This window comes from Ornithorhynchus anatinus, chromosome 1 (assembly GCF_004115215.2).
Source record: "Ornithorhynchus anatinus isolate Pmale09 chromosome 1, mOrnAna1.pri.v4, whole genome shotgun sequence".
Taxonomy (NCBI): Eukaryota; Metazoa; Chordata; class Mammalia; order Monotremata; family Ornithorhynchidae; genus Ornithorhynchus; species Ornithorhynchus anatinus.
Window position 1 is genome coordinate 63,801,675 of NC_041728.1, and position 255,757 is coordinate 64,057,431.

At 46.3% G+C, this 255,757-nt stretch overlaps 4 protein-coding genes and 1 non-coding gene across 11 annotated transcripts; 2 read left to right on the top strand and 3 right to left on the bottom strand.

The window, feature by feature from the left end:
• Positions 1-6,314: 6,314 nt before the first annotated feature.
• On the bottom strand, positions 6,315-17,095 carry ATP5MJ (ATP synthase membrane subunit j). Of its 2 annotated transcripts, none has more exons than XM_003428219.4 (4): positions 16,921-17,095; positions 11,252-11,375; positions 10,675-10,698; positions 6,315-6,505 (listed from the first exon to the last, which is right to left on the bottom strand). In XM_003428219.4, exons 2-4 carry the CDS (start codon positions 11,373-11,375, stop codon positions 6,468-6,470), a joined length of 186 nt encoding a protein of 61 aa, XP_003428267.1. In that variant the 5' UTR covers positions 16,921-17,095; the 3' UTR covers positions 6,315-6,467. The 2 variants fall into 2 exon arrangements, with proteins under 2 accessions (XP_003428267.1, XP_001509132.1); XM_001509082.6 differs by having other exon boundaries at positions 16,990-17,083.
• Positions 17,096-23,904: 6,809 nt separating this feature from the next.
• Positions 23,905-131,334, top strand: TDRD9 (tudor domain containing 9). 3 transcript variants are annotated; one of them, XM_029067841.2, is made up of 37 exons: positions 23,905-24,222; positions 45,679-45,785; positions 49,866-49,963; positions 50,500-50,721; positions 51,634-51,756; positions 54,336-54,416; positions 56,327-56,491; positions 71,322-71,425; positions 72,883-72,900; positions 73,820-73,884; positions 75,030-75,084; positions 75,266-75,350; positions 80,990-81,047; positions 82,018-82,122; positions 82,886-82,983; positions 85,535-85,666; positions 88,371-88,530; positions 88,609-88,672; positions 88,997-89,060; positions 89,381-89,425; positions 93,022-93,075; positions 94,255-94,371; positions 97,480-97,587; positions 98,163-98,263; positions 98,735-98,911; positions 103,521-103,632; positions 104,668-104,880; positions 107,596-107,685; positions 108,341-108,601; positions 112,502-112,660; positions 117,396-117,466; positions 118,497-118,606; positions 118,807-118,903; positions 122,588-122,726; positions 123,311-123,429; positions 127,326-127,398; positions 130,714-131,334. In XM_029067841.2, the coding sequence occupies exons 1-37, from the start codon at positions 24,041-24,043 to the stop codon at positions 130,813-130,815; spliced, it is 4,134 nt and encodes a 1,377-aa protein (XP_028923674.1). In that variant the 5' UTR covers positions 23,905-24,040; the 3' UTR covers positions 130,816-131,334. The 3 variants fall into 3 exon arrangements, with proteins under 3 accessions (XP_028923674.1, XP_028923681.1, XP_028923685.1); XM_029067848.2 differs by lacking the exon at positions 72,883-72,900 and having other exon boundaries at positions 23,906-24,222; XM_029067852.2 differs by lacking the exons at positions 23,905-24,222; positions 45,679-45,785 and adding an exon at positions 50,057-50,196 and having other exon boundaries at positions 49,877-49,963.
• RD3L (RD3 like) lies at positions 34,441-37,888 on the bottom strand. Of its 2 annotated transcripts, XM_007665987.4 has the most exons (3): positions 37,249-37,888; positions 36,506-36,811; positions 34,441-35,499 (listed from the first exon to the last, which is right to left on the bottom strand). In XM_007665987.4, the coding sequence occupies exons 2-3, from the start codon at positions 36,802-36,804 to the stop codon at positions 35,202-35,204; spliced, it is 597 nt and encodes a 198-aa protein (XP_007664177.1). In that variant the 5' UTR covers positions 36,805-36,811; positions 37,249-37,888; the 3' UTR covers positions 34,441-35,201. The 2 variants fall into 2 exon arrangements, with proteins under 2 accessions (XP_007664177.1, XP_003428271.1); XM_003428223.4 differs by lacking the exon at positions 37,249-37,888 and having other exon boundaries at positions 36,506-36,833.
• On the bottom strand, positions 66,537-66,674 carry LOC114815580. The gene has a single exon (XR_003763378.1). It is a non-coding gene; the product is annotated as a small nucleolar RNA SNORA7 (small nucleolar RNA).
• Positions 131,335-146,831: 15,497 nt separating the features above from the next.
• On the top strand, positions 146,832-215,468 carry ASPG (asparaginase). Of its 3 annotated transcripts, XM_029073390.2 has the most exons (16): positions 146,832-146,942; positions 157,837-157,945; positions 161,387-161,498; positions 166,101-166,226; positions 167,453-167,536; positions 169,693-169,819; positions 173,150-173,262; positions 176,058-176,240; positions 178,474-178,587; positions 180,260-180,379; positions 183,650-183,745; positions 184,956-185,119; positions 200,818-200,904; positions 212,969-213,068; positions 213,402-213,464; positions 214,312-215,468. In XM_029073390.2, the coding sequence occupies exons 1-16, from the start codon at positions 146,849-146,851 to the stop codon at positions 214,315-214,317; spliced, it is 1,698 nt and encodes a 565-aa protein (XP_028929223.1). In that variant the 5' UTR covers positions 146,832-146,848; the 3' UTR covers positions 214,318-215,468. The 3 variants fall into 3 exon arrangements, with proteins under 3 accessions (XP_028929223.1, XP_028929236.1, XP_039768055.1); XM_029073403.2 differs by lacking the exon at positions 212,969-213,068; XM_039912121.1 differs by lacking the exon at positions 166,101-166,226.
• Positions 215,469-255,757: the final 40,289 nt, after the last annotated feature.

Below are 255,757 nucleotides of genomic sequence, written 5' to 3' on the forward strand. Positions count from 1 at the left end.
GAGAGTATGATACGATAAGAGACACTTTCCCTGCCCGCAATGAGCTTACAGTCTAGAATCCACTCTCTCCCTCTAGCCTGAAACTCCTTCCTTCTTCATATTTGAAAGGCCACCATTCTCTCCACCTTCAAAGCCCCACGAAAATCCTATCTGTTGCAAGAGGCATCACCTGACTAAGTCCTCATTTCCCCTCCTTCCTCTCCCCTCTGCATCACCTAAGCACTTGGATCTGTGCCCTTTAAGGGGTAGATACTCCCCCCCTCGCCCTCAGCCCCACAGCACTTATGTACGTATCCGTAATTTATTTTAATGCCCATCTCATTGTGGGCAGCGGGCATGTCTACCAACTATTGTATTCTACCCCTTCAAGTATATTCTACCCCTTCAAGTGCTTAGTACAGTGCTCTACACAAAGTAGGAGTTGAATAAGAGAAGCAGCGTGGCTTAGTGGAAAGAGCCCGGGCTTGGAAATTGGAGGACGTGGGTTCTAAGCCTGGGTCCGCCACTCTGCTGTGTGACTTTGGGCAAGCCGCTTAACTTCTCTGTGCCTCAGTTATCTCATCTGGAAAATGAGGATTAAGACTGAGAGCCTCATGTGGGGCAACCTGATTATCCTGTATGTACCCCAGTGCTTAGAACAGTGCTTGGACATAGTAAGTGCTTAACAAACACCATTATTATTATTAATAATAAATGCTATTGATTGATTTGGATTGAAGTCTTGATTCTATTTATTGCTATTGTTTTTGTCTATCTCCCCCGATTAGACTGTAAACCCATCAAAGGGCAGGGACTGTCTCTATCTGTTACCGATTTGTACATTCCAAGTGCTTAGTAAAGTGCTCTGCACATAGTAAGCGCTCAATAAATACTAGTGAATGAATGAAAGTCTGAACTCCTAGAATGCATTATTATTTTCAGTAGAACAATTCCAAAGAGAAGCATGCAAAAAGTGTTCCCTTGATTAGAAATCATTCTGCCTTTTGGCCTCTTCTTGAGGCAGACAGCGAGGAATTCCTTAGACCCTTGTCATGGTTCGGGGTGTGAAGAAAGAGGAAACTGTGGTTAAGGAAACCACCGGGTTAAATCAAATTGGGTTCAGTTTCTGAAGGACTTCAAAGTGTAAGATATTTAACCATTTGCCCAAGATTGGGTGTGTGCATCTGTTTCCTTTTTAAACGAGCGAAAAAATCCTTTTCCTTTTGGAAATCGTTTTGTTGCTCTCTGCTATTTCGGTGGGCTATTTAGCAAAGAAGTGGGTGGTAAGCATATGGAATTCATTACCATAGGAGGTTTGTAGGCAAAAACTATCAATAGATTTAAGAATCTGAATACGTTCAAGGATGAGAATCTGCGACGGGTTATTAGAGGGAAACATTCCATCTCTCGGAAGGGCAATCAACTGGTCCCAAGTATCCTGATGCTCTTGTCCAGAGACGGAATTCCGATCTGGTTGGACCACGTCACTGAAGGATGGCATTATGTATGTTCTTACCAATGAGTTGGACTTCATTTGCATGTAAATTAATTACTAGCCAATTTCCTTTTGAGTACAGCTAATTGAGGGGTTTACCTTCCTCCTAAGTATGCTATACGATGTGCTTTGTCACATATTCCTTTTTATTTGAGACCAGCAAGGTTCCTTCAATTTGAAGCGCTCTTTAATCACTTTTTTTCTCAATGCTTAGAAAATAATAATAATAATGGTATTTGTTAAGCACTTACTATGTGCGAAGCACTGTTCTAAACGTTGGGGGGATACAAAGTGATCAGGTTGTCTCCGTAGGGCTCACAGTCTTAGTCCCCATTTTCCAGATGAGGCCCAGAGAAGTGAAGTGGCTTGCCCAAAGTCACACAACTGACAAGTGGCAGAGCCGGGATTAGAACCCATGACCTCTGACTCCCAAGCCCGGGCTCTTTCCACTGAGCCACGCTGCTTCTCTAATTAAGAAAATAATTGTAAAGAGCAAAATCAGAGGAGGGGCACTGCCTAAAGGCAGGGGTTGTGCTTACCAGTGTGACTCAGTGGCTAGAGTATGGACCTAGGAATCATAAGGACCTGTGTTCTAATCCCATCTCCACCACATCTGCAGTGGGACCTTGGGCAAGTCACTTATCATCTCTGGGCTTCATTTTGCTCATCTGTAAAATGAGGATTAAGAGTGTGAGCCCCATGTGGGACAGGGACTGTGTCCAACCTGATTAGCTTGTATCTACCCCAGGGCTTAGAACAGTGCTTGGCACATAGCCCTTAACAAGTACCATTATTATTATTATAATTCTTGCCAATCCTAAAGAGAGCATGGATTTGAGAATCAGAGGAAGTGGTTTCTAATCCTGGCTCCGCCACTTGCCTGCTGTGTGATCTTGGGCAAGCCACTTAACTTCTCTGTGCAACAGTTACCTCATCTGTAAAATGGGCATGAAGACTGTGAGCCCCACGTGGGACAACCTGATTACCTTGTAGCTACCCCAGTGCTTAGCACATAGTAAGCATTTAACAAATACCATTATTATTATTATTACTCTCCCAAGCACTTGGTTCGGTGTTTTGCGATCAATCGATGGTGTTAACTGAGGACTTACTGTATGCAGAGCACTGCAGTAAGAACTTGGAAAAATACAGTCCAAAAGTTGGTAGAAATGATTCCCTGCTCACATGGAATTTATAGTCTACACAGACACGGATTAGGGATAGGGGAAATAGAGTACAAGGATGTTTACATACACTTTGTAGAGCTGGGGTGAGTATCAAAATGTTTAATAATAATAATGATAATAATAATAATGTTGGTATTTGTTAAGCGCTTACTATGTGCAGAGCACTGTTCTAAGCACTGGGGTAGATACAGGGTAATCAGGTTGTCCCACGTGAGGCTCACAATTAATCCCCATTTTACAGATGAGGTAACTGAGGCATAGAGAAGTGAAGTGACTTGCCCACAGTCACACAGCTGACATGTGGCAGAGCCGGGATTCAAACCCATGACCTCTGACTCCCAAGCCCGCGCTCTTTCCGCTGAGCCATGCTGCTTTAAGGGAGCACAGAGTGAAATTCAGGCAACGCTCTTGGAGATGTGATTTTAGCAGGGTGTTGAAGGTGGGGAGATTGATGGATTGGTGGAATTGATGGATTGGTGGACTGGGGATGTGAAGGGGATGGAGTGGGGTAGTTCCAGGCTCAAGGGAGAACGTGGGGAAGGTGTCAGGGGCGGGATAGATGAGATGGAGGTACAGAGAGTAGGTTGGTGTTAGAGGAACTTCATTCAGTGGTATTTACTGAGAGCTTTCTGTGTAAAACACTGCATTAAGCACGGGGGAGAGTACACTATAATAAACACATTCCCTGCCCACAGTGAGCTTATAGTGTAGAAGGGAGTGTGAGATCTGGGTTGTAGTAGATGGGTGAGGTTAGGTAGGAGGGAGAACTGATTCGAGTACCTCAAAGCTGATGGCGAGGAGTTTCTACTTGGTGCCGAGGTGGCTAGGCGATCACTGGAGGTTTCTGAGGAGAGGGGAGATGTGGATTGAATGGTTTTTCAGGAAAATGATCTGGGTAGCAGAGTGAAGTATGGACTGGAGAGGGGGGCGTTAGGAGGCACGCAGTAAGTGCTCAATGTATCTACTGATTAATAAGGATGATTTTGCTTTTCTCACCTGGTAAATTTTTTGTAAAGCCCTAGGTGAGCTAGGTTGCCAAACCATGGACCAGATGATGATTTAACACTAATTGCAAACCAATAATAAATTTAGCACAAAGACAGTAAATTTGACAGTTCTCTATTAACTGAGTTTTGAATCCCCAAACGCATTATGAATTAATACTGATACTAACTGAACTAAAAATGCTTTCCTGTTCTTCGGATGCAAGAATGTCATCTCATGTCTCACGGTCCCTTCCCAAATGGCATAATCTCTCAGTACTACTACTGATGATGATGAGGATGATGGTATTTGTAAAGCACTGAGCCAAGCACTGAACTAAGCGCTGGGGTAGATACAAGATAATCAGGTTCCATGTAGGGCTCACAGTCTAGTAGGGCCATGGAAAGGCCACTATCTTTGGTGTCTTTAGAGACTGAACTAGCCTTGGCTTTTAAATTGGTCTATATACCCTCTCCTTGCCCATCTATAAGTCATTAATGGAGAATGGGTGAATTTCTGGTACCTCCTTCGGATACTCCCATAGTAATTATTTCATTATGAGTCAAAAAGTACTCATTTGATTGTGTTCTTCTGGCTAAGGATGCTCTTAGATCGTGTTCAATAAATACGATTGATTGATCGTACTGAAAATTGAGTAAGTTCACTAAACCTTTCTTGTCCAAGAAGCTGTGCTTTCAGACGCCTCTGCTGTAAATTAGTCTACGAATGGCATTTACTGAGCAACTTGGGTGCAAAGTGCTGTCTTAAGCACTTGGGAGTGTGTAACAGAAACAAAAATAGTCTTTCCAGGGTCTCACAGAATGTATAAATGATTGTCCCCCACATTATGAGATCCGACCAGTAGCTGGCCATGCCCTGACAACACACTCATAAACCCCCAACCTCCCCGTGGATTGTGTTCTTTCCAAGCTGTGTAACAAATACACCATATAACATAACAGAGTATTGTGAGATCTCACATCCAGTTAGAAATTATGTTATTAGAGAAGCAGTGAGGCCCAGTGGATAGAGCACAGACCTGGGAGTCAAGACCTGGGTTCTAATTCTGGCTTCAAAACTTGTCTGCTGTATGACCTGGAACAAGTCATTTCACTTCTCTGTGCCTCAGTTACCGCATTTGGAAAATGGGGATTGGCTGTGGGCCCCACATGGGATGTGGACCGTGTCCCATCTGCCTAGCTTGCAATTATCTCAGTGCTGAGCACAGCGCCCTGGAGCATAGTAAGCGCTTAAATACCATGGAAGAAAAATAATGGATATGGCCATAGAGCCACAGGAGTCAGATTACTCTGTAAATTGTTTTATAAAATGTGTTCAGGGAAAAAGCACTGTTTAATAAACTTTACTTCTTCATTTTTTTAAAGGGAAACCAGGCAAAACTAAATGCAGTCCACATCTCCCAAAATCAGGACAGAATGCTGGCTGGTGGTTGCCCAGATGTTATAATCTGATGGCTCGGGGCCAACTGGCCCATACAATTCTTTACTTTAGATTGCATTGCTTCCCCAAGAGGCTTTTAAAAATGCCTGACTGAAGTAAAGGGGATAGGGTAGGGGAAAGGAGCCCCTTCCTCTGGAAAATAAAGAGAGGCCATGTGACGAGAGAGTAACAGATTGTACGTACTGTCTAATCTGCTTTCAGATCCTCAAGATTAGGACAGAAAGCTTAACTGTAGAAAACTCATTTCCCGTGGCGATTTCCTCGACTTTCCCAGGCAAACGCTTGGCAAGCTATTCTGATTTTGCAGTAGTGGAAGTCACAAGAGTAGAATCCAGATTGACCCGTTCCCCACGATTCATCATGCTAAACTCGCTTTTTGTCTTTCTAGGGAAGTATGAGGTTTGACTCCCACCTGAAACACAAAAACAAGTCAGTGAACTCTTTAAGAGCATTCCAGTGTGTAAGTAGAGCATCCTAAGTTGTCTTAAAATTTCCACCACCAGACACGATGACACCTGTGCTTTTTTTGGGCCAAGTTAAGACGGAGAGTCTACTATTATATAGGACCAGAAAAGCTTTCTGGGTTTGGAAGATGTGACGGGACTGATAGAAAAGCACCGTTACAGTATTAGATTAGAAGCACTCCTCTGGTCTATTAGAGTAGGGTCAGGGGAAAGGATAAGCACAGGTTCAGGGAAGTGAGTGTGCAAGATGGCTGGTGTGCCTGAAAACATGCGTGATTGGATGTATTACAGTATCCTGCTCCTTTTACTGCCTTCTAATCGGAAACCAAAATGCTGTGGAAACGCGATGAGCCAATAACGTGTTAACGTTGTATGGGCTGAACCGAAATGGGGCCTTTTCTCACCTTGGAACTTTTATTCGTTTCCTGTTTGAATCCATTTTTAAAATGAGAGCGCACCTTACATTAAACTCACTGAACTGATTAAAGATGTCGAGGAGGATGGGACATCGGTATGAGTCATGAGGATCGTTACTGCCACTTGGCTCTCCAGGTTTCACCAAGGTTTGACAGGTTCAGTAAGATTCCATCCACACCCTTCGCTGGAAGTTACCACCTTCGATATCCATGACACATTACAGAGTAACTCGGCCCAATTTATTGCTCACAGGGGAAAGCTACCAGAGTTTATGAAACACTGAAGATCCAAGGTGAATTCCTAAAGATTTGTTTCGATGACATGAGCAATGGCCTTGAACATTTATTTATTCATACCAGGAAAGGGAACAATATTGAGGAACATTTACAAGGTTTCCAAATGCTTTCTTCCATTGTTAGCTTGGCAAAATTTACAGCAGCAGTGATGTTCCATCCCGTACAAAATTGAAGGAAAAGCCGCTTAATGATGGCCGTGAGCAGGAGCAGCACCGGAAGATGCTAGAGAGAGACAAAAATCGACAGTACTTTATATCAGACGGAAATGCAGTACAAAAAAAAAATTCAAGGTAAGACGGCTACAAAGACGAAAGTCGGCGGACAACACAGACGTTAACTACCCACGGCCACAGAGAAGCAATTTGGTCTAGTGGAAACAGCTCAGGACTGGAAGTCGAGAGACCTGGCTTCTAATCTTGGCTCTGCCAAGGGCCTGCTATATGAACTGTACTTTCCGAGCGCTTAGTACAGTGCTCTGCACATAGTAAGCGCACAGTAAATACTATTGAATGAATGAGCTTGGGCAAGTCACTTAACTTCTCGGTGGCTGTTTCCTCATCTGTAAAATGGGGAGTAAATCCTGGTTCCCTCCCATTGAGACCCATGTAGGAAAGGGACTTTTTCTGATCCGACTGTGTTGTATTTTACCAACCACAGTCCTTAGCACAGGTGCAGCACCCAGCACACACTTAAACATCATTCAGTCGTATTTACTGAGAGTTTACTGTGTGCAGAGCACTGTACTACGCGCTATTACTGCCAATAGGCGTATTATTTTCTAAAACAGTTATCACAGAAGACTACGTACGCTGAGGTCCATAGCAATGCATGAAATTAAGCCTAAAAACAGACTTGTTTATGTAGATGGATTATGATTTACCCAGTCACCTTCACTGCAGAGACCACACAAATGGCTAAAAGAAGCACGTACTCTCTCTTCCCTCTATGCCAGCTGAATAGAACAGAAACCTTGCCTTTTTGAAGAGATTAAGTTGCTCCACTCGTAGTTTTAAGCCCCAAGCAAAGAAGCACTCAAGAGTATTTCCTCCGGGCATTTTATTTAGACGGGACCTGGTGGGGGTAGGGTCTCAGATTTTTTTTTTAACATTGTACCCCCTTATTTACCCATTTAAAGGGACCCAGTTTGCCCTATTGACCCGAGCTCCCCCTACTGGTCACCAACGGCAACCACAGGCGCACACAATAATTGGTACAGTCCAACTTCAAATTCATTCAATCGTATTTATTGAGCCCTTACTGTGTGCAGAGCACTATAGTAAGCGCTCGAAATGAACAATTCGGCCACAGATAGAGACCATGTGAGCCCAATGACGGTCTCACAGGCTAATCAATGGTCCCAAGACATGAAATCCAGAGAGGTGGACTTTCGACCCCTGCCCCACGTCCTACCTCTGGCCTGGAACGCCCCTACCAATCACATTTTCCTCCTTCAAAGCCCTACTGAAGGCTCACCTCCTCCAAGAGGCCTTCCCAGATTTAATCCCCCCTTTCCGCTTCCCCTTCCTCCCCTCCGTCGCCTCCACTCGCTCCCTTTGCTCTACCCCTCCCTCCCTGACCCACGGCACCTGTGTATATATGTACAAGCCCGGTGTGTGCAGGGATTGTCTCTATTGCCGAATTGTACTTTCCGGGCGCTTAGTACAGTGTTCTGCACAGAGTAAGCACTCAATAAATACGATTGAATTGAATGAACGAATGACTTTAGACTGTGAGCCCGTCACTGGGTAGGGATTGTCTCTGTTGCCGAATTGCACATTCCAAGCGCTTAGTACAGTGCTCTGCACACAGTAAGCACTTAATAAATGCAACTGAATGACTGAATGACTTAAAATGGACTTAATGCCATTTCTCCTGCCTGATTCGGTGCCACCTTTGGCCTGAAATGGAGAAACCCTTGCTCCCCGGCCCTCCGGACATAAAAGCTCAGGTTCTCTGCTTCATCCTAAAGCAGCACAAAGGAGGAAGAGGCTAACGATCAGTTAAGATCTCTCCGTCCTACTCCCGTGGCCTAGTTCTGTGGGGCTTCTGGCTATAATGGAGAAAACCTCATTCGATCACTTCCCTGCCTCTCCCCGATGAAGTCAGCTTCACTCAGACGCGGCTCGGGCTTACAGTAGCACAGACTAAATCCTACTAAAATCCCTACCCCTTCTGTCTCACCCTGATTCTCGGGGCAGAGGAGGGTTTCCACGGTGGTTGCAAAGACTAGAATCTTAGCTCCCACCACCAGTGGAGATTTTTGGATTAGAGTCTGACATCGATTTTGAAGAAGACGATGGACTTTTCAAAACGACGGAAGAAATCCCTGTTAGGGAAAGAAATTTGCTGGTGTGATGTGTTCAGAAGGGCTTAGCCTACTTGTAGGTGCTTTACGGGGCAGGCTGTTCATTCAACCTAAAATCGGCTTAATTTTTCACTACTGTAGAAAGACTACCACCACAGCTCTATTCTGCAGCGTCCTGCAAAGACTACTAATCATATCAGGACTCTGCTGGGATATTTTCCTTTGAATTACTTTAATGGAGAACAATAATAATAGTAATAATAATGTTGGTATTTAAGCGCTTACTATGTGCCGAGCACTGTTCTAAGCACTGGGGTAGATACAGGGAAATCGGATTGTCCCACATGAGGCTCACAGTCTTAATCCCCATTTTACATATGAGGTAACTGAGGCACAGAGAAGTTAAGTGACTAGCTGACAAGTGGCAGAGCTGGAATTCGAACCCATGACCTCCGACTCCCAAGCTGGGGCTCTTTCCACTGAGCCACGCTGAATCATTTAGTGATGTTCGCCACTGCAGATACTCATGTCAAGGAATTTAAGGTCTTTCCCAAGGGTTCTGGAATGGATCCCACTTTATAATAGTAAGTCCATGAGAAAAGCTGCCCAACAGAACAGGTGGTTCAGGACACGAGGAACGTATTGCGGCTGTATGATGGGGGTATCTCTGGGCTGCATATCATACAAAAGGGTTATAGTCTGCGAAAATATAAAACTCTCAATATCATGGAGAATAGTTGCCCATAGACTAGCAAACAAGTGCATACAATCGGTTGTTCCTTTGCCCACCCAGCCCCATCACAACGGTTGAGCAACACGGAGAAGTAAAAATACACCATACACGTGTTCCCAGATTTTTTGCTGCTCCCTTCCTACAGCCCCAATGTGTCCACCACCTCCGTCCCCGGATTTTTTTTTTTTAAACCGGCGTCACTTGCCGCAAGCATGGTCCCTGTCCGTCTTCCCTTCTCAACTTGTATCCCCTCCCGCCGATCCCTGCCAAAGCTATAAGAATGGGATTAGGGAGGGATGGAAGTGGCAGGGCAGTATCTCGGGCCGGGGCTGTGACATTCCCCTCCCTGCACCATCCAGCCCTGGCCCGAACCTGAGCCAGGAGGTCTGGACTAGAGAAGGGAAAGGGAAGAAGGGGTGGGAACCAGGTTTGGAATGCAGCAGTGGCCTCTGGCATCACTACATCTAACTTCAAAAACGGGGGAGACTGAGAAGTAGGGGGACAGGAAAGCAATTGGGAATAGTAATTGGAAGAGGCAGAGTGACCTAGCGGATAGAGCAAGGGGCCTGGGTGTCAGAAGGACCTGGGTTCTAATCCCTGCTCCGTGACCTTGGGCAAGTCACTCCAATTCTCTGTGCCTCAGTTACCTCGTCTGTAAAATGGGGATTAAGACTGTGAGCCCCCTGAGGGACAAGGACTAACCTGATTACCTTGTATTTAATGCAGCGCTTAACACAGTGCCTGGCACATAGCTTAAATATCATTAAAAAAAATAGGGGACTATGGGGTGGGAGTAGGACTTGTGTGTGGTAACGGGACATAATGCTGGACACAAGGTAGTTAGGTCAGCAAATAATGCCGGATGTATCCCTACGTTGTGGTGTAGATGTCACCCGGGGTGGGCCTGGAGAGCAAATCTTACCACACAAATCTGCCAAATATCAGAATGTATCCATCGGCCGAAACTCAAGACCCACAGTACAGAGATTTGTATGTTGGTTTTACACTGTGCTCTCCTTGCGGGCTGAGCGGCGCTTAGTACAGTGCTGTGCACATAGTAAGCGCTCAATAAATACTATTGAATGAATGAATACATGACTATAAAAGCCTTTAGACTTGGCACTAGGCTCCCTTCAGAGTCAGCAGTCCCAAGGCAAGAAGCAGGAGCTTCCCCTGGGCACCCAGCCAATACTCTCACATGGATTCCTTGAAATTACACTCAGTTGGGTTTTACTGCACCATATCTCTGCAATTCACCACTTCTGGTGTCCGGTTCTCTGACAGTAAAGAGTATACTCGCAATAGAAATACAGTCCTGTCTAGAGACTAAACAAAATGAGGCACAATAATTACCTTTCAGGGCTTTACTTCTTTTGTCTGAAATGAAAGAAAATAAGGCCAGATTAATTTTTAATGTTGGTTTTGCATCACCATGCGCATTTAAAGTACAAGTAGCAGGTTGCAATACAGTGGATCTGAACCTTTATCTCAAACCAAACAATTCATTCATTATATGGTTTCATGCACATAGTGTCTTTCGAGTGACAAGAGAGTTTAAGAACTGGTGGCTTAATTCACAACTAAATAATTTTAAGAGTTAGTTACATATAGGACCGATAAATGGGAAAATTAAGAGACAGACTAGGAAATGGAGGACCTACATAGACTGGGCTTTAAAGAAAAGTGAGGAAAACTAAATTGCACCCAAAAAACTAAGCCCAGGTATATAACAATGTACAGGTCCCAAACATAAATTGCTTTTCAGGTTTACAGCTAAATTTGTCCAGGGAAGATTTTACAAAACTTGCTCATTATTAAGTGAACAGGCACACAGAAAAATAAGTTGGGACAGTTATGTACAAGGGAATTTGTAAATCTTTCTGAAAACAAATGTTGTCTTTTCCTCAAAAAACAATATAATTGTACTTACCGGCACTTCTTATTTTGTACACAATGTAGCCCATCACACCCATCCCGACCCAGATTTCTTGGTAAGCCTTGGTATAGTAGGGTTTCATTGGAGTCCAAACATTCTTAAGGAAGGTCTGATACATCTGAAAATTTAGAAGAAAGGTAAAGTGTGAAAGCCACATTCCTTCGACATTTCATAAATGAAAAAGCTCAGCTTTTCTTGTGAAACTCATTGGGTATTTCAACCAGGCCAAAATTCTCCTTTGATCGACCGACTGCGATCCACTTTGAAATGGAAAAGGAATGCCTGATCTAGACAAGACATGTCACAAGGGAAAAACTTCTAAGATATTTTAATTTCTATTCTGTACCTAGAAAATACAAGTGGGGAAAAGGTAGTTTGCTATTAAAAAATAAATGTAATGAATCAAAGTGCATCTTTTACTACAGATTTCTGGGCTATTCTGTATATTTTGCTAAATTTGACCAACATCAAGATATCCACGCCCCATTTCCATTCCTTTTCTACACTATTATCAATGTCAAGCCCTGCACCTTTCTTTGACTTACTCTCCACTAAGGCAAAAAAGCCATTTGAACCAACTCTATGCAAGTTTACTTACTATCCACTAAGGCAACTTGCATAGAGTTAGTTCAAATAGCTTTTTTTTTTGTGAGCTGTGCAGAAGGGAACTGAGCATCAAAGAAGGCAAAAAAAACCTCACTGTTAATTATATCATTATTACTGACTAGAAAGAATAGCTAAATCAATCAATGCTATTTATTGAGCACTTAACTGTGTGCAGAGCACCCTAGATAAATACTTGGAAGAGGGCAATAAAGTTGGAATACATTAATACCTACCCTCAAGGAGTTTACAATCAGTTCCAGGAGTGTGATACTCAACTGTGAACTATGGCCTGCAGTATCTTGGTTTTTTTAATCTCTCTGCCTTCTAATTCTACCATCCAAGGTTACCGTCTAGGGTCACAGCTAAATAAACTCCCGTACTTAGGTTGGAATTCCTATGAGAAATGAGAAGGGGAAAGGAAAAATGAGGTATATTCAGTTTCCTTTCAGCTTGCTGCAGTTATATTCAGTTTCCTTTCAGCCTGCTGCAGTTTTAGGCTCTGAATGGATTTGCTAGGGCCCATCACAGAACTGTTCAGCATGTCATAATCTGCTGAACTTTTCCCATTACAATTTTGTAATCTCATTTTGGGTTTGGCTCCTGAATTTACCTAGAATTACCCAAGGTGGTGGAGCATTAACTACTGATCGCCTTCCCTTAAACCTCCCATTAGACTGTAAGCATCTTACGGGCAGGGATCTAGACTACCAATTCTACCGTACTGCACGCTCCCAAGCGTTAGGTGTCTGGTGCAAGGCAATTTCTCAGTAAATACCACTATTAGTTCCATCGACATTTGACAGAACTTTAATATAAGCTCAGATTAATCACTCCAAGGAACTAGAACAAGAAATATTCGCTACAGGAAGCACAACTCTAACTTCTTCCACTCTGACCTCTGGGAATGTCCCCCAAACAACGTCCAATTAATTTACATCCTGAGTTCTGTGCTACTATAAAGCTTTGCTCCCCGCAGGCTACGATTACCACTAACCAATGAAACATATTTCGCATTCTGTAGGATTTAAAATGGGTAACTGAAACAACATCACCTTTTTACTGAGACCTTTTTACCTTTTATAGGACCTGGGCTCTAAACCCCCAGCTCCACTACTTGTCTCCTGTGTGACCCTGAGCAAGTCACTTCACTACCTCTCTGCCTCGGTTATCTCACCTGTAAATTCGGGAATAAGACTATGAGCCCTATTTGTTTTATCACCATCAAGAAGCGGTGTGGCCTCATGGATAGAGCCCGGGTCTGGTGATCAGAAGACCTGGGTTCTAATCCCAGCTCTTGCCACGGGTCTGCCATGTGACCCTGAGCAAGTCACTTCACTTCTCTGTGCCTTTTACCTCATCTGTAAAATGGGGATTAAAGCCGTGAGCCCCACGTGGGACAGGGACTGGGTCCAACCCGATCTGCTTGTATCCATCCCAGTGCTTAGTACAGTGCCTGGCACACAGTAAGCGCTTCAATACCATCATCATCATTATTACTATTATCATTAAGCACTGGGGTAGAGACAAGTTAATCAGGCTGGATGCACTCTGTGTTCCACCTGGGGCTTCACAGGGATGTGAAGTGACTTTTCCAAGGACACGGAGCAGACAAGTGGCAGAGCCAGATTAGAACCCAGTTTAGTGCAGTGCCCGGCACATTCATTCATTCATTCAATGGTATTTACTGAGCGCTTACTGTGTGCAGAGCACTATACTAAGCGCTTAGGAGAGTACAATACAGCAATGATCCGAAACATTCTCTTCCCTCAACAAAATTACAGTCTAGAGGATAGTAAGCGCTTCAGTACCATTTAAAAAACCCTCAATCGTACGCCACTGGACTCTAAAATTAAGGGCGCTCTGATGAAACATTAGTAAGATCGGATAGACGAGGAAGAGCCTAGCGGTCTGAGCCCTAAAAATCAGAGCCCTAACTCCAGGCCTGCTCACCATCTCCCTTGATCTTCAAGAAGCAGCATAGCTCAGTAGAAAGAGCACGGGAGTCGGAGGATGTGGGTTCTAATCCTGGTTCTGCCACTTCATTCAATTGTATGAATTGAACGCTTATTGTATGCAGAGCACTGTCCTAAATGCTTGGAATGTACAATTAGGTAACAGATCGAGACAATCCCTGCCCAACAACGGGTTCACAGTCTAAAAGGGGGAGACAGACAGCAAAACAAAACAAGTAGTCAGGCATCATTAGCATCAAAATAATTAGAATCACAGATATAAACACATCATTAATCAAATAAAGAGTAATAAATAATATATACAAATTTACAGAAGTGCTGCGGGAAGGGGAGGTCACATTTGTCTGCTGTGTGACCTTGGGCAAGTCACTTCATTCATTTAATAGTATTTATTGAGCGCTTACTACATGCAGAGCACTGTACTAAGCGCTTGGAATGGACAATTCAGCAACAGATAGAGACAGTCCCTGCCCACTGATGGGCTTACAGTCTAATCATAATGATGGTTTTTGTTAAGCACTTACTATTATGCCAAGCACTGATTGAAGTGCTGGGGTAGATACAAGGTAATGAGATTGCCTCATGTGGGGCTCGCAGTCTTAATCCCCACTTATCAGATGAGGTCACTGAGGCCCAGAGAAGTGAAGTGTCTTGCCCAAAGTCACACAACAGACAAGTGACGGAGCCGGGACTAGAACCGATGACCTTGGACTCCCAAGCCTGGGCTCTTTTCCACTAAGCCACGCTGCTTCTCTGGGCCTCAGTTCCCTCATTTGTAAAATGGGGATGAAGACTGTGGCTGCGAGTCCGTTATTGGGCAGGGTTTGTCTCTATCTGTTGCCGAATTGTCCATTCCAAGCGCTTAGTACAGTGCTCTGCACATAGTAAGCGCCAATACATACGATTGAATGAACTGAATAAATGAACATGGGACAACCTGATGACCTTGCATTCATTCATTGGAGAAGCAGCGTGGCTCAGTGGAAAGAGCCCGGGCTTGGGAGTCGGAGGTCATGAGTTCGAATCCCAGCTCTGCCACTTGTCAGCTGTGTGACTGTGGGCAAGTCACTTAACTTCTCTGTGCCTCAGTTACCTCATCTGTAAATGGGGATTAACTGTGAGCCTCACGTGGGACAACCTGATGGCCCTGTATCTACCCCAGAGCTTAGAACAGTGCTCGGCACATAGTAAGCGCTTAACAAATACCATCATTATTATTATTCAACCCTATTTATTGAGCGCTTACTCTGTGCAGAGCGCTGTACTAAGCGCTTGGAGCGGACAATTCGGCCATAGACAGACTGTGTGCCCAGTGACAGGCTCACAGTCTAAAAATCTACCCAGCGCTTAGAACAGTGCACATAATAATGTTGGTATTTTTGGTATTTGTTAAGTGCTTACTATGTGCAGAGCACTGTTCTAAGCGCTGGGGGAGATACAGAGTAATCAGGTTGTTCCCCTTGGGGCTCACAGTCTTCATCCCCATTTTACAGATGAGGCCCACAGAAGTGAAGTGACTTGCCCACAGTCACACAGCTGACAAGGTTCAGAGCCGGCATTAGAACCCATGACCTTCTGACTCCTAGGCCAGTGCTTCTCGAAGCTATGTGGCTCAGTGGAAAGAGCCCGGGCTTGGGAGTCCGAGGTCATGGGTTCGAATCCCAGCTCTGCCACTTGTCAGCTGTGTGACTGTGGGCAAGTCACTTCACTTCTCCGGGCCTCAGTTCCCTCCTCTGTAAAATGGGGATTAAAACTGTGAGCCCCACGTACAACCTGATCACCTTGTAGCTCCCAGTGCTTAGAACAGTACTCTGCACGTAGTAAGCACTTAACAAATATAATTTATTATTCATCTCCCCCAGAGCTTAGAATGGTGCTCTGCACGTAGTAAGCGCTTAACAAATACCACAATTTATTATTCATCTCCCCCAGCGCTTAGCACGGCGCTCTGCAGGTAGTAAGCGCTTAACAGATACCACAATTTATTATCTCCCCCAGCGCTTAGAACGGTGTTCTGCACCTAGAAAGCGCTTAACAAATACCACAATTTATTATTTATCTCCCCCAGTGCTTAGAACAGTGCTCTGCACATAGTAAGCGCTTAACACCACAATTATCTCCCCCAGCGCTTAGAACGGCGCTCTGCACCTAGTAAGCGCTTAACAAATACCACAATTTATTATTTATCTCCCCCAGCGCTTAGAACAGTGCTCTGCACCTAGTAAGCGCTTAACACCACAATTATCTCCCCCAGCGCTTAGAACGGTGCTCTGCACCTAGTAAGCGCTTAACAAATACCAACATTATTATTATTCCCTAGGAAGCAGCTTAGCAACTATTATTATTAGGGAGGAGTCTCCCTGCCCTTGCTGGGGGGCCGGGGACCCCCATCCCTCGGCGTGGTGGGCCGTGGCAGGTCCCTGGGCGACACGCTCGGCCCCTCCGCGAAGGCGGGGATAATAATAATAATAATAATGTTGGTATTTGCTAAGCGCTTCCTATGTGCAGAGCACTGTTCTAAGCGCTGGGGGAGATCCAGGGTCATCAGGTGGTCCCACGTGGGGCTCCCAGTCTGCATCCCCATTTTACAGAGGCGGCCCAGAGAAGGGACTTGCCCACAGTCGCCCAGTCTGCCCAGTGGCAGAGGCGGGATCGGAACCCATGACCTCGGACTCCCAAGCCCGGGCTCTTTCCACCGAGCCACGCTGTGTGTGGCCTAGGCGAGAGGGTGGGCGGAGGAGGGAGGCCGGTCCTTGCTGGGGGGTGGGGGGGGGTCCCGATGGGCTGGGGGACCCCTGTCCGTTCAGCCGCGGCCATGTCGGGCCAGTCCTGGCTCTGCCCCTGGTCAGCTCTGTGACTGTGGGCAAGTCACTTCAGTGGGCCTCCGTCACCTCATCTGGAAAATGGGGAGTCACTTCACTTCTCTGGGCCTCTGTCACCTCATCTGGAAAATGGGGATTCACTGGGAGCCTCCCGTGGGACCCCCCCCATGACCCTGGATCTCCCCCAGCGCTTAGAACAGGGGTCGGCACAGAGGAAGCGCTTAACAAATACCAACATTATTATCCCCGGGGCCCGGCCTACCGGATCCTCAGCCTCTCCTTCACTTCCAGAACCATCCTCCGACCGGGAGGGGGGTCGGGGGCCGCTCACCTCGGCGGGGAGGAGGGGCGGCCTGCGTCCAACGGCCAGCACAAGATGGCCAAGGTGCTCCGAGAGGTCAAGGGGACACGCGCGGAGGCTGCCGGGAGAACGGCTCAGCCCTTCCTCCTCCGCCCCCCCCCCCACCCGCCCAACGCAACTGCGCAGGCGCCGCCGCCACCGCCGCCGCAGCGCCCCCCGGCGGACGGACGGGCCGCCTGCAGGCCGGGGCCTTGTCCGGCGTCATTCATTCATTCACCCAACAGCCGTGATCATGTTGGGGACTGTTAATAATAATCATGGTGGTATTTGTTAAGCGCTTACTATGTGCAGAGCACTGGCCTCTTAATAATAATGATGATGGTATGTGTGTTGGTATTTGTTAAGCGCTTACTATGTGCCGAGCACTGTTCTAATAATAATGATGATGGTATGTGTTAATAGTAATCATGTGGGTATTTTTTAAGTGCTTACTATGTGCCGAGCACTGTTCTAATAATTATAATGATGATGATATTTGTTAATAATGGGGGTATTTGTTAAGCGCTTACTATGTGCCGAGCACTGTTCTAATAATAATGATGATGGTATGTGTGTTGGTATTTGTTAAGCTCTTACTATGTGCCGAGCACTGTTCGAATAATAATGATGATGATATGTGTTAATAGTAATCATGTTGGTATTTGTTAAGCGCTTACTATGTGCCGAGCACTGTTCGAATAATAATGATGATGATATGTGTTAATAGTAATCATGTTGGTATTTGTTAAGCGCTTACTATGTGCTGAGCACTGTTCTAATAATTATAATGATGATGATATTTGTTAATAATGTTGGTATGTGTTAATAGTAATCATGTTGGTATTTGTTAAGCGCTTACTATGTGCCGAGCACTGTTCTAATAATAATGATGCTGATGATGGTATGTTAATAGTAATCATATTGGTATTTGTTAAGCGCTTACTATGTGCCGAGCACTGTTCTAATAATAATGATGATGATATGTGTTAATAATGTGGGTATTTGTTAAGCGCTTACTATGTGCCGAGCACTGTTCTAATAATAATGATGATGGTATGTGTTAATAGTAATCATGTTGGTATTTGTTAAGCCCTTACTATGTGCTGAGCACTGTTCTAATAATTATAATGATGATGATATTTGTTAATAATGTGGGTATTTGTTAAGCGCTTACTATGTGCCGAGCACTGTTCTAAGCGCCGGGGTAGACACAGGGGAATCACGTTGTCCTACGTGGGGCTCACAGTCTTCATTCCCATTTTACAGATGAGGGAACTGAGGCACAGCTCCTCCCCCTCTCCCTTCCCATCCCCTCAGCACTGTACTCGTCCGCTCAACTGTATATATTTCCATTACCCTATTTATTTTGTTAATGAAATGTACATCGCCTCGATTCTATTTAGTCGCCATTGTTTTTACGAGATGTTCTTCCCCTCGACTCTATTTATCGCCATCGTTCTCGTCTGTCCGTCTCCCCCGATCAGACCGTAAGCCCGTCCAACGGCAGGGACCGTCTCTATCTGTGGCCGACCTGTTCATCCCAAGCGCTTAGGACGGTGCTCTGCACATAGTAAGCGCTCAATAAATACTATTGAATGAAAAGTGACTTGCCCAAAGTCACACAGCTAAGTGGCTGAGCGGGGATTCGAACCCATGACCTCTGATTCCAAAGCCCATGCTCTTTCCACTGAGCCACGCTGCTTCTCGTGAATCATGTTGGTATTTGTTAAGCACTTACTATGTGTCGAGCACTGTTCTAATAATTATAATGATGATGATATTCGTTAATAAGGTTGGTATTTAAGCGCTTACTACGTGTCGAGCACTGTTCTCTTAATAATAATGATGATAATGGTATGTGTTAATAATAATCGTGTTGGTATTTGTTAAGCGCTTACTATGTGTTGAGCACTGTTCTAATAATAATTATAATGATGATATTTGTTAATAATGTTGGTATTTGTTAAGCGCTTAGTATATGTCGAGCACTGTTCTCTTAATAATAATGATGATGTCATGTGTTAATGATAATGATGTTGTTATTTGTTAAGCGCTATGTGCTGAGCACTGTTCTCTTAATAATAATAATGATGATGGCATGTGTTAATGATAATGATGTTGGTATTTGTGAAGCGCTTACTATGTGTCGAGCACTGTTCTCTTAATAATAATGATGATGATGATGATATGTGTTAATAATAATGTTGGTGACTGTTAGGCGCTTACTATGTGTCGAGCACTGTTCTAGTAATAATTATAATGATGATGGTATGTGTTAATAATGTTGGTATTTGTTAGGCGCTTACTATGTGCCAAGCACTGTTCTCTTAATAATAATAATGATCATGGTATGTGTTAATAATGATGTTGGTATTTGTTAAGCGCTTACTATGTGTCGAGCACTGTTCTCTTAATAATAATGATGATGATGATGATATGTGTTAATAATAATGTTGGTGACTGTTAGGCGCTTACTATGTGTCGAGCACTGTTCTAGTAATAATTATAATGATGATGGTATGTGTTAATAATGTTGGTATTTGTTAGGCGCTTACTATGTGCCAAGCACTGTTCTCTTAATAATAATAATGATCATGGTATGTGTTAATAATGATGTTGGTATTTGTTAAGCGCTTACTATGTGCAGGGCACCATTCTAATAATAATAATGATGATGGTATGTGTTAATAATAATAATATTGGTATTTGTTAAGCGCTTCCTATGTGCCGAGCATTGTTATAATAATGATGATGATGATGGTATATGTTAATAATCATAACGATGGTATTTTTTAAGCGCTTACTATGTGCTGAACACTGTTCTAGTAATAATAATAATAATGGTATTTGTTAAGCGCTTGCTATATACCGAGCACTGTTCTAATAATAATGGTATTTGTTAAGCGCTTGCTATGTGCCGAGCACTGTTCTAATAATAATGATGGTATTTGTTAAGCACTTATTATGTGCTGAGCACCATTCTATTAATAATAATAATGATGGTATTAAGTGCTTACTGTTATGTTGTATATATTATTACCCTATTTATTTTGTTAATGAGGTGTATATCTCCTTGATTCTATTTATCTTGATGATGTTGTCTTGTTTTGTTCTGTTTTGCTCTGCCGTCTGTCTCCCCCGATTAGACTGTGAGCCCGTCATTGGGCGGGGATGGTCTCTATCTGTTGCTGAACTGACCATTCCAAGCGCTTAGTACAGTGCTCTGCACACAGTAAGTGCTCAATAAATACTATTGAATGAGTGAATGAATATGTGCAAAGCACTGTTCTAAGCGCTGTGGGGATACAAGGTGATCAGGTTGCTCTTCGTGGGGCTCATAATGTTAATCCCCATTTTACAGGTGAGGTAACTGAGGCACAGATAAGTGAAATGACTTGCCCCAAGTCACACAGCAGACAAGTGGCGGAGTCGGAATTAGAACCCATGACCTCTGGCTCCCAAGCCCGGGCTCTTTCCACTCAGCTACGTTGCTTCTCTAATTTATTTTATTGAGTGCTTACTGTGTGCAGAGCACTGTACTAAGCGCTTGGAACGTACAATTCGGCAACAGATCGAGACCATCCCTGACCACTGATGGGCTCACAGTCTAAATGGGGGAAGAGAGATGGCAAAGCAAAACAGAACAAAACAAAATTATCAAGATAAATTAATTCATTCAAGTATTTATTGAGCGCTTACTATATGCAGGGCAGTGTACTAAACACTTGGAATGTACAATTCGCAACAGATAGAGACCATCCCTGACCAATGATGGGCTTACAGTCTAATCGGGGGGAGACAGACGGCAAAGCAAAACAAAACAGAACGAAACATCATCAAGATAAATAGAATCAAGGAGATAATAATAATAATATTGGTATTTGTGGTATGTGCAGAGCACTGTTCTAAGCGCTGGGGTAGACACAGGGGAATCAGGTTGTCCCACGCGGGGCTCACAGTCTTCATCCCCATTTTACAGATGAGGGAACTGAGGCACAGAGAAGTGAAGTGACTCGCCCACAGTCACACAGCTGACAAGTGGCAAAGCTGGGATTTGACGTGGCTCAGTGGAAAGAGCACGGGCTTTGGAGTCAGAGATCATGGGTTCGAATCCCGGCTCGGCCACTTGTCAGCTGTGTGACTTTGGGCAAGTCACTTAACTTCTCGGTGCCTCAGTTACCTCATCTGTAAAATGGGGATTAAGACTGTGAGCCCCACGTGGGACAACCTGACTCCCCTCTGTCCACCCCAGCGCTTAGAACAGGGCTCGGCCCATAGTAAGCGCTTAACAAATACCAACATTATTATTATTATTATTATTCGAACTCATGACCTTGGACTCCAAAGCCCAGACTCTTTCCACTGAGCCACGCTGCTTCTCTATACACCTCATTAACAAAATAAAGACTAATAATATATACAAATATGCACAGTGCTGAGGGGAGGGGACGGGGGAAGAGCAATGGGCTGGAAGAGGGGAATGAGGAGGAGTGGAGGGAAAGGGGGGCTCAGTCTGGGAAGGCCTCTTGGAGGAGGTGAGCTCTCAGTAGGGTTTTGAAGAGGGGAAGAGAGTTTGGCAGAGGTGAGGAGGGAGGGCATCCCGGGACCGCGGGAGGACGTGGCCCAGGGGTCGACGGCGGGAAAGGCGAGCACGGGGGACGGTGAGGAGGTGGGCGGCGGAGGAGCGGAGCGTGCGGGGTGGGCGGTAGAAAGAGAGAAGGGAGGAGAGGTAGGAAGGGGCAAGGTGATGGAGAGCCTCGAAGCCTAGAGTGAGAAGTTTTTGTTTCGTGCGGATGCCGATAGGCAACCACTGGAGGTTTTTAAGAAGGGGAGTGACAGGCCCAGAGCGTTTCTGCAGGAAGATGAGCCGGGCAGCGGAGTGAAGAACAGACTGGAGCGGGGAGAGACGGGAGGAAGGGAGATCAGAGAGAAGGCTGACAATCCAGCCGGGATATTACGAGAGCCCGTTGCAGTAATGTAGCCGTTTGGGTGGAGAGGAGAGGGCGGATCTTGGTGATATTATAAAAGTGAGACCAGCAGGCGCTGGTGAAGAATTGGATGTGTGGGGTGAACGAGAGAGACGAGTCAAGGATGACACCGAGGTTGCGGTCCTGAGAGATGGGAAGGATGGTCGTACCGTCCACGGTGATAGGGAAGTCAGGGAGAGGACCGGGCTTGGAAGGGAAGATGAGGAGCTCAGTCTTGGCCATGTTGAGTTTTAGGTGGCGGGCCGACATCCGGGTGGAGACGTCCTGGAGGCAGGAGGAGAGACGAGCCTGGAGGGAGGGGGAGAGGACAGGGGCGGAGATGTAGACCTCACTCCCTTCTCTCCTTCTCCATCGCAGCCCACACACTCTGCTTCTCTGGCGCCGCTCACCTCCTCACTGGACCTCGTTCTCTCCTGTCCCGCCGTCGACCCCTGGGCCACGTCCTCCCGCGGTCCTGGAATGCCCTCCCTCCTCACCTCCGACAACCTCTCTTCCCTTCTTCATAGCCCTACTGAAAGCTCACCTCCTCCAGGAGGCCTTCCCAGACTGAGCTTCCCCTTTTCCTCTGTTCCTCCTCCCCTCCCCATTGCCCCGAGTCCCTCCCTCTACCCCCCTCCCCGCCCCATGGCACTTGTGTATATTTGTATAAATTATTTCTCTATTTATCTTAATAATGTGTATGTATCTATGATTCTATTTATTTTGATGGTGTCAATGCCTGACTACTTGTTTTGTTTCGCTGGCTGTCTCCCCCATTTAGACTGTGAGTCCATCGTTGGGCAGGGATGGTCTCTATCGGTGGCCCGGTTGTACATTCCAAGCGCTTAGTACAGTGCTCTGCACTCAGTAAGCACTCAATAATTAGACCGTGAGCCCATCGTTGGGCAGGGATGGTCTCCATCGGTGGCCCAGTTGTCCATTCCAAGCGCTTAGTACAGTGCTCTGCACACAGCAAGCGCCCAATAAGTGACAATGTCAACAAATTCAGAGAAGCAGCGTGGCTCAGTGGAAAGAGCGCAGGCTTGGGAGTCAGAGGTCATGGGTTCAAATCCCAGCTCTGCCACTTGTCAGCTGTGTGACTGTGGGCAAGTCACTTCACTTCTCTGGGCCTCAGTTCCCTCATCTGTAAAATGGGGATTAACTGTGAGCCTCACATGGGACAATCAGATGACCCTGGATCTACCCCATGCTTAGAACACTGCTCGGCACATAGTAAGCGCTTAACAAATACCAACATTATTATTATTATTGTTAAAATGGGGATTAACCGTGAGCCTCACGTGGGACAACCTGCTGACCCTGTATCTCCCCCAGCGCTTAGAACAGTGCTCTGCACATAGTAAGCGCTTAACAAGTACCAACATTATTATTAGACAATGAGCCTATTGTTGAGCAACGGTGGTCTCGATCTGTGGCCTAGTTGTCCATTCCAGGCGCTTAGCACAGTGCTCTGCCCACAGGAAGCGCCCAATAAGTGATTGAATGTCAACAAATACGGCTGAATGAATGAATGGAAATTGTTAGCCCCACATGGGCCAACCTGAGCACCTTGCATCCCTCCCAGCGCTTAGAACAGTGCTTCGCACATCGTAAGCGCTTAACAAATGCCATCAATTAGACTGTAAGCCCGTCAAACGGCAGGGACTGTCTCTGTTGCCGACTTGTTCATTCCAAGCGCTTAGTACAGTGCTCTGCACATAGGAAGCGCTCAATAAATACTATTGAATACTATTATTGTTAATTATTATTATTATTAGAGTAAGGGCTCAACAAAGGGGTGGGGATGAGGAGAGGGCCCCAAAGTGTGACGTAGCTAAAATGGCGGCCGGTGTGAGGGGGAGTGGACGAGCGCCCCCTGCAGGCGGGGCAGGCGAGCGCAAGCAAGATCTCGCGAGAACCACGGCCAAAGTCTCGCGAGAGTCACGCGCCCGTCTGGTCGAACGTTGAGCCCCCCCCGTCTTCGTTCTTTCCGCTCTGCCGCGCATGCGCGGCCGTTGGGCCTCTCTCTCTCGCCCCAGGCGACCCCCCCCCGCCCCCGGCTTGAGGCGGCCGCCATGCTGCGCCGCCTGACCCTCGAGCAGATCAACGACTGGTTCACCGTCGGCAAGACGGTCACCAATGTGGAGCTCCTGGGCTCCCCGTCGGCCTTCCCGGCCGCGCTGTCCAGGGCGCCGTCCGCCGCCACTCGCCACCCCGCCGGGGGCGGCAGCGAGGATCGGGCCGAGGCCGCCGGCGGGTAGGTAGGCCCGGGCCTCGAGGACGCTCGACGGCCCCGGGTGGGAGGAGGGGGGCGGGGCCGGAGGCCGAGACGTTGCGTGGTGACGTCGGCGTTTACGTGGTGACGTCGGCGAGGCGGGAAGGCCGCCTTGCTGCCGTCCGCGCGGGAAACGCGCGCGCGCGCGACCCCTCCTCGCCGCCGCCTCTGCGCATGCGCGACTCCCCCTCCCAACCCCGCCGTGTCTGCGCATGCGCGCAGGTGCCTGAGGCGGAGACGGCTTCATTCATTCATCCATTCATTCATTCATTCATTCATTCCTATTTCTTGAGCGCTTACTGTGTCTAGAGCGCTCTACCCCATTCATTCATTCACCCCGTCGTGTTTACTGAGCGCTTACTGCATGCAGAGCACTGTACTAAGCGCCTGGAAGAGTACAACTCAGCAGCCGGTGTTCATTCAATCGTATTAATTCATTCATTCGTATTTATTGAGCGCTTCCTAGCTGCAGAGCACTGTACTAAGCGCTGGGGAATGGACAACTCAGGAGCAGGTATTCATTCATACAATCGTATTTATTCATTCACTCATTCAGTGGTACTAAGCGCTTGGAAAGTACAACTCGGCAGCAGATATCCATTCATTCATTTAATCGTATATATTGAGCACTTACAATGTGCAAGAGCACTGTACTAAGCGCTTGGAAAGTACAACTCAGCAGCAGATATTCATTCATTCATTTAATCGTATATATTGAGCACTTACTGTTTGCAGAACACTGTACTAAGCGCTTGGAAAGTACAACTCAGCAGCAGGTGTTCATTCAATCATTTAATCGTATATATTGAGCACTTACTGTTTGCAGAGCACTGTACTAAGCGCTTGGAAAGTACAACTCAGCAGCAGATATCCATTCATTCATTTAATCGTATATATTGAGCACTTACTATGTGCAAGAGCACTGTACTAAGCGCTTGGAAAGTACAACTCAGCAGCAGATATTCATTCATTCATTTAATCGTATATATTGAGCACTTACTGTTTGCAGAGCACTGTACTAAGCGCTTGGAAAGTACAACTCAGCAGCAGGTGTTCAATCATTTAATCGTATATATTGAGCACTTACTGTTTGCAGAGCACTGTACTAAGCGCTTGGAAAGTACAACTCAGCAGCAGATATCCATTCATTCATTTAATCGTATATATTGAGCACTTACTATGTGCAAGAGCACTGTACTAAGCGCTTGGAAAGTACAACTCAGCAGCAGATATTCATTCATGCATTTAATCGTATATATTGAGCACTTACTGTTTGCAGAGCACTGTACTAAGCGCTTGGAAAGTACAACTCAGCAGCAGATATCCATTCATTCATTTAATCGTATATATTGAGCACTTACTATGTGCAAGAGCACTGTACTAAGCGCTTGGAAAGTACAACTCAGCAGCAGATATTCATTCATGCATTTAATCGTATATATTGAGCACTTACTGTTTGCAGAGCACTGTACTAAGAACTTGGAAAGTACAACTCAGCAGCAGATATTCATTCATTCATTTAATCGTATATATTGAGCACTTACAATGTGCAAGAGCACTGTACTAAGCGCTTGGAAAGTACAACTCAGTAGCAGATATCCATTCATTCATTCATTTAATTGTGTATATTGAGCACTTACAGTGTGCAAGAGCACTGTACTAAGCGCTTGGAAAGTACAACTCAGCAGCAGATAGCCATTCATTCATTTAATCGTATATATTGAGCACTTACTATGTGCAAAGCACTGTACTAAGCGCTTGGAATGGACAATTCGGCAACAAATAGAGACCAACCCTGCCCAATAACGGGCTCACAGTTTTAACTGGGGGTGCTTACTATGTCAGAGCACTGTACTAAACGCTTGGAAAGTACAACCCAGCAGCAGATATGCATTCATTTAATTGTATATATTGAGCACCAACTATGTGCAGAGCACTGTACTAAGCACTTGGAAAGTACAACTCAGCAGCAGATATTCATTCATTCATTTAATCGTATATATTGAGCACTTACTGTGTGCAGAGCACTGTACTAAGCGCTTGGAATGGACAATTTGGCAACAAATAGAGACCAACCCTGCCCAATGACGGGCTCACAGTTTAACTGGGGGCGCTTACTATGTCAGAACACTGTACTAAACGCTTGGAAAGTACAACTCAGCAGCAGATATGCATTCATTTAATCATATCTATTGAGCACCTACTATGTGCAGAGCACTGTACTAAGCGCTTGGAAAAGACAGCTCAGCAGCGGATATGCATTCATTCAATCGTATTTATTGAGCGCCTACTATGCGCAGAGCACTGTACTAAGCGCTTGGAAAGTACAACTCCGCAGCAGATATTCATTCATTCATTCAGTTGTATTTATTGAGCGCTTACTATGTGCAGAGAACTGTACTGAGCGCTTGGAATGGACAATTTGGCCACAGATCGAGACCGTCCCTGCCCAATGACAGGCTCACAGTCTAAACGGGGGAGACAGAAGGCAGAGCAAAACAGAACAAAACAAAAACAAGACACCATCATCAAGATAAGTAGAATCATGGAGATAGGCACCTCATTAACAAAATAGGGTAATAAATAATATATACAAATATGCACAGTGCTGAGGGGAGGAGAAGGGAGAAGAGCAGAGGGTGGGGGGAACAGAGATAGAGACCATCCCTGCCCACAGCAGCCTCACAGTGTAGAATAATAATAATGTTGGTATTTGTTAAGCGCTTACTATTTGCCCAGCACTGTTCTAAGCGCTGGGGGAGGTACAAGGTCATCAGGTTGTCCCACGTGGGGCTCACAGTCTTCATCCCCTTTTTACAGATGAGGGAACTGAGGCCCAGAGAAGTGAAGTGACTTGCAGAGACAGCTATCACAACAAGTAGACATCAGTGGCCTCAATATAAATAATTATAGATATATCCACATCATGAATATAAATGGATAGAATAATAAATATGTACCAATGTACACAAGTGCTGTCATTATCCGTCTCCCCCTTCTAGACTGTGAGCCCGTTGTTGGGCAGGGATTGCCTCTATCTGCTGCTGAATTGTACATCCTAAGCGCTTAGTACAGTGCTTTACTTACAGTAAGCGCTCAATAAATACTATTGAGTGAATGAATGAATGAATGCTGTGGGGCGGGGAAGGGGGTAGAGCAGAGGGAGGGATTGGGGCGATGGGGAGGGGAGGAGGAGCGGAGGAAAAGGGGGGCTCAGTGTGGGAAGGCCTCCTGGAGGAGGGGAGCTCTCAGGAGGGCTTGGAAGGGGGGAAGAGAGTTAGTTTGGCGGAGGTGAGGAGGGAGGGCATTCCAGGACAGCGGGAGGACGGGGGCCGGGGATCGACGGTGGGACAGGTGAGAATGAGGCACAGTGAGAAAGAAGTGAGTACTAAGTGCTTGGGAGAGGACAGTACGGCGATAAGCAGATTCCCGGCCCACAGCGAGCTTCCAGTCTAGAGTGGGAGACGGACGTTAATAAAAATAAATAATGGGTATAGTCTTAGGAAGGCCAGATGACTCGACTAGCATTTGATTAGCACATTTTGGACACATAGGAGGACTGATTCTCTGGAGAAGACCCTGATGCTAGGAGAAGTCCAGGGAAAAGGTAGAAGAGGCAGCCCGGCAGCTAGATGGATGGAGACCATAACAGTGATAACGGAAAAACCGTTAGAAAGGTTCATTCGTTCATTGTCGTCGTCGTTGAGCGCTTACTATGTGCAGAGCACTGTACTAACCGCTTTCGGCAACAGATAGAGACAATCGCTGCTCAACAGCGGGCTCACAGTCTAAACAGTCTAAAGTCTAGAGAAGCAGCGTGGCTCAGTGGAAAGAGCCCGGGCTTGGGAGTCAGAGGTCATGGGTTCGAATCTCGGCTCCGCCGATTGTCATCTGTGTGACTGTGGGCAAGTCACTTAACCTCTCTGTGCCTCAGTTACCTCATCTGTAAAATGGGGATTAAGAGTGAGCCTCGTGGATTAAGACTGTGAGCCTCGTGTGGGACAACCTGATTACCTTGTATCTACCCCAGCGCTTAGAACAGTGCTCTGCACATAATAAGCGCTTAACAAATATCAACGTTATTATTATTAATTACTATTATTAATAAACATGTCTCATGGCAGAAGACAAGATGTTCTGGAGAAAACATATGCATGGAGTCGCTCTGAATTGGAAATGGCAATGCTTAATAATGAAAATAATGATAGGGGCATAAGTGCAGTGGGGCTGTGAGGGAGGAAGAATAAAGGGAGCAAGTCAGGGCGACGCAGAAGGGAGTGGGAGAAGAGGAAAAGAGGACTTAATCAAGGAGGGCCTCTAAGAGGTGATAAGGCTTTGAAGGGGGGCTCCGTTCCCCCAGGTGGTGACTGTCGCCCTTGGTGATACACTTTCAGCACTCCGGATCCGAGGCCCAACGTTGTGAGATCGCCCCTTCCTCCCCCTCAGTCGTTCAGTCGTATTTATTGAGCGCAGACTGCGTGCCGAGGACCACGCTGAGCACTTGGGAGAGTGCAACAGAACAATAAACAGGCACATTCCCTGCCCACAACGAGCTCACAGTGTAGAGGGGGAGACAGACGTTAATACACGTGAATAATAAATTACGGATCCCTTCAGACAGAGGATCCTGAGCACTGTCTGGGAGGGAGGCCGTCCCACCCTCTGTGGCTCCTTCTGTGGCTCCAGCCCGTACTGAACACAGAGCGGAGGGCAAAGAGCAGGAGGGACGCCCTGACACCCTGCTGTCAAACATCCGGCTCTTTTTACCCATCAGCAGCTGCCTGGGTACTCCTAGACATTCCCCTCTTTATCCTCAAAGACCCAAGGACCGCATTCAGTTCAGCAGTTAATCCACGGAACCACCAGCTTAAGCTATTCCTGCTGCTGACAACCGCTCCTATAACCCTTAAATTGATCTGTCTTCAGCAAGTCCCCCCACATGTTATTAATGCAGTGAGGTGCGTGGTAAGGCTCATGAGAAGCAGCGTGGCTCAGTGGAAGGAGCCCAGGCTTGGGAGTCAGAGGTCATGGGTTCGAATCCCAGCTCCGTCACCTCTCAGCTGGGTGACTGTGGGCAAGTCTCTTCTCTATGCCTCAGTTACCTCATCTGTAAAATGGGGATTAAGACTGTGAGCCTCACGTGGGACAACCTGATTACCCTGTATCTACCTCAGCGCTTAGCACAGTGCTCTGCACATAGTAAGTGCTTAACAAATACCAACATTATATGCTAACATATCTTATCCACTATGGGCATATTGTGGTATCATCATCAGTGGTGTTTAGAGCACTTACTATGTTCAGAGCACTGTACTACTAAGTGCTTTAGGGGAGTATAATAGAACCGAGTTGGCAGGCACGTTCCTTGCCCTCATAGAGCTTGCGGTCTAGTGGGGGAGAACAACATTAATATAGATAAATCATTTATAATATATAGTTTTTGTGTGTGGCTCATATAGCTTATCTGTCCTCTGCATCTGAAGGGGAGGAAAGAGATTGTTCAGTCTCCAGATCGATGGGAATGCTGCCTGTGCCAGCTTCTGCCAGGCCCTTGTGACCCAGTTGGTACCATCTTGTTCCCTCCTGCATTACCTGCCCTGTTAGATGAACCCCTGGGCATTCACTTTCTGTGGATTATGGCTTGTCTTATGCCGTCGAGTTGTCTTCGATCCATAGCGACGCCACGGACCCATCTCTCCCAGAACGCCCCACCTCCATCTGCAATCGTTCTGGTAGTGTATCCTTAGAGTTTTCTTGGTAAGAATTCGGAAGTGGTTTACCGTTGCCTCCTGCCGCGCAGTACACTCGAGTCTCCGCCTCGATTGTCTCCCTTGCCTCTGGTGAGTTTTGATTTGGAGCAGGTTGCCTTCCACTCGCTAGCCACTGCCCAAGCTAGGAATGGAATGGATAGGCCTCTGCTGACTCTCCCTCCTGTAGTCGAGACTGGTAGAGGACTGGGAAGACTCCAAGTTGTGACCCTGAGAGGGGGTGGGTTATGTGGAGTAATGCTATTCTGAATCTCTCCTGAATCCCCTGTGGGTTTTTTTCCCCATTTTTCCTCTTTAAGGCTCTCTCTATCTCAGTCTCTACCCTCCTGTAACACACCTCTTCCAGAATTCTTTGAACGTCCTGCAACACATCTCCGTCATTCTCCAACTTCCTTATTTGTGTTTCTTCACAACCTCATTCATTCATTCAATAGTATTTATTGAGCGCTTACTACGTGCAGAGCACTGGACTAAGCGCTTGGAATGAACAAGTCGGCAACAGATACAGTTCCTGCCGTTTGACGGGCTTACGGTCTGATCGGGGGAGACGGACAGACGAGAACGATGGCGATAAATAGAGTCGAGGGGAAGAACATCTCGTAAAAACAACGGCGACTAAATAGAATCGAGGCGATGTACATTTCATTAACAAAATAAATAGGGTGATGAAAATATATACAGTCGAGCGGACGAGTACGGTGCCGAGGGGATGGGAAGGGAGAGGGGGAGGAGCAGAGGGAGATGGGGGTAAAGAGGGTTAAGCTGCAGAGAGGTGAAGGGGGGGGCGGTAGAGGGAGTAGAGGGAGAAGAGGAGCTCAGTCTGGGAAGACCTCTTGGAGGAGGTGAGTTTTAAGTAGGGTTTTGAAGAGGGGAAGAGAATCAGTTTGGCGGAGGTGAGGAGGGAGGGCGTTCCGGGACCGCGGGAGGACGCGGCCCGGGGGTCGACGGCGGGATGGGCGAGACCGAGGGACGGCGAGGAGGCGGGCGGCGGAGGAGCGGAGCGTGCGGGGTGGGCGGTAGAAAGAGAGAAGGGAGGAGAGGTAGGAAGGGGCAAGGTGATGGAGAGCCTTGAAGCCTAGAGTGAGGAGTTTTTGTGTGGAGCGGAGGTTGTTAGGCAACCAGCCCTCCAACCCTCACCCAGCAGGCTTGAAAAGTAATTGAAACACTGTGTGCAGTCGTGGCTCAATGGAAAGAGCACAGGCTTGGGAGTCAGAGGTCATGGGTTCGAATGTTGGCTCTGCCACTTGGCAGCTTTGTGACTGAGGGCAAGTCACTTCACTTCTCTGTGCCTCAGTTACCTCATCTGTAAAATGGGGATTAAGATTGTGAGCCTCATGTGGGACAACCCGATTACCCTGTATCTACCCCAGCGCTTAGAACAGTGCTCTGAACATAGTAAGCGCTTAACAAACACCAACATTATTATTATTATCATTAGACTTATTTTTTAAAAAATGATATTTCTTAATCACTTACTGTGCGCCAGGCATTGAACTAAACGATGGGGGTAGGTGCAAGTTAATCAGGTAGGATACACTCCACTTCCCACATGGAGCTCACAGTCTTAATGCCCATTTTACAGATGAGGTAACCGAGGCGCAGAGAATTGAAGTGACTTTTATGTTTGTTATTCTGATTTATTGGAAATAAGGAAGGCAGATACTTGCAAACTTCGACAAGGGTGACTGAGTTGCTTTTGTGTTCTCTATTTTGCTGCACCTTCTGACATCAGCATTTATAATTTAAAGAGAAAGCATTTCTTGTGTTAAAAGAAACATGTTAAGAATCGTGGGAATATGGGAAAGCTGTTAGGCCATCTTTTGATTTCCTTTTTCATTTCAACTCTGTACTAATTCCAGAGATTATGGAAAAGTAGCGTGGTCTGGTGGATAGAGCCTGGGCCTGGGAGTCAGAAGGACCGGGGGGTCCCAATCCCGGCTCCGCCACTTGTCTGCCGTGACCGTAGGCAAGTCACCTCACTTCTCTGCACCTCAGTGACCTCATCTGTAAAATGGGGATTAAGACTGTGAGCCCCGTGTGGAACATGGACTGGGTCCAACCTGCCCTGGTGCTTAGTACAGCACCTGGCACATAGTAAGCGCTTAACAGGTACCATTTACAAAAACCCAGCCGCATATGCAAATGCTCTGCTTTACTGCTCCTGCCGTTTTCTGATTCTGGACGGTCTAGTGTGGAGGGCAGTGGATTATGTTGTCCTCCCCTCCTCCACCCCTACTCTTTTCTCCCCGCCCCTATCTCGCTTCTGTTTTTCCTTGTTAAGGTTTTTATTTTGTTTCTTGTTTTAGCTTTCCCCTTGTGTTTTGCCCAGAAGTGGAAAACTTGCCTGCCGCACAACCCTCACTGAGCCAGAGTGTCGTACTTCATGACTGCTTATTCATTCGGGCACAGGGGTGTCTGCCGATGAGGTATCAAAGATAATCTGGTCCATGACCCCTGGATGGCATCAATTCTCCTTATCAGTTGTCTCGCCACGAGTGCCGCTGGGCACAGAAGGATTGGGCGAGACAGTTGGTTGGCTCAGTCTAAACCATCACGGCTGTTCCCAAAACAGTTCAAGCTCATGTTTCGCTCGATCCCTTGGTGAGAGATAAACGTCTGCTGTGAATGACAAGAGTCCAGAAAAGGTGGCCTGCCGTATTTTCCGTGGACAAAGTGTAAGGGGGGAATTGATTCTTCCGTCGGCACTCCTGCTCATGGATTTGGCTTCACCATCAGAAGTGTCATCTCTGAACCAAAGGACAACTCTGTAGATGTATAAAGTCTTTGTTATCCTGTGGATGATATCTCTTTGTGCCTGTATATAATATCTCTTTGGCAGAGCCTAGTCTCACGTCCAATCCATCAAATTTATTGAACGCTTACTGTATGCAGGGCACAGGACTAAGCGCGGGGGAGAGTACAACACAACGATATATCTTCTAGACTGTGAGCCCGTTGTTGGGCAGGGATTGACTGTCTGTTGCTGAATTGTACTTTCTAAGCGCTTAGTACGGTGCTCTGTACACAGTAAACGTTCAATAAATAACGATTGAATGAATGACTATAACAGACCCATTCCCTGCCCACTGCTGAATTGTACTTTCTAAGCGCTTAGTACGGTGCTCTGTACACAGTAAGCGTTCAATAAATAACGATTGAATGAATGACTATAACAGACCCATTCCCTGCCCACAACAGGCTTTCCATCTTGAGGGAATTTACAGTTTAGAGTTTACAGTCTACTCAGAGAATGTACAGAACAGGGGGAATGGGTATTTTCAGTCAAGGGACAGTCTTTGACAAAGTCTCTATGGTTTGCATATTGTCTTATGCCAGACAACCACTTTCCCAACCTTCCAAACCTTAGTTAAAATCACATCTTCTCCAAAAGGCCTATCCCGACTAATCCCTCATTTTCCTCTCCCTCCTGAGTCACCCATACCCTTCGATTTGTAGCAGCATGGCGTAGTTGATAGAGCACGAGCCCGGGTCATGGGTTCTAATGCCGACTCCGCCACCTCTCTGCTGTGTGACCTTGGGCAGGTCACTTCGCTTCTCCGTGCCTCACTAACCTCATCTGTAAAATGGGGATTAAGATTGTGAGCCCTATGTGGGACAGGGACTGTGTCCAACCCGATCTGCTCCTATCCACCCCAGCGCTTAATACAATGTCCGGCACACAGTAAGCGCTTAACAAATAGCATAATAATAATATTAATAAACACTGGATATTCACACCACGCTCGGCCCCACAAGCACTTATGTACATGTCTGTAATTTATTTTAATGTCCATCTCCCCTTCTAGACTAAGCTTTTTGTGAACAGGGGTTTTGTCTACCAACCCCACTTTACTCATTGTACTCTCCCAGGACAGTTGATCCTAATTGTGCAGGTCGAGTGAAGGGCTTTGGGTCACAGTTTAGTTCCGACATTTCCTACTTACTTGAATTGGATGGAGTGGTGTGGTGGTCCAGTATTTAACTTAGAGCTGGAGTTTCTGACATTTCTTCAGACCATAAATTTTTTTTTTCCCCTCACTGATATTTACCTTTGCTCCCTTCTCCCTCTCTTAAAAGTCCAAATGTAATCTCTTCTGCATTCCTTCCCGAAAGCAGCAGTGGCCGACAGGATTTGGTCCCTATCATACTTTCATCCAGCATTGGACTTTTGACCATTACCATACTACTTACCAGCTTGGCATGATCTTCAGGGAGATATGCTTATTTTCTTGAGGAGTAAAGCAAGCTAATTGATATTTAAGATAGGCAAAACTAAATTTTTAAGGGCAGGTAAAGAAAGAAGAAATGGGAAGGAAAGATCCAGGCTTTTGGATATATTTTTTTTCCTTCTACAGGACCCGCGCTGAATTCCGCCTACCTGCTTCCACCCCCGCACCCCAGTTCTGCATTCTTGAATGGTCAATACTCTAGCTCATTACTTAATTTTATTTTTTAAAGATATTCTTCTGTATATGATTAAACATTGTATCTGCCTTTCCAATAGAATTATTTGGAAACTGAATCACTGTTAAAAAAATTAAAGGTTGTTATGCATTGGTTTCAAATGAGCAATGAAACAACTCTTTACCAAATGTCTTCCACTTGTCTAATCTCAAAAAATTTTAGGAATTTTATACGTTGCGTCTCAGAATCTGAACAAATGCCAAAATAAGAAATATGATGATTTTAGACTTTAATCACAAGTTTTGGAGTTGCAAGGAATTTCAGCTCATTTGTTGTTCTGCTCTAATACTCTATTGATTTTCACTTAAATTTTTTATTTCATTCTATACATAGTTTAGAAGATTAAAATTAATATAAAGTATCTACTGCCCAGTAATCTCTGAAGTCATTACATTTTGAAATATCCGAAGTCACCCTTTAATTTGGTTCTTACAGTTCACAGTATGCTTGAAGTACATTAAAAATAAGGAAAGAGTTCAAACATTTTCTCAAAAAAGTTTTTTTTTGATTAAAAAGACATTTCTAAGTGAAAGCATTACATCTTCGGAACACTCTAGTAAAAAAGTTAAAATGCACTACACAAACACAAACAAAAAAAATAATTTAGACTTCCAGTTGAGCCACAAAGGGGAACATAAGGTTCTATCTCATTCTTAGGATTTTCTTTTGTGCTCTGGGTTCAGATATTACTGTTAAAAGAATGCAAATATCTGTATGATGAGGAATACTTTAACTTGATGGATAGTAATATGGCAAGTTCCAGATTCTGTGGGAAAAAGTTGGAAACATACACTGTGTATTTTTGTCAACAAAACGGGAAACAGTAGGGATTTCATCTTTGTCGGACTTCTTACAGTTTTCCCCTGGCATTGTGAAATGTGCTGAGCCATTTTTATTCCATACATCTTCCAGTTGCTCTTCTTGCTTCTCTTTCTCGCCATTGGTTAGAAAATCTTTTATGACCTGCTTGAAGATGTAGACTATTTCCCATGGCAAGACATCATTTTCTGCCAAAACTTCTCTAAATCTAGGGAGAAAAAAAGAGCACTGAAATCTGTTTCTCCTCAGGATTCTAAAACAAAAACTTGTTTTTCTTCTCCCTTCTTTTCCCTTTGTTTAAAGCCCTTATGAAAATGTGTCTATTTTTCAACTCCAAAATAAATGAATAAAAATTTGAGAGATCTAAAAGCAGAATGGTTTGAGTGTTTTCTTCTGTGTTACACTATCTACAGAATTAGATTTAAATTTAAACTGACTTTGACCTGGAATTGTGCTGGGCAAAGAGAATAGTGATTCATTACCATTCTGTGTGGGCTTAGGAAACTTCAAAAAATATTGGGGAAGATTTCTGGATAAGACAGATGCTTACCACAAGAAAAACGATAATGACTTTGCCTAAACTTAATTGCATAAGGAGATCGGAAAGGCCGTCTATAGTCATTTAACAAAATTATCAAAAATCTTAATCACAAGTGGTTGAGATTTTTCTTTAAATAAGAATTATAGTGATAATTGTGGTATTTAAGCACTTTCTAGGTACCAAACACTGTACTAAGCACTGGGTTAGAAACAAGCAGATCAGACACAGTCATTCATTTAATAACATGAATGAACCTGGTATTTAGAAAGCACTGTACTAGGTGCTTGGGAGAGTAAAATGAAGATAAAAGCACTGTCTACTTCTGAGGCATTTACAGGATTGAAGTAAAGATTAGTCTTAAGCATTGAACTTGCTAATGTTAAATAGCTTTGATATCAGAACAATCAGCTCTGTGGAAATCTACTGACTCCAAAAAAGGAAGCGCTGTTTCTTTTGAGGAAAAAAATAAATAAAAATCAGATTCTAAGCCAGAGACAACCACAGCAGAAATATGTTTCCAGTTAAACCCTGGGATTTATGGAATTGCTATTTTTATGGATAAAGGCAGCTCAGTAATTTGTATTAGGGTATTCTAAGTAATTACGTAGAAACATTCATTCATGAGGAGAAATTCAACATTTACAAATGTAAAGAAAAGAGTGTTTAAGTTTACCTGCTTAGAATAGTTCCTGTTTGGCAAGGTTGAACTTGTGAGCAAAGAACTTCAAGCTGTCTCTGTTCTGTAGCTGGGATAGTGGCTTGCGGGTTCTGGTCATTTTTCAGCCAGTTGTAATCCACACCACTTTTTCTGACTTTGTGTTCATCTTCTATCTCCTGCACTAGTCTCTCACGTTCTTTGAGATGCCATTTCAATTCACGAAGCAAGGTCTTTGTTACTACGTCTGAGCCAGGATATTTTGTGGGTTTGAAGGAGTCACTTTTTGACCATTTCATCCAGCTAAAAAGAGGCATTTTAAATCTGTGGGGGGGGAAAAAAGTCACCCCATCTGATTATTTGATTAGAAAACCTCAACTTTTCCCAGTTCTTGCTGATCTATTTCTAATTTGCATTTGATTGCTATGTGTTGAATTGGTTGGAATTTTGGATGTGTTTTAAATGTGTAATATTAAAAAGGTCAAATTTATGTAAATTATTACATTGCTAATCTCACAGCTCAGTTATTAGTAAGAAATGTTACATTTTTAATATTGGTTTCATCCCTGTAAACATGGCTAATGATCTACTTTTGTCAAGTCTCTACTTTTATCGTTATTGAAAGATTCAGATTCAATCCGTCTTTGAAAAAGTTATAAATATTTGATTTCTAAAAATGTATAGGAATATCAATTCCTAGATTAAAAATGCAAAAATTAAGATTTATGCTGTGGTTAAATAAAAGGAAAAATAAAACCTACCTGTTCTGCAGTTACTTTAAAAGGTGGGTCGACGCTGAGAAGTTAAACTTGGATTGAAGATGAGCTTTTATTTTCGCCTAGCCTCCTTTCCAAAGATGTCCACTGTTGAAAGGTTGAGCCTGCCTTACTTACCCATTTATGCAGAATGCAGGCTAAATTAACTTTCTGTATTGGGAGTGAGGTTTTTGTTGTCTTCTTCAGAAGAGGATGCCGCTCAATTAATCTTACATAAGAGGGGAAATAAAAAAAAAACTCTGACCCCTACACACTTTTTTCCTTGAAGTCCATTAAGGTTTCCTGTCTATTTTGCGTGGCAGACTGCCTACAGGAGAGGTTTGAAAGAAGATGGCAACAAATGCAGATCCTTGTTAGTTAATGCATCCAAAGGTATCGCCGGGAGTGAGATGAATAATGATAGTCTGAAGCAACTACTGATGCACTCCTTGCGAAGGTTAAGACCGTCGCATGATGTGATGCTTTGCTGCGATAGCTGTAGGTCACAGTTTAGTGCTGTATTTTTGTATCTGTAGCGCTCTAAAAATATCCAGGTCGCTTTTATACGCTAGCCAAACTTTCAGGTCATTTGGAAGCCAGGTCACTCATCTGAGGGAGGAAAATTAGATTAATCCTGACTATTAAGTTTTGGTATATAGGGACAGTATTCCCTGGTCAGTGAACTACTTGTGAGAGCTCATCTACTTCAGCAGAAAGAGCCAAGGCATGTTGGCAAGATAGTTGTTTATGAGATTTTGTAAAAAAAAAAAGTACCAAATGGTGCTCTAACTTTCATTTTAATAAACAAGAGTTCTGCTTTCATTTTGGACCCAAATTCAGGACGTTTGACGTTTAAGGAAGCCATTTGAAATGTAGTCTTTAAAACTATCATGAGTAAGTAAAGGCAAAAAAAAAGAAAATTAAGATGGAAATTAAATGGCTCTAAAATATTTTTATTTCTCTGAAAAGTTAAACTACTAGCCTTTTCTTTATTCTTTGGAGGAATTATCCCTTTTAAAATTCATATTTGGGAGTAGAAATTGTACTTACTGAAGGTCTCTTCAATAGTCATTTTCTATTCCAGTTATCAGGCTCTTCCTATTAATACAAACAGCAGGCAGGGTAAGAAGACACCCCTTTCCCTATTTAATCTTCTGTTGTGTTGCCTGTTTCATGGTGACATTTTCCCTCCATTTTAAAAGACTTTTTTTCCAGTGCTGTTTTCCTTAAAATGTTTCACTGAACTCTGTAAGAACAGAGGTTGATAAATCAGTCGGAAATGTCACGCAACATAAAAAATGATGTGTATGGTCATTACTAACACTGATATTACTTATACACTGGGAAACTCCAGATGTCAGGATTCATTATCTTCAACTGGCAGGTTTTCACATTGCATTGTATATGGAACTGTGAAAAAGAAAAGGAATTGGCTTTGTAGTGACAGATCTGCCTTGCCAAATTTTCTGATAGAATTAAAATGATTCTTGTTAAGCCTCTGGTTGCTGCTGCTTTTCCCCCTTGGACATTTGTAACTGAAATTATTTTACTAAACTAAACTTCAGAAAAATATTCCTGAGGAGTGCACTTGAAAAGGTACCCTATTAGATATTCTCTGTCCTGACTTTGTAATTGCAATTTCCTCTATTAAGATTAGGTGCACCCATGCACACAAGACCCCTGTGAGGTAGATATTGGGGCTAATTTTGTTGACCATTAGAATTAAGAAAGGATTATGAAATTTTATTTTCTGTTAAAGGTGAAAGAAAGAAATCTAGTGGATAGAGCCTGGGCCTGAGTGTCAAAAGGACCCATGTTCTAATCCCAGCTCTGCCACTCGTCTGCTCTGTCACCTTGGGCAAGTCACTTTACTTCTCTGTGCCTCAGTTACCTCATCTGTAAAATGGGGATTAAGACCATGAGCCCCTTGTGGGTCACAGACTGTGTCCAATCCGATTAGTTGGTATCTGCCCCAGTGCCAGGCACATAGTAAGTACTTATCAAATATCACAAAAACAAAAAAGGTGAGCGGTGCATACTGAATACGGTCATAGAGATTTCCTTTATATATGGTTTGTATGTAGCCATAAGAAAAAGTATTTCTTAAGCTTGGTAATAAAAGTGTGACTGATTTTTATCGTTTTAATGACTTTGTGGGATGTGAAGGAGATTCTGTTCTTGAAAAAAACAGATTATCCAGCTGGCCTGAATCTCTGTCAGGAGCCATATGGGATGCTTCAGCGGAGATGAACCCCTTCTATGCACTCATTTTCAGGCTTCTTTAGTAATAAAGCTAGATATCCCCATTTATATTATGGGGGTGATGTTTTTTAATAATAATAATTTTGGTATTCGTGAAGTGCTTCCTATGTGCCAAGCTTTGTATTAAGTGCTGCGGTAGATACAAGATAAGTCCTACATGGGGCAAAGAAGGAGGGAGAATGGGTTTTAAAAAATAGAATTTGTTAAGCGCTTACTATGTGCCAAGCACTCTACTAAGCTCTGGGATAGAGACAAGTTGATCAGGTTGGACACAGTCCAAGTCCAACGTGAGGTGCCCAGTCTCAATCCCCATTTTATAGATGAGGGAACTGAGGCGCAGATAACTGAACTGGCTTGTCCAAGGTCACATAGCAGATGAGTGGTTGAGCCGGGATTAGAACCCAGGTCCTTCTGACTCCCAGGCCCGTGATCTATCCACTAGGCCACATTGCTTCTCACTTGATTAGTGAATGTGGCTGCCTCCTTTGGGGAATTGTGCATGGGGGTCTACATCTCTGCCGTCTAGCCCCCAAATTAGGAAGGTGCTTTTAAAACTGGACTTGGGCTCCAGTCCCGGCTCTGCCACTTACCTTTTGTGTGATTTTGGGCAAGCCATTTAATTTTTCTGTGTCTCAGTTCCCTCATCTGCAGAACGGGAATTCAATACCTGTTCTTCCTCCTACTTAGACTGTGAGCCCCTAGTGGGACCTGCAGATCTTGTATCTACCCCAGCACTTAGTACCTTGCTTAACACATAGCTAGGCACTTAAAAAGCCACAATTACTATTATTAGGTGGGTGGGGATGCATGCACCTTTTCCTTTAGGATTTTAGTAAAATAAAATGAGTATTAGTCTTCCAGATTTAGTAGTTTTTGGGTAAAATGGATAACCTGAAAACACTAAAAAAGGAAATGTCTGAAATCCTGCATGATATGTAGTTTATATGCTTTCTCAGTATTTTACAGAGTGATGTTTACTGAGTTGGGCAGGGATCAATCAGTTAATCACTGGTATTTATTGAGTGCTTTCTGTGTGCTGAGCACTCTTTCTAAGTGCTTGGGAGAGTATAGTACAATAAGGTTGGTAAACATATTCCCTGCCCACAAGGATCTTACAGTCTAGAGGCGGAGACGGACATTAATATAAAGAAATTAATTTGTGGATAGGTACATATATTATGTTGGGGCTGAGATGGGGGCACTAAAAGATCAGGCCTTATTCAAAAAGAGGAGCATTTTCTTTTTTGTGCTGAGATGTTGCCTGACAACTTTCTTGGTTCTTATTGTACATTAATGCATGAGTGTGTACAATCAATCAGGCAATTGTATTTATTGAGTGCTTACTGTATGAAGAATACTGTACTAAACGCTTGGGAGAGTATAGTATGTTAGAGTTGGTAAGACATTTTCCCTGCCCACAATGAAGTGGTTGTCAGATCAACTTTCCCAAGAGCCAGTGGAGGATGTCCTTTTATGCCACTGTTCTCTGGTGGGATGGGACAAGTACTGGCTTCAATCCAGTTCAGCCCTGGGGCTTGTTTGAAAATTATTAGCCCACTTTGCCTTTTCAGGAAAGAAGAGCAGAAATGGAGGCTCTTGAGTCAAGGCTTATGAACATCATCTAATTCCATTCCTTCTATTTAATCATTTTATACAATGGCAATTTTAGTTTACAGAATGTTTATTGGAGAAGATGGATCAGACAGTAATAAGGTTTTTTAAAAAAAATTTTCTTACACATTAAAAATAATCATTTGGAAGGATTTTGTTATCAGATATACTGACCCACAGAGAAGGTTAAAGGAGTTGTGGCTGTTCAGTTTTATGGGTCAGTCCTAGTGGGGAGTAAACAGAAAATGCAGTCTGACCTAGGCTAACATTTGAAAGGCGATTTAAATAATTTGTTTGATCCATAGACTATAGGATTATTTATACTGTATCCCATTGGCATTAGTAAACATCAGAGCATCCCCTCAGATGAGACAAAACATGGTCATTACCGGTGAAACCCTTGCTTAAAGTTGACCTCATTATTAGAGAGAGGAAACAAAGCCTTTCTCAATGCAATTGTGTTAAAGGGTGGATTATTTTTGATTATAATGAATACTGACTAAAGAGAGCAATTCTGTCCCCTGGCTATATTGAAGATGTAGCTGTATGCACATATGTTTGAAGGTGCTGATATTTGGTTATTTTCAAATGACTGCATGTTGTTGAAGAGGCCTGGCTGTGTACTTTCCCTTCCATACTGATTAAGTGCTGTAGTAATTATCTCTTGTCTTTTTATTTGTAAAGTGCTTACTCTGTTCCAGGCACCGTACTAAGCACAGGGTTAGAAACGAGACAATCTCGTTGGACACAGTCCCCGTCCCACACAGGGCTCGGACTTAATCCCCATTTTGCAGAGAAGGTAACTGAGGCATAGAGAAATGAAGTGAGTTGCCCAAGGTTGCACAGCAGACAAGTGGGGGAGCTTTCCACTAGGCCATGCTGCTTCTCATTTGACTAGTGAATGTAGCTGCCTCCTTTTGGGAACTGTGGGGGTCAACAACTCTGCACTGAGCCCCCAAATTAGGAAGGTGGTGCTTTTAAAATTTCCAGTTAACATCCAGGTGAAAAGGAAGATGTGGTGTAAGGTTGCAAAGCATCCCTATAGTTGGTAAGCTCCCCGTGAGCCCGAATTGCATCTACCAACCCTGTTTCATTATTCATTCCCAAGCTTTTATAGTACAGTTCTCTGCACACAGTAAGCAGTCAATAAATTGATTGATTGCAAATCTGCCTGATTGATTATTCTCTAGATGAAGTTGGTAGGTTCCAACAGTTAGATGAATAATAATTGGTGGAGGTCCCACCCAAGGCTGGACTTTGAGAGGAGTCTTTCTTTTTTCAGGGAGGAGAGTAAAGATAAAAATCAATAATTTATTGAGTGCTTACTATGTAGAGAGCACTATAATAATTAAGGTATTTGTTAAGCGCTTACTGATCTAAAGGCTGGGGGAGATACAAGGTAATCAGGTGGGACACAGCCCCTGTCCCATATGGGGCTCACAGTCTTAATCCCCATTTTACAGATGAGGTAACTGAGGCCCAGAGAAGTAGCATGATTTCCCCAAGGTCACACAGCAGACAAATGGCAGAGCCGGGATTAGATCCTCAGGTCCTTCTGACTCCCAGGCCCGGACTCTATCCACTAAACCGTGCTGCTTCTCTTCGCCACTCCTATAGTAAGCACTTGGGTCAGTCCAGTACAACAGAGTGGTAGACATGCTCCCTGCCCACAAGGAGTTTACAGTCTAGAGGGAGAGACAGACATTAATATAAATACATGAATTAGGGATGGGCGCATAAGTGATGTGGGACTGAGGGAGAGGTGCAAGTTCAAGGGCGATGCAGAAGGGAGTGGGAGAAGAGGAAATGAGGGTGAAGTCGGGGAAGGCCTCTTGCAGGAGATGGACCTTCCGTAAGGCTTTGAAGGTGGAGAGTGTGATGGTCTGTCAGATATTTGGGACTGTAGGGAGCCAACCATCCCCATCCGTAGAGCAGCACCCTTGGGCATTGGAGGGCATTTGATTGGGGTGGCCCTTCTTTGTCTCTTCCTGTCATCCATCATCCCCAGAGAGAAGAACCAGCCTTCTGGAAGCGGGCGAGTCATAGCTGCCTTTCCCAACTTTTAAAGTTTTGGGAACGTTCATTCATTCATTCAATAGTATTTATTGAGCGCTTACTATGTGCAGAGCACTGTACTAAGCGCTTGGAATGTACAATTCGGCAACGGATAGAGACAATCCCTGCCCATTGACGGGCTCACAGTCTAATCGGGGGAGACAGATGGACAAAAACAAGACAACTTAATCACGCTAAATAGAATCAAGGGGATGTACTCCTAACAAAATAATTAGGGTAATAAAAATACATACAAATCAGCACAGTGCTGAGGGGAGGGGAAGGGAGAGGGGGAGGAGCAGAGGGAAAGGAGGTTTAGCTGAGGGGAGGTGAAGGGGAAGCAGAGAGGGAGCAGAGGGAAAGGGGGAAGCTCAGTCTGGGAAGGCTTCTTGTTACAGGCTTTTGGGAGGTCCTGCTGGGAGTGGTGAGGGGCCAGAACACAATTCCCTTCTAATTGCAATGCACCGTTACTCTTGTGGTTATTGAATTTTTTTGCTCTGGCAGTGTGGCCTGCTGGAAAGAGTACAGGAAAGGGAATCAGGAAACCTGGGTTCTAACACCAGCTCTGCCACATGCTTGTTGTCTGACCCTGGGCAAGTCATTGACTTCTCTGTGCTTCAGTTTCATCACCTGTAACATGGGAATTAAATACTTTTTCTCTCTCTGCCTAAGACTGTGAGTTCCATGTGGGACAGGGGCAGTGTAACAACAGACAGACCCATTCCTGCCCACAAGGAGCTCACAGTCTAGAGGGGGAGACAGATATTAAGACATTGTGTCCAATCTGATTTTAGAGTATGAGCACAATGCTCGGCATGTAGCTAACAGACAACAAAATTGTTATTATTAATAGTCCCCTATGACCCCTGTCTTTTGGACCTCTCCACCCCTTTTTGACTGTGGGCTACTGGTGGACTAGTGTCTATGTTTGATTCACGTTAATGTATCTCTCCCCCTTTAGACTGTAAGCTCGATTTGGGCGGGGAACATGTCTGCTAATTCTATTCTATTGTACTCTCCCACGTGCTTATTACAGTGTTCTGTACATCATAAGCACTCAATAAATGCAATTGATAGATGCAAAATCCTTAAATGTTTCCTCAGGGCTCAGCACAGTTTAAACACCTCTCACGTGTCCTGAAGAGTAATAGTATTTAATTCAGTGTTTAGCATTTACAGAGCCCCAAACTGGGATGTGGGAGTTAGACACAGTCAAAGGGGCCATAATCGGAGAATATCAGTGGGGAGAGGGGCCTTAGACGAGTCACGGAAACATGCGTCTTTGCTGAATTCTTCTAATGAAGAGTACACATGTAATGGGGCTCACAGAATTATGAGAACTGAAGAGAGTTCTCTAATTTAGCGTGATGGGTTAAGATGGGACAGTATCATCCGCTCCAAATCAGTCCCCCCGAGCTGTCTGTTGGATGTTGCCAAGTACTGAATTTAAATCCCAGTTCTTTAGGGTTCTAGTCCACAGTGGCTTCTGGGGGAGAAAGGGGTACATGATATCTTCCTCCGGCTTCGTAATGGTTGGCATCAGCAAGCCAGCTCTCCCCCAGGGGCCAGTAAGGTAGTGCTGGCTAATGCCAGTGTAAATGGAGCAGGTCGAACAGCAGTTTGACACTCTCCTACTGCCACGTCTTTGTGCTTCTTGACTGTGGATTTCTGGTGGACTTAGGACTATGATTCATATTAATGTTTATTTACTTATCTCTTTATTTACTTTATATTAATGTCTGCCTCCCCCTCTGGACTGTGAACTCGTCGTGGGCAGGAGCGAGTCTGTTTGTTGTTATATTGTACTCTCCCAAGCGCTCAGTACAATGCTTTGCAAACAGTAAGCCCTCAATAAACTACAGTTGAATGAATGAGTGAATGTGTTTCTGGCCAAATAAACTCTTGTGACTGTGATGGAGGCTAGCCTCACCTGGCACTCTTTTCTGATCTGGCCAGAGAAAAGAGGAAAAAAAATGGGATCTGGGATCCGGATTGATCAGGAACATGAGGGAACATGTCTGCTAACTGTTTTATTGTACTCTCCCAAGGACTTAGTTCGGTGCTCTGCACCTTTCTGCTCTAATTACCTCATTGGGAAAATGTGGTGGGCCTGTCTCTTCCCCTTTTCTCCCCTCCCCACCACTGCCAAACCCAGAGTGTTAACTATTGTCAGGAAGAAATCAAAATAAACAATTTTTTTCTCAAGACCTTTGGTGGCTGTCCCTTTGTTCTGTATTGTTTCTGTGCTTATAGTAAATCTCTTCAAAAGAGGAATAAACTAATAATGCTTCCTTGCTCAAAGTATTTTTGGAAAATTCATCTTTTCAGTTCTTATGAAGTGTTCTGACCTATTTTTTTTTCCATTGCCTGTCGAGTGCTCTTATCCTCTTAGGCTTCACTTGGTGGTTTATTAAGAAACTGTTAAAACTCTTCTGTCACAGTTCCCTCCGGTAGAGTATTGCTTTTTTTTAGTGAGAATATTATAATAATTTTAAATCTTCTCCTTAGGGTTTTTGACAAAAAAAGTCCTGAAATGGAATATGTTGAGAAGTACAGACAACTGGAAGCAAAGGAATGTAACACCTATGGTAATGATTTTGCAAACAGTGGATCAGGTAAAATAATCTTTCTGTGGGTGTGGAGGGGAACGAGGGGATAGGGGAATGTGACAGGGTGAGAGAGTGGGTAGACATCCTCACTGTAAGCTTGTCCTCTAGATGTAAGCTTGCTATGGGCAAGGAACCTGTCTACTAACTTCATTTGTTCATTCAATCGTATTTATTGAGCACTTACTGTGTGCAGAGCACTGTACTAAGCACTTGGGAGAGTACAGTACAGCAGGGTTGGTAGGCGAGGGCCCTAGCCATAATGACAGTCTAGAGAGAAGGTAGATATTAACATAAATAAATGCCTTACGTGCTGCGGAACTGAAGGCGAGGTGAATACCAAGTGCCCAAAGGATACAGATTAAAGTGCATAGACGTCACAGAAGGGAAAAGGAGCTGGGGGAAAAGAGTGTAATCAGGGAAGGCTTCTTGGAGGAGAGGTGACTATAATAAAGTATTAGTCAAAGACAAAGTTAAACGTTTTAAGGATGACATATTTAACTTTGCTGTTGGGCAGCTTGTCAATCTTAGGTTCACATCCTTATGCTTGTCTGTCGTCGTCGAATTTCACAGGGGGGTATTTTAGTTTCTCCACAGTTCCCTTCCTAAATAGTTTATTCAAGCAACCTATTTAAGCGTGTAGGAACTGAGAGATTCAGAGAAAGATCCTACTCCCTTTAGACAAGCCAGTAGCCCTCACCTCTCATTTCACATTTAAATCAGAAGTCGAATAAATGTGTTATCAGGTAGATACAAGTTAGGCTGGGCACGATTCGTATCCGACATGAGGCTCACACTCTTAAGCCCCATTTTACAGATGAGGTAATTAAGGCACAGGGAAGTTAAGCGATTTGCCCAAGGTCACAAAGGCAAGTCTTAGAGCTGGGTTTAGAATCCAGGTCCTTCTGACTCTCAGGCCCGTGCTCTTTCCACTAGGCCACGGTGCTTCTCAGTACTCTGTCCTTAACTGTAATATCCACTAATTATCTGAACCTTTCAAAGGCCGTTTAGATTCTCTAATCTTTTGCATTATGTGGAGAGGTTGAGATGCCTTGTCAGAGAGATTTTGTTAAAATGAAATGGACATAAAACCCATTATTGAGCTGTCACTGTCATTAGAGGGCAGGGAACACATCGTTTACTACATTTGTATGTTCCCCAAGTTCTTGGGATTGTATTCTGGGCTTAGTAGACTGTAAGCTCCTCCTCTAGACTGTAAACTCAATAACAATAATAATAATCATAACAATAATTATGGTATTTGTTAAGTTCTTACTCTGTGCCAGTCACTGTATTAAGTGCTGGGGTAGATGCAAGCAAATGGGGTTGGACACAATCCCTGTCCCATGTGGGGCTCACAAAGTCCCCATTTTACAGATAAGGTAACTGAGGCACAGAGAAGTAAAGTGACCTGCCCAAGATCACACTGGAGACAAGTGGGCTCTCCTCCTCCAGGAGACCTTCCTAGACTAAGCCCCTCTTTTCCTCTGCTCCTCCTCCCCTCCCCATTGCCCTGACTCGCTCCCTTTGCTCTATCCCCCCGCCCAGTACTTGTTTATATATGCACATATTTATAGTTCTATTTATTTTTATTAATGATGTGTATATATCTATAATTTTACTTATATTGATGCTATAGATGCCTGTTTACTTGCTATGATGCCTGTCTCCCCGCTTCAAGACTTTGAGCCCTTTGTGGGCAGGGATTCTCTATTTGTTGCTGAACTGTACTTTCCCAGCACTTAGTACAGTGTTTTGCACATAGTAAGCACACAGTAAATCCAATTGAATAGAATTGAGTGGCGGAGCTGGGATTAGAACCCATGACTTCTGACTCCCAGGTCCATGTTCTATCCACTACCCCTCGCTGGACAGGAAATGTGTCTACCAACTCTGTTTTCTCCCAAGCAATCAATAGAGTGAGTGTTCTGTACACAGTCAGGGCTCAATAAATATCCTTGATCGATAGCAGGTGCTCAGTTGATACACCCTGTTCTCCTTTAACGCAGGGTGTGCACTCTTGCAAAATCCCTATGTGAAGGAAATCTTGCCTGTAATTCTCTGGGGATAATGATAATAATAATGTTGGTATTTGTTAAGTGCTTACTATGTGCAGAGCACTGTTCTAAGCGCTGGGGTAGGTACAGGGTAATCAGGTTGTCCCACACAAGGCTCACAGTTAATCCCGTTTTTACAGATGAGGTAACTGAGGCACAGAGAAGTGAAGTGACTTGCCCACAGTCGCACAGCTGACAAGTAGCAGAGCTGGGAGTCGAACCCATGACCTCTGACTCCCAAGCCCAGGCTCTTTCCACTGAGCCACATTGGGATCTGATGCCTTGCAAATGGGCACAAACTATTTCTTCCAACATCATGTCATGCTGAATCCAAACTGGCTCTCATTATCGGAACAATCTTCCCTAAAAGGTTTTTAGCCCAAAATACCTAGTGAAAGCCCAGGTTCTAGCATTCATTCATTCATTCATTCATTCATGTTTATTGAGCGCTTACTGTGTGCAGAGCACGGTACTAAGCGCTTGGAAAGTACAATTCAGCAACGGATAGAGACAATCCCTGCCCAACGACGGGCTCACAGTCTACACAGGGGAGACAGACAACAAAGCGAAACAAGTAGACAGGCATCAGTAGCATCAAAATAGTTAAATAAAATTATAGATATATACACATCATCAATAAATATAGAGTAATAAATATATACAAATATACACAAGTTCTGCAGGGAGGGGAAGGGGGTAGAGCAGAGGGAAGGAGTCGGGGTGATGGGGAGGGGAGGAGGAGCAGAGGACAAGGAGGGCTCAGTCTGGGAAGGCCTCCTGGAGGAGGGGAGCTCTCAGTAGGGCTTGGAAGGGGGGAAGAGAGCTAGTTTGGCAGAGGTGAGGAGGGAGGGAGCTCCAGGCCAGAGGTAGGATGGGGGCCAGCGGTCGACGGCGGGACAGGCGAGAACGAGGCCCATTGAGGAGGTGAGCTGTGGCAGAGGAGCAGAGTGTGTGGGCTGTGATGGAGAAGGAGAGAAGGGAGGTGAGGTAGGAGGGGTAAGGGGATGGAGAGCTTTGAAGCCAAGGAGAGCTTTGACCGAATTCATGCTGAATCCAAACTGGCTCTCATTATTGGAACAATCTTCCCTAAAAGGTTTTTAGCCCAATATACCTAGTGAAAGCCCAGGTTATAGCAGAAATGTATACTATTGATACTGATTTTTTTTCAGTTACCCCACCCCTAGAGGAAATCGCAATATACATAAACTTTGAACCTATAAGAATGGCATATGTATTTATAGCCACAGTGTATAGCACATTTTTATACAGTTACTAGTAAATGAAGTAATATTAGATGAGGAAAATATATAGTGTGGCAGCTTTTGGTTTACTAAAGAAATTACCATTCAAGTTTTCTATTTTGAAAAATAAGATTAATAATAATAACAATAATGGTATTTGTTAAGCGCTTACTATGTGCAGAACACTGTTCTTAGCGCTGGGGTAGATACAGGGTAATCAGATTGTCCCACGTGAGGCTCACATTTTTTAATCCCCATTTTTACAGATGAAGTAACTGAGGCACAGAGAAGTTAAGTGACTTGCCCAAGGTCACACAGCAGACAAATGGCATAGTCGGGATTAGAACCCACGACCACTGACTCCCAAGCCTATGCTCTTTCCACTAAGCCACGCTGCTTCTCCAGCTTCTCTTTAAACCTTGATTTAAAATCAAGGTTTGTCCTTCAGCATATGTATATGTTTTATTATCATTTTTAATCCATGGGTTCAAGTCTTGGTTCTGCCACTTGACTGCTATGTGACTTGGACATTCTGTAATATATATATGTATATAATATATATAGTTGTAGTCATATATATAATATATATATAGTTGTAATCACATATATATTATATATATAGTTGTAATCATATATATATATGACCGTTTTTATCCTAAGTATTTTAATTCAGCTTGTCACATATTTAGGTAAATGATATTCATCCAAATGTAGATTTGTATTTAATACAGCAACTTCACTAGCACTGTGCAGAAATTTTGATCATCACTTTCTTTTATTTGTGTTCCTAGCTTTAAGGCCACCTTTAAGACAGTCAAAAGAGTTGATCCACTTATCAGAAACCAACTACAAGTATCCTGACTTGCCAATAACTAGGTGTAAGGATGAGGTAAATTTCTCTTATTTTTTCAAATAGCTATAATTGGGATGCCTTGGTAAGGAAATCATATAATTTTCCATTGTGCTTTTTTTTTCTAAACAGCAACAACAACAACAAAAATATAGTGAAATTTCCTGCATTTGATGAGGTTTTTGGCTTCACTAACAATAGCAAAGATTCTGGACGTTTTAGCTTCGGAACCACTGATCATTATTATTAAACCATTCAGCTTAATTTTGCAAGTAAAGCCATAGTTCATTTATATTTGAGAAACCACTCGATATTACATTTGTAAAAGGGCAAATTAAAATGTAAATAGCTTCATCGAATCCACTGTAAATGTGCCAGTGGCTTCTTTCCTTCTGAGCAAGTAGTCCTATGTATCTATAATAGCCTCGGGCTGTCCGAATCTCACACTTAGTAAAGGGGGCTGCTAATTTAGCCCTTAAGAAATAAAAGAAGCAAAATGTTTTAGAGGTGGGACTTGCAGTCAAATAATCCTTTTTCATCTCTGTTCACTCTGAGACCTTTTTTTTCAATTTCAGGTGGTTTCCTTGATAGAAAACAATTCAGTTGTAATCATACACGGAGCGACCGGAAGTGGTAAAAGTTCTCAAGTTCCACAGTTTATACTGGATTACTATTCTCAGGGCTCTACCTACTGCAATATTGTGGTTACCCAGCCCCGAAAGATTGGGGCCAGTAGCATCGCCAGGTGGATAAGTAGAGAGCGGTCTTGGCGTTTGGGCAATGTAGTAGGCTACCAGGTAAGTACACTTGTCAACTGTGTGGCTTTGGGCAAGTCATTTCACTTCTCTGTGCCTCAGTGACCTCATCTGTAGAATGGGGATTAAGACTGTGAGCCCCACGTGGGACAACCTTGATCACCTTCTATCCCCCCAGTGCTTAGAACAGTGCTTTGCACATAACAAGCGCCTAACAAATACCATCATCATCATCATAATCAAAATAGATGAGGGACTTTTATCTCTTCTTCTTCGATATCTTTTCATTGGTACTTCCCAGGGTCCGCTGCTAAGGCTTAATTTATTCGTTTGTTTTTATGGCGGAACTGAAATTCAAAGTTATTTTCCTTCTCGGATTGGAGTCCTGTGTCCTCAGGAATGTTAAAGTACGTGTTGAGGCTGTTGGGATTTTTGGAACTCTGTGGTATTACGGTTGAGGAGCAGTGTAGCCTAGTGGAAAGAACACGGGCCTGGGAATCAGAGAACATGGGTTCCAATCCCAGCTCCCCTGTGCCTGCTGTGTGACCTTGGGTAATGATGTAACCTCTCTGTGCCTCAGTTACCTCATTTGTAAATTGGGATTCAATACCCATTCTCCCTTAAACTTAGACTTTGATCTCCATGTGGGACAGGGACCTTGTCTGCCTGGTTATCTTGTATCTTCCCCAGCACTTAGAATAGTGCCTGACATATGGCAAGTGTTTAACAGATACCACAATTATTTAGAAGATGAGATAAGTGACTAAAATCCTAGAATTCCAGGCGGGAATCAAGATTTTGTACTGAGTCTCTAGGTACTATTAGATAAATCAGACGAACTTTGTCAGTCGTTACCGCCGTTAGTAAAAAATGAGTACGTTACTGTTTTATTGCTGTGAAACACAAACTGGTTGAATCAATAATCACCTCTCCTTCTCATCTTCCCCATTTTAGGTCGGGTTGGAGAAGTTAGCAAGCAGAAATACAAAATTAATTTACATGACAACGGGAGTGCTGCTTCAGAAATTAGTTGGTGCCAAAAGTCTTAGGGAGTTCACTCATATCTTCATTGACGAGGTAAGCGTGGCTTAATGGAAAAAGCCCGGGCCTGGGAGTCTGAGGTCATGGGTTCTAATCCTGGATCCGCCACTTGTCAGGTGTGTGACTTTGGGCAAGTCGCTTAACTTCTCTGGGCCTCAGGTACCTCATCTGTAAAATGGGAATTTAGTCTGCGAGCCCTACGTGGGACAACCTGATTACCTTGTATCTACCCCAGTGCTTAGAACAGTGCTTGGTGCATAGTAAGTGCCTAATAAATACCAACTTATTATTATTTTCACAAACTGAGAATTTTGAATTCTGTTCTCCCTTCAGTGCAAGGTGCGTGGAAAGGAATTCAACCTCAAACGGCACAGAGAGTGTTCCCTTTGGAAGGGTAGACAGGATTGAGTGTTGCTTTTCAATAGGTCGTATTGATTGAGCTTTTACTGTGTGCGGAGCACTGTTCGATTGGGAGAGTATAGTACAACAGAGTTGGTAGAAATGTTCCTCCCTACAAGGAGCTGACGTCTAGAGGGAGAGAGAGACATTAAGTTAATAAAATTAAGAATATATTCCTAAATCCTGTGGGGTCGAGGGAAGGGTGAAGAAAGAAGAGAATAAATTAGAGAAGCAGCGTGGCTTAGTGGAAAGAGCCCGGGGCTTTGGAGTCAGAGGTCATGGGTTCGAATTCCAGCTCTGCCACTTGCCAGCTGTGTGACTGTGGGCAAGTCACTTAACTTCTCTGGGCCTCAGTTACCTCATCTGTAAAATGGGGATTAACTGTGAGCCTCATGTGGGACAACCTGATTACCCTGTATGTACCCCAGCGCTTAGAACAGTGCTCTGCACATAACAAATACCAGCATTATTAAAGAGTACAAATCCAAGTGGAAAGGAGACACAGAAGGGAGTGGGAGAAGAGAAAATGAGGAGCTATTCAGGGGAGGCCTTTGGGAGGACATATGTTTTCAATAAAACTCTGTGCCACTCTTGGATTTGCACCCTTTATTCACCCATCCCTCAGCGCCAAGCCCTGGCATATGTATCAGTAATGTAGTTATATTAACGTCTCCCACCCCCTCTAGACTAAGCTTATGTGAGCAGGGAATGTATCTACCAACACTTGTCCATTATACTCTTCCAGTCAATTTGTCAATCAAATCAAAAAGTGATTGTCAGAAGCCCGTTGTTGGGCAGGGATTGTCTCTATCTCTTGCCGAATTGTACATTTCCAAGCACATAGTACAGTGCTGTGCACACATAAAGCGCTCAATAAATCCAACTGAATGAATATGAACAGAGAGGGTGTTCCAGGATGTAGGCGAGAGGTCAGTGGTGAGATAGACGTGATCGAGGAATGGTGAGTAGGTTGGTATTAGAGGAACAAAGTGTGCAGATTGTGTTGTAGTAGGAAATCAGGGAGGTAAGGTAGGAGGGAGCAAGGTGATTGAATGCTTTAAAGTATGTTTTTAAAATTTAGGTTGTAGCTATGACTAATAGGGGTGGATGAGACCCCTGAGAGAGTGGGCGCTCAGGATGTTTGCCAGCTAGACCTTGCGTAAAACTTCTTTCCAGTGATGCTGCTCTTCATCGTCTAGAGAGGAAAATTTAGTATTGCAATCTCTAGCAAAGTACTGGGAAAGTCCTACTAAATTCTTTCTTTTGAAGTTTCTCCTGGTGTTATGTTTAACTCCTAGGGTGCTTAATTTTTCATTTCCCGCCTTATAGCTGGCCATTATGGTTTTGTTAAACTGGTGATTAAAGCATCTTAAAGCTCATTTTTGATTAATTGTGGTATTTGTTAAGCATTTATTATGAGGTAAGCACTGGGGCCCCTCTCAGAGTCACACCTGGAGATTTTCCGGTACTCTACCAGTCTCGGCTATGGGAGGGAGAGTCAAGCAGCGGCCTAACCATTCCATTCCGAGCTTGGCCAGTGGCTAGCGAGTGGAAGGCCATCTGCTGCAAGTCAAAACTCACCCATTATGGGCAGCAGTGGCATGGGAGAGAGTCGAGGGCTGAGACTTGAGTTTACTGCATGGATAGAGGCAATGGTAAACCACTTCTGTATTTTTACCAAGAAAACTCTATGGATCCACTGCCAGAACAATTGCAGATGGAGAGCCAGGTGTTCTGAGAGAGATGTGTCCGTGGTGTCTCTGTGGATCGGAAATGACTCGACGACATAAGACAAGACAAGAAGCACTGGGATGGGGTGGATACAATACAGTCAAGTCGGACACAGACCCTGTCGTACATGGGACTCAGAGTCCAAAGGGGAGGGAGAACAAGTATTTAATCCCCATTTTACAGATGGACAGAGGTGCAGCAAGGTTGTGATAGATGGTGTCTATTATTATATTATACGGTCTCGAGCACTGAGAATAGTGTTGTGCACACAAGAAACCCTCAATAAATGTTGTTTATTGATTGATTGCCCAAGGTCGCACACTTGGCAGTCAATTTGTCAATCAATCATATTTATTGAGCGCTTACTGTATGCGGAGCACTGTATCGAGAGCTTGGCAAGTGGCAGAGCTGGGATTAGCACTCAGGTAGTAATAATAATAACAATAATCATAATAATAATCATCATAATAACTCCACTTTGGTAGGTGCATGAACGCACTGAGGAAATGGATTTCCTTCTCTTGGTGGTCCGCAAGCTTTTAAGGACAAATTCCCGTTTTGTAAAGGTAAATCTGACTTCTCTACATACTTAATATGCTCCAGAGAATGCACCCAAGGATAATATGTTGGGTATTCACTGTCCTTTTCCTTCTATTATGTTTTAGTTTGCACTGAAATGGTAAATAATGACGCATAAAACTCAATATCACATATGATATTAAACAAGCATAAGGGCCCATAGCTACTGCAGGGATTCATTCCTGGGATTTTTTTTATATAAAATGTTAAAATGCTCTAATACAGTTTGCTTCAAGCTAAACACAAATTCAAAAGAAGTAGCTTGAAATGAAATATTAGGAATTTCGAGTATTGTTTATGCTTGACTAGATACTTTAAAGGCACACAAATACATTTTTTGCCCACATTTAAAACTATGAATAGCAAATGTATTTCATTCTTGAAAACACATCCTTCCAGGCTGACGTGGAATGAGTCCTCTGGGTTAACCCCAGGTCTGCCGTGAATTTCTGGGCTTAGGGCAGGACTACGGAATAATAATAATAATAATGATGGCATTTGTTAAGTGCTTACTAACTAACTTACTAACTTAGCACTGTTTTAAGTGCTGAGACACTCGAGTGTTCAGGGTTCTCCCCCGATTAGACCGTAAGCCCGTCAAACGGCAGGGACTGTCTCTATCTGTTGCCGACTTGTTCATCCCAAGCGCTTAGTACAGTGCCCTGCACATAGTAAGCGCTCAATAAATACTATTGAATAAATGAATGAATGAATGGTTATGGGAAAGTGGCCAGTTGGGGGATCAGCTCCTGTTGTGTCTTGGGTAGAAATTGCTGTGGGTAAGATGCTTCAGGTGTTTAGGATTTGTTATGATAATTGGACCTCTCCTCCCTGAGGACAGTGTATGGAGACTCAGCTTAATAAACCTGATGAACTCTCCTCACCTTCCAAGTCTTATTGGACACATCTTCTCCAAGAGGACTTCTCCCACTCTTCCTCTTCTCCCATTCCCTTCTGTGCCACTCTTGGATTTGCACCCTTTATTCACCCATCCCTCAGCGCCAAGCCCTGGCATATGTATCAGTAATGTAGTTATATTAACGTCTCCCACCCCCTCTAGACTAAGCTTATGTGAGCAGGGAATGTATCTACCAACACTTGTCCATTATACTCTTCCAAGCTCTGCACACAGTAAGCACTCAATAAGTACGATTGATTAAGTTATTTTGTGAATTAGATTTTAATCGATCATTTTAAATACTCATTTAATCAAATAGCACGAGCTTGTCCCTGAAGACCAATCAATCGATCATATTTATGGAGAGCTTACTCTGTACAGAACACTGTACTAAGTGCTGGCGAAAGTCAGATATAACAATAAAAGCAGCGTGGCTCAGTGTAAAGAGCCCGGACTTGGGAGTCAGAGGTCATGGGTTCGAATTCTGGCCCTGCTGCTTACCAGCTGTGTGACTCTGGGCAAGTTACTTAACTTCTCTGTGCCTCAATTACCTCATCTGTAAAATGGGGATTAAAACTGTGAGGCTCATGTCGGTCAACTGATTACCTTGTATCCCTCCAGCACTTAGAACAGTGCTTTGCACATAGTAAGCTCTTAACAAATACCACCATTATTACTATAAAAGACACATTCCCTGCCCACAGTGAGTTTAAGACCTACCTAAAATGTGTCATTTTAAATAAGGGACTTTTGATTTGGTGGTTGGAGATATCCAGTTAGGTCTTACCACCTCTAAAGATAAGTATTTTAAAGATCTATTCTTTAATTTTGCACCGTGTCTATTGGGGAGGCACATAATCTTTGATTTCTCAAAAGGTGTATATATAAAAAAGCCAAGTGTGAGATAAATATAGTGTATTTTTAATTACTGCATTTCAATTTTGGATAATACGATGCTTTTAAAACCGATAATTGATGTTAATGGTTGATCCTCAATAGGTAATCTTGATGTCAGCAACCATTGATTATAGAGAGTTTGCAGATTACTTTGCTATTCCAATTCACAATAAAATGAATCCCGCTTCTGTATATGAAGTGCAAGGCACACCCCATTCGGTTGAAGAATTCTACCTTAATGATTTGTTGCATATTACTCATGGGAAGGTAAGTTGAAAAGCATTATTTCCCATTGTAATGAATTTTTAAAACTGTTTTTATTGGCTTCAAGTTATACATCTGGTGAGTACCTATGAGACTGCCCGCTCTGGGGCCTTTAAAGAAGCCCTGAAGTCGACCTCAAAGCCCACTCTACTGATCTAACTGAATAATTAGTTCAAAACTCTGGGGAATGGGGTGAGCTGATGGGATCGTGAAAAACAAGTAACCGTGAGCTAGGGCTGCTAAGGAGAAGCAGTAAGGCCCAAAAATCAGTTCTTAGGATGCCGGGAAGTCTGTGGACAGAGAAACTTGAGACAAATTGAATTTTATGCCCTCTTCTATGGTCAAAAGAGTTAGTTATGGTATTTATAAAGTCATTTGACGGGCCAAACATTGTGGGTAGATAGAAATCTAAGAAATCAGACACAGTACATGCCCCACGTGGGGCTCGGGGTCACAGTATATTGCAGGTGGCCTAGCAGAAAGAGCTCAGGACTGGCTCTTTAATTCTGGCTCTGCCATTTCCCGTTATGTGACCGTGGGCAAGTCACTTTATTTCTCTGTGCCTGAGTTTCCTCAGCTGTAAAATGGGGATTAAATGGCCCTTCTCCCTCCCCTTTAGACTTTGAGCCCCATGTGGGGCAGAGACTCTCTGACCTGATTGTATTGTATCTACCCCAGTAATTAGCACAGTGCTTGGCCCATAGTAAACCCTTCTCAAATACCACAGTTATTGCCAGCAGCTCCGAGCAACGGAGTCGGCAAACTAAGATGATCGTGTCAAGACGAGAAACGACTCCCCTCGCTACTCCAGGCAAGCGGTGTTCATTTTTAAGCCACCACAGCCTCCTCTGGGTTCCTCAGGATCGTCAAGGGTGACGTCCAGTATTCGGTGGCACCAGAAGGAGGCTGGTCCCGATACAGGCCGATGGTGACAGGTCTCAGATTCCTGCTTTTACGGGGCCTCTGAGTCTTGGATGACTCATTCCCTATCCTCTGGGGCTGCGACACTGGGGGGAGGCTGGGCTGAATATGGGATGACAGCGGGACACCCCAGAAGCAAGGTCTTAACCCTCTGAGTCATGTGTGCCTCAAAGCCCTCCCAGTGCAATGGTGACGTTAGGCCAGCCCACGCGTGGCACAGAACGTTTTAGAAGGGTGACAGCCCTGGCCCAAGACAAGGTTGTCTGCACAGGTGCCAGTCAGCTGGGTGCAGGCTCCACCAGGGGAAGATCGAGAAAATGGGGATCATTCGCCAGTTGAGGAGAAGCCCCCTGGTTCATTTGGGAAGTTACTTGTGATTGTGATTTCAATGGGGTCAGGATGCAGAGCTCAACCTTCCACCGGGTAATTTTTTGGAAAGGACTCAGGGAGCGGGCTCGAGAAACTGGAATTCTCTGTGGAGGGCTGGGTTCAACAAGAAGAATGGCCAGAGAGATCTGTGGACATGGTGGCCCACAGAGGATCTGCTGCACAGAAGCGCAAAACTTGCCCCGAGGTTGCCCCTGGGGAAAATGGCTTAGCTTCATACGGGTGTGATATAAAACTGAACTTTGTTTATAGCTTTTGCCTTGTCAGGGCTAATGTCTTTCTTTTGTGGTATTTAAGTGCTTGCTATGTGCCAGGCACTGTACCCTGGGGTAGATACAAGCTAATCAGGTTGGACACAATCCACATCCCACATGGGGCTCATATTCTTAATCCCCATTTTGCAGAGGAGTTAACTGAGGCACAGAAAAGTGAAAAGACTTGCCCAGGTCACACAGCAGACAAGTGGCAGAGCCAGGATTAGAACCCCGGTCCTTCTGACTCCCAGTCCTATGCTCTATCCACTAGGCCATACCGCTTTCTAATGACGTTAAGTTTCTCTGATTACAAATGCTATTTTGAATTCCCACTCCTAATGTCTCCGTGGCCAAGGAGAATAAATTTGTTTTTGAATGGAGGCACATGACAACAGAGTATCTCAGTGACCAGCCTTGGGAAGCAGCACTGGCCAGCTGGGCACCCACCGATTTCCTTGGCACTGAGCAAGTCAAGCGATGACGGCAGTCTTTTAAGGGGTGAATTGGGTGGGTGGGTTGGGGGTTACCTCGTGGGACCCCAAAGAACAACTTCCTTATATCTGGAAACAAAAATGGAGGGTGTTAGGACTTTGGAGAGACTTATCAGGCGTCGAACCCTTGAACAGATAAACTTTGGTGTTAATGCCAACCAGAAGAGGGGCTAACGGCAACCTGGCACCTTGTCCCTACAGGGAATGGGGCTGATGGTCTGGGAATGGGATGGCAGGGGCAGGATTCAGAGCCCCCAGGGCTGAGGGGACTCACACCAAAGTTGCAGAAGTTTGGACGACATGCTGCTGCTACTTCTGTCTGCTGGTTTCCTGGACAGAGGCGGGAGGGGTGGACCGCTAATCTGTCTCCAGGAGAGATCATCTCTCCAGAAATCCTCAAATTATGAAAGATGTGAGTTGGTTTTTATCCTAATGATTCCTGCCTTGTCTTTGTGAAAATAAGCAATTATCTTAAAGGTATGTAAAATCAAACAGTAAGAGTAATAGACCATTTCTTGAGGCGAAGACTCACAAATACCCAGAGAAGGCAGTGAAAATCATGAGAAGCAGTGTGACCTAGTGGAAAGAGTATGGCCCTGGGGGTCAGAAGATCTGGGTTCTAAATCTGGCTCTGTTAATTGCTTGCTGTGGGACCTTGGGCAAGTCACTTGACTTCACCTCTCCATGTCTCAGTTCTCCAGTTCTCCCTCCTATTTAGACTGTGAGCCCCATGCAGGGCAGGTACTGGGTCAAATCTAATTAACTTGTACCTACCTAGAATGGTGTTTGTCACAAAGTAAGAGCTAAACAAATGCCGTTAAAAATTCAATGGCGATGCTCATTTTTGGCATTTAAAAATCAGCATTTTGAAAGTTGCCAATGAGTGCTTCAGCAGCATAAAATTTTTGAGTGCAACTAGGGATGACTTGAAATGCATTTCTCTTACCCGGTAGATTGGTTATGAGAATATTTTACTTTTGAATACTTGATCTTCACTTAGCATTCCAATTTTTTCTAAAAATGATTGAAGTGACCATCACATCTTCTATGCATTTGCCCTGGACATGTATATGAGAGCGGGAAGGGGATTTCAGCATGGCTCAGTGGAAAGAGCATGGGTTTGGGAGTCAGAGGTCATGGGTTCTAATCCCGGCCCCATCACTTGTCAGCTGTGTGACTTGGACAAGTCACTTCACTTCTCTGTGCCTCAGTTACCTCATCTGTAAAATGGGGATTTAGTCTGTGAGCCCCACATGGGACAACCTGATTACCTTGTATCTACTACAGCGCTTAGAATGGTGCTTGGCACATAATAAGCGCTCAATAAATGCCATCATTATTATTTATAAATTATGAGTACCTGGGACTGCTACAAAGGGAAATAAGCACAGAGGATAATTTGGCGGGGTAGAAAAGCTTCCTGTGACCCCTCGCCTGCTCATCCAGGTCAGTGCAAAGACTGAGTAAAGGTACTAATCAATCAAAGGTATTGAAGCGCTTACTGGGTGTCAAGCACTGTTTTAAGCGCTAGGATAGATACAAGCTCATCGGGTTGGACACAGTCCATGTTTCCCCGTGGGACTCACAGTCTAAATAGAAGGGAGAATAGGAGAACTGAAGCCCAGAGAAGTGAAGTCTGTTTATATTTGTATTTATTGTTGCATTGTACTTTCCCAAGCGCTCGGTACAGTAAGCGCTCAATAAGTACGAATGAATGAATGAATGAAGTGACTTTCCCAAGGTCACTTAGCAGGCAATTAGCAGAGATGGGACTAGAAGCCAGGTCCTCTGACTCCCCCAGGCCCTTTGCTTTTTCCACTAAGCCACCCTGCTTCCATACATGTTTCTTTCCCGCAGTGAGCTTACAGTCTTACAGTTACAGTACCGAATAAATTCAGCTGCTAGCTAAGGTCTTAAAATGTCCTGGCTGAGCAGTTTTTTCATATATGACTAGTGTATCTGTTCTACTCTCTGTATGAGAAGCGGCATGGCATAGTGAACAGAGCACAGGCCCGGGAGTCAGAAGGTGATGGATTCTACTCCTGACTGCCATTTGTCCGCTGGGTGACCTTGGGCAAGTCGCTTCCCTTCTCTGGGCCTCAGTTTCCTCATCTGTAAAATGGAGATTGAGACTCTGAGCCCCGTGTGGGACAGGAACTGTGTCCAACACAGTTTGCTTGTAAATTACAGTGCCTGGCACATAGTAAGTGCTTAACAGATGCCATTATTATTATTGTTGTTACTAACCCAGAATCTACAAGAGAAGTTAAATGCAGTTTTAAAACAACATCGGTCACTAGCAGCACACTGTTGCTTCTATCAGTTCAATGCAGAATGTTTAGAGTAAGCGAGCAAAGAGGTAGGCTGTTTGAAGAGCTCACTGTGGGCAGGGAATGTGTCTACCAACTCTATTATATTCTCACAAGTGCTTAGTTCAATGTCTGCACACAGAAAGCAGTCAATAAATACCATTGATTGACTGACTGAAGAGAATGCAAAAAGAAAGGGAGACTATTTAATTGACTAATGGAGTATTTAGTGGTCAGATAATTGAGCCTTAGTGTAGCTATGTAGTCTTCTGTGTAACCGTAAATTTCTGTAGCTACCTTATGCAACAATTCATTTTTGCAAAGCTAGATATTGTCAGCACTCATGAATGTTGTCAGCATTCATATATTTAGCTCTGGCATGTCAGCGCAAATAGCTTGCGAGGAAATGATTAGGTAAAATCTGATGTCCGTGAAAAATGCTTGGGGAAAACTGTCACGAAGACACTGAGGCAGTTCACGAGAAAGTTAATTGCTTTTCAAAGGAATTTGTTTAAAATGTTTTAACTGTGGCAGGGCTGCTGAACATTTTAGGAAAATACAGCATTGCCAGATGTTTTTAGCCAAAATCCATGAAAAGGAACACTGCTTTTCTAATTTTTGACATTTTTTTTTCTTGTATGTGTGTGTTGTTAAGTGCTTACTGTGTGTTAGGCACTGTTTTAAATGCTGGGGGTAGATACAAGCTAATCAGGTTTAACAAAGTCCCTGTCCCACATAGGGCTTACAGTCTTAATCCCCATTTTACAGATGAGGTAACTAGAGAAGCAAAGTAACTTGCCCAAGGTCACACAGCAAATGAGTAGCAGAGCCAGCAATAGAACCCAGTCCCTTTGACCCCCAGGCCCTTGCTCCATCCACTAGACCATAGTGCTTCTTTGTCATGATGTTCCATTATTTAAAAATTTTCTTTTGAGCTGAGCATCTTTTAATTTGGAGCTACAAACCTATATTTGAGTGTGCTCTTGGTGTTCCAAGATGTTGCACCTTACAATGGATTTTATGCTGGTGTAGGTGTGGTTAAAACTGCAGATCTGCTCCTAACAGTCCCTTCCTTCCTTCCAATACAAAAGAAAAAACAAAACTGTTTTTTGCTGTGTTCTTAGTTTGACCGGCTGCTCAGGCCAGGCCTTGATACACCCATCGGTGGAAGTTTCTAGAAGCCATTCCACCTGGGTCTTACCTGAACTACCCATCATTTGTGCTTGCTATTTGCAGCACCTGGGGCTGTTGTCAATATTGTTTCTTGACACAGTCTTCAGGTAAGCTTTGCTTAGAGAGAGCCATCTCCGACTGCCCCCTATCAGGCTGGGATACCAGCCACTGTTGTCTTATCTAGTAATGCCATTTATTGGTTTTTTTTGTTTGTCACTTTTTTTATGGTATTTGTTAAGTGATTACTATGTTCCAGGCACTGTACTAAGTACTGGGGTAGATGCAAGCCAGTCAGGTTGGACTCAGTCCATGTCCCACATGGGGCTTGTATTCTTAATCCCCATTTTACAGATGAGGTAACTGAGGCCCAGAGAAGTGAAGTGACTTGCCCAAGATCACACAGCAGACAAGTGGCAGAGCCGGGATTTGAACTCAGGTATTCAGACCTCCAGGCCCATGCTATTTTACTGGGCTTCGCTGCTTCTCAGTGGTTGCGCCTCACTGTTTTTTAAGAGATTTCCCCTTTCTTCGTGGATTATGATCATCCTACTCCAGCTCACCGTATGGTAGCTGTCTGGGAATGCTACTATTTTCCATTCTTCACCCTCTATATTTAGCTAAATTGGTTTTCAGGGAGTAGGGTTTCAGAGTTAACTGTGTTCCAGGATTTCAATTGTTTGTGTTACTATTTGCATGGCGTAGTGGAAAGAACACGGGCCTAGGAGTCAGAATGCTTTCTGTGTATAGAATACTGTACTAAGCACTGGGAAGAGTAAAATATAATAGAGTTGGTAGACATGTTCCCTGCCTACAAGAGCTTACAGTCTAGAAGAACTTAGAGTTGAGAAGAGCATGGGTTAGTGGAAAGAGTACAGACCTGCAAGTCAGAGGACCTGGGTTCTAATCCCAGCTCTGCGACTTTGGACAAATCACTAAACTTCTCTGTGCCTCAGTTCTCTCATCTGTAAAATGGGGATTAAGACTTGTAATTCCTATGGGGGACAGGGACTGCGTCCAGCCTGATTACGTTGTATCAACCCCAGTGCTTAATCTAGTGCCTGGCACATAGCTCATAACAAATACTATAAAAAATACCATAATACCATAATACCATAAACAAATACCATGGGCCATACCTGGGCCCATTGTCTTTCCACTAGGCCATGGAAATGGTACCACAAACAATGAAATCCTGAAACATAGCTCTGAAACCCTACTCCCTGAAAATCAATTTAGCTAAATATAGAGGGTGAAAAATGGAAACTAGTAGCATTCCCAGCAGCATTTTCTAAAGCATCAGAAATGTATTTTAACACCTTGCTTCCTGGACCCTTTTGGTCCCCCAAGTCTGGGAATGTAGAATAAGTAAAATATCATACAACTTTTTGCACAAACTTATTTTATTCACTTGGTGATAGCTCAAGCAAGATACCTCCAACTTTATTACATCTAGCCAGTCACTTCATTTGTGGAGAAGCCCAAGAAATATGGGTATACTTTGGGTATACCTTTTCAGACTCCCAGAATTTCTGGAGACATGTTAGAAGCTCTCCAATGATGCCAAATGCTTTTGTAAGATGTATAAAAGCAGGATTGTTCCCTATGCATATTTTCTTTTTCTGACGACTAACAAAGAACGTTTCTCCTATGCCACATTTAGTTTTTGGAACAGCATGGTTGGTAATATTTTTGCATATCTAGTCCATAAGTACTATGCCAAGATCGTGCCAGCAACAAAGTGCTATTTTAATTTCTACTAAAAGCTTTCCCAACTTTCTTCTTGAAAACGTTGAGATTTTTGAAATCCCACAGCATTTCCTTAGAGTTTAGTCTGCTGTAAATGCAGAAGATCTACTGTATTTTTAACTCTTTGGAAATCAGCTTGTCAGAGAGAAAAAGGAAAGGCATTGCCAGGTGTCATGACTGTCCTTTATAATAGAAACTCAAGTTGAAGAAAGTCTTTGGATTCCGGGAGATGGAGAAAAATTCCTCAAGTTGGTAAAATTGTTCGATGATAAATTTTTTCCTAACCGTTGAAATGAACCAAGCACATATTTGGAAACATTATTCTAAATTAGGAATAATTGTTTTCTATTGTAAGACAAGCTTCCAGTGTTTTTCGTGTTTAGCACAAAATAGCAGCTTTTGGACTCAGGGGAAAAATTACTACTTTAGCTCTTAAGCGGTTCTGTACTTTTCTCCCACTCCAATCTCATTTTAAATCTAAATTTTGCTAAAGAAAAGTAACCCTTAGAGGAGTAAAGTCATCTAATAAGTGTGGAGTAAGTTTGCATAAAGCATAGACATGTATATTTTAATGCAAAAGCATATTTTCAAAGATAATTTTATGTAATTCTTTTTTTCTCCCTGTTGCCTACAGAATCATCACTTTTTTCGTTTGTAAAGCATTTTCTATAAGTACAGTTCCCTGAGTGAAGTTAAACATGGTTTTAATGATTTAGGAAATTTCTCTTGAAGTTTTTCAGTTCCATTAATTTCTTTAGGTTTGATATTGTCTTTTTCCTTATTAGCTGTAGATTGGAAATAGAAACGTTCTCAGAGTTGGCACTAAGTTTCAGATTTCCAAAAATCTGATCTGCTATTCTAGGCCTTTTTTAGTTGTATTTGTTAAGCACTTACTGTGTTCCAGACACTGTACCAAGTGCTGGGGTAGATACACTCTAATCATCTTGGACACAGTCCCTGTCCTACATGGGACTCATAATCTTAATCCCCATTTTACAGATGAAGTAACTGAGGCACAGAGAAGTTAAGGGACTTGCCCAAGGTCACAGAGCAGACAAGTGGTGGATCTGGGATTAGTACCCAGGTCCTTCTGATTTCTGGGCCTCTGCTTTATCCAGGAAACCTCCCTGCATAATTATTTTTAAATGAAAGTTAGATGATGATGCCTAACTTCACCTCCACTCCAGAGAAAAGAGCATAAAGTACAACCCCACGAACCCTATATTTTAAACCTTATCTAAGAAACAGTGCATCTTTATACTTTCGACTTTATGTTAATGAAAGTCTTCTATTATTATTATCATTATAATGGTATTTGTTAAGCACTTACTATCTGCCAAGCACTGTTCTAAGCACGGGGTAAATACAAGCTAATCAGGTTGTCCTATGTGGGGCTCACAGTCTTAATCCCCACTGTACAGATGAGGTAACTGAGGCCCAGAGAAGTGAAGTGACTCCCCCAAGGTCATACAACAGAGAAGTGGTGGAACCGGGATTAGAACCCACATCCTCTGACTCCCAGGCCTGTGCTCTAGCCACTAGGCTATGCTGCTTCTAGACTGAAAGCTCCCTGTGGGCAGGGAATGGGTCTAACCAACTCCCTTACAGTGTACTGTCCAGGAGTTTAGTATAGTGCCCTGCACATAGTAAGTGCTCAATAAATCCGGTTGATCAATTGAATCTGAAATAATTTAAATTATTATTATTAATTTGTTTTAAATCTGCCAAGCATAGGGACAACCCCGAATTGGAATCCTTTTACAGACATCTTCTCAGAGTATGGAAGACTGAGGTGATGCCACAGGAGCTCAGAGAGGCCATCATCTTCATTAGCATTGTCAAGAAGAAAAAGGAAAAATGAGTCTACCACAGTTACATAGCTATCACTCCACTGCTGACAGGATTCTAGCCAGAGTCGTTCATTCAATAGTATTGATTGAGTGCTTACTGTGTGCAGAGCACTGTACTAAGCGCTCGGAATGTACAATTCAGCAACAGATAGAGACAATCTCTGCCCAGTGATGGGCTCACAGTAGAGTCTTTTTGCCCCAGCTCCAGTAGAACAGTACCTGACACATAGTCAGTTCTTGGGAGAGTACAATATAACAACAAAACAGACACAATCCTTGCCCATAATGAGCTTACAGGCTACAGGGAGAGGCAGGCATTAATACAAATAAATGAATTGCAGTTATAATAATAATAATGTTGGTATTTGTTAAGCGCTTACTATGCGCCGAGGACTGTTCTAAGCGCTGGGGTAGATACAGGGTAATCAGATTGTCCCACGTGAGGTTCACAGTCTTAATCCCCATTTTCCAGATGAGGTCACTGAGGCACCGAGAAGTTAAGTGACTTGCCCAAAGTCACACAGCTGACAGGTGGCAGAGCCGGGATTAGAACCCATGACCTCTGACTCCTACGCCCGTGCTCTTTCCACTGAGCCACGCTGCTTCTCCATATGTACATATGTGCTGTGGGGTTGGAAAGGAGGGATGAATAAAGGGGGCAAATCAGGGCGATACAGAAGGGAGTTGAAGAGTTTTGTCTTATGCCGTCGAGTCGTTTCTGACCCACAGCGACACCACGGACGTATCTCTCCCAGAACGGCCCGCTCTCCATCTGCAATAGTTCCGGTAGGGTATCCATAGAGTTTTCTTGGTAAAATACAGAAGTGGTTTACCATCGCCTCCTTCCTCACAGTCAACTTGAGTCTCCGCCCTCGACTCTCTCCCGTGCCGCTGCTGCCCAGCACGGGTGAGTTTTGACTTGTAGCGGATTGTCTTCCACTTGCCAGCCGCTGCCTAAACTAGGAATGGAATGGGTAGGCCTCTGCTTGACTCTCCCTCCCATAGCTGAGACTGGTAGGGTAATGGAAACTCTCCAGATGCGACCCTGAGAGGAGGAGTTGAAGAGTAATAATAATAATGGTATTTGTTAAGCACTTACTATGTGCAAAGTTCTAAGCGCTGGGGGATACAAGGGGATCAGGTTGTCCCACGTGGGGCTCACATTCTCAATCCCCATTTTACAGATGAGGGAGCTGAGGCACAGAGAAGTGAAGTGACTTGCCCACAGTCACACAGCTGACAAGTGGCGGAGCCAGGATTAGAACCCATGACCTCGGACTCCCAAGCCCAGAGCTCTTTCCATTGAGCCACGCTGGTTGCAAGCACTTAATAAATACCATAAAAAAAGTTATGCCCTGCATAGTCTTGGTATCAAATCCCAGTAGACATGATCTTGATTCTATTTATCGTGATTATGTTGTCTTGTTTTTGTCCTTCTGTCTCCCCCGATTAGACTGTAAGCCTGTCATTGGGCAAGGATTGTCTCTATTTGTTGCCAAATTGTACATTCCAAGCACTTAGTCCAGTGCTCTGCACATAGTAAGCGCTCAATAAATACTATTGAATGAATGAATCTTTATAATTTGGTTATGTATATGTTTCTCTGGGTGCAGGTATCTATGCACAGGGTTTAACACATTTGACCATTCATCAGTGATGAGAGAAATCAAAGAATTAGTTCATTTTATAAATACGTCCAGGTGTTTAATGTGAGGGGCTCTGATCTCACAGAACCCTGCATTAAGGAAAACTCTCTTGGTGCTATTCACCCAGTCCCACGCCGTGTGAATGACAACTGTTTCTCCTGACTCTGTGCCATGCTGTATCCATAAGTGTGTGTTGTTGGAAGGAGATTCCATAATCCTGCTGTTGCATTCTAGCCAAGAGGTGCAAGTGAAAGCATGTGTCCTGGTAGAAATCAGTGTATTTAATAATCACGGTGAAGTAAAGAGAGAATTGTGAGAGATGACCTCAACAAAAACAAATAGATGACCCCAATTTGGTATTCTGTGCGTATCCACATTGTGGCCAAACTGTTCATTCATTCAGTCGTATTTATTGAGTGCTTACTATGTGCAGAGCACTGGACTAAGCGCTTGGAGTGTACAGTTCGGCAACAGATAATGTTGAATCTGCTTCCTCAATTGTCTCTCTGCTCCCAACCCACACTCCTTGCGGCTGCCCAGTTCACTTTCTGGAAGCTTTGCTCATCACTCATCTCCCTGAGAAATTTTCCTGTGAATTTCCTGAGAATTTCCCATTTCCCTCAGTATCAAGCACAAACTTGGGATGGACTTCAAAACTCCCCACCGAGTTTCCCTGGCATGTATCCGCTTCCTTTGTCTAGTTTGCTCTCTTCAAACTGAACTCTAGTTTGCTCTCTTCACACTGAACTTGTTGTGGTACCTCACTTATAATTCCTACTTCCACACCTCGCCCACGCCATTCCCCCACCCTGCAACTCTTCTTCCTTATCCAAGCAGCGTGGCTCAGTGGAAAGAGCCCGGGCTTGGGAGTCAGAGGTCATGGGTTCTAATTCTGGCCCTGCCGCCTGTCAACTGGGTGACTTTGGGCAAGTCATTTCACTTCTCTGTCCCTCAGTTACCTCATCTGTAAAATGGGGATTAAGACTGCGAGCCCCACGTGGGACAACCTGATTACCTTGTATTCCCCTCCGGCCCCCCTCCCCCCAGCGCTTAGAACAGTGCCTGACACATAGTAAGTGCTTAACAAATACCATCATTATTCATCATTATTCAAATAATTCATTCAGTTGTATTTATTGAGCGCTTACTGTGTACAAAGCACTGTACTAAGCACTTTGGAAAGTACTATAAAGCAACAAACAGGCAGATTCCCTGCCCACAACGAGCCTACAGTCTAGAGGGGGAGACCGACATTAATGTAAACAAGTTAATTCATTACAAATAATTAAATAATTAGCCTCCAACAATCCTAGTCACATCAATCCACCAGCTACCTCTACTACTTAGACGTTTCTATCTTCCCCCAGCTGTATATATATATATATATATATATATATATATATATGTAAAAAAAATATATATATAATCAGTTGTGCAGCCAATTGCTTTTCCTTTTGTCCTATTGGTGAATAGGCGTCTATTCTGACCAAAACACTGAAAATAAATGAGAAACTACATGGCCTAGTGGAAAGAGCATGGGCCTGGGATTCAGAAGGACTTGGGTTTTAATTCCGGCTCTGCCGTATGACCTCGGGCAAGTCACTTAATTTCCCTGTCGCTCAGTTCCCTCATCGGTAAAATGGGGATTAAGATTGCGAGTCCCAGGTGGGACATGGACTGTGTCCAACTTGATTATCTTGTATCTACCCCAGAGCTTAGGCCACGATTCACTCATTGTAAGTGTTTAACAAATACTGTAAAAAATGTCTAACAGGAAATGTATTTTGAAATGCCATTTAGAGTTTTTTAAATTAAATTTAGTAGTCATATCCCATTCATGTCTTGGAATTAGAACTGGGTCTATTCCATACTAAGCAAAAATGAATCTTGAATAAAAAAGTAACAGAATGTCTTTGGATGCATGCTGCAGATTTGAATTTCTGTTACAGTCAGGGAGAAATGCTTTTAAAACCCTGCTTTAAGAAAGACCTCTTTTCAAAGTGGATCATTGTTTAGTTCTGAGATGGGGTTGAGGAAGTGTGGCGAGATAGAAAAGTTGGAAGTTTATTACTCACAAAGACCCACATCTCATGTCCATATCTCTACTATTTCCCCCACCTTTCATTTATTTTAATGTCCATCTTCCCCTGTAGACTCTAAGATCATTGTGGGCAGGGATGGTGTCTACTGGCTCTACTTTACTGTACATTCACAAATGTTTAATATAGTGTTCTGCACACAAGTGCCATAAAAATATTATTGATTGAGTGGAAGGGATGGGAGGAGAATCTAAGCTTGGAGGGCTTTTCTAATTTGACTGTATCCCTCGGAGCTGGTAGGGATGGGAATGAAGGGAAGAGGACAAGGGTATGGGTGGAAGAGATTCTTGAAAGTTACCTTCAAAGAACAACTAAACAGAACTTCCGGGGCACTGGAATGTCCCAATTTAAAATCATGCCTTGTTTTGCACAAAAATGTATTGGAACTGATTTGAAGTGAATTGCCCGCATTGTTTTCAGTATCCTTATAACAGAGCTGCTTTTCCAGTGCAGTTTGTTCTGCCTCTTAAAAAATGCCTTTTTGGTGCAAGAGGGACTTGGTGGTTAGAAAGATACAGTACTGGAGTTTGGGGGTGGGAGATAGAAGAAGAAGGAGCCAGGTTTGGGGTACCGGGGAACTGGAAAGTTTTTAGGAAGAAGAAAGGGAATAAATGAAGAAAGTGTGGTGGAAGGGTTGGATTTATAATGTAATTTTTACTAACCTACGGGGCCCAATTATTCTGTCGGGGCTAGTCCTGGAACACAACCTAAAAAAGGAAGCGACATAGCGTAGTGGATAGAGCGTGGGCCTGGAAGTCAGAAGGTCATGGGTTCTAATCCTGGATCTGCCACTTGTCTGCTGAGTGACCTTGGGCCTCAGTTCCCTCAACCTTAAAAAAGGGATTAAAACTGTGAGCCCCATGTGGGACAGGGACTGTGTCCAACCTGATTTGCTCATATCTGCCCCAGAGCTTAGTATAGTGCCTGGCACATAGTAAGTGCTTAACAAGTAGCATTAACATTATTATTATTATTAAATTGCTTGTAAATCTATTGAAAAATGTGCCCTATGATACAGTCTTTATGATACTTCCTTGTTTTCAAGGAACACATCACGGCTATTTTAATTGCATGGCCTACTGAGAAGACCAGAGGCCTAGGAGTCAGAGGACCTGGGTTCTAATCCAGATCCGCCACTTGTCTACTCTGTGACCTTGGGCAAGTCACATAATAATAATAATAATAATAATGTTGGTATTTGTTAAGCACTTACTATGTGCAGAGTACTGTTCTAAGTGCTAGGGTAGATACAGGGTAATCAGGTTGTCCCACGTGAGGCTCACAGTTAATCCCCATTTTCCAGATGAGGTAACTGAGGCACAGAGAAGTGAAGTGACTTGCCCACAGTCAAACAGCTGACAAGTGGCAGAGCTGGGATTCAAACCCATGACCTCGGACTCCCAAGCCCATGCTCTTTCCATTGAGCCATGCTGCTTCTCTGCTTCTCTGCCAAGTGGGGATTGATACTGTGCGGTTCATGTGGGCTTGAACTGTGGCCAAACTGATTTCTCCAGAGCTTAGTACAGTACCTGGCACTGAGTAAGCACTTAAGAAATACCACACTTATTTTCTTTTCTAAATATCCCTAACCTGTCTTATGGATAGACTCTAACTGGATTGGAATCACATTTGCTTCCTCTTCAGAGTAAAAATGAAATAAAAGTAATATTAAGATATGTTAAATATTTTGTCTCCCTGGGTACGCTGGACCCCTTAATTTTTATTAGGAGTATCAGAGAGGAAAATGTATTTGTTGAAACAATTGTTTCTAAATTGGATCATTGTTAATTCAGTACAAAACCTTTACTAACTAAAGATTTAAACCCTTCACGTCACTACTGTAACCCAAAGTGAGTTTTACAGATGATAATACTGTACTGTTTGCTGACAACAGTAATTTTTGTATTGATTCTAATGGTCATCCTCAACTGAATATTTTTTCAATCTCTTTTTTAAGCTTACTCCTCAGGTTCATGATGAACCAATGATAACTAAAGATATATACGAGGTTGCCATCTCATTGATCCTATTTTTCGATGATTTGGAAATGCAAGAAAATGGGTAAGAGAAGAATTTTGCTTTATTGCTTTCTGAAAATTGTCATTAATGCTGTAGGCTGCTACAACTTGAAGTTATGACTTCAACTAATTACACCTTGCCTCTTTAACTATTAATAGTTCCTTGAAATTATTTAATTTGATTCATCGGGCTTTGATTGAAGTCCTGGAATTCTTTTTTACTTCTAAATAGACTTAAAAGGCTCAATCGCTAAAGCCAAGCCAAGTGGAAATTTTGGACTGGTAGTCACAAAAGCTTGGACATAATGCCTGAGGCTGGAATTGTATCTGCTTTACAAAGATGCAGAAGGCAGACTATTCTTTAGGCTTTAATCATTCTTAAATCCTTCTTTTGCCTATTGCCACTGGATATTCACATTTCATAGGCTTATCATCTGTTCTATATAAACGTGTTTCCTCTTGTTTGCTTTGAAGCTCCCTCCTTCAAACTTCATTTATGCCTCCTTATTCTCTTTTGAACTTTGCTTAATAATTCTATTCCCTCCACTCACACCAATCATTATTTTGTCTACTTCCAACATATCTCTTCTCAGCTTTACCCTTTCTCTCACACCCTCTCACCTGACTCAAGGGCAGAAATTGTCAGAATTTTAAATACCACATACTTGACTATTTGCAATACTTGAGAAGCAGCATAGTGTAGTGGATAGAGCATGAACCTGGGAGTCAGAATGACATGGGTTCTAATCCAGCTCCACCATTTGCCTGCTGTGTGACCTTGGGCAAGTCACTTAACTTCTATGGGCCTTTGTCAGTTCAATACCTATAAAATGGGGATTAAGACTCTGAACCCCATGTGGGACAGGGACTGGGTCCAACCCGATAAGTTTGTATCTACCCCATTGCTTAGTACAGTTCCTAGTGCTTAGTACAGTTCCTGGCACTTAGGAAGCACTTAACAAATACCATAAAAAAGCTCTTATTGAGCACCTAATAAAAACCATTGGTGGATTGATTGATTAGTTGATGAATGAAGAGCTTGCTTACACAGGGCAAAGTGTACTTTTCACTAGTAGTCCTAAATTATGCCAGATTCATTTTTTAATGTATCTTGTTAAACAGAGAAGCTTTTGAATTTTTTTTAAAGACCCTACTCCTACTCCCCACCCAGACTGAATCTGAAAAGAAACACAAAAATCTTGTCGGTCTTTTCTTGATTGTCTCCTGGGGAACTTTGACAATTCTTCGGTCATCTGATATGACTGCATACAGAAAAACATAAGGGAAATCCAGGTCCTCTGACTCCCAGACTCGTGTTCTTTCCATTAGACCATGCTGTTTTTCAGCATTGACTGTCAGTGAACTGTTAGTATCTTCCCCGTTATTAATAGAATTGGTATGTTTTTAGGAATGAGATATCTAGGAGGCTTATTCATTTTTAAATGCTACCTTTTTTTCTTTCTTTTTTCTGTGGTTTTCCCTTCTCTCCGATCTGGAAAGTATCCAGGGTTTCTTGAGGTAATGGTTTTTACCTGTTTTACCTAGCTCTTATATGTTGTCTTTTTCACTGCAAAATGGAACCTTCACTTTCAAACCAAGTTTTGGATTGATCCTGGACCTACCCCAAGTTTAGGGTAAACTTAGGGTAAACTAAGCTAAATTTAGTTTAGTACCCTAAACTAAGCAGTTTTACATGAATAATGATAATAATAATATTAATGATGATGGCATTTGTTAAGTGCTTACTATGGGCCAAGCACTGATCTAAGTGCTAGAATAGATACAAGGTAATGAGCTTGTTCCACATGGGACTCACAGTCTTTATCCCCATTTTATAGATGAGGTAACTGAGGCACAGAGAAGTGAAAAGACTTGCCCAAGGTCACACAGCTGACAAGTGGCAGAGCTGGAATTAGAACCCATGACCTTTGACTCCCAAGCCCGGGCTCTTTCCACTAAGGCATGCTGCTCCTCTGAGCAATTCTGTGCCAGCAGGTTGCTGTGATGTTGAGTATTAAGTTAGGTATTTGCAAACCCTCAAAAGGAATGTGAAAATAATAACCAAAATGCAACAGAAATTTATACAAATAATCTGATTTTACCAGAGATAAAAAAAAAATAAAACAGTTATCCTGAATGTCAAATCCATACTTTACCAACTAGGTGTCTCCTCTTCCACATCCTTTTGCTTTGTCCTCTCTCTCTTTTATGCCAATGAGCAGTTTAGTGACTCTTTGGGTCCAAAAACGACGTGTTCTACAACCTTCTCCTCCAACCATTAAATCTTAGAATTTGGGCAATAAAAAGTGATAAGGACTCTGGAACCAGACAGCCATTATTAGAATCCTAATTTTCTTTAGACATATTTCTGTAGACTGAATAAAATGGAGAACAATGGGTTTATGTGATCTTACTCGTATCATTCTTTTTATATCAGGGACCCGACCAAGTCAAGTTCAAGATTTTTGCCAGAACGTAGTAGCGTGTTGGTATTTTTGCCAGGTGAGTGACACTTTAAAAAAAACTTGGACTTTAATTTAGCGGGAGGAGTGGATAAAGAAAGTGTTTGGCTATCAGGCTTTTTGGAAAAAGATGTCTTCTAGCTAATGTGAATCAGAAAAAGAAAGCAAATCTTAAAGCTCAGTGTTCTCTTATGAGGCCTCTGCCTGAGATTTGTGGCTTACAAATCTTTTTGAACCCCCCTACTTTCCATGCCTCAGTCCTTACAAGGGCTCCTGTGATCCCCTAATCCATCAATCAGTGGTATTAAGTGCTTACTGAGTAATAATAATACTAAAGATGGTATTTGTTAACCGCTTACTATGTGGCAAGCATTGTCCTAAACTCTGGGGGAGATGAACGCTAGTCAGATTGGATACAGTCCCTGTTCCACATGGGGCGCACACTCTTAATCCCTATTTTACAGATGAAGGAACTGAGGTCCAGAGAAGTGAAGTGATTTGCCCAAGGTCACACAGCAGACAAATGGCGGAGATGGAATTTTAACCAGGTCCTTCCTTCTCCCAGGCCCTTGCTCTATTCACTAGGCAATGCACAGAGTTGGAAGACACATTCCCTACCCACCAGGAGTTTACAGTCTAGGGGGAAACAGACATTAAAATACTTCTACACTAAAATAATTGCAGGCCACTGTGTTTCTGTTTGGCATCTAACAAATGTGGAGCAGAGCCATTGGGTTGGGAGGGCTCATACCTCAGTAGCAATTTCCTCTTAGATAAAAACAACTTTTCTTTTCATATTCATTAGTTGCATTTGATATATTCAATGCAACCTGGAAGATTTTGCTGCAACTTAGGTCATAGCCCTTCTGGCAAGCCTAAAGATTTTTGAACCAACTGCAAAACTATGTAGATATCTTTTGAGCAAATACAGGCACATTTAAAAAAAAATTGGCAACTTAATTTTGGTGTTAAATACTATTTTGACCTATTTTTATTTTTGTATTTATGGGCAGTGGGGAAAAAGGGAAGTCTAATAAATATGAGAAACAGCATCATATTTGAATAGGAGGGACAGATTTCTCTGTATTAAGTGAATTGGGCAGAACTACTTTTCTTCTCTGACATGTATTGTGATTTCAATGTAACATAAAAACCTATTGTTGAACTTTAGTATCTCGTTTACAGGTTTAGCTGAAATAAATCACTTGCTTGAATTACTTACAAACGTGGTTCGCAAAAGGTAGGTTAAAGTAATTTGAAGGGAAAATTTATTTGTCTTGGAAAAGTTCATTTGCTTGTGTTGCACAATACTGTAATTCCCTGTCAAAACAAGGAGCAGTCTGTCATGTTGTAAGGCTTATGTATAACTATGTAAAACTACAATCTGGTTAGACATTTGCTTGGTCCTTTTTTTTTTTAAGATTGCAGGTGTATCCACTTCATTCAAGTGTGACTTTGGAAGAACAGAATAATGTCTTTTTATCTCCTGTCCATGGTTATCGAAAGGTAAGAAAATTGGGAAAAGAAGGGCTTATCCTAATTTTGACACTTGCCTTTCGTTTGACCCTTGGCAGGTCACTTACCTTATCTGAAAAATGGGGATAAAGTAGCTTTTCTCTCTCCCTCTTAGACTGTGAGCCCGGTGTGGGAAAGGGTCTGTATTCAACCTGCTTTTATTATATTTCCCCCAGTGCTTAACAAATGCCATTATTATTCCTAATAATAATAATACTAATGTATGAAGTACATTTTGACTCGCAATATTTACTGACATTAATATTTCATTTTATTTTCTGAAATTTTTTTATGACATTTGTTAAATGCTTACTGCGTGCAAGGCACTATACTAAGATCTGGGGGTAGATTCAAGCTAATCAGGTTGGACAGAGTCCATGTCCCACCTGGGGCTCACAGTCTTAATCCCCATTTTTACAGATGAGGGAACTGAGAGAAGTGAAGTGACTTGTCCAAGGTCACACAGCAGACAAATGGCAAAGGTGTGATTAGAACCCAAGTTCTTTTGACTCCCAGGCCCATGCTCTGTCCACTAGACCACACTGCTTATTGATTTGGTTATCTGTATTATCTGAGACATGCAAGGCCATGGTTTTTTTTTTTAATTGAGTATTTTACTGAGTATCAAGCTGTTAAAAGATTTTACTTTTTGCAGGGTTGGGTTTGGAAAACTCTCAATAGTGGCTAAGGCCATTATGTGTTAAAATATGGGATTAGCATAATGTGCCGATAATGTCAAGGATAGAAAATGAGTGACAGAATCAATCCAGTAATATTTATTAAGTACTTACTGTGTTCAGAAGCAGCATGGCCTAATGGATGGAGCACAGGCCTGGCAGTCAGAAGGATCCGGGTTCTAATCCTGGGCCTGCCACTTGTCTGTTATGTGGCCTTGGGCAAGTCACTTCACTTCTCTGTGCATCAGTTACCTCATCTGTCAAATGGAGATTAAGACTTTGAGCCCCATGTGGGATTCCTTAACTTCTATTTTTAACCACTCAATCTCCAAGGGCTCCTTCCCCTCTGCCTTCAAACATGCCCACGTCTCCCCCATCCTAAAAAAACCCGCTCTTGACCCCACTTCCCCCTCCAGTTATCGTCCTATCTCCCTACTACCCTTCCTTTCCAAAATCCTAGAACGAGTCGTCTACAATCGATGCCTAGAATTCCTTAACTCCCATTCTCTCCTAGACCCCCTCCAATCTGGCTTCCGTCCCCTCCACTCTACCGAGACTGCTCTCTCTAAGGTCACCCATGACCTCCTTCTTGCCAAATCCAATGGCTCCTACTCCATTCTGATCCTCCTTGACCTCTCTGCTGCCTTTGACACTGTCGACCATCCCCTCCTCCTCCATACCTTATCTCACCTTGGCTTCACGGACTCTGTCCTCTCCCGGTTCTCCTCTTACCTCTCTGGCCGATCATTCTCGGTCTCCTACGCTGGAGCCTCCTCCCCCTCCCATCCTTTAACTGTTGGAGTTCCTCAAGGGTCAGTTCTTGGCCCTCTTCTGTTCTCCATTTACACTCACTCCCTCGGTGAACTCATCCGCTCTCACGGCTTTGACTACCATATCTACGCAGATGACACGCAGATCTACATCTCCGCCCCTGTCCTCTCCCCCTCCCTTCAGGCTCGCATCTCCTCCCGCCTCCGGGACGTCTCCACCTGGATGTCGGCCCGCCACCTAAAACTCAACATGAGCAAGACTGAGCTCCTCATCTTCCCTCTCAAACCTGGTCCGCTCCCAGACTTCTCTATCACCGTGGATGGCACGACCATCCTTCCCGTCCCGCAGGCCCGCGATCTCGGTGTCATCCTTGACTCGTCCTTCTCGTTCACCCCACACATCCTATCCGTTACCGAGACCTGCCGGTTTCACCTCTACAATATCGCCAAGATCCGCCCTTTCCTCTCCACCCAAACGGCTACCTCACTGTTACGGGCTCTCGTCATATCCCGGCTAGACTACTGTGTCAGCCTTCTCTCTGACCTCCCTTCCTTCTCTCTCGCCCCGCTCCGGTCTATTCTTCACTCCGCTGCCCGGCTCATCTTCCTGCAGAAACGATCTGGGCATGTCACTCCCCTTCTTAAACAACTCCAGTGGTTGCCTATCGACCTCCGCTCCAAACAAAAACTCCTCACTCTAGGCTTCGAGGCTCTCCATCACCTTGCCCCTTCCTACCTCTCCTCCCTTCTCTCTTTCTGCCGCCCACCCCGCACGCTCCGCTCCTCTGCCGCCCACCTCCTCACCGTCCCTCGGTCTCGCCTATCCCGCCGTCGACCCCTGGGTCACGTCCTCCCGCGGTCCCGGAACGCCCTCCCTCCTCACCTCCGCCAAACTGATTCTCTTTCCCTCTTCAAAACCTTACTTAAAAATCACCTCCTCCAAGAGGCGTTCCCAGACTGAGCTCCTCTTCCCCCTCTACTCCCTCTGCCATCCCCCCTTTACCTCTCCGCAGCTAAAGCCTCATTTTCCCCTTTTCCCTCTGCTCCTCCACCTCTCCCTTCCCATCCCCACAGCACTGTACTCGTCCGCTCAACTGTATATATTTTCGTTACCCTATTTATTTTGTTAATGAATTGTACATCGCCTCGATTCTATTTAGTTGCCATTGTTTTTACGAGATGTTCTTCCCCTTGACGCTGTTTAGTGCCATTGTTCTCGTCTGTCCGTCTCCCCCGATTAGACTGTAAGCCCATCAAACGGCAGGGACTGTCTCTATCTGTTGCCGACTTGTTCATCCCAAGCGCTTAGTACAGTGCTCTGCACATAGTAAGCGCTCAATAAATACTATTGAATGAAAGAATACGGACTGTACCCAACCTGATTAGCCTGATTAGCTTTTATCTGCCTCATTACTTTACACATAGTAATTGCTTAATAAATAGAATCATTATTATTATCATTAATATTATTCTGAGCACAGTATTAAGTGCTTGGAAGAGTTCAGTAGAAGCAGAAATGATCCAATCCCAGAAGGAGCTTAAGATCCTGCATGCCATTGATGAATTAATTAAAATCTAGCAGGGAGACAGACATTAAATAATTTACAATTAGGAAGAAGTGCTCAAATAAGATAATATGGAAAGTGACCTGTACAAAAGTGCAAGAGAAGTAGAGAGTGCTAGATTTCTGAAGTTGTGGAGAAAAGCTGAGATGACAAGTAGGTTATGACCTTTAAAAAAGAAAAACTAATTGGGAAGAGCCTTCTAGGAGAGGTGGGATGTCAGAAGAATTTTAAAGATCGGGAGAGCTGTGGTCTGTTGGATTTCCAATGGATTTGAAGGGGGAAGGAGTTCTCAACAGGGGGAAGGAGGAAAGGCAATGAAGATGAACATGAAGCACGATGAGAAGGTCAGTGAGCTTGGGAGAAATAGGTAATGTGAGCTAGGGTGTAGTAAGAGAAGAGAGTTGGATAGGTAGAACATAGAGAAGTGAAAGCCAATAGAAGAAATGTATGTGGCTAACCATTATATGTTTCTGAGGAAAAATGTGTGCAGAATGAAATTTTAAAAAGATGAACCTGAATAGCAAAGCGAAGGACAGATGGAAGAGAGAGAGACAGTGAGGCGGCTGATAGGGTCGTCTAACCAGGTGTGCCTGGATTGGAGTGTTGGCCATTTACATGGAAAGGAAAGGGCAGATCTTGGAAATGTGAGGAAAAAGTTGGCAGGATTTAGCAACAGATTGTATGTGAGAGTTGCGAAAGGGTAAAGAATACAAGATAAGATCAAGGTTGTGGGTTTTGGAACAGTAAGTATAGTAGAGGTGGGAAAGTTAGGTAGAGGAAAGGGTTTGGGGGAGGAGGCGAGGATATGGGTTTTTGACATGTTGGACTTAAAGTGGCTGACTGAAAGTGATTTGCAGGCAAGAGGAAATGCCAGATTGCAGATAGATGGCGAGGGCAGGGCTAGTGAAATAGATTGAGGATTCATCCCAGTCGGAGGTACAGGGCTCTGCACACAGAAGCAGCATGGCCTAATGGAAAGTGCGTGGGCTGAAAGTCAGAGGACGTGTGTTCTAATCCCGTCTCTGCCTCATGTTTGCTATGTGACCTTGGGCAAGTCACTTAACTTCTCTGTGCCTCAGTTACCTCATCTGTAAAATGGGGATTAAGACTGTGAGCCCCATGTGGGACAGAGACTGCGTCCGACCTGATTACCTTGTATCTACCCCAGTGCTTAGAACAGTGCTTGGCAGGAAGTAAGCACTTAACAAATAACACAGTCATTATTATTATTATTAGTAAGTGCTCAGAAGATATTTTTGACTGAGTGTGCACTGTTCTAGCTGTTAAGAGGAGTCATATTACTATCTGGGTCAGACTCATGGTTCATCCAGGTCCAAATTCTATCTCTGGCAGAAACAACAGGATACTTGGAATAACCGAGTCATAGCTACCCTCTGGTCATCTTAGGAATGGAGGGCAGGTATTGGGTCTACTAACTTTATTGTCTTTGCCCAAGCAGGCAGTACAGAGTACAAGCTCCGCAAATACCCCTGTTTGATCGTCTGATCATTCAACAGCTTTCAAGAGAAGCAGCATGGCTCAGTGGAAAGAGCATGGGCTCGGGAGTCAGAGGTCATGGGTTCTAATCCCGACTGAGCCACTTGTCAGCTATGTGACTTTGGACAAGTCATTTAACTTCTCTGGGCCTCAGTTACCCCCATCTGTAAAATGGGGATTAAGATTTTGAGCCCCACGTGGGACAACCTGATCACTTTGTATCCTCCCCAGCGCTTAGAACAGCACTTTGCACATAGTAAGCACTTAACAAATGCCATCATTATTATTATTATTATTATTCTTATTGTTCAGATGCCCCTTTTACATCCTTAATTTTCCCTTTAGTGAAGAGTATAGACCGCGCGCCTGTGGTTGGGTTAATTCAAACCCAACAATGCTCGGCACATAGTAAGCGCTTAACAAATACCAACATTATTATTATTAAACCCCTGTGGTATTCCAGGAGCTGCTTAAATGATGGAAAGGATGTATGTATGTGGCAGTGAAAGAGGAGGAAGAGGGCATTTTAGACAGAAGTTGAATCTTGAAGGTGGAAGTGGAATGATAAAATGAAGTGGCTCAAAGCTGTGCCTTGTGGGAGGAGTGGGGATTCAGGGTCTTTATCAGAATATTCTGGGGCATTTTAGCAAAGCAATTGGTAAAAACAGAGGTTAAGATGAGAAGTCCATCCAGCAATTTAGGGCTGTAGGAAGCATTCATTTAAAAAGGGTCGGAAACCTGGCCTGAGCAATTAATAGGGGATAGAATACAACCTCGTTGGCCGCAAGGAAAGAACTGAATGGATAAGAGTTGGGATTCAAGGCGTTAAGCCTTGAATTAAATTTGGCTATTTGAACTCAGAGTGGAGTCATTTTGAACGCTGTGTTTGTATGCTCAGATGATGCTCATCTGAGAGCGTATCGCCACTGTACAGTGCAGAAAGTCACCAAAACCTGATACCACTTAGAATGAAAAGAGTCTTGATTTGAGGATGTATAATGAATTCAAGCCTATTTTTCAGAACTAATCTTTCCATTTAGATCATTTAAATGATTCTGTAACTCGAGCATTTGGTGTCCAATGAACTCGCCCAAGATGTAATTTTTTTCTTTGTTACTCAGATCATTTTATCTACAAATATTGCTGAAAGTTCTATAACAGTTCCTGATGTAAAATATGGTAAAGTACTTTCCTATGTTATACAAAAAAGCCAACATAATTTGCTCTTTGATGGTCTTGATGACCTTCTTGGTGCATATTTTTAAAAACCCGATGCCACGTCTCCCAAGTTCTCTAAGACCTTGGAGTATTAAAAGATACCAGGAATGAGAATGATATGCTAGGCCTCTACATCACACTGTTTTTCATTTTCTCCAAGTCTTTCATGTATTTCATTCATTCATTCGAATTTATTGACCACTTATTGTGTGCAAAGCACTGTATAAAGCCTCTGGGAGAGTACAATACAACAATAAACAGAAACATTCACTGCCTGCAAGGACCTTACTCTCCCAGTCGATGACTCGAATAATTTTTACTATGAGCCAACATCCTGTTGGCTCAGTGGAAAGAGCACGGGCTTGGGAGTAAGAGGTCATGGGTTTGAATCCCGGCTCTGCCACTTGTCAGCTGTGTGACTGTGGGCAAGTCACTTCACTTCTGTGCCTCAGTTACCTCATCTGTAAAATGGAGATTAAGATTGTGAGCCTCATTTGGGACAACCTGATTACCCTGTATCTACCCCAGCGCTTAGAACAGTGCTCTGCACATAGTAAGCGCGTAACAAATACCAACATTATTATTGTTACATCCAGTACGTTGCTCTCAGATCTGACATGAAAGTCATGGGCAACTCCCTTCCGTTGTCAGACAGAGAGATTTGCTCTACGCACTTGCAAATCTCCAGCAATATATCTGTATAGAAAGAAAGATTTGTTATGATTTCCCTCCCCAGTATTGTCACTCAGTACTGAAAAGTAAAATTTAAATTGCTTGGATTTTTTTTTTTAATCTCAAATTTTGAAAGTTGTACAGTTGGGAGCATTCTACCCTAACCTAGGGTTCCCCATTACTTATGTAATAGTGTTACATAGCTCTGTTGTAAGGAGAGTGTGTAAAAATTTTCACACATATTTTTTTTTTATGGCAGTCATCGATTTTTGTTTGACTCGAACGCTAGTTTGTGATGAAGACACTAATTATCAGAGTCTGAGGCTGAGTTGGGCTTCTAAAATCAGCTGTGAGCAAAGAAAAGGTAAGAGACCAATAAACAAGCTTTTTATCATCATGAAATAATGGACCAGAGCTTGGTAAATTGGAAAACAATTTCTGTAATAAATTCTATTAATATTACTTCTACCTAGTGTAAGATAGAGTCTGTAGAAGCTCTGCTTTTTCCCTCAGGCTTCAGGTGTTCTGTTTCAGTCCCTAGGATTAATTTCCAAGTGATTTAATGCCAATTTATACCAAGGAAGTACTTTATTTACTTATTGGAACTGTGGCCTGAAGGAAGGTGTGGGACTGGAAGTCAGAGACACGGATTCTAATCCAAGCTCTGCCACTGGCCTTCTCTCTGAATTTGGCAAAGTCACTTGGCTCCCCAGTGACTTCATCTGCAAAATGGGAATGATGGATATCTGTTGTCCTGATCTCTTAGATTATGAGCACTTTGTAGGATCAGGATTGCATTCTCATCTAGTTACCTTGCATTCACTCCAACATTTAGCATAGGGTTTTAGCACTTAGTAAATGCTTCATAAATACCACAGCTTACTGATTCATCTGGCAGTGTTTTTCCTGAAGTAAAACAAAATCTTTAATTTAGGGGCCTGGAATGACTTTCAGTAGCATCGATTATGGAGTAACACTATTTTAAGGGCAGTTGCTAAGAACACTTGTGCATTAAACCTATTTAGGAATAAAAATGTTGTACATTTCCAGCAGGAAACTTGCTGTCATAGATTTGGACGTTATTTATTGTCAGAGGCATCCTTTAAAGATATTTCTTATTTGTAAAGGTCGTGCCGGACGTGTTTCTAAGGGCTACTGTTACAGGCTAGTATTTAAGGAGTTCTGGAGAAACAATATACCAGATATTGCAGTTCCCGAGATGTTGGTAAGAAACCGCTTTTAGCTGAAAACTATTCTGAGTGCATTATGGTTTGCTTGAAATTGTCCATTGCAGACACTGGGAGAGTTTTTGTTTGGTCCATGCCAGACAGAGGGGAATTGAGGGAAATGGGGAAGAGGTGAGGGGTTTGAGGCCCGTGCTTGGATGGGAACCGACCGTGGTCATTCTTCTATATAATCTCTCCTGTTCCCATCTCCAGAACTGGCCTTTGGGGGATTCCCTCCTGTGCTCTGTTCCTTAAGCTTCTGTTCCCAAGACTATGCTACTCCTCCTGCTTCCAATGCGGGGGTCTTACCCCCTCACTTCTCCCCATGTGCTGTCTGCCACCTGGGCTGGATTAGCATGACCTAGTGGATAGAGCATAGAGTCAGAAGATCCAGGGTTCTAATCCCGGCTCCGCCCCTTGTCTTCTCTGTGACCTCGGGCAAGTCACTTCACTTCTCGGGCCTCAGTTCCCTCTTCTGTAAAATGGGGATTGAAACTGTGAGCCTCATGTGGGACAAGAACTGAGTCTAACCCAATTCATTTGTATCCACCGCAGTGCTTAATACAGTGCCTGGCACAGAGTAAATGCTTAACAAATACCACAGTTATTATTATTATTATTATTGTTATTGCTATCATTATTATCATGAGTGCTCACAAGTCCGCAACCTTTGGGCCCCAGAAAGCCCAGCCGTGACCCTCTCTCACATGACCTTACCCGCATGGCGTTGACAGATAACAGGGATCTCTCTGGCTCTCCCCACCTCTCCCCACCCGTGACTCTACTCATGTACAGTGATCACTTGAAATGTGTCCCCTTTGTAAAGGCGAAGGAAGGTGCAGAAAGAGAGACTGCGTGGAGCAATGTGCCCTAAGAGGCCAGTTTTGGCCCTCAATGCTACCCCAGCACGGCCACATCCATGTTGCCACTGTCCCATGACCCACCGGCAGAGCACAGTGCCAGGGTTGAGGCAGCCCACACTCTGTCCTCTCCTAGTTCTTCTCTTATCTGTCTGGCCATTCATTTTCACACTCCTTCTCAGGCTCCTCCTCTGACTCTCACTCTCTACCTGTGGGTATCCATCAAGGTTCAGTTCTGAGTCCCCTTCTATGTTCCATATTCACCTACTTCCTTGGAGAATTCATTCGCTCCCCTGGCTTCAACTGCCACCTCTATGCGGATGATACCCAGATCTCTTTTTCCAGCCCTGATCTCTCTCCCTCTCTTGTAGTCATTTCCTCTTGCCTTCAAAACATCTCTGTTTGAATGTCCTCCCATTACCTCAGGCTTAACATGTCCAAAACAGAGCTCCATATCTTCCCACCCAAGCCCTCTCTTCCCCCTGACTTTCCCATCACTGTAGAAGACACCACCATCCTTCCTGTCTCACGAGCCTGTACATTGGCATTATCCTTGATTACTCTCATTCAACCCACATATTCAAGCCAACAACTTCATCTTCACACCACCGTTAAAATCTTCCCTTTCCTCTCTATCTAAACCACAACCACATTAATACAATCACTCATCCTGTTCTGCCTGGATTACTGAATCAGCCTCCTTGCTGACCTCCCAGCCTCCTGTCTCTCCAAACTCCCCACTCTGCTGCCTGGATCATTTTTCTATAAAAACATTCAGGACATCTCACCGCTACTCAAAACACTCCAGTGATTTCCCATCCACCGCTGCATCAAACAAAAACTCCTCATCACTGGCTTTAAAGCACTCCATCACCTTGCCCCCTCCTACCTCACCTCACTAATTCTCCTTCTACAACCAAGCCCACACACTTCACTCCTGTAATGCCAACTTTCTCATGTGCCTCAATCTCGCCTATCTTGCTACCGACCCCTCGCCCACATCCTGCCTCTGGCCTGGAACGCCCTCCCTCCTCAAATCCGACCAACAAATCAAACCTTCAAAGCATTATCGAAGACACATCTCCTCCAAGAAGCTTTCCCAGACTAAGCCCCACCTTTCCTTTTCTCCTACTCCTTTCTGCGTCGCCCAGACTTGCTCCTTTGGTTTTTCCCTGCTCCCAGCCCCACAGCACTTTACATATCTCTAATTTATTTATTTGTATTATCTGGACTGTAAGCTCATTGTGAGCAGGGAATGTGTCTGTTTATTGTATCATACTCTCCCAAGCCCTTAATAGAGTGCTGTGAACACAGTAAGCACTCAATAAATACAGTTGAATGAATGATTGAATGAATTATTTCTAGGGTTTGGTCATTGTGTTCAGAACAGGAAAAGAACAGATTACTTTTAAGTCTATGGGAAAAGTATCCCACAGTATCTGTTGGCTCACACCATACCCACATTTTTGAGGGACATATTAATTACTTGTAATGCCCTCTAATTGTAGAGTGGGAAATGCCATATCAGAGGGACAAAAATGTCTGCCATGACGATTTAAAGATCCTATAAAAACCTCATGCTTTCCCCTTTTTTAGGTAATTTATGAAATTGAGAGATTTTAAAAAAGTGACCATTTTTCTGTTCTCCTTCCACCTTACATTTAGTCATTTTTTTCTCCTTCCTCTCCAGCGTTGTCCATTAGGAAACACAGTCTTGAAAGTTAAATTACTTGACATGGGGGAGCCAAGAGCTCTGTTGGCAACTGCCCTTTCTCCACCCAGGCTTAATGACATTGAACGCACCATCCTTCTACTAAAGGAGGTAAGTCTATTCTTATTATGTCTGTTTCCGCTAAGGAAAGGCAAGTTTCCTAGTGGGAGGCATATATGCCAAAGGCATTTGTGTGCAACAGGGTGTCCAAGTAATCCTAGCCCTGGAATAGGAGTCAGCGATGTCAGAAGCGAAATTCGTAGCAGGCTTGTTGGGTGGCCTAGAGCAGATCTCTTTGCCTCTGCACATTTGCTTCCTCTTCCATAAAGTGAATGACAATTCTGACCTTTAGCGGATGTCAGGCAAACAAATTCTGCAGCGTTGCTTGGGAAGGATAGTGAGCTAGAAATGCGAATTAGCAGGATTTGTTATAGAGTGAATCTTGTTCCCTTTCATGTTTATATTTCACCATAGTCTAATACTACGTACTATGAAAGTCATATAATCAAAGGCCAGGCTTATATGTGGGGAAAAGATGAGGACTCTTTTAATCAAGTAATTAAGAGAAGCAGAGTGGCCTAGGAGTCTTTTGGACATGGGTTCTAATCCTGACTCTGCCACTTGTCTGCTGTGTGACCTTGGGTAAGTCACTTCACTTCTCAGTGCCTCAATTACCTCATCTGTAAAATGGGGATTAAGACTGGGAGCCCCATCTGGGGCATGGACTGAATCTCCCCCGCTGCTTAGAACAATGGCTGGAACATAATAAGGGTTTAACAAATACAATGTAAAAGTAATTGCCAGAGAGTTGTACTCAGTTCTATATTCAACATAAAAAAGTGGCTCTATCCAGTGGACTTGCAGGACCAAGCTGAATGAGACCATTGTAAATTTCATGGCCTGATCTTCAAGTTATTTATCAGTTGCCAGGAAATTAAGCTCTAAAATGAACCTCCATCGTATCTTTTAAACACCCAGTTCTGATTTCAGTACCAGTTCCCAGAAGCAGCGCGGCTCAGTGGATAGAGCACGGGCTCGGGAGTCAGATGTTGTGGGTTCTAATTCCGGCTCCGCCACTTGTCAGCCGTGTATACTTTGGGCAAATCACTTCACTTCTCTGTGCCTCAGTTCCCTCATCTGTAAAATGGGGATTAAGACTGTGAGCCCCACATGGGACAACCTGGTTACCTTGTAATAATAATAATAATGTTGGTATTTGTTAAGCGCTTACTATGTGCAGAGCACTGTTCTAAGCACTGGGGTATACAAGGTAATCAGTTTGTCCCACATGAGGCTCACAATCTTCATCCCCATTTTACAGATGAGGTAACTGAGGCACAGAGAAGTTAAGTGACTTGCCCACAGCCACACAGCTGACAAGTGGCAGAGCTGGGATTCGAACCCATGACCTGTATCCACCCCAATGATTAGAACAGAGCTTGGCCCATAGTAATCGCTTAACAGATAGCATCATTATTATTATTATATAACTCCATGGAAGGCTTAAAGAACATTCTTCCCACCGCACAAATCTGTAAGGCTGTAACAGGATCCACAAGTTGGCACAAGTAGATTCAGCGTAGGAAGAAAGAGTTGTGTGCACAGGCGTGGCATCATGTCAAGGCATGCTACCATTACACATCCCAGCCTCTGTCTTGGTCTTTCTGTTCAAGGCGGTGTTTGGGGTTTCTCGTGATTTTTGCAACTTTACAACATTTGATACGGAGCCCTGTCCTGACTGTGAGCCCGTTGTTGGGCAGGGATTGTCTCTATCTGTTGCCGAATTGTACATTCCTAGGGCTTAGTACAGTGCTCTGCACACAGTAAGCACTCAATAAATACGACTGAATGAATGAGTGAATGAAAATCATGAGTGACAAAGCTGCAATGTGTTCTGCTAATGGTGGCCTTATATTATTGGAATTTGTATAGAAAATTGCTTCATTCATTCAGTTGTAGTTATTGAGTGCTTATTGTGTGCAAAGCACTGTACTAAGCAATTGGGAGAGTACAATACAACAGACACATTCCCTGCCCACAGTAATGATGATATTTGCTAAGCGCTTACTATGTGCCAAACACCGTTCTAAGCGCAGGGGTAGATACAAGGTAATCAGGTTGTCCCACGTGGGGCTCACAGTCTTAATCCCCATTTTACAGATGAGGTAACTGAGGACAGAGAGGTTAAATGGCTTGCTGTAGGTCACACAGCTGACAAGTGGCGGAGCCAGGATTAGAACCCACGACCTTTGACTCGAAGCCTGGGCTCTTACCACTAAGCCATGCTGCTTCTCTAAAGAGCTCACTGTCTAGTGGGGGAGACAGGCATTAATATATATATATATGTGCCTAAATAAGTTACAGATCTGTACATAAGTGCTGTGGGGCTGGGAGGGAGGATGAATGAAGGGAGCAAGTCAGGGCAACGCAGAAGGGAGTGGGAGAAGAGAAGGGGAGGGCTTAGGGAAGGCTTCATGTCACACTGTCAGTCATGGCGGCATCTTCAAACCAATTATCCCCTAGCCTATTAATTACTATTGAATCAGTGGTTAATGTAGCACCATTTTCCTGAAACACAAAGTATCTCTGGGATTACAACCCCAATGCAGTGGAGCCGAGTGGAAAAAAATCCTGGTCCTGCAAGTCAAAGAACCTGGATTCTATTCCCAGGAAACATTTAACAAATGGTAAAATTATCCTTATCATTATTATTGTTGTTTTTATTGCCGTTATAATCACTTAATGCCACAGTTATATTACTGGATGAGTACTGAAAGCTTGTATGACTAATGCTATAAATAATTTGTTTATAAAGATAGGTGCACTTGCCATTAGTGAGCACAGAGAAAACCCTCATGATGGTGAACTGACCTTCTTAGGAAGAGTTTTGGCTCATCTTCCTGTCAATCTGCATCTGGGTAAACTAATAGTTCTTGGGCATGCCTTTGGATGCCTTGAAGAATGTCTTATCATAGGTAAGTGTCAATAATGGTGACAAATATTTTGGGAATGTTTTTCCCAAGCAGTGTTAACTCTTCTTTTTTTTTTTTTAGCTGCATCTCTCTCTCTGAAGAATTTTTTTGCAATGCCTTTCAACCAGCATTTTGATGGATATAGGTATCTTGTTATCATGTTTTTATTGCCCTTTTAAAGGGGGAATTAGGTCCTTATTGTACATATGGACAGCCGCTAGAGTTGGTTGCTTGGGAAAATCCACCATGTTAATATCTGTAATATATTTATTTATACAAATGTCTGACTTCCCCCTCTAGACTGTAAATTCACTGTGGGTAGGGAACATGTCTACCAACTGCGTTTTATTGTACTCTCCCAAGCGCTTAGTGCAGTGTTCTGCACACAGTAAGCACTTCACAGATATGTTGGGTAGATTCAGTGATTGTTATGGACAATGGGTGGTGATATTTTCTCTTTTATTTACAGAAATAAAGTGAACTTTTCAGGAAGTAGTAGAAGTGATTGCCTTGCCCTTGTAGATGCATTTAAGGTAAGTATTTAGAAAATAATGGTTTGCCAACATTCTGCTTTTTAAAGATTTTACATTTAAGGTGCAGATTTTTGGTATTCATCCATCTTTTATATTTTGAGGATGGATAAAAATATTTTTAATATGCCATTTTCAGAGTTATTTATTTACCATCATAATTGTATATGCTGTTGGTTTTATGTATTTTTTAAAGGCGTTAATGATAGTTTCTACAGTGGGATGCATTATTTGCATACTGTATTTTTTCTCTTTAAAATGCCTTACAAATGGATATTTTGGGACAACTTAAATGAACAATGAATTTCTTTGGGATGTTTTAGAGCTGGCAGCACAGAAAACAACGAGGAGAACTGAGGCATCCAAAGGTTAGTTTTTTGAAGTCTTTTTTTTAATTAGACAATTGAAAATGTGATCCTGGAAGATCAATCAAACATATTTATTGAGCGCTTACTGTGTGCATAACATCGTACTAAACACTTGGAAGGGTACAACATAACAGATTTGGTAGATACATTCCTTGCCTTCAAGAAGCTGGCAGTCTAGAGGTTGGGATACAGTCATTAATATAAATAAATCAATTATCGATATGTACATAAGTGCTGTGGTGCTGAGGGTAAAGTGAGTAAGGGTTGCAAATCCAAGTTGCAAAAGCGATGCAAGAGAGAGTGGGAGAAGAAGAAATGAGGGCTTAGAGAAGACCTCTTGGAGAAGATGTGCTTTAAATAAGCCTTTGAAGGTGGGGAGAAAGATTTCTGTTGGATATGAAGGGGGAGGGAGTTTCAGGCCAGAGACAAGATGTGGGAGAAGTGTCAGCGGTGAGGTAGAGATCAAGGTGCACCGAATAGGTTGGCAGTAGAGGAGAGAAGTGTGCGGGCTGGGCTGTGATAAGAAATCAAGGAGGAAAGGTAGGAGAGGTGAAGATAATTGAATGTTTTAAAGCCAGCAGTGAGACTTTCACCTCATTCTGTTGCTGCATAAGTGGACTGGGTGAATGATGAAAGACTTGTTCTGCTGCCAGCATGTTGGAGCGAGAGTTCTTCGGAGGAGTTTGGGTAGAGCTGTGGATGAGCAGTTCACAGTGAGTTCATAGAGGAAGAGCTAATGAACCTCTAACTATGAGGATCAATATCACGGAGAGTAGCCATTTCACAGTTCCCCCAAACATCTCGCTGTCAGTCTTCAGGGATTGGCGAATCTCACAGTGATGTCTTTAATATTCTTTTAATGTACTCTCCCAAGAGCTTAGTGCAGTGCTCTGCATGTAGTAAGTCCTCGATAAATACCACTGAATGATAGCCTGGCCTCATGAATAGAGCCCGAGCCTGGGAATCAGAGGGACCTGGATCCTAATCCCTGCTCTGCCACTTGTCTGCTGTGTGACCTTGGGCAAGTCACTTCACTTCTCTGTGCCTCAGTTTCCTCAGCTGCAAAATGGGGATTAAGACTGTGAGCTCAGTGAGACTGTGGGAAGGGACTGTGTTCAACCCAATCTACTTGTATCCATCCCGGCAATTAGTAAGCCTTTAACAAATACCACCACCACCATGCCCTTGCCTACTTTATCCAGTATTGAAAAGCACTCAATATATGATGTGGTCTTCTCTAGGATAGTAGCCACTTTGAGATTTAGGGATGTGTTGGGAGAGATTGACTTTCTTCCTCCTTCCTTCTTCCCCCACTACTTTTTTTTAAGATGGTATTTGGTAAGCCCTTACTATGTGCCAGGCACTGTATTGAGCACTAGAGTAGATACAAGATAATCGGGTAGGACACAGTCCATGTCCCATGTGGGACTTCCAGTCTTAATCCCCATTCTACAGATGAGGTAACTGAGGCACAGACAAGTGAAGTGACTTGCCCAAGGTCATACAGCAGACAAGTGGCAGAGCCGGGATTAGAACCCGGGGATTAAAACCCAGGACCTCTGACTCCCAGGCCGGGTCTGTTTCCCTCACATTGCCACATTTCACTTTTCCACATCCATTTTGATTGAGGAAAATTTTCAATCTTTTGGTGTTCCTTCACTCTCTGGTCAAAGAGCAGTTTTGTGGGGTGAATTTAATATGTCTGGTAGAGCAGAACAGGAAGCAGAGTGACCCAAAGGAACGTGTGCTCTGACACCTCAGTCACCCCCACCCCAGATTGCGAAGATGATGAAGGGGAAACCTCCCTGGCTGGTCGAACCCCACTGACACTGTTTTGGGTTTAGTACAGCCCCAAAGATGTGCATAGCGGCCCGATCCTCTTAGATTCATTAGCACTGGAGTTTTTGCAGCAGCTCCTGCCGCCAAATAGTGACGTGGCCTGTACAAAAATGGCATTTCATGGCTGAGCCTGTAAGACCTTCGACATATCAGCCCTTCACAGATGAACCCGTTCTTCTTTCCCACTGAATGCCTATTGCATGATGCTAGACAGTTCATCTTGATTTTTCTTTCCCTTTTCTAGTTATACTGGGGTAACAAATTTAGAAGATTAACGATTTGTTAGGATTGAGCACATTTTGGGCACGGAATCTATTGTATTGTACTCTCCCAAACAATTTATTCAGTGCTCTGCACATAACAAGCCCTCAGTAAATACCACGGAGTGATGGATCGATTGATAGAGTTAGGTTGTAGTTGTACATAAGGGGACGTGGGAGGCACCAAGGAATAGTCACTAGTATGGCAACAGATACACTAATTGAGACCTGGTAATTTTAGATTCAGTAGTAGTGGTAAGAGTATTTGTTAGTCCTTACTGTGTGCAGAGCACTGTGATAAGCACTGAGAAACAGAACACAGGTGGGAATTAGTCCCGGTCAGGGGCCTCACATTCTAAAAATTTCTCACCTCACTGTGCCTCAATCTCACCTGTCTCATGGCTGACCCCATCCCGTGTCCGACCTCTGGCCTGAAACACCATCCTTTCTCAAATCCCACAGACAAGTACTCTCTCCCCAGCACCCCACCCTTTCAAAGCCTTATTGAAGACCCATCTCCCCCAGGAGGACTTTCCAGACTTCCCTTTCCTCTCTCTCACTCCCTTTTGCGTCACCCTGACTCAGTCCCTTTTTTTTAATTCCCCTCGCAGCCCCACAGCCCTTATGTACATATCTGTAATTTATTTATTTGTACTGATGTTTGTCTCTCCCCACCCCACCAGACTGTAAGCTCATCGTGAGAAGGGAATGGGTCCGTTTATTGTTGTTGATTACTCTCCCAAGCTCTTAGTACAGTGCTCTGCACAACAGTAAGCGCTGAGAAAATTCAAGTGAATGAATGAAAAATTACAAGGGGAAAAGGCACACGAAGAAAGATGAAACAAAACTCTGACAACAAACATGAAGACAAAGAGAACGATCAGTAGGGTGCTGTGACTAGAGGAACAGAACTTTGGGCTCTCACAGCTCAGTGTCCAGGGTCACAGGTGCAACCACGACGACGGCTTCAGCCTGAGCTGTTCAGCCCGAGATGCTAGGGATTCCAGTAGGTAACACTGAAAGTCAAATGTGCCTGCATATCGGAAGACTGTAGAATGAAGAACACCCATCATTTCTGAAAACCCCAAGTCCAGTGTGCAAAACCGACTTTGCCAAATCTCAGAGAAAAGGATAATTCTCTGGATCCTTGAGCTTTTATAGATTAACGCATGGATTTTTGAAAGCCAGGCTTACCAACCGAGATTTAAGCAGTGGAGCTACAAATTGAATATCTTTCTGTTTTCCATTAAGTCGCACCAGATTTTTGTGGAAAGTGGTTGACAGATGTCATCATTGTCAGTTGCCTCTATTTTTTTGGGACAGAAGGTCAAAGTATCGGGGGGTGACCTTGGTCAGTGAGAATGAGGCAAACATGGACCAGCCTGCAGAACTGTTACATCCATTGCTCTTTCAAAGGCGGGGCTGGTGGTTGTGTGTTTGTGTGTGTTTTATATGTAATTCATTACCTTTGCTAATCTTTGGTTTGTATCTCTAAAGGATGAACTTGAGTGGGGACGATCAAATTGTATTCAGATCAGGAGAATTAGAGAGGTAAATGATTATGACTTGTAGTATTTACCTGGATTTATGAAAAGTATTTTAAATCTGGAATATAGGTGTCCTTTAAGGGATATTAATGAAAATTAATTAGTAAATATTTTCTGAAAAATAGTTTTTTTTTTTAAGTGAAATTTGTTTGTTTTTTTAAAAGAGCCTCCAAACAATTCCACTAAACAGAAAGGCTCAGTTGTTGCCACTGTTGAAAAAATAATTACCTATTAGCACTGCTTGCAAGGAATTTGAAGTAACCCCATTCTGGGAAGGATATGAAAAATTGAAACCCTAATCTTTGAACTTGAAAGCTGTGTTTTTCCAGGATCTGAATGTATGATTAAAAATACACAAATATATAGTTTACTTTTGTCCTCTGAGTGAACGGAGAGTTGTATGAACAAAAGTCCCTTTTGACCTGCGGGGACACACATATTGCCTTTTTGCTTATGTTCACCACTTGCAGTTCCTATCCTGGTTTTTATTTTCTGTCTCTGCCTCCTTAACTTTAGCTCTGATTTGCTCCAAGGAAGTAGATAGACGCATTTGTTTAGAATATAGTTTGTGTGAAAAGTACCCTAAAGAAGTTCTAGAGGAAAAAATAAGAGACTGAATCAGGAGTCCTCTATATTTGGAAATAAAATTCAGAGTTGTCAGCCATTCCAATGAAGAAGACCATATTGCATCTATTTAAGATTGTAACTTTAAGGCAGGATTATTGTCCTGTTTCCTGTGGAAGACACACTGGAAGAATTTGCTAGTCCTTAGAGTAGTTTCTTCCATTTTTATCAGATTTTACTGAATGTAATTCATTTTCCTAGTTTTTCTATAGGGTAAGCTTAACCATCCTACTGCTGTCTTTTACGTACAATTCCAGGTCTTATCCATTTATAGTTCTCTGGGAAATGCCCTTCCAGAGACTATTCTTTCATTGCTGCAGGGGCTTCCCATAATGCGAGGCAGCCAATTAAAAAACCACGGTGCTTAAATTGCACGCAAATGTTCTGATAGGTTCCTTGGTGTTGTATAAATTGTTTATTGAGCTGTGTGCGAAATTGGTGGCAGGATTTTATGGGACACAAAATGTCCTGTTTTAATGGGCATTTAAATGGGATCATTTTAGAGGTGGGCCATAGTCTTAGATTTCATTGAAGCATCATTTCAAAATGGATCTTTCAGGTGGCTGAATTATTTGAAGAGCTGAAGAACAGAATCAAACAGTTCAACATGCTTATTGTGGCCCAGCCTCTCGCCCTGGATCCCGAATATGTGTACAAGCAGCGCTTCATCATACAGGTGTGTTGGAGTAATAACTCTTATTATGATATTTCTTAAGCACTTACTAGGTGTCAAGCACTGTTCTAAGTACCGGGTTAGATACAGGAAAATCAGGTCAGCCTCAGTCCCTGGCTCAGGTGGGGCTCACAGTGTAGGAAGGAGGGAGAACAAGTGTCAACCCCATTTTACAGATGAGAAAACCGAGGCACAGAGAAGTGAAGTGACTTGCCCAAGTTTGTTCATCCAGCAGACAAATGGCAGCATCAGATTTAGACTCCCAGGCTCATGGTCTATTCATTAGGCCACACTGCTTCACACATTCCCCTTTTTCTCATCTCCTAGGAGTGGTGTGGTCTTGTGTCAGGCAACTTGATTTCTTTACTGCTGTATAGTACTTTCCAAGTGCTTAGTACAGTGCTCTGCACGCAGTAAGTGCTCAATAAATATGACTGAATGAATGAATTTATGCTCCTGGGCTTTGTGTTTAGTTTGAGCATTTGAGGAGAAGATATTTGCTTCTTCCCATTTCACATTTGGAAGAATGACTAAAAAGCTTTCCCAGTTAGTATATAGTAATACCTTGGCATTTGCTGATTCTTGTTGTTTTTGTCACTGCTCACGATATCACCTCTCCTGGCTGGACCTATAGGCCAGAGATGCATCTGCATTCCCTGATCCCACCTCCAGCTCCTGCTATCTGCTGTCTCTTTTGGTTATCAATAGCCCCCTCCCTGCCTTTTCAGTGTCTTGCTGGTCATCGCGACCCCATCCCCACAAAGCTGAAATGGCCTTGAGTTGATGAAGAAACTATGGCACAGATGCTATCTCTGGTTTTATATTATTTGCAGGAATTTCTATAACCCATCCCTTGCAAATATCAAGGAACTACTATATATTATAATAATACTTTGGATTTGTACAGTGCTACTGTTTTTAGAAAATTTTGCCCTCACAGTGACCTGGTAAAGTGGGGGAAGCAGACGTCATCTTCCCCATACTGCAGACACAGACACTGAGGCACAGGAATGTTAAGTGATTTGCCAGGTTACACAGCAAGCAAGCAGCGGAATTGGGACTTGAGTCCAGATCTGCTTGCTTCCAGTAATGGTAGTACTTCAAGTAATCTTGGGTAGACACTGGAAAATTGAAAAATTTTGTTATCAAGTGGGGCGTCTGAGGCAGAACTCATGAACATGGTCCATGGCTCCAAAAACTGGTCATATCTGAATGGGGTCACCCCTGCTAATTCCAGCTTAGTGCTAAATTTAGATTTGCCCTGGTCAAAATGGAATTTCCCACTCAAAAGTTTTAAAAAGTAGCTTGCCACTCAAATATTTCTTTAAATAGTACTCATGACCCCATGCAGGCAAAGGCCTAGTTAATCTCTAGGTAATTATGGCCATGAAAATCTAAAAGTGCAAATTTCCCCAAAACTGTAATTTCACATTTCAAAAGCTTTGATTGAAATTCTCTTCCATTCAGGAGATTCAGTTGTCATCTCTTAGGCAATCAATCAATGGCTTTTTCTGAGCTTCTACTGTGTGCAGAGCACTGTACTAAGTACTTGGTAGAGTACAATAGAGTAAGTAGGCACAATCCTCACTCACAAGAAATTTAAAATCTGGTTGGGGAGACAGACATTAAGATAAATTTCACTTAGGGGAAGCAACTGAATGTATATATATATATATATATATATATATACTGTGGAAGTTGTGTGAGAAGCACTGTGCCCTGGTGGATAGAGCAGAGGCCTGGGAGTCAGAAGGACCTGGGTTTTAATTCTGGCTCTGCCACTTGTCTGCAGGGTGACCTTGGGCAAACACTTAACTTCTCTTTACCTCAGTTGCCCCATCTGCAAGATGGGGATTACGACTGTGACCCCTATGTGGGACAGGGATTGCGTCCAAACTGATTAGCTTGTATATAATAATAGTAATATAATAGTGACATTTGTTAAGTGTTTACTATGTGGCAAGCACTGTATTAAGAGTTGGGGTGGATACAAGCCCAATGTGTAGTACAGTCCCTGGCATATAGTAAGTGCTTAAGAAATACCATTAAAAAAATGGAGGCAGTGGGGTGAGTATGTAAGTGCTTAAGAACTATGAAATGAAGTGCATGGAGTGGCACAATAGGGAGGGAAAAATAATTTGGGGAGAAGAGAGGTTAGGGAAGGCTTTATGGAGATGTGATTTTAGTTGGGCTTGGAAGATGGGGAGGCTAGAGGTCTGTCAGGTATGAAGCGCAGTAAGGGTTCGATGGGGGAGACGAAAGGAGTGAGTTAGTAAGTTAATGTTAGAGTAGCAAGGTATACAGATGGGTTACAGGAGGGGAAGAGTGAAGATAAGTAGTAGGGAGAGAGCTAATTGAGTGACTTACAGTTGATGGTGAGGAGTTTCTGTTTGATCCGGAAGTGGATTGGTGGGGAGACGTGCACAGAATGTTGCGTTAGAAAACTAACCTGTGCAGCACAGTGGCGGAGGACTGGAGAAGGATGAGGCTGGAGGCAGGGAGGTCGTCAAGGAGACTGATGCTGTAGTCGAGATAGGATATGACAAGTACTTTGACCAGTGTGGAGGCAGGTTGGATGGACATAAGGTGGCAGATTCTGGAGATGCCGTGAAGATAGAACAGACAGGATTTGGAGACTGCGGGTTGAAGGAGTAAGAGCAATCAAAGGGATAATACCAAGGTGTGGGCTTGTGAGACAGGGAGGCTGGTGGGGTTGTCAACAGTGCTGGGAAAGTTGGGGATAAGAGACCGTTTGGGTGAGAAGATGAGTTCAGTTTTAGACACATTGAGTTCGAAGCGTTGGTGGGACGTTCAGGTAGAATTGTCTTGAAGGCAGGAGGAAAGGTGAAATTGCAGAGAAAGAGAGAGGTTGGGCCTGGAGAGGTAGAATTTGGGAGTCCTCCACATAGAGATGGTAGTTGAAGTCATGGGAGTGAATGAGTTCTCCAAAGGAGTGGGTGATGGAAAATAGAAGAGAATCCACAGCAGAGATCGGGGCTGGAGAGGTAGATTGGGGAATTATCTGGCATAGACTTTGTAGCACAAAAGGAGATTGGTGCTGTCAGATATACTTTAATGCTTCCATTTCAGAAGAGGAATTCTGTCTTTCAGGTTGTTTTGGCTGGGGCTTTTTATCCGAATTACTTCACTTTTGGACACTGTGATGAAGAAATAGCTACAAGGGAATTGTGTGGCAAAGATCCTAAAACCACCATAATGGTATGTGAGCACCATGAGTTTCCTGAACAACATAGCTTCTCACAGAGGACTTTGCTTTGATGTGGTTTTTTTTTTTTAACTTCTATGGTTTTACATTAAGAAGACTCATTTTCTTCCCCCAAATGGTTGTTCTCTGTCTTAGACACCATCCAATTTACCAACTGTGGCTTAGTATACTAGAACTGTGGTTCCTGCCTCTCCCTCATCTAGAAAAACCGAGTTATCCATGCTTAGGAATAGACCAGTATGGCCTCTCTTCTCTGGAAATATCACCTTAGATTTTTGTTGTTGTTGTTTAGCTAACTTATTTTGATGATAAAATTAGGTTTAATTTACCTTTCTTTTTAAGAAAGCACTTAGAACAGTCCTTCGATCCCAGCGGGCACTTAAACATAACTGCTATTGAATCATCATTATGATTGCCTACATACTTTGCTGGATTTTTCTCTTTTGGGGAGTCAGGGGAGTGGCATTACTTTAGGGACATTAAAGAAAGGAACAAACATCTGGGTTCTCCCGAGGACCATTTTACCCTCTTGTAAGTGAACACTAACTTGTATTTATGTTTTAAACAGCTGAAGCACATTCCTCCGTATGGATTCCTTTACTTTAAACAGCTCCAGACTCTCTTTAGGCCATGCGGTCAAATAAAATCCATTTTATTTGATGGCAACAAGTAAGTAGTTGACTCCTAGAGTTACCAGTTGAAAGTTTAAAATATCCTATTGATCTTATACTTCCTGGGAACCCTGATTCTGAGAGGGTTGGTTCCAAATGACAGCTAGTTCATTTTTTTCTGTTTCAGATACCCTTCAGTTATCCTCTAGCAATGAATATTTGATATTCTGTCACAATATAATTGTTCAGAAATAGTGACAGTTGGGGAGAAGTTAACATTTAGGCATTTTATGCAGTACTAAAGGGTCATTGCAGTCCCTTAACTGGCATGCCTCATAATTGCATTTTTTCTTAAGAAAATGAGTCTAATTTTTATTGATGTCTGCACTGTTTCTGGAAAGGTAAAGGGAAAATTCAACAGCCTGTTCGTTCCCTAGACTAATGAAGGAAAAAAGTCTGGGACTAGCAATTCCTGTACGTTTCAAGGTTTCAAATGGAATAATTCTTATTTTTTCCTCCATGGGGTTAGAGCCTTTTTGGAGTTTTCTCGAAGTCCGGTGGAAAGGTTTAAAGTTCATCCTGGAGTATACATGGCCATGAAAATGGCGCAGTTAAAAATTCCCCTGGAACTCCATATTCATTCTGCAGAAGATATTGAAGTCAAGTTAAAAGGAGGAAGTTCTGTCACAAGCCTGAGGCAGAAAAGGTATGTTTTAGAGGGATGGAAAGAGAGAGGTAAGCCCTCATTTCTCCCTGTCTCTGCTTTGTTCATTTTGAAGCCCACTGGACACTGCAGTCAGCCTCCCTCTTCACGACAAAGAACTCCTGTCCTGCAATGTTCCAGCGTGGCAGGATGAGGAGCTGGCTGTAACACATCACCTCCTTCACTTTTAGAATATCTGGGGAGGTTGGGAAGGTTGTGGCTGTTGTATCTACTGGGCTCTGAATAGCCCCATCTGTGTTGTGAGAAGCATGAGACTGTATACTGCAGTATACAGTATTTATTGTTGGCTTTGTCTTTTCAGGGTTTTAATGGTATTTTTAATGGTGTTTGCTAAGTGCTTACTATTTGCCAGGCATTGTACTAAGCAAGTAGATACAAGATGACCAGGTTGGTCACAGTCCCTGTCCTACACAGGACTCACAATCTTAATTTTTACAGATGAAGGAACTGAGGTCCATAGAAGTGAAGTGACTTGCCCAAGGTCACTCAGCAGACAAGTGGCAGAGCTGGGATTGGAACACAAGTTCTCTGACTCCCAGGCCCAGGTTCTTTTCACTAGGCCACGCTGCTTCTCAGGTTCTATTGTTTTTATTACTTCGGTCTCTCCTTGTGTGTCTATTGCCAACTCTTCTTCATATTTATTCTTGGATTGTGAGCCTCCTGAGGGCAGAGATTGGATCTAATTTTCCTCTTTGTAGTTTTTCACACTTCTTTGCACATACTTAGTGCTCAGTAAATACTCCTGTGTGAATGAATATGAACAGTCCTAAAATTGGGGAATTACATTTTCGAAGAGCCTCACATTAAGAAGGAATTGTGTTGTAGTGTTTGGACCTTCGCTGACGCTGTACTCATTCATGGACACAGTGGTTTGTTCTGATACCGCATTTTGTTCTATCCAGATTGACTCACATTTCCAGATGTGTCCTCTGATTCCCCAAAGAGCATTCTCTCCAAAATGCATTATGAAAATGTATTATGGCAAAACTGATTATAGCTAGCATCCATTCAGGGTCTCCACCCACATTAGAAGTCTGTGCTATCTTTAAGACTGTGGGAGCAGTGTGTGAATTTTCCCCTGGAATCATTTTTTAAGACCTTTTTCCGAAGTACAAAACCAGTCAGCGACAGTTTTGAATTTACCTTGGAGGTAATATTCCTACCAATTTCTCACTCTACCCATTGATCACCTGGGGCAGAGAATTGTCTACATCACTTCCTCCTGCCTTCAAGACATCTCAACTCAGTTGCCAACAAACAACAAACCTATCAAAAACTATCAAAAGCTGAATTCTCTTACGAAACATGTAAGGTGGATTGATGGGGGAGTTTGAAGCTTTATTCCAAAACTGGTATTCACTTGTTCTAATTTCCAAGTTTTCCATCTTCAAAAGGGGATTAGCACTTTCCACTTCTGCCTAGTTATATCCTGGTAGGTAAATTAAGGGGCTAGTTTTGAGCGGAAACTGCTGTTACAGTATAAATCTTGAATAAAGAATTATCTCTTGGGAAGAATCTATGATCTATTTATAGGAATTTGCATTAGGGGAAGTAAATAGATTACATGAGCTTTCAGAAGTTTGGCCTAATGGTAAAATTAAGTCAATTGTTAAAGATGTAGTAGTTTTTCTGGGAAGATGCGAGCTTTATATTGTGTATTTCATTTTCAGAGTTCAACTCTAAAAGCTAGATTTAATGAAAAAGTTTTCCGTAGGGCTTTTAGGTTCAGGTTTTTGGACTCTTTAAAAATTATGTGAAACTGGTGCAGTGAATCCAGTCAATCAGTCCTGCCCTCAAGGAGCTTACAGCCTACTGGAGGAGACACATTAAAATAAATTGTAGGTAGGAGAAGCCACTGATTATAAAAATATGTTCGTAAGTGTAGGGAGGGAGAAGGTGCGTATCTAAGTGCGTAAGGCCTTTGGATTCATAGTTTGTGAGCCTGTTGAAGGACAGGGTCCATATTTAATTCCCACTTGCAGCTCTTTCACAGCGCTTAGTGCAATGATCCGAGTACAATAAGCTATTACTACTATTATTACAACAACTATTACTAATACTTAAATGCATGGGTGATGAAGTAAGGAGGGAAAATTTGTTGGGGGAGATGAGAGATTAGTAACGGAAGGCTTTGTGGAGGAGATGTAAACAAGGGGTTGAAAAAAAGGGAGAGAGATTAAAATGAGGTACTTTGAATATGTTGATGTTAGAGTAGCCAAGGATGCATACTGGATTGGAGTAGGAGAAGACCAAGGGTAGGTAGTGAGGAGAGACATAATTGAGTGACTTAAAAGTGATAGGGAGGAGTTCCTGCTTAATGTGGATATGGATGGGCAACCATTAGAGGTTTCTGGGGAGTGGAAAGATGGGCACAGATTGATGCTGTAGAAAAATAATCCAGGGAGGAGAGGAGATTAGGGACTGGAAAGGTATGAGGCTGGAGACAGGAAGGTCAGTGAGGAGGCTCATGCAGGAAGCGAGACGGGATATGGCAAGCGTATGGAGCAGCATAATGGCAGTTTGGATGTGGAGGGGAGGGGCCAGATTCTGGAGATGTTATGAAGATAGGAGAAGCAGGAGAAGATAGAGAAGCTGCGTGGCTTAGTGGAAAGAGCATGGGCTAGGGAGTCAGAGGACGTGGGTTCTAATCCCAGCTCTGGCACTTGTCTGCCATGTGACCTTGGGCAAATCACTTCACTTCTCTGGGCCTCAGTAACCTCATCTGTAAAATGGGGATTAAAAGTGTGAGCCCCACATGGGACAACCTGATTACCCTCTATCTATCCCAACACTATCCAATGCTATCCAATCTCAGCTTCACAGACACTGTCCTCTCCTGGTTCTCCTTCTTTCTCTCTGGCTGCTCCTTCTCAGTCTCTTTCACAGGCTCCTCCTCTGCCTCTCCTCCCCAACCCCCAGCTGTGGTGTCCCTCAAGGTTCAGTCAGAGTTCCCTTCTATTCTCCATTTATACCCACTCCCTTGTAGAACTCATTCACTCACATGGCTTCAACTACCACCTCTATGTGGATGGTTGCCAAATCTACACCTCTGGTTCTGATCTCTCTCCCTCTCTGCAGTGATCTCTCTCCCTCTCTGCAGCCTCATATTTCCTCCTGCATTCGAGACATCTCTACTTGGATGTCCTGCCATCGCCTCATACTTAACGTGTCTAAAAGAGAACTCTTTATCTTCTCACCCAAACGTTGTCCTTCCCCTGACTTTCCCATTACTGTAGGTGACACCACCATCCTTCCTGTCTCACAAGCCTGTAACTTTGGCATTATCCTTGACTACGCTCTTTCATTCAACCCACATATTCAATCCATCATTAAATCCTGTCAGTCCCACCTTCACAACGTCGCTAAAATCCATCCTTCCCTCTCCATCCAAATTGCTACCATATTAATCCAATCACTTATCCTGTCCCGCCTGGATCACTGCATCAGCCTCCTTGCTGACCTCCCAGCCTCCTGTCTCTCCCCACTCCAATCCATACTTCACTCTGCTGCCTGGATCATTTTTCTATCATAACATTCAGAACATGTTTCCCCACTCCTCAAGAACCTCCCATGGTTGTCCATCCACCTTGGTGTCAAACAGAAACTCCTTACCATTGGCTTTAAACCACTCAATCACCTTAACTCCTCCCACCTCACCTCACTACTCTCCTACTACAACCCAGCTCCCACACTTTACTCCTCTAGTGCTAACCTTCTCACTGTGCCTCATTCTCACCTATCTCGCTGTCAATCCTCTTGCTCATATTTTGCCTCTGGCCTGAAACACCCTCCCTCCTCATATCTGACAGACAATGACTCTCCTCCCCTTCAAAGCCGTATTGAAGGTACATCTCCTCCAAGAGGCCTTCCCTGACTAAGCCCTGTTTTCCTTTTCTTTCACTCCCTTCTGCATCACCTTGACTTGCTTCCTTCATTCACCCCCTCTGCCAGCCCCACAGCACTTATGTGCACACCTGTAATTTCTTTTTATAGAAGTCTGTCTCCCCTCTAGACTGTAAGCTGTTGTAGACAAGGAATGTGTCTGTTATACTGTTATATAGTACTCTCCCAAGCACTTAGTACAGTGCTCTGCACACAGTAAGTGCTCAATCACTATGACTGATCATTGTCTGACTGAGGAGTTCATCCAGAGCATCAAAGGTTGCAAGATTCCTGGACACTGTATGTCACCTTGAATGAAGTCTGCAAAGTCTTCGTTTTGCTATTTGTCATCCTCAACCACCTCCCTTCATTTGGAGCTTCATTGCTTTGTGGGACTGAAGTTTTTTACATGGCTACAACTGTACTGAATTTAACTGTGGGTGTTTTAATGCAGCATTTTGGCCCCTGAATAAATAGTTCCTTAGACAATGAAATTTTGAGAATTAATTACATCTATTGAAAGGAGAAATGGCATATGCGTTTTAAAAGTACATGCATGTACAGTTACTGCGCCTTTTTAACATTCAAAGTCTTGTAAACTTAATGTATAAAGTAAATATGGTAACTTTGAGTATGTAAATACATTCCATTTTTGAAAGATGAGAATTTGGATGATACTTTACTCCTCTTTTTTTGTCATTTAAAATAGAGTGCAGGTGGATTTTCAGAGGCAGATGATAAATCCTGTGCATAATTCATCTGATATTCTGGAATGGTCTCAAATGATCAAAAATACAGTTTTATCCATCATTGTCACAGAGGTACGGATATTAAAACAAAGTAGTTTGATGGTCGCTTTACAGTTTCTATATTGATTTAGTGCTTTGGTGTTTAGTGTTCTGCTGGTAGACTATGCCCTTTTATAACCCTGTCAGTGTTTTGGGAGATCTTATGCAACTTTTGTTAAATTAAAGCAAAATTTATTCCATGTGAAACTAGTCCAGAATCTCAGTGTGGTGCCTGTAGTCCATTTTTATATTCCCATATTCTTTAGGCATAACCAAAAATTCCAGTTACTTGGAACTTGTCCAGCATCTGGTTATCTCATAGGTCATAAATACGTAAAGACATTAATCTGTAGGTCTTTTTTAGAGGTGCACACCTGGGTCTTCAAAAGGTACAGCTTTTAACAGTGAAATAGAATATGCACCTGTCAGGGCTCATGATGAGTAAAAAATGATTTTGAAATTAAAAAATTGAATTCGGATTAAAAGCTTCCCTGTCAGGTTATAGTGTAATTAATTGATGGATGCACCTAAAGGACATATTTTGTTTCTGGTCAAAATCCATAAATTTTATGAGCAGTGCAGAATGCAAATGTAAGGCATATTTTTAAAAAGTCACATGGTGAGAGGTAAAGGGTTCAATAGGTCAATCAGTGGTCTTTATTAAGTGCTAATGATGTGCAGAGCACTGTTCTAAGTGCTTGGGAGAAGCTTTGCAACAGAATTAGCAGACATGCTCCCTGCCCATAATGAGCTTACAGTCTAGAGGGGGAGACAGACATTAATTTGAATAAGTAAGTGATTTATAGTATATAATTTAAAGATATATGCATAAGTGCTGTGGGGTTTGGGGGCAGTGAATATCAAAAACCCAAGTGCAGATAAATCTTTCTTAGTTGAAAAAAGCCCCCACTCTGGCTATCATGAACTAAAGGTATTCAATAGTTATCAATAAATCTTCCACCCAGGTCCTTAATACTGGAAATTACATTTGTTATCTGAAGTTCTGAGTTTTAGAATGCCATTGTTCTTGTTTCTAGGACACTCATTCAACTTTTTTAAAAATTTCAGGTGGTAGAAGTTGGACATTTTTGGGGTTATAGGATTGATGAGCTAAACCTGATTATACTAAAAAATCTTACTACTGAGATCAACCAGGCAAAACTGATGCCACTGCCAATGCATCCTTATCCTGATTTAGTTTGCCTGGCACCATATACCGATTTAGGCACCGCCAAGTACTTCAGAGCCCAGATCCTGAATATTTATAGAAATTCTGCCGAGGTATGACATATCTAGTATGACATTCTGATAATTCTAGTTATCAGCAAATTTACAACCTATTTTGTGGAGAGATATTTGTGATTTATTTTCAGTGTGTCACATTATATATCTTATGTTAGACTATCATAGCGTAATGAATGCCACCAGAGGTGATTCTGTTCGAAAGAGTGTGAGCCGGGGAAAGACGGCAGCTGATTTTTCCCAGGGAACTGCAGGATATTAGGGCCTCCCTGCAGTTGTCCCAGGAGAGCCCAGCTCCAGCCTGTAGTTAAATCCCGTGACATCCCACCCCATCCTACCACACATACTAGATGCCCAGGGGCATTAAGACGGTGAGCTCTATGGGGGACAGGGACTGTGTCCAATCTGATTATCTTGTACCTACCCCAGCGCTTAGTACTGTGCCTGGCCCATAGTAAGTGCTAACAAATATCACAGTTATTAATTAATATTACCTATTGAGTCGGTTTTCTATCTCCTTTTCTCTCATTGTGTCGTTGGTCAGTGTGCATGACCAAATATGTGACCTGAGCAAGATACTTAACATTTCTGTGCCTCAGGTACCTCATCTGTTAACTGGAGATTAAGATCGTGAGCCCTAGGTGGGACAGAGACTGTTTTGAGCCTGATTAATTTGTGATCTACCCCAGCACTTAGTAGAGTGCCTGGCACAGAGTGAGTGCTTAACAAATATCATTAAAAAAAAATGGAACAGGGTGTTTCCGACTTAGGCTTTTCACTTAGTAGTATTTATCAAGCATCCATTGTTTGCAATCACTGTGCTGCGTATGTGGGGGAGTACAATAAAAGTGAAAAGCTTGACTCCCTTTCTCAAGCAGCTAACAGTCTAATGTAGAGATGGCCAAACCTTATCAGTCAGTCGTATTTATTGAGTGTTTACTGTGTGTAGAGCACTGTACTAAGTGCTTACCGCAAACCAAAAATGTAATATGGCTGGGAGCTGCAAAGCTAAACAGTGAACAGGCATTCAGAAAGCCACTGGGGAGAAGGTGACAGTGGCCCTGGAGGGTAGGTGAGCGGGCCAACGGGAGGAGGTGGCAAATGAGCCTTGGCATATTGCAACCTGCTCGCCACTGTGGCGAAAATACATAACCAACTGTGAGCCACCTGACCTCTGAAGAAAAGCTGGATGAGCCTCAAGACCACAGTTCGATCACTCCGATCTAATGGAAGAGACAGTCAGAGAAACATTTGATGGGTAAACACCAAAGAGAGAGAGATTCTGAAACGATCCGAGCATGCCTGTGATCAGATCACTCTGGTCTGTTACCCCAGGGACTTTAGCTTTCAAATGATAGTGCAGCACTTTAGGCCATTCTACTTATATGTGTTTGAGTAGTGGGCAGAGGCGGCCATAGACAATCCACGATCTCTTTTTAGCCATTGGACTTTCTACCCTTCAGAGCACAAGTGGTGAGTTTAGAGCTTTTTCCCTTCCACTTCAATTTTCCTTTTTAGGAGGAGGTCCTTTAGAGCACCAAAAAGCAAGTAGCTTGGAGAGAGAGGGAGAAGCAGAGGTATTCCTAATCTCCAAGCTAGCCAGGCTGGCTAACTGTTCACTGACATGCCCTTTTGTGACTTGATTCCATAACCATTTTCTCTGATGGAAGTGCACCTCTCCCACCTCCATCCCCTCCCTCATGCTGTTTCCCTGGCTTGGAACTCCCTCCCTCACTCTGTGCATTAGACAGACCACACCTCTCCCTATATTCAGATCCTTTCTAAACTTCCATGTCCTCCACCTGACTTTCCCTGATTCATTTCCCCACCACCTTGAGACAACTTTAGCACTTATGAACTTATTTAAGCTCTCCTTAGCCCTCATGTATTTATCTGCTCAATTTATTAATTTTGACCACTCTAGTTGTAAATTCTTTTAGGCCTGTCTCTCTCATTAGCATATAAACTTCACCAGGGCAGAGAAAGTGTCACTTCTTTATTATTTATGATATTTGTTAAGCTGTTACTGTGTGTCAAGCACTGTTCTAAGTACTGGGCTAGACACAAGTTAATCAGGTCCGATAGAGTCCCTGTCCCACGTGAGGCTCACAGTCTAAGTAGGAGAGAGATATTGAATCTCCATTTTTAGAGCTGAAGAAACTGAAGTAAAGAGAAGTTAAGTGGGATGCCCAAGGTCACATAGCAAACAAGTAATAATTCATAATAATAATTGCTTACTATGTGCCAAGCACTGTTCTAGGCACTGGGGTAGATACAGGTTAATCAAGTCCCTGTCCACATGGGGCTCACGCTCTTATCCCCATTTTACAGATGAGATAACTGAAGTTAAGTGAGTTGCCCAATGTCACACAGGAGACAAGTGGCAGAGTCAGAATTAAAACCCAGGTCCTACTGACTTCCAGGTCCATATTGTATCCCTAAGCCAAGAGAGCCAGGATTAGAACTCGGGGTCCTCTGACTTCCAGGCCTGTGCTTTTTCCACTAGGCCATGCTGCTTCCTAATTTTGTTTTTCCTAGTACAGCACACTACACCAAGTGGCCTGTCAATAAATGCTACAACTGCTGTGTTAATGTCATTGTAGGAGTTGGAGAACTACAGAAGCCTCAACATATGATTGTTCTATAGCAGTAAATTGCTGCATCAGTTACATGTTTTGTGTTTAACTCTGTGCTTTAATGAATTAGTGCTACTCACTTTGATTCACCGTGCATTTTTGAATCATTGCTCTCTAGGTATTCTTCCTAGATTACGGTAATAAATCTGAGGTGACGTTAGATCTCTTAAGGATGATTCCAAGCTGTTTTCTGGCGCTTCCATTTCAGGTAGGGAGGGGGAGTTCATTGTGTAAGATTTCGGGTTTTTTTCTGGAACCACCTACTTCCTCAGATGTTCTGCAATCAGTGCTCAGAATCTGTAGGTTTGGGAAGCTTTCAAATGCTGACCTTTACATATCATTCAGCATCACTTAATAGTATTCATCATGTGACGAGTGCTTGCAGAGCACTATATTAAACATTTGGGAGAGTACGGTAGAATTAGTAGATGTGTTCTGTGCCCTCAAGGGGGGGAGACAGACCTAAAAATAAATTACAGGTAGGAAGAAGATTAAAAAGGGGGATATGTATCCCCACTGAGACATTTTCCCCTGACTCTTGAAGGCATAATGTCATTCCTAATACTTTGGATTTTACTGCATTCTAATTGGAACCAACTAAAATCTATCTGTAAATATTGCTATCCATCACAATATAAACCCAGGAACAATCATTAGCAAAAGCTATATACTAAATTTTAAAACTCCAAATATAACTGTAGCTATTTAAAAGAAACACCCTTAGTCAGAACTACTGTGGACATACTCAAATGTTTAGACAAGGTCTCCTCTGAGATCCTGATTCTATGTTTTAGATGCTTAGAACAAAGAGATGTTTGGATTTGTGTAAAATGACTTGAGCGTGTTATTTCGTCTCCCCTCAGGCTTTAGAATTTAAGATTTGCAGGATGCGTCCATCCGCAAAGTCCCTTGTGTGTGGAGAATACTGGTGTCATGGAGCCAGTCAAAGATTTGCTTCTTTAATCAGCGGCTGTGCCATTATAGTGAAGATTTTTTCAATTGTGCACAGCGTTCTGCACGTCGATGTGTTCCGTTACTCTGGAGTAAGAGAAGCTAAGAACATTCGAGATGTGCTCATTGTTGAGAATTTTGCTGAACCAGCAGAGGAATCACATGAATCAATAGTATGTGTGAATAACTTAAGTGGGGGTGAATAACAACACAGGCTTTATTTGGGGCGAGCTTTGCTAGGGTTCAGCTCTAGAAGCAGAGAAGCAGCATGGACTAGTGGAAAGAACACGGGCTTGGGAGTCAGAGGTGGTGGGTTCTGATCTCAGCTCTGCCACTTGTCTGCTGGGTGACCTTGGGCAAGTCACTTAACTTCTCTGTGCCTCAGTTCCCTCATCTGTAAAATGGGGATTAAGACTTGTGATTTCTATGTGGGACAGGGACCGTGTCCAACCTGATTACCTTTTATCTACCCCAGCACTTAGAACAGTGCTTGGCACATAGTAAGTGCTTAACAAATACCATAATGATTATTGTTATTAGAACCTGGACTTGAGCCCTAGAACCTGGCAGATAACCCTGACATATTATAGGGGATTCAGCAGACTGAGTTTTGACCAGTCTCTTGGGCCTGGGGGACCCTTTCCCATCACTAAGCTTAAGTGTTCCTTCTAAGGAAGATTGACCAAGCAAAGGAAAAGGTGCTGATGGTAGCTCCCTGACACCTCTCGGCCACAGATTAGGCGCTGCAACATCTTTCTTCATGTTTATTTCTGTTGAAGATGATGATATTTGCGTTGATGTCTTTAGGGATAGCCTTAACACCCCTTTGTGTTTCCACTGTAGCAGTTAAGAAATCTCTTTAACATATGGCCTTGGCATTTGTGTGACCAAATATCTATGATGAATGTATTTCCATTATTGTATTTCATATGATATATGAGTTGGAGCATGGCCTAGTGTATAGAGCACAGGCCTGGGTGTCAGAAAGACCAGGCTTCTAATCCTGGCTCTGTCACTTGTGGGCTGTGTGACTTTAGGCAAATCACTTCACCTTCTCCCTCTACTCTCTCTACCGTCCCCCCTTCACCTCTCCACAGCTTAACCCTCTTTTCCCCCCATTTCCCTCTGCTCCTCCCCCTCTCCCTTCCCATCCCCTTAGCACTGTACTTGTCCGCTCAACTGTATATATTTCCATTACCCTATTTATTTTGTTAATGAAATGTACATCACCTTGATTCTATTTAGTTGCCATTGTTTTTACGAGATGTTCTTCCCCTCGACTCTATTTATTGCCATTGTTCCTGTCTGTCTGTCCCCCCCGATTAGACTGTAAGCCCGTCACACGGCAGGGACTGTATCTGTTGCCGACTTGTTCATTCCAAGCACTTAGTACAGTGCTCTGCACGTAGTAAGCGCTCAATAAATACTATTGAATGAATGAATGAATGACTTCACTTTCCTGATCCTCAGTTGCCTCAACTGTAAAATGGGGATTAAGACTGGGAACCCCATATGGGACAGGGACTATGTCCAACCTGATTAGCTTGTATCTACTTCAGTGCTTAATATAGCGATGGGTACGTAGTAAGTGCTTAGCAAGTACCATTAAAAAAAATGATACTGATGCTGATGACAGTGGATACTAGAATAGAACAAACGTTATTTCTGGGTCAAAGCGATAAATCAATCAGTGGTATTTATTGAGTGCTTACTGTGTGCAGAGCACTCTAAGTGGTTGGAAGAGTACAATAAAATAGAGTTGGAAGACACATCTCCTGCCCAGAGTGCCCTCCCTCCTCATATCAGACAGTTAATTGCTCTCCCTCACTTCAAAGCCTTATTGAAAGCACATCTCCTCAAGAAAACCTTCCCTGACTAAGCCCTCCTCTCCTCTTATTTCATGCCTTTCTGCGCTGCTCATATTTGCTCCTTCATTCATCCTCCCTCCCTTCCCCAAAGCACGTATATGAATGCTTTATTTATTATCTATCCATTCATTTATTTATATTAATGTCTGTTTCCCCCTCTAGACTGTTGTGGGCAGGAAATGTGCCTGATGTTATATTTTCTTCCAAGCATTGAGTATAGTGCTTTGCACTTACATTTATTGTGTAAGTGCACCATAAATAAGATAGAATAAATGAATGAACGAGCTTATGGTGTGGCTCTTATTCTTATTCAACCCTACATTCTATGTCCAACAATGGAAACAGAATGTTTAGAAGAATTGTGCAATGGTTGCCCACTTGGACAGCCTCTAATGTTTAGGGATATACCATCAAACAGCTCTAATTTTCCCCCTGTACATCTCTGATTTTTCACTCGAATGCATTATGGACTGCTTTTTCACACCCCTGTTGAACGTACCGATACTTTTATCTGCCGGCAAAACATCCTACGGATAGCAGTTTGCCAGTGCAATCCACGGTGCAGATCAGTCAGTGGTATTAACTGAGTGCTTCCTGTGTGCAGTGCCCTGTATTAAGCACTGGGCAAGTACAAGATAATAATTTAACAGAGTTTGGTGGTTGCATTCCCTGCACACAGTGAGCTTACAGAGCTTTTCCTGTTGTTTGTTTTGGGCCAACTACTCTCAAAGTTTCAACAGGTGTCCCTGTATCCTAGGAGGATGGAATTTGGGGAACGATAATTCTTGATGTAAAAGTTTATAACACATAACAGAATTACATATTTTTCCAGAGGTTTTGGAATGAATCCCAATTTCAGACCTACAATTTTACGGAAAGGTGGACCTCATGATTCAGCCATTCATGATCCACTGACATTTTCAAAGCCCATGTACAGCCAGTACCCTAGGATGCATCTGCCCATCTTGCCTAGAAACTCCCCTCTATCTGCATGCTTAGTAACTCCTTCATAAACCTTCAAGATGTTAAGGCAGTATGAGTTTCCCTTAGAGTAACTCTGAAACCTGTCCTGCACCTATTCTGTTTTTCCAGGTGTTCACTGGACTTAAATTTATTTGTCAAATATACTAATTTTGCCAGTTAGAGAAATGAGATTTACCAGGCTGTATAATTCCCAGAATTGCTTCTGGAACATTTTCCTCCACAGGGATTTACATTGGCATCCTGCCAGTCTCTGATAAAGTGCCGTTTGTAACGAAAGGTGATTTATAGTTTCTTTCGGGTGTTTTCTCAAAACTCTCATGTACATGCCATCCCAGCCCTATGATTTGTTAGTGGGTAGTCTGAACAGGGAATTATGTAGATGCTGATATACGTTTCCTGGGTCCATGGCATCTTCCATTTATTTTTGTACTTCCTCAGATTGTCAGGCATTGTGCTGGGCAAACAGCGGATTCTCAGGAATAGTGTTATATCATAATCAGATGGTATCTATTAAGCACTTGCTATGTGCCAGGCCCTGTACTAAGTATGGGGGTAGATACAAGTTCATCAGATTGGAGAAGCAGATCGGAGAAGCAGCGTGGCTCAGTGGAAAGAGCATGGGCTTTGGAGTCAGGGCTCATGAGTTCGAATCCCAGCTCTGCCACTTGTCGGCTGTGTGACTGTGGGCAAGTCACTTAACTTCTCTGTGCCTCAGTTCCCTCATCTGTAAAATGGGGATTAAGACTGTGAGCCCATGTGGGACAACCTGATTCCCCTATGTCTACCCCAGCGCTTAGAACAGTGCTCGGCACATAGTAAGCGCTTAACAAATACCAACATTATTAGATTGGATACAATCCCTTGTCCCATATGGGGCTAACGGTCAAAGTAGGAGAGAGAACAGGTATTTAGTAGATGCAGAAACTGAGGCACAGAGAAGTTAAATGACTTGACTGAGCTCACACAGAAGGCAGATCTGGGATTAGAATCCAGTTCCTCTGACTCCTGATCCTGAGCTCTTTCCACTAGTCCATGCTGCTTCTCTCTGCAACGTGTCCTACTATGACACAGTTTCCGCACTGTAAACTAGAGACTAGCTTATACATTTTTGGACACGTGGTAAGAATTTACATACTAGGTAAAATGTAATTGTAAAGTATCTTGGTATAAGATTTTTTATGGTTTTATTAAAATACGTTTTGTGCATTTTCCTTTGTCTAGCAACGCAGTGAAATCCTAAAGGAATTATTTTCAAAATGCATAGAAAACAATTCCAAAAGAATTTCCAAGTCAACTCAAGCAAAGGAGAGTGAAAAGTGTCAGATCCAGAAGCTTTTAGAAAGTTTTTCAACTAACAGATTTGGAACCAAAAAACATAAGGTAACTTGGAAAACTGCTACTGAGGATTATTAAAATGCTAAAGATGATATTTATTAATGTTTTATTATGAGCCATGCACTGTGCTGGGGTAGATGCAGTCCTTGTCCCACATAGGACTCACTTAAGAGGGTGAACAAGTGTTTTATCCCCATTTTTCAGATGGGGAAACTAAACCACAGAGATTATAAGTAACTTGCCCAAGGTTACCAATAGATGCCATTTCAAAGTGCCCTCTATGACTAACTCTCCCACTCCAGACACTTTTCATCGCCTCACTAAAATCTGGCCTTTCCATGAAACCGGCTACCTCCCTGACCCAAGCCCTTTCCACATCCCGCCTTGACTACTGCGTCACCCTCCTTGCTTACCTCCCGGCCTCCTGTCTCTCCCTACTCCAGTCCATACTTTCACTCTGCTGCCCGGATCATTTTTCTAAAAACAAAAAGTTTAGTCTATGTCTCCCTTTTCCTCAAGCCCACCCACCTCTGCATCAAGCAGAAACTAATTTCTTTAAAGCACTCCTTCAGCTCACCCCTCCTACCTTACCTCGCTGATTTCCTGCTACAACCTAACACACACACTTTGATCTTCTTGCACCATCCTACTTATTGTATCTTGATCCCATCTATTCCGTCACCAAAACCTTGTGTGCGTCCTTCTTCCAAACCCCCTCCTCCTCCTTAGCCTACAGACCACCATTCACCCACTATCAAAGCAATCCTTAAATCACTTCTTCTCCAAGAGACTTTCCCTGACTATGCCCGTATTTCCCCATCTCCTTCCCTTCTGCACTGCCTAGGCACTTGGGTCTGTACCCTATAAGCACTCGATATTCACCCCCAGCTCAGCCCCGCAGCACTTAATACATATCCATAATTTATTTTAGTATCTGTCTTCCCTCTCTAAACTGTAAGCTCCTTGTGGGCAAAGAATGTGTCTACCGACTCTGTTGTACTCTCCCAAGTTCTTCGTACAGTGCTCTGCACGCAGTAAGTGCTCAGTAAATTCCATTGGTTGGTAAGATTTGAACTCTTTGATGGTGAAGTTATTTTCCCCAAAGGAAGAGTTGCGTGTTGAAATGTTCCACAGCACGCATAAGAAAAAGCAATATTTCAACGGGGGTGGGGCGGGGGAGGGAAGACATTTTTTCCCCCCAAAGGAGTATGATGCACAAACTTAATAATGATTGTATTTGTTAAGTGCTTACTATGTGTGAAGCACTGTTCTAAGCGCTGGGTTAGATACAAGTTAATCAGGTTGGACACAGTCCATGTCCCACAAAGGAGCTCCAAGTCTTAATCCCCATTTTGCAGAGGAGGAAATTGAGGCCCAGAGAAGTGAAGTGCCTTACCCAAGGTCACAGAACAGACAAGTGGCAGAGCCAGGATTAGAATCCAGGTCCTTCTGACTCCCATGCCTGTGCTCTATCCACTAGACCATGTGCCTTCCTTCCTAGTCAGCCAGTTCTGCCCCTTAAGTGAGCCTAATGAGTGAACCCCAACAGTTGGAAATTCCCCCCTCTTTGTAGCTGTGAACCGGGCTTCTCTCAGACCTCCAGAGAGACTTGGTTTATTTAGCGTGCTAGTTTTTTAGACCAGTGGGACTCCTCCTGTGAAATCCAGGGAGTCTTGAATGTTTTGGTGAATGAGTCTCTAGGGTAAATGGATATCTGGGATCCAAAAAAAAAAAAAAGAATTTGGAGAAATTATTTGCACCACAGAAATAGAGGGAATGTTTCTCCTAAAGTCTCATTCTGTGTTGGCAAAAAGCTTGGGGCATAGAAAGCAGAGTGTAATTCAGCGTTTTTTGTTACTCAATCCCTTATGGCCCCTAGCTTTAGCTCCTCTGTGCTCGTCCCATGAAAGCCAAACTAAATTCTCTACATTTGTTGTGCAGACACTGAAAGCACAAACACCCAACCCTCCAATAGAACTATATTAGTAGACCACGCTTTCAAGTGACAGGGATTACTGTAATCATCTGTCTAGAATACATGTGGTCTAATGGATAAAGTGCAGGCCTGGGAGCCAGAGGACCTGGGTTCTAATCCCGGCTTTGCCACTTGCCGGCTGTGTGACGTTGGGCGAGACACTTCGCTACACCTCGGTTTCCTCAACTGCAAATGGGGAGTCAATACCTGTTGTCCATCCTTCTTAGACTATAAGTGCCATGTGGGCCCTGATTATTTTATATCTACCCCAGTTCTTAGTACAGATTTGGCACAGAGTAAGGGAACTTTTCTCTCTTATATATACCATTTTATATTTGTACTCTCCCAAAGCACGTAGTACAGTGCTCTGTACACAGTAAATACTCAATAAACGTTTGATCGATAGATAAAAGTGCTCAACAAATACTGCCGTTATTTCTGAGCCTTGTTCCTGAAACTTCCAAAATGAGAACTGTGCAGGGGAATGGATTTTAGTTGCTAGTGGTTTGCACAGCACCATCCGCATTCTCTCTTTCCTGCCATTCATTCATTCAGTTGTAATTACTGAGCGCTTACTGTGTGCAGAGCACTGTACTAAATGCTCGGGAAAGTACAGTAGAACAATAAACAGACATATTTCCCACCCACAATGAGCTTACAGCCTAGAGGGGGAGATGGTCATGATCCCTCTTCGGCACGAAGTGTCGTGAGCAGGTTTTCTGCACAATGTGCAGGTTTTCCACATGCAGGACCCATTAACGGTCAAAGGGACCACAGTATAGTCAGTACCATGCCACGGCATCATGATCCAGAAGGAGGTTCCCTTTGTAGTCACTATCCTATAAGCACTTGATATTCACTTCATAAGCACTTGCTACTTGATTTCTGCTCCCCGCACTTTCCAGTCTTTTTTTCTGGATTCCGGCTGAAATCCTGGGTGCTTCTTCTCTTCCATCTGAAATCTTCACCCCCGATGGACTACGTCCCAATAGGCAGAACAAGGAATCTTGTCTTGCCTTCTGGCATCTGGTCATTTTCGACCGATAGCATCACCATAGACGCATCTCTCCCAGAACGTCCCACTCTCTATCTGCAGTCGTTCTGGAAGTGTTTCCGTAGAGTTTTCTTTTTAAAAATACGGAAGTGGTTTACCATTTCCACCTTCCGTGCAGTAAACAGAAGCAGAAGCAGTGTGGCTCAGTAGAAAGAGCCCCGGCTTGGGAGTCAGAGGTCTTGGGTTCTAATCCCGGCTCCGCTGCTTGTCAGCTGTGTGACTTTGGGCAAGTTATTTCACTTCTCTGTACCTCAGTTACCTCATCTGTAAAATGGGGATTAAGACTGTGAGCCCCATGTGGACAACCTGATTACCTTGTATACCCCCTCAGGGCTTAGAACAGTGCTTTGCACAGAGTAAGCACTTAACAAATGCCATTATTATTATTATTATTATTATTGTCATTAATAAAGTCGAGTCTCTGCCCTCGCCTCTCTTCGCTGCCGCTGCTGCCCAGCTTGGGTGACTTTTGATTTCTAGCAGATTGCCTTTCACTCGCTAGCCTCTGCCCAAGTTAGGAATGGAATGGTTAGGCCTCTGTGTGACTCTCCCTTCTGTAATCGAGACTAGTAGAGTACTGGAAACTCTCCAGGTGTGACCCTGAGAGAGGAGAACCAGGAATAGAACCTAGGTTTCCCAATCCTCACTGGACCAGCACAGGCCCCTACTCTTTCTCTAGACTGTAAGCTCACTGTGAACGCGTCTTCCAACTCTGTTATATCGTACTCTCCCAAGCTCTCAGTAAAGGGCTCTGCACACAGTAAGTGCTCAATGAATGCAATCGATTGCCTGAAATAAGCTTGTTTCGGCTATAAATGTGACAGCAAAGGTCAAGGGTGATGATGACAAGGACACTGTTCACATTCAAAGGTATTACATCTTTTAAATGGGAAATGATTGCAGTCACTTGAGTTCTGGAGTTCCTTTCATTACCAAGTAAGACCTTTTGGGGAACCCACTTAAGTGGGTACTTAGGTTTTCAGTGAAGCAGTGTGGCATAGTGGGTAGAGCAGAGGTCTGGCAGTCAGAAGGTCTTGAATTCTAATCCCGGCTCTGCCAGTTGTCTGCTGCGTGACCCGGGGCTAGTTGCTTCACTTCTCTGTGCCTAAGTTACCTCATCTGTGAAATGGGGATTGAGACTCTGAGCCCCACATGGGAAAGGTACTGTGTCCAAACTGATTTGCTTGTATCTACCCCAGCACTTATTACAATGCCTGACATACAGTAAGCACTTAACAAATGCCATAATCATTATTATTATTATTATTGTTATCACCACAACTCTCCTCGTGCAGCAGGCAGAAGGTGGTTTGTAAGGAGAACCCAAATACCGGTGACTGTGATGGGGATGGAGGTGGTGGTGGGGGTGGAAAGGGGAGGTGACTGAGGAAAGACGATTGCTTCTCGCAGGCTCTAGAGGGTTTCCTGGAAGTCTGGAGAAGTGGATCTTCCAGCATCTAACATCTTGCCAGAGCAGGGCTATTCATTAGGGAGATTCAGGCCCAGGCTTCTAGAATGTTTGTCAGTGCATTGGAAGTTACATCATTGAGCACCTGAAAGACTTTCTCAAATTAATTTACATATTTTCAGTTTCAGTAGAAGGGCCTCAGCAATTGCTCCCGGCTGTGGTTGCAGTATATTGTTTTATGAGGTGAAATCTCTAAATGCCGATATCATGGCAGGTTTTGTAGAAGATGATGTGTTGGAAAATGAAGACCTAATGTGTTTGATTGATGTTTTTTTTTGTGCAGGCAACCCTCCAAGGTCCTTTTAATCCTTTCGAACTCAGGTGTCACAGTATGACTCGAGTATCCCGGTTCAGGTATTCTGAAGTTATCTTGTCATCTATCCTCTTTTTGTTTTTCTGGGCATTGGAGTATGGTCTTTAGTCTTCACTTCTCAAGTTATCTTAGCTCATCTGTATAGTCCGTTCCAGATGCTACCCTACATCGTTCTTGGAGTCAGCTCATATCTCATCTGATTTTCTTCTCTGTCCTCGCCAAAGCCCTACTCTCCTCTAGCTACCTGAGAATCAATGTGGCTTAGAGGAAAGAGCACAGTCCTGGGAGTCAGAGGAACTGGGTTCTAATTCCAGCTCTGACTGTTGCTTGTGCCTCTGTTTCTTCACTGCAAAAATTGGGGTTAAATAGCTTTTCTCCCTCCAACTTAGACTGTGGACCCCCTGTAGGACAGAGGTTGTGTCCAACCTAATTAGCTTGTATCTATCCCAGTGCTTAGAATAGTGTTTGACACATAGTAAGCACTTACCAGATGCCTTGATGTCAATAATAATGATAATAAGTATCTGGTTGCTCCTTCAGCGTTTCATTGGGTCAAAGGAGCCCTGCCTCTCTGACAAAGCACAGTATGGAGCCTATAAGCACCTTAAGGGCAGGGATTGGCTCTACAAACTCGATTATATTTCATTTTCCCAAGCACTCAGTACAGTTGTGTCCACACAGTAAGTGCTCAATAAATGCCATTGATTTATTGATTGATTGGTCCAGTCCTACTATTACCCATTAGGTGCCACCTATGTAAATTTATTACTTGAGGGTGTGTGTGAAAGGTAAGATTATATGTGTGTATATTCATATAAATATATATGTATATATATTTCCTCCGCGATGACCCCGTAAAATCCCTTTAATGCCTACATCAGTGTTATGCATTCATTCAGAAGATACGTAGTGAATACCAGTTGATGAAGAAGAATCATTGTGAAGCACAGGGCATTACCATTCATTACCATTCTCATTTGTCTGCGGATGGTGTGATAGAGTGCTCCATCACCCTAGGAGAGTTAACTACACACTTTGTGCAACTGATTGTGCACACTTCTCTTATTTTAGGTCCGTTTGGATTGAAAAGGAGAGCATCAATTCCATCATCATCAGAAATGCCCCTGAAGACGTATGCCAGAGAATGTTGGTGGCTGCTTCTCTATCAATAAATGCGTCTGGTAACTCTTAGCATTTCCTTACTCCCGTACTTCCAACCACTTAAAGTGATTATTTCCTCTGAGTGATGATGAAATCTGAAAAGATCAGTAGCAGTGCCATGATACCCCGGTGTCACTGGAGTTTTATTTGAATTTGTGGAATGGGGCCCAACAGTGTAATTCTTTCCTGACTTCCTTTTTATCCTCTATACCCACAACAGGCTCTTCAATGTTGTTAAGAGAAACTACTCTGCTCCCTCATGTTCCTGGATTGCCAGCTCTCATCAGCATCCTGTTCTCTCCTGTTGTGGAACTAAGGTATGCAGATGTTTCTCAAGTAGCACTTCTAAAACTGCAGCTTTTTATGAAATGGAAAACTAGATGGGAAAAGCAATCTGCCCCTTTCAGCGTGGCCTAGTTGGTAGAGCACCGACCTGGAAGTCAGAAGGACCTGGGTTCTAATCCCGGCTCTGCCACGTGTCTGCTGTGTGACCTTGGGCAAGTGACCTCTCTGTGCCTCAGTGACTTCATTGGCAAAATGGGGATTAAGACTGCGAGCCCCATGTGGGTCATGGACTGTGTCCAACCTGATTAGCTTGTAACTACTCCAACACTCAGTACAGTGCCTGGCACATGCTAAGGGCATACCAGGTACCGTTAAAAAAAAATCATGCTGGTCAGGAGAAGCACATTTGGGTTGAAACCTCTTCTTGTCAGTTGTTCTGTCATTTACCCCCTAAACAGTACCCGGTACTGTTTTTTAGTGAGCTCTTCATTTGTTCAGAACCCAGTATTAAGGGACGTGGGAAGTTCTAAGAAAAAGTGATCTGGCCCCTTCCCCCTCAGCCTGTAAGGCTGAACGATGATTGACGGGCTGCAGATTGGGGAAACCCCTTTCAGAATTCCATATCCCACTTTCCTGCGGTAGTGACTTCTGGTCCCCCTCGGGGCAGTGGACATGAAGGGGAGTTTTCCCGAAAGTCTAAAGAGAATGAGAAGCAGGTGATAAATCTGAAATGGTCTTTCTTCCTCTGTGGATAAGTCAGTGATGATGAGTCACCATCTGGTGCTGTTTGGGCTGAAAAGACTGAGAGGCATTCAGTGGTCTCTTCTAACCCCTTCCATTCCCAGTGCCACTTCGCCTGGCAACTGTACCCAACTTTTACCCCCGGCATCTCTCGCCCCTCTCTTTGGAAACTGTCTCTGACTTGAGTTTGACTGAATCTTAAGCTCAGGGAAGGAGCCTTTCTATAATTGCTGCTCCTAGACCGTAAGCTCCTTATGGGCAGAAAATGTCAGTCAGTCAGTTGAATTTTTTGAGCACTTAATGAGTGCATAGTACTGTGCTAAGCACTTGGGTGAGTACAACAATCAACAGACACATTTCCTGTCCTCTATGAGCTTATAGCCTAGAGGGGGAGATATCTATCACCTCTATTGTGTTGTAGTCTCCGAAGTGCTTAGTAAAGTGCTTTGTAGACCGTTAGCTTTAAAATAAATAACATCGATTGCTGGATTGCCTCTTCCATCTGACAGCAGCTGTTGTTGCTGAGCAGTCCTCGACCATTCCTTATCATTAGAGGGAGTGCTTTATTAGGACTTTAAATGGCTTTTTTCTAACTCGCCTGCTTGTGGATTGCTCTTAATTTGGCTCCAATAGCATCCATCAGCCGTCTCTTCTCATGCCCTGTCCAGCAGAGTGGGATGAATTCTTGAGCAAGTATGAGCCTGGGAGTCAGAAGGACCTGGGTTCTAATCCTGACCACCATTTGTCTGCTGTGTGACCTTTGGCAAGTCACTTAATTTCTCTGTGCCTCAATTACCTCATCTGTAAAGTGGGGATTAAGACTGGGAGCCCCATGTGGGACATGGACTGTGTCCAATCTAATTATCTTGTATCTACCTCAGTGCTTTGTAGAGTGCCTAGTTCATAGTAAGCACTTAACAAATACCATAAAAAGATACTGAAATTGCCTTTTAATTGTTCAAGACCTAACACAGCATGATGTGCAGAATAGACTCTTAATAAATAATAATTGAGAACTATCCACTGAAAAATTGCGTCCGTTTTTCAAAGGAGAGTCATAACTTTAATAAACCTGTTAGCTTGATGTGAATTGAATGTTTCCGTCTTATTTGCCTCATCTAGCAATGAGCCAAGCTAGCAAATTGAGACATTCTCAGACTATAGGCCTCTTAGAGAAAGGTGTTTAAACCTCGTAGCTTAAAAACAACAACAGCCAACTGAGAAGAAGCATCTTTTAAATAGCCTCCATTCTGGGGGCTGAGCTCAGAGAGTGCACTTGACCCAAACAGAAGTCAGCTGGTAGAAGCCCCAGTTTCCTTTGATAGGTCTGGCATTTCTTGCTTTGCTCCCCTGCTCAGTGAAAGGAAAGACTCTTCCACCCTTTTTCCACACCTTATCCACTGATGAGTGGGCAGGGAATGTGTCTGTTGTTGTTTTGTATTCTCCCAGGCACTTAGTACAGTGCTCTGCACACAGTAAGTGCTCAATAAAAACGATCGACTGAGTGCGGCAGTCGAGCTGCATCTCCCAAGAACTCTTGGAAATGGTTTCCTTCCCTTGAATCCTCTCAGGCCCATTTAAGGATGCCAGCAGAATGGTGGGAATGTCCCAGAAGGTCTGGAACACAGCCACTCAACCAGCATCAAAGAAATGGGTTTTTTTTTTTGCCACGACTTTACCGATTGAGGACACGTGTAGGGGGTGGCTGACAAAAAGCTCCTTTTTCAGTAGTCACTCTTGTCCTCCCACCTCTCTGTTTGTGGCTATATTTCCTGGGAGCGAAGCACTGCATAGCCAAAGAAAAAGGCTGGCAGAGAGCAGAGGGAGACCAAGGGTAAAATCATCATGCAGACTCTCGGCCCTTCTCCACTGATGGTGTGGAGGAGAGCTGGTGCTGGTTCCCAGGAAGACAGCATGGCTGGCTGGCTGGTTTAGCACTTAGTAAGCACTTAACAAATACCAACATTATTATTATTTAGCAGGGGAGGGGGATGATGGAAGCAGGCGACAGGCTTGGTGCGCTCAGAGCATGTCAGGGGCAGGGATTCTTGCTGGAAGGAGGGAAGGCAGTTGGTACTGGTTGCTTTGCTCAGCTGCGGTGGAGAAGATCTTCTAACTTGAATAAGCTCTGAATCTTTCTGGGAAGGGATTATGTGTGTGTGTGTTTGTGCGTGCACGCATGCACAGGTGCACATTTGAACGTACACTTTGAAAGGAGATCTCTCAAGTGCTTAGTACAGTGCTTTGCACACAGTAAGTGCTCGATAAATACGACTATATGAAAGATCGGAATTTCTCCCCAGGTCCTCCCTGCCCGTCGGCTGTCGTCCCCGGCCGGCTCCATTTCCATCCCGCTGCTGTTCTTTACCTTTTCTTTTTTTCCCCATGGAAACCAAGAGGGAATATCAAACTGATAAGCCAACCGAATCCCCCTCGAGTCACGTGGAATGGTTATACTCTGCTCAGCAGCAACAGCTGCGATCAGGTGGAGGGTATGAAAATGAAAACACCCTTGTTCCACATGTATAGTCATTCCCCACAACCTTCCCGACATGAAATTATTTTAGAGGATGAGCAAAGAAATATCTCAGTCCTAGTCAATTCATGGCATTAGGTTAAATGTGCTGTCCTAATCTAGGTGAACAGTATCCTGAATTCATACTGTCAAACTCCGACTGATCCTAGAATCTCTTATAAATCTCTATTATTCTGTGTCTGTTAGACCAGCCAACAATAATACTTAAATGTATTCACTCAGTCATATTTCTTGAGCACTTACTATGTGCAAAGCCGTGTACTAAGTGCTTGGAAGAGTATAATATAACAGTAAACAGACAGACACATTCCCTGCCCACAGTGAGCTTACGGTCTAGACCTGAATGGCGATTAAGACCCTCTCTAAGGGTAGAGGAAAGCATTCTGTTTTTGCCTAGCCATGTATGTTAAATATTACTTGAATTTGATTTGATTTTTAGGGTGGATAAGAATGCAAGGTACTTCACCGGTGCCCTCTGTGGCCTGGGCTGGAATCCCAATGTTGATACACCAGTCCTTCCAGAACATGACATTGAGCTGGCGTTTGATGTCTGGATTACTGTGGAGGATATCATTGAGGTAAAATGTCCATTTACACTTTTGGAAATTCTGGGTCACCCCTGGTTATGGGGGAGCAGTACTATGTCTTACATCCATCAACCAATACTCTTCCCTCCCTCTCTTACCAGACTCCGACTGAGGGAATTCTGTAGACCACGCAGGATGAAGGGACAACCATGACAGTTTGGGAAGGGATAAAGAGGACAGTTAGAAGTGGGAGGAATCAGGCAAGAGGACACTGGGCTTCTGTTCCTGGGCCTTCATTCATTCATTCATATTTATTGAGCACTTTACTGTGTGCAAAGCACTGTACTAAGCTACATCCCTTTCCTCCATTGGCACGAGGTAGGCCTGCCCTCTGCTACAGTGCCAGCCCCCTGTGAGGGAAGCCTGAAAAACTAGGGGTACCTAAACTGTTTTTATATTTGTCCAGTCTTCACATTAACTGTGTTCAATATAAAGACCTGATCAACAGGCTAATTTTTCTCTTGCAACTCTATCGATACTGACAGTACTACTCATTTGAATGTTTCAATTTGCGTCGTAAGTCCAGCGGGGAGAGTACTGGACATTCTTTCTCATGGTGTGCCAACCATTTTCAGATAAACATTCTCCGGGCAAATATTAACAAGCTTGTATGCGGTGGCCCCAGTGGATCCAGGTTTCTCAGGCAAGAAGTAATTGCCCAGTTACAAGGCGCTGTTCGTCAGAAGCTATTAGAGTAAGTCTTATTTTGGGGAAGGGGAGCGAAAACCTTGGGAAACAAAATGGTGTATTGCTAGATTCACTCACAGAACTGAACCCTTGCTCTGCCTCCCAATTAAAGGCAGCTATTGCATTTTTCAGCTAAAATGCCTAACATTTGTTTCTGTTTGTCAGTAGAGGGGCAACATCCATCAATTAATTAATTGATTAAATTCAAGAAGAACATAACCTTTGCAGTGTAGATTGCTTCAGGAATTTGGAGAATTTGAATGCACTGTGTGGAACACTAGCAAATGTGCATTTTGCATCTTTTCCCCATTTTAAATAATTCTGGGACAATGGGCTGAAGAGATGAAAGTAATAGTGACCAGTAAACACTGGCCCAAACCGTGCCTAAGCTCTTTGAGGGTGTAGGAAATATAATCATGATTCTTGGATTTTTGTAAAGTAGATATAGAGAAGAAATGGGGAAGTAGAGAAGTCTTTGAGTGCTCCGGGATGAAGTTGTAGTAGTGCCTATTGAAACGATAGGGTATTGGAGTTCTTCCTTTGTCATGATTCTCTTGGGAACTATATTTTATGGTCTTGTCAATATGATTTATGATGTAGAATACAATCCTTCCTTTCCCCCCAACAAGATCATATAAAGTAAAACATCACTTTTGTGGTACTGGATCTGCGACCTGTACTTGGATATGTGACCTTTGGACATTTGATATTTGCCCCACCCTCAACCCCACAACACTTATGTTTGTCTCTTTAAATTATATATGATCAATTATTTATTTATATTAAGGTCTGTCTTTCCCTCTAAAGATCATTTTGGACAAGGAATGTGTCTGCCAACTCTGATGTAGTGTACTCTCTCAAGCGCTTAGCACAGTGCTCTGTGCATTCATTCAATCATATTTACTGAACACGTACTGTGTGCAGAGCACAGTACTAAGTGCTTGGGAAAGTACAGTACAATAATAAACAGTGACATTCCCTGCCCACAAGGAGCTTACAGTCTTAGTAAGTGCTCTATAAATGCCAGTGATTGTTAGACAAAATTGGGAAAGTTGGGGTGCCAAAGGAAAATTTTTCTTGCCTTTATGCAGAAAAATAGCCCTATTACATTGGGCTTGCATTTGTACCTGAAAATTTATCAAGAGGCACGCAAAATAAATAATATAATGGGGCTGGGGGTCAGAATACCTGAGTTCTAATTTTGGCTCCGCTATTTGTTGGCTGTGTGACCTTGGACAAGTCACTTAACTTCTCTGTGCCTCAGTTCCCTTGTCTGTAAAATGGGGGTTAAATCCTACTCCCTCGTCCTTAGACTGTGAACCCCGTGTGGAACTGGGGTTGTGTACAATTTGATTATCCTCTATATACTCCAGTGCTTAATACAGTGCTTGTCACATAGTAAGTCCTTAACAAGCACCATAATAATCAATCAATGGCAAATACTAATACTACTAATATCACTAATACAGCTTTTGAATTGGTGTGGCCCGTTTCATTTACTGAGGACTCGGAATACCCCTTCTATATTCTAGGTTATCTTTACATCCTCGTAGATAGATAAGGGAGAGTTTTGGTATATTAGAGGAAGAAACCTTAATCCAGAGATTATAGGTGATTCATCTAGTATCGCCTTAAATAATCAAGGTCCGGAACCCTGATCTCCTGATCATCAATGTCTGCCGTTTTCTGAATCAGAAACTCAAGACCTCATTTGTGTCACTTGATTTCCTTTTCCTTTTGTTTGATTTAACCTCACGACGCTAAAGATGATCAGATGGTTAGGGTACATTAACATCTAGTGAATATTACCATCAGTTTAACCTCCTGCCAACATTCTTGGAATTTTACCAGGCACTCACAGACACTGGGAATGAGTAATACAAAAAAAAAATAGGGCATTTGTTAAGTGCTCTGCCAGACACTATACTAAGCTCTAGGGTAGATACAAGCTAATCAGGTTGCATACAGTCCTTACCCCACATGGGGGTCACAGTCTTAATCCCCATTTTACAGATGAGGTACCTAAGGTACAGAGAAGAGAAGTGACTTTCCCCAGGTCACACAGAAGATAAGTGGCAGAGATCAGATTAGAACCTAGGTCCTTCTGACTCCTAGGCCCATGTTCTTTAAGCAACACTATTTCTGCCCTCACTTGAAAGTACTAATTGGAGAGGAAAAAGAGGAAGGATGAGAAAGAGAAGAAGGGATGAGGGTGGGGGGAAAGAAGAACAGGGCAAGGAGAAGAGGAGAAAGGGAAGGGAGCTCAGAGAGAGGAAAGATTGTTCGGAAAAAGGGAGAATCAGTCAATCAGTGGTATTTATTGAGTACGTTTTGTGCAGAGCACTGTAATAAAAGCTTGGAAGAGTACCATACAGCAGAATTAGCATACAAGCTCCCTGCCCATAATGAGCTTACAGCCTATAGGATGAGCAGGGAAGGTCGCTCAGAGAAAGGGAGGAGGAGACATAGAGGAAAGAGGAGAGAGGCTGTGAGGCTCAGTGGAAAGAACTCGGGCCTGAAAAGGAGACTTGTGTTCTAATCCCAGCTCTGCCTCTTGCCTGCAGTGTGGCCTTGGGCAACCACTTCACTGGCCTCACTTTTTTCATCTGTGAAAAAGGGGAAAAAAACCCCCACCTGTTCTTCCTCCTTCTTAGATAGGGACTATATCCTATCTGCTTATACAGAAGCTACTCCAGCACTTAGTATGGTGCTTGGCACAAAGTAACTACATAACAAATACCAGTATTAGTATTATTAGTATTATTATGAGAGAAGAAAGGGGAGAGATAGAGGAAAGAAAAACGTGGGGTGGGAGAGGTGGAGGAAAGAGGAGAGAGAGTAGAAAGGAGAAGGGGAGAAAAAAGAGAAGGGGGATGAAGAGGGGAGAGATGGATGGGGAGGAATGCCTTAGAGGTATGTTCCTCCCCTTTTCCCCTGAATTTTAGTCCAGATTTTAGTTCTGATTGAAAGCACAGTACTAAAAAAAAAGAAAAGAAAAGAAAACCATCATTCCAAAAACCTTAACTGCATAATTCTATTTTGGGCAGTTGTGCACATTGCTAAGTCATAGTTTTACCTCTTCAGATTTCCTAGCTAATTGTATTTACAAGCTGTCACTGCTGTTTAGGCATAAACCGTACATTTGAAAAACCTCCAGACAGAATTAATTAAAATGTACTGTTATTGTACTAGAGGGAGCTTGAGGAAATAACTTGGGCAGACAGACGATCCATAGTAATTGAGTGGATGCAGATAACCAGACATTTTTTTAAAAAACTTAACTAGAATTGTTAAGGTTAGATAAATGAACATAAGCTTAGGGAATAAGAGGTGGTTAGAAGCTATAGTGCTTTGTCTGTTGCCGAATTGTACATTCCCAGCGCTTAGTACAGTGCTGTGCACATAGTAAGTGCTCAATAAGTACTATTGAATGAATGAATGAATGTCACCACTGATAAATTTTGTCAGCCAGCCTAGTGGATAGAGCATGGGCCTGGGAGTCAGATGGATCTGGGTTCTCATCCCAGATCCACACTTGTCTGCTGTGTGACCTTGGGCAAGTCACTTCACTTCTCAGTTACCTCATCTGTCACATGGGGATTAAGACTGTGAGCCCCATTTGGGACAAGGACCAACCGATTTGCTTCTACCCACCCCAATGCTTAGTACAGCACCTGGGACATAGGAAGCACTGAAAAGATACCACAGTTATTATCATTATTCCCTGTCAGTAAGGATCCAGATATACTTTTATATTATAATAGCCTACTACTGATGGTCCAGAGAGAAACCCGTAGCCCTCTAAGTCCATCCCCATAGCTGTAGATTTTTAAAGTGCTTTACTTCTGAGCTAAAACTCAGCCAGGAGGGATAATTGCCAAATTATGCTTTGTCCAATTTCAGTTTAGTCTGCAGATCGAAATCCCGAGAAGAAATTGTTCCCCAGTGGTATTCAAAACCATATGAATGGAATCAGGTAAGTTTCTCTAATTTATATCTTTGAATAGACGTAAACCTAGGTGGATACATTAAGCCTTTATGCCCGGGGATGGACAGTATATTTAGGGCAGATGAAGTGAGGTCCTTCTAAACCATGTCCAGCCGGGGAACGCACTCCTAACTCTGGCTACCCTCAGAGCTCCACCTGCTCTGAGCAGTATAGGTCGTGGGATCTAATCCCAGCTCTGCCACATGTCTGCTGTGTGACCTCAGGTAAGTCACTTCATTTCTCTGTGCCTCCGTTACCTCATCTGTAAAATGGGGATTGAGACTGTGAGCCCCACATGGGGCAGGGACTGTGTCCAACTCGATTTGCTTGTATCTATTCCAGTGCTTAGTACAGTCCCTGGCACAAATGCCATCATTATATGGAACACAAAGAATGTGCTCTGTAGGCAGAGTTCAACACAGGATTTGGGCTGCATCCAGAGGGGAGTTTTCCTAACAATCGATGAGTGTCATTCCTTGTCAGAGTGGATACCAACTGAAAATACTGAAAAACTGAAAATACTAGGCTTTAATACTAAATGTGGTATTTGTTAAGCCTTACTTTGTGCCAGGCACTGTACTAAGTTCTGGGGTGGATACGAGCAAATCCGTTTAACAGAATCCCTGTCCCATGTGGGGCTCACAGCCTCGATCCCCATTTTACAGATGAGGTAACTGAGGCCCAGAGAAGTGAAGTGACTCTAAATGAGATGGGAGGTTTCTTTAGGGTTCTCCACGGTTGCATTAAAGCCTAGCCTGTTCCTCACTTCTCATTTTAATTTTTTATGGTATTTGTTAAGCCCTTACTATGTGCTTAACTCTGTACTAAATGCAGAGGTACATATAAGTTTGTCAGGTTGGACACAGTCCCTCACCCCCATGGGACTCATAGGCTTTGAGGTAACTGAGGCACAGAGAAATAAAGTGATTTGCCCATGGTCACACAGCAGGCAAGTGGCAGATATGGGATTAGAACCCAGGTCCTTCTGACTTCCAGGTCCATGCTGTATCCACTGGGCCATGCTGCTTCTCTTAATTTGGTGAATCGGGTTGCAGCCACAGCGTCTCAAGACATTGAGACTTGCACCAAAGAGCTGGGATTACAAAATTCAACAGGAACACAGACACCATTATGCACAGGCACAGGCTGGCAAATAAAATTCTCCTCTTGACTCAAACTCCGACCCCCTAGCTCCAAAAGATTTTTCTTTAATTTTTGTTTTATTTCTGTGGTATTTGTTAAGCTCCTTCTATGTGCCCGGCACTGTTCTAATTATTGAGGTAGGTACAAGTTAATCGGGTTGGACATAACCCTGTCCCACAAGGGACTTGCAGTCTTAATCTCCATTTTACAGTTGAGGCAACTGAAGTCCAGAGAAGTGAAGTGATTTAAGGTCATCCAGCAGACAAGTAGTAGAGCCAAGATTAGAACCCAGTCTTTCTGGCTCCCAGGCCTGTGCTCTAGCCACGAGGCCACGCTACTACTCAGGGTGGTCTCAATGGAAAATTTCCAGTGCCATTTGCAACATAGGTGCCATCTTGGAGTTGTTTGCACTTTGCCAATGGCGGCCCATTCTGAGGGCCCTATCCTCTCTCTCTGTGCTTCTGATTTCTCGTCTTGTTGGCATTCTCTACGCGACTGTTGCTTGGTGCCTACCCCTGGAACATTCTGGTGGGAGACACAGAGAAGCAGCACGAGCCAGCGGATAAAGCCCGGGGCCTGGGAATCAAAAGGTCATGGGTTCTAATCCTGATTCTGCAACTCCTCTGCTGCGTAAACTTGGGCAAGTCTCAGTTCCCTAATCTTTAAAATGGGGATTAAGAGTATGAGCCCCATGTGGGACAGGGACTGTGTCCAAGCTCGTAACTACCACTGGCACTTCATACAGTGCCTGGCAGATAGTAAGAGCTTACCAAGTCGCGTAAAATGAAAAGACATTCTGGGGAAGTGTTGTGACTTGGTGGGGAAATATCTGCCTCTTAGAATAATAGCACTTTAAAATGCTCAAAGTGACTCTCACCTTTCGTGTACATGAGAGGAAGTATTCTCAAAGAGTCTATGGAAGAGAGTGCTCAGTGTGGCATACACTTCAAATTTGGCTCTATTCTTTGTTTGAAACATGGAATGGGAAGTGGTATGAGGACAGTAGAGCAATGTCACATATAACAGAATAGTTTTTAAGAAAGTTTGGAAAACCAGTCATTTTGAGAGGCACAGTAAGAACAGGAAAAAATTCTTATTGCACAAATTGTTTTATGTTGTCTACTTGCATCACTCAAAGCAGGAAAAGCTGGTTTATCAGGTACTTTCCCCCCTAAAAAGTGACAGAAGTGGGCACTATTATTTTAAGTGTTAAGAATAATGGTATTTTTTGAGTGCTTACCTCGTGCCGAGCCGTGAGCTAAGTGCTGGGACAGCTTCTAGATAATCAGATCGGACACAGTCCATGTTCCATGTGGGGCTTTTGATCCTCGAAGAAGGGGAATAGGTATCTCATCCCCGTTTTACAGAGGAGGAAACCCAGGAACAGGGAAGTTACATGATTTTCTCAGGGCCACACAACAGGCCAATGGCAGAGCTGTGATTAGAACCCCAGGCCTCCTGACTTGCAGCTCTTTCCGCTAGGCCCTCTTCCCACCTGGGGGAAGTCCATCAAGAGGAATTTAGTGATCAGTCTGTGTTATGGTCAGCCCCTGTCTCACCTCGGAGGGACTCAAAACCAGAGTCTCGGCCCTCCTGGACATTCTGTATAAACTGCCTCCCCACAAGAGCTACCTCGGGGCCCACGGACAATCACCAGCTAATCTGAGGGGCAAAGAAACCCATGACAATTTCATTGACTAATAGGGCGGATCTGATTTCCGGGATGGCAGCGGGGGGGAGGCAGAATTCCCTACTAAATACCTGAATTTAAGTGCTGCTAAAGTGCATTCTCATGAATAAACTCCCTTTCCCCAAATATATCTGCTCCTTGCAGTCCTTTCTTAGACCAACAGGCTCCTATAGGTACTTTTCCCCCTAGACTGTAAGCTTGTTGTGAGCAGGGAATATAGTTTACCAGCTCTGTTGTATCGTGCTCTCCCACGTACTAAGTACAGTGCTCTGCATACGGAAAAGCCTCAATAAATGTCATTACTGTACCTCTCGCTAGCCCTCACTGTGACTCAAGGCCCTCCTGGGCAGCCCTAGCTCTTAGTTAACTGGAATATTTGACTTCCGGGCACCTCCCAGTCTCCCAACCTGTCAGAGAGGAGGTCGATCACTGATGGTAACTAATCATGTGACTTTTGCATGTTTCCTTAGGTGGATCCAAAATTCATCGTGGACCAGTTTGAAAGTGAGGGCGAAAAAGAGAAAAGTCCATTTCTGTATCAGCCTCACAAACTGGTCATATTAAATGCATAAGTATTTTACTTAAATGCAAAAGGGGATTTGAACTTTAGATCTTTGTAATTCCTCTACTCAGAACCTGGGTTCTGTCCCATTGTTTTGGGCTGTACAGCACAACATTTCTCCAAAATGATGTGATGGGGGTGGACATCAGGGTCTTTGTAAAACAATTTAGCAAAACCCTCCGGGCGGTAGAATTATTTAAAGTGGATCTTTATTTCTATATTGCTAGTAACTTCAGAAGGCATAAACCAAATGCAGTTACATTTCTGAAAACCACAGTTTATTTTTCAGTTCACCTCAGGGGTATAAAGCCTGCCTAAAGACAGCTTTGCCATTTAGGGAAATCTTTATTTAGGGATTACAGCACTTTCTGACTTCTGTTCGAAGAATCTGATTTGGCGATGCTAATGTGTTTCGTGCATTTTAGTTGATTATTAAGGGCTGCTGTCTTCAGGATTGCATTTTGGTGGTTTAGCGATTCTTTGCTGTAGATGGACCAAGGCCTCATAAATAAACACTGAGATGAAATTATTGGTCTTGGCATTTTTGGGTCAGGGCAATTCAAAGATAGGGACTGTTAAATTCCAGGCCAGTTCCATTTCAGTCAAGGAAGTGAGCACATCAAATCGAATCACATTTGCTGCTTAGCCATCACCCACTGAATGAGCACCTCCTTGGTATTGTAGGAACAGATAGCAGTCTGTGTAGGGAGCCAGTTTTGGATTTTCTTTTTATCGATGATAATAGTATTTGTTAAGCGCTTATATGTGTCAAGCACTGGGGTAGTTACAGGGCAATCAAGTTGAAGGCCATCCCTGTCCCACGAGGGGCTCATTGTCTTAATCCCCATTTTGCAGATAAGGTAACTGAGGGCCAGAGAAGTGAAGTGACATGTCCAAGTTCATGCAGCAGACAAGTTAAAACCCAGGTCCTTTTGAGTCGTAATGATCTGCTCTGTTTCCAGTACCCCTGGCTCATGGCGGGAAGAGCAAATATGGTTTAATTGTGCAGTCCAGAGTGTTCTTCCGTCCTCCTGAGGCTTATGTCCATATGTGGCTTAGGGAAACAGTGGCAAGATATTAGCGAGTTGGAGACAGCATTGTCTGAGCTGGACCCAGAGACCTGAGGTTGGGGTAGGAGAAAGGAGTCAAGATGAGGGGATCTTATCACTCAGCTTTTGGTTGGCTACTTGGTCAATTTGGAGAGCCTGGAGATTTAAATTAGGTCACTCTGAAACAGTTCACTTAATGGATGCTTGATTGGAAGCAACATGGCATAGTGGATAGAGCACGAGCTTGGGAGTCAGAAGGTCATGGATTCTAATCCAGGTCACCACTTGTCTGCTGTGTCGCCCTCTCTGTGCCTCAGTTACCTTATACGTAAAACAGGGATTGAGACCCTATGTGAGACAGGAACCGTTTCCAATCCGATTTGCTTGTATCCACCCCAGTGCTTAGTACGGTGCTTGGCATATAGTAAGTGCTTAACAAATGCCACAATTATTATTATTATTATTTATTCTTTCTGCCCAGTCTGTTAACACTGTCATAGTCACACTTGGTGGTATTAGAAATGCTTGAACCCAGTCCTTCATCCATAAACTGCATGGGTGGTGTTTAGTCAAGTTCTTTCATATTCTTTCTTTTATTCCTTCTTGCTCTCTCTCTACCCCCTCACTTGAAGGGACACACATGCACACACCCTTATCACACTAGTTTAGAATTCTTTCCTTTACAGTGCCGGATCATTGGAATCACTCCCTCTAGCCTGCTTCCTATTTTCCTTCTTCCCTCCAGCCTATTCCATATAACCTGGGAAGAAGTTGGGTGTGGGTTGGTGGGTTTGAATATCACTTACACTACTTTTGCTGTCTTCCCCTTTACCTTTTGGGAGGAGGCAAGTGGTGTATGAGGAAGAAGAGCACTCCATCACCTTTCCCCCTCCTACCTCACTGCACTACTCTCCTACTACAACCCAACCTGTGCACTTCACTCCTCTAATGCTAACCTTCTCACTGTTCTTCCATCTCGTCTATCTTGCCACCGATCTCTCGCCCACATCCTGTCTCTGGCCTGGATACCCTTCCTCTTCATGTCTGATAGAAAATTACTCCCCCACCGGCTCCTGTTCAGAGTCTTACTGAAGGCCTATTTCCTCCCTGACTAAGCTCTCTTTTCCTTTTCTTCCACTCCTTTTTGCATCACCCTGACTTGCTCCCTTTATTCATCCCCTCTCCAACCCCACAGCACATATGTCCATATCCAGAATTTTATTTAATTATATTAATGGGCATCTCCCCCTCTAAACTGTTAGCTCATTGTGGGCAGGGAATGTGTCTGTTATATTGTTACACGGTACTGTCCCAAGTACTTAGAACAGTGTTTTGCACACTGTAAGCTCTCGATAAATACAATTGACTCACTCAAGGATGGGGGAGGGAGAGAGAGAAAAAGAGAGAGAGAGAAAATAGAAGCCTGACTTGCTTTGACCATAAGTCCCATAAGCTTGGCTAACTGTGACAGGGTATTAGTCCAAAAGGATGTCTTCGCATGTGACCCAATCATGGCCTTAAAAGAAGTCCAACAGTATTTTTTTTTAAATGGTACTGTTATTGATTAATTTAATTCATATTGCATGCTTAAGTTGCCACCAGTTATATCTTCTCCCCCTCCGGTCCCCACCATATTCAACTTGCATCTCCCTGATTCCCCTGTTACATTTTTAATAATAATAATAATGAATAATTATGGTATTTGTTAAATGCTTACTATGTGCCAAGCACTGTTTTAAGCACTGGGGTAGTTATAAGGGAATCAGGTTGTCCGTGCAGATCTCACAGTCTTAATCCTGAATTAATGAATGAGGTAACTGAGGTACAGAGAGGTGAAGTGACTTGCCTAAGGTCACACAGCAGACAAGCGGCAGAGCTGGGATTAGGTCCCACATCCTCTGACTCCCGAGCCCCAGCTCTTTCTACTAAGGCGTGTTAGATCCTCGAGGACTGGGGCCATATCTTCTACTTTTATGGAATGCACCCAACTGGTAGTGACTAATGAATGAATGAAGGAGGGTGGCAAAGGAAACGTTTTTGAAGGCACGGAGAACAGAAAGAAGCACAGCCGCCACTGGCTGGGAGACGGCATGAGCCCCCAGACCTGTCTGCCACAAGGTGGGATAATAATAATGATAATAATAATAATATTAGTATTTGTTAAGCACTTACTATGTGCCAGGCACTGTCCTAGCGCTGGGGTGGATACAAGCAAATCAGGTTCAACACAGTCCCTGTCCCAGATGGGACTCATCCCCATTTTACAGATGAGGCTACTGAGGCCCAGAGAAGTGAAGTGACTTGCCCAAGGTCACATAGCAGACAGGTGGCAGAGCTGGGATTAGAACCCAAGACCCTCTGACTCCCAGGCTCGGGCTCTACCCACCCAATACACCATGCTGCTTCTCTAGGAGGCAGGCGTTCGGTAGTGAGGGCAGCTCTTTGGTGGAGCAATGACTTCAAACCTGAAAAGAACCCAGACCCCAGCAAAGGATGATCCTAACGTGTGTGCACAGTGTGCACCCTGTGAAGAGGGGACAAGTTGGGCATCGTCAGCCTTTTCGATCCTATCTGCACACCCGAATAAAAGCTCCCAGTCTTCAAACACTAAGTTTCACATGTAAGTTCATAAAGTTGAGGGGCAAAAATTAAAATCTCTCTATTCAAAGAGGCAGCTTGAAGAACTATGGTGAAATTGTCTTGTATGATTAATGTTGTTTTAGCTACTGATTCTTCAGGCAGCTAGCTGTCATTTCTAGTTAGGAGAATCCTCTCGGCCAAACATTCGTTTAGGGTAATTCATCAGAGAAGCAGCGTGGCTCAGTGGAAAGAGCCCGGGCTTGGTAGTCACGGGTCATGGGTTCGAATCCCGGATCCGCCACTTGGCAGCTGTGTGACTGTGGGCAAGTCACTTAACTTCTCTGTGCCTCAGTTACCTCATCTGTAAAATGGGGATGAAGACACTGAGCCTCATGTGGGACAACCTGATTACCCTGTATCTCCCCCAGCGCTTAGAACAGTGTTCTGCACATAGTAAGCACTTAAATACCAATATTATTATTATTAATTCCATAGTACCTATTTTTTTTTGGCTTTTGTTAAGCACTTATTATGTGCCAGGCACTCTACAAGGCACTGGAGTAGATACAATCTAACCAGGTTGGACACTGTCCATGTCCCACATGGGGCTCACAGTCTTAATTCCCATTTTACAGATGAGGTCACTCAGGCACAGGGAAGTTAAGTGATTTGCCCGAGGTCACACAGCAGAGAAGTGATGGAGGCAGGATTAAAACCCAGGTCCTTCTGACTAATCTATCCATTAGGCCATGTCGCTTCGTTGTTGCTTCACTAGGCCAGGCTGCACTTACTTGAGTGCCTATTCTATTTATTATATTAACATGCTTGGAAGCACATAGTACAATGAAAGGAAAAGATGTGGTCTCCATCCTGAAAGAGGTTACAGCATAGTAGAGGAGACAGGCAGACATATTCTGTATTCATACAGGGGAAAAACTAAAAATTATGACTGGTAATGATGGAATGGAAAAATGGATTATATTGATCGTTAACCTATCTGTATCTCCCAGGCATTTAAGACTTTACCCTTTGAGCACTTTGATACTCTCACCACCACCATCCACACAGCACTTACGTACATGTCCTCTACCTAATGCTTCTGATACCTGTGATTTGTTTAGTGACTGTCTTACTGTCTCTGCTGCTAGATTGTAAGTTCCTCAAGGGCAGGAGTCATGATTACCTATTCTGCTGTACTCAGAAGCAGTGTGGCCTAGCGGCTAGAGCACAGGCCTGGAAGTCAGAAGAGCCTGGGTTCTGAGGCCAGCTCTGCCACTTCTCTTCTGTGTGACCTTGTGCTTTAACTTCCCTGTGCCTGAGTTACCTCATCTGTAATTAAGGCTGTGAGCCCCATATGGGACACGGATTGTGTCCAACCCGGTTACCTTGTATCTACCCTAGCATTTAGTACAGTGCCTGGCCCATAATAAGGGCTTAACAACAGTTGTCTTCAAAGTCCTCAATCACCTTGCCTCCTTTTACCTCTCCTTGTCCCTTTCTGCCTAACCTCACTATTCTCCTACTACAACCCAGCCCACACACTTTACTCCTCTAATGATAACCTTCTCATTGTACCTCGATCTCCTCTATCTCGCCCACGACCTCTCACCCGCCTCCCTCCTCATATCCAAGAGACAATTACTCTACCCGCCTTCAAAACCTTATTGAAGGCATGTCTCCTTCAGCTGGCCTTCACCGACTAAACCCTCTTTTCCTTTTCTTCCACTCCCTTCTGCGTCACTCTAGACTGTCAGCTCGTGTGGGCAAGGAGTGTATCTGTCGTATCACTGCACTCTTCCAGTTGTGCTCTTCACACAGTAAGTGCTCAATAAATATGATTGATACTAAAAAAAGTGCTTAGTACAGTGTTTTGCTCACAGAGCTCAATAAATACCATTGGTTGGTAAGGTCTTCCAAAATCGAAGTGTTTGAGACTCGCCAAGTGGGAGAGGAGCTGCCCAACCCCACACCATCCAAAATGTCCATTATGCCTTCCTCCAGAAGATATAGCTGCAGCAGGGCCTCCTCCAAACTAATAATGTTAATATACCCCTGGCAAAATCATCTCTTCACCAACCTTGGTAAGGCAGGGACTCATTTTCAAACTTATCGCAGGTTTTTCAACTTTTTCTTACCATGTTATTGGAAGAAAATTTCAACTTTGGAAGGATCAATAGCTAACAAAAGCCCCAAGCACAGATTCTCCATCTAAAATCTTAGTTGTGGGACTGGTCAACTTGATGGCCCACTTTTTTTTTTATGGTATTTGTCAAGTGCTTACTATGTACCAGGCATTGTACTAAGCACTGGGGTAGACATAAGTTAATCAGGTTGGACACAGTCCCTGACCCATATCAGGCTCGGAGTCTCAATCCCCATTTTACAGATGAGGTAACTGAGACATAGAGAAGTTGTCACTTGACCAAGGTCACACAGCAGACAAGTGGCCGAGCCAGAATTAGAACCCAGGTCCTTCTGACTCCCAAGCCTGTGCTCTGCCAACTAGGCAACCTTGGTTCTCTTTGGCCATTTTAGAGCCAGCCACCTTTAAGATGACCTTGATTTTAAACTAAAATCTGTTAACTTGACTCCTCATCCTCTCAGAGGTGGCTGAGAAGAGAGAGAAAGGGACTACAAAGGTGCTATAAGAGTTACCTTAGAGGATGCAGTGCCAGCAGTATCTTGCCAGATGGCCCACTAAAAGTCTGGGGAAAAAGTGCAGCTAATCATTTTGGATAAACAGCCTCAAAATCCGTTTTTTGCTTCTACTCTCTGGGTAGGCCTACTGTTCTGCACTTTGTGGATACTCTCCTTTAGCTTTGTTGTGCTTATTTTTGGAGTTTCTGATGTCTGCCATTAGGAAGGATAGGAAAAAAATGGTTCCCACTTTTGCTATTAGATTGGATCTAACAGTCTTTTTGGAGGCACCTAATGGAGTAAACAGCAGGGCTCTCCAGTAAAAAAAAGACACATACACACACACGCACACACGCGTGTGCTTTTCCTATGTAGTTGGATCAACGTGATCAAAACGCACCCTGGCAGTGAGCACAGGTAAGTACTCTGTACTATTTATTGGGTTGGGCTCTCCAGGCACTGACAAGAATGAATCAGCTCTCATCACAGTCGCCCTGTAACCTCTCCATCATACCCTTTGCAAAGCTTGCACTTCCCTAAATGTGTCTCTCGCACACTCGGTTTCCATAGAGATGAGCCCTATTAAAGCACGACAGCATTCGGGAACCAAATGGGGGGTTTTAAAAATGTGAACACTGGATTGTAGATATTGCAAATGACACAAGCTCCAATTTTTTAAAATCTAAATTTAATACTGATGGTACCTAATGATAGTTTTTGCTCAGCCCTTACTATGGGTCAAGCACTGTTCTAAACCCTGGGGTAGATACAAGCTAGTCACATTGGGCATAGTCTCTGTCCCATATGGAGCTCACAGTCTTAATCCCCATTTTGCAGATGAGGTAATTGAGGCACAGAGAAATGAGTCAGTTGCCCAAGGTCACAGAGCAGACAAGGATTAAGGATTAGAACTCAGGTCCCTATGACCCCAGGCCCCTGCTGTATCCACTCGGCCACGCTGCTTCTTAAGTAATTAAACACTTCCTCTAGTCCAAGGACTGTGTTTAGCTTGAAGAGAATCAGAACAGGCACAGGCGTTGTCTCACAGGGGCCACAGTCTAAGAAGAAATTAACCTAAGCATAGAAGTTGAGTGACTTGTCCAAAGTCACACAGCTGGCAAGGACTTAGACCTGGTACTAGAATCCAAGTCTCTTAACTGTCTCACGCTCCTTCTACTAGGACATGCTATATTTTTGTTCTACTTCCCATCAAAAACTATTTGGGCCGCAATTCCGAATTCCCATCATTAAACCCCCTCTCCACAAAATGATTGTCCAGGGCATCATGATATTTAAACTTGCTGAAGCATTTTTACAACAACGTAGCTGAGTTGTTTTTTTTGAGACTGAGCGCACATCCCACTAAATTAATCAATAGTATTTACTGAGCAGTTACTGTGTGCAGAACATTGCACTAAGTACTTGGGAAAGTGGAATTCAATAGAATCAGTAGATGCAATCCTTGTCCACAAGGAACTTACTGGACAAAGCCCGGGTCTGGGAGTCAGAAGGACCTGTGTTCTAATTCTGGCTCTGCCACGTCCTCTGTGAGATCTTGGGCACATCACTTCACTTTTCTGTGCCTCAGTCACCCCATCTGCAAAATGGGGATTAAGACTGTGAGCCCCATGTGGAACAAGGACTATGTCCAATCTGATTACCTTGATCTACCCAGCACTTAGTAAAATGCCTGGCACATAGTAAGCGCTTAACAAATGCCACAGAAATAAAAGGAGTGAAACAAGGTTGGTGTCAGAGAGGTGGGGGCCCAGGAGAGAAAATGAATGATCCAGCTAGGGGCCAGTATTAGAGATTTTGGTAGCCCAGGACCATTTCTGACAAAGGAAGGTGGGGCTGGTGGGGCCAGGTGTGAGAAGAACTGTACCATTCATTCATTCATTGTTGCATTTATTGAGCGCTTACTGTGTGCAAAGCACTGTACTAAGTACTTGGGAGAGTACACTACAACACATGGTTGAACAGTTGGTCTGCCCTTTTAACTGCCCCCACAGGGACCTTTTTGGATGGAGGGCGGTGGAGAGGGGCGGGGGGTTTGCACCAGATTTTTCTCCAAATGGAAAATGCCAGTGTCTCCTTTAATAATTTTCATTACTCTAGTTGCCAATAGTTTATGTTTGCGCTGACAGGAAAGGGCCGTCGCCTCAGTCCTAGAATAGGCCAGAACCCACCACCAAAAAGCCCCCTTTCATAAAGGACCGCTTACTCCATTATTACCTCCAGAGTTGGCATTAGTGATAATAATAATTACCATATTTATTAAGGGCTTACTATGTGTCAAACTCTATACTAAGCCCTGGGGTGGATACAAGCAAATCAGGCTGGATACAGCCCCTGTTCTATATAGGACTCACAGTCTTAATCCCCATTCTACAGGTGAGGTAATTCAGGCAGAGAGAATAATAATAATAATGATAATGTTGGTATTTGTTAAGCACTTACTATGTGCAGAGCACTGTACTAAGTGCTGGGGTAGATTCAGGGTAATTAGGTTGTCCCATGTGAGGCTCACAGTCTTAATCTCCATTTTACAGATGAGGTAACTGAGGCACAGAGAAGTTAAGTGACTTGCCTACAGTCACACAGCTGACAAGCGGTGGAGTTGGGATTAGAACCCATGACCTCTGACTCCCAATCCCGGGAAGTGAAATGACTTGCCCAAAGCCACACAGTAGACAAGTGGCAGAGCCAGGATTAGATCCCATGACCTTCCGACTCCCAGGTAGTAGTAATCCCACTTGATGTGGTGCACTTTCTTAAGTTATTTGGAAGTGCAGGGTAGCAAAGCACCCCATTCTTGGCCCACAAGGAGTTTACCCTGTAAAGGGGGAGACAAACACATACGAATTCACAACTAGAGTTGTCGTCAGCTCAGTGGGTGAAGATCCATGGTTCAAGTCCATTTCCTTTTGGAAACTCACTCACTCCAACTCTTACACCCATTCAACCCACTCTGTAAATGAATGTTTGTTTTGGAACATTCAGAATTAACACGTTCATTTGAAAAGGCAATGTGTTTTCTAAGCAGAAGAGAAAAACACTCCATTATCATCATAATGGCAGTGCAGTCTGGGATAGTGAAGGAGCCCTGAATTAGACTGGTGATTTAGAGACCTATAATTTAAAATCCTAATTATACAGTGGCATAGCATATGATATCTAGCAATATTTTGTTGCCTACAAATGTTTCCTGTCTTTGCCTGGCTTGAATAGGACACTTGTGAGCCATGAGAAGATCCTCAGCGCTTTTAATGCTTTTCCTTAGTCGAGGCATCCGCTTGTAGCAGCACTGCCATCTAGCTCTCTCCCGCCAATACTAGCGTCTCTCCTCGGAAGTGATCGGTCTTTGGGAGCAATTCCAGGAGTTTCAGTATTTTTGAAGCAGCTTGAGAAGCAGCATGGCCTAGTAGAACAAGCATGGGCCTCGGAGTCACTGGACCTGAGTTCTAGTTCCGGCTCTTCTGTGTGATCTTGGGCAAATCTGTGGCTCAGTTTCCTCATCAGTAAAATGGGAATTCAATACCTGTTCTCCCTCACACTTAGACTGTGAACACTGCTTGGGGCAGGAACTGTGTCCTACCCTAATACCTTTCATCTACCCCAGCCAAAGTATGGAGAAGCAGCGTGGCTCATTGGAAAGAGCCCGGGCTTGGGAGTCAGAGGTCATGGGTTCGAATCTGGGCTTCGCCACTTAATAATGTTGGTATTTGTTAAGTGCTTACTATGTGCAGAGCACTGTTCTAAGCACTGGGGTAGACACAGGGGAATCAGGTTGTCCCATGTGGGGCTCACAGTCTTAATCCCCATTTTACAGATGAGGTAACTGAGGCGCAGAGAAGTTAAGTGACTTGCCCACAGTCGCACAGCTGACAAGTGGCCGAGCTGGGATTCACACACACTTGTCAGCTGTGTGACCGTGGGCAAGTCACTTCGCTTCTCTGTGCCTCAGTTCCTTCATCTGTAAAATGGGGATTAAAACTGTGAGCCCCACATGGGACAACCTGATCACCCTGAATCTCCCTCAGCACTTAAGACAGTGCTCTGCACATAGTAAGCGTTTAACAAATCTACTGCTACCACATCTACTGTATGTCCCCAATCAATCAATCAATCAATCACTTGATCACTTACTGTGTGCAGAGCACTGTAATAATGTTGGTATTTGTTAAGCTCTTACTATGTGCAGAGCACTGTTCTAAGCGCTGGGGTAGACACAAGGGAATCAGGTTGTTCCACGTGGGGCTCACAGTCTTAATCCCCATTTTACAGATGAGGTAACTGAGGCACAGAGAAGTGAAGTGACTTGCCCACAGTCACACAGCTGACAAGTGGCGGAGCCGGGATTCGAACCCATGACCTCTGACTCCAAAGCCCGTGCTCTGTCCACTGAGCCATGCTGCTTCTCTGTGCTAACTGCTTGGGAGGGTACATCAGTTAGGAGATATGTTCCCTGCCTGCAATGAGCTTACAGTCTAGTTCTCCCTTCCCAATCTGTGGTCATCTGTTCCTTCACCTCTCTAAACCCTGTGTCGCTCAGTCTGTCACCTTTGACCCAGCCTTGGGCTAAATCCACCCCCAAACTCCAATGTCGGACTCCCTAAAACACCAGCGGTTGAGCAGCGCCCAGCTCAGTGCACTGCGCCCTGGCACTCAGTATTGTACTCTGCCAAAAGTGGGTGTTCTGTTAATGGTTTTAATGAAAACGATACTCATGATACCACTGAGGAAAAAGTAGATCTACCAAGATTAGGCTGGAAAAAGGAGCAGGGATGTAGTAATAATAATAATGATGTTGGTATTTGTTAAGTGCTTACTATGTGCAGAGCACTGTTCTAAGTGCTGGGGTAGATACAGGGTCATCAGGTTGTCCCACAAGAGGCTCACAGTCTTAATCCCCATTTTACAGATGAGGTAACTGAAGCACAGAGAAGTGAAGTGCCTTGCCCACAGTCACCCAGCTGACAAGCCGCAGAACTGGGATAGTGATAATAATAATAATTGCGGTCTTTGTTAAGCGCATATTATGTGTCAAGCACTGTACTAAACCCTGGGGTAGATACAAGATAAGTCCCTCATGGAGTTCCCGGTCTAAATAGGAGAGAGAATAGGGATTGAATCCCCATTTTGCCAATGAGGGAACTGAGGTACAGAAAAGTGAAGTGATCTGTCCAAGGTCACTGAGCAGATAAGTTTGGGCAGGGATTGTCTCTATCTGTTGCCGAATTGTACATTCCATGCGCTTAGTACAGTGCTCTGCACATAGTAAGCGCTCAATAAATACCATTGAATGAAAAGGCCCATACTCTTTCCACTAGGTACAGGACCAGAAGAGAGACCCAAAGACTTGTCTTGATGTATGCACAGTGTGGAAATGGTTGCTGGCCACTTAGTCGGCCTATTCGGTCTCTTACCCACGTAGGAAATGTTGCCGTCAATCGAAATGTGTTTGGGTTCTGAGGGTTGCCACAGAAGTCTCTGTGGCAACCCTGGCCCGATGCGGGATGCTGTGAGTTTCTCCACAGATGGTTCTTTCGGTCGAAAGCTCTGGGACATATTCACAAAGGCCCAGCTAGAATCAAAGTTAACAGGATATAATACTTGAAATCACTCCTCTATAGTCCCCCTTTACCGGCCCTGTCCCTCAGCCCCCTCTGTCACTGCACTGTGGGACTGAAATGCAAAGGGAAAATACACTGCAGGAGTAACCCACCATACAGCTGTGATATTCTCCTCAAAAATGCTGATACATTTATAGACTTAGAAATAATTTGTTAGGTTCCATTCCGGATCGGGTCCCCTCTTGATGACCAGACCTTACAGATAAGTGAAGATTTCACCGTAAACCCCTTCTTGCTTTCCCTCTCTCTTCATCTGTTTCCTTCCTTTGTTTCTAGGTCTTTTCTTCTCCCCTGCACCCCGAAATCAGTTTCCCTCCGCCCCTGTCTCTTCCATCCTGACTCTGGTTACCTGTGTAATAGTCTACTGGACTGGAAATATGGCGCCACTTGGTGGCCATAAATACACAGCCTTCATGCACACTTATTTGCTCCCAACGTCTACATAGTAATTGCGCTATTTGTTAGGCGCTTACTATAAGCCAAGCACTGTACTAGGCGCTGGGGTACAAGATAATCAGATTGGACACAGTCCCATCCTACATGGAGCTCACAGTCTTAATCCAAATTGTACTGATGAGGTAACTGAGGCACACACATATGTGTGTGGGTGTATAGATGCTCAACAATCTGCCTTTCCCTGAATAATAATAATAATGTTGGTATTTGTTAAGCGCTTACTATGTGCAGAGCACTGTTCTAAGCGCTGGGGTAGACACAAGGGAATCAGGTTGTTCCACGTGGGGCTCACAGTCTTAATCCCCATTTTACAGATGAGGGAACTGAGGCACAGAGAAGTGAAGTGATTTACCCACAGTCACACAGCTGACAAGTGGCAGAGCCGGGATTCAAACCCATGAAGACAGATGAGAGATTGAGTTGCCCTACCAAATCAGCATTTCATACATTCGCTTCTAAGTACAGGTTCACTCTGCTTAGCATTTACTCATTAATAACAACAATAATTGTGGTATTTAAGTACTTACTATGTGCCAAGCACTGTTCTAAGCTCTGGGGTAGATACAAGGTAATCAGGTTGTCCCACGTGGCTCAAACTCCCAAGAGAAGCAGCGTGGCCTCATGGACAGAGAACCGGCCTGGGAGTCAAGGGGAGCTGGTTTCTAATTCCGGCTCCACCACTTGTCCACTCTGTGACCTTGGGCAAGACACCTCACTTCTCTGAGCCTCAGTTACCTCATCCAGATGGTGAGCCCTACGTGGGGCAGGGACTGTGTCCAACCGGATTATCTTGTATCTACCCCAGTGCTTAGTACAGTGCCTAACACATAGTAAGCACTTAATAAATACCACCAAAAAAGTGAATGGATCTCAAAGCTCACTGTCAGAGCAACTTCCTTCACTCCCTTACAATTAACGAGCTTTTCACAATCAATTTCATTCATTCATTCATTCAGTGGTATTTATTGAGCACTTACTGTGGGCAAGGCACTGTACTAAGTGCTTGGGAGAGTACTACAAACAAACATTCCTGCCCACAACGAGCTCACAGAAGTTACCTTGGCATAGCTACTCGGTAGACTGGGGATCAGTTACCTAGTTAGTGAATTATGCGATTCCTTCTCTTTTCCTCCCCCTCCCCTCTCCTGGATAATAATAATAATAATAATGTTGGTATTTGTTAAGCGCTTACTATGTGCAGAGAGCACTGTTCTAAGCGCTGGGGTAGATACAGGGTAATCAGGTTGTCCCAGGTGGGGCTCAGTCTTAATCCCCATTTTACAGATGAGGTAACTGAGGCACAGAGAAGTGAAGTGACTTGCCCACAGTCACCCAGCTGACAAGTGGCAGAGCCGGGAATCGAACCCATGACCTCTGATTCCCAAGCCCGGGCTCTTTCCACTGAGGGAGATTGCTAAATAACTTGAGTGTGGAACAGAGGGCATTAAAGGGAAGAAAGTGGACAAAAAGAAATGAGAGTGCTAAATAGCTTGACCGTGGAACAGAGGGCATTAGAAGGAAAGAAAGAGAACAAAATTCATTCGTTCATTCATTCAATTGTATTTAGTGAGCATTTACTGTGTTCAGAGTACTGTACGAAGTGCTTGGAAAGTATAATATAGCAATAGAGACAATCCCTGCTCACAACAGGCTCACAGTCTAGAGGGGAGGAGACAGACATCAATACAAGTAAACAGGCATCAATATAAATAAATAGAATTATAGATATATGCATGTATACCTAAGTGCTGTGGGGCGGGGGGGAGAGCAAAGGGAGGGAGTCGAGGTGAAGCGGAAGAGAGGGGAGCTGAGGAAAAATGAAATGAGAGTGGTAAATAGCTTGGGCGTGGAACTGAGGGGAAAGAGGGAGATCAATTGTTAATCGATGGTATTTGTTGAGTGCTTATTTTGGGCAGAACCCTGAACTAAGCACTTGTGATTGTAATATGAGAGTTGGTAGACATGTGCCCTGCCCAGATCTCATTTATGCGCAAAAAGAAGGGAGAGTGCATGGCAGCTTGAGGGTGAAATGGTGGGGTCGAAGAGTGAGAGATTTTAACTGGACGAGCCCACTCCCCACCCACAGGTGCATTTAAGCTCCCCACCAGCAAGAACCCACAAATTCTAGGGAATTCAGCCTGGCAGAGTGGCTAGAGCCCCGGCCGGAGAGTCAGAAGGTTGTGGGTTCTAATCCCACCTCTGTCCCTTGTCTGCTGTGTGACCTTGGGTGAGTCACTTCACTTCTCTGTGCCTCAGTTCCCTCATCTGGAAAATGGGAATTGAGATTTCGAGCCCCATGTGGAACCAACCCGATTTGCTTGGATTCTTCCCCCGATCCCAACAACGCTTAGTATGAGAAGTAGTGTGGCTTAGGGGCTACTTAACATTAAGTCACTTAACATCTGTGTGCCTCAGTTACTTCATCTGTAAAATAGGGATTAAAGCTGTGAGCTCCACGTGGGACAAACTGATAACCTTATATCTACCCCAGTGCTTAGAACAGTGCTTGGCACATCGTAAGCCTTAACAAATGCCATCATCATCATTATTATTAGTAGTAGTACAGTGTCTCGCACCTAGCAAGCGCTTAATAAATATTATTATTAGTAATAGTAGTACAGTGCCTCGCACATAGCAAGCACTTAACAAATACCATTATTATTATTAGTAGAGGTAATAGAGTGCCTCACACATAGCAAGCACGTAACAAATACTATCATCATTATTATTAGTACAGTACCTAGCACATAGCAAGCACTTAACAAATACCATTATTATTAGTAGTAGTTGTAATACAGTGCCTCACACTAGCAAGTGCTTAACAAATACCATCATCATTTATTATTAGTACAGTGTCATGCACCTAGCAAGCACTTAACAAATACCACCGTCATCATCATTATTATTATTAGTACAGTGCCTCACACCCAGCAAGCGCTTAACAAATACCATCATCATCATCATTATTATTAGCATAGTGCCTCACACCTAGCAAGCGCTTAACAAATACCATCATCGTTATTATTAGTAGTAGTACAGTGCCTCGCACATAGCAAGCGCTTAACAAATATCATCATCATTTTTATTATTAGCATAGTGCCTCGCACCTAGCAAGCACTTAACAAATACCATCGTCATTATTATTTTTATTAGTAGTACAGTGCCTCCTCATAGCAAGCGCTTAACAAATGCCATCATCATTATTTTTATTAGCATAGTGCCTCGCACCTAGTAAGCGCTTAACAAATACCATCATCATTATTATTTTTATTGTTAGTATGGTGCCTTGCACATAGCAAGTGCTTAACAAATATCATCATCATTATTATTATTAGCATAGTGCCTCGCACCTAGCAAGCGCTTAACAAATACCATCATCGTTATTATTAGTAGTAGTACAGTGCCTCGCACATAGCAAGTGCTTAACAAATACTATTATAATTAGTAGTAGTCGCAATACAGTGCCTCACACCTAGCAAGCGCTTAATAAATACCATCATCGTTATTATTATTAGTGGTAGCGGTAATACAGTGCCTCGCACCAAGCAGGAGCTTAGCAAATAGGACCATCATGGTTCTGATGCTGTCACTGATTGGCCGGGGCCCTCGGCCGGAGGGTCGATGGCCTGTGGAGTCCGGGCTGGGGCAGGACCGGCCCAGAGGCCGGACAGTGGGGGCGAAGGCCATGGAGGAGCCCGGGGGCCCGGGTCCGGAGCCGGTGCGGCGTCTGCTGGCCATCTACACGGGGGGCACCATCGGCATGCGGAGCCAGAGGGGCGGTGAGCGGTCAGCGGGCCGGTCAGTGGGGCGGAGGAGGGACCAGGGAGCTCCCCTTCCCTAAGCCTCCCTCCCCTCCCCCCACCAGGCTTCCCAAGCTCCCTCTCCCCTGGGGGTCGGGGACCCCTGCCTCTCCTCTCCACCGTCCCCCCCATCCGCACCCCCAAAGCACACAGACCCCCTTCCCATCCCAGGGACAAGGACGCCTCCATCCCCAGATGGACCTAAAATCCAGCCATCCTACGGCCCCAGCCTGGGCCCACAGAGACCCTGCCCCCCTAGTCTGGGGACCCTGGCACTGCCAGCCCCCAGGGCCCGCAGACACCCCCTACCCCGTGGTGACTGCTCATTCTGATCAGGGACCGTGTTTACCCACTCTGTCATGTTGTTTGCTTCCAAGTGCTTAGTACAGTGTTTTGCACACAGTTAAAACTCACTGCCCTACTGATGGGCTCGGAGGGGTGGAGAAGCCAGGGGTTGAGGACCCACCGGGTGTCCCCCCATTGGAAACGACAGAAGGGCCACCCTCCAGCCTTCCCTGTGGGCTTCATGCAGGGTGATGGGGTGTGGGCATCCCCGGGCTGGGGGTTAATAATGGTATTTGTTAAGGGCTTACTTTGTGCCAAGCACCGTTTTAAGCGCTGGGGTAGGTAGAAGGTGAGCAGGTTGTCCCACGTGGGGCTCAAAGTCTTCATCCCCATTTTACAGCAGCGTGGCGCAGTGGAAAGAGCACGGGCTTTGGAGTCAGGGCTCATGAGTTCGAATCCCAGCTCTGCCACTTGTCAGCTGTGTGACTGTGGGCAAGTCACTTAACTTCTCTGTGCCTCAGTTCCCTCATCTGTAAAATGGGGATGAAGACTGTGAGCCCCACGTGGGATAACCTGATTTCCCTGTGTTTACCCCAGCGCTTAGAACAGTGCTCTGCACATAGTAAGCGCTTAACAAATACCAACATTATTATTATTATTATTATTATTACAGATGAGGTAACTGAGGTACAGAGAAGTTAAAATGGCTTGCCCGAGGTCACACAGCAGACAAGTGGTGACGGCAGGATTAGAACCCACGTCCTCCGAATCCCAAACCCGTGCACTTTCCACTAAACCACAGTGCTTCAAGTCTCCAGGCCACTCCCAACTCCTCAGTGGCCTCTGATCCTCCTACCCAAGAATTAGGCACCCTGCACCGGTCTTTCCCCCTCCCACCCACCTCCTCTCCCTCCTACCACTCAGGGACGGCCGGCTTCTTCCCAAAAAAAGTACATCCACGGGAGTGGGTGGAAGGGGAAATCTGAGCCAACTTTCAATGATCTGGGAATCAGGTGTTATGCAGCTGATTGAAATTCCCAGATAATCCAAGGCATCTCATTTTACCTAATCACTTCAGGTTGTCGATCAATCAATCTATGGTTATTTCTCGAACTCTTACTATGCGCAGAGCATCGGACTAAGCACTTGGAGAGGACAATACAACAGAATTGGCAGGCACGTTCCCTGCCCATATGAGTTTATAGTCTACAGATATGGAGTCTCTGCCACTCCGTCTCTTAACTCTGTGCTTGTCTTGGAGACTATATCTCTAAGCCTCCGTCTCTGGGTGTCTGATGTCTCCTTTTCTCTAGGGATCAATCCATCTCTGGGTCCAGGACCAACCCTAAATATTGGGGTAGATTGAGGCACCCTAGACACTCCAGCCCTTCAGAAAGACCGTATCTGTCCTGGGAACCAGGGATGTCAGGGGCTGGTTGTTGGAGAGTAGGGTGGGGATTAATGGGTGGTATAATTCCCCCTGCCGACCCCACCAAATGCCCTGCATTAGGCGTCTTGCTCTAAACTCCCTGCTCTATCACCTGGGAGGGTCCTACCTGGTCTTTGTCTCTGCCTCCTCATTGCCTGGCTCATTTCTATCATGGCCTATCTCTCTCCTTCTGACTCCTCCTTCAGGTTCAGCCTCACTCTCAGCTCTCCCCAGCCGGTGGACTCTGAGGGGGCAGGTGGAGGTGGGTGGGCGGCTTGATGACGGCAGAGCGAGTTTCCACAAAGTCCATACAAAGGTCTCTGGCCCCAAGATGATCTGGACACTGATTTGGACAATAGACATTCATCATCTGCTCTGATCCATGCTTCATACGACCAACTCTTCCATGGATTATCAACTGAATCGATCACTGATCAATCAGGCTCTTCCTTCCGCCCCTGTTGTCCTCCTACCCTCACCTTCCATTTCCTTATTAATTAGCTTCTCCCCCAGAGGGAGAGAAGGAACAGGGAATGGAGGAGGAACTCAAAATGAGTTCTCTGTCGTATCATACTCACTTTTCTTAGTACAGTGCTCTGCACACAGTAAGCACTCAGTGAATACCACTGATTGATAGATCATTTCATTCTCCATTCATTGATGTTTATTGAGCACCTACTGTGTGCAAAGCACTGCATATAGCCCTGGGGAAGAATTCAGTGAAGGATGAATAAGACTCACTCCTTGGCCTTCAGGGTTCCCACAGTCTAGAAGTGGAGGTAGGTGGTTGGTGATAGACCGGAAGAAAGGTTGATTACCTAAAGAAATGGTAGAAACAAACAACAAACAATAAGAACACAAGAATAGCAACAAATACAATAAGAACACTAGATGTTTGCAGTTGGAGTCATTTTCAGGCTCCTCGCCATCCAGGCAGGGCTGACACAGAGTCACCAATTAACCGATGGTATTCACTGAGTGTTTACTGTGTGCAGAACACTGTACTAAGCGCTTGGGAGAAAACAATGCAACAGAGTTGGTAAATACCGTCCCTGCTCATAATGAGCATATAGTCACCACAGTCACAGTTAGAGCCTTCCACCATTTTGAACTTGGTGGAGGCCAAGATGTTGTTGACCAAGTCCTCCCCTGCCCTGTCCAAGGAAGGCAAGGGAAGACCAAGCCCCCCGCTTTCCTCAGCTCCCCCTACCTTCCATCTCACCTCAACTCGCTCCTTTTGCTCTACCCCCCTTCTCCCCACCCCACAGCACTTGCTTACATATGTACATATCTATAATTCTATTTATTTATATTAATGCCTGTTTACTTGTTTTGATGTGTATATACCTATAATTCTACTTATTTATATTGAGGGATTGTGTCTATTGCTGAATTGTACTTTCCAAGCGCTTAGTACAGTGCTCTGCACACAGTAAGAGCTCAATAAATACGATTGAATGAATGAACGGAAGGACTCAAGGAGCAGCCTGGCCTAATGGCTAGAGCCCAGGCCTAGGAGTCAGAAGGACCTAGGTTCTAATCCCAACCCCGTTGCATGACTACTGTGTGACCTTGGGCAAGTCACTTTACTGCTCTGTGCCTCATTTCCCTCATCTGTAAAACGGGGATTAAGAACATGAAGTCTGTATAGGACAAGGACTGTGCCCAACCTGATTAGCTTGTATCTATCCCAGTGCTTAATACAGTGGCTGGCATATAGTAAGCGATTAACAAGTACCATATAAAAAAAAGGATGATGTGGGGAGAGGGCAGCCTAGGTTGCAGGCTCTGCTTCACGTGAGCCGCTCTGGTGAAAGGTTTTGTGGAGAAGGATGATGTGGGGAGAGGGCAGCCTAGGTTGCAGGCTCTGCTTCACGTGAGCCGCTCTGGTGAAAGGTTTTGTGGAGAAGGCAAGCTAAGCTCTTGGTTTTAGTAAGTTTTTTGGGTAATCTGTGGACTTTGGTTATCTGCGCTCTATTCAGAGAAGCAGCGTGGCTCAGTGGAAAGAGCCCGGGCTTTGGAGTCAGGGCTCATGAGTTCGAATCCCAGCTCTGCCACTTGTCGGCTGCGTGACTCTGGGCAAGTCACTTAACTTCTCTGTGCCTCAGTTCCCTCATCTGTAAAATGGGGATTAAGACTGTGAGCCCCACGTGGGACAACCTGATTCCCCTATGTCTACCCCAGCGCTTAGAACAGTGCTCGGCACATAGTAAGCGCTTAACAAATACCAACATTATTATTATTATTAATCCCGGCTCCGCCACTTTGAGCAAGTCACTTAACTTCTCTATGCCTCAGTTACCTCATCTGTAAAATGGGGATTAAGACTGTGAGCCTCATGTGGGACAACTTGATTACCTTGTATCAACCCCAGCGCTTAGAACAGTGCCTTGCACATAGTAAGCGCTCAACAAATACCATAATTATTATTATTACTCTGTAACCGGGGATGGTGGAATTAGCTCGTCCTCCAGACTGTAAGCTCGTTGTATGTAGGGACTGTGTCTACCAACTCTGTTATATGTGTACTCTCCAAAGCTGCTAGTACACTATAGTTCATTGATTGATCGATCCAGAGTGAGTCAGACACATAATGGAACTGAAGGGAAACAAACGACCCATTTTGGGTTCCTGATGAGAAATGCTCCCTATTTCTCGCCACAAAGTGAAATGCAACAACCCAGCTGCAGGAAAAAAAGTGGATCAGTTCCTGGCCCAGGGAGCGGTGCGGGCCTGTTTCTCTCAGATTCAGAGTATCAATCATTAACTCCTTGGTTAGGTTCCCCCCATCTGAGGCCTCGGGAAGACATTGATTTTGAGAACTGCAGCATCCATCGCCAGCAAACTTGTTTTCTATTTCCCTGTCAAAACAGTTTCTGTGTTGACTTGGCAAATACAAGGTGTCCCAGGGGTGGGACAGGCCAACAGGTCCAGACCCTTGCCAAGTTCACAGGTTTGGGGGTCAACCCTTAAAGTGACGTAAATCCTGTTTGCTTAAGGAAGAATGTCAGCGTGAGTCGTTGGGGAGGAGAGAGGGAGGTGTTTCCCTAGAGATGCCTGGGATCAAATTCCCTGGATGCTGTTTGTATTGGAATATGAGGTTGGGGATTTGGATGAGAAGCAGTGGGGGGTAGTGAATAGAACATGGGCCTGGGAGCCTGAGAACCTGGGTTTTAATCCCAGCTCTGCCACCTTTCTGCTGTGTGGCCTTGGGCAAGTCACTTGTTTGTGCCTCAGTTATCTCATCTGTAAAACGGGGATTAAGACAGTGAGTCCCCTGCAAGCCAGGAACTGTTTCCAAACTGAGTAGCCTGTGTTTTCCCCAGCGCTTAGTACAGTGCCTGGCACAAACTAAACACTTAACAAATGTCTTTTATAAAAAATGCCTGCAGAAGCTTTTGCCTTTGACACTGGGATTGCCACAGCAGTGAGGAGAAGACAATGGCTTCAGCCATTTTATTCACTGGGGGCTCCTGGAAGGAAGGTAGAATGGTGAATTATTCTCATTTACAAGACTGGTCTATGCAGCCACGGTGAAGGCAAAAAGAAGAAAACATTTTAAACTTTAGTTTCAGGCACTTGAAATAAAAAATGATGGCCTCTCCATTGGGGCTATAATTTTTTATCCTTCCATCCTTCCCTAGAACTTTCAGTCCAGAACAGCTTCCCTGTTTGGCATTTCTCCTTCTTCCCTTCTCCCCAACCCTCTCACCTCCCAGCACAGCTCTTTCTTTTGACCCCCCCCTGTTGCCGGCATTATCTATTATATTGTTCTCTCATACTCTCCCAAACACTCAGTACAGTACTCTGCCCACAGTAAGCACTCAATAAATAAGTTTGACTGACTAACCCCTGCACCTACAGAGACGTCTGCATACTTTTGCAGATTGGTATAATGTCCTGTGTCCCCAGTTTTTTCTCCTTATTGTCATCCCCAAAGTGCTTAGTACAGTCCCCTGGACATAGTAAGCACTCAGTAAGTACCACTGATTGATTAAATGGGACTGGAAGCTCTGCAGTAAGGCCTGAAAGACAGCACTAGGGAAAGATGGAAAGAGAAGCACCATGGCTTAGTGGAAAGAACAGGGGCTTGGGAGTCAGAGGTCATAGGTTCTAATCCCAACTCTGCCACTCGTCTGCTGTGTGACCTTGGGCAAGCCACTTGACTTCTCTGGGCCTCAGTTACCTCATCTGTAAAATGGGGATTGAGACTGTGAGCCCCATGTGGGACAACCTGCTGTCCTTGTATCTATGCTAGCACTTAGAACAGGGCTTGGCACATTGGTAAGTGCTTAACAAATACCATAATCATTATTATTATCAAGTCCAGACTTCTGTTCCTAGTGACGTAGTGGAAAAAGCATAGGCCTGGGAATCAGGCACTGTACTAAGCACTTGAGAGAGTAAGTGTAGACTCTCTTAAGAGTAGAGAGTAAGTGTAGTAAGATTTGGTAGACACATTCCCTGCCCACATAAGCTTAGAGTCTACAGGAGGAGGGGAAAATGATGACATTCTTGGAGCTATTATTAACAGCACTGACTGTCAGTCAATTGTATTTATTGAACACTTACTGTGTGCAGATCACTGTACTAAATGTTTGGGAGAGTAGAATATAACGATACAAAAGACACATTCCCTGCCCCCAACGAGCTTACAGTCTAGAGGGGGAGACAGACATTAATATAAATTAATAAATTAAAAGTATGTACATAAGTGCTGTGGGGCTGGGAGGGGAGCTGAGTAAATGGAGCAAATCAAGGTGATGAAGAAGGGAGAGGGAGCTGAAGAAGGGAGAGGGAGCTGAGGAAAAAGACGGCATAGTCAGGGGATCCTAGAAGGAGTTTCTGATTCTAAATACTGTTTGAGTAACCCAAAATACAGGATGACTAATTGTGGTCCTAATTTGGAGCTATATTGCTAAGCAATCTCAACTTCAGTCACCTAAGGGGAGTGGGAGTGTGGCGGGGGGGTGGAATCAAAGTCTTCCTAAGGTGTTTTCTACTACAGATCCTACTTGTTAATGTGAGTCTTTTAAATCCTAAATTTACAATGGCAAATTGTAATGCATTCTGTGATCTTTTCACTGGCTGACACTGTTAAGATAGCACTTCTGGAAGAATAGAGTCAAATTAATGAGAAAAGCTGGGCTAATGGTGGATCTAATTATTTGTAATTTCAAAAGTACAACCAAAAGGTTATTATAACAACTACACAGCCATCAAATAAAAGGTTAATTTTTATGTGATATAAAAACAGTTAGCAAAAGTATTATTCATATTAATGTATGTAAGCTCTAAACTGTAAGCTCATTGTGGCAAGGAAATATGTCTATCAACTCTGTTGTACTGCAGTCTCCCAAGAGCTTAGTACAATGAATACTTTCCATTGCTGTACTGGATGCCTATTATGTACTGGACACCTATCATGTTATAATGGTTGTCCACTATGTTCAGAGCTATGTTTTTGATGTCTAATGTAGGCAGAGCCCTAGATGACAGATAGTTTTTTTTTTAATGACATTTGTTAAAAGCTTACTCTGCACCAAGCACTCTTCTAAGCACAGGGTAGGTACAAGGTTATCAGGTTGGTCACAGTGCCTGTCCCACATGGGGCTTCCGGTCTAGGTAGGAGGGACTAGGATTTAATCCCCTTTCTGCAGTTGAGGAAATTGAGGAACAAAGAAGTTAGGTGACCTGTCCAAGGTCACACAGCAGACCAGTGGCCCAGCTGGAATTAGAACCCAGCTGCTCTGATTCTCAGGGCTTTGCTCTTTTCACTAGGCCATGCTGCTTCTCGAGTGTTAAATTCAGTACTGGGCACTTGCAGGGAAAGACTAAGTAAAAGAACTGATCTCTTTATGGTAAGGGACTAACATTCTAATGGGGAAAAGGTGGTAGGCAGATGGATGCTCTCAACCGTGTTATATTTAACCATTCAGTTCTACCATCTTCCCCTAGCACACGGCACTCCCCGTTGGAAACACACATTTCAATCAATGCTCGTAATCCTGATATGGACCATACAGTAATTAAAGGAGCGAGAGAAGCTATAAATAGCAGACATACACAGATAACTGAGCCATTAGCAAATTAACAAAGATGCTGAGATGGTTTTTAGGCGAAGCGACTGAGGAGAGGGATTAAATCCAATCAGGCCTCCTGGAGGGAGGTGGCCTTTAGGGGAGGTCTAGCAGTATTTTTAAGTTTTAACAGATAGGGCATCCTAGATTTCATCAGATGATTTGCCTGGCGGTGGAGAGGGGAGGCGCAGGTAGGGATGCAGCTCGTGAGAGCCTGCTTAGGTGAGTTTGGGGAGGGAAAGGCTGGTGGAAGTGTGCAGAGGAGAGATTTTTAAATGGTATTTATTAAGCACCTATTATGTGTCAAGCACTGTTCTAAATGTTTGGAGTAGATACAGGTTGATCAGGTTGGAGACAATCCCTGTCCCCTATGAGACTCACAGGCTAAATAGGGGGGGAGTATGGTTTAATCCTCATTTTACAGATGAGGTAACTGAGGCACAGAGAAGTTAATAATAATTAAGGTATTTGCTAAGCACTTACTATGTGCCAAGCACTGTTCTAAGCGCTGGGTAGATTCAAGGTAATCAGGGTTGTCTGTCTCACGTGGGGCTCACAGTCTTAATCCCCATTATACAGATGAGGTAGCTGAGCCACAGAGAAGCAGCATGGCTCAGTGGAAATAGCATGGGCTGGGGAGTCAGAGATCATGGGTTAAAATCCTGGCTCAGCCGCTTGTCAGCTGTTTGACTCTGGGCAAGTCACTTAACTTCTCTGTGCCTCAGTTACCTCATCTGTAAAATGGGGATTAAGACTGTGAGCCCCACGTGAGACAATCTGATCACTTTGTATCCTCCCCAGTGCTTAAAACAGTGCTTTGCACATAGTAAGCACTTAACAAATACCATTATTATTAAGTTAAGTGGTTTGCCCAAGGCCACACAGCAGACTAGTGTTGGACCTGGGATTAGAACACACTTCCTCTGATTCCCAAACCCGTATTCTTTCCACTAAGCCATGCTGCTTTTCTAAGTTAAGTGAGTTGTCCAAGGTCACACGGATGTCTCACGACCTGGGCCGGTCCAATGGCAGGGGGATGGATGGATTGACCTCTAGAGGGGCTCCAGATGGAGGATGGAAGCTTTGTTCCCTCCAGCACCCACCCCCCAACCCCAAATCAGGTATTTGGGATTTGTTAGAGGACCACTCTTCCAAGAGACTCTATAGAGGGATGGGGTTTAAGCAATTGTCACTGTTAGAATTAGAACCCGGATCCTCCTTCTATCAGGGCTGTGCTCTTTCTGCTAAGTCAAATTGCTTCTCATTGTTGAGAATTTGCTGAGATCAACCATGAGGGAGGGAGCCCTGCCAGACAGGAGCAAACTGTGGCACTCTGCCACTCTTCTCCCTGACTCCTCCTCCTCCTCCTCCTTCTCCTCCACAGCACTTAGGCACATTTCTCTAATTTGTTTATTCAGAGAAGCAGCGTGGCTCAGTGGAAAGAGCACGGGCTTTGGAGTCAGAGGTCATGGGTTCAAATCCCTGCTCGGCCATTTGTCAGCTGTGTGACTTTGGGCAAGTCACTTCACTTCTCGGTGCCTCAGTTCCCTCATCTGTAAAATGGGGATTAAGACTGTGAGCCCCACGTGGGACAACCTGATTCCCCATTGTCTACCCCAGCGCTTAGAACAGTGCTCGGCACATAGTAAGCGCTTAACAAATACCAACATTATTTATTTCTATTAACATCCATCTTCCCCTCTAGACTGTAAGATCACTGTGGGCAACGACCCTTCTTCCTTCTTCTCCTGGTATTTATCCCTCCCCAGCCTTGGGCAGGGAGGATAGAGGCTGGTGGGGAGCTCCAGGGAGCTGCCAATGTCCACTGGGCATTCTCTCAGTGGGCCCTGAGTGGATTTTGGGGCTCAGGAACTCACCAGTCAGAGGGGAGGTAGCCCTTTTCTGGAGGAGTGATATCCAGAGAGTCCAAGAAAGCATGTTTGGTTAGTCAGGGCTGGGGTAGGAGTGGTGCTGAGCAGGAGCTGGATTCACTCTGGCCACCTTGTATCTACCCCAGTGCTTAGAACAGTGTCTGGCTCATAGTAAGCATTTAACAAATACCATAATTGTTATCATTCTTACCATCACTTTCCCAAATGCCCAGTAAAATGGCTCTGTCGACAGTAGATACTCAGGGCCGGACTCTGCAACCAGTAGGCACCCAGGACAGCGCTCTACACACAGTAGGTCATTCAGTCAAGATTGTATTTATTGAGCGCTTACTGTGTGCAGAACACTGAATCATTCCTTCAATCGTATTTACTGAGCGCTTACTATGTGCAGAGTACTATACTAGGTGCTTGGAATGTACAATTCGCCAACAGATAGAGATAATCCTTGCCCAATAATGGGCTCACAGTCTAAACGAGCACATGGGAGAGTATAACAGTGTAACAGACAAATTCCCTGCCCACAAATTCCCCCTCCCTAGAGGGGGAGATAGATGTTGGTAGAAATAAATAAATTAAAGATATGTACATAAGTGCCATGGGGCTAAGGCGGGGACAGGGGGACGTGAATAAAGGGAGCAAGTCAGGACGACACAGAAATGAGTTGAAGAAAAGGAAAAGAGGGCCTCGTCGGGAAAGACCTCTTGGTGGAGATGTGCCCTCAATAAAGCTTTGCAAGGGAGAGAATAATTAAGGGCATAGTGCCGTGCTCAGCACAGAATAGGTGCACAGTGCTGTAATTTTTGGACCCAGTGGTCCATACACAGTGGGGATGTAGGGCAGGGGGTTTGCGCTCCATCTATCTTCACGTTTGCTGCTGCAGTGATGATAATAATAATAATAATAATGATGATGGTATTTGTTAAGTGCTTACTATATGCGAAACACTGTTCTAAGTGCTGGGAGGGATACAAGGAGATCAGTTTGTTCCACGTGGGGGTCCCAGTCTTAATCCCATTTTCAGATGAGGTAACTGAGGCACAGAGAAGTTAAGTGACTTGCCCAAAGTCACACAGCTGACAAGTGGCGGAGCTGGGATTAGAACCCATTACCTCTGACTCCCAACCCCGGGCTCTTTCCACTGAGCCACGCTGCTTCGCTTGATGAGGACAACGCTTCCTTTCCGGCAGTGCTCATCCCCGGACAGAATTTGGTTGCAGCTCTGAGGAAGCTTCCGATGTTCCACGATGAAGAATTCAGCCGGGGCCACGACCTCCCAGCAGACACGCTGGCTCTGCCGTAAGTACCAGGACAGAACTTACCGCACCCAGTAAGCACTCAAATACGATTGATCGCTTCATTGAATCACACAGTCCCTGCCCCACACGGGGCTCACAGTCTTATACCCCATTTTACAGATGTGATAATGGCGGATCCAGAGAATTGAAGTGACTTGCCCAGGGTTACACAGCAGACAGGTGGCAGAGCCGGGTTTAGGTCCCGGGTCCTCTGATGCCCAGTCCCATGCTCTATCTAATGGGATTTGCCACTTCCCCATGCATTAGTTGGTTCTGTCTCTGACCAGGTGTCACTGGAATCCAGAGAGGAAGGCCGTCGTGAGCAGGGAATGTGTGTTTGTTGTTCTATTGTACTCTCCCAAGCGCTTAGGATAGTGCTTTGCAAACAGTAAGAGCTCAATAAATGCAATTGGATGAAGTGTGTGTATTATTGAATGGTGTGTTTATGTCTATGCGTGCACCTGAGTCTCTGTGTCGGTGTGTGTGTGAGTATCTGGGTGGCTGTCTCCACCTCCCGAGTCCACTGATTGAGCAATTTTGGTAAGAAACTTTGCCTTATGACCAGAGGGCAGGTCTGGGAATCTGGAGACCTGAGATCTAGTCCCACTTCCGCTTCAGGCCCTCTGGCAAGACACGACTTTTCTGGGCCACAGCTTCCTCATCTTTAAAATGGGCAGAGTAACCCCTGCCCCTCCTACCTCACAGGGGGGCTGTAAGGAAGAAGTGGGATTGACGAGTTAGAATCAGTGCACGACACATTCAAGGAATTAGTAGGGAATGAAATCTGCTCCAATTCCTCTCAGTTGATCGATCAATTGTATTTATTGTGGTGCAGAGCACTCTACTAAGTTCTTGGGAGAGTACATTATAAGCATTGGTAGACACATTCCCTGCCACAACGAGCTAACAGTCTCCTCAATCAGTGCTGAGCACTGTGTGCTTAGGAAAGTACAACACAACAGCATTGGTGGACATGATCCCTGCCTAATAATAGTCATTATGATAATTGTGGTTTTTGTTGTGCCAGGCACTGTACTAAACTCTGGGGTGGAAAGAGACCAACTGGGTTGGACACAGTCCCTGCTTCACTTAGGGCTCACAGTCTTAATCCCCATTTTACAGATGAAGGACCTGAGGCCCAGAGAAGTGAAGTGATTTGCCCAAGGTCACACAGCAGACAAGTGGTGAAGCCAGAATTAGAATCTAGGTCCTACCGAGTCCAGGCCCGTGCTCTATCCACTAGGCAATACTGTGAATTTAGGTTCTAGATGCTCACAGAATTCCTCTTTTTCATGTTCCTCTGACCAGACAGAAGGGGCAACATGTAATGAGTTGAGCCCCAGGCCAGTCTGTGCCGAAGAGCTGGAGTTGCTTTGAGTCCCACCCCCTCCCACCGTAGTTTATATTCCTGTTTCCCTTTACCCCATCACAAGCTGCCAGCCTCCCCGACTCCCCATCTCCAGAACGGCTTGCGTGCGCAGGCTGGATGGCAGTGCCCGCAGGTAAACTATTGCATTATGGATGCGGTTCACAGCCCAGCTTTCCACGAATCCTCCACGCCATCTGTTCGCACGAGGCTCCACAAGGCAGCGGCTCGTTAATGCAGCCAGGAATCGCCTTCCCGCTCCAATCCCAGAGCTCCGACCTCTGGGCGGGAACCCCTAAAAACACAGCGGGTCATTTTCTCCTTCCTCCCCTCCTCCCCACTGCCGCCGTTCCCTCCCTCCCGGAGGACGGAAGCCGAAGTTTTGGTAATTAACTTTCACAGCTTCTTAACTGTTTGGGCCGTGATGGATCGGCTTGGCGGATTTTACCTAGGGACGAGATGCCAATTCTGTCCTTTCCACTGCTGTGCTCACTAGCTGAGTGCCGGCAGGCAGGCCCTGCCCTGCCAGTGGAAGTTTTCTCAGACTCAAGACTTGGCAGACCCCTGGGAGAAATTAGGAGGATGGCAGGTGAAAGTCTAGCTTGGCAGAAAATGGTTCTCAGAAATGACTGACAGGGTTATCTTGTATCTATCCCAGTGCTTAGTAGAGTGCTTGGCACATCATAGGCTTTTTTTTTTAAAGTTACTTGTTACGCGCTTACAGTGTTCCAGGCACTGTTCTAAGAGATGGGGGAGAGGCAAGGTAATCGCGTTGGACACAGTCGCTGTCCCACTTGGGGCTTCCAGACTTAATCCCCATTTTACATATGAGGCCACTGAAGCACAGAGAAGTTAAGTGACTGCCCCAAAGTCACACAACGGGCAAATGACTGAGCCAGAATTAAAACCTAGCCTATACCCTTGGAACCTCTTTTCTTGACTTTCCATTTGTGGAAGTAAAAGTAAAATCTCGATGTGTAGATTTGCAAACACATTAGGTGTCTAAAACATCCAACATCACTGCAGTAGTAGGCTGCTCTCTCGAAATACATTTGCTGAGGAAATGGGCAGTGATTTTATTTTACTGAAGGCAGAAATCATTTCTAGTAGTAGTAATAATATTTATTTAGCACTTATTGTATGTAGAGCACTGTACGAAGCATATCTAATGATACCACTGTACTCTCCCAAGTGCTTAATACAGTTCTCCTTACTCAGTAGGAGCTCAGTAAATGACAATAATATGATGACTTTCAGTCATTATACATTTTAAACATAAAAATTCATAATTGCTTGAGACCCAGAGCCAGATTCACGGCAAATTAAACCATTTCTGGATGAATTTTCTTTAAATGAGCATTTTAGACTACAATACTGTACCCTCAGCCCCCTTCCTAGTGGGGAAGAATGAAGGAAAGAGTTAAGACCACGGAAGGCTGAGGAGAGGGGAAGATTGGGAGCCCCACATGGGACAGGGATTATGTCCAACCTGGTTATTACCTCAGTGCTAAGTACAGAGCCTCGCACGTAGTCATCGCTTAACAAATACCATGAAATGATCTCATGTTTTCAAGTCCTTTATTTCTCTCTTCTTTGGCCACTGTGGACCTCCAGGCTGGAGTCTGAAGTGGGAGGGATTGCAGACAGAAATAGTGGAAGGAAGAATTTCCCAGCAGGGAATGTGTCGGGACCCCAGGATTGCTGACCATGAGGAGATGTGGAATCTCCTTTGTCAGTCAATCAATCATATTTACTGAGCGCTTACTTTGTGCAGAGCGCTGTACTAAGCTCTTGGGAGAGTACAACAATAAACAGAAACATTCTCTGCCCACCACGAGCTTACAGTTTAGAGGGAGAGATGGGCAATAATATAAATAAATTCCCCTGCTGGAATCTCCTCTGGGACGCTGGATGGATTCTCCTCTTTCTGGGTGGTTTAGATCTGTGGGGGCTCGATAAGGTAGTCCCCCAGCTGTCCCGGCTAGACCTAAGATCCGGAGTCATGTCGATCTGGGCCCGGTCGGTGGTTCGCATCTACAGCTCAGCTCCAGGGCTTCCCTGTGCTTTTCCCCACAGCCTCACCAGCCAAAACAAGAGGATCGTATACACCGTCTTGGAGTGCCGGCCTCTCTTCGACTCAAGCGATATGACCATCGAAGAGTGGACGAAGATTGCCAAGGACATCGAGGTAACTCAGCGGCTGGGCTTAGCTTGTGAAGTACCTGAACCCGTGGGCTCGTTACCATGGAGTTGGGAGTCAGAGAATCTGGGTTTTAAGTCTGGCTCTGCCATTTCCCTGTTCTATGACCTTGAGCAAGTCATTTAACTTCTCTGTTACTTCCTCTGTAAAATGAAGATAAAATACCTATTTTCCTCTTCTTTGACTGAGCTCATGAGGGACAGGGCTGTGTCTGTATCTGTCCCAGTGCTTAGTACAGTTCTTGGCATACAGTAAGTGCTTAGCACTAATAATAGTAATAATAATAATGATTTCCTGAGAAGGCTGTGGGGTGGAACGCTGGGGGAAGGGAGCAGTTTGTGTGGGTTGGGACAAAAACCAGGGAAGAGATCGCCAATCAATCAGTAGTATTTATTGCCTGCTTACTATGTGCAGAACACTGTACTAAGCGCTTGGAGAATACAGTTTAACAGAGTTGGCAGACATGTTCCCTGCCAGCAAGGAGCTCTCAGTCTAGAAGAGCTTACCTCATTTCCCCTCTGCTCCACTTTTTCCTGGGTGTTTTAGAATTTCGTAGACAGTCCTGACCTCTCTCTGGAATAAAAACAGTCACACCTTTATGATAAACTTGGGGAAGATATTCAGGAAACTACCTTTTGAGTCTAGGGCAGAGCATGCAGGGATGCAATTTGGAAGCAGAAGATGGATCTACTAGCTCTTTGGAAGCAGTGTGTTGGGGAGGGAGTCATGGCTGAGCCCTTTTCTCAGGGGTGCAGCTATGGAGGTGAGCTGTTGTTTCTCTCAGCTCTCTGGGCTGGACTCCCAGATTGTCGCCCCAGCTCTTGGACAAGCCTCAAGATTTTCCGAAGCTGAAAAAGACCCCAATTCAGTGCTGTCTGACCCATTTTCTACTAGATGCCAGCCTACCTTGCCCCAATCCTGTGCCTTGTAGGTCCCTTGGGGACAAGGGGCAGTGTCAAATTCATTCATTCATTCATTCAATCATATTTACTGAGCCCTTACTGTGTGCACAGCACTGTACTAAGCACTTGGAATGTACAATTTGACATCAGATAGAGACAATCCCTGCCCAACAATGGGCTCACAGCCTCAAAGGGGGAGACAGCAAAACAAAACAAGTAGTCAGGTGTCAGTACCATCAAGATAAATAGAATCATAGATATATACACATCATTAATAAAACAGAGTAATAAGTAATGTATACAAATATACACAAGTGCTGTGGGGAGGGGAAAGGGGAAGAACAAAGGGAGGGAGTAGGGGGAATGGGGAGGAAGGAGGGGCAGAGGGAAAGGGAGGGCTCAGTTTGGGAAGGCCTCCTGGTGGAGGTGAGCTCTAAGCATTTATTCATTCATTCAATAGTATTTATTGAGCGCTTACTATGTGCAGAGCACTGTAGTAAGCGCTTGGAATGTAGGGCTTCAAAGAGCGGAATCATCACCTCTGTACTCTTTTCCAGCTTTTAGTACGTTGTGCTGCAAGCGGTAGATGTTTAATACATACTGTTACTACCATTACTCTTATAACCGGCTGCTCCCCTCCTAAAAGCCCCTTCCCCTTTCCACCCCTTCCCCACAGCGAACAGCTGGGCCCCTTTTGCTGGCTTTATTTCCATCCCTAAATCTCCCTAATTCCCAAGAAAAGAGCAGCTTTCTTATCCCAGCTTCGGCGAGCAGAGGGCGTCCTAACCCTGGCAGTTATTGGGTTGTCGGTATTTGCTGAGCTGCCTTTCTTTGAACAGGGCAGTCAGCACAGCAGAGACAGCAATGAGAAATCAGAACCCTGGGATGATCTGTATTCTTTAACGTTCTTGCCCTAATGTCTTCCCTACTCCCATTTCTCACCCGCTAACCGGTCGTAACGATCCGTCTTCCGCTTCCAAATTGCACCCCTGCATGCTCTGCCCAGTGATTAAGTTTCTTTCTTCTCCTGCCGAAGGGAGAGGGCAGATATTCCTTGCTAGATGCATGGACTGCCCCAGAAACGAACAAATGGATTTTGGAGCAAATTAAGCCAAAGTGGTCTTTGGAAGGACAAATGACTCGATTTAGATTAGCATATTTTGGACACACAGTCAGGAGGACTAATTCTCTGGAGAAGACACTAATGCTAGGAAAAGTCCAGCGAAAGTGTGAAAGAGGCAGACCAGCAGCTAGATAATAATAATGATGGCATCTGTTAAGCGCTTACTATGTCCAAAGCACTGTTCTAAGCTCTGGGGAGGATACAAGGTGATCAGGTTGTCCCACGTGGGGCTCACAGTCTTGATGTCCATTTTACAGATGAGGTAACTGAGGCACAGAGAAGTTGTGACTTTCCCAAAGTCACATAGCCGACATGAGGCAGAACCGGGATTTGAACCCATGACCCTGACTCCCCAGCCCGGGATCTTTCCACTGAGCTCGCTGCTTCTCTAGATGGTTAGAAAGGTTATGGATTATGGCAGAAGACAGGGCGTTCTGTGTAAAATGTATAATAAATACCAACATTATTGTTATTATAGAGTCGCTATGAATCGGAAACAACTCAACGGCACTTGTTAATAATAAGATATGTGGCCTGATGTCTTCCGTTTAAATTCGCTGGATCCTCAGGCCCAGAAGGGACTTTTTGGGTGTCAATCTGCCTCCAGAGAGCACCTGTAATCAGTCGGTCAGTTGTATTTATTGAATGCTTATTGGGTGCAGAGCACTGTACTAAGTGCTTGGAAAAGTATAGTATAACAATATTACAAGCAAATACCCTTCCCACAGTGAATTTATAGTCTAGAGGGAGAGACAGATATAAATAAATAAAATTACAGATATGCACATAAGTGCTGTGGGGCTGGGAAGGTGGATGAATAAAAAGAACAAGTCAGGGTAAGGCAGAAGGGAGTAGGAGAAGAGGAAAGGAGGGCTTTAGTTAGGGAAGGCCTCTTGGAGAAGATGGGCCTTCAATAAGTATTTGAAGGGCGGGAAAGTCATCGTCTATCGGAGGAGGGAGAGCGTTCCAGGCAGAGGCAGGATGTGGACCACAGAAGACTCCATGATCCCCTTTACTCCCTAATTCCAGTGCCTAGCACCCCTTCACTGCCTAGAAATCGTAGAAATCCTTCCTCATCTGTCCATCCATCAGTCAACATTATTTATTGAGCACCTAATGTGTGTACAGAGAACTGTACTACATGTTTTGGCAAGTGTAATAGAGTTTTTTTCTGGTATTTGTAAAGTGCTTACTATGTGCCAGGCACTGTACTAAACACTGGGGTAGATACAAATTAATCAGGCTGGACACAGTCCATGTCCTACATGGGGTTCACAGTCTTTAATCCTGATTTTACAGATGAGGTAACTGAGGCAACAGAACAGTGAAATGACTTGCCTAAAGTGATACAGCAGAGAAGTGGTTTAGCAGATTAGAACACAGGTCCTTCTGATTCTCAGGCCCAGGTTCTCTCCATTAGGCCATGCTGCTTCCCATTAGAGTTAGTAGTTAGATGGTAAGAATTTACAGTCTAGGGGGAGGCAGAGGCTAAAATAAATTACAGAGAATAGGAAAAAATAATGTATAAAGTTATGTACATAAGTTCCACAGGGGCTTATGAGTTAAGAGGGCTTAGATGGCTCAGAAGTGCCCAAGTGACAGTAATGGGGATGGAAACTGGATATGAGAGGTTAATCAGGGAAAACCTCCCAGAGGAGATGTGATTTCAGACAGGTCTTGAAGATGGGGAGAACTGTGGTCTGTCAGATTTGAAAGTGGAGGGAATTTCAGCAGAAGTGGAGATGAAAACAGTAGGTGGTCCAAGGGAGAGAAGAGAATGAGGGTGCTGTGACTAGGTGAGTTTAAGAGGAACAGAGAGTGCAAGTTGGGAGGAAGTGGGAGAAGAGAGTGGGAAAATAGGAAGAAGAGGGAGATTGAGTGTCTTAAAGCCAAAGGTCAGGAGTTTCTGCTTGATGTGGAGGGGAATGGACAACAACTAGAGGTTTTTGAGAAGTGGGGAGATGTGTATCAAGTGTTTCCAAAGGTCACACAGCAGACAAGTGGTTGAGCTGGGATTAGAACCCAGGACCTTCTGACTCCCAGGTGTGTCCTTTTTCCATTAGGCCACGCTGTTTATCATTTTCATTCATTCTGTCAATCGTATTTATTGATTGATAGCACTGTACTAAGTGCTCAGGAGAGCACAAACACATTCCCTGCCCACATTCCCTGAGCCAGTGTTTTAGGAAAATTATATCAGCAGTGGAGTGAAGGAACTGGAAGCAAGGTGGCCCAGTAGAAAGAGCATGGGCCCGGGACTCAGGAGGACCTGGGTTCTAATCCTGGTCCACCACTTGTCTGCAGTGTGACCTTGAACAAGTCACTTAACTTCTCTGTGCCTGTTACCTCATCTGCAAAATGAGGATTAAGACTTCCATATTTTCTGTTCTGGAGGATGAGAGAGGGCTGTAACTGAAGAGAAAATTTGGGACAGGGAAGATAGGGAATAACTAACCGTTTTGGAAAATGATACTTACAGCCCTGGAAGCTGAACTGGGTGGAGGGACATATAGGGGGCAGGGGAGGTTGTCCCTCTGCTTCAACACGGAGGTCTTCCTTCTGCAGGCCAACTACGACACCTATCATGGCTTCGTCGTCATTCACGGTACCGACACCATGGCCTTTGCCACATCCATGCTCTCCTTCATGCTGGGGAATCTCCAGAAAACCGTCATCCTAACCGGAGCCCAGGTAGTCCCCTGCTTTCTCTCCATGAATCTGGAAACAACCCGCCCAACATATGATCCTCCCCTCACCCCAAGTCTGGACTTGGAGGAAGCTCAGAGCTGAGGGGACCGAAAACATGGCAGCCGCGTGGAACGAGACCGGAAGCTCGTTGTGAGAAGAGAATGTGTCTGTTGTTGTATTGTGCTCTCCTGAGCGCTTAGTACAGTGCTTTGCACACAGTAGGCACTCAATAAATAAGACTGGAAGAATGAATGAAAATGAGAAGCAGCATGGCCTAATGGAAAGAGGACATTCCTGGGAGTCAGAAGGTCCTGGGTTCTAATCCCGGCTCAGCCACTTGTCTCCTGTGTGACCTTCGGCAAGTCACCATACTTCTCTGTGCCTTAGTTACCTCATCTGTAAAATGGGGATTAAGAGTGTGAGTGCCATGTGGGACACAGACTGTGTCCAACCTGAATAGCTTGTATCTACCCCAGAGTTTAGTACAGTGTCTGGAAAATAGTAAGTGCTTAATAAATGCCATAAAAAAAAATTCTGCAGCTGCCATGTGGGTAGTGGAATTGTTCCCTTGGAAAGAAAGTTGCTCACAATTTGGAGAGGCTGTTGAGGATGCATTTTTAAAAGCCACAAGGCTCTGAAGTGTCCTCCAGTCATTAAGCTCATTGGGGGCAGGAACGTCTCTACCAACTCCATCACATTGTCCTCTTCCAAGTGCTTAGTATAGTGCTCAATAAATGCCACTGATTGATCATCCATAGGTATGATGGGCGGGAGGTGGAAGCTGGGGGCCAAAATGAGTCCATTGGATTATCTGTGGATCCCGGTTACCCGCCCACTCCTATCTCTTGGGACCAGGGATAATGGCGGGTGGGTGACTGGTCAGTCTCTTGGTTCCTTTCTTGTTTTTTTCCATCTCCCTCCAGCTCCCCTCAGTCATCCATCCTCATTTCCAGGGTTGGGCCTGTAGCTGTAGTTTAATGAGTAGTGGGCCAGTACACCTGGGCCTGACCATCTGGACATCTGAGGCCTGAGACCTGGGCTGACCTTCGCAGTGGGAGAGAGGCAATCTCACTCTGTATGTTGTGTGGTGTGTGTGTGTGTGCACACCTTGCCGTGGAACCCTTGCTGATGGGCCAAGGATGGGATGCTGAGGCACCCGCTCCATCACGTGACCATGGGGCCGGCTGGCCGCCCGAGACCCAGGTCCGTCTGTCTGTCTGTCCCCACAGGTCCCCATCCACGCGCTGTGGAACGACGGGAGGGAAAATCTGCTGGGGAGCCTGCTCATGGCCGGGCAGTTCGTCATCCCGGAGGTAAGACCTTCCCCACGGCCCCGTCTGGGGACCGGGAGTTGGTGGTGGGTGGGGGGAGGGACGGGATCAGGGAAGGGGCCCTTGGGTGAATCTTTTCCACAAACCAGAATGGTCCCGGATTAAGACTCCTGCTGGTGGTGGTGGTGGTTGGGGTGGGGGGAAAAGGGTGGGGCTGGTGACTGCCTGTTTAGTATTTTAGACACGTTCCATCAACTTCGCTCAGATGCATTTCACCCCTCCTTCTGAATCCTTCTAAAAATCCACCACCTCCAGGAAGCTTTCTCTGATTAATCCCCACCAGCCATTTCAACATTCTTATCAACTTAGTTTGTTTTTTTAATGGTATCTGTTAAGCACTTACTATGTGCCAGGCCCTACACTAAGTGCTGGGGTAGATACAACCTAATCAGATTGGACACAATCCAAGTCCCATAAGGTGCTCACAGTCTTAATCCCCATTCTACAGATTAGGTAGCTGAGGCACAGAGAAGTTAAGTCACTGGTCCAAGGTGACAAAGCAGATAAGTGGAGGAACTAGAATTCGAACCCAGGTCCTCTGACTCCCAGGCCCATGCTCTTTCCACTAGGCCACGCTGCTTCCCAACATATCTTTATTTGTTGGAGATTTACTCATCTATTTACGTCTATCCTTTTAAATCTATTATTCCCTATCTCAATCATCAATTTATGTCTGCTGTCTTCCCCCATTATTTCGAAGGTCCTCAGGGTCAGAGATTGCAGTTTCCCAAGTGTCTGCACACTGAAAGCATTCAATACATAGCTCTGCACACCGTAGATGTCCAAAACAGGGCTCTGCCCATAGTAGCTGTCTGATACTGAGCTCTGCACAGTACAGAGCCTAATACAGAGCTCTGCACACAGTAGGTGCCCCACACAGAGCTTTGCACACAGTAAGTGCCCAATATGGAGCTCTACACACAAGTAGGTGCCTGACACAGAGCTCTACATACAGTAATAATAATAATTATGGTATTTATTATGTACTTACTAGATACCAAGGACTGTTCTACGCCCTGGGGTAGATACAAGGCAATCAGGTTGAACACAGTCCCTGTCCTACATGGGGCTCACAGTCTCAATCCCCATTTTACAGATGAGGTAACTGAGGCACAGAGACATTAAGTGACTTACCTAAGGTCACACAGCAGATAAGTGGCGGATCTGGGAATAGAACCCAGGACCTTCTGACTCCCAGGTCCCTGCTCTTGTCACTAGGCCATGCCACTTAAGTGTCCAATATAGAGCTCTGCACACAGTTGGTGTCCAGTATAGAGCTCTGCCCACAATAGGTGTCCGGTGCAGAGCTCTGCACGCAGTAGGTGTCCGATACAGAGCTCCGCACACAGTAGGTGGCTAGTACAGAGTTGATTCTGATCGATAACAACAACAAATAGCAGATAACATTCCCCAACCTCCTGTCCCGGGCCGATGCAGGGGGAGCCTATTTCCATTTAAGGGCCTGTGGCTCTTGTAGAGCCTTGGCTTCGGGGGCATTATGAGATTCAGAATCCCACAGGAGGCAGGAGGGAGCAAGTGCTGGGGCCTTTCAGTGGCACCTGCCCTCCTTACACTTTCATTCATTCAAACATTCAGTCGTATTTATTGAGCACTTACTGTGTGCAGAGCCCTGTATTAAGTGCTTGGGAGAGTGCACTACAGCAATAAACATTGAGATTCCCTGCCCACAACAACCTTACAGTCCACAGCGGGGGGAGACAGACATCAGTACAAATAAATAAAATGATAGATATGTACATAAGTGCTGTGAGGCCGGGAGGAGGGAAGAGCAAAGAGAGCGAGTTAGGGTGATACTGAAGGGAGTGGGAGATGAGGAAAAGTGGGGGTTAGTCTGGGAAGGCCTCTTGGAGGAGATGGGCCTTCCATAAGGCTTTGAAGGGGGAGAGAGTTAATTGTCTGTCGGATTTGAGGAGGGAGGGTGTTCCAGGCCAGAGACAGGACGTGGGTCGGGGTTGGAGGTAAGATCGGCGAGATGGAAGCACAGTGAGAAGGCTAGAGGCCCCAGAGGAGTGCAGTGTGTGGTCTGGATTGTAGAAGGAGAGAAGAGAGGTGAGGTAGGAGGGGTCAAGGTGATGGAGTGCTTTAAAGCTTACATGGAGCTATACCCTGTGTCCTAGGTGTGCCTGTTTTTCCAGAATCAGCTGTTCAGGGGAAACAGGGTGACGAAGGTGGACTCCAGGAAATTTGCAGCTTTCTGCTCCCCGAACCTGCCTCCACTGGCTCTGATCGGAGCGGATATCACAAGTAAGTGTCTGCTTGGGTGCCGGTTCCCTGACATTAGGAGGTTGGGGGTCGGTGGGGGGCCGGGACCCCGGGCCCCTCGCTCTGACCCCTGTGCAGGGTCGAGGTCAGGGCCAGCAATCAAAGGGCCATCATCTGTAAAATGGGGATGAAGACTGTGAGCCCCACGTGGGACAACCTGATTCCCCTGTGTCTACCCCAGCGCTTAGAAAAGTGCTCTGCACATAGTAAGCGCTTAACAAATACCAACATTATTATTATTATTATTATTGAAGTGCTTCTCCAGTAGGTCGGTGGGGTTTCTGGGCAGAGCTCTCAGGGTCATTCCCCATTCAGTCATTCATTCATTTATTTGCATTTATTGAGAGCTTACTGTGTGCAGAGCACTGTACTAAGCACTTGGGAAAGGATGATACAGCAATAAAGAGAGATGATCTCTGCCCATAGTGAGCTCACGGTCTAGAGGCGGGGAGATAGATATCAATACCAATAAACAGACATCGATAGGGTTTCTCCATCTTTTGGGGGCAGAGGAGAGGACGGCCTCTCTCGGGGCGTCAGGGACTCGGGGTGCTGGAGTCCCAGCACTGGAATCCCACCAGAGGGGATCCCAGGGTGGGCAGGGGAGATGTTTGGCTTCTTTGGAGAGACTCCTCCCCGACCTCTTCCCTGGCCTGAGGGCCTAGAAGGATGGGGCGAGGGTCAAAGCCTTGGGAGTCAGAAGGACCTGGGTTCTAATTCCGGCTCTGTCACTTGTCTGCTCTGTGACCTTGGGTAGGTCACTTCACTTCTCTCTGGCTCAGTTACCTCATCCATAAAATAGGGATTATGACTGGAAGCCCCATGTGGGACAGGGACTGTGTCCAACTCAACTTGCTTGTATCCACCCCAGTGCTTAGGACAATGCCTGGCACATAGTAAGCACTTAACAAATACCATTATTATTATTATTATGGTTATTATCATCTTGGTGGGGAAAGCTGGGCAGGGCTGCCGGGGGAGGACAAGTCTAAGAAGCAGAATGGCCCAGAAGAAAAAGCACGGGCTGGGGAGTCAGAGGTCGTGGGTTCAAATCCCAGTTCTGCCACTTGTCAGCTGTGTGACTTTGGGCAGGTCACTACACTTCTTTGGGCCTCAGTGACCTCATCTGTAAAATGGGCATTAAGACTGTGAGCCCCACGTGGGACAACCTGATCACCTTGTATCCTCCCCAGCGCTTAGAACAGTGCTTTGCACATAGTAAGCGCTTAACAAATGCCATCATTATTATATCTCATTTCCCCACTCACCATTGGCATCACAGAGATTTGCCCCGAAGCCTAATGGAAAGCCCACAGGCCTGGGGGGCAGAGGTCCTGCATTCTAATCCCAGTGCTGCCACTTGTCTGTTATGTGACCTCGGGCAAGTCACTCAACAACTCTGTGCCTCAGTTTCCTCATCTATAAAATGGGAATAAAATATATCTTCTTCCTCCTACTTCAACTATGAGCCCCAAGTGGGACAGGGTATGTGGTCTGACCTGATTCTTTTGGATTTACCCAGTGTTTAATACAGTGCTTGGCATATAATAATAATAATAATATTTAAGTGCTTACTATGTGCCAGGCACTGTACTAAGCACTGGGGTGGGTACAAGCAAATTGTGAACACAGTCCCGGTCCCATGTGGGGCTCACAGTCTCAATCCCAGTTTTACAGATGAGGTCACTGTGGCATAGAGAAGTAAAGTGACTTGCCCAAGGTCACACAGCAGACAAGTGGTGGAGCCAGGATTAGAACCCATGACCTTCTGACTCCCAGGCTCAGGCTTTATCCATCATGCTGCTTCTCATGCCTTGCTGCTTCAATTATCATTGTAATCAATATTACTGTTATTAAAATTATTTGGCGCCCATCCCTAGGCTTCCAGGGGCCCTGAAACTCTAGATTCCAGGACTGTCTGGGTCCTGCTTGAACCTCTTCAGCCCCAGTCCCACTGGGTTGAATTTCACCACTGGTGTCCCTCCTGTGGGGTGATTGTGATGCTCCTGAGGGTCAGTAAGTGTTGCTCAGTACAGAACTCTGCACACAGTAAATGTTCATAAATAGTATAATTCAATCAATTAATCATATTTTTGAGCACTTACTATGTGCAAAGAATTTACTAAGTCCTTGGGAGAGTACAACATAACAGAGTTGGTAGACATTTTCCCTGCCCACACAGGGCTTACAGTCTAGAGGGGAAGACAGACAGTAATGTAAATTAATAAATTATGGATATGTACATATGTACATGAGGGAGCATGATAAAGGGAGCAAATCCAAATGCAAGGTAGATGCAGAAGGGAGTGGGAGAAGAGGAAATGAGGGGCTTTAGTCAGGGAAGGCCTCTTGGAGGAGATGTGCCTTCAATAAGGCTTTGAAGGTGGGGAGAGTGATCGTTTTTCAGATATGAGGAGAGAGGGTTTTCCAGGCCAGATGCAGGATATGGGCGAGAGGTTGGTGGCGAGATAGATGTGGTTGAGGTCCAGTGAATAGGTTGGCATTAGAGAGTGAAGCGTACGGTTGTGGTAGGAATTCAGGGAGGTAAGGTAGGAGGGGGCAAGGTCTTTAAAGACGATGCTAAGGCGTTTGAAGCGGAGGTGGATGGGCAACCCCTGGGGATTCTTGAAGAGTGGGGAAACATGGCCTAAACGATTTTGTAGAAAAATGATCCAGGCAACTGAGTATGGACTGTATGAACTGGAGAGGGGAGAGACAGGAGGCAGGAAGGTTAGCAAGGAGGCTGATGCAGTAATCAAGGCGGGATAGGAAAGCGCTAGGATCAACATGGAAGCAGTTTGGAGGGAGAGAAAAGTGCAGATTTTAGCAATGTTTGACATGGAACCAACAGGATTTAGTGACATTAAATATGTGGGTTGAATGAGAGAGCTGAGTCGAGGATATGGGCTTGGGATACAAGGAGGATGGCGGTGCGCTCTATAGTGATGAGAAAGTCAGGGGTGACCGATTACCTCGGGTTCTAATTCTGGCTCCGCCACTTATCTGGAGGGTGACTTTAGGCAAGTCACTTCAATTCTCTGGCCCTCAGTTACCTCATCTGTGAAGTGGGGAATAAGACTGTGAGCCCTATGCGAGACAGGTACTGTGTCCAACCTGATTTTCTTGTATCCACCCCGGTGCTTAGAACAGTACCCTTAACAAATGCCACAATTATCATTATCATTAAGTCAGGATGGAATGGAGGCCATGGGATGACATGAGGAGGGGTTACCACGAGGCAGCAGGTCCGGTGTGGAGGGGACGCAGAGAGCACACTGACTTCCCAGCGAGCCTTGTCTGTCTATCTCCCAGTTAACTACGAGCTGATGATGAGACCAAACCTGAAGAAGCAGCTCCTGGTCCACACCAACATGGAGAGGAATGTCGGGGTGCTGAGGCTGTACCCCGGAATCACCGCCGCCATGGTGAGGAGCCACCTCATCCACACACACACACACACACAAACACCCACCGACCCACCCACCCCACCTTCCCTTAGGTCCAATCCATTATGACAAAAGAACAAAAGGGCCCATTGTCGGATTGAGAGGTGGAAAACTAGCCTGTTGAGAAACCCGCAGGCTCAAGATTTTCTTTCAGCCAAGCTCCGTTTGGTCCTACAGCTACTGCCTTCCCTATGGCAGGGTTCCTTTACCCAGAAGCTTCCTGCTACGAAGTGTCCCTCCCTTAGATTAGCATCCTCTCCGGGGGAGCCGGAACAGATGGCAAGGGGGTGGGAGGGGTGGATGGGACATAAAAGTCAGAGTTTGTGGAGGTGGTCTCCCCTCCTCCCCGCTCCGGTGGACTGTACCCACGGCAATGCTACAAACGTTCGGACAGCCGGGCCGGAAACCCATCGGGGTTTCAAATGGCCTTTCAAGGAGAGAAGGGCTGGGGCGAGCTTTGCACCTCGGCTACCCGGTCTCCATCTGGGGAGCGGAAATCCACCCCGTGCCCGTTAGCGACGGGAATTTGGTTTTGAATGTAAATGACCGGCTGCGGGCTTCATTAAGGTTGGGGCTGCGGTTGATTAAAGGAAGGTCTGATTTACGGTGGGGGTTTCTTCCAGCAACACACACTTCTCAGGAAGGAGCCCGAATGGGGCTGGGGCTTCCCTGGGGAATATTTCTGGGTCAGAAACGAAAATGAATTTTGCGGAGAAGGACTGGGACGGCAGGGAGGGTACGATGGAAATGGGGTCATGGCGATCTCCATATTTGGGGGGGATTGTTCCTCCTTTTGTGGGAGGGAGGAAGTGGGTCCTAAAAGAGATTACATTGTAACGGTTGAATTGTGAACCCGGCCTACTCACCGGGAAAATCGTCATTAGTAATCCCATTGCTTTCTGGCTCAAAGGAACCGTGGAATTTTGACGAAGGGAATCTAGTAAGTGCATCGCATGTGCTTAGACTGTGAGTCTCAGGGTCAGGGTTTGATCTGATTGAAGTGTATCTACCTCACACTAAGCACAGTACTTGGCCCATGGAAAGTCTTTAAGGAATGTGTCTGTTTAGTGTTCTATTGTACTCTCCCAAGCGCTTAGTACAATGCTCTGCATATAGTAAGTGCTCAATAAATGCCAATGAATGAATGAACAATTATTATTATTCCTATTTATTGTATTTGTTAAAAGTTTACAATGTGCCAGGCACTATACTCAGCACTGGGGTAGATACAGGATCATCAGGTTGGACACAGTGCCTGTCCTGCATGGGCCTCACAGTCGTAATCCCCATTCTATAGATGAGGTAATGGAGTCACAGAAAATTTAAGTGACTTGCTCAAGGCCACACAGCAGAGAAGTGGTGGAACTGGGATTAGAAATAGGATTATTAGTTGGTTCAATACTCAGTACTCATAAAGAGTCCAGTATAGTGCTCAGCACATGGTGTGCTAACCTGCACACAGTCGGCATCCAGCACAGTGTTCTATATCCAGTACAGTGCTCTTCATGCAGTAGGAGTTCAGTACATTCTAGATACCCAGTAGAGGGAACTGCACACAATAAATGCTCAGGATAGTGCTCCACCCACAGTAATAATAATAATGATAATAATAATTGTGGCATTTGTTAAGTGCTTATATGTGCCTAGCACTGTACTAAGCAGTGGCGTACATATATGATAATCAGGTCCCACCTGAGGTTCCTAATCTAAGTAGGAGGGAGAACAGGTAGAAGAAGCAGCATGACCTAGTGGATGGTGCACAGGCTTGGGAGTCAAAAGGAACTGGGTTCTAATCCTGGTTCTGCCATTTATCTGCTGTGTGACCTTGGGCAAGTCTTTTAACTTCTCTGTGTCTCAGTTACCTCATCTGTAAAATGGGGATTAAGACTGTAAACCCTATGCAGAACAGGGACTGTGTCCAACCTGATGAACTTGCACCTACCCTGGTGCTTAATACAGTGTCTGGAACATAGTGAGTGCTTCACAAATACCATTTGTTTATTTATGAAAATTACTACTTCCCCTATTCCCATTGAGGAAACTAAGGCTCAGAGGAATTAAGTGACTTGCCCAAATTCACCCAACGGGCAAGAGGCAGAGCTGGGAATAGAATCCAGGACTCCTAATTCCCAGGCTCATTTTCTTTCCACTAGGCCACGCTGCTACTTGCTCTTCCTAGGTTGCCATTCTTTGGGAGGGTTCATAGTGGATTTTTCCATTATGATCTCATTTCTTGTCATAACATTTGTGGAGTAGGTAGAGATTCTGATCCCCATGGATAAATTGAGGTATTGAGGCCCAGAGAGATGAAGTCACTGACCTGAGGCCACACAGCCCACCAAAGGGTAAACAGAGAGAGAGAGAGAGAGAGAGAGAGGTGGTTTAGCAAACTGGGAAGCCAATTACTCTCCCCTCTTCAAAGTCTTACTGAAGACACATCTCCTCCTTGAGGCCTTCCCAGACTAAGTCCTCCTTTCCTCTTCTCCCACTCCCTTCTGCATCGCCCTGACTTGCTCCTTTGGTTCCTCCCCCCCTCCCAGCCCCACAGCACTTATGTACATTTCTCAAACTTATTTATTTGCATTGATGTCCATCTCCCCCTCCGCACCCCTCAGACTATAAGCTCAGGTGGACAGAGGATGTGTCTATCGTTTTACTGTTCTCTTCCAAGTGCTTAGTACAGTGCTCTGCCCACAGTAAGTGCTCAATAAAAACGATTGAATGAACAAATTAGGTCAAGTCTTAAGTCTCGCTGCTGTCCCCCTCTCGCCCAGGTGAAAGGCTTCCTTCAGCCCCCGATGCAGGGCATGGTGATGGAGACGTTCGGCACGGGGAACGGGCCGACCGCCGGGGACCTGCTGCGGGAGCTGAAGGACGCCACGGAGCGCGGCATGATCATCATCAACTGTACCCACTGCCTCCAGGGACACGTCACCTCGGACTACGCTGCTGGCCTGGTGAGAGGTTGGGGAGCACGGGCACAGGTGCCAGCGGGGGTCCAGAAGGCCTTATTGTCTGAGGAATGAGAGAGAGACAGAGAGAAAGAGAGGAGACCCAAAGTCAGAGAGAAGCAGCATGGATAGTGGAGAGAGGATGGGCCTGGGAGTCAGAAGGTCCAGGCTTCTAATCCCAGCCCCACCATATGGCTGCTGTGTGACCTTGGGCAAGTCACTTAGCTTCTCCGGGTCTCAGTTACCTCATCCGTAAAATGGGGGTTAAGAGTGTGAGCCCCATGTGGGTTAGAGACTGTCTCCAACCTGATTAACTCGTAACCACCCCAGAGTTTAGAACAGTGCCTGGCACATAGTGCTTAACAAGTACCATTATTATTATTATTCCCAGACACCTTTGGCTCTCCTTGGCCAGGGGAAATTCTGGGCAGGGGAACAGGGGTCTTAGAAAAACAAGTATGGACTAAGAGCCTGCTGTGTTGCCAAGGACTAGCCTGTCTAGTTTTCAGAGTTTGGTTCTTGGCATCAGCTTTAGGCAAAGCTTGGCCCCGGGCACCCACAGGGTGCAGACCATGGCCCCACATGCAGAGCGTAGTACTGAGCACCTGCCCTGTGCAGAACGGGGGACCTGTGGGCTGGAGAAACACCACAGAAATTAAAGAATCAATCCTTACTCCCAGGGAGTTGACAATCTAACAGGGAAGACAAGCAAATATACAGTAGGCAATTGAGTGAGAGTATAGATCAGATTGTAATCTCGTTGAGGGCAGGGAATGTGTCTGTTTATTGCTCCATTGTACTCTCCCAGGAGTTTAGTACAGTGCTTTGCAAACAGTAAGCGCTCAGTAAATGCGATCGAATGAAGAATGAAGGAATGAATCAGATGTGAAATGCAAAAGTGAGGGAATGAGTAAGCTCAGAGATGTGCTCGATTTCTCAGGGGCCTGTTGGGGTGTCTGATGATGTGGGGGTTGATCAGGGAAGCCCCCCTGGAGGAGGTGGCGGTTTTTTAGGGGACTCTAGAGGTGTGGAGGTGCAGGTTTTGGGGGATTTGTGGGGAGGGAGTTCCACGAAGGGATGATGTGAGCAATCAATCAATCAACCAGTTGTACTTATTGAGCGCTTACTGTCTGCAAGAACTAAGTGCTTGGGAGAGGACAGACCAATAGAGTTGGTAGACACGATCCCTGCCCACAACAAGCTTACATTCTAGAGAGGGAGACGGGCCTTGATATACATAAATAAATTACAGAAAGGTGCATAGCTGTATGCTGTGCTGTGGGGCTGAGGGAGGGGTGAATAAAGGCAGCAAATCCAAGGGCTTGAGACTCAAGAACATGAGGTGGGTGTGAGCAGGAGAAGACCGCGGATAGGTCGGGGGGCCAGATAGCCGAGAGACCGGACACTGCTGCTCGATGTGGGAGAAGCGGGTTGTGGGTGTGGGTACCCAGTACTCTCTCTCCCAAGGCGGTTCCAGGCTTCCTCTGCCAGGTCGGGTCCTGGGAGAAGTCAGGAGGCCGCTTGTCTGGGTTGGAGCCGGGGAGGGCCCAGTGTTTAGACTGAAACCCCATGGCCAACACCGCTCGGATGGACACGGAGATGGCCCCGCCTGGGCACCAGGAACTGCCCGGAGGGAAATGGCTGGCATGTTTTTTGCCAAGAAGAGCAGGGTTGGCTCCCGGGCAGACACCCTGTGACCTGAGTCTGCGGGGTAGGGATATACCAAGGATGGCGCCCACCCATGCCACCCATGAAAAGCAGTATGGTGTAGCGGATAGAGCACAAGCCTGGGAGTCAGAAGGTCATGAGTTCTCATCCCAGCTAGACCTGTGTGACCTTGGGTAAGTCATTTTACTTCTCTGTGCCTCAGTTTCCTCATCTGTTAAATGGGGATTGAGACTGTGAGCCCCACTTGGGCCAGAGACTATGTCCAACCCAATTTGCTTGTATCTGCCCCAGTGTTTAGTTTGGTGCCTGACACATAGTAAGCGGTTAACAAATACCATAATAATTATTATTATGCCGTCTCTCGCCCTGCAAAGAGCGGACAGCTGGGCTGAGCCGGGCAGGGCGTAGAGGGACAAATGGGCCGCTGGAGTCGTCTTGGCTCCGGAGAGGCCAGCGGGATGTCGCCCTGGGGATGGGGGCAAGGTTCAGGCTTGGCGGGGAAGGGTGCCTGGACTCCCTGTCTAGGTGGAATCCTCCAGGACCAGGCCCCGTCTGTCTCTGTCCATCCCAGGCGATTGCTGGCACCGGCATCATCTCTGGGTCAGACATGACCTCTGAGGCTGCCCTGGCGAAGCTCTCCTACGTCCTGGGCCGCGCTGACCTCAACCTGGAGGGCAAGAAGGAGGTAAGAGCCGAGCCGGGCAGCAGGAGTGTGGCGGAGCAGGTCAGTCAATCAGTCAGTTGTATCTTCTGAGTGCTTACTGCTTGCAGAGCAATGTACTAAGCACTTGGGAGAGTACAAGAATAGAGAGTAGAGAAGCAGTGTGGCTTAGTGGAAAGTGCTCGGGCTTGGGAGTCAGAGGTCTTGGGTTCTAGTTCCGGCTCCTGGGAACGAGGAGACCTGGCTTCTAACCCTGACCCGGCCACTTGCCGGCCGTGTGACTGTGGGTACGTCACGTGACCTCTCTGCACCTAGTGTCCTCATCTGTAAAATGGGGATTAAATGCCCTTCCTCCCTTCCCCTTAGACTGTGAACCCTGGGTGGGACAGAGACCGTCAAGCTTGATTGAATTGTGTCTGTTCCAGCGCCTGGCACACAATGAGTGCCTAACAAATTCCACAATTATTATTCTTGTGGTTGGGTGAGAGCGTTTAAAGGTGAATATGTGTTTGCATATGAGTGTGTGCTTATGGGTGGGTCTGTGGGCATGAGCGTGTGTGTGTGTGTGTGTGTGTGTGTGAGCGCATGTGCACAAGTGTGTGTATCTCGGTATTTGAGCTGTATGCTCGTGTGTGAATAATAATAATAATAATAATGTTGGTATTTGTTAAGCGCTTACTATGTGCCGAGCACTGTTCTAAGCGCTGGGGTAGACATAGGGGGATTAGGTTGTCCCACGTGGGGCTCACAGTCTTAATCCCCATTTTACAGATGAGGGAATTGAGGCACAGAGAAGTGAAGTGACTTGCCCACAGTCACACAGCCGACAAGTGGCAGAGCTGGGATTCGAACTCATGAGCCCTGACTTCAAAGCCCATGCTCTTTCCACTGAGCGGTGTGACGGTGTCTGAGTGATCAAGTATGTTTGGGAAACCACAGCCCCCCAAGCCCCGTGAGGAGCGGGACGTCTTCTATAAACACCTGTGAACGGCAGCTCTGTACCCCGACCCTCGGGTTTGACTCAAGAGAATCACCCCTCAACACTGCTGCCGCCATGGCCTGACGGGGCAAGCTAGAATGAGGTGGGCAGGGCCAGGAGTTGGGGGGGTGAAGGATGGGTGGGGTCGGAAGAGGACAGGACAAGGAGAGGGGAACTGGTGTCCATGTGCCTCGTGGCTAGGGAGCGGCTTGGCAGGTGAGGCTGAGGGTGGGTTTAGTCTCTTTCTCTCTCTCACTCTGGAAAGGCGAGATCCCGGGCTGGAGAAAGAGCCAGCCCCTTCTCGCCGAGCCTTGGGGCGATCGAGTCCGCGGCCTCCCGCTGTCCGATCCAGGCACGTGGCTTTGCCAGGGTCCAGCCGCACCACACCCTACCCTCTCTGGCCTTCTGGCACGTGCCGCTCCCTCCATCGGCTGCCGGTCTGAGCCAGAGCCTGACCCCACCCCTGTTGGGCTGCTGGTCGGAGCCAGGTCCAGGCCCGTTCCCCACCTCGGCCACTGGTCTGACCTGGGCCCAGTGGTCTGGCCACAGGTCCGAGCTGGCCCAGGCCGAGCCGGTCGCCCCTCAGCTGCTGGTCTGAGCCGGACCCAGGCCCATTCCCCCCCCGGCTGCCTGCTTGAGCCGGGCCCGGGCCCAGCGCCCAGTCGGCCGCCGGTCTGGGAGGCTTCACACAGGAGCCTGGTTTCTTCCCCACTCCAGCTACTGAGGAAGAACCTGAGAGGGGAGATGACGCCGTTGCCCGAGGACTACAGGATCTCCCTGCGGGACAGCAAGTTCGTGCAGGTGGTGGCCAAGTACCTCGGCCTCAGCAACAGTCAGGTGAGCGGTGCTGGAGTGGATGGCCGGCCCCTTGCCGGCCACGGACCGGAATGACGGGAAGGGCCCCTCCACCCTCGTCATCACTCTCAACCCCCTGCCTCGGGCCCAGGTGGCCCCCGCCCCGCCCCTCCCTTCTGGGTTTCCCTCCTCCCGTCCCGGGTTGAGGTTAGAAGTGGGACAGCCTAGGGGGTGGGGGCGGCCAGGAGAGGAGCGGGAGAATGCCTGGCCTCATCTGTCGTTCTGGATGGTTGACAGCTCACGCGATGGGTGGGATTGAATCCCTGCTAGAAATCAACAGCAGCGAAGTTAGGGAGAATCCTAACCTGTGAGGTCAAGAGCAGTGTGGCCTAATGGAGAGAGTACGAGCCTGGGAGTCAGAAAGTTGTGGGTTCTGGTACCGGCTCTGCCACTTGTCTGCTGTGTGATCTTGGGCTGGTCACTTCAGCTCTCTGGGCCTCAGTTACCTCATCTGTCAAATGGGGACTGAGTCGGTGAGCCCCATGTGGGACAGGGACTATATCGACTCCATTTGCTTGTATCCACTTCAGCGCTTAGTACAGTGCCTGGCACACAGTAAGTGCTTAACAAATACCGTAATTATTCTCATTATTATTATCTGGTCTAATCGCCTGTCTCCAGACTAACTCGTTTTAGCATAATAGCTGGGCATTTACTCTTTTCTGAAAGATCCCTAGGGACTCAGCCCCCTCCTGCCCTCTCCCTCTCTCCCTTCCTCCCATGGAAGTCTGTTCCAGTATTTCATCTTTCAGACCAATCAATCAATCAGTGGTATTTACTGAGCACTTACTATGTGCAGAGCACTGTACTAAATGCTTGGGAGAGTACAACATAATACATCCAGAAGTCCTTCCTTTTGTCTAACCACAATCTTTCCTGCTTCAGTTAGGATCACCTCTTCCCTTTAAAACTTGGGGAGATATGTAATTGTAATGTCATTGTGTTATTTGTTAAGCGCTTACTATGTGCCACGCACTGTACTAAGAGCTGGGGTAGATACAAGATAATCAAGTCCCACATGGGGCTCACAAAGTAGGAAGGATAACAGGTATTGAATCCACATTTCGCAGATGAGGGGAACTGAGGCATAGAGAAGTTAAGGGACTTGCCCAACGTCACACAGCATGTAAATGGTGGAGCCGTGGGGAACAGCTGGGCAAAGGCTGCCCCAAAAAACCCTTAAAAACCCAGACACCAATTCCTCTCACAACCATCTCTCCTTCGGGCTAGCTAACCCCAACTCTGGGACCCTTCTTCATTGGATTTATTGTCCATTGCTTTTCATTATTTTTCACATTCCTACTGATCCATTCTAGCTCCAGTTGGCTTTGTAAAATTCTGGCACTGCGCTGTTGATGCATAGTCAGCTCGTGGTCCTCTCTGACCTCAAGGGTCTTTTTCTGCCCACCTTTCCCTAGACTGGGCCTGTGTCACTTGTTTTCACTGCCCTGCACTGATCCTTTTTAGAGTCCATCCTCGTTGTTTCTGAACCATTTCTCCAACTTATTTGTCACCGGGAATTTTATCCCCGTTCATGGGATATCAGCCGCCTATTGGAATGGTCCTTCCAGAGTCCGCTACTGACTTCACCAACCAGGACACCCCAATGAAGGAGTTGAATTAGAATCAGTCTGAGGTCTCCTCATTCTACATCCCTCCCAACATTGACCCTAGCCACCTGGGGGCAACGACTGAGCCAACTGCCCCCGCATTGACCAATAGAAAAATGGTGCTATAGTTGTGGGAGACTGGTGGTCTGCCGAGAGGGCCCGAGTTCAAGGATCTGCCTCTGCTTCTGCTGGGCTGTATGATTCTGGGCAAGTCAGGTGACCTCTCTGTGCCTCATATTACCTCTCTGTAAAATGGGGTCATTGGCTGGCCCGTCTCCCAGGGCTCCTGTGGGGAATTAATTGATGCTTGTCAGGGGCAGGAGATCGTTAGATGAAAGGTGCTATTGATGTGCACGGTGTTATTAAGGGGATAGTTATTACCCACCCTTTAATAGAGTTTGGGACTCATAATGCATTCATTAGCTTTATAATCAAGTCTGGGTTATGGGAGCCTCTGGCAGGCGGAGGGGAGGAAGGGGCGAAGAAAGCCGTGGGAGTGAGTGGAGCTGGGGCCGTCTGATTTCATTTCCTCTCCTTCATTAGGCCTTAATTGCAGTATTTGTTAAGCTCTTACTATATGCCAAGCACTGTACTAAGCCCTGGGGTAGATACAAGCAAATCAGGTTGGACACAGTCCCTGTTCTACATGGGGTTCACAGTCTCTATCCCCATTTTACAGATGAGGTAAGTGGGGCACAGAGAGGTGAAGTGATTTGCCCAAGGTCATACAGCAGACATGTGGCGGATCCAGGATTAGAACCCCTGACCTAATGATGGGTCTTCTCCATTCTTGTAAATCCTCCCCCGACTTTGCCAGCAGTTGGTGAAGTTTCTGATAAGATTAGGATTCTAAATTATAGAGTGGGGAGTCGAGGGCTCTTCCCCATGGACAGCAAATGCTGATAGGAGACGAGACTGATGTTTTCAGAGACAGAAAGGGTGCAGGCAGAAAAGCAAGAAATGCTTGCTTCCCCAATCCCACCCGAACTGGGAGACGTGCACCCGTTGCAGCTGGAGGGGCGTGGATTCAGAACCCACAGGGTTGGGAAGGGAGCACATGGAATCCATCTCCATAGGAAGCTGTGAAACTGTGGAGACTGGGGAGTTAGGGGTGTTGGATGGTCCATGTTGGGTCACTGGAGGGAGAGATGGGGATGGAGAGGGGAGAGTTAGGGGTGTTGGATGGTTCGTGCTGGGTCACTGGAGGGAGAATCAGGGACAGAGAGGGGAGAGTTAGGAATGTTGGATGGTCTGGGCAGAGGAGGGAGAGGCAGGGGAGAGTTAGGAGTGTTTTATTGTCTGTTCTGGGTCACTGGAGGGAGAGTCAGGCATGGAGAGCGGAGAGTTAGGAGTGTTGGACGGTCCATCTCTAACTCCGAGTGTGGGTGTCCAGGAGGACCGCCAGCACTCTGGTCGTCCAAGTGTTCTAGAGACCCCGTCAGAGACAGAATCTTGTGCTGGCCAGATGGCCAGACCCAGGGGGCTCGTTGCTTGGGATCTATTTTCCCTTGAATGCGTTTGATCTGGAAATCCTTGGGGACTGAGGTCCTGTCTGGGGCAGTTGGTCAGGTTGTGGAAGGGGCCCTTCACCAGGACTGTGGGAGCCAGCAGGAGATCCTCATCCTGCTTTTCTTGCCTCTAGGAACTCGATGCTGTCCGAGATGCCCTCACGCCCTCTCTGGCCTGTGCCGCGGCCAGGACAGGTGACCTTGAGGCTCTGGACGCCATCCTGGACATGGTGAAGTGAATCCCCTCCCCTGCATGGAATATCGCATCCTCCTGTCGAACCCGCCGGTGTCCCCTGCGGCCCTCCACGCAGCCTGCCCGCCCCTCACAATAATAGGAGAGCCTGAGAGGGCCCTATCATAGACGGGAGCCGAGGGGAAGTGGGAGGCCTTGGCGTGATACCAGGCTGTGTGGAAGCAGCACCTCTGTTGGCATCTGTTGTTCCATCTATGCCCATTGGGCAGCTTCTCCCTCATTGAACCCTGTCCCGTTTGAGATCAGGAGGTACTGGCTGAGGGCCTTTACCACAACTCCCAGATTTGCTGCCGCATTGGCTCTCTGGGTCTGGGAACTGGGCAGCCAGAGACAGAAGCCCTTGGCCTCTGCTTTGAGGGCATGAGAAGGGGGAGCGGTATAGTTAGGGGAGTTTGGGGCCTCTGATGCCCAGACTTCCCGGAGCAGAATGTTGTTGTCATGGCCGGCACACCTAGAGAGTCACTAGACTCAGTGGGACCTTGAGCAAGTCACTTCACTTCTCTGTTCCTCAGTTACCTCATCTGTAAAATGGGGATTTGAGACTGTGAGCTCCACATGGGACAGGGACTGGGTCCAACCTTAGTTCCTTGTATCTACCCCAGCTCTGATTACAGTGCCTGGTATATAGTAAGCACTTAACAAATGCCATCATTATTATTATTATTATTATTCTTAGACTGGTTGCTTTCGTCGCTTTGCCCCTGTGGACACCCACAATTTTCCAGAGGCATAATAATTCAATAAAGCTACCTTGAATCGTGGGACAGGGAGAGGCAGGGATTATTCTCCCCACTTTACAGATGAGGAAACAGAGGCCAGAGAGATTGTCAGTTGCCTGAGATCACCCATCAGGCTAATAGTAGAGCCCCTGTCGTCGAACACTAGGTCTTCCCTCTATTCACAAGACCAAACTATCACACCGGCTCACATTTCAGTCCTCTGGGCACTGTTAGATCTCCCCAGGTCCCCTTGTGCCATTTTCATTTTTGGGGGGAAGCTTCTGTCTTCTATAGGGCCTGGAAAGCGACAAAGGGCAGAGGTCATCCCTCTCCCCCTACGCCATGTCCCCTGAGGATTGGAGCAGAGAGCCCATTCATGTGACACGCTCCCCACTGCTCCTGATTCCACCGCTGCCTTGCGGCTTGGCTTCTTACACGTGTGCTCATGGACCACTTGTCTGGCTGCAGGGGGGAGACCTGAGCCAGGGGGACTTTGATGGACGTACTCCCCTGCACGTGGCTGCCCGTGAAGGGCACCTGGAAACTGTGCAGAGGCTGCTCCGTCACGGGGCCCGAGTCGGAGCCGCGGACCGGGACGGGGCCAGTCCCCTGCTGGCAGCGGTCAAGGGCAGGTACTGAGGGCCAGGTGGGTGGGGGCGGGAAAGAGGAATGCTGACCGGGGGCATCCAGGGAGGTGGGAGAGGTTTGGAATGGGGATGTGGTCACTGGGGTGGGGAGGGGGCGGTGGCCGGATTACACTTTCCCAGGTGGATGTATGAACTGGGGGTTGACCAGTCCCAACTTGGAGAGGCCTGGAACCTGGTTGTTTAGGTGGTCCTGATGTCATTGCCGGGGAACTGGCCAGGCCAGCATCCTGGTTCGTGGGCTAGGAACTGGGCTGGGCCCCATGTGGAGTCAGCGGACTCTTCATTGACCCTTGGGGTTTTGATTAGAAAGGGGGAAGAGAGGCAGGAAGGAAATGGGGAGTGAGGTGAGAGGTGCTAACCATTTATCCTTCCTGAGGCTCTTCTCTTCTTCTGCTGCCTCCTGCTTCTCCTTATTCCCCATGTCCTCCTCTTCCCCCTCCTTTCCTTCCCATTCTCTTTCTCCTCCCCTTCTCCCTTTCCCTTCCCACCTTTCTTCTCCTCCTCCCACCTCCTTTTCTTCCTCCTTCTTCTCCTTTTTCTCCCCTCCTTCTCCTCTTTCCCCTCCTCCTCTTCTTCTTTCTGCTGCACCTCCCCTTTTCCTATTCTTTTTTATGGTATCTGTTAAGTGTCTTACTGTGTGCCAGGTGCTGTTCTAAGTGCTGGGGTGGATACAAACTAATCAGGTTGAATGCAGTCCATGTCCCACATGGGGATCAGTCTTAATTCCCATTTTACAGATGAGGCCTAGATAAGTGAGGTGACTTGTCCAAGGTCATACAGTGGACAAGTGGCGAAGCCGGGATTAGAATCGAGGTCCTTCTGACCCCCAAGCCAGTGCTCTATCCACTAGGTCCCATTACTTTTTCCTCCTACTCCTTGCTCCTGATGGTGTCGATTATGTGATTGAGTCCTGGTGCCAGAGAACAATTGACTAGACTCAGGCCCTGACCTCAAGGGGCTTTACAGGTCTGCAGGTCAGCAAATTCATTCATTCGTTCAATCATATGTATTGAATGCTTACTGTGTGCAGAGCACTGTATTAAGCACTTATAAAGTACAATTCAGCAACAAATAGAAACAATCCCTGCCCACAGTGGGCTCACTGTCTAGAAGACCAAGAGCACAAGAAAACCATGGTGGGTGCCTGGCTAGGAAAGGGAATCTGTTAATCGGTGGCATTTATTGAGCACTTACTGTGGGCAGAACATTGTACTAAGCACTTAAGAGAGAACAATACAATAGATTTGATAGACACAACCCCTGCCCTCAATGATCTTCCAATCTAGCGGACAAGTTAAAGCAGACGGCTGAGCCCTTCAGCCCTCCGGGAGCATCACCCCTCACTGAAGGGTCCAGACAAAACACCGATCTGGGAGGTGGCGTTTAGGGTGGGGGGTGGTCCCTGTCACTCTACATCCGTCACACCAACAAAAACTGGGTGGACACCGGGTGCAGTCAGGCTCATCCAAATAGAATACGAGAAACGTTTCGATTGGTCAGGGACCAGTCTGTGGGTTCCTTAGGATGAATGGTGGAGACCAAGCGGATGTGATTGGAAATCCAAGCCATTTCTGAGCTGAACTGAGCTCATCTCTCTCCTTGACAGTGGAGAAAACTAGGGGAGGGGATGGGAGATCGGGGCATTCATTCATTCATTCATTCAATCATATTTATTGAGCGCTGACTCTGTGTGGAGCACTGTACTGATCTCTAGGGAGAGTACACTGTAACAATAAACAGATGCATTCTCTGCCCACAGTAAGTTTACAGTCCAGAGGAGGAGACAGACATTAGTATAAATGAATAAATGACAGACATGTACATAAGTGCTGTGGGGTTGGAAGGGGGATGAATAAAGGAGCAGGATAGGCAGCCGTGCCATCTCTTCTGGGCCTGAGGGAGAGCAGAGCCTCATGGCAGGGACGACGGCTCACCGCCCAGGAGTTCAGAGGGCAGGGAAATTCCCCAGCAGCCTCATTGATGCCAATGCTTGGCTGTGCAGAACCCGGGTGTTTCATGTCTCTCTTTGGCCCTGGCCAGTTCCACACTCCAGGCCTCAGATCGGGGTCCCACATTGAACGATGCCATCAGGTGATCTCCCCGGTGAAGGCTGATGGATGCTCCAGTCTTCTACCCTTATCTCCACCACCTCCAGGCTCCCCCTCCAACCCCAGGTGCATGTGCATACACCCATTCACCTGCCAGGGTCGATCCGTTCCCCAAACGTTCAAAGTGTTTTACAGCTTTAATGCACACATAGTCAAGCACTTCTCAGTCGACGTGCCCCCACGGACCCATGGACTGACACGCTTCTCCCCTCCCCGACACACACGGGCAGCCTCTCTGTCAGCATGGTGGTCAGTCAGGTACCCACGCAGTAAGTCACGCCCCTCCACTCCCAGCCACACACCTCCCCTCCCCACCCCCCGGCCCGGAGCCCGTCACGCGGCCTCAGGTCGAGCTCAGCAGCTCAAGCCCAGCCCACACACCACCTGTCTGCCCCTCAAGATGCCGTCGTGAGGTTGCCTCGGTTCCTTCATCTGCAAAATGGGAATTCAATACCTGTTCTTCCTCCTACTCAGACTATGAGCCCCAGGTGGGACTTGATGATCTTGCATCTACCCCGGCACTTAGTACAGAGCTCAGGATAACAAATACCGTGGTTAATCAGGGGTGGTGGGGCTGATGGACTTGGGACTTAGTCGTTTAGGACAATTTGAGGTTCAGGGGTTTGCAGGGAAACTATTCTCCAGCTGGTTCGTGCTGGAGAAATTCCCACCCGAGCGTGCGGCTCAGAGTCCTCTGGGCTGTCCCTTGCACCCCCCCCCCCGCACCCCCAAAACATTTAAAGCCCTTCTGAAAACCCACTTCCTTCCTCCTGCTTTTTAATCAATGGATCAATCAGTGGCATTTATTGAGCACTTACTATGTGCAGAGCACCCTACTAAGCCTTTGGGAGAGAACAGGACAACAGAATAAGTAGAAACGTTCCCTGCCTATAATGAGCTCACAGTCTGGAGCTGAATTCTCAGCATCCCACATCATGTAAGCCCATCAGTCACCTCCAACACATAGGTACCTTCATGTACTCATCCTCAATACACACACACATATATATATATATATATATACATATGTATATATATATAATATATATACATGTTTACTGAATTTACTTTGATTATTTTTATTTATAAATGCTTTAAGTCCATCCCCCTGCCTCCCCTGCCTCTCCCCACCCCGCCAACACCCCATTAGAGGGAGGGAGGGAGGGAGGGAGGGAGTGTGGGCAGGGAGTGTGTCACTTGGTGTTTTTGTCCTTTCCAAATGTTTAGTACAGTGCTTTGCATCCAGTGTGTGCTCAATAAATATTATTACTCCTATTATTACTACTACAATTGAATGCTTATTATACAATGTACTGTACTGTAAAATGTACTGTACATTGTCGACAATTGTACTAAGAGTTAGGGGAAGTACAATAGAGTAGTAGGCATGATCCCCTGCCCTTAAGGTTAGCAAGGAGGACAGATGCTAAAATAAATTAGAGAGGAGGAAGAAGGAAGTTAGGTAGTTAGAGATTAATCTCAGAAGGCTTCTTGGTGAAGGTGCATGTTTTTACTTCAGGAAAGAGAAGAGAAGCAGCATGGCCTAGGGGAAAAAGCACGGGCTTGGGAGTCAGACGACCTGGATTCTAATCCCGGCCCTGCCCCTTGTCTGCAGAGCGACCTTGGGCAAGTCACTTACATTCTCTGTGTCTCAGTTACTTCATCTGTGAAATGTGGGGTTCGACTGTGAGCCCCATGAGGGACAGGGACTGTGTCCAACCTGATTACCTTGTATCTACCCCAGCTCTTAAAACAGTGCCTGGCGCATTCTAAGTACTTAACAAATAACATTAAAAAAAATCCCTTCTGATTGACAGGAGAGTTAGTCAGGAGACAACTGTCTGCATTGCAGGTAAGGAGGAGGAGTGGGGGAGGAGGAGAAGGAGGAGGAGAAGGAGGAGGAAGGGTAGCCTTGTCACACATCACCCCCACATCTTGTCTGTGTCTTTCCCCCTGAGTTTGCTGAACCAGAAGAGCAGAGTGAAACAATTGGGGAGTTTTGGCAGGCAGGGTGTTGTTGAGAAAGGCAGAGATTAGAGTTAGCTAAATCAACTCCCACACCAGGGCATGTGGCAAACAAAACACTTCCCCATTGGGAAGCTGGATTTTCATTATTTCCATCTACTGTGAAGGAGAAGAGTCTAATGCCCGCACTTACACAAACCGATTGGTTGAAAAGGTCATCAGAGTGTCAGCGCCAGCTGTGACCACCTTAGTCAGAGCTGGGGGAAATAAAGAGATACAGGCATCTGGCTGAGAGGACCTATAAAGTATCTCTCTTCTAGGTCCTTTGGTTTGGTGTCCCAGATAATCTGTGTTCGGGGGTAGTGTAGGGGTCGCCGAGGAGGCTGACTACAGACAGGGGTGGTTTCTGGGCCTGTGAGATCGTCAGTAGTTCAATGGTATTTATTGAGCACTTACTGTGTGCAGAGCACTCTACTAAGCACCTGGGAGAGAGCAATGTAACAGACACGTTCCCTGCCCACAAGAAGCTTACAGCCTAGAGGGGAGGAGACAGACATTAATATAAATAAATATATTACAGATAAGTACACAAGTGCTGTAGGGCAGGGAGGGGGGATGAATAAAGGGAACAAGTCAGGGTGATGCAGAAGGGAGTTGAAGAAAATGAAAAGAGGGCTTAGTCAGGGAAGACCTCTTGGAGGAGATGTGCCTTCAATAAGGTTTTGAAGCCGGGGAGAGTCACTGTCTGTCGGATAGGGAGATAGGGAGCTGGAGAGAGGAGAAGAAGAAGAAAGTGGGCCTGTTGGAACTTGGAGAAGCAGCATGGCCTACTGGAAAGAGCGCAAGCCTGGGAGTCAGAGGATCTGGATTCTAAACCCGGCTCTGCTACTCATCTGCTCTGTGACCCTGGGCAAGTCACCCAACTTCTCTGTGCCTCAGTCCCTTCATCTGCAAAATGGGGGTTCAATACCTGCTCTTCCTCCTACTCAGACTATGATCCCCAGATGGGACCCGGTGATCTTGCATCTACCCCAGCACTTAACACAGTTCTCAGCATTACAAAAACCACAGTTAATCAGGGGTGGTGGGGCTGATGGAGGATTTGGGATTTAGACATTTCAGACTATTTGTGAGGCAGGTTTTTGCAGGGAAACTACTCTTCAGGGATTTTCAGATGCTGATTCTTCCCTTTCCCTCCTCCCCACCACATCCAGGCTAGCTCCGGGTTTATTTCCGGGTCAGATGGGCAAGATGGGAGGGGGGAGCCGGTACTGGGAGAAGTGGGAGCTGAGGCCTGGACTGTTGTTTCCCTTGGTCTCCCTCCCCGTCCCCCGTGTGCTAGAGCAAAATCCTGGTGTTTAGGCCTGATCGATGAATAATAATAATAATTATGGTATTCGTTAAGTGCTTACTATGTGTCTGGCACTGTTCTAAGCCCTGAGATAGAGACAGGATAATCGGGTTGGAAACAGTCCCTGCCCCACGTGGGGCTCACAATTTTAATTCCCATTTTACAGCTGAACGAACTGAGACCCTGAGAAGTGAAGTGACTTTCCCAGGGTCACACAGCAGACAAGTGGTGGAGCCGGGATAGGGGTCCAGATTTCAGCAGCCAGCTCTCAATTTTCTGTGGTAGTGGTGGTGATAGAGGAAGGGAATAATAATAATAACTGTGGTATTGGTTAAGCACTTACTATGTGCTTGGCACTATACTAAGCATTGGGGTGGATACAAGCAAATCAGGTTGGACATAGTCCCTGTCCCACATGAGGCTCTCAATCTTAATCCCCATTTTAAGATGAGGTAACTGAGGAACAGAGTAGTGAAGTGATTTGCCCAAGATCACACAGCAGGCAAGTAGCAGAGCTGGGCTTAGAACCCAGGTCTTCGGACTTCCAGGCCGGGCTCTATCTATGAGACACCGCTGCTTCTCTGGAAGGGCATGGATAATTTAAAATCCACGGGTAACTCAGAAATCTCACTTTAAACAGTGGCTTCAACCTCTTTCACCCAGCCCACCTCGGAACCGAGGTTGCGAGGCGTGTGTCCCTAGTGATTTTTTTAAAGGAAAGAATGCCTATCCACCTGCCTGGCTGATTCAACTCAATTAATCAATCAGTCATATTCACTGAGCGCTTACTGTGTGCAGAGCACTATACTAAATGCTTGGGAGAATACAATAGAGCAATATAACAGACACATGCCCTGCCCGCAGTGAGCTTAGAGTCTAGAGGTTGAAACAGACATTAATATAAATAATAAATTGCAGATATTGACATAGGTGCTATGGGATCGGGAGGGGAGATGAATAAAGAGAGCAAGTCAGGGTGATGCAGAAGGGAGTGGGAGAAGCAGAAAAGAAGGCTTCGTCAGGGAAGGCCTCTTGGAGGAGATGTGCCTTCAAAATAAGCCTTTGAAGGTGGGGAGAGTAATCGTCTGTCAGATATGAAGAGGGAGGGTGTTCCAGGCCAGAAGCAGGACGTGGGCGAGAGGTCGGCGGCGAGATAGACGAGACTGAGGTACAGTGAGTAGGCTGGAACTGGAGGAGCGAAGTGTGCGGGCTGAGTTGTAGTAGGATAGTAGCGAGGTGAGGCAAAGTAGGAGGGGGCAAGGTGATTGAATGCTCTAAAGAAGCTTCCCACCTTCCTGAAGGCAGAGCCCTGGGCAGGGAGGGCTCGGGGATAGGGGCGCTCAAAGACCGAAGCCCAGATCCCCAGGCATTCTGGGCCGGGAATGGGGAGACGCTTACAACATCCAGCACCCACAAAGCGCCAGCTGTCGCCAGCTGTGGGTGGCCGATAACAGCAGGCGAGCCCAGGCTTGCGGAAGGTGGCGTGGTTGCTCCCACAGCTCCGTGGGCCCAGCTCGCCCCAGGGTGACATACCGCCGCCCCTCCGTGATCACACGTGGAGCCTCCTGGACTCCTGGATGGGTTTGGGAGTCTATCTGACCTCCAGCTGGCAGGGCCAGAAATAAGGGCACCCAGTAGGTGCCCTGTGGCCAGAGGTAGTCATAATAATAATAATGGTATTTGTTAAGCACCTACTATGTGCCAAGCACTGTTCTAAGCTCTTGGGTACGTCCAACGTAATCAGACTGGACACAGTCCCTGTCCCACATGGGGCTCACAATCTCAATCCCCATTTTATAGCTGAGGTAACTGAGAAGTGAAGTGACTGGCCCAGGGTCACACAACAGACAGGTGGAAGAGCTGGGATAGGGACCCAGGTCCTTCTGACTCCCCGGCACACGCTCTATCCACTAAGCCGAAAGGTGTTGCTAAACCCTTACTGCTGTTAGGGCCACTTTGATGGCCGGATCTCTCAGCTGAGAGGCTAGCTTGATTGCCCTTTCAGCTGACTGACCTTGCTGCTAAAGGGTTCCCCCTTTTCAGAGGGCTTTTACTTGGCTTAAGTAGAGGCAGACAGTTGTTGTCCATAGGCTCCTCTAGCCAGCCCTATGGGCTCCCTTTATCTGACTCTCTTGCCCGCTCTTCCTAACCCTGTGCCCTCCCACTAACTGAGGGCCATCGTCTTGGGGGTTGGAGGTGAGTGGAGTCTTGCTTCCGAGCCGACTTTTCCGGCCCCAGGGGGAGGTGCTTGACAGGGAGGTGAACCTTTTGGGGGAGAGGAAGAGGGGGTAAAATGAAGAGTGGACTTGTTACAGCCTCCACTCCATGTTGACTGGGGTGCTGGGGGAGCCCCTTGTCTCTGTCGCTCACCTGGACCCCCAGAATGGGTTTCACTGTGGTCAGGGGCTGGTGCTGGGGGTTTGGATTTGCTCTGGCAGCGAGCATTCGCTCAGCCCTGACACCTCCCACTTAAACCGTGCTCAGCTATTTTGGGTCCAGTGCTCCTTTGGAGGTGGGTGCCCACATTTAGATGGGCATCTGGGCAAGTGTGGATTGCCCAATTTTGCCAAAATTGTGCCACTCCAGTAGCCACATCCCCAACTCAGGAAGTCAGTCAGTCAGTCAATCATATTTATTGAATGCTTACTGAGTGCAGAGCATTGTACTAAGCTCTTGGGAGAGTACAATATAACAATAAACAGACACATTCCCTGCCCACAGTGACCTTGCAGTCTAGAGAGGGACAGACATTAATATAAATGAAAGGAATTAATATGATACAATAATATAATCCATTAATATGATCATTATTATTAAGTGCCGTTGAGTCATTTTCAATTCATAGCGACTCCATGGATATACTTTCTCCAGAAAGTCCTGTCCTCTGCCATAATCCGCGACCTTTCTAATAGTTCTTCCATTATTGCTTTGTTATGGTCTCTAGCCATCTAGTTGCTGGTCTACCTCTTCCACATTTTCCCTGGATACATTACATATGATACATTAATATTAATATGAGACATTAATGTAATGAATTATATTAATTCATATTAAATGTGGAAGTGTGGAGTCTCCATTCTTCACTCTCCACCTTCCACAGAAATACGAGCCTTCAAAGGGCCAGGGGCCGGGAGATCTGCTGCTGGAAAAAGGGGTTCGAACTCGGCATTTCCACCGGGTGGCCCTTTGTCTGCTTTGTCCAAGGCAGTCTGATCCGAAAATAGCACCAGATGCCGTTCTGTCAGACGTGTTTAGTTGAAATGCCTACAAAGGTTATGAGGATTTCTGCACAAAACCTTTTGGCAGCATGTCCCCACGATGTGGACAGAACACGGGCCTGGGAGTGACAAGGACCTGGTTTCTAATCCCGGCTTCGCCACTTGTCTGATGTGTAACCTTGGACAAGCCACTTCACTTCTCTGTACCTCAGTTTCCTCCTCTGTAAAATGGAGGTTAAGACTGTCAGGCCTATGTGGGGCTGTGTCCAACCTGATTAGTTTTTATCTACCCCAGCACTTAGTTCAGTGCCCAGCACGTAATAAGCACTTAACAAATACCGTTTGTTTTGTAAAAAAGATACCCTTATTTATGTAATGTAAAGTGACAAGCTTTTGTTCTTTATGATGAACATGAGAGTAGTTGTCTTCTTATCGGGGTCAAAGCCGAAAACTTATAAATACCTCCCAGAATGGATGGAGATGCAAACACTAGCTGTGCCCCTTAAGAAAAACACACTCTGCTTTTTATTTGTCAACAGTTTATTCTTGGACAGTTATAGTTGATGTATTTAAATAAATACGTATTCGTTGGGGGCGTGGGATGGGGTGGTTCTGCAGCCTGGAATCCATTGTGCCATCGGAGGCCACCCTACGTTTCCGGGATGCCGCCAGCCTCGATTTGAGTAGGAAAAGGAGTTTGGTCTTAGATCATTGAGTCTCCCCGCACCCCTGGGGCTAGTGTGGGTTTGGAGAGCTCAGCTTATTACTCAGAATCTCGCCTCGTCCTTAAACGACTCACCGGGATGGTAATGTTTTGAGTAATAATGGACCTTGGGGAAGGCAGAGTTAAACTCTCTCTCACCCCTGGCCTGGGAGGCTTGGGACTGAGGAATGGGGGCCTAGTGAGTCTTTTTGGAGTTCCTCACAACCTCTACTGACTGGGAGGCCTACTGTATGTGGGAAAGTCTGGCCAAAGGCAGCCATTGGTTATTCTGTTGAGGACTCTGAACCACTCAAGGAAGATTGGTCCTCCTCCCACCAGGGGCTCCAGCAGGGAAGGGGAGGTAATAATAATCATGATGATGACATTTGTTAAGCGCTTACTATGTGCCAGACGCTGTACTAAGCGCTGGAGTGGATACAAAAGAATCGGATTGGACAGCCTCAATCCCCATTATGCAGATGAGTTAACTGATGCCCAGAGAAGTGAAGTGATTTGCCCAAGGTCACGCAGCAGACAAGTGGCAGAGCCGGGATTAGGATCCATATCACCTTCCGACTCCCAGGCCAGAGCTCTAGCCACTATGCTATGCTGCTTCAGGGAGGGTTGTACGCTGGAGGCTGAGCCCCAAGGCCCGGGTCGGGGGGAGATGAACTGGGTCAGACCCTCCCCCACGATCCCCTCCCACCCGTTTCCTATCCAGGGAGAGGCGGGCGTCGGTGCCGGAGTGAGTCGTCAAACCCGGGGCGGAGCTGGGATCCACGCCCGGTGCTGGCATCTGCACAACCAGCTGGGATTCCCCGGGCCCGCCATGCCACGCTACGCCATGCCATGCCAATAGTAGAAAGGGCTCCAGATAGGAAGCTGACCACCCCCCACTCCCCGCCCCAGTGCCACTGGCTGCCAAATGCAATCCCCGTCTCGGGGTGATGCCGTTTCTGCTGCTCGTGTCTGGGGAAGAGGATGCCGGGCTAGAAGAGTAGGACTGTGCTGGTTTGGCAGTGCCTCGCTAGCAAGCCCAGAGCCAGCACAACTATTCCTCTGTGGCCTTGAGCAAGTCACTTCAGTTCTCTGGGCCTCAATTACCTCATCTGTAAAATGGGGATTAAGACTGCGAGGCCTATGTGGGACAGGGACTGTATCCAACCTGATTAGCTTAGCCCGTCATTGGGCAGGGATTGTCTCTACCTGTTGCCGAATGGTACATTCCAAACACTTAGTACAGTGGTCTGCACATAGTAAACGCTCAATAAATACTATTGAATGAATGATTAGCTTATATCTACCCCAGCACTTAGTACAGTGCTTAACAAATGCCACTTACTTTTTTAAAAAGATGCCCTTACTTATGTAATGTAAGATGCCATGCTTCTGTTGGTTACGCTATGATGAACGTGAGAGCGGTTGTCTTCTTATCAGGGTCAAAAACAAAAACTTATGAATGTCACTAAGAATGGACTGAAGTGTGAACACTAGTTGTGCCCCTAAGAAAAACACACTCTACTTTTTATTTGTCAATAGTTTATTCTTGGACAGGTATAATGCCATCTGTAAAATGGGGATTAAGACTGCGAGCCCCATGTAGGAGGACTGTGTCCAACCTGATTTGCTTGGAGCCACTCCAGTGCTTAGTAGAGTGCCTGGCACATGGTATGTGCTTAACAAGTACCATAGTTATTATTGCTGCTGTGGGGACTGGCAGGGTCCACAGGACTCTAAAGCCATCCGGGGTTCAAACAGAGCTGCGGGGGTGGGGGGACAACTAAGCCCCACCCTCCCAACCCTTTCCTGGGTTGCTTGAAGATGCTGAAATTTGGGGTTCTTTTCACTGTCATGCTGGATGCTGCCTGTGTCACCAGCAGCACCAGTGTCCCCCTACTCCTGGCAGCCTTACAGGTTGGTCACTCCCCCGCTCTTTCCCCCCTGGTCCTTGCCTCTTACTGCCTGCCCAGGAGCTGGCAGCCTCACAGACCGGACATTCCCCCTCATCTTCCCCCTGGTGCCTCCCGGTTCTCATCCCTCACTGCCCATCCGGGATCCAGCAGCCTCCCAGGCTGGTCATTCCTCTGCCCTCTCCTCCCAGCGTCTCCCCGTCCTCACGTACCACTTCCCACCCGAGAGCCACTATCCTCCCAGACCGGTCATTCCCCCTCCTCCTTCCCCTGGTGCCTCCCAGTTCTCATCCCTCACTGCCCATCTGGGATCCAGCAGCCTCCCAGGCTAGTCATTCCCCTACCCTCTCCTCCCAGCCTCTCCCAGTCCTCACCCACCACCTCCCACCCGGGAGCCAGCAGGCTGCTCTCTGCACCTGTCCAGAAAGGGCAACCCACTCTCTCCCTGTGGCGACACATTCTCAAGTCCGATGGTCTTCCAATAGCCTCCCTGCTGCCGGCCCAACCATTCCCTCTCATCTGGCCTGCAGACAGATCCTCCTTGCTCCTTGCCCACCCTCAAATGGTCTTCCTCCAAGATTTTCATCGAGCCTTTTGCTGCCATCCCTCCATCCCAACCCCTCCCAGCCTTCTCTCCCTTAAGTTGAGCCTTTCTGGCTGCCTCAGGCCTGTATTCCTGACTACCTCCATGTTTATTTTGGGGATGAGAGGGAATTTAGATCTCCAAACTGCGGCAACATCTCCATCTCCATCAGCCGGGTCCCGGCCACCTTGTGATCGGGCTGGTATGCCCCGGGTCTCTGCCACCCCGACTAGGGGCTTGGGGCCTCCCTCAGTCCCCGCTGCTGGGCCCAGCTGGCTGCAGGCCTGAAGTCAACACCTAGCCGGTCTTCTCTTCCTCTCTTCTCTCCTTCCCCTTGCTGGCTCCTCCAGCTGCTTCTTGCTGCCCCTGGGCATTTCAAGGGGTTTCCCATAGGGAAATATTTCAGATTCCACGGCCACCACTCCAGCGGTGCAGCCCTGCTGACCCTTGGCTGGCAGAAACCCAAGCGCAGAGCCTTGGGTGGTTCTGGCCTGGCCATCAGAGGTCATGAGAAGCAGCGTGGCCTAGTAGACACAGCACGGGCCTGGGAGTGAGAAGGACCCAGGTTCTGATCCCAGCTCTGCCACTTGCCTGCTCTGTGACCTTGTGCAAATCCCTTAATTTTGTTGTGTGCCTCAGTCACCTCATCTGTCAAATGGAGATTAATAATAATAATGTTGGTATTTGTTAAGCGCTTACTATGTGCCGAGCACTGTTCTAAGCGCTGGGGTAGACATAGGGGAATCAGGTTGTCCCACGTGGGGCTCACAGTCTTAATCCCCATTTTACAGATGAGGGAACTGAGGCACAGAGAAGTTAAGTGACTTGCCCACAGTCAGCCGACAAGTGGCAGAGCTAGGATTCGAACTCATGAGCCCTGACTCCAAAGCCCATGCTCTTCCCACTGAGCCACGCTCCTTCTCCAGATTAAGACTGGGAGTCCTGAGTGGGACATGGACTGTGCTCCACTTGACTAGCTTGTCTCTATCCCTGGGCTTAGTATAGTGCCTGGCACATAGTAAGCTCTTAACAAATACCAATAAAAATGACTCAGGGCTTTAGGCCCTGGGATTTGGGATTGGGATCCTAGAATTCCACCACTCTGACCACCATCCCCACCCTCTTTCTCTGCGCTCAGCCAACCAGGTGGCTCTCTTGGACCCTGGGGTATGGTTGTCCCTATTTATGGGGTGTGTGGGGACCCTGGGAAGGACCAGCAATTGGAGTTGGAACCTAGAGAGGAGAGGCGAGTGAACAGAGGGTCTGGGAGCCAGACTGGAGGGTGGAGCCTTGATTTGTTGCTGTGGGCAGCTCAAGCATCCAGAAGGCCCATCAAAATGGCGGGGTCGTGGGTTCGAATCCCAGCCTGCTTTCCTCATCGGGAGCCAAGGAACGCTGCCCATGTGGTTTCTAGGTCAGAATGGTTTCTATGGGAAACCATGTCTGGACAGGCCTTGTCTGTCCCACTGGGATGGCAGATGCTCACCAAACCGGAAAGGAGAGAAACAGGCAGCGTGATTGGCTGGGAAATGGATTCAGTCAGAGAGTTGAGGCGGGGGATGGTTGATCCACTGACACCATTTTAAAGTAAGAGGAAAGTGTGATGACTTTTGGAGCCTCCAGGAAAGAAGTGGTCCTCAACTCCTCTTCCCCAGCCCCTGGGTGGGGATTGGGTGTGGAATTCAAGCCTCAATCAGTCAATCAATATTGAATATTACATGCTTATTCTGTTCAGAGCATTGTACTGAGCACTTGGGAGAGTACAACAGAGTTAGTAGACATGATCCCTGACCTCAAGGGGCTGACCATTTAGCCGGGAGAGAGACACTAGAATAAATTATGGATAGGGGAAGTAATTGAGTATAAAGAAGTGTACATAAATGCTGCGACCCGGAGGCGGAGGCGGGGTGAACACTCAAGTGCTGAAGTGGCAGTTGGATGGTAATTAGGGTGGAGAGATGGGAGATTAATTAGGAAAGGTCTCCTGGAGGAGAGGTGATTTTAGAAGGGCCTTGAAGATAGGAAGAGCAGTAGTCTGCCAGATGAGAAGGGAGGGGAAGTTCTAGGAAATAGGGAGGGTACGAGCAAGAGGTTAGTGGCAAGAGACGAGGATAAGAGTGGGTTGGCTTGAGTGGAATGAAACGTAGGAGCTGGGGTACAATAAGAGTGGAGAGAGGATAAATAAGGGGGAAAGAGCTGTTTGAATGTCTTAAAGCCAATATGGTGAGGAATTTCTGCTGGCTGTGGGGAGCGATGGGCAACTATTGGAGGTTTTTGAGGAGTGGGGAGATATGTGCAGAAAGATGTCTTAGGAAAATGATATGGGCAGCAGAGTGAAGACTGGAGAGGGGAGATTGGAGACGGGGGGGTCAGCAAGGAGGCTAATGCAGTAATTGCTTAGATCAGTGTCATGGCAGTTTGGATGGAGAGGAAAGGGCAGATTTCAGAGATGTTGTGGAGAAAGAACACACAGGATTTGGTGAAAAAAGGGGTTGAAAAATAAAGAGGATAATCAATCAATCAACCGTATTTATTGAGCACTTACTGTGTGCAGAGTACTGTACTAAACACTTGGGAGAGTGCACTATAACAGAGTTGATAGACACATTCCCTGACCCTGACCACAAGGAGCTTACTGTCTAGAGGGGGAGACCGACATTGATGTAGATAAATCAATTATGGATGTGTAAATCATAAGTACTGAGGGGCTGAGTTGGGGGTGAATAAAGGGAGCAAATCAGGGTGACACAGGAAGGAGTGGGAGAAGAGGAAATTAGGGCTTAGTCAGGGAAGGCCTCTTGGAGGAGATGTGCCTCGGATAAGGCTTTGAAGGTGGGAAGAGTCATTGCCTGTTGGATATGAGGAGGGAGGGCTTTCCAGGACAGACTCAGGATGTGGACCAGATCAAGGTTGTGGACCTGAGAGACGGGGAGAAGGCTGGCTCCCTCGTGATCTTTCCAGCAGGGAGCCTCGGCCTGAGTTTCTGGCCGGGCCAGCTCTCTGCTGAGGGATGTCCCCAGGATCCCAGTGCCAATAGCCACCCTGCCTTGGCCCGCCTTGGTGGGACACACCGTGTACCCCTTTTGTACCCCTTCTCTCTGGTACTTCCCAACTTCTGCAGCCTTTCTGAGGGTGCCAGGGGTGGCCTGTGGAAACCAGGACCACTCCAGGGAGAGACCGTGGAATTTCAGGCCTTGCATTCGTGATGGGCAGGGAACGTGTCTGCTAATTCTGCTATATTTTACTCGCCCAAGCACTTAGTACAGGGCTTTGAACATAGTAAGCACTCATGGGCAGGCAATGTGTCTGCTAATTCTGTTGTGTCATACTCTCCCAAGTGCATAGTGCAGTGCTTTGCACATAATAGAGGAGAAGCAGCATGGCTCATTGAAAACAGCATGGGCTGGGGAGTCAGAGGTCAAGGTTTATATCCCAGCTCCGCCGCTTGTCAGCTCTTTGACTTGGGGCAAGTCACTTCACTTCTCTGTGCCTCAGTTACCTCATTTGTAAAATGGGGATGAAAACTGTGAGCCCCATGTGGACAACCTGATCATCTTGTATCCGCCCCAGGGCTTAGAACAGTGCTTTGCACATAGTAAGCGCTTAACAAATGCCATCATTATTACTGTTATAATAAGCACTCAGTAAATACCATCGATTGATTGACTGATTGCATTCTGTGGCCGATGGCCCTTCCCCCCGCCTCATCTCGCCCCCTGGAGACGGGACTCCCCTTTTGACGTTGATTCTCTAAACTGGGGATCTCTGGTGGGGAGCTTGGGGGTTTGGGATTGGGGTCTCTCCGGCCACCCCCTGGAGGTGGGCCGGTGGTGTTCTTCTTGCAGGCACCTGGACGTGATCGATGCGCTGCGAGCTGCTGGGGCCGAGCTTTCACCGCAGGAGCTGCAAGGAGTTGGCACAGAACTCTGCAGGTAAGAGCCGAAGATGCAGAGGGCCAGAGGGCATGAGCCAGCAGGAGCAGGACCCTATTAAGACCTCGGCGGTCCCTGGGACTATTAAATTTTGGGCCCCCCTCATCTGTCACACTCCCCGGACTCCTCCTCCAGCTTCCCGGAGAGACTCTGTCCCTCCCTTAGGTGGAGAGGTGAACTTTGGCCTCCATCATTGTCTATCTGGGGGCGGTTCACGTGGATGCCAGGGGCTGGGCTGAGGGCACAGGGCTTGGCTCTGGCAGGTCCCGGTGGTCTTGGCTTTTGCCAGCGGGGATCGCTGCTGCTGTGTCGGGTGCTGTGTGGCTATCTCGCTCATTCTGGCTAACTGGCTGCAGCAGGTGATCCTACTCTGACCCGATTCAAGGGAGAGAGAAGCTGTGGCATCCAGCTCCAGAGGTAAAAGTCCAGACCACGGCTCCTGGCCCTGGTTTCCCACCTCTCCAGTACCTTCCCCATCCTCACCAGATCTCACCTGGACCCGGGGTAGGGACAGGAGCAGAACGGATCCTTCAGCTGTACCTCATCAGCTGGCTCTGGTCGAGAGAACATCCAGGGCCTCTCTCTGGCCACTCATCCTCTAAACTGAACCACTTACAGGGTGGTGACCCCTTTAAGAGAAAGCCACACTCATCACTGGTCCTTGTGGACTGCCTCAGCCCTGGGTCTGTGATGATGATGATGGTATTTCTTAAGTGCTTACTATGTGCCAGGCATTGTACTAAATTCTGATAATAAAACTGATAATATTTGCTAAGCGCTTACTATTTTAAGCACTATTTTAAGTGCTGGCTTAGTTACAAGGTAATCAGGTTGTCCCACAGGCGGTTCACAGTCTTAATCTCCATTTTGCAGATGCAGAAACTGAGGCACAGAGAAGTTGAATGATTTGCCCAAAGTCACACAGCTGATAAGTGGCTCAGCTGGGAGGATTTGGTGGGGTCCCAGCAGCAGGGTCATACCAGGGTCTCAATGGGACAGCGCCTAGAGGCCAGAGCTGAGCTCCAAGCACCAGATTCTGCATTGGTCTCCCTTCCCACTCCTCCATCAGCCAACCCCACATCACAAAACGAGCCGCGAGGCCTAATAGATAGAACACAAGCCTGGGTGTCAGAAGGACCCGGTTCCTAATCCCAGCCACTTGCCACTTGTCTGCTGTGTGATCTTGGACAAGTCACTTCAATTCTCTGTGCCTTAGTTACCTCATCTGGAAAATGGGGATTGGGACTGTGAGCCCCACGTGGGACGGGGACTGTGTCCAACCCGATTTGCTTGTCTCCACTCCAGCACATAGTACAGTGCCTGGCACATAGTAAGTGCTTAATAAATACCACCATTATTGTCATTTAAAATGGCTGCCACGCATGCCCAGCATCAGAGAAAGTAGTGCAACTCCAGAACCACCTCATCCCCTCTGATGTTGCACATGTACAATGGCCATCTTGGAAAGATCTGATTTGGGCACCATCTTTCTGATATCCCAAGCAGTGGTCTTGATGAAAGGGGAAAGAGGTGAATAGTTCTTGTCTGAAGCAGTATTGGGTTGAATTGCAGTATCTGTGGTTCCCCCCCCCCCACTCTCCCCCTCCAAATATACCCTTGCTTTGTGTCCCCAGGTTGTATCCCTTAGACTCCTTGGCATTTATCTGCCCTTGCCCACATTGGGCAAACATTTGTGAACGGTGTCTTTCGGCACCACTCTGTGTGGTGTCTTTCTCCTCCCTAACCCAGAGTCATCAGTCACCATCAGCAGTGGTTCTTCTTGAGCACTTACTAAATGCAGAGCACTGTACTGAGCACTTGGGAGTACAATACAACAGAGTGGGAAGACATGACCCCTGCCTGCAACAAGCTTAGTCTTCGAGGGGGTCTAAACTCTAGCCTGCAGGGGTTTCAAGTGGGGGGGTGTTCAACAAAGAAGTAAATGGGTGGAGGGTAGGGTGAGCAGAGCAATCCCAGCATCTGCCCATTTTCTCTGTCCCATTCACTCACTCAATCAATGGTATTTATTGAGCGCTTACTTTGTGCAGAACACCATACTAAGTGCTTAGTAGAGGTCAATACAACAGAGTTGGTAGGCCCATTCCCTGCCCATGAGGAGGTTCCAGTCTAGACTCCCCAGAAACCTCCTCATCCTCACCTCACTAGGATTGCTGCTGATCCCGATTCCATAAGGCCGAAATCTGGCGACATTTGAAGGTTCTGAGTTTGACTTACTGGGTTAGGGAAAAGAGAAATGTCTCTGACCAGCCGAGGGGTCAGTCTTGCCCGGAGGGAAGTTCGCCCAGTGATGATGCTGTGGCCACACATCTCCCTGCACGTAGCCATGCTCCGAGCCGAGAGATGAAAGGCACCCGAACATTGCCCTGGTATTAAAATAATGTCCTCCCTCAGGATAATGACGGTCAAACTTCACAGGGCCTGAATTACCTCGGCCAATTTACTCCTTTCTCGTGGGCTGCGGGAGGGTACTTTTAGATGCCTGGTCAGATGTACCTGTCTGGCGGGTTTGGGGAGATATGTTCTGGGAAAAGGGTGGGGGGCTCCAGGCATTCATTCATTGATTCAGTCGTATTCATTGAGCGCCTACTGTGTCGAAAGCACTGTATTAAACTCTTGGGAGAGTATAATATATCAATAAACAGACATATTTCCTGCCCTCACCTTCCAAAATGTTCAGATGGTTCGGGAAAAGTATGGTATGCCAGTATGTTTCCTGTTTGCCTAAGGATTTCAAGATTTTGAGGAGCAGCGTGGTAGTGGATAGAACACAGGCCTGGAAATCAGAAGGATCTGGATTCTAATCCCGGCTCTCCACTTGTCTGCTGTGTGATGCTGGGCAAGTCACTTAACTTCTTTGTGCCTCAGTTATTTCATCTGCAAAATGGGGAGCTCCACGTGGGCCATGAACAGTGTCCAACCTGATTGACTGTGGAACCTGATTAGCTTGTATCTACTTGAGCGCTTAATGCAGTGCCTGGCATATTGTAAGTGCTCAAAAAATACCATAAAAATATTAAATAAAAAAGGCATCTCAGAACCTATACCCAGGGCCCACTGAAGAATGTGGTAGGAAAGAGACATAATGGTAATTGTGGTATTTGTTAAGAGCCCACTACATGCCAAGAACTAGTCTGATCACTGGGGTAGATGCAAGATAATCAGGTTGGACACAAGTCCCTGTCCCACATAGGTCTCCCAGTCTAATATGGAAAGAGAACAGGTATTGAATCCCCATTTTGCAGATGAGGGAACTGAGCCACAGAGAAGTTAAGTGATTTACCCAAGATCACACAGCAGGTATGTGAGGGAGCCAGAATTAGAACATGGGTCCTCTGACTCCCAGGCCCGTGCTCTTTCCATTAGTCCAGGCAGTTTCTGAGGGGAATGGTCCCGCTCCTTGTGGAGACCCATCTATGAGGAGAAACATGGCAGACAATCAGCATAAGGTAGAAATGACAAAAGGGGATGGAACAGAGACAGAGACCAGACCAGAGAGGAGGAGAGTGGGTAGAGTCAATCAGAGAAGGTTCCTGGTGGAAGTGAGACTCTAAGTTGTGTCCGGGAGTGAGTTGGGCAGGAGCGAGGAGGATGTCCTATGCCCGAGGCTTGGAGGTGGGGCAGGAAGGGCTGGCATGGAGGATGTGGGCTGGAGTGTGGTGGGAGTGAGAGCAGATGGGGTGGGTGGGGGAAGGGTTTGGTCACAGTCAGTTTCTTTTGTTTGACCTGGAAGCCAGTGAGTTTCCTTCTTCCCGAACTGGACAAACAAGCTTCAGATTGGTGGCAAGAGATCATGAACAGCACCACTGCTGGGTCATCTTCACAGACCAGAGGTCCTCGGTTCTAATCCTAGTTTTGCCACCTCCCTGCTCTGTGACCTTGGGCAAGCCACTTGGATTCTCTGCGCCTCAGTTTCCTCGACGCAAAATGAGGATTTAGTACCTGTTCTACCCTCTACTTAGAATGTGAATGCCATGTGGGATCTGATTCTCTTGTATCTACCCCAGTGCTTAGAACAGAGCTTAGCATATAGTGCTTAATAAATACCATGATTATTGTTATTTTTAGACCACCCAGCACAGGACTCTGTCTCCTACAGACAGAGTAGCCCCCTGGAAGGACCGTGTGCTAATTATCCTTCTGAATACTCATCCTCATAATGGGGGAATGAGCCACGAAACATCTCTAACTCTTCCCTCTTCACCCCTTACTTTCTTTCAAATGACCCAGGTTACATTGTTCATCTATGGCTTTATCCAATCTCCTCTGATACTGGCTGGCATTTCTGGCCACACAGCTGTCTTTGGAACAGATTTATCGGGTTCACCCTTCAGTTGGGGAAAAATGTGTTGGGTTTTTTTAAATTCTCACCTCCCTCCCCACTGCAAGCTGTAATGGTGCCCCTTGCCCCCTGGTAGGGTAGGATTTGGGGAACAACAGTTCCATTTTTACCTGTCTACCCCTTTACATCTCTCTCCATTAAAGTGCCAGCTTTTTGTTTAGAGGGTGGGGATGACAAGGAGGCAGAGATTTTAGGTGGGTAAAAACTGGGAGAGGACAGACAACCAAGGACTATGAGAAAGCTGTGATTTTGGTCTTTCTAGCAATGATTGGAGAGCCCTATCAGAGACCCAAGAAAAGCTGTGGGGGTAATCGCTCCATCGCCCCCGGGGAACTGGTCACTGCAGTCCCTGTTGCAGTGACCCAGCCTGGACCTGTCATACGTGTGTCCATGGACACCTCTCTTTGGCCTTCAGGTATTTCCGGCTGGATGGCTTCCTGTGGGGACGAGTTCATATGCTCACCTCGGTCTTGGGAAAGAAGGTTTTCCTCTTCAGTCATTTTGGCTCAGTCTGCCTGGGTCCCAGACTGTATTCGGGCTCTTGGTAAACTTGAGACTGAGAGACTGGTTTACTTCCCCCACCATGCAGGGTTGTGTGTGTCGGCGGTGGGGCCGGGGGGACCTGCCGGAACTGCAGGGTGGATGTCCTTTCACACCGGCCTTGCCTCGCTCTGTTTGTCCCTTATTTTTCCCCAGTCCAAACCTGGGTTTCTTTTGAGGTCCCAGGTCAACCTCTGCAAGCCAAAACCCACTCTTTGGCCTTGGCTGACCAGCTCTACTCTGGCGGCAACTTTGCGGATTCCCCCCACAGCTGTAGCCACCTTCCTTGGGCCTTGACTCTGCTTGGCTGCCCCCTGGAATGCCATTCTGGAATCAGTCTCCTTCCTGGCAGCTGGATTTCTGGACGAGGTGCCAGACTCCACAGAGGGTCTGGGAGGTGCTGGGCTCAGACGGAACTGCCTTAGCTTTCCCCTGAATGCCCCTGCCCTGCCCCGGGGGCATCTGCAACCCCCCATTTTACCAAGGAAGTTGGCCTTGGGTTCCACCAAGGAATCACGAGCATTCCCACTGAACCCCGGGGAGGGGGGGGCGCTCCCTCCCCCTGCCATCGCCACCAAAGCCTGGGCCCCTCGGGGATCCAGCACCTTACATACCCTTCGGTGGCCCGCTCCTTGCCCCTCCACCCCTCTGTCCCATGGTGCACCCTGATGCTCTCACCCCGCCCAGGCACCGTATTAAGGGAGCGGCTCCCAAAATTGCATTCTTTCCCAAAAGAGACGATGACCCGACGTTTGCTCTGATCCGGCCCCCCCTGCAGAACCTGTTGAACGAGCTGAGAGGACGGGCTCTAAACCTGAGCAGGGTGGCACTGGGTTTGCCATTGGCGAGCGCAGGGAGCTGAGAGAGATTCAGACGTTCGGTGGAACCCGAGCTGCGGGGACGCCCAGAGTGCTAAACTGCCAGGACTCAGCATGGCCTAGTGGATAGAGCACGGGCCTGGGAATCAGAACCAATTGGGTTTCATTTCCGGCTCTGCCAGTCACTTGCCGTGTGACCTTGGGCGAGTCACTTCGCTTTTCTCTATGCCTCATTTACTTCATCTGCAAAATTCATTCAATCAGATTTATTGAACGCCTACTGTGGGGAAAGCATTTTCCTAAGTACTTGGGAGAGTACAGTATAACAACAAATGGACACATTCCCTGCCCACTATGTGCTCACAGTCTAGAGATAATAATTATGGTATTTGTTACATGTTTACTATGTCCCGGGCGCTGTACTAAACGCTGGGGTGGGTAAGCAAATGGATTGGACGCAGTCCCTTTCCCACAGGGGGCTCACAGTCTCAATTCCCATTTTAAAGATGAGGTAACTGAGGCACAGAGAAGTGAAGTGACTTGCCCAAGGTCACACAGCAGACAAGTTGCAGAGCTGGGACTAGAACCCATGACCTACCGTATCCCCTATGGAAGACACGGTCTGAGTTCGACCTGACTAGCTTGTATCTACTCCAGTGCTTGGTTCAGTGTCTAGCACATAATAAGCGCTTAACAAGTACCATAAAAAAATAACACTGAAACACTCAGTTTGAAGCAGGCGGGAAAGAGGAAGGCTGAGAGAAGGCAGGATTGGAGTTCATAGAGCCACATGGGGCTTGGTTAGGGGGAACTCAGAATCACTGCTCTCTAAGGCAAGGCGTGCCCATCGGGGATGGGGGTTGGCAGGTTCAAACCAAACTGCAGAAGAATTTCTTCTCCTAGTGAGAGAGGAGCACGTGGAATCCATTCCTCCAGAGAGCTGTGCAATCAGAAGCATCAGCAGGTCTCAGTGGGGTTTTGGTAAGATCTGGGAATGAGAAGCCCCTGCTGGGTCACTGGAGGGTAAGTCAGGAATGGAGAGGGGAGAGTCAGGGGTGGTGGATGGTCCATCTGGGTCACTGGAGGGAGAATCAGGGACGGAGAGATCAGAGATAGGGGTAATCATACCCCTTAACGTCTAACCATAATAATAATAATAATGTTGGCATTTGTTAAGTGCTTACTGTGTGCCAAGTACTGTTCTAAGTGCTGGGTTAGATACAGGGTAATCAGGTTGTCCCATGTGAGACTCATAGTCTTAATCCCCATTTTGCAGATGAGGTAACTGAGGCACAGAGAAGTTAAGTGACTTGCCCACAGTCACACAGCTGAAATGTGGCAGAGCCGGGACTCAAACCCATGACCTCTAACTCCCAAGCACGGGCTCTTTCCACTGAGCCACGCTGCTTCCATAAGGGGAGGTGTTCAAGAGGGCTGCCAGCACATGGTCTCTCTGTCAGAGTCAGTCTTGGGCTGAATGGGCTGACCCTAGGGGTGGGGGAGGACAGGGGGTTGCTTAAAACCCTCTACTCTTCCTGTTCCCACGGTCCCCTGGGCCCACCAGTCTTCTTTTCCTGCTGGGAATAGGGGATTAGTTGAGGCTCATTTCCTTTGCCCTGCAGGCTCTCACCCCTCATCCTATCGCTTCCACCCAAGAGATCTGAGCAGTGCCAATCAGCCGCCGTTCAGTGAACAGAGCTTTGGCCCCTCCAGCCTGCCCGACTCATTCCCAGGGCCAATCGATCGATCGGAAGCAGCGCGGCCGAGTGGATGGAGCACAGGCCTGGGAGTCAGAAGGACCTGGGTTCTAATTCCGATTCTGCCACTTGTCTATTGTGTGATCTTGTTGTGGGCAGGGAATGTATCTGTTAAATTGTTATACGGTACTCTCCCAAGAGCTCAGCACAGTGCTCTCCACACAGTAAGTGCTCCACAAATGTGATCGATTGATTGACCGATCTGGGGCAAGTCACTTAACTTCTCTATGCCTCAGTTACCTCATATGTAAAATGGTGATTAAGACTGTGAGCCCCATGAGGGACATGGACTTTATCCAAACTAATCACCTTGTATCTACGCCAGAGCTCAGTACAGTGCTCAGCACATACTAAACGCTTAACAGATACCATTTAAAAAAATCAACTGTATTTATTTATGGTTGGATAGCAACTATTTCTCTGTCGCTCAAGTAGGGTGGCTTCCTCCGAGTTGGCGGCTCGCTCCTCGGTTGATGGAGATTTCCCTGCTTCTCCAGAACCTTTAATCTCCTGCCCTGGGCTGGATGCCAGGAGTTGCTTTTGAAATCATTCATTCATTCATTCATTCATATCTTTTGAGTGCTTACTGTGTGCTAAGCACTATACTAAGCGCTTGGGAGAGTACAGTGCAACAACAAACTAAAAACATCCACCGCCACATCAAACGAAAACTCCTCACCATTGGCTTTAATGCACTTAATCACCTCGCTCCCACGCCCCACCTCACCTCGCTACTCTCCTACTACAACCCAGCCCGCACGTTTCGTTCCTCTAATGCTAACCCTCTCACTGTGCCTCAGTGTCATCTATCTTGCCACTGCCCTCTCGCCCACAACCTACTTTGGGCCTGGAAAGCCCTCCCTCCTCATATCAGACAGATAATTGCTCTCCCCCACTTCTAAGCCTTATTGAAGGCACATCTCCTCCAAGAAGGCTTCCCTAACTAAGCCCTTCTCTCCTCTTCCACTCCCTTCTGCGTTGCCCTGACTTGCTCCTTCATTCATCCTCCTTCCCATCCCCACAACACGTATGTACATTTATATTAATGTCTGTCTCTCCCCGTTCTAGACTGTGATTTCGTTGTGGGCAGGGAATGCATCTGTTATTATGTTGTACTCTCCCAAGAGCTTAATACAGTGCTTTGCCCACAGTAAGCGCTCAGTAAATACAATTGAATGAATGAATGAACAAGCACACACATTCCCTGCCCACAACGAGCTCACAGTCTAGAGGAATCGTTGGTCGGGAGACGCGAGAAGCATCTGGTATTCCACAGTGCTTGGCACATAGTAAGCGCTTAACAAATACCAGTATTATTATTATTATTTCCCTGCCTCCGCCTTGAAATTTAAACTTGAAACCGCAACTGTGTAAAACTCCTCTTTTCTGTTTTAAGAGGGTCAGAGAGCAGGACGTTAATCCCAGGGAGTGTGCAAGTGCCCTTTAGGGAAACGGTGAAGTTTGATCCCATCCTCTTCAGTTCCTGGGGTGGGGCTTAATCTGGGTTGTAGGAAAGCAAGGACGAAGAGGAGGAGGGTTTGTTGTTCTTGTATGACAAGCCAGAAGCCAGCGGGACCTCACTTGCTCTGGAGGCGTCTGGCTGGGGGAGGCAGGGAAAGAGGCGAACTGACCTCATTTGGAGGGTGGCGTTCCTGCCCCATCCGGTGCTATCACCACCCCGTCCAGTGACCCGCGCCCCGTCGCTCATGACGGTGAGAAGGCCTGGAGGGGAGGAGGGCCCACAGCTCGCTGGGCCAGGGGAGGGAAGGTACGATTATCTGAACGGGAGACAGGTTCTTGCCCCAGGTCAGTCCCGTAGTCCACCCAGCCCAGGACGTGTGTCCTGTGGAGGCCCCAGGATGCTCAGAGGGACCGTGTGCCGCTGGCCCTCCTGGACACACACCACCTTCAAGATTCAGGGTTTATCAACCAACATCCCTAATCCTCCCCTCTTTATCCCTGACTCTCCATCTAGTGATCCGATATGGTCCATCCTATACCCCTAACTCTCCCCTCTGTATCGGTGACTCTCCCTCCAGTGACCCAATGTGGACCACCCAATTTCTCTCTCTGGGTCGCTCAGTCTCTCTAGATCTCTCTCTGTCTCTGGGCCTCTCAGTCCCCCTGGGTCTATCAATCTCTCTGGATCCATCACCGTGAAGCAGCGTGGCTTAGTGGAAAGAGCCCGGGCTTGGGAGTCAGAGGTCATGAGTTTGAATCCCAGCTCTGCCACTTGTCAGCTGTGTGACTGTGGGCAAGTCACTTCACTTCTCTGTGCCTCAGTTCCCTCATCTGTAAAATGGGGATTAACTGTGAGCCTCACGTGGGACAACCCGATTACCCTGTATCTACCCCGGAGCTTAGAACAGTGCTCTGCACATAGTAAGCGCTTTAGAAATACCACCATTATTATCACCTCTGAGTTTGAGTCTGTCTTGCTGGATCTGGTGCTATCTCTCTGTTTCTGTTTCTCTCTGGGCCTGTCTTTCTCTGGGTCTGTCAGTCTCTCTGGGTCTCTCTCTCTGGTTCCGAATCTGTCTTTCTGGTTCTGAGTCTGTCTTTCCGTGTCTGGGCCTGTCTCTCTCTGTCTCTCCGGTTCTGTCAGTTTTGTTAGTTCTGGATCTGTCTTTCTGGGCCTGGCTCCGTCTCTCCCGGTCCATCTCTCTTGGTATGGCAGTGTCTCTGGATCTGTCTCTTTCTCGATCTGTCTGTCTCTATCAGTGCCCGTCTGTCTCTCTGAGTCTGCCTCTCTGGGTCTTTCTGTCTCTATCGAGTCTGGCTCTCTCTGAGACTCGCTCCCTCTCCTTTGAGCTCAGGCTCTCGTTCTACCTCTTAAGTGCCGGAGGGGAAAATCGTGTTGTGAAATATGAAACTGGAGTCTCTCCCCTCTCTGTCTCCTTTAAAAAATCTGGTCCTCGCCCCACCCATCGGGTGAAACGAGGCCCTGGACAACCCTAATAATTTCCCCAGCTGATTCACCCCCTTGGGGTTGCTTGCTCAGCTGTTTGAGGCTGTTGTAATCTCCTCCCCACGCCGCCGCCCCCGCCCCCTGGTTCCTGGCCACGCCCCTCCCTTGGCCTCTGGCCACGCCCCCGGTCCATGGCCACGCCCCCTGGTCCATGGCCCCGCCCCACCCTAATAATAATAATAATTGTGGTATTTGTTAAGCATTTACTATGTGCCAAGCACTGTTCTACTCACTGGGGTAGGAACAAGGTAATCAGGTTGACACAGTCCCTGTCCCAAGTGGGGCTAACATTCTTAATCCCCATTTTACAGATGAGGTAACTGAGGCACAGAGGTACCTTGCAAGGTCACAGAGCAGACAAGTGGTGGAGCTGGGATTAGAACCCATGATCTTCTGACTGACTCCTAGGCCCATGCTCTATCTACTACACCATGCTACTCCTCACCCTCTGGTCCCTGGCTGCAAGTCCCTCCCTGTCACCCTCCCCCGTCTTTCTGAGTCTGCCTCTGTGGGTCTTTCTATCTCTATCTAGTCCATTTACAGATGGAGGTAACTGAGGCACAGAGGTACCTTGCAAGGTCACAGAGCAGACAAGTGGTGGAGCTGGGATTAGAACCCATGATCTTCTGACTCCTAGGCCCATGCTCTACCTACTACACCATGCTGTTCCTCTCCTCACCCTCTGGTCCCTGGCCGCTAGTCCCTCCCTTTTACGCTCCCCGGTCCTCCCTGGACACTGGTCCTGCCCCCTGGTCACTGGCCACTGGCCCTGCCCAACACCCCCCACTCCCTAGCCGTTAATAATAATAATAATAATAAATCATGTTGTTATTTGCTAAGTGCTTACTATGTGCCAAGCAGCGTGGCTCAGTGGAAAGAGCACGGGCTTGGGAGTCAGAGGTCACGGGTTCTAATCCAGACTCTGCGGCTGGTCAGCTGTGTGACCTTGGGCAAGTCACTTAACTTCTCTGTGCCTCAGTTCCCTCATCTGTCAAATGGGGATTAAAACTGTGAGCCCCACGTGGGACAACCTTGTATCCACCAGCACTTAGAACAGTGCTTTGCACATAGTAAGTGCTTAACAAATACCACAATTTATTTATTTTTTATTTACTAAGTGCTGGGTAGATGCAAGCAAATAGGGTTGGGCACAGTCCCTGTTCCACATGGGGCTCACAGTCTCAATCCCCATTTTACAGATGAGGGAACTGAAGCACAGAGAAGTGAAGTGACTTCCCAAAGTCACATAGCAGACAAATGGTGGAGACTGGATTAGAATGCATGTCCTTCTGAGTCTACTATATGCTCTATCCACTATGCCAAGCTGCTTCCCACAAACTCTTGGACCCACCCAATCTCCTGGTCTTTGCCCCTGGCTGCTGGTCCCTCCTTACTCCCCTGGACTCTGGTCCCTGGCCTCTGGCCTTGACCCACTCCCCCTTTCCTGCCCCTGCCCCATTCCCCTGGTCCTTGGCTCCTGATCAAGCCCTACTCCTCTGGTCCCTGACCTCCATCCCTGCCCCCATCCCCAAGTCCCTGGCCTCCATCCCTGTCCCTTCCCCAGGAGAGAAGGGCCAGCGGGAGAGATGCAAGATGGGTCTGGTCACTTGTCGCCCCCCAGGCTGGCTGCGAATGGAGACGTAGACGGGCTGATGGTGTGGCGGCAAGCCGGGGCGGATTGGGCTGAGGTGGGCTACACCGGCCAGAGCCCCTTGCAAGTGGTGAGTCCTGGTGCGGCCGAGGTCCACACCCCTCCATGCCTCTCCCTTCATGCCAGCAGGATTCGGGGCCCCTCTGGCACTTCCCACCTTGCCCTCCAGCCCCCTCGAGCCTGCCGCCGGACCCACTGGGAAGGGAGCCGGATGCCATGGATAAGTGGCCCAAGATGCCCAGTCTGTCTCCTCATCCCCATGGTTGTGGGCCTCCTGTCAAGAGAATCCCAGTGTCAGTGGTGGGCGAGTAGGGGTCTTCTGTTTTCTGCCTCAATTTCCCAACTGTCCACAGCTGTCCAGCCACAAGCTGTGGTTTCATGCTTCATTTACCTCCCCTCGCAGGCAGAGGCGGCCGGGAAGCAGGAGGTGGTCAACGTTTTAAGGACTCTGGGTGACAGAGGACAGGTAAGAGGCCTCTTCCTGAGACAAGGTCCTGTCCCACTGAAGGAGTGTGTGTATGTGTGTGAGTGAGAGAGACTGAGAGTGAGTGTGTGAGTGAATGTGTGTGTGAGTGAATGTATGTTTGAGTGTGTGTGAGAGTGAATGTATTTGTATGTGTGTGCGTGAATGAATGTGTGTGTCTGAGTGGATGTGTGTGAGTGAACCTATGAGTAGAAGGTGAGTGTGTGGGAGGCAGTGAGAGTATGTGCGTGAGAGTATTTGTGAGAGTGAGTGTTTGTGAGACAGTGAGTGCGAGTGACAGGAACTACCCCAGTTTTGGCTGTAAAGATGCATGTGCCCAACCTGGGAGTCTTCTCCCCACCACACTCCCCAGGGGTTGTATCCCCGATCAGAAATAAGCTCTGAGACTCTAAAGAGAAAGACTGAAACCAAGAGAAAGACTCAGGTTATGAGGTTATGAAAATTCCCTGTTCCTAGAGTGGCAGATTCAGAAATCCATCTTTCGGATGTCACCCTCTTTCTTAAAAAAAAAAATGGCTTGATGAAGGCCTGGTCTGTGGTCACTCAAAGCCCTGATCCGTGGTCACCCACTTTCAGATCATCCTGGCTCTCAGTGACAACTGACCCCCATCTCCCCAGCCCCTCTGAGCACCTTCAAGCTGATGACCTTTCCGAGCTTTGGTCTAAGTCCGTGGGCCCCACTTCCACTGAAAGTCAGTGTACTGACCATTGCTGGACTCCGAGTTAGGCTCTCGGAAGCAAACGGAAAGAAAAAATCCCCTCCCTTAAGGAGCTTCTGGTTTCCCAGCCTCTTCTATGCAAAGGATGACCTGTATCCTTCTTTCCACAGCCATGAAGGTGGCCAGTCTTGTGGAGGGGAAGTCATGCCTGAGGAGGAGTCTGGGTCAGGAACCTCCTGGGAGAAGCCAAACGATGGGTGAATGTCCTGGGATGTCACTGTGCCTCGCACAACACGGGGATTGATTGGGTCCTTATCACAGGTGGTATCCCAAGAAGGGTCACTGCTCCAGCCCCTCAATCGGGGAAAGCTGGGACAGGAACATTTCGGCAGGGGGCGGGGGACAGTGAGAACTCTGTGGACGTCACATAGGGACAACCGAGAATCAGGTAGGGAGAAGGCTAGCTATTGTGGCTCTGGGTTGGACTGAACCTTACCCACTCAGGGTAAAATGGCATCCCCCCGCTTCTCCAGAGTCCCCATCCTTGCCCTTGGGAAAGATCCACTTCCCAATATCAGCCCTTGAGCAATGCCATCCCCACAGCAGCCCCACAGTCTGTGGGACTCTGAATCCATGGGTGGGGTGACTCTAGAACACTTGAAGAAACTATGTGCCGGTTTGCCCCTCTAGACAACCCAACCCCACGGTCGGCACCATGGACGGTCCAACTCCCCTAACTCTCCCCTCTCCATCTCTGACCTTCCCTCCAGTTACCCAGCATAGACCATCCAAAACCCCTAGCTCTCCCCTCCCCATCTCTGACTCTCCCTCCAGTGATCCGGCATGGAGCACTTGTACATGGGTCATGCAGGTCTCTCTATCTGCTCAGCTTCCTGTGCGAACAGATTTCCCGTGCTCGCCCTCACTGGAGGAAGAAATGTTTATTTGAACCAGTGGTGCTCTTGGTCCATGGGGAGTGGGATTTGGGGAACAGCAATCCCATTAGCACCTTGTACACACCATTCGTGATTCTCTAAATTCCTGCCTGTACCTCTCCAGAAGACAAGTTTTTATAATCTGACCTAGCTCCCTTCTGCTGCATTCCTTTTTCATCTCACCCTCAGGAGCATCGCCCTGCCGGTCCCCTTGCCCTTCCTCTCCCACGGGAGCTGCTGTAACCTATGTGTCAGCTCTTCTTTGCCTTGGGTTCGCTCTGCTCTGGCAATAAAATGGAAATGAAAATTGGCCTGTATCCATGCTTAGAAAGCTGCTGGCTTAACAGCAGTTGGTTCATTGTTGACTGAGTTAAACAGACCTTTTCCACCAACACCATACTCTGTAGCCTTTGCGTCTGGGCCTCTGATTTCTTTCCCTCCGTGGAGTCCCATGGGGAACCCACTGGGAGGGTGGTTTTGACGGGCAACTTGGGGACCCGGTGGTTGGTCAGTGGTGATGGCAGATTTGGACTATGGCAGGGGTCGACCGGCAAGGTGGTTGTGAAGGAGTCACAGAGCCCGTAGGGTCTGGCTGGCTCAACCTCTTGGTAGAGAGCTCTGGTTTGCTGTTGATAATGATAATAATACTTGTTAAGCACTTACTATGCGCCAAGCACTGTTCTAAGTGCCGGGGTAGATACAAGTTAATCAGGAAGGACACAGTCCCTGTCCCATGGAGCTCAGACAGGTAATCCCCATTTTACAGATGAGGTAACTGAGATCCAGAGAAGTTAAGCGACTTGTCCAAGGTCATACAGCAGGCCTGTGGTGGAAGTAAAATTAGAACCCAGGTCCTTTTGACTCCCAAGCCCATGCTCTAACCACTAAGACAATTGCAGCCCTCCCTCCATCCAGTGTCTGATTAGCACGGCAAGCCCTGCAGGTGACCCAAGCCTCAGTGGAGGTACAAAACTTCCCAACTCTGAGTCGCCCTGGAAATTCTGCCTTGGGCATGTCAACCTGATTGACAGTGTCCCCAGTGTTTACCACTCCCTAATCCCGTCCCTTCACCCAGCTGCTGCTGTCCTCAATAGTGTCAGTACGAGTCCTAGGTTCAAGCAGGAGAAGGAGGGAGGGGCTGGAACATGACCATGCCTCAGGCAGTGGGTGTCAATCTTTCAGTCTCTTAGACCAAGCAGGAGGCCTGTCCCAGGAAGTTGCCTTGTTTCCTCAAACCGCACATAGGGTTCTTAAGCTCATCCTGACTGAACTAGGTGGAAAATATTACTTTCCAGCCACTTATCACTGGACAAAAAAAAAGACTGAAATACACACAAAGTGTGGCCTAATGGAAAGAACATGGGACTGGGAGTTAGGAAACCCAGTTTCTAGACCAGCTTTGTCATTGGCCTTCTCTGTAACCTTGGGCAAATCACCTAACCTCTCTGTGCCTCAGTGTCCTCAACCGTAAAATGGAGATCATACCTGACTCTTCTTATCTTGATGTGAGGTAATAAATAAGACGAGTATTGTGAAGGTGCTTTGGCAAAATAGAAACTTCAGATTCGATGTGTTGCCGTTTTTGTTCTCAATATGGTCATTATTAATCCAAGTGAGAATCCTTAGGAGGATTTAAAGGAGGGGGAAAATAGTTTGACTTTGAAAGAGTCTTCCCTCTCTGGACAAAGACAAAGACAAAGACAACCCACCTGTTTTTTCCTATTGCCTGTTCATGTTTGAAACACAGACACATACACACACACACTCACTCACTCATTAATTCCATGTTACAACCTGGGAAATAGCTTTAACCCCAGCCACCCCTGCATGAGTCATTTCCTTGAGGAATTTTGCTTCTCTGAGTATTTTGTCCTGATAGATGTTTTGGAAAATGGCAGGTTGCCAGTGATGTCCCTTCCTGCAGGCTGGAAAGCAGAGAAGTTCTTGTGGGCAAGGAATGTGTCTGCTTATTGTTGTATTGTACTCTCCCAAGAGCTTAGTACAGTGCTCTGCACATGGTAAGCGCTCAACAAATGTAATTGAGCAAATGAATGAGGACTTGGAGTGGGCAGCCAGCCAGCTTGGTGAGCAGCGATGAGTTGGAGATCCACATTCGCTGGCATCCCTCACCACAGTTACCTCCCATAAGGGTTTGGAGGATAGGCCAGGAAAATCATTAAAAGAACCCTTGGGCCTCCCCTGGGCTTAGAGCAGAGGGCCAGAATTGGCCATACAAAGGCAGGATGGAGAGAGGGATGTGAGGGAGTTGAGTTAGAGGGGACAGGACCAGGAGAACAGAGAGAGATGATGGCCAAAGGTGGGAGATCGTGGGGGCAGCCTGAGCCCTGGACCCATCGACACAGGCCCTGCTTGCCCTGTTGCTGGGACAGCCAGTGGACCTATGGGCCCAACTCTCAGAGCAACCTCTCCTTCTCCTCTGCATTCCTCTTCCTCCTCTGCCCCACCAGCTGCCTCTCCCCTCCCCTAGCTGGCCTTTTTTATTTTTCAGTGCCAGTGCCCTGGAAAGCTTGTTTCACTGTGACAGGGAAAATTCTGGAAGCGGGGCAGGCTTCAGGACCCTCCCGTTGAAATTGGGACCTCTGGTCACTTCCGAGTGCCCCAGCTGGGAGTCTAGGCTGCCCTGGGAGCAGTTTGTCAGCTGAGCACTGTTAGAGAACAGAAATGTGCCCAACCATGAGCCAGGTGGGGGCTGCCATCACTGTGCTCCATTGTGTGCCAGTGGGGTCACCGAGAATCCCAGGGTCTCTATTGCTCTGCCCTTCTACTCCCTCCTGAACCCCACCATTCTCCCCTTCCCAACTGATTGCAAACTTCTTCTCACTGAAGAACAGATGTGTGGTCTCACAGGGGGAGCTCTCCCTTAGCCAGATGGCTTCAGGCTTAGAAATTGCTGACATCTGGAGGTGAGAGGACAGAAATACTGAAGTTCAGACCAACCCTCTCGCACGGCAGGACCCACTGGGTGTCCGGTTATTTCCAGCCCTGCCAACCCAGAGGACCAGTGCCATCCAGTGGGGGCCCAGATAGGCAAAGACAAAGGAATGCTCAGAGGGTCTCCCAGGGTGATGCCAGACAGAGCATCGGGAGCCAACGGCAAACTTGGAGGTGGGTATTTCCAGACCCGGCATGGGCCACGGAGGGGCCCCACGACCTCCTGGCCGATGACCCCTGACTTTTGTGGCATAAGCGAGACGTCAGGTCCTGGACCCCAACACTTTGCCCTTGTGAGCTGGCTGCTCCCCATCAGTTTATCACCAGCAAACCTGCTCCTCGGGAGCAGCTGCCAGCCCACCACCCTCCATGCTCTCCACACTCCTGCCAAGGGACAGGCTGGGCTACCGACAGGGACACTCTTTGATCGGTCCACCTCTCCCAGAGGCCGGAGCTGCAGGGTAGGTAGGACAGGAGAGAAGATGCCACCTCATTCTGGGACAGGTGACTTCATTCCCACTCCATCAGCACCATTGATCGATAGATTTATTGATCGCTCCTGGGGGGCCTCAGCATGTGCCTGAATAATGTTATCTATTAAAAACTAGTCATATTAATGTCTGTCTCCTCCTCTAAGCTATGTTTGTTGTGGGCAGGGTGTCTACCAATTCTGTTGCATTCTACTCTCCCAAGCACTTTAATGTAGTGCTCTACATTCATAAGCGCTCAGGAAATACCATTGATGATGATGATGATGATGATGATGGTTCTGTGGAGATTTTCAGTTAACCCCCAGCCCAATTAGTCATTTTACTGGATTAGAAGCCAAGGCCTCCTTCCTTCCTCCCCAGAATGCAGGGCTGCTGGAGGTTCATGAAATCCAGGTCAGTGGTAAGCCTTACTATTCAAATTCTTTGTGTTTCTCAAACACAAGGACCTGAACCAGCAAAAAGACACAGTTTTTATTTGAGTGACACACAGATGGGCAGAGACATAAATCAATCAATCAATCAAACCGATATAGCTCTTGAAGGAGAAGGATAGAGTTAGCAGACCGGATCCCTCCCTTCAAGGATCTTATAATCTAGCAGGGAATATAGGCATTAAAATAAATTCAGGATGAGATAAGAACAGAGTTAAAGATCTGGACATTAGTGCTTTGGGAGACAGTAGAAGGTGTGAATGAGTACCTGAGTTCTTTGGTGAACAGAAACAGGTGAAAAGAGAAAGAAATAGCCACAAGAAAAAAAAAAAGCAGAGACAGATATAAAGACTGGTACAGAGATACTACGAGATACTCGAGTAACCAAAAAGAAGCACAGAGAAAAGATAACCGCAGTAACAGTAGAAGAAGAAGAAGAGGAAGAGGAAGGAGGAGGAGGAGGAGAAGGAGGAGGACCAAGTGGACGAGGAGGGAGGAGGAGAAGGAGGAAGAGAATGTGTTTAGGAAATGAGACATGATGTTAAAAGCCGGCAGAGGTGGAGATGGGCATTCATTCATTCATTCATTCATTCAATGGATGGTATTTATTAAACACTGTGGGCAGGACATTGAAATAAGAGCTTGGGATAGTACAGTATAACAGTTGGTTGATATAATCCCTGCCCACAAGGAGCTATTGCTTAGAGGAAAAGACAAACATTGATATAAATTACAGATAGGGGATAAATTACAGATAAATTACTGGCAGGACAAGCCATCCAGACGGACAGCTCACTGCAGGCAGGGATCATATCTGCCAACTCTGTTGTATTGTATCTCCCAAGTGCTTAGTACAGTGCTCTGCATATAAGTGCTCAATAAATACCACTGATGATAATAATAGTTTCACAGGGGGCTAGTGTAAGAAAGATCATTTGCACACCAGGTACCCCAGTGGGCAGAGCCAGGATTCCTCTCTCTCTCCTGGCCCAGGCCCTTGGGCCGCTCGCCTATGACAGCAGTTGGTAGAGGCCTGTACAGTGTCTCCCAGAGTCCTCCTTGGGTGCCCTCTCTGCAGTTCCTGAGGGTCAAGGTCCTGGATGTCTAAAGGCAGGAGGTGCCCAGTGGACAGAAGCCAAGCTGAAATGGAGTAGGGTTGAACTTCCTACAAACTCCTCTGCCCTTCCCAGGCAGTGGAGGAGGGGGTATGATAACAATAATAATAATAATAATTGCGGTATTTGTTAAATGCTTACTGTGTTCCAGGCACTGTACTAAGCACTGGAGTGGATACAAGCAATCTGGTTGGACGCCCACAGGGGGCTCACAGTCTTAATCCTCATTTTACAGAAACTGAGGCATGGAGAAGTCAAGTGAGTTGCCCAAGGTCACACACCAAACAAGTGGCGAATCGGGATTAGAACCCACAACTTTCTGACTCCCAGGGCTGTGTTCTATCTACTATGCCAACCTGCTTCCCATTATATCACATCACACCATTTGCTTGGCAGATTCCTTACTTAGGGAGCCTCTAGTAATTCTGAATGGACAGAAAACCTGTCATTGGAGAATGAGAGGATTCAGGGGTCTAAGTCAAGGTTTTGTTTTGAGAGCCCCGTCCAGGTGTTACTTGAATTCCTTGTCCCACCAGGAACCCCTCCAGTGGGTGTAGGCAACAGGAGAGACCTAGTGTGGAGAACTAAACATAAACACGCAGTAAACTTTACCAGGAAGTGATTCCTTCATGTGAACGAGACCCAGCACTGACCCAAAAGAAGCTCTCACTTTTGGTAAAGCAAACATCACCATTGCTTTACTTAAGGAGCTGGAGTCAAGTCCATTTCCCTTTGTCTTCAAGACATCTCTACTTGGAAGTCCACCTATCCCCTCAAGCTTAACAAGTTCAAAATAGAACTCCTTATCTTCGCACCCAAACCCCGTCCTCCCCATGGCTTTCCCATCACTGTAGACAGCACCGCCATCCTTCCTGTCTCACAAGTCTGTTACCTTGGTGTAGTCTTGACTTCTCTCTCTCATTCAGCCCACGTATTCAATCCTTCACTAAATCCTGTCAGTCCCACCTTCACACGGTTGCTAAAATCCACCCTTTCCTCTCCATCCAAACTGCTAACCAGGTTAATAAAATCACTCATCCTTTCCCGCCTGGGTTACAGCTTCAGCCTCTTTGCTGACCTCCCAGCCTCCTGTCTCCCTCCACTCCAGACCATACTTCACTGCTGCCTGGATTGTTTTTCTACTGAAATGGTTAGAACATGTCACCCCACTCCTCAAAAACTCCAGAGGTTGCCTATCTACCTCTGCATCAAACAAAAACTCCTCACCATTGACTTCACTCCACCACCTTACCCCCTTCTACCTCACCTCTCTTTCTACAACCCAGCCTAACTACTTCACTCCTCTAATGCTAACTTTCTCACTGTGCCTCCGAACTCACCTGTCTTGCCAGGGCCCACATCCTGCCTCTGGTCTGGAGCTCCCTCCCTCATCAAATCCCACAGACAATTCCTCTCCCCCTTTTCAAAGCCTTATTGAAGGCACATCTCCTCCAAGAGGCCTTCCCTGACTAAGCCCCTCCTTACCTCTTCTCCCACTCCCTTCTGGGTCCCCCGACTTGCTCCCTTTCTTCTTCCCCCCACGTAGCCCCACAGCACTTACGTACATATCTGTCATTTATTTATTTGTATTGATGCCTGTCTTCTCTACTCCAGACTGTGAGCTCATTGTGGGCAGGAAATGTGTCTGTTCAGTGTTGTACTGAACCGGGTAACCCATGTTGCTATATGGATGTTTGGGTGTGGATGGGTTCTGTGTGGTGGAATGGAGTTATTAAGTGGCTACAGCAAGAAGCAAAGGAGAGAGAAGCTAAGAACCAGGGGGTCAGGGGCTGAAGAGCTGAATTAAGGGAAGCTGGAGGGACACAGGGGAGTGATGAAGCCTAAGACGTTATAACCACCATATGCCCTGGTTGGCTGAATGTGAGGTTAGTCCATGTGTAATGGGATTTCCCAAAGCTCCCAATGCACGTGTGTTCCGAACTCTGAACCTGGACATCCGGGCCCTTCAGAACCACAGCAGATCCATTTTTGAGATTGGGGGAAGCTATCGATACCCCTTGTTTGTTGGTTTTGTGGTATTTATTAAGCACTTACTATGTGTCAAACACTATTCTAAGTGCTGGGGTAGGTACAAGTCCCTGTCCCGCCTAGGGTTCACAGTTCAAGTAGGAGGTATTGAACAGGTATTGAATCTTCATTTTGCAGTTGAGGAAATTGAAGCACAGAGAAGTTAAGTGGCTTGCCCAAGGTCACACAGCAAGCAATTGGCAGAGCTGGGGTTAGAACCCAGATCCTCCTCCTTCCCAGGCCCATACTCTTTCCACTAGGCCACGTTGCTACCCCTGATATTAACACAACAATAATAATTACGGATGATAATAATGACGAAGGTATTTTCTGAGTGCTTACTATGTGCCAAGCACTGTACCAAGCACTGGGGACAAGCAATCAATCAATCATATTTATCGTGCACTAATTGTGTACTGTACTAAGCACTTGGGAGAATACAGTACAGCAGAGTTGGTAGACAGGAGGTTACAGGCTAGAGGGGCTGACAGACAGTAAAAAAATAGGGATATGTATGTAAGTGCTATGGGGTTGAGGGTGGGTCGAATATCAAGCACTTATAGGGTACAAAACCAAGTCCCAGGGTGATGAAGAAGAGGGAGGGAGTAGGGAAAATGAGGGTTTAGTCAGGGAAGGCCTTCTGGAGGAGATGTGGTTTTAATAAGGCTTCAAAGGCGGGGTGAGTGATCATCTGTCGGATATGAAGGGGGAGGTAGTTCCAAGCCAGAGACAGGTCGTGGGCAGATACAACAATATCCCAGGGCACTCTGGAGATGGACCTCTATCATCAAGAAATGATCACCTTGATCCCTAAGAGTCCCAGGCAGCCTCCCTGACCCCTGACAAGCTGCTTTAGTAAACTCCAAAATCAGCAAACTATGATCACTGAGGTATTTGTTGTGTCAAGCATTGTTCTAAGAGCTGGGGAAGATACAAGATAATCAGGTCAGACACAGTCCCTGTCCCAAACAGGGCTCACAGTCAAAGTAGGCAGGAGAACAGGTATTGACTCCACATTTTATGGATGAGGGAACCGAGGCATAGGAACTGAAGTGACTTGTCCAAAGGCCTCACAGCAGGCATGTGGCAAAAGTGGGATTAGAAATCAGGTCCTCTGACTCCCAGGCCCGTGGTCCTTCCACTAGGCCATGCTATTCCTCAACTGAACTGTGGAAAGGTGGGCAAAACATTTCCTCATTTGATTTTTTAAAAATGGTGTTTGTTAAGCAGAATGCCTTCCACTTGCTAGCTGGAGAAGCAGCGTGGCTCAATGGAAAGAGCCCGGGCTTGGAAATCAGAGGTCATGGGTTCGAATCCCAGCTCTGCCACTTGTCAGCTGTGTGACTGTGGGCAAGTCACTTAACTTCTCTGTGCCTCGGTTACCTCATCTGTAAAATGAGGATTAACTGTGAGCCTCACGTTGGGATGACCTGATTACCCTATATCTAGTGCTCTGCACATAGTAAGCGCTTAACAAATACCAACATTATTATTATTACTGGCCAAGCTAAGAGTAGAATGGGTATGCCTCTTCTTGACTCTCCCTCCCTTAGCCGAGACTGGTAGACTACTGGAAACTCCAGCTGGGATCCTGAGAGGGGCTCACAGTGCTGTATTGGGTCTCTAGTGTATGCAAAATGCTGTCCTGGGACCTACTGTGGATGGTGCTGTATTGGATGCCTACTTTATGCAGGGAATTATAATAGTAATTATAATTGTATTTGTTCAGCATTTACTATGTGCCAGGCACTGTTCTAAGTGCTGGGGTAGATACATGATAGTCGTGTTGGACACAGTCCCTGTCCCCCATAGGGCTCACAATCTTAATCCCCATTTTATAGATGAGGGAACTGAGGCCAAGAGAAGTGAAGTGACTTGGTCAAGGTCACGCAGCAGACAAGTGGTGGAGCTGGGATTAGAACCATATGACTCCAAGGCCCATGCTCAATCCACTAGGCTATGCGGTTGTTGTCCTGAATGTCTATTTTCTTAGCATGCTATGCTAAGGTTTACTATATGCAAAGTACTGATTTGGATGCCGACTATTTGCAGGCAGCTACTGGATGGTTACTATGTGCAGATCACTATATTGTGTGCTAACTGTGTACAGACCACTCTACTGGGTGCTTACTAGCTGCAGAGCACTGTACTGCGTGCTTACTATCCATTCATTCATTCATTCATTCATTCATTCAATAGTATTTATTGAGCGCTTACTAGGTGCAGAGCACTGTACTAAGCGCTTGGAATGAACAAGTCGGCAACAGATAGAGACGGTCCCTGCCGTTTGATGGGCTTACGGTCTAATCGGGGGGAGACGGACAGATGAGAACAGTGGCGATAAATAGAGTCGAGGGGAAGAACATCTCGTAAAAACGATGGCAACTAAATAGAATCGAGGCGATGTACATTTCATTAACAAAATAAATAGGGTAATGTAAATATATACAGTCGAGCGGACGAGTACGGTGCCGAGGGGATGGGAAGGGAGAGGGGGAGGAGCAGAGGGAGATGAGAGGAAAAGAGGGTTAAGCTGCGGAGAGGTGAAGAGGGGGTGGTAGAGGGAGAAGGGGAGCTCAGTCTGGGTCTTACTATGTGCAGAGCACTGTACTGGGTGTTTTCTGTGTTCAGAATAATAAAAAGGACATAAGTCTAGGAGTCAGGAGACCGGGGCTCTACTACTGGATCCACCACTTGCCAGGTATGTAACCTTGGGCAAGAAACCTAATTTCTGTGTGCCTCAGTTTCCTCATCTGTAAAATGGTACAGAACAGGTATGGAATCCCCCATTTTACAGATGAGGGAACTGAGGCACAGAGAAGTTAAGTGGCTTATCCCAGGTCACACAGCAGACAAGAGAGGGAGCTGGGATTAGAACCCAGGTCCTCTGACTCCCAGGCTCGTGTTCTATCCACAAGGTCATGCTGGGTAGTAGCACAAGCACAAGCAACTTAAAAACAAGTAATCAAAGGTGTTTATTGAGCACTTAGTGTGTGCAGAGCACTGTACTAAGTGCTTGGGAGAATACAATATAACAGTTGGTGGACAGGCTCCCTGCCTGACAAGGAATTTAGAATATAGAGGGGGAGAGAGACATTAAAGAAACTCGCTTCTCCTTGAAACATTATGCAATCTTGGCTTCACTGACACGACCTCTCCTGGCTCTCAATCAATTTATTGAGCACTCTGTGTTGCAAAAGACTGTACTAAGTGCTTGGTAGAGTACAATACAACAGTAGGTAAGACATGTTTCTCTCCCACAAGGAGTTTACAGTCTCTCTGGTCACGCCTCCTCAGTCTCTTTCGCAGGCTCATCCTCTGCCTCCTACCCTCCAACTGTGGGGGTCCTGTGGGGGTCCATCAAAGTTCATTTCTGAGTTGTGTTCTATTCTTTATCTAGACCTACTCTTTTGGAGATTGCAATCATTCCCACTGCTTCAATTACCATCTCTACACGGATGATTCCCAAATCTACTTGCCCAGTCCTGACCTCTCTCCTTCTCGGCAATCTCACATTTCCGCCTGTCTTCAGGACAGTTTTACCTGGGTGTCCCCCCAACACCTCAAACTAAATATGTCCAGGACAGAACTCCTCATCTTCCCACTCGAAGCCTGTCCTATCCCTGACTTTCTTATCACTGTAAACGACACTCCTATCCTCTCTGTCTCATAAGCCTGACACCTTGGCATTATCCTCAACTTATCACTCTCAATTAACCCACATATTCAAACTGTCCCCAAATCCTGTCAGTTCAACCTTCACAACTCCACTAAAATCCACCCTTTCCTTTCCATCCAAATTGCTACTATGTTGATCCAAGCACTGACTTCCTTGCCTCCTGTCTCTCCCCGCTCTAGTCCATACTTCACTCTGCTGCTGCCCAGATAATTTTTCTAAAAAAAATTCAGTTCACATCTCCTCATTCCTTAAGAACCTCCCATACCTCAATCTCTTCTATTTGGCCTCTAACCCCTTGCCCATGTCCTTCTTCTGGTCTGGAACTCTCTCCCCCTCCATATATAACAGACAATCACTGTCCCCAGCTTCAAAACCTTATTAAAATCGTGTCTCCTCCAAGAAGCCTTCCACAATTAAGCCCCCTTTTCCCTGCTCTTTCTCCCCTTTGCTTCATCTATGACCTTGGATCTGAGAAGCATTGTGTCCTAGTGGAAAGAGCATGGGCCTGGGAGTCAGAGGACCTGTGTTCTAATCTCCGCTCTACCACTTACCTTCTGCGTGACCTTGGGCAGGTCGCTTAACTTCTCTATGTCTCAGTTCTTCATCTGCAAAATGGGGATTTAATACCTGTTCTCCCTCCTACCTAGTCTGTGAGCCCCATGTGGGACCTGATAATCTTGCATCTACTCCAGTGTGAGCACAGTGCTTTGTACATAATACGCACAACAAAAAACACAATTATAATTATTATTATTAATGTACATTTGAAGTACTTGATATTCACCCACCCTAACCCCCCACAACACTTACGTTCATAACCCTAATTTCTTTTAATGTCTGTCTCCCGCTTTAGACTACAAGCACCTTGTAAACCAGGAACATATCGACCAACTGTGTTGTAATGTACTCTCCCAAATGCTTAATGCAGTGCTCTGCACACATTAAGTGCTCAATAAATATTATTGTTTGATTGTTTCTCCTTCTAGACTGTTGTCTCCCCCTCTAGACTGTGAGCTCAGTGTGGGTAGAGAATGTGTCTGTTTATTAATGTATTGCACTCTCCCAAGCACTTAGTACAGTGCTTTTCACACAACAAATATGACTGAATGAATGCATGAATGAATGGAAGGAGACCTTGAAGCCAAAAGTCAGGAGTTTTTGTTGCTATGAAAGAATATATGGGCAGCCATTGGAGGTTTCTGAAGAAGCAGAGATGGTTCTGATGTCATTTTAGGAAGGTGGTCCAGGCAGCAGTGCAGTTCATAAACCAGAGCAGGCAGAGGCTGGAGGCAGGGAGGCCAGGGAGGAGGTTGTTTCAGAAATCCAGCCCGGAGGTGGTGAGTTCTTTAATCAGGGTCCTGGCTATGAGGAAGGAGAATTCCTTCCTGGGAAATTTCCTGGCTCCAGGATTTAGCGGCAGACCGAGTGGGAGAGGAGAAAAGACAGAGAGGAGTTGTAGGCATTACCAAAGCTGCAAGATTCAGGGACAGGGAGGATGGGGGTATTGACCATGATGCAAAAGAGGAGGAGGAGGGATTGTTGGGGGTGGGGGGGGGGGGTAAGAAGTTAATTCCCTGAATTCCATGAATTCAAAAGCCCATGTTCTCTGGTCACAGCCCCCGGCCCATAGCTCCCCCGGCCCCCAAAGGAAGCAGGACCTGCAGGATGGGCTTATATCAGAGGGTGAAATGGGGTGCAGGGTGGAGGCATGGTATTCTGGCAATGTTTCTCTGCCTGCTGGTTTGCTCAGCCTCACAAAGCCTCTGGGAATGAGCTAGCCAATGGAAGCTGAGGCTACGGAGAGCCTGACAAGGCAGGGAATTCCTCGCTGATCCTTGAAAGCCCCTGCTTTTCTCTGTTCCATCAGGCTGCTTCCTTCAGAGCTTCCAGGCTGACCAGGATGTGGTACTCTTGTCTTCGAATTCAGCCCCTGCAATTATGAACCATGCTGGGAGAGTGTGAGTGAGGAGGAGTGTGGGGAATTTGAGATGGTGGGAAAAAGCAGGACAGGGTTCAGACAGTTGTGAGAAGAACAGTGGCTTCACTCACCCCTGCTGCCCCCATGGAGCTAGTCCCTATGGGACACACAGCATGATCACAGCATACAAAATCGATCAATCAATCAATCATATTTACTGAGCTCTTACTGTGTGCAGAGCATTGTACTGAGCGCTTGGAAGAGTACTATCTAACAGAGCTGGTAGATTCCTCTGCCCCTAAGGAGCTCACAGTCTAGAGAGGGAGATTGACATTATATAAACAAATAAATAATAATAATGTTGGTATTTGTTAAGTGCTTATTATTTGCAGAGCACTGTTCTAAGCGCTGAGGGAGATACAGGGTAATCAGGTTGTCCCACGTGAGGCTCACAGTCTTAATCCCCATTTTACAGATGAAGTAACTGAGGCACAGAGAAGTTAAGTGACTTGCCCACAGTCACACAGCTGCCAAGTGGCAGAGGTGGGATTTGAACCCATGACCTCCGACTTCCAAGCCCATGATCTTTCCACTGAGCCATGCTGCTTTCTTTGGGGCTGAGGGTGGAGTGAATAAAGGGGGCAAATGCAAATGTGAAGGCAACGCAGAAGGGAGTAGGAGAAGAGGAAATGAAGACTTAGTTGGAAAGGCCTCTTGGAGGAGATGTGTTTTGAAGAAGGCTCTGAAGGTGGCAAGAGGGATCAACCGTCGTGTATGAAGACGGAGGGAGTTCCAGGCCAGAGGCGGGATGTGAGCGAGGGGTTGGCGGAGAGGTACCCGAGATCGAGGTACAGTGAGTAGGTTGGCATTAGAAGAGTGAAGAGAGTAGGTGTGGGTTACAGTAAGAAATCAGAGAGGTAGCAAGGTGACTGAGTGCTTTCAAGCCAACGGTATGGAGTTTCTGTCTGCTACGGAGGTGGATGGGCAACCACTGGACGTTCTTGAGGGGTAGGGAAACGTGGACTTGAACGGTTTTGTGGAAAAAAAATCGGGGGAACAGAATGAAGTATGGACTGAAGTGAGGAGAGGCAGGAGGCAGGGAAGTCAGCAAGGAGGTTGATGCAATAGTGAAGGAAGGCTAGGATAAGTGCAAATAAGAATAATAGTAAAAATAATAATAATCGTGGTATTCGTTGAGAGCTTACTATGCTCCAGGCACTATGCTAAGGGCAGAGTAGAGAGAGGATAAATAGATCAGACACAGCCCTTGTCCCAAATGGGGCTCAGAGTCTAGAGAGAGGGAGAAGAGGCATCTTAACACATTTTAAAGATAAGGAGACTCAAGCAAGAGGAGTCAAGTGGCTAGCCCCAGGTCCCATAACAAGCAAGTGGCAGAGTCAGGTCTCCTGACCCTCACTCCTGTGCTCTTCCCTCTAGACCACACTGCTTCTCCCACAACGAGCTGACCCTGTTTTCCTTAAAATAAAAAAATAAATAAATCCCAAATCGCCAAAGCAGGAGGCACCGGAGTGTCTCTTGACTTCTAGAGTCTGGAAGTGCTTTCAAGCATCTACCCTAAACCTCCGCTGCTGCAAAGCCGCACCCTTTCCCTCACCTCCCCCAGGATGAAACCGAGAGGAGCCGCTTGGGCCGCCCACACGATTTCTCTTTGCTCACCTGAGGGCTGGGGAAATCTGGTCCCAATTCCACCGCCAAGATTTCTTCCCTTCTGACCCAGGTCTGGATAGGCAGAGGGAGGCCTATCTTTGGTTGGAATGTGGATCGTAGACTGAACTTAAACTGGGGGTTGAGTACCAAGGTGGTCGCTCTGCCTTGCTGGGTCACTGGAGGGGAGAGTCAGGAATGAGCACGGGCCTGGGAGGCAGAAGGACCTGGGTTCTACTTCTGCCACTTTGCTGGGTGACCATGGGCAACTCAATTTATCTGTGCCTCAGTTACCTCATCTGAATTTGAGATGCGGGGAGGGGGAGAAAGGCAGGGCACGATTCAGGCAGTTGTGGGGAGAACAGTGGCTTCACTCACCCTTGATGCCATCATGGGGCCAGTCCCTGTAGCACTCACAGCTTGATCCCGGCACACGGAATCAATCAACTGATCATATTTAAAATGGAGATTAAGACTGTGAGCCCCATCTGGGACAGGGACTGTGCCCAAACCGATTAGCTTGTCTCTACTCCCGAGCTTCGAACAGTGCTTCGCACATAATGAGCACTTAACAAATGCCATTATTATCATTATTATCATTTTGAAGAGGGGAGGATTAGGACTGTTGGATGGACATCCCGAATTATGAGCGTGAATGGCCGGGAAAACAATCAGTACGCGGTTTCTGCGAGCATCCTGATGCCCCTGTCGGGGATAGAGTCCTGGGCAGGATGAGATGTGGGGCTTTTTGCTTAGGACTCGGAGGCTGAGTTGGAAGAAGATGGCAACATTAGCAGGGGAGGAGAGGAACGGACAACAGCTGAGTCAGGAAGACCAACGTTCTCCCCTCTTCCTTCTTTTCCAGGCCCCCTGCAGAATCGGAAAACATCTGCCCTAGGGTAGCTGAGGGTTCCCGGATCAGCTCTGAGGAGTGGGAGGAGGGGCTGCCAACCAGGTCTCTGGGCCTGGGGGCTGGAGAAGCGGCCCTGGGGTGAGAGTATAGGCCAAGCAGGCGCCCCTTCCCCAGCCCAGTTTGCCCCCGGCTGTGTCCGGTCACCCCACCGCCACTGGGGATGGGGCCAAAGGTGCCTCCCCGCCACTTGTCTTTCCCGTGCAGGCAGGCAAGCAGGGGCACGCACTCGCCCCCACACCCACACCCACACCCTGCCCTGGGGCACCCCTCCCCCAGCCCCCGGGGAGTATGTGGCCTCATTCTTAGCAGGTGGAGGGGTTGGAGCCGAGCTGGCCCGGCTGGGGAAGCCCTCATCGACCGCCCAAACCTAGGCCAGCCTGCAACGTGGGGAGGTCAGAGAGTGGGGGTGGGGGAGCGTGTCCAGTGCCCCCTACCAGCCACCATGTCGTGACACCTCCCTGTCGTGCCCTCCTTCCTGGGATCCTCCAAGATGTGTGTTTCCCCAGGGCCATTCCCTTAATCTGGGCCTGGGAGGGGGCAGCCGGGCTCTGCGGCCCCGCGCCCCCTTCCTCCCCCGGGGCCCTTCACTTAGCCCAACCTGAAAGAATTTAGGGGACCCGCCTAAAGGTCAGTTTAGCTATCCCCTACCTCTTGCCTGGCTCACCCAATTTAGCCTGATGGGAGGAGAGGGAGGATTTCTCACTTCCTTCAAGCCTCCCTGCAGGCCCCCACCCCTGCTGATATCCCTTCTTCTTGGCGTTTGTTTTTTTAAAAATGGTATTTGTTAAGCACTTACTACGTGCCAGGTACTGTACTAAACACTGGGGTAGATTCAAGCGAATCAGAGTGGGCACAGTCGCTGTCCCACATGAGGCTCACAGTCTTAATCCCCCACTTTACAGATGAGATAACTGAGGCACAGAAAAGGTAAGTGGCTCGCTCAAGATCACACACGGCAGACAAGTGGAGGAACTGGGATTAGAACAGTGCGCTATACACAGTGAGTGCTCAGTAAACAGCGTGGTTTAGTGGAAAGAACCCAGATTTGGGAGTCAGAGGACATGGGTTCTAATCCCAGCTCCACCACTTGTCTGCCGTGTGACCTTGGGCAAGCCACTCACTTCTCTATGCCTCAGTCACGTCATCTGTAAAATGGACATTAAGACCGTGAGCCCCACATGGGGCAACCTGACTACCTTGTCTCTATCCCAACGCCTAGAACAGTGCTTGGCACATAGTAGGTGCTTACGAATACTATGATTATTATTATTGTTGTTATTATTAATAATAAATATGATTGAATGAATGAATGATTGAAAGGTCCTCCCGACTCCCAGGCCCTGAGCTCTTTAAACTAGGCCACACCGTTTTTCTAATTTTGGTGGTCTCTGTTCTGGAGAATCTAGTGCTGAACCACGGCCCATATCCTATCTCTGGCCTGGAACACCTTCCCTCCTCAAATCCTCCAGACAATTACTCTCCCCTTCCGAGCTTTACTGAAATCACATCTACTCCAAGAGGCCTTCCCAGACTAAATCCCGCTTTTCTTCATCTCCCACTCTCTTCTGCATCACCCTGACTCGCTCCCTTTGCCCTTCCTCCCTCTCCCCATCCCACAGCACTTCTCTACATATCTGTAATTTTTTTTATTTGTACCGATGTCCGTCTCCCCCGCCCCTCTAGACTGTGAGCTCCTCGTGGGTAGGAACTGTTACTCTTTATTGCTGTCTCGTTCTTTCCCAAGCACTTGGTACAGCGCTTAGAGAAGCGGCACGTCTTAGTGGAAAGGGCACGGGCTCGGGAGTCAGAAGATGTGGATTCTAATCCCGGCTCCTCCACTTGTCTGCTGCGTGACCTTGGGCAAGCAGCTTAACTTCTCTGTGCCTCAGTTACCTTATCTGTAAAATGGAAATTATGACTGTGAGCCCCACCCGAGACAACCCGATTACCTTGTATCTACCCCAGCGCTTACAACAGTGCTTGACAAATAGTAAGCACTTAACAAATGCCGTTATTATCAGTAGTAGTATTGGTATTATTATTACAGGGCTCTGCACCCACAGAGCGCTTAATAAATACGACGGGATGAATGAAACCTGGCCCGGCCCGGGGTCTGCTGGAGAAGAGAAGGGTTGGGAAAGAGGGGTCTGTCCCCCTCTCGGGGTCACGAAGGGTGGAGGGGATGAGGGGGACAGGCTAACCCCCTGCTCCTGTCCGGGGGAGGGATGGCAGCGGCGGGCAGGGCAGGGCAGGGCTGGGCAGGGCCCGGTTGGCCCCGGGCAAAGAGGGTTACTCACTGGCCTGGGCGCCTCCTCCAGCTTTGGCGAAACCTGTCTGACGCCGGGCGGCTCCGGGGGAGGGTGGGAAGGGAAGGGGGGGACACAGAAGCCACGGGGAGACGGGAGGCCCAGCCCAACCCTGCTGGCAGCCTGAGAGGGACCCGGAAAAACTGGTCTGGCGGAGGCCGGGCCACATTCCTGCCCGGCGCGGGGCGGGCCGGGGCGGGCAGGGGGCCGGGCCGGGCGAGGGGCACGGGCGCCCATATAAACAGGCAGCACCCGGCTGGGGCTGGGTGCACGGGCCACGGCCGGGAGCGGCGACGGACACCGGCTGGCCACCGCAGGGGCACGAGCAGGAGGAGCAGGGGCGAGGGCAGAGGCTGGGGTAGGGGCAGAACCCGGCGCGGGGGCCAGGGACAGGCCTGGGACTGGGGCAGGGGTGGGAGCAGAGGCTGGGGCAGAGGCTGGGGCAAGGATCGGGGCAGAAGCTGGGGCGGGGGGGTGGCCAGAGGCTGGGGCAGGGGCAGAGGCCGGGAGAGGGGCAAGAGCAGGGGTGAGGGTGGAGGCTGGAGCAGGGGCAGAGTTTGGGCAGGGGCAGAAGCGGGGGCCAGGGCAGAGGCTGGGGCGGGGGCAGAAAGCAGAGGCTGGGACGGGGGCAGGGGCAGAGTTTGGGCAAGGGCAGGGACAGAAGCGGGGGCGAGGGCAGAGGCTGGGGCGGGGGCAGGGGCAGGTGCCAGGGCAGACTCTGGGGTAGGGGCAGAGGGCAGAACCCGGGGCAGGGGCAAAGACAGGGGCAGGGCCTAGGGCTGGACCTGGGCTGAGGACAGAGGAGGGGCAAGAGCTAGGGCAGAATCCGGAGCAGGGGTAGAGGCGGAGGGCGGAGGCTGGAGCAGGGGCAGGGTGGGTGGTGGTGGCGGTGCTGGTGACGGGGCTGGTCGGGGGCGGTGGGGGTCGCGGCCCGGAGTTTCGGGTCAGAGCCCGGGGGGCAGAGGGCGCGGTCGGGGGCTGGCACGGGGCTGGGCATCACGAAGAGCTCCGCGGTGGTGCGAGGAGGTGCGGGGGCCTTCTCCGGGACCCACCCACGGGGGCCGGCAGCAGCAGCGGTGGAGGATGCGGATGATTCGGCGGGGACCCACGCGGCAGTCTCCCTGGTGCAGTGGTTCTTAACAGTTCAACAGTTCTCTGGCCTAATTGTGAAATGTTTAGGACCACTTGACCCGGGCAGGCCTCGGCAGCGGCGAAGGCGAAGGCATCGGAGGAAGGGATGCTGGTCGGGGGCGGGCGGGGGCGGGGGGGAGGGGCGGGGGTGGGCACTGGAGTCGGGGTTAGGGGGCTGAACACCCTTACTTTACACCCTCGAAGACGCCCACACTGGAAAGAGCACAGGTCTGGGAGTCAGAGGTCGTGGGTTCTAATCCCAGCTCTGCCGCTTGTCAGCTGCGTGCCTTTGGGCGAGTCACTTCGCTTCTCTGGGCCTCAGTTCCCTCATCTGTTAAACGGGGATTAAGTCTGTGAGCCCCACGTGGGACAACCTGAGTACCTTGTATTCGCCCCAGCGCTTAGAACGGTGTTCGGCACATAGTAAGCGCTTAACAAATGCCATCCTTATCACCATTACCTCCACGCACGGATACAAGCACCCACGTTTCCCCCCTAACACCGATGCGCGCAAATGCACCCACCCGCACTCACCCTAAGGCCCTACTAAACCTGATTGCCTTGTATCTACCCCAGTGCTTGCCGCACAGTAAGCGTTTAAGAAATACCATCATCGTCATCATTAAACTCCAGCTCCACTTAAACGACCCGCAGTGAAGCAGCGCTGGTTTTCCATGGGGCTTTCTGGATCCTCCTTGTGGGTATGTCTGCCTTTTCAAAAATCACCTGGGTGATGTATGAATTTAAGACGCAGGTCCCTGTTGCGGGTTGGGGGGTGTGTGTAGCTGTGTGTGTGTGTGTCTGCAGCTCCGGGGTAGCCTACGAGGGAGGCCAGTGGAGGCGTCCTCCCCAGCCCAGGGTGGCCCCGCACCTGCTACCCCGCAGGACCGGCTTTCTGGGAGCCCGACTGGGGCGCTGGCCAGGCCGACCCAGCCCTAGCTTGGGGCGTGGAGGCGAGGAGGGTGGGGAGACGCGGCTGCCTCCCCCCTCCTTTTTCTCCCCCCTGCCCCCGGGGGGTGGCTGGGTAGGTGGGTGGGGATCTTCCCTCCTCGCTGGCCTGGGACCCGCTGGAACCCGCCCTGCCAGGTTGGCAACCCGGACTGCCTGCATCCGCCCAGGGCTGGGGAGGGGGCGGAGGAGGAGGGGGCCGAGGAGGCTGAGCGCCTTTGGACCCCTAAACTGGGGGGTTGGGCCTGGCTTAGGGCAACGGAGCAGGGGTCGAGGGGAACGGTTGCCCAGCAGCCCCAAGATCCAGCAGAGTCTCCAAGAAAACAGGAGACACCGGTCTGTCCAGCACTTCCCATGCCATTCATCCCCCAGGATCTGGGGGAAAAGCCTTCCCTTCTCTTCCCCAGACCCAGAGTCTTCTCTCGGGACTACGGTCAGCGCTTTCAGGTCCTCGGTACTGCTGGGACAGTGGGGCGAGGGTGGTGGCTTCAACGGCAACTGGATCTTTTAGGCCAACGTACCGGCTGGCTCCAGGACTATGGATAGATCCGGGGATGTGCGGTCCATGCTGGGTCGCTGACGGGAGGGTCAGGGATGGAGAGGGGAGAGATAGGGGTGTGGGATGGTCTATTCTCTGTCGTTGGAGGGAGAGCGAGGGATGGAGAGGGGAGAGTTACAGGTGTGGGATGGTCCGTGCTCGATCACTGGAGGGAGAGTCGGGGATGGGGAAGAAGAGTTAGTTGTGTGGGATAGTCCATCCTTCATGGTGAAGATGGGCGTCCAGGAAGGAAACTGGCACATTGCTCCCCCAAACATCCTAATACCGCCACTGGAGAGTCTCTGACCCAGGAGCAGGTGAAGCTGATTTAATGCCAAACCCATGGAGAAGGGGGCCTCTCTCTTGAGAATAGTTGAGCTTGCCAGAAGCCCCTGGCAATCCTCAGCTCCAACTGGGAGGACCTGGGCCTGAAGGGAGAATCCAGGCCCATCCAAGAATTTGAAGGGGAGGGAGCCAAACTCCAAGTTGGATTTCTATACAGTCAAAGGCCAGGCCAAAAAAGTGGCCAGGGTAGGGCCTGATGAAGTGTGCCCTTTATTGCCCTTTCCTCTTCCCTCACCCGATAACTGGGCTCAACTGTGTGGTCGTAGATGAGCTTTACAGCATTCCCGGCCTTTCCCTCTTCATCGGGGGGCCTATTCACTTCCCCCCACTGGGCATTCCTATTTTGAAACATTAGGAGGCTGGATAATCGAGACCTTGGTCTCTTTGGAGAAGCAGAATAGCACTGTGGATAGAGTACGGGCCTGGGAGTCAGAGGGTAATGGGTTCTAAACCTGCCTCTGCCACATGTCTGCTCTGTGAACTTGAGCAAATCACTTCATTTCTCTGTATGTCAGTTGCCTCATCTGTAAAATAGGGATAAGAGTGTGAGCCCCATGTGGGACAGGGACTGTGTCTGACTTGATTAATGTGTATTTACCCCAGAGCATAGAGCAGCACTTGGTTCATAGTAAGTGCTTAATAAATACCACTGTGGCTCCACGGGCCACCATCCTAATCAACCAGTTGTGTTTATTGAATACTTACTGTGTGATGAGCACTGTACTAAGCACTTGGAAGAGTATAATATAGCTGAGTTGGTAGACATTTTCCCTGCCCATAATAAACTCACAGCTCATTCTGCAATTCCCCATTTTCTGGTCATTTAGAGGCATGGACACGTGAATTTCTCTGTCTAGGTGGCTGTACCTTCCCTTCTCTGGCCTTGAACACACACCCTTCAGTTTTGGGGGCAGGATTTCCAAGAGGCTATTGAAAGAAGGGAAAAGACTCAGACAGATTCAAAGATAACAGGGGCTCTGGGCTCTCTGACAGCTACCTATCTCTCATTCTCTGCATCAAACAGAAACTCCTGGCCATTGACATCGAGACACTACACCAACTCTATCTCTTTTATGTATTTGTTCTCCTCTTCTCTGTTCCCCAGTTTTCACTTTCTGAACCTCCAAAATGAACCCCACCATCTCCCACTCTCACATTTTCCTACCTCTGTGGTCTTTGTGAGACCTACTCGGAAAAGCTCAGTCACGGGAATGAGAAGTCCTGGGTTCAAATCCCAGCTCCACCACTTGCCTACTGTGTGAACTTGGACAAATCGCTTAACTTTCTTTTTGTCGCAGTTTCCTCATCTGTAAAAAATGGGGATTCAGTACCTCTTCTCCCTCTCCTTTAGACTCTGAGTCCGATGTGGAACAGAGATTTAATTGCATTGTATCCCTCCTGGAGCTTAGTACAGTGCTTAGTATATATTAAATTCTCAACAAATAATACAGTTATTTTTATTATTATTATTACTATTAATTCCTCCTCATCCACCAGAACAGAATTCTCCCCAGCTTCAAAGCCCTCCTGAAATTCCATCTCTCCAAGAAACTATCCCTGATTCGTTTTCACCATCACGGGTTCATGTCAACCCAACAATCACCCTGAGCCCTTTAACATATTGATTTATAAATTGACATCATACATTTACTTATTCTTTTTCTACATGGGCCTGAGAATCAGAGGGCCTGGGTTCTAATCTTGGCTCCACCACTTGCCTGCTGTGTGATACTGGGCAAGTCACTTAACTTTTTTTAATCTCTGCTTCTTCATCTGTAAAATGGAGATGAAATACCTCTTCTCTTTCCAACTTGTAAGCCCTATGTGGGAAAGGAACTGACCTGATTATTCTTTAAATCTACCCCAGAGCTTAGCAAAGTGCTCGACAAATAGTTAACACTAAACAAATACCATAAGAAAATAACTATAATAATAATATTATTTGTATCTGTTTCCTCTGTCAGAGAGTAAGTTTCTTGGGGACAGTGTCTTTTAATAATAATAATGTTGGTATTTGTTAAGCGCTTATTATTATTATTACTGTATTCTCCCAAGCACCTACAACAGTACTCTGCACACCATAATATGCCCAGGATGTCACTCTGAAAACAGTTAGCACCTAGAACAATGCCCTAAACATAATAGCAGTGTGGTCTAGTGGCTACAGCCTGGGCCTGGGAGTCGGAAGGACTTGGGTTCTAGTCCTGGCTCCATCACTTGTCTGCTCTGTGACCTTGGGCAAGTCACTTAACTTTTCTGTGCCTCAGTTACCTTATCTATAAAATGGGGATTAAAACTGTAGGCTCCATGAGATACATGGACTGTATTCAACGTTGATTAGTTTGTATCTACCCAGTGCTTAGAGCATCTGGCACTCAGTAAGCACTTAACAAATGCCATAAAAATATGAATAGCATTCTACATTTAGATATTTAGTATAGTGCTTTGAACACGATAGATGGCCAAGACAGGGCCCAGCCCACAATAGTTACCCAGCACACGGTAGGCACCCAGGACAGCACTAATAACAAGAAAGAAATGAGAGCATTTAATGAACATGCCATTGCCAGTATTTTTCTGAGAAGCATTCATTCATTCAATAGTATTTATTGAGCGCTTACTATGTGCAGAGCACTGTACTAAGCGCTTGGGATGAACAAGTCGGCAACAGATAGAGACAGTCCCTGCCGTTTGACGGGCTTACAGTCTAATCGGGGGAGACGGACAGACAAGAACAATGGCACTAAACAGCGTCAAGGGGAAGAACATCTCGTAAAAACAATGGCAACTAAATAGAATCAAGGCGATGTACAATTCATTAACAAAATAAATAGGGTAACGAAAATATATACAGTTGAGCGGACGGGTACAGTGCTGTGGGGATGGGAAGGGAGAGGTGGAGGAGCAGAGGGAAAAGGGGAAAATGAGGCTTTAGCTGCGGAGAGGTAAAGGGGGGATGGCAGAGGGAGTAGAGGGGGAAGAGGAGCTCAGTCTGGGAACGCCTCTTGGAGGAGGTGATTTTTAAGTAAGGTTTTGAAGAGGGAAAGAGAATCAGTTTGGCGGAGGTGAGGAGGGAGGGCGTTCCGGGACCGCGGGAGGACGTGACCCAGGGGTCGACGGCGGGATAGGCGAGACCGAGGGACGGCGAGGAGGTGGGCGGCAGAGGAGCAGCATGATGTAGTGGATAGAGCACGGGGCTGGGAGTCAGAAGGTCTTGGGTTCTAATTCTGGTTCCGTCTCTTGTCTGCTGTGTGACCTTGAGCAAGTCACTTCACTTCTCGGTGCCTCAGTTACCTCATCTGTAAAACGGTGATTGAGACTGTGAACTCCATGTGGGACAGGGATTGTATCCAACTTGATTTGCTTGCATCCACCCCAATGTTTCGTACAGTGCCCGTCACACACTAAACACTTAAATACCACAACTATTATGGTATTATGTAATGCACTGTACTTAACACTTGGGAACATAGACTATTCCTGTCCATAAGGAGCTTAGACTCTATCGGGAGAGACTGATGTAAAAATATTTACAAATACAAAATGATCACTTTCACCTCAACCTCAGTCCCACAGTACTTTTGTATATATCTATAATATACTTAAATGTCTGTCTTCTCTAGGCTGTGAATTCCTTTCTGGTAAGGTAAGTGTCTACCATTCTATTGTACTGTTCTCTCCCAAGCACTTAGTACAGTTTTCTACACCCAGTAAGCTCTCAATAAGCACCATTGATCGATTGGTTGGTCAGAACAAATAACTGGAAGTACAAATGTTTATGTGCAGTTTCCAGAGATTAATGCCTAGTCTAATTCCCAGCCCACAGTTAAGTGTCCATGACAGTATTTTACACACAGAAGATCCTAAATACAGTGCATTTCTTAGGTGCCCAGTCCAGTGCTCTTCACTCACTAGGTGCCCAGTACAATACTCTGCACTCAGTAGGTGCCCAGAATAGTGCTTTATGCATAGTAGGTGCCCAGTACAGTGTTCTGCCTGTAATGTAGGTTCAGAACAGTGTTCTGCACATAATAGCTGCTCAATAAGTACTGTGGAATTAATTTTGGATATAAGGGATTGGAGGAAGTGAATTATGAGTGAACCCAGTTTGACTTCTCTGATGCTTCATTTTGAATGCCAGAGGTCTAGGTGACTGGTTGGCAAATAGTAGTCTCTTTTACAGGGAATTCAAGTGAGACCACCAGGGCTGTGCTTTTAAATCATCGCACCAATGAGTGTCAGCAGCTGAGATGACCCCTCAAATCCTGGTCATCATCAGGAAGGGGTTAGAGAACAAAGCTGTGGCTGGGTTCTGTCCCTGTGCAAGCCATCATATGTCAGCATCATGATAGCAACTGTGGTTTTCGCTAAGCGCTTACTATGTGCCAAACACTGTTCTGAGCACTGAGGCAGATGCAAATATTCAGATCACATTCAGTCCTGCCCCACATGGGGCTCACAGTCTTGTTGTGGGCAGGGATTGCATCTTTTTATTTTTATAATGTGTCTCCCAAATGTTTAGTACAATGCTCTGCACACAATAAGTGCTTAATAAATATGATTTACTAAGTAGGAAGGAGAAAAACTATTGAATCCTCATTTTACAGATGAAGAGGCTGAGGCATGGAGTAGTGAAGTGACTTGCCCAAGGTCACGCAGCCGGCAAAAGGCAGAGCTGGGATTGAAACCCAGGATGCCCAGGCTCTTTCCACTAGGCCACGCTGTTTCTGCAGTTCTGATTCCTGTACCGTGGAGCTAGAGAAGAGATAAGGGAGGGCCATCGGGATGACCTGGAGATGGAGAATCTTCTGTACAAGAAGAGATTGAGAGGGTCAGAATATTGCAGTCTCTGGAGTTTACTGAGTCCGGAAGGTGAGGACTAGGTGGACACGTAACTGTCGTTCCCCAAATTCCATGGCTCCAAGATGCAGGGCATCCGCCGACAGGGGTTACTTTGTCCCTGCAGGCACCAGGATGCTTGGAAGAACTGTTGCTGGTTGCACCCAGCCTCATGGTTGAGGATGGATCATCCAACACCTTTCACTCTCCCTTCTCCTCCCCTGACTCTCCCTTCAGTGACCCAGCATGGGCCATCCCACACCCCTAACTCTCTCCTCTCCATCCCTGATTCTCCCTCCAGTGTCCCAGCACGGACAATCCCACGCGTCCAACTCTCCCCTCTCCATCCCTGACTCTTCCTCTGGTGATCCAGCATGGACCATCCAACACCCCTAACTCTTTGCACATTTCTGACTCTCCCTCTGGTGACCCAGCACTGACCAGACAACACCCCTGACTCTCTCCTCTCCATCCCTGACTCCCAATCCATCCATCACTCAATCGTATTTATTGAGCACTTTCTGTGTGGTGAGGACTTTATTAAGCACTTGGAAGAGTTCAATCTCAAAGAGTTGCTAGATGTGTTCCCTGCCCACAAGGAGCTTACCTCCAGTGACCCTGCACAGATCATCCAACACCCTTAAACTCTCCACTATCCATCCCTGACTCTCTCTCCAGTGAGTACATGTCCAGCGATCAGATGTTTCTGGCCGATTGGCCTCAGGGAGTAAATTCCATGGACTCAACCCATTCCCTCCCATTCTGGAACTGTGAGAAATAAGAAATTTAGATTAATTGCTAAGTGGGAAAGGAATGTGTCTACCAACTGAGTTATACCGTATCCTCCCAAGTGCTGAGTACAGTGACTTGCACACAATAAGTGCCAAGAAATGCCGTTGATCGATTGACTGATCGATTGATTATCAGCATTGATTGAGTCCTAAAGGGTCCTGGGATAAAAAGGGGAGTAACACAATCCAATGGATATGAGGCATTTCCCGTTTCCCACCAAGCAGAGAGACTGCTCAATTGGGGAAACTGCTTAAAAGCAAGAGTCAGCTAGAAATCTGCTGGCTACTGGCCACAATTACTTGAAAGGAGCAGGTCTTTCTGATTTTATGAGCCCAAACCAAACTGGTTTTGGAAGGTCAAATAACTTGACTTTAAATTAGCATATTTTGGACACATAATCAGGAGGACTAATTCTCTGGAGAAGACACTAATGCTAGGAAAAGTCCAGGGAAAATGTGGAAGAGGCAGACTGTCAGCTAGATGAATAGAGACCATAACAATGATAATGGAAGAACCATTAGAAAGGCTGTGGACTATGGCAGAGGACAGGACGTTCTGGAGAAAGTATATCCATGAAGGCACTATCAATTGGAAATGACTCGATGGTACTTAATAATAATAATGTTCAGGTTGGCATGGACAACATGGCATTATTTGTTTCAGTGAATCAGTAGGCAAATAAGAGAAGACAGCTGCATGGCCTAGTGGAAAGAGCATGGGTCTGGGAGCCGGGGACCTGGGCTCTAATCCCTGCTTCACCACTTGGACAGGCAAATGGTACTTTCTCAGTGCCTCAGTTTCCTCCTAGGTGAAATGGGGATTCAATACCTGTTCTTTCTCTGTTAGACTGTGATGTTCATGTTGAATGGGGACCTGATTAACTCAGATTTACCTCAGCACTGTGCTCAGCACATAATAAGCACTTAATCAATATCCAAATATTTACTAATTATTAAATCAATCAATGGTATTTATTCAGTGCTTACTGTGTGCAGAGCACTGTACTAAGCAGTTGGGAGAGCAGAGAGAATAGTGGATAGATCACCATCCTGGGAGTCAGAAGGTCATGGGCTCTAATCCTCGCTCTGCCACTCGTCTGCTGTGTGACCTTGGGCAAGTTACTTCACTTATCTGTGCCTCGGTTACCTCATCTGTAAAATGGAGATTGAGACTTTGAACCCCATGTGGGACAAGGGACCGCATCCAACCCAATTTGCTTATATCCACCGCTGCTCTTAGTAAGGAGCTTGGCACATCGTAAGCATTTAACAGATACCATAATTATTATGATTAGCACTACAGTATAACATAGTAGTTACTTTCCCCGCTGAAAAGATTACAGTCCACAGGGGGAGACAGACATTAATATAAATGAACGAACCGTATATATTACAGAAATATCAGTATTTATTTACTTTGGAAATATATGAATAATTCTCTTCTCCAAACTAATTCTCTTCCCCTCTTCAAAGCCCTACTGAGAGTTCACCTCCTCCAAGAGGCCTTCCCAGACTGAGCTTCCCCTTTTCCCTCTCCTCCCTCTGCTGCCCCTCTACCCCACCCCTTCACCTCCCCTCAGGTAAGCCCCCTTTCCCCCCCTTTCCCTCTGCTCCTCCCCTTCTCCCTTCCCCTCCCCTCAGCACTGTGCTCGTCCGCTCAATTGTAAATATTTTTAGTACCCTATTTATTTTGCTAATGAGATGTACATCACCTGGATTCTATTTATTGCTATTGTTTTTGTCTGTCTCCCCCGATTAGACTGTAAGCCCGTCAATGGGCAGAGACTGTCTCTATCTGCTGCCGATTTGTAATTCCAAGCGCTTAGTACAGTGCTCTGCACATAGTAAGCGCTCAATAAATACTTTTGAATGAATGAGTGAATCTACACATACACGAATAAAGGCAGAAATATAAATAAATGAATACATGAGAAAGAGAGGAGTCCACTTTGGCTCCCAGAAGGTCGGGATAGGTTAGATCTGAGCTCAAGAAAGATCCGTAAAAGAGTCGTATTGAACCGCATTCGGCAAGAGAGAGGAGCATCCTTTGGGATGCGCCGAATCGGGCTTCCCCGATGAAGCCACATTGTCGGTTTCTTGTCACCCCTTGGGGCTGGAGCAGTTTCTGGGCGAGGCGCGCCATCTCCCGGCCATCAGATGCTGCCCGTGGACTTGGTTTAAAGAGCAGCCTTTGCGGTAGCTGAGAGGTCTTTTTTAAATCATTGTATTTGTTAAGCGCTTACTATGTCCCAGGCACCGTTCTAAGCGCTGGGGTGGATACGAGGTAATCAGGTTGGACACACTCCACGTCCCACATGGGACTCACAGTCTTAATCCCCATTTACAGATGAGGTCACCGAGGCCCAGAGAAGTGAAGTGCTTTGCCCAAGGCCGCACAGCAGACGAGTGGTGGAGCCGGGATTAGAACCCAGGTGCTTATGACTCCCAGGCCCGTGCTCTATCCACTAGGCCACCCCGCTTCTCGTCAGGGTTGGTAGCTGGCAGGGACAATAATCCTGCCGGCCCCCGGGGAGGATAAAAAAGGAAAAAAGAAAAAAATGCCGGTGTTCTCTCCCTCTGGACTGTAAGCTTATTGTGGGTAGGGAATGTGACTGTTTATTGTTGCATTGTACTCTCCCAAGCACTTAATACAGTGCTCTGCCCACAGTAAGTGCTCAATAAATACGATCGGAGGATTGAATGAATGAAGCCTGAGCACAACACGCGTCCGTGATTACCGCTAGTCTCCATGCTGAGAGTCCCGGGGGTTAAACCTGACATCAGGATACAACGGGAAGCTGCACCATTACTCCCAGCCTGAGCTCCGGGAGGCCGGGAGCGGTAGGAAGAGGTAGGTCTAGACCGTAAGGTCACTGTTGGCATGAATGTGTCTTTTCTGTTGCTGCATTGTACTATTCCAAGTGCTCAATACTATGCTCTGAACACAACGAGTGCTCAATAAATATGATTGATTATGTCAGAGAGGTGAACCAGCAGTAGCCTGGCCCTGGTCTCATCCTGGGTATCTCGTGGTTCAAGATCTCCCCGGCCTGTACTGGCTTGCAGTCTCTGCTCAGAAATTCACTTTGACCTGTGCTGCAGACTGTGGGCAAGTCACTTCACTTCTCCGTGCCCCAGTTCCCTCATCTGTAAAATGGGGATGAAGACTGTGAGCCCCACGTGGGACAATCTGATTCCCCTGTATCTACCTCAGTGCTTAGAACAGTGCTCTGCACATAGTAAGCGCTTAACAAATGCCATCATTAATCCTCGAAAATACTTCCCGAAACTTAGGACCAGCTCCTGCCCTCTCTTCCACACGGACCAAAGGACTCCCTTCTCTTGGCCACCACCATTATCACTGGCCCAAGCTCTAGGCAGCCACTGTCCATCCATACAAAAAGGGCGGTTAAGCAGAAAGAAGCATCATGGTCTAGTGGACCTGGGTTCTAATTCCAGTTCTGCCACATCTGCTGGTGACCTTGGGCAAGTCACTTAACATCTCTATGTTTCAGTTCTCTCATCTGTGAAGTAGGGATTAAGACTTCGAACCCCACGAGGGGCGTGGATTGTGTCTGACCTGCGATCTTCTACCTAACCTAGAGTTTAGGACAGGGTCTGACACATAGTCAGGGCATGACAAATCTTGTGGATTAACACCAATTCCCAATTCTGCTAATTCTGCTGTATTGTACTCTCCCAAATGGTTAATAGAGTGCTCAGCACATGGTAAGTGCTCAATGGATGCCACTGATTGATTGAAAGATGTTAGCCTGTGGTCTAGAGGAAATCAGATTGGGGGGAAAGTAAAAATGTTTTTTAAATGAAAAAAATATGGTGCTGAGCTCTTTCAGGCTGTTGCTCTCCAGCTGAAAAGACTCCAGAATTACAAGGAGGCTGAGATGAGTTGGTGGAATAATGGGAGCTCCGGGGACGTTTGGGGAAGGGAATTGCTAAGTGGACAGGAGCTCAGCAGAACAACCTGGGCTATCTGTATTTAATCTGGATTTCCTCCCACCCTCTCCCATTTCAGGTCCCCTGGGGTTTGCGACTAACATATTGGTATCTGCAGTGGCAAATTGGCCAGATAATTTAGGCAAGAAGGGAGATGTTTCAACTTTTGCTACCTAGATAAGTATGGCCAGGCTGCTGTTTTAGGGTTGAATTAACCAGATTTATTTTCCAGGGCAGTCCCGAAGTGGGTACCCCATGACATTAGGTCCCATCCACTTTTCCCATCCGGGTTTAGCGGCTAGAGAATAGACTGGGACTCAGAAGGACGTGAGTTCTAATGCCACTTGTCTATCGTGTAGCCTTGGGCAAGTCATTTCATTTCTCTGGGTCTCACTTGCCTCATCTGTAAAATGGGGATTAACCTTGAGTTATATATGGGACAGGGACTCCATCCAACCTGATTTGCTTGTATTTACTCCAGAACTTAGTATGGTGCCTGGCACATAATAAGTATGTAACAAATACCACAATTATTATTATTGTGACTGAACCTTCCCTATCTCGAGGCACACGTTCAGGCCCTTAACATCACCCTCTCCTCCGAGCTCATTTCTCTTGCTCCACTGTCCCTCCGTCAATAATGCACTGCCAACCTCCAGCCTTGGATCACCTCCATATCTTGTTTCCTCAGCTCTTGCACTTGTGCTGCAGAACCCTGTTAGCAAACTCCGTGGCTGAGTGGAAAGAGCCCAGGCTTGGGAATCAGAGGTCATGGGTTCTCATCCCGGCTCTGCCACTTGTCTGCTGTGTGACTTTGGGCAAGTCACTGAACTTCTCTGTGCTTCACTTACCTCATCTGTAAAATGGGGATTAAGATTGTGAGCCCCACGGGGGACAACCTGATTACCTTGTACCTACCTCAGCGCTTAGAACAGTGCTTGACACATAGTAAGCACTTAACAAATACAATAATTATTATTATAATTAAATCCAGGAATCAAGCTGTTTTCAGTCACTTCAAATTCACCTGCTATAACTTTGCCTTTTCTTGCACTTGGCACCATTACTTCTCTCTCCATCATTCCCATCCCCAAGGGCCCCACCAATTATTCCAGACCTTTAGCTCCCTCCTAAATAATGATAATTAATAATTATGGTATTTTTAAAACGCTTACTATGTATCAGGCACTGTACTAAGTGATGGGGTGGATATAAGCAAATTGGGTTGGACACTGTCCCTGTCCCACATGAGGCTCAAAGGTTCAATACCCAGTTTACAGATGAGGTAAGTGAGTCACAGAGAAATGAAGCGACTTGTCCAAGACCACACAGCAGACAGGTAGTGGAGTCTGGATTAGAACCCATGACCTTCTGACTCCCAGAGGTTGCTTCCTAAAGCTCCCAGTGCCCCACACTCCCTCTATCTTGTCCCTGATGACTTTGCCCCCAACTTTATTGATGAAATACAAGCCAGCAGACAATCAATCATTTGTATTTATTGAGCATTTTCTGTGTGCAGAGCACTGTACTAAGCGCTTGGGAGAGTACAATACAACAGAATTGGCAGACATATTCCCTGCCCTCGCTGAGTTTACAGTCTCGAGGGATGAACTAATCAGGTGTAAACTCCCAAAAATGTTCCTCTCTCAACACCCTCCCAATCACTCATCCAACTCTCTGATCCATCCCAGGCTTACCTCAAGAGCTCCCACCTAAATCTTCGAATGGGTTGATTTCCCCCGCTGCTTCCACTTTTTCTCCTCCAACTTCCTTCTTCATCCTCTGCAATCGGGTCTTTTTTCATCTTCTTCGCTCCACTGAGGAGCAGTATGTCCTAGTGGATAGAGAACAGGCCTGGAAGTCAGGAGGACCTGGGTTCTAGTCCTGGCTCTGCCACTTGTCTGTTGTGTGACTGTGAGCAAGTCACTTAATTTCTCTGTGCCTCATTTGCCTCATCTGTAAAATGGGGATTAAGACTGTGAGTCCCTCATGGACAGGGATTGTTTCCAACCTGATTTAACTTGTATCTATCCCAGCATTTAGACCAGGGCTTGACAAATAGTGTAGCTTAGCAAGTACCATAGTTTCATCTGCTATGTGATCTTGGGCAAGTCATTAAGTTCTCTGTGCCTCAGTTCCCTCATTTGCAAAATGGGGATGCAATACCTGTTTTCCCTCCTACTTCGATTGTGAACCCCATGTGGTACCAGATGATCTTATATAACAATGTTGGTATCTCTTAAGCGCTTACTATGTGCAGGGCACTGTTCTAAGCGCTGAGGTAGATACAGGGTAATCAGGTTGTCCCACGTGAGGCTCACAGTCTTCATCCCCATTTTACAGATGAGGGAACTGAGGTAACAGAGAAGTTAAGTGACTTGTCCACAGTCTCACAGCTGACACGTGACAGAACCGGGATTCGAACCCGTGACCTCTGACTCCCAGGCCCGTGCTCATTCCACTGAGCCACGCTGCTTCCCAACTATCCCGGCGCTTAGTAGAGTGCTTGACACATAGAAAACGCTTAAAAAATACCACAGGTCCTATAGAGATTACTGGCTACAACCATCATCGAAAATCTCCTTCTCGTCAAAGCTAACAGATTCTACTCGGCCTAATTCCCCTCCAACTCTCCATTTCCACTCCCTATTCCTGAAAACGATAACCGACAGTTATTTCACTGATGTAGTTCTCCCTGACTTCTTCTCCTCAGTCTCTTTTGCCAGCTCTTCCATCTCGACCCAGCCATATTATTTTCTCCGTCCCGCCCGCCTCTCTCTCTCCTCCCACCCCACTGCGGACAGGGTAGAGGAGGAAGGGATCCCGATCCTAAGGATCCCGAGGCTCTTAAGGGCACCATCTACCTAATAATAACCATAATAGTGGTATTTCATAAGTGCTTATTATGTGCCAGGCACTGTACTCAGCGCTGGGGTGAATACAGGCAAATCAGGTTGGACCCAGTCTCTGTCCCACGTGGGGCTCAAGGTCCCAATCCCCATTTTACACAGGAGCTAACTGAGGCCCAGAGGAGTGAAGTGACTTATCCAAGGTCACACAGCAGACAAGAGGCACAGCTGGGATTAGAACCCAGGACCTTCTGACTCCCAGGCCCGTGCACTGTCCACTGGGGTACTTCCCATCCTCTCGCACCGGGCCCGGCCAGGATGTGGGGTGGGGATCTCAGCTGTCGGGGAGGCTGAGGCGGGGTGGTGTGGGGGCTGGAGAGGGAGGGGAGAGTAGAGGGGTAAGAGGTGGTTGTCTGGAGCCCACCCTGTCCACCAAGAGCTGGCCTGCGTGCTGAACATCCAGGGGTCATCCCTTCCATTCATTCATTCATTCATTCATTCATATTTACTGAGCACTCTCTGTACTAAGCGTTTGGGAGAAGACAATAGAACAGTTCACAGACACATTCCCATCTCACAGCGAGTTTACCAACTGGAGGGATTGTCCCACATTCCTTCTTCTCCCCAAATCCTCAACCTCAGGGACGGGCTGGGGTCTCTCTGTGTCCTGTCCCACACAGTCTCCTCCTCCCTCAAAGCCCCCTTCCTTCCCCTCCCATTCTTTCATTCATTCACTCATTCAATCGATTTTATTGAGCGCTTATTGGGGGCAGAGCACTATATTAAGCGCTTGGGAGACTAAAATATAAGAATACAAAGACATCTTCCCCTCCCATAAGGAGCTGACAGTATAGAGGTGAGCTTACAGCCTAGAGGACGAGCTTGCAGTCTAGAGATTGTGAATGCAGCATGGCATAGTGGACAGAGCATGGGCCTGGGAGAAGGTCATGGGTTCTAATCCCAACTCTACCACTGTCTGCTGTGTGACCTTGGGTAAGTCACTTCACTTTTCTGTGCCTGTTACCTCATCCGTAAAATGGGGATCGAGACTGGGAGCCCCACGTGGGGCAAGGGACTGTGTCCAACCCAATTTGGTGTACCCACCCCAGCGCTTAGTACAGTGCCTGGCACACGGTAAGCCCTTAACAAATACCATAAAAAAAGATGAGTTTACCTTGAGGCAGATGGCCGGGTTTGGGGGTTGGGAGCCACAGTGACGGAAGGGTACTGAGTTGGAGCACTGGACTGGGAGTGGGGGGCAGGGATTTGAATAGGGAAGAGGAAGATGCAGCTGATCTCTTTACTGTACTCTCCCAAGGGCTTAGAACAGGGCTCCGCACATAGTAAGCACTCGGTAAATATGTACATAGCTGTAATTCTATTTATATTGATGCCGGTTTACTTGTTTTGATGTCTATCTCCCTCCTTCTAGACGGTAAGCCCGGTGTGGGCAGGGATTGTCTCTCTTTATTGCTGAATTGTTTTGCTTGTGAAGAGATTTGCCCAGTGCCACACAGCAGACAAGTGGCGGAGCTGGAATTAGAACCATTGACCTTTTGCTCTAGTTGACTCCCAGGCTGGTGCTCTAGTCTGTAAACTCCTTGTGGGCAGGCAACATCTCTACCAACTCTATAAGCAGTGTGGCTCAGTGGAAAAAGCCTGGGCTTGGGAGTCAGAGGTCATGTGTTCGAATCCCAACTCTGCCACTTGTCAACTGTGTGAATGTGGGCAAGTCACTTAACTTCTTTGTGCCTCAGTTACTGCATCCGTAAAATGGGGATTAAGACTGTGAGCCTCATATGAGACAACCTGATTACCCTGTATCTACCCCAGCACCTAGAACAGTGCTCTGCACATAGTAAGTGCTTAACAAATACCAACATTATTACTCAAGTCCTTAGTACAGTGCTTGGCACACAATAAGTGCTTAGCAAATATGATTGATTCATTCACTGATAGATCCTCCATTCCATGGCCTGGCACCATGGGTCTCCCTCTTGTCTCCTTCACTGCCCCTCCCCTGGAGAATGAGCGAGATTCGCAGGGCTTCCCTCCCCCTTCCCTCCCCACTGTAAGGGTCTAGGGGTGGCAAAGAGCAGGGGCTCTGCTAGGCTGGCTCAGTGTGGCCACCCTGAGAAACACTGAGGGGGTCACAGTGGGGTGGGGGTGTGGGAAGAGTCAGAGTTCTCCTCGGGTCGTGTCTGGGATGGATAGCCCAGTCCAGGTAGAGTGGGAGGGACTGGCGGGAAGGAGGGACTGAAGGGAAGGGGTTCAGAGTAGGTAGGGGGGTCTGGGGGAGGGCCGTGGCACCTGGTTATCTGGAGCCCAGATCCTGCAGAAAGGAGATTAGACGTTTATGAAGCCAATGCCGGGGATGCTCCCGTTGGCCTTCAGCTGAGTCAAGAAAAATGGACTTTATCTTCGGTCTATGAGGATGGACCCTCTGCCGGATGCCGGCGCAATGCCCTCTAGCCAAGGCCCAGACAGGTCAACAGACCACCCGGGGGCCTGCCCTCCGGGCCCATCCCCACCTCCACTTGCCCTTGACCCACTGCTGGATATCCGGGAGCTCAGACAGGCCTCGGGGCGCTGCCCCTTGCCAAGTCCTCCGTTCCAGTGGGTCTTCCCACCTGGGCCAAAGCTAAATAATGATGGTATTTGTTAAGCACTTACTATATGTCAAGCACTGTTCTAAGCACCGGGGTAGATACGAGGTAATCAGGTTGTTCCACATGGGGCTCAGACTTAATCCCCATTTTACAAGATGAGAGAACTGAGGTACAGAGAAGTGAAGTGACTTGCCCAAAGTCACACAGCTGTGATAAGTGGTGGAGCCGGTATTAGAACCCACGACCTCTGACTTCCAAGCCCAGGGTTTTTCCACTAAACCACGCATGTTCTCTAAAAACTCCTTCTATAAAAGCTAAAGGGGATGGGCTCGGTCCATGATGGGAGGGGCACGGGTTAGCCCAAGGGCAAGAGAGGACAATAAAGTCCGGAGTCTGTTCTGGAGGGATCATTAATATGATTGGAGGAGCCAGAGACTTGGAAGAGCCAAGTTCAGTTCTATCTAGAGGCGGGATGGGTCAGGTGACCTCTGAGAGTTTTTCCATCTCAAGAAGGTCTTCGAGGGGAGAGGTCGGCAGAAGTGGGAGGCTGGAGGTGGAGGAAGAGCTGGGGGAGGGGTAGATCTATCCCAGAGGATATGAGGATGGGGACTGAGGAGGCCTCAGGGAGTGTCACAGTGTGTGTGTGTGTGTGTGTGTCTGTGTCTGTGTCTAAGTATGTGTGGCTTAGTGGAAAGAACACCAGCCTAGGAGCCAGAGGACTTGGTTTCTAATCACACTGAGAAGCAGCGTGGCTCAGTGGAAGGAGCCTGGGCTTCAGAGTCAGAGTTCATGGGTTCGACTCCCGGCTCTCCACTTGTCAGCTGTGTGACTGTGGGCAAGTCACTTAACTTCTCTGTGCCTGTTACCTCATCTGTAAAATGGGGATTAACTGTGAGCCTCACATGGGGCAACTTGATTACCCTGTATCCACCCCAGCGCTTAGAACAGTGCTCGGCACGTAGTAAGCGCTTAACAAATACCAACATTATTATTATTGTTAATCGTGGATCTGCCATTTGCCCTCTGCGTGACCTTGGACAAGACACTTAACTTCTCTGTGCCAGAGTTTCCTCATCCGTAAAATGGGAATGAAATACTTGTTAATCTGTGAGCCTCAAGTGGACCAGGGACTGTCTCACCTCATTACTTTGTGTCTACCACAGTCCTTAGTTCAGTTCTTGGAACATAGCAAGCATTCAACAAGTTCCGTAGTCACTGTCAATCAATCGATCATATTTATTGAGCTTACCGTGTGCCGAGTTTGGGAGAGTACAATATAACAGAGTGGGTAGAAACATTCCCTGACCACAGCAACATTATTATTATTATCATTATTACCTAGTATCTGAGCTTGTGTTTACTTGGGAAAAGGGGACTGGGAAAAAGAGGAGGCAGAAGTGTGGCTGATCTCTGAGGGAAAGGTTAGGGGAGGAGTGGAGGAAAAGAAGAGATGGGGTGTAAACTGCTTCTGAGCAGGGAGTCACTCTGTTATTCTTTCCCAAGTACTGGGGATCACACCCAGTGGGAACTCAACTATTCCTGAATGAAGCAGAGCAAGGAGCGGTCGATCAATCAATTAATCAATCAAGCATGTTTATGGAGCATTAACTGGGTGCAGAGCACTAGCCAAAGCATTTGGGAGAGTGCAATATAACAGTAAACAGACACATTCTCAGCCCCCAACGAGCTCACGGTCTAGAGGAGGAGACAGACATTGACATAAATAAATAAATTACAGATATGTACATAAGTGCCGTGGGGCTGGAAGGGGAATAAAGGGAGCAAGTCAGGGTGACGCAGGAGGGAGTGAGAGAAGTGGGAAAGAGGGCTTAGTCAGGGAAGGCCTCTTGGAGGAGATGTGCCTTCAGTAAGGCTTTGAAGGGGGGAGAGTCATTGTCTTTCAGATCTGAAGAGGGAGGGCGTTTCAAGCCAGAGACAGGACATAGGCGAGAAGTCGGTGGCGAAATAAATGAGATCAAGAAAATGGGTTCGGAGACCGAAGACCTAAATTAGATGGTACAGACTCCCAGGATGCATTCACTTGTGGGTCACTGCCAAGGGCCCAAGAAGGATTTTGAGGTTGCCAACCCGGGCAGAGGAAAGCAGAGTGGAGCACAATTATCCAGTCACTCAGACCCAAGGAGATGGGGAGAATTCAGGCAAAAAACAAAACAAAACACAATGCCCAATAGCTGGTCCTCAGTTGCTCCATTCTGAAGTTGCTCTAGTTCTTCACTTAATTTGCTTGCACAGCCAAAGAGGCACAACATCAACTCCCTCATGAACCAGGGGCAAACAACAGCATTGTCTGCCCGCTTCTCTGTCCGCAATCCCTCTCCCTTCTCCCCACTGACAATGGGCAGGATAATTTCTCCAGCAACCTAAGGCTTTTGATGTATCTACGCATCAGATGCTTGTTAGTTTGCTTAGCTTCTGCCCTCTCTAACTTCAAAGCACTAATAATAATAATAATAACGATGATGTTGATATCTGGTAAGTACTAAGCATTTTCCAAGCACTACACTGAGCATTGAAGTTGCTCCCATATATGCAGATTGGATAGAGTCCCTGTCCCACATGGGGTCCACCGTCTAAGTAGAAGGGAGAACAAGTATTTTATCTCCATTTTACAGGTGAAGGAACTGAGGTCCAAGGAAGTTAATTGCCTTTCCCAATAATAATAATAATAATAATGATGACATTTCTTAAGCGCTTACTATGTGCCGAGCACCGTTCTAAATACTGGGGTAGGTACAAGGTAATTAGGTTGTCCCATGTGGAGCTCACAGTCTTAATGCCCATTTTCTAGATGAGGTAACTGAGGCATAGAGAAGTGAAGTGACTTGCCCTAAATCACACAGCTGATCAGTGGCGGAGCTGGGATTAGAATCCACGACCTGTGACTCCCAAGCCCATGCTCTTTCCACTAAGCCATGCTGCTTCTCTAACGTCACACAGCAGGCAAATGACAGAGCTGTGATTAAAACTCAGGTCCTCTGACCTCTGGGCCCGTGCTCCTTCGATGAGGATATAGCCGCCGGCTACTCACAGCACTTACACATTTTCTTATATCCATCCTCAACACTTGTACATCTGTGTATGTGCATTCCTTTGGCACGCTTGATGATTTATTCTGATTCCACCTTTTGTTGTTCTATTTTATTAATGAAGTGTATATATCTAGAATTCTATTTATCTATTCTGATGCTACTGATGCCTGCCTACTTGTTTTGTTTTGTTGTCTGTCTCCCCCATCTGGACTGTGAGCCCGGCGTTGGACAGAAATGGTCTCTATCTGTTGGTGAATTGTACTTTCCGAGCGCTTAGTACAATGCTCTGCACATAGTAAGCGCTCAAAAATGAATGAATGAATCTCTGTCTGTCTCCTACTTTAGACACTCCTTGGGGCGGGTAAAGTGTCTTGTGCTCCCGTTACACTTTCCTGATTGCTTAACACCATGCACTGCCCTCAGGAGGTGCTCGGTAAATGTTATTATTACTACCATTTAGGCATCTTTAATGCATGTTCTGTCACCCATGCTGGATGTGTCCTTTTATGGACGCGAGTTCTAATCCCGGCTCCGCCGCATGTCTGCTGTGTGACATTGGGCAAGTTACTTCACTTCTCTTTGCCTCAGTTACCGCATCTATAGAACGGGGATTAAGACTTTGAGCCCCATGTGGGACAGGGATTGTGTCCAACTGGATTACCTCGTATCTACCCCAGCGCTTAAAACAGTTCTTGCCGCATAGTAAGTGCTTAACAAATACAACAATTATTATTTTTATGGATGATTTGTAGTATTGTATTTGGTTCTGTCCTGTTTTCCCCACATCTGACTGGCAATCCCATATTCTTCTGCCTCTCTAGTGTTCAGCAAAATGTGAGTCTGTGGTGTGTGTGTGTGTGTGTGTGTAGGTTTGTGTGTGTGCCTTCCATCCGATTGTTAACCCTTCAAGGGCAGGGTCCTATCTCTTCTCTGTCTCTGTCTCTCTCACCCCTACCCTCCAATCCCCAGCCACAGAACTCTGCAGGACATGCCTTCACCCTTCTCAAAAATCTCCAGTGGATGCCCAACCACCTCCAAATCAAACAAAAACTCTTCACTATTGGCTATAAAGCACTCTATCACCAGCCCCCCCCCCCCCCCCACCTCACTTCTCTCCTTCTACAACCCAGCCCGCACACTTTGCTCCTCTGGTGCCGCTAACCTTCTCACTGTACCTCCATCTCTCCTGTTCATCCCCGACCCTTGGCCCACGTCCTGCCTCTGGCCAGTTCACCCTCCCTCCTCAAATCTGACAATTACTCTCCCAGCCTTCAAAACCTTTTTGAAGGCACATCTCTTCCAAGAGCCCCACTTTTCCTCATCTCCCACTCCCTTTTGCATCACCTGACTTGCTTCCTTTGCTTCCCCCCCACATCCCAGCCCCACAGCATTTATGTATACATCTGTAATTCTATTTATTTGTTCGATGTCTCTCTGCCCCTGCCACCCCAGACCGTGAGATCTCTGTAGGCAGGGAATGTCACTGTTTACTGTTTTATTGTACTTTCCCAAGCACTTATTACAATGCTCTGCACACAGTAAGAGCTTGATAAATACGACTGAATGAATGAGTGAGGTTGAAATCCAGGTTGTCTCTCACCCAAACTGAGCCCCTGGTGGGGGAGAAGTCCCGGAGGAGGGGGGATCAGACTACTCCTGCTGAATATAGCAGCATCCCCGAGGGCCGCTGGGACTCATAGTCCCAGCAAGTTCATGGAGAATCCCTGCTCCTCCACTGGTCCGCTGCATGACCTTGAGCGAGTCACTTAACTTCTCTGTGCCTCAGTGATCTCATCCGCAAAATGGGGGTTAAAATTGTGAGCCCCATGCGGGACACGGACTCTGTCCCACTTGATTAGCTTGTATCTACCCCAGCGCTTAGTACAGAGCCTGACACACAGTAAGTGCTTAACGAAGATGATAAAAACCAAAAAAACCAGAAAGCTTTCCAAGGAGTGGAGTGCTATTGTGCGTTCTGGGGAGAGAGCTCTCCCCCTTCTCCATCTTCCCTAGCTTGCGAGAGGCCTGGGCCGGGGTTGGGGGTGGTTTTGTTGAGGGGGTAAGGGGTTAGAAGAGGGAGTGAGGGTCGGGGAGAGGCTGGGTGGACCTCACAGGGTGGTCAGTCATTG

Bases quoted from the DNA above. Each gene is read 5' to 3' on its own strand.
- RD3L (XM_007665987.4), bottom strand. From the start codon at position 36,804: ATGCCTCTTTTTAGCTGGATGAAATGGTCAAAAAGTGACTCCTTCAAA. The intron at 35,500-36,505 runs GTAAACTTAAAC...TTTTCTCCCTAG, and splicing joins ACAGGAACTATTCTAAGCAG to ATTTAGAGAAGTTTTGGCAG.
- TDRD9 (XM_029067841.2), top strand. From the start codon at position 24,041: ATGCTGCGCCGCCTGACCCTCGAGCAGATCAACGACTGGTTCACCGTC. The intron at 89,426-93,021 runs GTTAGTTTTTTG...GTATCTCTAAAG, and splicing joins GAGAACTGAGGCATCCAAAG to GATGAACTTGAGTGGGGACG. The intron at 108,602-112,501 runs GTATGTGTGAAT...TCCTTTGTCTAG, and splicing joins AGGAATCACATGAATCAATA to CAACGCAGTGAAATCCTAAA.
- ASPG (XM_029073390.2), top strand. From the start codon at position 146,849: ATGGAGGAGCCCGGGGGCCCGGGTCCGGAGCCGGTGCGGCGTCTGCTG. The intron at 161,499-166,100 runs GTAACTCAGCGG...TTCCTTCTGCAG, and splicing joins AGATTGCCAAGGACATCGAG to GCCAACTACGACACCTATCA. The intron at 173,263-176,057 runs GTGAGGAGCCAC...CCTCTCGCCCAG, and splicing joins CCGGAATCACCGCCGCCATG to GTGAAAGGCTTCCTTCAGCC.
- ATP5MJ (XM_003428219.4), bottom strand. From the start codon at position 11,375: ATGTATCAGACCTTCCTTAAGAATGTTTGGACTCCAATGAAACCCTAC. The intron at 10,699-11,251 runs GTAAGTACAATT...CTTTCATTTCAG, and splicing joins GTACAAAATAAGAAGTGCCG to ACAAAAGAAGTAAAGCCCTG. The intron at 6,506-10,674 runs GTAATTATTGTG...GTCTCTCTCTAG, and splicing joins AAGAAGTAAAGCCCTGAAAG to CATCTTCCGGTGCTGCTCCT.